The following is a 288,358-nucleotide window of genomic DNA, read 5'->3' on the forward strand; positions in this document are numbered from 1 at the left end:
AGTGATCTGAAAAGCAAATGATCCGTGTAATTCAGAGAGTACTCTCAAAGGTAGGCTCAAATTACAGCCTTATTTTATAATAAGGGAAGCAAGGAAATTGCTTGCTATCCCCCCATGACAGCTGCAGAGCTAAGATTTGAACCTGCAGCTGTTGGACACCTAAGCTTGCACTCTTTCTCAATATGATAGAGATTCTCTTGAAGTCTATCATTGAGAAACCAACAGGGGAAGAAAAAGAAGGAAAGATTCACCTTGGTTTCAATCTGAATTAAATCTGACTCTTAAAAAAGTATCTTCAAAACAAGATCTGAAAGATGTATATTAAGTTTAGCTTTCAAAGAAATATACTAACGAGCAAATGAAGCAGCTTATCTGTGAACACTGTGTCGTATGGGGTGGGCACATTGACAATCAAGGTTCCACAAGGCTGGTTGACTGATTCAAACTGTGGTTTTTGGAGGACCTGGAGGGGACAGACCCAGAACCAAATTATCTTGGTCCATCCTTACTCATCTTAATAGCCCCTCATTGCCAGCTCTGTCCTGGACTAATGGTGTAATCACCTGAAACCTCTTGGAATGTTTTAGCAGACCCATAACTTCCACCAACTGGAAAACTAACACAGCCATCAGCCAGCGTCTGCTCACCCTGTTTGTTGCAACCCAGCTACTTAGTATTTCGACCAATATACTTGAAAACTGCCTTGATTTATGACTTTCTTTTGTCCTATAACTATAAACACTTCATGGAAACTGTCATCATAAAGGAACATGAAAACAAACTGAATCACTCATATGCAGCTCCATAACAAACCACCTCTCATTCCCTTTGAGGTGAGAGCTATGGTTTACATCAACACTGCTAGTCACACAACAGTTACTTTTGTAGAAAGTATTTTCTGTTCCATTCTAAAAGTATTCAAGGAATGAACCTTACACTCAGAATGCCAATAAATGAAATGACATTTTAAAAATTTAGTTATTTGTCAGGTAGTTGAAAATGTCTACTGGATGGTAACCAAGTCCAAACATAACCTATCCCTGGAATGGCTTATTACTAGCCATTTGAACTTAGGCCTCCCCTGGACCTGGCCTTTTATGTTTAAGATGATAGCTTAGGATTAAAGTGATAAACTACGATGACATCAACAACCTTCAAGGTTCTTTCTGGTGCTAAGACACTATATGAAATCTGAGTGTTCTTTTTTCTATAATTCCATACATTGGGGTTGGCCAAGTCCCTTTTTTTTACTGCTAAGAAATTAATTATTTATTAAGTGCAAACAGCAACTGCTAAGGAGCAATTGAGAATAGATAAAACTGTTACAGTAAAGGCTCTTTTTGAGCATATGCTACCAGGCTTACTGCAAATAGCACTTATTCATTGTTCACATTAAAATGTCATGTGATAAAATATTAGAATGCACGAATTCTCTTGTAGAAACAACAGTTCACAAAATTACAATGAAGCCTTACTCTGACAGTAGAAAAGGGGGAAAAAAAGACATTTGCTTCACAGCTATATAGAGTAGGCACTGTTTCCAGGCTTTGATATTGCCTTTCTAACCCCAGCTATTCACTTAGCAAGTCAGGAGACGATCCCTCCCCACACACACACCAGCCCCTGAACTCTCTTAGACCCGGCAAAACTTGGCTTTCCAGAATTTCTAAGCTGCTTTGGACACACATACCCCGAGCTCCAGAAGACCCTGTTTCTTTGATTGTATTGACTGCACATCATTGTCATTGTCCTTGCCTTGTCCACTGTTCCTCAAGACTCTAACTGTCTCCAAACAGAAGACAATGCTACCGTTAGCAGCATATGGACTCATTGAACACTTGCAGGAGATGCTGATAATGAAATGACTGATGTTCTGCCTTCTGTTGAGTGCCCCAAACTCTGGATATCCATCAACACACACACACACACACACACACACACACACACACACACACACACACCTGTTGTTCTGTTGCTGTGCACAGCTAAAGTCTGTTTCAAATGTGCCCAAGGCAGAGGTGAAAGAAAAAAAGAGCAGCAATTTAAACTAAATGGTCACTTTACATACTTTCCCCACCGTCTTCACAAGGAATTCTAAATACTGTCACCTCTAGTTTACGGAAATTGGAGCTCAGAGACCTAAAGGAGCTTGCTAAAGAGCACACAGCTTCTGAAAAACAACGGTGGGAGCAAGGCACTGATGAGCCCCCAGGCTCTTCAATCTTTCCTGTTTTCAGAGCAATCTATTCCCCCAAGTGTCTCTGTGCCTATGAAGCTGGAGTTTTAGCCCTTCTTCACAGGTGGACTCCGTAAGGAGTGCCCAGTGTGACACCTGATAACTGTACCTTCCCATCCATTATTTTAGCTGGGGAGGCTGTACAGATACTATTGTTAAGTTGTTCTCATTAAGAGAGAAAGGAGGCAGGACAGAAGGGGGTGTGGCAAATCAAATCCTCTGGTCCAACCAACCAGATAAACAAAGACTCACAGGTGCCCTTATAATTAGGGCTCACGATGAGCTTGCCGTGCCTTTGTCTAAGGATTCTGGATTTGTGAAGGAGAATAACATTGTCCTTAAAATAGGAGTTGCTATTCGGAGGAAGAAAGTAAGTTTCTGTGCTCTTACTAATTGTTTTTATTGTACTGATTCTTCTAGAAAAACATAAGGAATAGTAAATTATAAAATTTAAACAGGTGCTACTTAGGGTTTGTATTGGGAAGGAATATAAATTAACATTACACTTTGGAAATTTTGACGTAATGCCAAAACTTAATCTAGGTGATACTAAAATTAATTAATCTAGGCGACACTAAAATGTTAATCTAGGTGACACTGTGCTGTTAATGTTTTAAATATGCATGTATATAGTCATATCTGTGGTTTAGTCAAAAAGACATTTTAATTTTATAAGAAATATTTTCTTATTGTAAATTTCTGTATTCTGTAATGATTTGCTCTTTAAGATGAAATTTTCAATGAGCGATTTTCCTTATATTTGATTCTTAAACTTTTTTCAGTCACTTTTGAGAAACAAATTATAAAATTGGAGATGTAGTTTTAATGTCTGTGTGGAATTTTTCAACTGTTTTTGAAAGACAATAAAAGATTAGAAAATATATTAGCTCATTTAAATGCAACAGATAAAATATAAAATTACTTCCTAATTAGCACTCTTTGTATTTCACATGCCTTGATTTAACTGCTGCTTAGTAACATGAGCACACGTAAATGCCATGATTTCTTTTAAGTGGAGACAGCTTCCTGTTATGACTTCTGACAGGCCATGATTTATGTAACCTGTTGATTTACATATCCACCTAAAAATGTACATGGAATTTTTCTTGTTAGAGAATAACAAGAAGTTTAAAATTCTAAGCCTGAAATCACCTTAAAACTCTAAGTATATACTAGGCATTTTCTCTTCCTACTTTCTGGGTATTAACTCATTAAATTCTCAGAACCCATTTTAATATAATTTTATAGAGAAAACTTAGGCACAAGAAAAGCTTATATAGCTTACTCCAAATCACAGACATATAAGAGCCAGAGTTTGAATTCAGACCAAGACTTTATGTCCCAGGCTTTCACAACCCACACCAAATGATCAAATCAGATTCCATGGGCAGGTGATTTGAGTAATAAAATGGTTATCCAAAGTACTTAATACAAGGCTTGTGTCCAGAGCATGGAATCTATGCAACAGATTCTTATATATACCTAGGAGCTTGAAAGTGCTTAGAATTGTCCCCCTGTGTCTAACCCTCACAATCACATAGATGTAATTTATCTTGATGTGAAAACTTGGGCAACTTATTTAACTTCCCTTCTTAAGACCCTTTTCTCGTCAGTTGCTGAAGGAATGAGATGGTACCGTGTGTCGCATTGTCACTAGCACAAAATGAATTCTTAACTAATGCTCGCAATTACTATTACTACTAATATTAGGCTTCAGAAAAGAAGCAACTTGTTCAAGATGACATACTCTAAATAGAACATAGCTCAGAGTTGAGCCCATGTGGGATCGATGCTCTAACCACAGTGTCCACCTGAAACCGTGTTCTTTACTGTATTAACCACACCAAGACTTTGCCTGTAGCTTGCCAAGAGGCTTTGTTCATTTTAGCCATTTTTATAGTAATCAGTGTTTCATCAAGACAAATTTGTTCCAATTCAAAATAAATACTTAAAATTTACAATTCTTTAAAGCTGAAATAGGTAAGTAAAAGGGAGGAATCCCCCCTCAGCACCTTCCAAAATGACCAGTTATTCTTTCAAATAAGGAAACCTTCTAAGCATACAGTTTTGTCATCTGTATTTCTTACTATAAGAAATGCTGCAAGCATCTTTCCATGTTGATAGTTACTCATTGACTGGTCACCCTTACTGTCTCTAGACTTCCGGTGTGTGGATGCTCAGTCTCCTTTGGTGACTATTCAGTCTTTCATTGCTTTCTTCCCAAAGCCTGTGACATTAAGCAATCCCAGGGCCAAATCATTGGATGCATTAATGTTTATTTCCTCAGATTTATAAGAATGAATACTGTGAGTCAAAAGGATATGTGCTAGCAGATTTCTGAGGTGGGATAGCCCCCATTTGCTTAAAGAACAACACTCTTGCATTAGAAAACAGCCCTTAAGATGAGCAGCGGTTGCTCAGTTTAGATGCAATCCTCCAAAACTTGCACTGAATGAGATAAGATAGAAACTACAGTTAATATTTGTTTTAAAGTGTTATTCAAACGAAACAAACTTAAAAATTTGTTTCATTGTTACTCCTTAGTCCTTTTACAACATAGTAACCACCTTTAGTTTAGTTTTGTGGTTTTTTTGTTTTGGTGGGGGGTCCTCTCTAAGGCTATACTCTTTGAAATAGAGAAGTGTGAGGATACTGAGAACTGTAAAGCAAAGCAATAGGTTAGGAGTCTTTTCCCAGAATCCTTGTGGCTCATGGCAGGTATCTCAGCTTCAAAGCCTTCATCTATAAAGGTCAGTTCTAACTCCACAGTAAGCTTACCTTAGTCCAGATAGTCTACCTCACACCTGCCACTTTCTGTAGTTTAATTTGTGTGTGACTAAGAATTGGGGTTTGGGCCTTCTGTTTGTTTGTTTCTTTCCTGTATTTTTCTTCATTTAATAGTGGGCATTCTCAACAGTCCAAGTGTGAGTGTCTCAATCCTGAGAGAACAGCTTTAAAAGAATCCGGGAGGGCCAAAGAAGCCCCGTCCCCCGTTTGACTTTCATCCTCGTACCTATCACAAGGCTAGTAATACTGGATTATTCAAACCTCTGGTATGGTATAGGAGACCACAGAATAACTGAAGGGTTGCTAACAAACATCTTTAACTGAAATCTGAGCGCACAAAAGTCTTAGGAACTGTATTTGTGTGTGGAGGGGGGTGCTACTGGGTTACTGATGTCAGTTGGTTCCTTTCCTCACTTTACTTGGGCAGACGGCGTCTTAACACAGCAAACAGCCTAACATAGCTTGAAGCATCCACTTAAGGTATCTACAGTCCTTGTCACAGAAATCCTTGTCACAGAGAGGGTTTTGTTTTGTTTTTCTAAGCATCTCAGTTAAGTCACATAAACACAGGGCCTGTCACAGCGTCTTGTCAAAGTTTGTCCAAATGGTGTTGATGTACTTAAACCGTGAAAAAGCTACCGCACTTACAATTCAAGCACAGCATAAGCCTCAGTATTGAAAAACTTGTTCATTTGACTTTCTAAGCATACAAACACTGCAAGGCCATCCCCTTAACCTTAAAGGGAACCAGCCGCTCTGGATGGGTCCTCCGCCTCCTCGTCCAGCGCCCCCTCGAGGCGGCGATAGGGATTGCGCAGCGGGCGGACGAGTGAGCGGCGCGGGACCCAGCGCGAAGTGACTGGGCCGAGGTCCTCGGGCCCGCCGCGCCCGCCTGGCCACCACCGCCGCCCTCCGGACCCCGTCTCCGCGAAGATGCGACTCCAGAACCAGGTAGCACAACCCGAGCGCCCGCAGCGCGCCCCCAACGCCCCGCCCACCCGCCGTCACCAGCCCCGGCTCCCGCCGGCCACGTGGTCGCCGCGGGCCTGGGGACCGCGCATCCCTGACCCCACGCCCGGGCTCGGTAGTCTCTTCCAACTCCGTTCCGAGGGCTCCGGGCCACGCCCCACTGTCCCCTTGACTTCCGCCAGAGAGGACCTCTGAAATTTGGGTGGGTGCGTCCCCTCACCTGGTACCCAGACAAATCACCCGGCAGCGACTAGCGCCACTCCCCGCCACCGGGTGGCTTTGCTAAGCTAGTGGCGCCAAAAAGTCCGGCCCCAAGGTGCAGGGCGCTCGAGCGCGGGTTCTCAGGGGGACCTCAGCCTTTGGGACTCTCGTTAATTGTCACACCGGGAGGCATGCACCAGATTACAGCCGCTACAGCCCCGGGACTTTTGTTTCTAGATCAGACGGAGTGGACACTTATGTTGCCCTAAGCAGTGCTCGCTTTAAGGGGGAAAAGAGGCTCACATGTGGGGTAGGGTAGCCGTGTGTTGTCAGGGTCTCTCTTTGGACTGGAGGTTGTCAGACATTTAAGATCTAGTAAACCCGAGTTCAGTAGTCGTGAACCTGCGAAAGTGGCACAGCTTCCCCTCCCCCGTCTTATGTTAAGGGACTTGGGAAGGCCACAGGAGAAAGGAGGGGGGACTTCTAGAAAGCAGCTCCAGGTTTGGGGGGAAATGAGTCATATTGATTCCCAAGCTGTTAGCCAATACTGTTCATGGGCAATAATTCTCATAAAATCTTCCCTCTGAGGGCTTAAATGCCCGCCTCCACAATGGTTTGTCGTGAGCGTGATGGATTCCTAAAAGCCCATCCGAGTTCCTTACCCTGGCTGCCTTGATTTTTGTAAAGCATTGCCCTCGCATTACCCTCCTGTGCTCGTCTGCCTGGCTTTTCATATTTTATAATACTTGCAAATTGACACTGAACAAGCTTTAACCTCAGTCATTTCAGAATAAGTTTGATGTTTTAGGTGAGATGTGAATGGAGCTCCTTTCATGAGGAAGTAGTCTGTGTGAAGTGTTTTGTAAATGTGAGTGGGTTGAATTTAAAACACTGAATAAAATTAATGTAACAAGGAATCAAAAGGTTCAATCCAGATGTTTCCCTTCCTGCTTCCGCAACAAAATGACAGTAGAGAGCTCACCGCACCTTACCTGGTAGCTCTCTGCCCGGGTGACCTGTGGCACTGCAGTTGAACTCCTACTGAGACATCAAAGCACTTAACCAAATCCCTTGGGGCTGATAAGGTTGTGACCCACCTGCTTCTATGAAGGATTTCCCCCATTTTCTAACTACTCAGGAAATAGACCAGGGATTTACATGCAGCCTTTCTTTCAGAGAACTCCTAAGTAATCCTCTTTAGTTACCTTTTGTATTAGCCTGGATTGCTGCTTGTTAAGGTGCTCTGATGTGGAATTCAGTCAAGGTAGGGTTATGAGTTAGATCACTCAGCCTCTAACTCCTCTGGTTAGTGTGTGTTCGGAGTTAACAGAGACCCCTCAGAAGCTTTTCATGTGTGTGTTTGCAGTCCTGGAGTTTGAAGCGCCGCCTCATTCCATGCTAGACAAGCACTTTACTAAGCACTCAGCTACGTTCAGCTCCACCCTTCTTTATAGTTTGATTGTTTGGTTTTGAGACAGGTGTCCTCACCCAGTGTGGCCTGCAGTCCCGTGTGGGTTTGTGATCCCCAGGTTATGAGCACTAGACTGCTCCCTAACATTTATAGAGGCTATACTTTTGAATAAGGGATTTTGACTCTGATATTCATGGTGCAGGTCTGATATCATCCATTGCTCAGTGGTTATAGGACTTTGCATAATTAACACCTTGATCCTCTTTTTTTTATTATTTTCCCTCAGTCTATTCATTAACTGGGGCATAAAGTTGGGTATAATACAGATCTTACAAAGGTGATCTGAGAATTAATTGGAATACCATACATTAAATCTTAGGTAGAAATAATAATAAAAGCACTAAAAAGTTCCTGTCAATTTTGATGGAAATTTCTACTCTATTCTGTAGCTGGGAGCTTTTCTGTATCCTGCCCAGTCCCTCATTGCTTATAAAATAATCATTTGTAGGCTTAATATTAATTATAATTGTTTGGCTGATGACTCAGGAATATTACTGGCTAGCTCTTACATTTAAATTAATCCAGTTCTGTTAGTTTATATTTTACCAGGAGGCTCGTGGTTTGTCACCTCCTGTAGCTGCTGTCATCTCTCTTGACTCTGCGATCTTTCTCCCCATATCTCTGCTTGGTTTTCCTAAAACCTAGTTTTATTCTACCCCGCCATTGGCCAAAGCAGCTTTGTTCATCAACCAATGAAAGCAACATACAGAAGGACATCCCACATTACTATTCTTTAAAAATGGTTAAATTATGATAGAAACTACCTAGAAGGGAAAATATTGAATAGCAGTGTGTTTTAGAAAAAGTCTACCTTATAGAATTAACATGAATATTGGTTTGTTGAAAAGCAAGCCTCTGTGTCTGGAAATGTTGCTCACTGTAGAATTATTTATTCACCCATGGTATTTCATAACTGAGGCAGCCACAATCATTGTGAATTGTGATTTAGGATTAGGAACCGAAGTTTTAAATAGTGTTTGTCATTTTATGAACGGACTAAGGTCTCTAGGTGACATAATGAATGCTTTACAATGGATGACTTTAAAAGGGGGGCCATTTATCTCCACATAGTTATGGTTGTGAGAAGTTCAAGATTGTGATATTAGCAGAGTTTTTAGGAAGTTTCTTTCCCAGGACTATGGATAATCATCTTCTGTGTCTTTCCATAAGTCTCTCTTCTAATCTCTACACTTTTAAAGAAACACATCTTATTTGATTAAGGCTCACAGATATGACTCACTTCATCTTTTGATTTCCTTAAAGGCTATTATTTCAAAATCCAGTCACATTCTAAGTGATCGGAGGTTCTGTTCATTCTACTTGTGAATTTTTAAGGAACACAGTTACCTATTACACATGATGTAAGAATTTACTAAAAAGCTAGATTGGCTCTTTTGAAATAGTTCAGCATGTAATATATAAGATAGGTCACATGTTGATCCTAGTTTTGAAGCAGTTCAATTTTATTTTAAATGTAGTTTGTTGCTACAGAGAGAGACCCTAAAATATTTATCATGTGTTAAAATGTGCATGTACACAAACACATATAAACATACACGTTTACATATGACACTAATTACAACTGAAGCAGAGCTGGGAACATTATCCAAACTGAGTTCAATTCCATGACTAAGTCCATTAACAACCGTGTCCTTCATTGATAGAGAAAGATGGCCATGCAGTGATGTCATAATCTTTCTGGCCATGTCATGACAACAGAAAGTTTGACTTTCTAATAAGAAACCATTTGCCTTTTGGTAGTTTCATATCAAGTTGTCATGTGAACTCCTAATTTGACTTTCCATTTATCTCTGCAACACTTGAATGCCCGGGGCCTTTCAAGGCCAGAAGAGGATGTCAACACCTCTGAAACCAGAGTTACAGAGTTATGGGCTGCCAGGTGAGTACAGGGACTCAAACCCTGGTCCTATGGAAAAGCAGGAAATGCTCTTAATTGCCGAGCCTTCTGTCTGGTCCCAATTACAAACTCTTATGGTCTATAGTGCTGATTTATGCTTAATCTCATGTTTCCTTTAGTAGAATGAAATACAAGAAAGAGGTGGGGAGAGCTATCTACCTGGCTGGCTTCTGGTTTGGTTAATATGATGCGCAGAGGCCACACCCCTGTCTATTCTACAGTTAGAGCTTTTCTCTTCAGATTTGCTCAAGGTCTTGGGCTTGAAGTTTCCCTTGTGGTCAGCCCCAATGTCTTTCATCGTCCTTTCTTGATTTTTTTTTCACTGAATATTGTTCAAAGTCACTTTTGGAATGTGCCTTTTGTTGAAATCCTATCACATAGCTTCTTAAAAATGACAACCTAGAGAAGTTGGGCAATTTGTCCAAGAATTGAAGTGTGGTAAATGACAGGGTATGGGCTTGAATCCTGTTTTGGTGACTCATAGGCATAATTGATTCTGAGTGTTCCACAGAGAAACCTGTCCCAAATAGATACTATTGAAAAAAATCCTTGCAACTCTGATCCAAAAATACATTTATTTTATAAATATCCTATATACAAGTATATTGGGTGAAATAATATTCATTTGTATTTTTTTAAGTATAGAAGCTTTTTGTAAAGAGTAGAGCTCTTTATAGGTGTCATTTGTCATCTTACCCCAAATGCAACATGACATCTCTCCAAAAGAGAAGCAGGGAAGTCAAGTCAGGACTCGTGACTGCAGCTTTTGGTTATTCACAGAAGTGAATTGTTAGATCCACTGAATAGTTAGTAATCTGTGAGTTTCCTTTTTCAAGACTCACTGCTGGGCTACCGCAAAATCCTCTTTACTCTGTACTACTTTCAAATCCTTTTCCTTCGGTTTGATCACCAGTAGTCAATACTATCTCTAAAACACAGTTCTGACCTCCTTATTTCCTTGGACCCCACTATCCACAGGATGATGTCCAAGCATATTTATTTGCCTTCCTTTATCCATCTTTACCCTTGTATTAACCTTATGGCATGGCATTTTCTGCCATTCAAATATTATATTTGTTCCAGTGTTAAATTGTTTACAGTTTGGAAAGCCTGCTTTTTATCTGCTTTTGCCTTTTTAAATTTCACCTATAATATCTTCATTCTTACTCCTAGCCCTGCCATCTGTTAAAGAGTACTTATCTGATGTGGGATTCCCCTCTGTATGCTGTGAATATGTTTTATTGTCATTGGTTAATAAAGAAGCTGCTTTCTGCCAATAGCTTAACAGAGGGCAGCTAGGTAGGAAATCTGAGCAGAGATGTAGAGAGAGAAGAGAGTAGACAGAGTCAAGGAGACACCATGTAGCCACCAGAGAAGAAGGACACGAGTCGCCAGCCGGCATCTTGCTGGTAAACCACGAGCCTTGTGGTGAAATATAAAATAATAGGAATAGGTTAAATTAAGATATAAGAGCTAGCTAGAAATATAGATAGGCTAATAGACCAAGCAGTGCTATAATAATACAGTTTCTGTGTGATTTTTTTGGGGTCTGGACGAAATGAACAAACAGTCTCCACCAACACCTATCTTCCATGGTTCTGTTGAAAAAAAAAATCACATAAAGTCTTTTGGTCCTTTTAGCCCTTAGGCAGAGTTGACAGAGATGGAGGAAGGCACTCAGGTCCTTGAGGACAGAAACTGGGTCTTATTAGTCATTGTATCCCCTAGAGTTCCAGGCCCCTCGTCCTGTACTAGGTCCTGAGCTCTACAGTTAGTGGATAATTACTAAATTATTTGTTGAGCAAAGATATCAGTTTGAGTCTAACAAAGCCTATACAAGAAGAGTTACAAGTTTTTTTTAAATGGTTTTAATTAAAAACAAGGAAGGTTGGCCAGAAAAGAGAGTTTAAAAGTATAATAATTCTGAGCACTCATAAGCTAGCAAGTCCTCTACATAAGGGAGTCTATGCCATGAAGACATGTGTTTGTTGCTGAAGACCAGAATAGGACTCTGTACCACTCCCGGCTTCCTGTCTACCCTGTAGTTTATTTGTGTTTGCTTGCTCTGCTGGCTGCTATTAGAAAGAATTTTTATTTCTTCCTAAAGTTGACCACCCTCTCCCCACGTATCTGATGCATCCTTTCAGGTTTCACACCATGCATGTTTAGACAAAGATCGGCCAGAAAGCAGCTGTTTTGAGGGGCTTAATAGGGGTATTTGTAGTTAGCACCCTGGAAGGAAGACCCTGGTCATAAATGTACTAACAAAATTCATACTCCATGTTTGTTTCTCCACAAGAGTTTCTCTATTTAGTGGATGGTCACTTTTGAGAGGAACATGAGTTCCCACAATAACACCCACAATAACACCCATCTTAGTTAGTTAGGGATTTTTATTGCTGTGATAAAATACCATGACTGTAACTACGCCGGTTCCATTCCACGCTCTACTCGATACACGCTATGGAAACTAGGCTGAAAAGTTAAAAACATACACACACAGATGTAGATAGACAGACAGACGGGGTCACAGGGACGTCCTTGAGACAAGAATGCCAAGAATGCCCGCTTTGTTGTGCTCAGGGGCAGCTTCTACAGGGCTCTGGCCACGCCCCAGCTCTCAGGATCTTTCAGCTGCAGACTCATCAGAACCCACTCCTCTGCCATCAGGGTCTTGTGCTCAGAGCAGCTGCAGGCTGCTCAGAGCAGAGGAAAACAAATTGTTTACAAGAAATTTAGGGTCTGGCAGTCTGCAGTCCCCAACACATGCCCAAAACCAAGTTGGAGAGGAAAAGGTTTATTTGGTGTTCATAACCTGGGTCACAGTCCATTGATGGAAGCCAAGGTTGGAACTCAAAGCAAAAACCTGGAGGCTGGAACTGAACTTAAAGCCAAAGAGGAATATGGCTTACTGTCTTGCTCTGCTTAACTCACCCAGTGTACTTTCTTATACACCCCAGGACCACATGCTTAGGGCTGGCACTACCACAGTGCACTTGGGCCTCACTAGTGAAGGAAATACCCTCCACAGACTTGCTTATAGGCCAGAGATATTTTCCCAGGTCAGATTCCCTCTTCCCAGGTATGTCTAAATAGGAGCCACGGTGCATCACCGTCTGCTTCCCTAGCTAATTCTGCGCAGTAGACGGCTTACTCTAATTCATAAGCCAAAGGACCAGCTTAACGAATTTGCCAACCAAAATGAGATAAGCAGCATGTAAACACTGCCACCGTAACCACAGAAAACCAGAGAGTCGGGCAAGATAGGGCGTGGAAGGAGAAAAGCCGAAATACTGAAATTTAAGAAATGCTTGTAAGTAGCAACTTTGTTACCTTTTGTTTGGGTATCACATTTTCATCTTTTCTCGTACAATTTCCCACACAGGAAGGGTGTTACAAAAGAAGCATAACAATGAAAGAATAGGAAAAGTTAAGAAGGAACTCTGAATTAATAATAATTCCAAGTCAATTCCTTTATTACTGTATTCTTGTTCCTGAATTCAATATCCTAGCTAATCTCATCACCATTCACCCAGCCCTAGGCAGAAGAATCTTGATGAATTATCACAGATTCAATCTTCTTCACTTCTGTTACTGGGTCCATAGATGTACCCAATTCCTGTAGTTATTGGTCCTTATGAAACTTACATTTTCTTAGGCATCATCTCTCTCTGATTCTCAGATAACATTTCTGAAGTGGAAATGTATTTTTCAGTCACCATTGGGAAGACAAACCAAAGTTAAACTTAGGAATAACTTGTGATCGGTTGTTATTGCCTTACGTGCATGAACACAAGGAAGCCAAGTATCGGTTTAGCTGCCGTGCTGAGTTTTTTGTGTTTGGGAGTCTAGCATGCAACTGGATTTTATCCTAAATATGGATCCCTGCTTGTTATTTAAAGCATCTTTAAAAAAATAGTCAAAAAGGGTATTAGAAAAATATTCTGTACCATTAATCACAGAGAAATACAAATCAAAACTATAGTGAGATATAATCTCATCTCCACTAGCAGGGCTGTAATAATTTTAAAAAACTAAACAAGTAAAAATAAGTATTGGTGAAGAAACCCTCATGTGATACTTGGAAAGTCTAATAGTGCAGTTGCTGTAGTAAGTTTTTCAGTCCCTCACAGCATAAATACAATATTATCAAATGATCTCCGTAATACTACTCCTAGGTAGATATTCAAAAGAATTCACAATTATTATTTGAGTTCAGGTGTAACATGTTCCTAGCAGCTCTACTTGCAAACGTCAAATTGGAAATAACCCCAATGACTATCAGTGGATGAATAGATAAACAAACTGATATTATTCAGTGACACAAAGGAATGGCGTTCTGACGTGTTCTATAGAAGGGACGAATCTTCAAGACGTGTGACAAAGGCTTGATGTAAAGGGTCCCAGATTGCATGTGACATTTATGCGGCACTTGGTACCTGGATCAGATAAATCCACACAGCCAGAAGGCAGATCAGCACTGGTCATAGGGAGAATACGTGGCTTGACTTCTGGAGTGAAGCGAGAGTTTTGGAACCAGATAAAGATGGTGTCTGTGCAATGATGTGAACATACTGACCGCCGCTGAATGGTTCACTTTAAAATGGTTAATTCTATGCAGTAGAAATTTCACCTCAGTTTTTAAAAGATTACACTGTGTCAGTTAAAAATAGAATACTCTTTCAAATCTCTTTATATAGATCCTGGAATTTTGGAGTTCTGAGGAGATTTGGTCTGCCCTTTTCATGTGTCATCAAAGAATGCCATTTGGGTACCTGGCCCCCTATATGTCAACAACTTGACTTACAGCAGACGCTGCACTGCTTTCTCCACACGCATAATTAAGGACAGGTGTGACCACATTTCCCCTCATCCGTTCAGGGTACGCCAGCATATCCCACTCAGGAATCTTGAGCCGTGTTGCCCTTTACATGAGGTGGTCGTGGGTGGAATCGGAACCAAGATCCAGAGCAGTGACTAAGGCCCCTAAAGCAGAAGCTGCCGCTGTGATGGTGTGGAGGCGGGCCTGGGCATTCTTCCACTGAGAAGGTACAAGATGGGGTCCTAAGGACTGCACTGCCACCTTTGGATTCACCTGCCAGAGTACTTCGCTGCTGTCTCCTGCTACAGCTCACACAGACTGCAGAACTTGGTGGCACAGTGGACTCTGGCTACTCCACTCTGAGTCCAGAGCCCAGCTTCCCCGTACCTTCTCTGTCACATGAAGAATGCTTGCACCACACTCCCTCAGAGCCTGCAAGTGTCTTAGGGTACCCAAACAGGATTAGTACACCTCAATGTACAATGTTTCCTGTTTCTCTTTTTGGAGAGAGGAAACATGAACACAAGTTTAATTATCAACAGAAAATAGCTCTATGCCTTAAAATACTCACCCAATACAGAAGACACCTCAGTCTCCCTTGGCATCTCTTGAGATCGTAATATCAGTCCTCAAATAAAAAGACCAACTTAAGCAGGACAGGTGATCTAGAGCAGAGTCCATATGATGCTCTGCCTAAATCTAGGTGACCGAAAGTGCTGGAGAAGATGTTTGAAATAATAGTTTATTTTTATTCATAAGGTTATGTACAACTTTACACTTCAAAATTGGAATTTTGGTTCAACTTGAATAGTAACTAATTTCTTTGCTAATTTTTGTTTATTTTGAGCATCCTCAGTGGGATCCAGACTCCTCTCTGGACAGGATACATTTATTGGGCAACTGCAGCAATGACTGAGCAGGGTTTCAGTGTGATATACTATATGCTGGCTATTTCTGCTCAATGTAGAGACACTTCTCATGAGAAATCTTAGTACCAGAACTCTCCACAGGGTTGGCCATGCTTTTATATGATCTGTACTGTTGTCTGAGACTACACTTCACAATTTCTATTTCTCTTCCCTTGCACTTTCTCAATCAAATAATAAATCTCTTTGGCTACTGATGGTCCCAGGGTCTGCTTCTGGGAAGATTCAGCTGCCAAAAGCAAAGACCATTAGTATCTCATTTTGTACATGTGGCAACCAAGACTGAGAACAGTAGTTAGAGACCTTTTGGCCAGATAAGAGTGCGTATTCTTTAGCATGTTCTTAACTATAATGGTACGTTGCCTGCCCATCCTAAAATTCTGTTTCATTCAATTATAGATCCCTTCTATTCCAGGAACTCTGCTTGGGTCTCAAAGATCCAAGTCTGGGGAAGCCAAGGAGTTACTGGAGATAGTTTCAATTTCTGCTCTAAGGCAACAGCGAGGAGGATGTCCTGAGAGCTTGGGGGGTAATTTGAGGAATTTCTTATTTCCTCCATTCCCGGCATGGACTACTGCCCCTCACAGCAATTCATCACACCCGTCTGGGTTGCCTGTTATATCCTCTGGCCTCTTGGAAAGTTAATTGAGTATGACTGCTCTATATTTTCATAGGAACCTCTGGACTTACCATACCGCACCTCCTTAGTGGATGTCTGGCCACCTATCCCTTGTTATCTGTGAGCCTGGTGCCTGTTTCATGCTTGTTAACTGAAGGAAGTGTTTTTGAATCTGTGAAGGGAAATGATTTAATTAGCCTGTTTATATACTAACTTAGAAGTCTGCGGCGCATGAACAGGAAAGAAATTTAGAGGTAACTGCATAGAAGGGAGGTGATGAAGGCAGATATAGTTTACCTTTTGCTTGAGAGCATCTGATGTTCTTTCTCACTGTCATTGGCAGACTTGGGTTCAGGGATGCTTTCCTGCCCCTTTAAAATCTTGGTTCAAACAGGGGCAAATGCTTTTTATCTTATTTTCAAAATGTGTATATGTGCATGTGTGTGTGTTGAACTGATATTTTTGTCCATACATATACACCTTCATACATACATCTGTTTGTTAAGTCTACTAACTTATTTATGGGGTGCCTTCCATGTACCAAGAAGAGTGATGAAAAAAAAAAAGTACAGTATGTTTGATATGGAGCTTTCATCTAGGCAGGGTTACTGGGTCTTAAACAAATACATCCCGAATGTCCTCAAGACCCCTCTAGTTCTTGCATCTTAGGTCTAGGCCTTTAAGTGGTTGTCCTTAACTCCAGTGTATATATTCTCCTATTTAGCAAAGGGCATGCTGTCAACTCTGCTCCTTTTCTAGATATCCCTGGGAATCCTCAAAGGCCTTTTTTTGCTCTTGAAATAAAACATCATTAGCATACGCTCAGTACTTCCATAAGCCATTTGTAAACGGTGAGTACAATTATTAGTATAGTATTCTTCTTTTGACTTACATCCTTGTCTTTCTTTTGCTTTCTTATAACATCCTGACTCTTGTCTGCTGTTGTTCTGTTGGCTTCTTTAAAGCACCTTTTCATGGTGCGACTGTCAGTGTTGGGACCACCTACATAATGTGACTGCTGGTTTATTAACGTCCTCTGCCCACTCTCTACAGATGGGTGTGTGGATAACAGCATCCATACTGACACACTTTGCTGAGCTCATCTCTCTGGCTAACTATCCTATTACCCAAAGCATTGATTCTTTTTCCTTCCTACTACGTGGGGTCTGTTGGCATCTTTTCTCCCTCATTATGTCAGATGTTTTCTTCTTCAAAGCCATTAGTTAGGTTTGGTCTTATGCATCGGCCTCCATGAGGATCCCATGGCATTGTGGCTTGGAGTCTTAGTGACAGAATTATTTTATTCTTTATCACATAACCTTTCTTTTCTCAGACTTCTCGGTGTGGGTGTCAATTAGAACCCTGGATTGTAGCTCGAATATAGGATCCCTTTCAACTTGGGCCACCAACCGTTTTCCTCCTTCATGGTGATATTCACCTTCCAGGATTCCTGATTTTCTTCTTTTCAACTTGAAATGACTTTTACACTAAAAGGTGAAGAAAAGGTAGAAATTAACCGATTAAGTGGGAATTAGCAGGTTTTAGTACACTACGGAAAGAGAAGAGGTCCAGTAAAAAGAACATCCTGTGGGGGTCGAGGAGGTCAGCAGGAGCATGGGCGTGCAAATGATGTGCCTAGGCACTGCAGACCCTGCACGCTGAACTTGCTACAAGGTGGAGTGTAGACTGAGGTGGCAAGAGGAACCCTTGGGAGGTTAGGTTTAGTTGGGTCAAGGAGATCTTACCTGAATATTGAAAATAGAAAGAAAATGAACCAAAAATGAAGCTGATTGAATTTGCACACATGCAGTCACACTGATTTCCCCTTGGCCTCCAAAGTGCTACACCACCAATCTCCAGTGTTTTCGTCGGCATTTTGCATAGCTTTCATTTCTTCGTTTTTTTCCATTGTTTTCTTGTGCTGACCCCATGGAACTGGTATGAGACTATCTGTTTTCTGAATTTTTTCTTTTGATTGGCATGACCCAGTGGTTAATTCAAAATTTTAGGATGTAATTTATCAACTCCTGTTGATTTTTAGATGTGTTAGAACTTTCACATGAATCTTTTTTGCCTATATATAAGAAATTGGCCTTGTCCAAATATGCTGGATTTAAATAGTTGCTGCATAGATGTCTTTAAGATATAATCACCATGACAACCTATAACAAAATCATATACCTATAACAACAGAAGACTGTTCCCATAGGAATTCTGCTACCCTGTGCATCCCTCATATTCTTTCCATTGGAAAGCCTTGCCAGGCAGATCCAAACCCATGTTTACTTTGCTTCTCCTTCAAATTCAGGATTATGACTGCTTATTCCATTCATTTGACAATTAGTAATAACCTCCTACATTTCATCTCTTATTTCAGAAAAGTGTTGATTAGTAATAGAGATATACTTAAAGGATTGTGTTGGTGGGTAGCTTCATCACTGTCAGCATCAAGTGTACTTATACAATAAACCTAGCTGATATATGTCAATCACTCAGTGTGGTATTGAGATACAGCCAAGGAATGCAGGAAGCACCAACCTGTTTCTAGTATAATGAGGCAAATGCTTGGCAATAAACATTTTCTTCTAAGAGTGCCTATAAAATCAAAAGAAAAAAAAGATAGTATAGGTAGAAAAGGTCATTTCATCATTATCAAGTATTATATACTATACATAAATGTATTATTGTTTTGTATGATTAGCAACATACTAGGTTTATTTATACTGATGTTACTGCAAACACAAGTTCTGTGTTTCACTGTATATAATATATATTATATATATGATACAGTGTCATTAAGCTATAGAGAATTTTCAGCTCTACTGCAGTCATAAAAGTCTGCCATCTTAACTGTGGCCCATCATTAATAAAAACATCACTGTGTGGTACAAGCCTATATGTTCTGTGCCTTTTTTGTGCATTCTAGTCCTGTATCCACAATAGCTTAAGTTAGTTCATGGCAGAGAATTTGAATTTAACTCCTTTGGAACTTCTAGAGCCAGTTCCAAACCTAGAGACAAAATGGGTGTTTGTTATGTTTCCTGAGTAGAATATTTGATTGGCAATGAAGCCAGAAGAAGGCATGGGGAACTTAAATTGGGTGAATGAAAATTGTTACTGCAATATTCCTGTACAGAATATAAATTGTTTATCTCAGGGTGTAGCCTCTAGGGTTATCAGATGTGACAATGAGCACAGAGAGACTCCTCACTCCCAGACTGGGGACACAGTCTCCCTGAGATTCACTCTCCTTTTATATTTTTCTTCTTTCAGAGACAGGTCATGTTGTAATAATCAGAAATTATTCTAAATACCAAATGACATAATGTATCAACAGATGAAGTCACAGTTGCTCTTACCATTTTTACAGAAATGGCCCTTTAAGATGTAACAATTGGAAATATAAGCAAGGTTAAAAGAAAGTATCTATCCTAGAGGAAACCAGAAATGATCCTTACTTGTTGGGTAAAGAAAATGTCGTGTTTCTTAAAGCAAAACGCCTGATTTCAATTTTGACCCTTTGTTTGTTAGTTAACACTGGAACAGGTTAGTCTAACCTCTGTGCACCTCAGAATGCAGATAAGATGAAGATAACATTTACTGCATCAATATTATTGTTAGAAGAGAACGTAGTCATTCCTGTAAAGGCCTTATTAGCACAATTCCAGACTCATGAGCACGGGCTCATGAACTAGAGGGGTGCTGTGTAACTAACCCCTCTAAAATGTGGTTTTGAACAGTGTATTTCTTATTCCTACGGGTATACACATCAGCTGAACTATTCACTCATTTACTTTAGGTTCTGGGGCATATAGACAACTCTGCTGATCTTGAATGGGTTGTCATATCTATGAGTGTGGCCTGCCTTCTTTCTTTCCTTCCTCTGTCCCTCCTCCTTTTCTCCCTCCTGCCCTCCCTTCCTCCCTGACTTCCTTCCTTTCAACTCCGTGATTTGTTTACCCCAAAGCTCCTGGGCTTCAAGAGACAGTGAAAATAAAAAAGAACAGACTCAGTGAGATTTCTACATAATCCATTTCTCAGAGGACACCACAAGGCTAGTCCCAAAGAAGGAATGAAGAAAAAGATGATGTCTTTTGGTAGAAATAAAAATGCAGTCACATTATAGAGGGACATGAACACAAGGCAGGGCAAAGATCACGGCCAGTTTTGTAGTTGATCCACCACAACACTCTTGCATTCCCTCAAGAAATAATAGAAACTGATATCCATATCATGATTTTCAGGTGACAAATTCATTTGACTTTTAACTACCAAGTCCTACAAGATATTGTGAGCTATTTTATAATATGGTAGATGCTATACTTAGAGATATGTCTCTAGGCTTACATTGATTGAAAGCACTTGAGTAATAAAGTTTCCTCACAAGTCTACTGTTCTTCTGATTATTCAAGGGTCTGTGCTATATACTTTTATGTTTTCCTGCTCTACAATATGCAGGAACATTGATACTGCAGTCTAAGCTCGCTGAAGCTTTGGTTTTCTATATCTAACAGTTTCTTGGCCTCATAGTTACTATATAGCTACTTTGACCTTGGTATGTTCAGATATTTAGCCAGATGTATAATTATTTATTTAAAATATAATTTTTAAAATTTATAGAAATTATAAAGTAAGCTGATAATAAGCATCCTGAAATACTTTAGAAATATGAAATACATGGAGTAGTCTGTGTCTGTGTCCTTCAGTGCCTAAAAATTTTAGAGACCCTGAAAATGCCTTGCTATTATTAAGATTCTCATGAAAATACTCTTGGAACAAAGGCTTTTCCCATTTGCCTTAATTGTGGACTGGTAAGTAGGGTCCGGAATATAAATTGGGCAGCCAGGGAACTTAGGAGATTTCAGAGTTTTTATTTAGGGTTTTAGTGATGCTACTAAATATAGCCTGTCCCATTTTCCCTTTTCCCTCAAACTGTCTCATTGATGTAACATGAAACCAAATAGAACAGTGCCGAACAGCTTGAAAGAGTGAATATCGTGTTGAAAAGGAATATCACAGTATCACCTGATAAAAATAGCTTGTACCCACAGCAAGCAGAGATGGATGCACTCTGGAAGAGTGTACCGTTTTTTGTTTGTTTCTTTAAGGTAGTATTCACTCAGCTTCTCATGAAGAAACGGGTAGTTTTTTGCAAAAGCCCTACCAAGTAAGAGATTGATGGCTGGGAAGAAAAGGAACCTATAAGCTTGGTGACCAAGTACCTAGTTCTTTTTTTAAAAAGCAACAATAATGTGGTTAAAATGGCACTACTTTTCTGTGCTACTGGTCAAATATGTGTTCATGAGGATCAAGATAGGGTGTTGATAAAGTCAAGATTAAGAAGACTGAAGAACTAGTAAGGACAAAATTTTATCATTTATTAAAGAGCTTTAACCAAGAGACCACATCATTTATTCATTCATCAGTCATTAATGAAGAAATGCTTTCCCTTAGGTCTCTGGAGAACATGAAGGTGAAATGGAGATAAGCTCTCAACCGTGTAGAGAAGACATACTTATTTGTATAAACATTACCACTTTTTTTTTTTTTATTTTTTATTTTTATTTTTCGAGACAGGGTTTCTCCGTAGCTTTTTTGGTTCCTGTCCAGGAACTAGCTCTTGTAGACCAGGCTGGCCTCGAACTCACAGAGATCCGCCTGCCTCTGCCTCCCGAGTGCTGGGATTAAAGGCGTGCGCCACCACCGCCCGGCTAAACATTACCACTTTTAAAGGGGAAATGAGATTAAAGGGTTATAAAGTGGTATGAAGTTCAGTGTTGGCATTCTAGAGATGAGGTTTCTAGTCCTGGAAGGAGCACAGATAGCAATCTATTTGGTCATTATATGAAACGGAGCAGTTTTCAGGCGTCATGCGGTGCTGTAGTGAAAGTACAGTAGTGTCGATGGGAACAGACTGGAGGAGATGATTATTTGATTATTTTAGGTGGGTAGGTAGGGATATGTGAAGATGGTGGGTGAGAAACAAAGGCCTTCCAGAAAGTAAAGACTAGACAGGACTACACATGTGAGAGCAAGCAGGGTGTTTGGTGAAGATCAGTAGCTGGGTTAGAGGTAGGGGAGGGGATAATAAGGCTCTGGATAGCTAGCAAAAGTCGAAATTCTTTCCTACTAAAGATGTGAAGAAGGAGAAAACTGGCACAACCTGAAATAACTGTCTAGAGGCTTCAGGGCACAAGTCTGAAAGTCTGGATATTTAATAGTATAGTGTAGAAGGACTTACGACATCATTTAACAGGCTGGTTACCTACCTGTGAAAAAGCTGTCATCCTTTTTGCTTGTCACACACTCTGGGATAAAGTCAGTGATAGTAAGTTCTGAGTTCCATTTCTGAATCTTACACATATCTGGTTGTGTGAAATCCCTGGATCTTCTTGCAGATATACAGCTGAGATGGCTATGGTTCGAATGGGAATCTGCAAATCGTTTCCAGCAAAGGATGACCTATTCTGTTTTGCCGTCCTTGTATGAAGTGGATTAGTAATGACAACCGTTCTTTCACTTGTAGGCGTCTTCTTTCTAGGATCCAGCTGGTTTTATTGGTGATAGACCTAATACCTAGTTTAAACAGGATATAGCAATCTAATTTCTCTTTCTTTCACTTAATCACAACCATTTATTTGTTTTAGAGTAAGTAATTTATCCATGATTTCACAGGTAGTAATCGCAGGCCCTTGTTTTGTATGCCCTACATTCTCTGACTTATATGAAACAGATTTTCCACTACATTGCCCTGTCTTATGTGAAACAGATTTCATTTCATGCAAGCTTTGTTTACATATCTCTGTGTCATATTTCAATTTCTTGAGCAGCAGCATCATTTTTCGTAGATAAGGGGACTGCAGCTGCTGAGATGATTGGGATACTTTACCAGCAATCTCCTGGTACCATAGCCCTTCTGGATCTCTCTAGCCACTGCCCCCTCAATGTTTCTATCTTTGATTACTTATAGCATTTATATACTGACCAGTGCTTCTCACAGTTCCCTCACTGCTTCTGGAATAGTCTGATGTGAGATGCCCCTCTGTGTGTGGTGAATATGTTTTATTACCATTGGCTAATAAAGAAGCTGTTTTGGTCTATGGCAGGGCAGAATATAGTTAGGTGGAAAAGCCAAACTAAATACAAGGAGAAAGAAGGCAGAGTCTTGGAGATGCCAGCAGCCACCAGAGAAGCAAGATATGAAATAACAAGACACAAACCTCACGGTGAAATATAGAATGATAGAAATGGGTTAATTTAAGTTGTAAGAGCTAATCTATCATAAGCCTGAGCTAATAGGCCAAAAAGTATGTAATTAATATTAAGCCTCTAAGTGGTTATTTTAAAAGCAGCTGTGGGACCAGGTGGGATGAGAAACCTCCAGTTACAATAGTCTTATCCCCCAAATGGGTTGTATATTATTCTAATCCAAAAGCTATATTAAAACAGAAGTTTTATTAGTCTTTTATCCAACACTAGGCGTGACTGAAAGGAAATTTACAGTGAGCTCCCTCAGAGCAGTGGCCAACAGTGTTATAAACTTAGCTTGCATTCCTAGATACCAGCTTCTAATCCAGAGTTGTTTCTCAATTTAGAATTCCTTAAATATATGCTCTTGAATCTCCTACACACTTGAATTTTTTCTTGACATCTCTGTTCACTAGTATTTCTCTGAATACCATCCGTGAGGTAAGGTCTGAAGCATATTTCTGCAATAATAGCTTCGTTTTAGGGTAGCGAATTATGGCAAGTACTTAAGTGAATTCACTGCATTGGATCAAACCTTTGAACACAGGCCGTCTAACTCCATAGCACAGCTTCCCCACCTAGCTACTAGACGGCTTTTGTAACTCTTCTCTAGGTTCACCAAACGTACAGGGGTCCCTCACAAGTTTTTGATATGTTTGTATGATGAGTTATGATGGTTTGTATGTATTGCCTCAGCATTTTAAATATTCCCATGTTCTTTCTGTTTGGGGGTAAGTTATTAATATCATCTATGAAACTCAACATTTTGTTTTTCCTCCTAGGCAGATTTGCTAAGTACAGAATTCTTGCTTAGAATGACTAGACTCTGCTGAAATCAATATATTTACCATCATTGTATTTGCCAGGCAATAGGAGTCCCTGTTTTCCCAAGCTTTCTTAGCATGCCTAATGGTGTTGGATGGAGAATATGTGAGTTCTAAATCATCATTACTGCAGTGGAGGAGACAGCAGTTCTTGAGCCGTGTCTCTGGGTTTCAGGAGAAGCATGAAATTACAAAGGCCGCAGAGGGCTAAACACTGCATTTACTTCCCTGAATTCTCCTTTGGCTCCTGCTCATTTACTGCTCTCTGAAAGTCAATTCTGGAATATGGTAAGAGGCCCATGGACTCATCTGTGGGACTCCCTTGCCCATCATTTTAATTTTCCTTTTAATTAGCCTGCACTTTCATTTGGTAGTAAGACTGTGGAGCATAAAAACCCCACTGTTAAATGGTGAGGTTTCAGAGGACAGAGAAAGTTACATAACCTTTTAGGCCCCAATGCCTTTCTCTATAAATACTGAAAACTCCATAGGACTGTTAGTGGACCAACTAAGGCTTAAATTTCTAACATGTCTTGCAGTATCCAGCATTGTCTGAGCCAGCTTGGCTTTCACACCTAAGCTGGGGTTACGGTGGACCCAAATTTGACTCCTAGTTTCTGTACTTGAATAAACTTTCAAGTGTCAACCTTCACTCATCACCTCCAGCTTCGCTGGCCCTCTTGCTCTGCTTCTTAGATCCCCAGCTGAGTGCTTGACATTGTCTATTCAATTTGCACCTCCAAGCCAGCCTGAAGGTCTTCTTCACTGGGTACACACAGGCTGTGGCTGGAGGATCCCTGCATATAACTCTTCCCCACTACCAGACATCTCCTCTCACTTCCTGATTCTTTGTATACCCCATCCTGCTGCAATTTCCTTACACTACTCCCTATTATCCACAGGTACTTTAGTTCCTATTGCTTATTCTTACTTGAAATTGAAGTCCATGAGGAAAAAGACCTCATCTCTCTAGTATCTTTGCATCTCCAGCCCTACAATTCTGCCTGTAAATGACACAATCCATTCTACAAAAGATGGATAGGATTCTTTTTTTTTTTTTTTTTTTTGGTTTTTTGAGACAGGGTTTTTCTGTGGTTTTGGAGCCTGTCCTGGAACTAGCTCTTGTAGACCAGGCTGGTCTCGAACTCACAGAGATCCGCCTGCCTCTGCCTCCCGAGTGCTGGGATTAAAGGCGTGCGCCACCACCGCCCGGCTTGGATAGGATTCTTAATATTAACTTTGCACCAACCGTTTCTTCCTGGGTTATACACCTCTTTTTTTTTTATTTTTTTATTTTTATTTTTTTTGTTTTTTTTTTTGTTTGTTTGTTTTTTCGAGACAGGGTTTCTCTGTGGTTTTGGAGCCTGTCCTGGAACTAGCTCTTGTAGACCAGGCTGGTCTCGAACTCACAGAGATCCGCCTGCCTCTGCCTCCCGAGTGCTGGGATTAAAGGCATGCGCCACCACTGCCCGGCTTGGATAGGATTCTTAATATTAACTTTGCACCAACCGTTTCTTCCTGGGTTATTTATACACCTCTTTTTTTAAAAAAAAAACTAATTTAGATGATTGAAGTTTATTCAAGTACAGAGACTAGGAGTCAAATTCGGGTCCACTGTGAGTATAGCTTCCTAGCAGACTAGGAATTGTTTGTGTAGGAATTGTTAGGTGCAAGCTTAGCACTGGCTGGAGATCTTGAGAAAAGTAGAAAAAATATAAAATAAAATGAGAGCTGAATCTTAGTACACCAAGAGATCACCAAGAGCTTTGTCTGGGCCTCATGGGGCCTATTTCCAAACAAGAGACACAAAGAGTACCAAATGACCTGTTATTAATGTGGCTGATCAAGTTCCTGCTGCGCACTTCAGTTTGTCTGTAGAGTGAGGTCTGTAAGTGGAGAAGGCTGATGAGGAAGGACTTTCCCACTTCCCACATAAGGGTTGTTGTAAAATTGTCGAGAGAATGTATGCAATAACAGTTTGTGTCAAGTGGCATTCACATGAATTGATATAAATGCATATAAAGTGTTTGGCACTCAGTAAGTAGTCAACAAATGGTACCTATTTTTACTATTTGTATTAACGCCATTAAACAACTTGGAAATCATTTGAAACACTCATAAAGATTTGGATGTCTTGGGAATGTTAATGATTCATTTTCCTCGTCTTCTCCCTTTTGCGTTTATAAGTATGAGAAGGCCCTTGAGTATCGTGATTAAGAATCTACACTCTGGAGAGAGAGAGAAATGAGTTGATGTCCTGAAGTGAATGAATAAATGAATAAGCAAAGGGAGTAAGGACAAAACCCAATCTTAGCCCAAGTAAGCTTCAGTTTCTTTTTTTTCTCCACCCAAAGCTGTGCCAGCACTTTGAAGGAAGCACTGTGCAAAAATGACGGTGGGGAGAGAACAGAGATTGTGACTAGGATAGGTAAATACATCACGTACCCTCTGTGTGAACGTGAGCCTCCTCATCTTTCTTCCCTAGCGGAGATGAGCGTACTTGGTCCATACGGTCCCCCTGGTTGTTCTGTCATGTTATGAAACAGAAAGATGCCCATCTTTCTTAAAGCCCCTCACCATTCTTACTAGTAATGATTTACATGTGGCTTAGAAAAGTCCAATCTTTACACATGTCACTCAAACCAGTTAACTAATACAGAGCGTAGTCAGGAGACAGGTCCTTGTCTCAGCAGTTATATGGATGCACCGTGAAGGTCCTTCACATCTGAGGCCTTTGTACATGTCGGCAATTATGTAAGTAATAATCTTGCTACAAAGATTGAATACTTGATAAATGCCAAGCCTTATGCTCACTCTTTCCACAATTCTAGTAGATGCAGGTACACTACTTATCCTTACTTTGTATGCTTGGGAACTGAGGTCTTGAGAGAGAACCACTTCGAAGTACCATAACTAGAGGGTTGAGGAACTGGGACAGTAGCTGAAGTCATTTAACGCTAGAGCCTATCTTGGGTCATCACTGTAAATTTTTCTATCTTCTCCTCCAGCTGTGAACTCTTTGGGGACAAAAAGATGGTTCTCATTCACCTTTGCTAGGCTCTGTACCTGCTCAGTCAGTACAGTAGTGACAATTTGAAATCTGAATGGTTGGTTGCTGTTCACACCTGTTTCTAGAGTTGTGAGGTAGAAACATACCTTTACGTGTGCGTTCTACTCAGCCTATGCCCAGGCACAGTCTCCCGTGAACCTCACAGCATCTCACAATGCCTAACAGTGGCCTTGTGCATATCTACAGAGAAAGGGACATTCTGCCAGACCTTCATAGTAGGTAGTCAAATTAGAATATAAATTCAAATCTTCAACTTGATTTTTGGCCATTTTTCTTCCTATGTATATTTAAACTTAAGTAATTATTATATAGATAGAAGCAATGATATTTGACTTATTCTCTTTTATTATTAAAAAAGACACCTTAAGTATGAGGCAAGAACTATTTTATTCTTTAGCACAGGCACAAATGCTCTATTGATCTTTTTAAGACAAAGTAACAGAAAACCTGTGCTTCCTTTTTGTAAAAAAATCATTATTGCTGGATGTTATGGTCTGTACCATGCTAAATAGAGAATCTACCTAAAATACTTTGCAGAACCATTTCAGCGCAAAGTCAATAATATACATAAAATATTTATGAAAAAATGAATTAAGGACAAAACAACTCCTTACCTTTTAGTAGCCACATATACACAAAACATACACATATAAAACATTAACATGGAATGTTAATGCATAGTCATCCACTAGTTTGAGATGTAGTGGTTTTTAATGTAAATGAGCCAACCACCAAGAACCTCATCTAGATATAAGGGAGCCATAAATAACTAGAGGGGCAAGGGGCAAAGATCCAAAGAGCTTAGAGAGGTGAAAGTCTAAGATGAGAACCTGTAAACACTACAAGCGCAGGACTTAGAGGTGAGATGTCTATCGATGTCTCCAGTAGGTATTCGGACCTCTTTTATGGACCATTTGAAAGAGACTGAGAGTTGGTGTTTTGGTTAGGCAGAGCTGTAGGAATGCTGGGTCCCCAGCTTGGTAGGTAATGCAGGATGAGTTAATTTCATGGCCAGCAGTCCAGTTATTTTGTGAGGTCTTACTGGTAAAGTTCAAGACCAAAGGTCTTTGAATTGTAGCTGATTGCGTGATACTCTACTAGTTTGTGGCTGACGCCCAGTCAGGTACCTCTATCATGTAGAACATGTTCTGTAACTATTTATATTTTTATTTTATGTGTATGGATGTTTTGTCTGCATGTATGTCTGTGTACTACATGCATGCCATGCCCATAGAGACTAGGTGAGGGTATTGGATACCCAGAAACTGGATGGTTTTGTGAGCTTCCATGTTGGTACTAGGAATCAAGCCCAGTTCCTCTGGAAGAACAGTCAGTGCTCCTAGCCCCTGAGTCGTCTCTCCTGCCCAACTACTTATATTTTCAGGCTCATCTAAGATGTAAGTTCTTTGAGAAACTAATCTCCAGCCAATTCATTATTTTAAACCTCCGTGTTGTGTACATTACAGAATAGGCACTCTTTAACTTCTTATCAAATGTACTAAATGATAGTTCAACATTCGCAGAAAGATCAGGCATACACCTCGTACAATAGCAGTGGCAATAACTGCTCCTGTTCATTGTGCACCTCACAGCCACAAATCATACTGCCCACCATTCTGATTCTAATCTTCTTTTTGATTATATGGCAGGCCTTGTGATGGCTCAGGGCTTCCAAGGGATGAAAAGGACCTAGTCTGTCACTTTGAGCAGCTTTCCCAAAACATAAAGGGCATTCTGGTGAGCTTGGTGCTACTTGAGTGGAGGGAACTCAAGTGCAGGGCCTTGAAAACCTTGGGGGAAAAGAGCATACTTAAACTAACTCTTAGGAATAAACTGGGAATTTTCTAGATGATGATGATGAGGATGTAAGAGAGCAGATCGGTGTAGGCACAAGAGGCGACAGAAGCAGAGATAAAGAGATACCTCGCTGTGTCATGGGTTTAAACTATGAGCACCTCACGTTCTGGTTCTGGGGATATAGCTATAAACAAGCTTATGGAACTTTTAATCTAGGGCATAGACGAACACATATAACAGTAAAGCCATAAACATCTGCCCATAGGTTATATTATTGCTATGAAGGAAAATAAAATGCAAAGAGAATGGGACATGATTTTAATTTGACCTTGTAAGGACAGACTTAATGGCATATCCAGGAAGAAAGGAAGGTGAAGTTGAAGTTTGTGCCAGACAGGAAGCACCAAGGAAGATTATGGTATGATGGCAGGATGGGAGGCTAACATGGAGACAGGTGAAAGTAGATCATACAGTCCCAATAGGTGTCATTTTAGGAAAATTCATTGGCTATTTCAGGCTGGCATAGGAAACATAACCCTCCAGCTTCAGCCTCCCAGTGCTGGGATTACAAATGTGACCACATGTAGACCTGTGAGCCTTTAGCCCTCTTCCAAATGAAGTAGACATCATAAGAAAGAGGGCCATGGAGAATGGGGACAGTTCAGAGAGTGGCTGGGTTGAAAGTTATTTAGAAGCTATAGGTCTGATTCATGTTAACTATTTATGGTGAATGAAAGTGAAAGCAGCTGGACAAGGGAAAGAATCCTTGACGTGGATGAGAGGTAATTAGTAACCTATACAACCTGTCTCTGCCCTTCATCTGTGAGATCAGAAAGGTGGGAACTGTCGAGGGTCTCCTGAGGAACACAGATATGTGGGGGAGAGGTAGGAAATTGGGAAGGAGGAAAGGAAGGAAGGAGAGAAGGAAAAAGGGGAGATATTTGCTGTAAGAAACAGGATGACAGGCTATAGAGGCTGACAAATCCCAGAGTCTGTAGTCATTAAGATAGAAACCCAGAAGGACTGGCAGTTTATTCCTTCTCTAATGTTAGCTGACTTGGCACCCAGAAGGGGCTGTTGTTTTAGTTCAAGCCTGAAGCAGAAAAGAACCAATGCCCTGGCATAAGATACTTAGGCAAGAAATGTTCACTCTCAGACTTTCAACTGATTTGTCGCAGCCCCAAATCCCCCTGATTTCTTGATTCAAATGCTATTTTTACCTAAAACATATCCCCAGATGTGCCCAAAGTGTTTAACCAGATATGTAGATATGTGGACACTCGGTGGTCCAGGCAGGTTGACATGGAAGTGAACCATCCTGCCTGTCATGTTGTGGCAGAGGACCTAGATGAGCTGTAAAATGCTGTACAAATTGGAGGGCACATCGCCATCGATTAGAAAAGGAAGGTTAGTCATTGAGGACAGCAGCTTACTCCATCCAGCACTTCTTCTTTCCCAGATGCTACTGTCATTTCACTTACCATATCCGACTTCACCCTCACGGTAATCTTATCCCTTCCTTCAGGCTGCCTCCATTTGAATCCTAGCCCCGTCCATAGCTTTCATCAACTTAGAGACAAATCACCGAGTCACTTTCTTCAGTTTCTATTGCCTCAGTTTCCTCTTCTATGAAATGGGGTTAAAATTATAAAGTTAGAACACTGCCTGACTATATACATAATGTCTTAGTTACTTTTATGTTGCTATGGTTAAGACACCTTGACCATGAGATTTCTGTCCGGTGCTCCCATGTGGGTCCAAATCAGGAGCAGAAGGAGACGGAGCACGAGCAAGGAACTCAGGACCACGAGGGGTGCACCCACACACTAAGACAATGGGGATATTCTATTGGGATCTCACCAAGGCCAGCTGGCCTAGGTCTGAAAAAGCATGGGATAAATCTGGACTAGCTGAACATAGCGGACAATGAGGAATACTGAGAATTCAAGAACAATTGCAGTGGGTTTTTGATCCTACTGCACGTACTGGCTTTGTGGGAGCCTAGGCAGTTTGGATGCTCACCTTACGAGACCTGGAAAGAGGTGGGCAGTCCTTGGGCTTCCCACAGGTCAGGGAACCCTGATTGCTCTTCTAGCAGATGAAGGAGGGGGACTTGATCGGGGGAGGGGGAGGGAAATGGGAAGCAGTTGCGGGGACGAGGCAGAAATCCTTAATAAATAAATAAATTTAAATAAAAAAAAAGACACCTTGACCAAGGAAACTTACAGAAGAAAGAGTTTATTTGGGACTTAGAGTTTTAGAGAGTTAGAATCCATGACCATCATTTCAGAGAGTATGGCAGATGAGATGGCAGACAGGCATGGTGCTGAGCAATAGCTGAAAGCTCACATCTTGAGACACAACCATAAGGCACAGAGAGTGCTGACTGTAATGGTATGGGCTTTTGAAACCTCAAAGCCTGTTCCCAAGTGACACATCCCTTCCAGCAAGAATCCTTAACAAGATTCCACACCGTAGAATTCTTCCCAAACAGTTCTGCCAACTAGAGACCAAATACTCAAACAATGCCCTATGTGGGGCATTCTTAATCAAATCACCACATTGCACTCCTTGGACCCCTCCCCCAGAGTACTTAGAACATTACCTGGCATCATTTACTGTGTGTGTGTGTGTGTGTGTGTGTGTGTGTGTGTGTGTGTGTGTGTACATATGTCTGTGGTAATGGTAGTGATGGTAGCTACGATGGTAATTTCATAAAAAGCATACACATGCTCTTGGGCAGCAGTTACAGGCACAAAACAGCCACAAATAAGAAAGAATGGAGTGAGGAGTGGAGAACCATGAAGCATTCTCTTAATGTCAAGGCATTATGAGCTAGAATTTATAAAGTACTGCTTGTTTCACAGACTCCTGTCTTTTCTTTGACCCCTGGGCTGCCATATGCAAGGCTGTATAATGAGTATTTTAGGAGTAGTTCTCTTAACAAGCATGCTCACCCAGCAGTCCCTATTACAGATGCCAGAATCCAAGCCCACTTACAAGGCAAACTCTCCAGGGAGAAACTGGGACTCAACAAAGAGGTTCGAGGTCTTACCTTAAAGCCAAGATGTTCCTTTGATTTCTATCAAACAGCCTCAAGATTTCCGAGAGAATGGATCAGCCAGTCCACTTCACAACCTATCAGCACTGACCCCTTGTGGATGGAATTGCTCACTCGTCTGTAGCAGAGATCAAGCAAATAAAGGGGATTAGGTCTGGTATTCCATGAAGTCTCCAGGAATATCTTTTTCAGGGACCTCCTAATGCAAATCACATATCCTAGTGATTTCATTATTCCCTTCCTCCTCCACCTTCATACCTATCATATGTGCTCCTGAACGCAGCCATTCCAGTTATGACTGTGTTTTTGTGTTGCTCACTCCATTGTGAGCTCAGACAAGTTAGGCCTTATTCCTCTTGCATTGCCTGCTACCCTAAAATACTGGCTTCCCCTGAGTGGCGTCTTCCAGAACTGAGATACAGTCAAATAATAAATTCTGGGAAATTAATTTACTTAAGGTGGTCAGTATCCCGCCTTTAAAGGTGAAATGAAGGGCAGGAAATGGAACACAGGGTCAAGTACTCACCTAGCTTGTTCAAGATCTGGGTCCAGTCATCAGCATCAAAAATACAAGTGAGATAATAATGTCACAGGTTGCATTTCTTGATATGCACATTCTTTGATGTGGATCACCAGGAGAAAGGACAGGAAGAAATGGGTTCAAATAGAGAGAATGAAGTGGAGGCAGAAGTGGGGCTGTTGTCCGTCTTCAGCAAATGCTCAGCCTACCCTGTGAGGAGGGCTGAGGCTGCCATACCCAGACATAATGGTCCTGACTCCAACACTTTGTATTGACCAGTTACTGGATGTGGGTACTTCACAGGGCCTCATGACCTTGAAAGAGACAACTCTCAGTCAAGGCAATTCCAAAGACGCGTAACTAGAAAGGGCTACATCCTTCAGCTCTCGGTGATGGTCTGGGGACACCAACAACTTCTGCTGAAATGACTGCAGAACGTTATGGGAAAGCATAAAATGCTATGCTAAACAAGGCTAAGGATCTAGAACATGTTTGTTGTCATTCATATTAACAGCAGCACCATGGCCTCAGTAAGAACGCCTTCAGCTGAATCCGATCTGTCTTCTTAGAGCAGCTCCTTCGTGAGAATCATGAAGTCAGTGTGTTCCCTTGTTTTCATTCTGCTCACTTCCCTGCAGACACCCTTTCCCCTCTCTCTTTTGTTATTAATCTCGCCTTAAAAGTGCTTATGCCATCCTATTTTAAAACCTCTAGGGTTGGTTTGATTTGATTTCCTTTCCACTGAAATGACTATTCTGAACTCTGACCTTAATCCGGGATGGTTAGAGCAGCTGAAAGCCCTTTCGTGCCTATCTATCTATCTTCACACTTTATATTCTGGAGACGCTTAGAGAAATTCTAAGTCTAAATGCAGTCTTTAAACATTGCTAACATTAACAGTTCCTATCCATGGGGTTAATTAAATGTAAATGAGTGCTGGCCCTAGCATTCCCAACATTGTAATGACCCTGGGGTCAGTTCTGTGGGCTTGTAGAGCACAGACATCAGAATACCTTAGCAAAAGCTGTCAATGGGGAAGATAAATGTTCTAGAGATCAAGAATATTGAGCAAGTCAGAGTCAATTCCAGTAACCAGCTGCTTATAGACAAGAGCTATGTGTGGGAGTTCAAAGGTGTAATACGTTGTTGATTTCACACTTTCATGAGAGAGAGAGAGAGAGAGAGAGAGAGAGGCTGTTTTTTTTTAATTCTGAAGTCATATGATTTATCTCAAATGTATGTATAGGCATACATATATCTAACTCAAATCTTTTTGTGTCACTTCTCTGCAGATCCAAAAGGCTTAGTGGAGCCCTTCTACATCCATAAATATGCCAGGAATTGTATGTTCCTGTCTATTTCTTTTTTAGTATTGGAGATCAAACCCAGGCTTATGAATACCAGACAAACACTCTACCAGTGAACCATGTCCCCAGCTGTTCCTGTCTTTGTGCATGTCATTTCTGTTCTCCAGAAAGCCTTCCTATTGCTGATGCTTCCTTCAAGTTTCAGTTCAAACAGCTCCAGACAGCCTTCCCTGGCTTACCCACAACATTTGCTTCTCTGAACTGCCTGCTTTTCTCCCAGACAGTGAACCACAGGGTGAAGGAAAATAAATTCATGGGCCTTATGGAGAGGTCAAGGTATAGAGAAAAAAAGGGAAAGTTATGAATAAAACCTTCATTGTTAAAACTTATGTGTTGCAGAGCCCGTGTGTGTGTGTGTGTGTGAGAGAGAGAGAGAGAGAGAGAGAGAGAGAGAGAGAGAGAGAGAGTTGGTCTCTGACCTTAAGAACCAAGAGTCATAGAGTCATGGTTTGATCCCAGGATTAGAAGCTCCTAAGGTTAGACTTTCTGACAAGAGGAAAATTTCCCCCTGACTGCCCTCTTGTGGAAGTGCTGAAAGAGCCCAAAGATTACAAATGTATAAACACAAACCTTCCCCAGCCCCAGAATGATGTTCTAGACTATCCTTTATCCTGGTTAATCAAGCTGACGTACAAAGCAAGGCATGCCCCAAAATGAATTTGTAGCTGATAAATCAGACAGCTTTTTAAGTATGTAGAATGCCCAGAGTGAAAGCTATGAACAGCAAGCACCCAAAGAAAGGCTGTGCATGGAAGAGGTTTGGTGGGGAAGTGCTGCAGGCACTCTAGCTTTCCCTAGCACATCTTCATAGTCTGAAGAACATACTATCAAGCAAGAGTACTTTCTCTAAGCAGAACTTACAGTTCTTGCCATGCCCCAGACCACCTGCTGAGCTGTGTTAAATTACTGATCTCTTTAGGAACCCACGAGACTGTGATTTAGAAATCATACCAGGGTGATTCGAATGGAGGTTCTTCATGCATCTTGTGATGGGATAGGTTTTGTAGACCCGTTTATATAGTTTTTCACAACCAGGGTGACTGTGGTGTTTCGACTGTGGATGGTCCCATTGATTCATACATTTGAGTATTTGGTCCATGGTTGGTAGAACTATTTAAGATTGAGGTGTGGCCTTGTTGGAGGGGCTGTGTCACTAGGAGTGGACTTTCAAAAGTCCATGCCAGACCCAGCCTTGCTCTCACTTAGCCTGTGAATCAGAAGGAAATTGCAGCTACTGCTCCAGCACCTGTCTGCCTGCCACCCAGGCTCCCTACTGTGATGGCCATGCATTAACCCCTCAAAACTGTAAGAAAGCCCCCAGTTAAGTATTTTCTCCTAAAAGTTGCCTTGGTGGTGACAACTTTTGAGTAACTATAATTAAGATAGTGGGTTTTTTTTTTTCTTAGAAATCATGATTTCAGATATTCTAATTCATCGTGCTTGTGAAAGTACTCTTTTGAGACCTCAATCCCTAGTTTGGCCTGGAAGACATGATCTTCATTTTCATCCATTATAACTGTTGGTTAGAACTATTTGAGCCATAATTCTGAGACAGGTTTTCCTTTCTTCATCCGTCCATCCTTTCCTTGTGTTGTACTTACCTACTTGTCTGCCTGTCTATCTACCATCTTCCACCTGTATTTATGAATTGGCTCTCATTATGTCCTGTGGACCCTGGAATTTGGGCTGTTCTTGTGCATGTTTGTGCACACACACACATGATTTTGTGCCTGTACAGGGGTGCATGCACTTTTGTGCAAATACATACCAGAGGCTGACAGTGTGTCTTCCTTCATTACTACTCACTCATTTATTTATTTATTTATTTATTTATTTATTTATTTATTTTTTATCTATCTATTTATTTATTTATTTTGGGGCACAAGATCTCTCAGTAAACTGGGAGCTTGCCAAATTGGATACACTAGCTGGCCAATAAGCCTCAGGGATTCCTCCTGTCTCTGCGTCGCCAATGCCAGAATTACAGGTGCACGCCATTATGCCTGCATGGTGAAGTTTTAAGTGCTGGAGATCTAACTTGTGTCTTCCTCTTGCATGGCAAGCACATTACAAGTTGAGCCATTTCCTTAACCTCTGGGCTCTTTTGAGAAGGAAAGAAGGAAGGCATTAGTCATGAAATAACCCTCCCAGGGCACAGTACTTACACCAGTCATTCCTAGAACAGATATCAGGCACCTGGAGCTCTATGGGCTTCTTACGTACATTTCTAGCAGTCTAACAAGGTACTACAAATCATAGGCAAGGAAACTGGAGCTTAAAGAGGTTATATGCCACTTAAGTTATCTCCAAGCCTGAAGCCGCAGTTTTTTGGCTTTGGCACTCCACACTACCTTTCACAAGGTGAGCATAGTTAACTATTGCAGGTAGGCTCTGGGTGCATCAGCCTTCTCTAAGTCCCTTCGTCAGTTTTGTTGTCAATAAACATGACAAACTCCATGTCTCAGAAAGCATATTAGCAAAATCAAGAACTTCTACATAGCACTAACACCTTCTTGGATTCTGGGAAATATGAAATCAGTACTGAATGAAATAGAAAGAAGAATGCATAGTGAGTTTTTTAGAGGTTTCTAAAAATAATTTTAGAACTGAGCTGGGCAGTCATGTATCTTTATTTTGGATTTTGTAGAGAACGTGCGGCATTGTTGGCATTCCTACAAAGTCAATAGCAACTTGGGTATTTCAAGAAGTAGTCAGTCTTTCCATTACAGTAAATGCACTTCCATTAGCATACAAGACATCTCTTGCTGTCATAATCTGGGTCAGATTTGTGAAGAATTCATTTTGCTGAGCCTCACAAGTAGCAAGAGTCAAAAAAAAAAAAAGCATTGTCCCTAGCCCCTTTCCCTCTGATTCAGTCCTGAAGTATGGGGAAAGACCATCTCAGAACAAAATAAGAGGGTTACCTTGCCATAACTGATACATACATGTCCAAATGCCATTTCAGTATCATCTTCTGGGTCTGGGGAGATGACTCCGCCATTAAGAGTACTTGTTCTTCTTGCAGAGGACACAGGTTCATTTCCCAGACGCACATGGTGGCTCATAACCATCCAGTAATTCATTTCAATACCATCTCTTTTGACGTCTGCAGGCACCAGACAGGCAAATGTTGCACAGACATACATGTGATCAAAACACTTAGACACATAAAAGAAAATAACTCTATTTTTTAAAAAAAAAATCTCCTCATAGATAAAATATTTTTTTACATATCAATTTAAAAGATAGCCTAAAGTAGATCATATTTAATGCATAGCATGGTCAAACCTTGACCCTCTGAGGCCAATACCCAGTAGGAAGCTGGTGGATCTAACTGTACTTAGGACCTGCAAGCCTCCTCCTGAGACAGGTGATGAAAGGAGATAAAGATTCTGACATCTTCTTTTATCAGTGTTCTTTAGATAGTTGTGAGAGGAAATGTTTCCATGTGTGTTTGTAAGTAGCTAGAAGTCTTCTTTGTGGTAACTATTCATACATTTGTCTTAGTCCATATGTGTTGATGTCCTTTGTATTATACCAACAGTAAGAAGCACTTCCCAGCTTGTTCCCCCTTTATGTTCTGCTGTTTGGGCCTGACGTGGTCCATTTTTATCAATATTTCTCCCTTTTAATGTGCATTTAAGCCTCTAAGCATCCAAAATTGAATAAATTATTACTTAGATTTTTTGCAAAATTATTTCATGGCTTGATAAGTAGGGCTTCTTTGGAAAGGGGCTTGCTAATTGCATAAAGGAACATCAAAGTCATGAATTGTAAATATGTATCCCTTTAGCATCTTATTCAAAATTGGCATGAAGATTTTTCCAATTTGGCTTTGAAAAATAAGTTTCAAAACAAAGTATACAGGTATTTCTTTTTTTCGTTCCCTGGAATCATTTAGCTTTTTTCCCCCTTTCCTTTTTTTTCCGCCCATGCACACTTTCCCTGCTCTCTCCTGGAAGAATACGCAAAGAACCCCTTTAGAATACTAATACAATAAGGATGCTTTCATAGGTTGAAAGATCTTGGGAATTCTTGGGAAATTGTTTGGTGACTCTGCAATGGAATTAATGTTTTAAAGTCAGGAGCATGCATTCTATATAAGATGTATTTTCTCTGACCCCCTGCTTCCTACCTTCCTGGGAGTGTTGCACCCCTACCTCAGGTAATTGGATTGTAGCTACTGTTCCTTTGCTATGTGCTTCTGAGAGAAGGGGGTTGTGTGTAATATTCGGACAAGAAAGGGCTGCTATAGTGTGAGTGTATTGTCTCAGATGCTCTGCCAATCCAAGGCCAGTCCTTCATTCTGGGCTTTCAAGTCACTCTTTGGCCTCTGCTGCTTTTTAGTAAAAGAGAGAGGCCCCTATTGTTGCCCTTTATTTCTCCAAGAGAGAATGCCCACACCAAGAAAGAAGATGGGCTTCGAGGGTCAGTCAGTTATCTTCTGGGATGAAAATTAAAGAAAATCCCAGAGTTTAAGGATATTTATTTTATCATGTGTCATTTTCTCTAGGAAGACCATTTGAGAGCAGGGTTTTTTTTTTTCCCCCTTAATTGTTGTACTGATTTGGATCTCCCAAATAGCCTACCAAAAGAGGAATTCGGTTTGTTTTAAATGAATATGTTTTCTCATTTAAAGCCACCTAGTATAATGGAGAAGCAGAGATACAGAAAGGGGGAGGACCTCGGCCAGGGTACCAACTAGTTAGTGATAAATCAAAGGCACTTTCCACTCATGCCTTCTACTCTGATGCTTACCACCCTCTCTTCCCACAGTCTCCAGCAACATATATTTTACAGCTTGAACTATAAACAACAGATCACACCCCTATTATAGCTTTTAAAATCTTGGCTAGAATAACCCATTGATTATACCTATATTTTTGTCTAGTATTCCACCTTATTGATATGACTTAAAATGTAGCCACATGAAATAGATACTGATATTCTAAATGAAAAGTTGATATGGATGGAATTATGCATTCAAAACTCACATGTTGAACTTCTAGCTTCAAATATAACTGTGTTTGTAATATAGAGCTTCAGAAGATGATTAAATTTAAATAGGCTCTTAAGGATAGGATTTATGGCCATATAATTAGAGCGGGCTCTTTCTATTGTGTGAGGATACAGGAAGTGGACAGATATCTGTAAGAAGCTCCTTCCTGGCATCTGGCCATGCTGAACTCTAGTCTCATACTCCCAACTTTCACAATTGTAAAAAAATAAATTTCTCTTGCTTAAACCACCCAGTCTATGGAATTTTATTATGGCAACCCAAGTTAACTAATATACAAGTTTTATTGTCTTGTTAAAGTTTTGTTCCTAGACAGGCACAATCGTGCACTCCAATAATCTCAATATAGGAAGTAGAGGCAGGAGGATTGTGAGTTTGAGCCATCCACCTATCTACAGCCTTGTCTCAAATCATCAACAACAACAAAAATGATTCTTGGACTCAATATACAGGCAAATTGCAAGCCCCATCTGCGTATTAGGAAAATAGTTGTGATCAGGCGTGATAATACTTGCCTGTAGTTGTAGTACTCGAGAGCTGAAGTCAGGAGGCTTCAGGAACAGCCTCACTTACATGTCCAGCTCCTGTCTCAAAATATCAAATGAAAAAAGAAGAAAATTTATTCCAGTTCTTCCCTTATTGCTTTATGCACTTATGAATACTTGAGAGCTCTTGCTTTAATTGTCAGAAATAGCCTGTTGTCTAGAACCCTGGCTCATCAACAGACCTAGTGGATGGAAGCTGATCTGACACCTGTTGAATCAGGAATAAAGTGTGCATCATGATGTCACTGTGGCCAGAGACTTTGCTCAACTGGGAACCCTTTCCTGAATCCCAGAAATAACTTAATTATACGTGCACACTCATGGCATGTGTGTGAAACATCTGAGTCATCCCTTAAGAGAGAGGTCTTCTAACTCTTGCTTTGTGTCTGAAAGCCAACTCTTCCCCAGCAAACCTCCGCAAAGCTCTGAGCCTCTCATCTCCCTCCCTGCAGTGTTGGTGTCCTTGCACTAATGGAGTCAGCTGATATCCAATTTGGAAACAAATATTTAACAATGCAACCTTGAACCAAATGTGCAGCCTCAAGTATCATAAAGTTTTTTTTTTTAAGAAAAAAACCAACTGCTGACCTGTGGATCTTAGTAGAGTGGTTATGCTGCTTCCACATTAACCACCAAATGCCCTTCACCTTCAAGGACAGAACCCGCACCTTCAAACACTCAGGATACTGGAAACCAGGGAAGAAGAAAGAGTACCCACCCACTCACCTAGCTGGCGCCCCTCGCATTCTCCCACAGACCCTGCTTTCTGCATGCTAGACAGCAGAATACTCCATTAAACCTGGGCAAGTGGCCACAGTGCTTTGGATTATTCTTTCTTTTTTTTTAATTTATTTATTTATTAAAGATTTCTGTCTCTTCCCCACCACCGCCTCCCATTTCCCTCCCTCTCCCCCAATCAAGTCCTCCTCCCTCGTCAGCCCAAAGAGCAATCAGGGTTCCCTGCCCTGTGGGAAGTCCAAGGAACCCCCACCTCCATCTAGGTCTAGTAAGGTGAGCATCCAAACTGCCCAGGCTCCCACAAAGCCAGTACGTGCAGTAGGATCAAAAACCCATTGCCATTGTTCTTGAGTTCTCAGTAGTCCTCATTGGATTATTCTTGTAACTATTTCTACTTATGTTTAGAAGTTGTTCTGTGAAGCAGGCAGAATGCAGTCATGGCTCCATTTCACAGTCAAGGATGCTGATTCTAAGCAAGTATTGGAATACCTGTGACAAAGGAATTGAGCATCCTCATAAAAATGAGGCACCTTGTAAATGAACGAACTCCTCAAATAATATCTGGCGTAGTGCTGAGTAAAAGGAACGAGACATGGTCTCCAGTCTTGTAGAATTCTCAATGTAGCAGAAGGTAACGGCGTGTAAACTATTTATGACAACGTGAAAAATTTTGTTAGGGTGGAAAAGAAATGGAAGAGGGTGTGGAAGGAGAGTACCTAAGTTAGAGTCTTAAAAACTAAAGTTTGTTGGAAGAGATAAAGTATTATTAACCTACAAAATTTTGATATGATTCCAAGATAGTTGTCATAGTTTCAGTAATTTTTATACATTTTTATTACTTTGAGAATTTCTTGCATACATACAGTGTATTTTGATCACAGTCTCCCTCCTATAATTCCTTCTAACTCCTCCCAGATTCATCGACTTCTGTGTCCAATTTGTGCTGCCCATGGATATAGTGTCATCCATTGGAGCATGGTAAAACTACCAGGGATTACACCCTTAAAGAAAACTGGCTCATCCTTCCCAAGAAGCCATCAACTGTGCCAAGAACCTTAGTTCAGGGTTAGTGACTTGGTCCTGAGCAGGTCTTTAGCACACAACAATGAGTTTGTAAGTGCGGTGGTCCTGTTATGTCTAGAAGACACTGTTTCTCTATGACCTCCCAACCTCTGGCTCTTACAGTCTTTCTCCCACATCTTCTTCTATGGTCCCTAATGGTGGGGAGAGAAGAGGGATATAACTGTCCTATCTACGGTTAAGCACTTCACAGTCACTTATTCTCTATACTTTAACTAGTTGTGAGCTACTTCATTGACTATTATCCACTGCACAAAGAAACTTTTCTGTTAAGGCCTGCAAGATGCACTGTGAATATAGAGATATGAATTTAAGAGGCAGTTTTGTTCACTCCTGGGACTTATGAGCTCCCTAAACATGAGTTCTTTCCAGATTTACAGTACCAAGCTTGTGTTCTTTCTGTAGAGTAGGCATTGAATTATATCAGGAAATGGATTGTTATCCTCCACAACATTCATGCCACTATTGCACCATGAGCATGTCTGGCCATGCTGGTTATTATTATACTTTACATGGTTTGCAACTGGGTAAGACTATTGAGGAGTGTTTCTGCCAGTAGCCTACCTAGCAACTTCTGGCATTATTAAAGTTAATCAATAAGGAGGAAGCTACCTGGTCAGTACCAACTTGATTTTTCTATGGTCTATGGTCAAAGTATGTGGTGGCTTCAGCAATAGGGCCTTACTATCAATATCTGGTTGACAATCAAGAACAATGCCAATAGTCTGTAATTTTTGGATATATTGGGGGCAATTCTTCAGGATACTTCTGACCAATGACTGGAGAAGAGTTCCTGTACCCCTGGCACTAGGCTTATTATTTGGCAACCTGTAGCTTCTTGGAGGAGCACTGTTCCCCAGTAAGGAAGTATAATGATAATTAGACTCTATATATGAAAAAAAAAGATTTAGAAAACATAAGCATCCTTAGTGTTACGTATTCCTTCCTACCTCCTCTTCTCTCCTCACTCAAACCTCTCTCCCAGTCTCCCTTTAATTCCCTGTTTCCCTCCATATCCCCTGATTTCTACTACCTTCCCTCCTTTAGGATCATCCCTCCCCGCATCAATCTTTTGGTTATACTTTTTAAACTTTGGTTTAATTTCAGCATTCTCTCAAGTGTTTACTTTTGAAAAAAAAATCTCTCATCTTTTCATTTGTTCGAAGGGCTAGAAAAGGGTGTTTTCTCCGAGTGTGCTACAGGAGAGACAAGAAGGGTGCCAGGTGCGAGGAGAATGCAGCTGATTGCTGAAACCACCTGCAGAAAACTAGCCTGGTGGGGAAATTCAATAGCCAAGGGATTTACACGTTTAAGGGTTCCGCAAACTCTGGCATTTGGAGTCTACCGTGTGAAGTACAACAATCCTTAGTTGATGTTTGCACGCTAGAGAGGCAGGTGGGGATTGTGAAAATGCTCACAGGCATGGAAGGATATGATGCCAATGAGTGCAGAATGGCAAAGGATACAAAGGCTCGGCCAGGGTCACATGCATCACTCTGGGTGTCTCGTCTCTTTCTGATAATAATGATGGCCTCTAAATGTCTCTGTTCACATTGTCATAAGGGTTAAGCGGCTCCTCATGAATAAAGAGACTAGTCTTTGAAAGCATGTGGTCTAAATGTCTCTGTTCACATTGTCGTAAGGGTTAGGCGGCTCCTCACGAATAAAGCATGTGGCTTTCCCCACCACTGCTCCCTTCCCGTTTCACCCTCCCTACTCTTCCACGTCAGTACACTTTCCTTTCCAGCAGTGAGAAGCGCATAAAGAGAGAAATTCTGAAATGCTTTATTCAGATTTGTGTTGCTTTGGTTTCTTCAGGACAGGGTGACACAGAGACTCCTGAAACCTTAAGTCCAGTGTTGCTGTGATTTAATTGAATTAACAATCGAGATTGGTCAAAATGGGCTAATAACATTAACAAATCTCAGAGGTGTAACGCAGCCAAGGTCATCTCTCAACGTGGGGCTGCAGGAGACCATTCTCCACACAGGGCCCAGCGTCTTTCCCAGCCGCTGAATTCCTTAGTGTCCTTCCTCATATAGTCCTGTATCTACTCAGGAGGCAGAAAGAAAGAAAAAGTGGCATATCATACAGAAGGTGAGGGGCCAGGTTTAAGAATGATGCATCTCACTTCCACCTCCACTCAGTCATTCAGCTCCACTATAGTCTAGCTGGGTTGCCAGGCAGAAAACCAAACAGGATTTGGTGGATGCAGTACCTACTCCATGGAAAGAGCTAACTCCAAATTATTGGAAAGGGTGATTGCACTCACTGTCAAAGAAAAAGGATGTGAGAATAGTGTGGTCCTTTGTTGGAAAGTCTTTTAGAGTCGGATGTTGGGGGAACACGGGACTCAGTAGAAGAATGCAATAGCTTTTTCAGTCTCGGAGATTCTCTGATTCAATGAAGTAGCAGAGTCTCAGAGCCGAATTTCCAGTGCCTTAAACTGAGTTCCTGGAGTAGAAATAGAATGTTGAATTTCATTTTTTAAATTGTTCTTCCAGCTTGACGTATTGGAGATTTTTAGCACGCACGCTCACACCTGGCTGCCCGCCACCTTCTGCCATTGCAGATATGCTTACAGGAAACCGTAAGTGGATCTGCTTTTGATGCTGGCAGCATCTTACTAAAATGCTTTTGCTGGCATCATGGAACAGGAGCAGAATTCAGCTGGGACCAATAATGAGGCTATTTAGAAAGTTCTTTCTTCCACCCCCTGACAAGGCAGATGTGATGGGGATTTTTCCACTCCCATTCTGTCGATGGTGGCCGAAATTAGTTCAAGGCCATCAAAAATGTTTAGACCTTGAGAGCTGAAACCCAAGTCCCATAAAGAAGACAAATCCTCTTTCTCCTATCTGGCAAGAGAAAAAGAAACTCATCCCAGAGACTCCCAACACAGTAGTGTGTCACCTATTGTTCTATAGCAGACCTAGAAAAATCGCAGCCCTGACTCGGTTTGGAATAGGAAAAAAAAATATTGGCTTCCATTAAAAACGTTTCTAGATAACACTTACAATGGGCTCTGCCTCCCTTTCTCCCTTGCAATCATGTTATAGTGAAACATTTTCTTTAAGATGCTCTCACTTCTGTCGTCGCCTTTTAAAGTTCCCGGCTATTGTTGCATGAGGTGGGTATTTCAGGCTTTGTCCCTGCTTAATAGATAAGGCTACTTGAGGTCCACAGAGACTAGTTGATACAAATGCAAGACTAGCACACAAACCTCTGTACTGATGCTATGCTGCTCCTAACATTGTGTCAGCTTTGGGGGGTGGGGGTGGGACTCTCTGGTTCATTTTAACACTTTATCTGTCTGTTGGTCCATTCATCTATATTTCTAACCCACAAACTTTGCACTAACTGCAGATACAGAGATGAGTCATAATTTGCCTTTCACAAGTTCATAGCCTTGTAGGGTTTATGAAAACAATTAAAAATGAGTACAAATAAGTATATGGGCAGGATATGATGACTAAGTGGGGAAACAACAGAATTTGATACACAACGGAGGCATGGGCTTTTCTTCCTTAGATGGTCAAGAAAGTTCCATACGATTTACCTGGTCCCTTATTCTTAGGCCTGTGATGACCCAGTACAATTCTCTGAATTTAGGAATTGTTTGGGTCTAACCCATACCATCTAGTTCTTAACTATGTATTCTCTTTTCTTGTTCTGCTCTTGATTCATGGCTAATTCTGGGCCCTGAGGTTTAGTTCTAAATATTCATGAGTCCTGAACCATGTTATATTCTTGCTACACTTCCAAACCCCAGGCTGGTAACAGGGTATTCTGAATACCAAGGGACTGCTTGGCAATTTAAAAATATTTGGAAATCAAGCCGTGAACTCAAGAGAATATTAAGAGGGTATGGCTTGATGAGATGGAAAGAATGTGGACTTCCATTTAATTAGGTAAGCCAGCACCACGTCAAGCATGGAAGACATCGATGTTAAAAAGAAACCTTGAACTTTTAGATGTTTAAAGATTATACTAAGGGATTCTTCTTCTCAAGCATCAGTGAAGGGAAGTGGTTGATGCAGAAAATTGTGCTAATAGGTCTTAGGAACACTAACTCAACACTCATTTAATAGGTGTTTACTGAATGTGTATTCTATTCTAGATACTCTAAGAACCCTAAGGATAAGCATGGCCTCTCCTTGGTCTATATTTCAAAGCAATGACCTTACCTATCCTGTATCTTTCATAGCTGGTTGCAAGAATAATACAGTAAACACTAAATGTTTAATGATTATAATTAGTCAAAAATAGATGTTTCTTACCCACAGTCTTACTTGGGTTTTGTATGAGTAAATTGATAACAATAACAGTGCTTGTGTTATAGAATTATTTGATATTGAATGAATGAATAATATAAAAGGCTAAGAATAGCACCTGTCAAAGCAAATGCTCACTAGGTAACAGAATGTGAAAGCACTTCACAAACGGAGTAGGGTTACCTATAGCTTTTCTACATAATGAACGTAAGTAAAGCCGTTGTTTAGAAGCATTGTCCAGGGAAATTTGTAATTGTTAATTTATTTAATCATTGCTTATTATCAATTAGATATGAGCCTCATCCTCCAAGAACTCAAGCTTTTTTAAATGTTTTTTCTTTTCTTTTTTTGTGTATTCATTTTTTAAATTTTTTTATTCATTTTACATGCCAGCCACAGTTCCCCTTCTCATCCCTCCTCCCACTCCCCCCACCCATTCCCCATCCACTCCTCCAAAAGGTGAGGCCTAACTCAAGCTTAATAGGAGAGACAAATATGCAAAATAAGACCACGCATTTACACGTGTTTGTGTCAGCAAACAACGTCCTATGAATTTGCGTGGCGGGAGCATACTTGCAGAGCGCTCATTGAAAATGTCAAGAAGACTTGGGTTCTGTGACCCTTGCTCCCCTGACTGTGTAACCTTGGACAAGCACACAGGATCACGGGGTTTATTTTATTCTCCATATCAATATCTATTCAGCCTATCTATCAATATACTGTCTATCTAAAACCATCTTAATCTTTGATAATTAATCTATCTCCCAATCATTCTTCACTTAAAGAAACACAGGATATAATAAACCATGGACATGCTCAGATTGATAATCCAAATTTCATGAGTGCCCAAAGAAAATTTGGAAGATAAATTATCTTGACCCTGTCCTGGATTGCTATCACCTGCTTATTCTTGCCTTCAGTTTTGGTGAACCCTCATCTACGAGCTATGGTGGCCTTTCTAAGATTCCGGTCTAACCATGCTCTTCCCTTGTTTTCAGTTCGCTTGTTGATCAGTACAGTGTTATTTAGAACGAGCCAGATTGGTTTCCCCACTTATCGCTGAGTTAATCAGGGTAAGCCAGGAACTGTGAGGATGCTGGTCAGCATTAAGTGACTTACTCTTTCCCTGACAGAATTTTATTTATTTATTTTTATATTGGGAATTTTCATAAAATGTTGTAAAATTAAAATGAAAATAAACTGGTCAGACAGTGGTGGCACACTCCTTTAATCCCAGACTTGCGAAGCAGAGGCATGTGGATCTCTGTGAGTTTCAGGCCAGCCTGGTCTACAGAATGAATTCTAGGACAGTCAGGAATACACCAAGAAACCCTGTCTCAAAAAAAACAAAACAAGCTGGACGGGGGTGGTGCATGCCTTTAATCCCAGCACTCAGGAGGCAGAGGCAAGCGGATCTCTGTGAGTTCGAGGCCAGCCTGGTCTACAAGAGCTAGTTCCAGGACAGGAACCAAAAAGCTACGGAGAAACCCTGTCTTGAAAAATCAAAAAAAAAAAAAGTAAAGAAAAAGAAAGAAAAGAAAAGAAATCTTCTAGATTTATAAAAGGGCTAATACTCCTGCACTGGAGCCATCCACTCCCCTTTTTGCCTAAATTATTTATACATATATATATGTAAAATACACGGTAGATATGTGTTCGAGTATTTACATATATACAACTATGTGATTGCTTCATACTGAATATTTATAAGACACCATTAACTGTCTTAAATACTTGCATCACCTAGAATTTTCCAAAGTTCTATTTAGCCTGTTTAGGTTGCATAGGTCATGAAAATATGGGTCAATAGTGAATTCTCTCACTACAATGTCAACAACTTTTTTTACTTTTCTGTGCCATTCAAAACTACTAGAATTGTCTGTGGCTAAACACCTCTCCGGCTATGGAAACACATATCTGTGTACAGATTCTCCATGTTATCTTTACTAAATAAAGTTGCATACCACGCCCATCTTTATCAATAAAACATTGTCTCTGTTACAATCCCATGACTTTAGCTCAATGGATTTGCCTCAGAGAGAAGGTCCTACTCTGGAATTTTTAGTTTCAGTCATGAGTGTTTCTAAGAAGGAAAAAGTTGTTTCCCTACATTTATCTAAATTACACTTCATAATATAGGAAATAGATTACTTTGGATGGGTGAAATCAAGTTATCTTTAGAATGCATCCATTTTCAAATATTTCTAAGAGAGGTCATATCTTAGCCTGTTGTGTGAATATATTCATGGTACTTTAGCAAATATTTACTGAGTACTACCTATGACAACCACTGTGCTCAACTAGGGGGAAGCAAAGACAAATAAGAATAGTCCTTGACCTTGAGCATCTTGGAGGTGGGTGGGAGAAACAGACCTGCAATAGCTGTCAGAATGCTCTAGCATGAAGTTGTGGCAACAGGAAGAATATGCTCAATCAAAGCTCAGATTATGGGAGAGTTCATTTTGCTTAGTGGAGTGGAGGAGTTGAAGGAGAAATAGGATTTTCCAGGAAAAGAAGACTTTCCAAATAGAAGAATCAACAAAAACAAAGTTATGGAGTAGAAGAGCCAAGTGTTGTGGGGGAAATGGTTTGTCACATCTAGAAGTGTGTTCGTGGAAAGAAGGGTCCCAGTAGAGCCCCAAGACTTAAAGGAGAGCCACATTGGACCACATTGGAAAGAGTCTTGAATGTCAGACTGGATCCGAGAAAGGGAGGCTCTTAAGCGGATTTTGAGACAGGAAAGTAAACAGAACCTAGGCAACCTGTATGAAATTGACAATATTTGACCAATAAAAATAATTTCATGTGTTTCAACCCGATTCAAAAATACTCAGTGGGCTAGATAAATGACTCAGCAGTTAAGATCACTTGCTGCTCTTTCAGAGGACCCAAGTTCAGTAACCAGCATCCATGCTAGGCAGCTCATAACCATCTGATGATTCAGCCACAAGGAACCTGACAGCCTCTTCAGGCCTCTGCAGACATCCAGACATCAGTGTGCATATGCACACACTTTAAACAAAAAAAAGAAAACTGTAAAAATTACTTAACATGTTTGAGTACTTATCAGTTTATCAGACCCTCTAATATAGACCTTACATGGATGATCTTTTGACATTCTCACTACAATTACTATTGTTCCAATTTTAAATAAGATGTCCCAGAAGTTGATAAAGTATCTATAGACTTGGTCAAGATCCTAGTCCTGACTTCTAGGAAAAGATGGTTTCAGTGATTTTATCCAAGCAACTCCAGCTCTACATTTTATTAAAATATTTCCAATAACCAGAATGTATATCAGAATATCATAATAGGAACCTTGCTTTTCATCTGAGGGAGATTTTAAGTCTCCATTGAAAGCTTTTTTTTTCTTTTGTGCAACATTATTACCCTGTAAAGTAAGTTAAAAATCTGAGTTAAAGGCTTGGAAGTTGGCTCAGTGGGTAAAAATGCTCACGGTGCAGGTGTGAAACCTAAGTTCAAATCCTCAGGACCCACATAAAGCTGGGTGTAGTAGCACATGCCTGAAATCCCAGAGTCTATGGCAAAATGGAAGGTGGAGACAAGAGAATCTCTAGGAGCTCATAGTTCACAGCAATAAAGACAACAAAGAAAGAACACTCTTTTATACAAGATGGAGAGCAAGGCCTAACATCTAAGCTTGTCCACTGTCCCCAGTGTGCATGCCACATGACTGAGCGTACATATACATGCATGCATGTGTGTGTGTGTGCGTGCACACACGGTAATACATACACAAAGATTTGGGGGTTAACTTTACCTAAATTTTTGTTTAGTTAAAACCTCCTTATTTACAGATACTATGTCTTAGTGCTAAGATTTCAAGTGTCATCTAGTTCTTTTTTTTTTAATCTGTTCAAGAAGATTATGATCCAGTGAGAAGTGATTTTCCTAAGTTCACAGAATCACTAATGGCAGAGACAGTCTGTTCTTGAGTTTTCCTGGCCCTTTCCTGTATTCTCCTTACTGTAAATTAAAATGGATCTTACTTTTATAAAGATTTGTTGAACAGCTACTATCATGAAGGACATTACTTTCGACATGTTTTTTCTACACTTGGAAATGCATAAAGTTTGTGTTGGGTCGACAGCTCAACCGGGCTGTCTACTGTTACTACATGAGAGATGTAGTAGAAGAATCCATCCTTTAGCTCCCCGTATCTTGGAACTGGCACACAGAGGTTGCATGGTCCGATTTGATAATACACTTTTGAAAATGAAGCGACCTGCTGAGGCTGTGTAATAAGCTGGCCTGTGTTTTATTTCTGTCTCAAAGTACCCATGTGCTAGCAGACAATAACAAATTTCAAACCAGAGTTTGTACTTTACTCAAATAATGAAACCTTAAGAGTTTCAAAAGCCTCGAACAGGTTAGAAGCTTTAATGCTATGCAGAACATATGTGACACACATTTAGAGTCACAGGATTATTTTTGAGGACTAGGAAGACTTTTTGAAAGCTTTCTCACTTCACTGGCAATGTACAAAAAAAATCAAAGGTGATGGGTATTTGATCACCCTATGCTCCATTTTATGTATAATGAATCAGGCAAAGTAAGTATCAAATAATGAAATCAGTCAGTCCTAATTTGGAGCTAAGTTGATATGTTTTTATGTTCTATCTTTATTGCACACAGAACCTTGGGTTCCATCTAACATTGTAAAATCCTAATGCAGGTTTTTAACATGGTGGGTTTAAGTATTTGTTCTTCTCAGGAATGGTGTAATGGTGGATAGCTAAATAGTGATATCTATATCAATGATATTTTTAAAGAATTATATATAACCATAATTTCTGTGGGAGCCCAAGGTTAATGGTAATTTTATTTTTTAAATCATGTACCTAAGAATAATTTCAAAGTAGGACCAGGGCTTTTCCAGAGATTGGATGTTTGTAAAAGGCCAGCATTATTTTGGTTACTTATAATGTCTCATGAGGGAAGACATGTAAAAATCTGTAGCAAACAATGCTGTAGTGTTATAATGCTAAAACTTCTGCTAAAAGACTTACATAAAAATACTCATCTTCATTAAAGATGTGATCGTTTTCAAGGAGGTATTTTGAACTCGAGGCTGCTGTTGCTAAGGGGTTGCTAAGGCAAATGAGCTACTCAGCACTAATGTGCAGCTTTACTCTTTTGCCTAGAAAGAGTAGAATCCCTCAGCTTCAGAGTCAGAGAGGGAGGAAGAAGAGTCAAGTGGAGGGGCACCTCTTCCAGACAGTTGTCTAGTGTCTCTCTTGTTTCTTGCTCTTCCTTCCCTCTCAAGGATAAAGGAAGCAATCTCTTTGAATGCATGGAAGCTGTGCAGGTAAACTAGGCCACTTAGCCGGGCAGGGTTCTGTGACAGTAGACTGGCTTTGGCTAAGGCATAAGAGAAGTGCATGCTATTGAAAGATAAACAGCCGTGGGTTGCTGATCTAATACATTTGCTGGTGACCAGCCTCAGCAAATGTTTCTTGGTTTGTTTGTTTGTTTCTAATAACCCAACAGTAAGAATGAGTCAATAAAGAGAATGGTGCATTAGTGCATAAAGTACCAAATAATTGTGCACTAAGCATTTTTGTTCAAAAGTTTGTCTAAAATATTTGGAATCAATAATTTATGTTCTTTTATTGAGTGCCCACTATATCCCAAGTACTGATTTTCTAGGTGCTGGGGTTATAAGGAAATAACATACAATTTATACCATGAAATCTCACAGTATAGTGTAAAAATAACAATGGACTGTAATTCATTGAATACAGTCTGTAATAGAATTGCTGAAATATTATAGAGGCTTGGGATTATGTTCACAGTTGAATTTTTATAAATACATTTATAAAATATTTTGAGTGGTAAATGCCTTTGGGTTTTAGTAAACATCCAAAGATCAGGTATTTTTTGATCTAATTCCAGTGATCAGAAAGCATACGTACAACACAACAGTGGGCAACTCTGACCCTCTTAAATCCATAGGTCAGCATCTATCATCACCTGGTGGCAGAATATTGAAATTGCAGGCCAAGTTTAGGCATGAGTACTTTTTGGTGGTGCCAGTTGTTGCTGCTATACAAGTTGGGAGATGTCAAAGACATCACTCAATGTGGGTTTTTAAGTACAAAATAATACTTAAGTTTATTTAAGCCTAACCTTTTAAATATAAAAAGTACTATGTCTATATTATAGTAAAATCATGTGGACTGATTTGGAAGCACATATTAAATATGAAACCTAAATTTGCTTCTTAATGGTCATATTATCCTAAAAAATCATTTAAATGTCCAGATCATTTTTTCTTTATTTGAAATCTCAAGAGTTGTAAGATTGACATTTATAGTCAAAGCACTTTATGCAATGTTTGACACATTGTAGATACGCCATCATTTTTAATTATTGTTCCTTTTACAACAGTACTTATTAAATAAAGGTCCTTGCATTCATCATCACACAATATTTCTCTGTTTATAATTTAGAAATAGGAGTTGTTAGAATGGACCCAGGATTCCTTGAAAGGGGTATTAGCTAGACTGATCTGGCTGCTAATACCATTTTCCAACTCTCTTCCACTACTTTTGTTCTGAAACAAAATATTCTAACTTTACTGGCCAACTTCTATCATTCTTAAAAACCTTAACCCAAATGTAGCTTCTCCAGTGTCTACTGTCTTTTCCTATTCTCCCTTATACTGGGAGGATTCACACATGCAAATGACAGTTCTTCACCAGCTGGACTTCAAGTTCCTTAAGGTGGGGAATGAAATTTGTAATCATTTTTGGATTTCACATTAAGAATTTAGCATGAAACTTTCCCCACGGGGCTAAGTAAATGTTTATTTACAGCAAGTATTTTTCATTAGAACTATAAGAGTCCATTCAAACCTTTGTTAATGATTATTGTGTTACTATTCTCCAATTGTTTGAAGATCTTTTTTTACCATCTAGTCTTCAACAAGGTTAACTTCTCTTAAAGCTATTACTAATTTATCCATTATTCACATTCTTTATATTAGTAATAAAAGACTGTCATGTAGGATGCTGTCTCCACCAAGCCTATGCTTGTTTTAACCCTGGCAACAAACTTTAAGTATTGTGCCCATTTTACAAAGGAGGAAGCTAAGACTTAGGAAATCAGGATACCTTTCTTATCCTCCAAGGATCATCTGTTCGGAGAACCCTACTCGGATTGAATGAAATAGGCTTGGGAATAGTACATATATGACTATATATCTTCATTTATTCTCTATACATGTGTGCTGTCCACAAACGACAACATAGAAGTTAATTCAACCAATGATCATTGAGGAAAAAGAGGTGGGCTTGGGAGCTCGGCCATTTGCCCTTTAGGAATTTTTGCCTTCCCAATTTACAGCCCTAGTAGAGATAGAATAAAATTATAGTAAAATGAGACATCTGGAGACCATCCCTAGCTAAAACCACATTACAAACAAATCTGTTGGCCTTTTCAGTTGAGACGAATTAATCATGGCTTCCAGCCTCCCTTTCCTTCGTCTTCTTACCTTGCTCATCTTTTTTATTCATTCAACAATTTTTTTACTAAGCATGTTGTTTATGTCGTACAGGAGGAAAGATTTTGCTTTTAAATACGAAGACATATTTCTGTGTGATACGATATTCTGTGATGTGCCTGTCGGGTACCTAATACATTGTTTCATGTATGATAAACTTCTAGTACAAAATTGCGTATTTCATTCTCATTTTATGAACTTGTTATCTGTTTCTCCTTCCCTCTCTGCTTTCATCCCCTTCCTCAGTCTTCTCTTTTTGCTAAACTGGAGACGTCCTTGCCTTTTATAGCATCTACTCCATTATTGGAAATTACAGAATTATAAATGAGCCTAGATATTTTATAACACATTGAATTATTTTCAGAACTGAATTAAGTGAATTAAACATTATATCCTTCAAGGGTCTAATAGCTACTCCAGATTTTATCGCTTAGTATACTTAATTTTTAACTTAATTTAGACAAGGATTTTGTTGTTTTGTTTTTTATTTTCTTTTTAGTAGAGCTCTTTTGAACTAATATAAGAAGGTCTCAAATCCCATAATGCAGGGGTCTCCCAGAATTCCCGTGTGTTTTCGCACTGGCCCTGCAGAGTTGCCATGTGCTGTGAGGAAGAATATACCAGAGAAAAGTCCACACTGTTGCCACACTTAAGTTATGTCCTTTTCAGAAAACTTTCTAAATTTATCAGTGTTCTTATCCATTACAGTTCTTTTCCAGAGAGGCTATTTCTTGAAGAGTGTAGTTCAAGGCAAACTTGAAAGGGCAAACATACATTGACTCTGGAAAGAAGCCTACATTCAGAAGCCACTCAAGCAGGAGTTTGGGGAAGTGGGAGAGGGCGTATGAATCTACTCTGGTCAGTTTACCTGGACAGGTGAATTCTCAGCAGCTCAGGTAGACCAGATATCCATTCTTCATGTGTCCCCCTACATAGTAGCACTTTCCCACAGATAGAGTAGACTTGCTACTTAGGAAGAAGAAAGGCATCAACCAGTCAGGTCATATATCTCTGAAAGAACATTCCACAGTGAATTTCTAATCCTTTTGCAGACTCTGTATCAGCCTGGCGCATCTTTCTTTCCTTGGCAATATGTGTCCACTTTCCAATAAAACTGATTTAATGTTTCTACAGGGAAAAAAAAAGAAGACAAAGACCAGCATCATGATTCAACAAAGGAAAATTAAGCTTTCGCTTTTATCAAAGCTTTTAAACATAGTATCTCATTGTCTGGGCAGACTGATTATATTGTTTGTAAAAAGAAAAAAAATCAACAGTTTCGATAATTGTTTTGAAAGGGGAAAAGATGAAAAGAAACTGATCCCCGGTAAAACGTCAGGTCGCAGTCACGGATGGTGCTATTTAAATGGTGTACCATAATCATATTAGGGCAGAGCACATGGAATTCCGGATTTCTGCATGACAGTGAAGAAGAACCAGCAATTATCCGTGTGTGTGTGTGTGTGTGTGTGTGTGTGTGTGTGTGTGTCCTACATTCTCTCTCCATTTTGCTAATTCAATTGAAAAGCAAGAAGAGGTAATCCGGACAGCCAGAACAGGAGGACAAGGTCCACAGCTGTGCTCGGGGGCTGGTGTGGAGAGACACAGACTGACTTGGAGTTTTGTGTGTTGCATGTGAATGCTCTGGACTGCCCTAATCGACTGAAAATGAGCCAGCCACAGTCATATGGAACAGGTCCGTTTACCACATCTCTTGGTCACATGGCAGATGGTAGACCGTCAATGGGTGGTATTGATTGGCTGGATTTGCCTTAGGGTAACAAGACTATGGGTCCTTAAAACTCCGCTTCATCTTATTTTCCTTTGTGCCGTGACATACAGTAGTGGTTTTCTCTTTTCCATGCCCCAAAGCCCTGACCCCAGCATTCCCTTTTCTTTTTTCAAATCTAAAGTCTTCCTTGGTAATCAAGTTAAAAAGGTTACCTTGAGATAAACACTCTTTAAATTATCACCAAGGCAAGAAAACTCAAGAATATTTTATTTACTAGACTGATTACATTTTAATGTTTGAAGAAAGTGACATTTTTTAATTAGTGTTTAAGACATATGGTGAGTGTACAAATTAGCTTATTTCATACGACCAGAATTTGATGAGAGCAACTCCTCCTTCTCACTCCCCAGTTAAAAATTGTCACTTGAAACTTAATATATGCAAGGAGGTTAAATGCTATTAAATGATGCAGACTTGACTTAAAGATAAAAGAGACAGTCAGTCACTATCTTGTGTAGCTAAATGCTGGCTGGACAGACTGGAAAAATACTAGAATTGGCATCTGTGTCTCCAGAGATGTGGAAGTTCAGAGCTTTAATATCGTCCAGCCAAGAAAAACAAAAATGCCAGGTATGTGTGCATGCATGCATGTGTGTGTGCGTGCGTGCGTGCGTGCGTGTGTGTGTGTGTGTGTGTGTGTGTTGGTTTCTGCATTAGATGCATGGGAGAGTAAAGTAGCATGCGCATCCTTTGTTACTAGTAAAAATGTAAAACCCTTCTTAAGACGTGGCCGTGTAATGATGCAGCTCTACATCTCTACACTACACCCCTCACTTGGAGATTTCAACTTGGGGCATTCTCTTTATTCTTGGCAGAAGATCAGGTTAATTGAATAGAGTGGTACCAAGGAGATGCCAAGTTAGGTACTCCTCCAAAATCATGTCCAGTAAAAATGTTCCTCTTTAAAGCAGATCTTAAGGAGAAAGAACTGCTCTGAGGAGAGACAAGTGTCTGGTTTGAGCCTGTGGTTGTTTATAACTGGTCATATGATCACATTAAAAAAAAAAGACATGGTAAAGTTTTGGTTTTGCCTTTTGTGTTTTTGGTGCCTTTACTTTTAAGCTTTTGGTCGTTTATATCAGTAGAGACTATGTCCAATAAACTCAGAAGGAAAGTTACATCTTTAGCTCTTGTCTCCAATTTGTGTGTTTATCTACATTCATCTGAGTCTAGTGCTCATCCTGTGGGAATATTTCTCTTGTTGTAAAAAGAAACCATTTTCATGGAGTTTTTTTAAGTTCTCCTTTTCTTGGGGTGGATTGTGTTTTCCTCCTTTATCACTGGCAGGATGAAACAAGTCTTGTTTGTGTCTCTTATTAGAAATGTGAGGCAGTGTTTTGTTCTGGTCGGTTTTGTTCCCTTGCTTTAAATCAGGAGGAAAATTTTTATTTACTTAGACATAATACAGTAGAAACAATCTTGCCTGTTAGGATATTGCTATTTCTCATGTCACATCCTATACCTAAAAGCAATTCCGAGGAGAAAGCATGCATGCGCGCGCGCGCGCGCACACACACACACACACACACACACCACACACACACACCGTCTTTTAAGACGGTTTGTTTCAATCTGTGCACTCTACCCACCTGGTGGTTATATAGTGAACTGTTACTTTAAAGAGTAGTTTAAACACCAGCCATGTTTGGGGCAGGCTGCTCTTGCAAAGAGAGCAGTGCATATTACAGGAGGCTACAGTGGGAGAGATAAGGGGGAAATTCAGCTCCCTGACTAGAGGTTTTCATGTGCGAACTCTGGGGAAATCATATATTGACTGTTCCGTGGCGCGCAAGAAAACTGAAGAACCCTTTGCAGACGGAGTGCTTTGCAAAGGATTCTATCTGTTTCTCTTAAAACAAAATCTGTGGCAAGATGTTTGAAATCAGCAGGACGCTTAATGCTGCTTTGTTAAATAATGAGGTAATATTTTGTCACTTTTTTCTGGGCAGCATCTGTTTTTATCCCCCCTCCTCTTTATTCCCCCCCCATGTTTATGAAGGGTTCTTTTCTCTTCTTTTTCCTTTCTTTTTTATCCTCCCCGCCCCCTTTCGTAGAAGTCTAGGAAATATAATTCATGCTTCTTTTTCTGTTCCTTGTTTCCTGTGCTTTTAGAGAATTTGGTTGTCTATCTTTTTTTTTTTTCTGTTTCCTAGCCCATTGTGCCACGTAAGGCTTCTCCACTGCGCGGAGTAGGTAGTTATTAACGCTGAATTGGCTTCTGGTACAGTCCATCTGGACGCTGTGTGGGAAAGCTGGCTGCCGGCGACTGATGCTGAGCTATCTGCAGCCTTTGGGATGTGTGCATGGTGGCGAGGGGCTGACTGATATGAGATTACTTCTTTTAAGGGAAATTGTTATTAATGAGTCAAGAAACTGCTCATTTATGGTAAGAGGGACACAGCGGCGCAGCCAGCCCCACAGCGCTGGGCTACCGTTTTAGGTTGCCTTAGCTGCTTGAGAGAGACAAGTTTCTTTCTATGGTGGTGGATTGTAGCAGAAAAGGAAAAAAAAAAATGATGCATGACTGGGAGACTCGCCTGCCTGGTTCTTAAGATAATATATTGAGAATCTGTTGCTTTACAAATGCCACACCGCTTGTGTAGCGGTCAGCCCCTCACACTGAGAGATGAATGCTACTATGGGAAATGCGATAATAAGGTTGACTTTTCCCAACAATAGGATTCTGCCTTTGTCTTTAGAGAAAAGGCCTCTGAGGACATTTGTGCATTTTGTTTGAGGATCCCTTTGAAAGACTTTAGAGCGGAGGTTTTTGCAGAAGTGATCAATATACAAAATGCATGGGTATTTTTTTTTTTTAGCCTAGCGAGACCAGGTAATTGTTTATGGTATCATGGACAGTTACTATTTTGGAAAGGTGGCCAGAATGGTTTGGAGTTACCTAATGTTAATTTATGGCTCAGTCAGTGTACCAAAGTTAGTATGGATGAGAAAAAAGGAGGTGCTAAAATTTTTACCTTTTATACCCTGTGTAGAAATATCGAGTGAATGTTTTGTTCCAAGAGAGCTGTTTTTATTTGTGTGGCTGTAGCATGGTGTCAACATAGTCTTCCCAATATTTTCGTGCTGGTGTGCTCACACTCAAGAGTTTTTTGGCTGCCGATGTAGGATGCGTAGACCTAGCCTATCTATGTACGTCAAGCTGTTTGGAGCAGTGAACCTGGGAATTCATCCTTCGAGTGCAGTGCAGCAAGTACGACAGCACCAGTGTGACTCATGGGGTTCATCACGCAGGTGCCGAGGGAGTCATTTTAAAGTTGACTTCATTCACTGTCCTTCTACCGGAAGGGCCCAGCAGAGGTCCACATTTCCACCCCTCTTTGTCGTGGACCTTCATTTCTAATAGCTGGACTTATTTATATTTAAACAAAAGGATTTATGTAATGTATCCGACATACTGTTTAATGGTGTTTCTGTTTTTCCATAGAGTATGTATACGTATGCTTGTTGAATGTGTTCACGAAGCAATGTTTTGAAGAGAATTGTTTCCACCTTTTAAAATGTAGGGTTTTTTTTTTCTAGTAGTTTTTCACAAACTGCTCTTGGACTCTGAAGCCCAGAACTACACATCGTTCCACTACCCCTAGTCCAGCTCACTGTCAGCTTCCGGCAAAGATTAAAACCTGCGTTAAATATTTGTTACCTCTGTACATTTGTTGAGAAACAAGTTAACTAAACTGTCACTTAGGGGTGTTAGCCTTCTTCATAGATGTGAGACATAAAGGTCTCAGGTAAGCCACTTTAAAACCCAGGCCGAAACTCCTGAAGCATGGTGATCCGGCGTTTAGGACCTGTGTCGCATAAGCAGGCAGACTGTATACATCACTACACACTTGCTAAATGTCTCTTTGTACATCTTTTTAGAGGCCAACGGGTGGGGGAGGTAGGGAAGAAAAAGACAAAGTCTTTTGTTAAGTAGAACAAGATGAGCAGTCTGTGCAGGTAATAAAATAAGGCCATTTTATTCCAGAGCCATGTTTTGCCCTCACCTCAGTAGAAAAAGCAAAAGGGAATATGTTTTCATCGATTTTTAAAAATACAGAGCATGCCCCTATCCAACTTGAAAAGTAAATTCATTTAAATAAATCATTCATCAATCTCTGTTTTGGAAAGCTCAGACAGAAGGCAGAAAGGTAGAGCCTGGCAGCTGCCTCCTCCCTCCAGCTTTTTTTTTTTTCTTATTAGGAAATAGTTTTCTGAGACAAACTTATGTGAACCTAATTCACTGAGAAGTTTAATCCCAAACTTGCATGCTTTTGAAATGTTGGTCATGTTAGCTGCATAAAGAAGCACTGCTTCCAGAAAGCCAGCAATTCTGGGAAATAATAAAGTTAAAATGTGGAAGTATTAGCACATTAAAGTGCTTTTGTTGTATCTTTAAGCCTAGAGGCAGATCATTAAATATGCATTTCGCTAGAAAGCAACTGTCAAGAAAGATAAGGTGGTTGAAAATATTCCCCACCGAATAAGCCCTCTATCAGAGGGACGGGCTCCTGTGTTCCCCGCCAGGACCGGGAAGGAAGGACACTCCCACTGTGAAGGTTTGCAGTCCTCCAATGACCTGCAGTTGTAACAGTACTTTTCGAGCTGGAAGGAGGTAAAAGGTAAAAAATACAAGTATGCCTGTTGTTGCTTCAACCGGGCTTTAATTACCAGACACAAGAAGCAGTTCAGAAATCTGGCTCTGTTGTTGTAGAGGTCACCAAATCATTAACATCGTCAATCTGGCAGTAGCTAATTTAAATAGCACCTGATGTTGCAACGCCTCCCTTCGGTTCCCCAGCCAATCAGAGTCTGGCTTCAGCTGACAGATGGTCCCATAAATGGATGTAAAAAGGGGAAGCTTCGAGCCAATTTCAGCAAGGCTCTGTTCAGTTGTTCTTATCTACATCCTAGAATCAGGGGTTTCAGCTCACTGCGCCTTTTCTTCCTTTTTTTTTTCCCTTTCTTTCCCACCCCACCCCCTCCCAATAATTGATTTACTTTACAATCATCCACGCTGTGTTTTGTGGACCTTTAATAGATAGATAGATATATAAACAATAGTAGTCATTTTTAGATATATTCTGAAACCTTTGCAAATTTTAAGAGAAGAGTCGAAGCGCTGCAAGACCCAATATTTGCCAATAAGAATGGTTATGGTAGGTATACTAGATGTATAATCTGTTGTTCGTGTTGCTAGAGGGAAGACAAGCGTCTATACCTTGGCCAGTCTTAGGCTTGCACGAGAGTTTAGTTCTTTGCTGCTGTCTGGTTCCTACATTTACTATATCTTTTGTGTAGCGTGCGGGTAGGTCCTTTTATTGCAAAGCAGTGGGGAGAGAGATTGTCATTTTTAACAGGTCGTTGTCAGTTTTCCCTTTCACGTGAAAGCAGAGGGTGGGGATGGGCTGAAATAATTGCTGGTTTGTTGAAAGAGATTCTATTACTTGAGACCATCATGAGGGGGTGGCAGGGGCTTTCTTTTTGTAAGAGAGAAGAGGTTTGTCTACATGCCTGGGTTTTCTGGGGCTTAGGGTGTATGCAGCAGGGTTAGGAACCTCTCCATTTCTGTGCTGGAAATGTAAAGCTGGAGAGGCAGCTCCTGGATGCTGAACGTTGAGATGGGCAGTTGTGTTTCAGGGGACTGCGCAGTCAAAACGGCAAAGAGGGTGATTTATTTGGGCTTCAGTAAACGCTGCATCTTGTATTTCAAAGAGTTTCCTGTCATGACCTCATAAAAAGAGGAGGCGGCTTGTATGTGTAGCGGTGCCTGGCGTGTTGAGTTGTTGCTTCCTTCTCTGGGCAGCAGCTCTGTAAGAAGGGAATGTCAGCTTTTACATAACGCTCCTTTCCGCTTTTGACACACTGTGTGAGGGTCCATCTTCTTCTGATCACAGATGGAGTGGAATGGCTTGAAGATGGTAAGTGAAAAGAGAAGGCAGCTTGGAGGCTCCAGCCGTGTGTGTGTGTGTGTGTGTGTGTGTGTGTGTGTGTGTGTGTGTAAGGATGGTGGACTGCATCGTAAATCACTGTTCTGATCGTGCCTCTGTGTGAGTGTGTGTGTGTGTGTGTATTAGTATTTCTTTTTCTGAAATCCACAATCTGCCTCCAAGTATAATGGCATTGCATGCATACAAGGCACGTACTGCCTTTTCCATCAAACACATTTTAGGCAAGCAAGGTTGGTGCCTTTTTTGACAATCACAATGTCACTGTCACCGTTGGCTGGCGTGTCCACCACCTCTGCGAGCCTTCAGCTGAATTACACGACTGCTAAAGTTAAAGGCACATTTCTTCTTCGGTCTCATGCTAGGAGTGATGGGGAAGGCTGGGAGTGAGGGGTGGAGGAGGTGAGATTCAGTACCAGCAGATTGCAATTGTGAAACAGGACTTTGAGATGTGGATGGGGAAGTGGAAACCTTTCTGCCGAAGTAGTAAATCTATTTTTAGCATCGTCTTTTTCTGGAAAAAGAAACAGGGAAACTCCTTGAGTGCTGTTCCTGTCTCCTGGCGTTGACCCTAAAGATATGACACAAAATGGCACGAATAGATGCCACGAGTGCCCACTCTGACTTTGAATTTTCACCAGCAATAGCTTTCAGGGGATTTGGGGCTGGGTAGTGGGGAAAGCTATAAATTCATTTTATTTTTAACTAGAAAAGCCTGAGGAGGACTTTTCACTCTGCATAGACGTTATAACAAAGCTGTGGTCTTTTTCCCATTCTTAGAGGATTGCCTTTGTCTGGCTGCTTGTTTTGATGGGTGTAAAACAAATAAGATTAGACCGAGCAGCCCAACTGAAAGCGATAGCTGGGAGGAAAACCCAATGAAAGGTTGCCGGGGAAACGAACAGAGGAGAAGCCGAGCAGGGAGCAGGTGGCTATCATGAGAACACACTGCAAACAGTGTAAAAAAGGAGGAGGGGGGACAGGACCTCGATTATCTTTGCTGTTCTTTGTGACCAGCCCAACTTTAATTATTCTTCATAAATAGGTGTTAATTACATTTCTAAGTCTGGTTTACAGTGATTTTTCGAAATCTATTTTTAAGCATCTGTTCCCTCTCTCCTCTTTTTCTTTTTGTTTGTTTGTTTAAAAAAAGAGAGAAGGGGGAAGGGAAAACAGGGTCTCTCTCTCTCTCTCTCTCTCTCTCCTCTTCCCCCTTTCCCTGCTGTGAAATTGTACGTGCAAAAAATTGCAAGGAATCTTGTAAGACCATTTGAAAAAAAATGTAAATTATATTGAATGAAGTTGACGAAAGCATAATAGTGAATTCCCACAGTTGATAGGTTCTGCAAATAATTTCTCTGATATTTCCAGCAAATATTCATAGAAAAGATATAAGTAGATTCGATTTATGCTACGCAATGATTTTTGTGTCCGATGATAATGGCATTTTTACTACATTAGATGCTGGTACTGTAGTTTCAAGGAGTTTATTGTAGAAATGTCTTTAGAACACGGCCACTAAAGAGCCCCTTGCCTCCCTCCGCTGCCCATTCCTCTCGCTTCAGAATCTACCCGTATCTTCCACTCTAATCAATGCATTTGGTCTTAAGTCTGGTCTTGGTATAAACTGAGTGAAAGGTGGTCTTTTTTTTAAGTGTCTCTGATGTCTGGTGAGACCCAGGCATTCTAGATGACAGGCATCTCTCCCTTGTCCCTCTCTCAGTGCTTTTCTAAGTAGTGTCTCTTCCCCAGTGATGGTGGGTACCAAAAAGGACTAAGAGCGATAGTACTTGAGTGAATAGAAGTAGCACTAAAAAAACCTGAAATAGTCATCAGTTGTGGTTTCTTCCTTGTGACAATAGAGATGCATAATCCAGTAGCTAATTTGAAGCCTCAAAATTAAAAAAAAAGAAATGTATTGCAAGGGTAGAAAATATAATTGCCTTTATTGAAAATCCTCTTAATTTATTGTCTCTCCTTTGCAAATCTCCACCATCAGCTCCCACCATAATTTTTCTGTGACAATGTTCCTTTTTGTTTTGTTTTCTGACTGGAGGGAGGTATTATTTTGGTTTTACTCTCAAGGTAAAATATATATATATATATATATTTTTGTTCCATGCTCGGACCTTGTTTTCCTACCTTGAGTGCATAAACATATATCATCTATTAAAATAGAATACTTTTTATTATCACTGATGAAGTTTTATTTTTATTTTCTGAGAATTTTCTGGCAGGTATTAGTTGGGTAAAATTGTTTCTATGAAAACTGTCACTTTGTCTTTGGTTATGAGAAAGAAGACACATAGCTCTAGCTCTGCCGCTGACCTTTCTTGCTTCTTTGTCTTAAAAATATTAATACCCACTACCTACATGTAGAGGTGTGCCGTGATGGAAACACAAGACTGCGTGTGAATTTACTAAGACGTGAGAATATAGATGGAAATATTGCTGCAACATGATGTACATGGACTACATCACAGTTTTACTGATCCGGTTTTCTCTGTATTTCATAGGCATGTATTGATTAAATCGGCTGATAGTTAATTTTTTGGAGGAGTCAAATGAGCAGAAGTAGGGGAGTAGCAAAAATTTACATGAGAAACATTGATACTTTGACTTTAATATTGTATGTGAAAAACTTAAGCGTTTATTTGGGTCTTAGTCCCATTCATTCCTAACCATTTTTTCAAGACATCTTCTTGCAAAGATTAAGATGGGCTTGCTTATGTCTGATGGTTTGCACAAAGCTTTAAAACTTTTTTTATTCTCCTATAGACCTTTCTTTTAATATGAGCAATTTGTTATGAAAGCAAGACCAGGTTGTTTTGAGGTACTACTAGCATAATTATTTGTAAGGAAAGAGAAATAAAATGATAATGTATATGTATTTTAGTTCCAAATTCAGCCTCGCTAAGAGTTTTTGAAACGACAGACTTCATATATTTTAAATTTGGAGTGTCTATTAGGAATAATAGGTTTGAAATTTCAAATCTAAAAGTCATTGCATGAATGGTACTCTCTATGTGTGTGCTGTGTGTGTGTGTGTGTGTTCATTGTCTCTAAAAGAATCTGTGGATGAACTGAGGTCTTTTTCTCAAGTTAGAGTTTCTATGAACAATGGAAGGGTTCCTCGGGACAAATCCTTTGCTTCTTCTTCTCTGTACTTATCTCCTTTTTGCGGCTGAATTCTCTTACTAGGCAGAACACTATCCCATCTATAAAGAGACATTCTGCTTCATTTGGTGCTTGGTACTTTAATACCTTATTTTAATTAAAAACAAAAATGGACGAAGAAGCAAATTATCTGTTATGTACCACAAGTAAGGAATGGCGGGCGGTCTTGATAAAGGTCATCACATACGGACAGAAATACTTTGGCCTTGACAAATTTCTTCATCGATTCTAGTAACCTGTAGCTACCAGTCACTTTGTTTACATACATGGACATTTAATATATACTTTTTTTTCGGTGAGATAGCCAGCAAATGCTAGGCATACACGTATGTGCAGCAGATGCTAGGCATACACGTATGTGCAGCAAATGCTGCAATGCAGTATTTTTCTCCGTGTCATTGGGAGTTTGGGGGGTACAAAGGGACATGAACAGTCCCAAGCTTCTATCTTATTGTCTTTCAGTTGATGCACTATTTGCAGAATTGGTCAGTTCTCCTTTGGAAAGAAGTAAAGTCAATGTTTCATCACTGACTATCCAATCCTTCATGCATTTGATGGATATGAGAAGTGTGGTATCAAAGTGTTTTTGTGAATTCTTGCATCTGTCTTAGCTTTTCTTTATTTGGTGTTAACCAAGTGTGTGTAAACATGTACCTGTACGTTTACGTGAATCTCTAAATGAAAAGAAAACTGAAGCAGTCTGCTTTTCCTAAGTACTTCACTTTCCTTAATTCCAAGAGTTCCCTTAATAGAAAAAAATGTGAATTTTAAAATACTTATCAATAAGACGTTGAGATTCTGCAAACTTCCATTAGAAGCTAGACACTTTCTTTACCAACCATTTGAGGAGCTGTAAATGTGCAAACCCTGAACTATCTCTGCTAGCCAGAGGGCCCTCTCAGTCAAGGGACCAAGGGATGGAGTTTGAATTGAAATGAGGTCCTTTGTTCTTTGGGGATATTTTAATATAATATTACCACTGGTAATATTAGTAATGAGGAGGAGGAGGAGGTAGACAGGCATCCTGTGCTTTGTCTTTTCAAGTTTTGTGAGTGTAGGGTGTTTTAGGTTCACCCTTGGGTTTTAAAGCCTCAGTAAGTCTATTTTAGGGCTAGAGGACTTTTGTAAATCAATGGCTTCCAAGGGTTAAAATGGGGAAATGGCCTGAGGGCAAGTGGGAAGCTGGAGGTTTCATATACAGTGATTGTCTGAAATTAGCTATCTAGCAATGAAAAGGAGAAAGTCTGAAGGAAAAGAATGGGGAGGGAGCATGGAGGTGGGGTGGGGGTACACATGGAACCACAGCACCTAGGACAGCAACATGTGATCTGTTCATTTCTGGTGTATTGGAGACCATGAGTGACAAATTTGAACTGTTGCAGTACAGGATGCCCTATAATTTCTCAGAACCTTGACTTTGCAGCTTTATTTCTTCCTTGTTTGCTTGTTCACACCTCTAATTATATCCAGTTTTTGGGTTCTAGTTGGAGGTCCAGAGATGAGACATTTTGTTGTTTACTTCACTAAGAATTAAGGCAGCTTGTCTACAATAGCTTTGAGCATCAGTGTTAGGAACCAATCTCTTCGAAAATTGTTACGAAAGACAGAAAATAAGAATGCAATCACCCAGTCAGCTAGATTTGGATGTCCACTGTGCCTGTCGGTAATAGTTGTGTTGGTTAAGCATTCATTAAGAAATCAAGTATGCTTTTGGTGCTTTTATCAGGCTGGTGGCTCTCTCACGCACCTCTCTCAGTTCTCTCCTTCCTGCCCCAACCCTGAAATTCTGCCTTCACCATGTTTGCTTTGGACTAGCTTTACCCAGATCCTTGTCATTAACACCAGAGATTACCCCCCAACCCCAGTAAAGACTGTCTCCTCAAGTCTCAAATACTGAAAGCAATCAAAGAATCCTTAAATAAATTCCAGTTAAGAAATTGGTAAAAACAAATTGAAGAAATGCTGTTTAGTGCAATTGTGCTTACATCGTTATTGTTGATGCTGTTGTTGAAAATCTTTGTTTTTAATCCCAGAAGTTAAATACAAAGCTAGGGGTTTTGTTAATGAAAAAAAATTAAATGACTTAGGTGTCCCCTGAAATGACTACTGATGGACTCTTGGTTTGAAAAATAACATTTGAGCTTAAAATTTCAAATATTCATTTTAAGATACTAAGAAAAGTAAACTTTTTTATAGGAAATATAGTTTTTCTTCAGGATAGAAGGAGATAGAGAATAAAGTTCAGCTGAGCTGACAAATCGGAAAACACCACGTGTTGGAGGTCTCTGCCCTGTGGGGCAGGGGATCCTATCTTGAGCCTGCAGGGTCTGAATCCTCCTTCTAGTTTCATCCAGCCCTCCTGTCACAAGTGTCCCTTGGATCTGTTTTGCCATAACAGAACTGATGGCCACTCCTTATTCTATGTAGAGGTGTTTGTTGAGGACTTATTACACACATTTCTTTGAAATTTAAGGTTGCCGCTTCTCTCAGTGATGATCAAAATGATTGGGGGTAGATTGCTATGACTGGGGATAAAGCTGAGGGGAGAGGTCGTGAGGCTCCCATTACCCAGAGACGCTGGTGCGAAGGGTAAGCAGTTTCATTAGAACGTTCAAGTTGAACGTCGGTGGTTTCCACTGTACAAATCTCTAAGTGACTCCAAGGGACAGAAATTAAAGATTTTCTAGAGACAGTTTTTGTCTGTAATGTTCCATGTATCCAGATGTTCGTGCTCAGGAAGAAGCAGTTTGGACAGTTGGAAGGAACTTGTCTTTCAGCCAGATGCCTGTGAGACTTGCCTGGAACCTGTTAATATTACAGAAATACGAATACCTTCCTGCTAACAGAAATTTCTTTTTTATTCTTTTTTTTTTGAAATCTTGTTTTTGCTAGCTTTATTTTTTTATTTAAACAACATTTTTCATTTATTTTACATACCAACCAGTCTCTCCTCCCTTCTCTCCTCCTGTTCCCTCACCTTTCCAATCTACCCCTTTTCCCATCCACTCCTCCTCAGAAAGGAACAGGCCTCCCATAAGTCTGCACAAGACATAGCACATCAAGTTGAGGCAGGACAAGTTCCTCTCCTTACGTCGAGATTTTTATTTATTTTTTTTTTTTTTGAGACAAGTCCTCGCTGTATGTTGTCCAAGCTGGTCTTAAAATACTTGATTCAAGTGATCCTCCCACCTCAGCCTCTAGAGTGCCTGGGACTATAGTTGTGTGTCACTATGCCTGGCACAAATGTCTCCTTTAATGCCATTTCCTCTATAACTGCATCTGGGCACACCGTGACCCTCTTGGCATAGCTTTGCACAAATTAGAACTTTGCTAATAGAGTAGAAGACCTGGCATTGTCTCTTAATACACATCTCAGCAGTGTAGAGTCTCTCTCTGTCTCTGTCTCTCTCTCTTTTTCTCTCTCTCTTACACACACACACACACAGCTGTGACCCCCTAGTATGCTATGGCTTTTGCCGATAATAACTTCTCAAGCATCTTGTGTTTTCCTAAGCTATGAATTTAAACCCTTTAAATTTAAAAAAAAAAAAAAAAAAAAAAAACTTTAAAAAGAGTCAAGCCGAGCTGTTTATTTTTATTTTTTTTTTTTATTTTGAGTGCCCCTCTTGGAAAATGCCACAGTAGTAAATAATGTCTCTAACAGTAAACTTCGGACCTGGGCTGTTTAAAAGTGGAAAGGCTGCGAACTTGCAGTCTTTGCTAACGAAGCTTTCATTAGGAAACTGCTCACTTCAAATGGAGTAAACTGACTCTATCCCTGCAAATTTGTGATTTGGACCGGGTTTGACTCATTCTTTCTCATGTTCCTGTTTGTAACGTAGCCAACTACACAGCTAAAATTTGGATATGGTACGCGTCTTCCACATTAATTATCTCTGTTGATGCACTGGGTACAGAAAGTCCAATTCCCCTAAGTCCAGATTCTTACTGTAATACCAAAACAAAAGTGATACTTATGAATAATATTGCGAGAGTTGTCCTCATAGTAACTGTTCCCCAAAGGAAGCTTTACATAAATGTACATTTATTATTCAGGATATTAAAAGGCAATCCTTAGCTTTTACTTTTTAATTTGGACTAAAATATGTAAATTGCTTTTATTTTGGAGTTGCTCTGTTTTAGGTGGCTTTGGGGGAGGATAACTTTCTAGTTTGATTGTATTTTAATTGCCTCTATAATGGAAGAGGTTCTACACTTGAAATCAACCTGGTTATTGTGATTAGGACCCTGAGGGCCAGTGTGCAGTTGAGGCTAAAAACATAAATATTGGCCTGTCCAAATAGAGGAAAAATAGTTTCATTCCTACAGATACCACAGTAAGCCTGCGTTTGTTGGTAAAGTCAGCTCAGAGGTCGTGGAGCCCTAAGTGCCTCTGAAGGAGGGGTCCCTTCATAGTGCAATGTGCTGGCAAACCTCTGGGAATATTTACTTTCCTTAATGTCTTCCTGTCCTCCTTCCTGTGTGTGTGTGTGTGTGTGTGTGTGTGTGTGTGTGTGTGTGTGTGTGTAAAGAGAGAGAGGGAGATTTGTGTGTATTTGCTTATGTGTTGACTACATGTGTGTCCACATCTGTGTGAAAGTTGGAAACTGACTCAGTTGTTATCAAGTATCTTCCATGATCAATTCCCACTATACTTACTATATACTTACTAAGGTAGAATCACTTGCTGAACTTGGAGCTTGTCGATTCTGGCTAGTTTAGCTACCTGGCTTGACCTCGGGAACCCATCTCTACCTTCTGAGTGCTGGGATTAAATATGGCTGCCACGCCTGCATGGTTTTCTTATATGGGTTCTTGGGATCCATCTCTGGTCCTCATGCTTGCTTCCCAAGTGCTTATCCATGACCCCATCGCTCCGGCCACTGTTTTACTCTGCAAAGAAACACGAAAGTTTTCGAGGAGCTAAAAAGATTGCTCAGTGGTTTACAGCACCTGCTGCTCTTGTAGAGGACCTGGGTTCAGTTCCCTACACCCATGTGGCCGCTCACAGACACCCTAACTCCAGTTCCAGAGGACCCAACCCTCCTGGCCTCTGAGGGCACTGTGCAGGCAGAACACACCACATGCATAAAAATAAAGGTTTTTTGTTTTGTTTTGTTTTGTTTTGTTGTTTTGCTTTGTTTTTAGTTTTAGAATCATAATTTTTCCAGCTGGGTGATTTTGGAGAATATAGTTCAACTTTTTGAGTTTAATCTTCTCATCTTTAAAATAGGAAGATAATGAATGTCTGATTCCCAGAGCTGCAGGGAGAATCAAATGAGTACCAACATTGAACAGAACCTGCCACAGATAGGGCCTGAACGTGACGGGGCTTAAAGGATGAGTTTCCATTCGTCTGTCCAATCTTGTCTCTTGGCAAAAGGCCTTCTAGAGGGAAAAGATGTCCATCAGCCCACGTGCAGTGTCCTGGGAACCTGCGCTTCATGACAACTGCGTTGCATGACACCTCAGAGCCACCATCTCTTCACAGCGCTCAGAGGAGTTAGCATATCCTAGGATTCTCACACAGACCCTCAGTCTTTCCAGGGAACTAGGTGGTTTTACTACATTGTGTATGGGCTCCAAATTTTGAAGGACATGTCCTTTGAAATTAGAATTGATATGGGATTTAGTCATCAAAAGAGAATAAAATCTGAGTGTGTGATTAATTTTAGTCATTGCTGCACTGTTTTAATTTCATGATAGAGCCTGGTAGAATCTGGAGGAGAGAACCAGAAATAAAATAAGAATGGGTTCAGCTTAATTAATGCTTCATTTCACTTTTACCCAGAAACAAAACTTCACTTGGGAGCTATTTTTCACTGTCTCCACATCTGCCTTTTTTCTCCATCCACCTTGTGTTCCCAAAAGGCTGGATTTTCCAGTTCTGTTTTTCAAAGGAGAAGCTGAAGCTAAATGAGTTCCTGCGATTTTTCTAACTTTGCCTTCAGTTTTCTCCTTCTGTTTAGAGAGACAGGATGATGGATGGTTTTGGCAGTACAAACAGCTCTAGAAGTGATCGGATCAGCTGAAGAGGTGTGTGAGATGGGAAAAGAGTTGTGGACCTGCTATTTGAAGAGATGAGAAGAGAAAGAGCGAGAAGCACAGGGTGAGAGGCACCATCACAAACCTTGGCATGATGGTCATTGACTGCACATCCCAAGGGTAGTTAAGAATGTCAGGATGGGTAGATGTTGGGCCAGATCTCATGTTTGTACCTTTATCCCGTGCTCTGAATGGGTAGCTTAAATAAGAACAATAAATAAATCCATACATTGTCCTAAATTGGCACCCATTGCTTTTGCCAGTGAGGACGAAAGAAAAAATACAAGTAGTTACTGAAGTAGCTCAAGGCTTAAACTAAAAACACAATCCTTAAAACACTTTTTTTTTTTTGGTTTTTTTGAGACAGGGTTTCTCTGTGGTTTTGAAGCCTGTCCTGGAACTAGCTCTTGTAGACCAGGCTGGTCTCGAACTCACAGAGATCTGCCTGCCTCTGCCTCCCAAGGGCTGGGATTAAAGGCGTGCGCCACCACCGCCCAGCCTTAAAACACTTTTTTAATGTCACAGATTTTCAGTTCCTCTTCAAGGTGGACAGGAAGTAGTTTTTTCAATTTGATCTTTAAAACAAGACAAGGACTTGGAGATCAGTCTGCCTACTCTCCCCAGTCTTGCAAGCCCTGTGCTTTTCTTTTTAAAGAGATACGACTCTGTAAAAGACAGTACAACTTTTCTCTTTCCATAGGAATCCAGTTCAAATTCTTGCCAAGAATTTCTTATGAGAGTAGCAGGTGTGTGTCTGTACACCTTGTGTGTGGTATGCAGGCACCCTGGGCAAATTTGGCCTTTTTACGGTGTGGTTGCATGGGCATAAATACAGATGTAAAAGGTGGAAGCTGGACTTGTAATTCAGTGATAGAGTCCTTGCCTTTCTTGTATGAAGCCATGGGTTCAATCTCCAGCACCTAAGAGTGCAGAGCTTGGTTTTAGAAAAGGGTGACATAGAAAGAAATTTCTCCGTATTTTAGCCCAGAAAAATGTCACCTGTTAATGAAGGACCAGAAAGGAAGATTGGATTGAGGACTTGAGTAAGCAAATGGGTTGAGTAGGGAGTAGGAAGATAGTTGTAGATCCACGCTAGATAGATATTTGTGATGTTTAAAAATGGAAAGTTTATCAATGTATATAAGAAATTAATTCTTGTATTTTATTTTATTTCTGGTTTAAGACTTCCTATAAGAAGAAGAATGTTTGAACTCAGAAGTGCAATTGTAAAAGTTTATGTCTGGTGATTGTTGTTGTTTTGTTTTATATTGAGACAGGGTAGGGTCTCCATGTAACTAACCCAGGCTGACCCAAGCCCATAATCCTCCTGTCTCAGGCTCTTCCAAGGCTGGGATTACAGGCATATACAACCAGACTCAGCAGAAGGAACTTTTAAACATGCCTCCTCTTAATGAATTTGGAGACACAGGCTTGTAGTTGGTTCAGTCTTACCGCTTGCCCAGAGACAAAGTTGCACCAGCATTCCAAGTACAGAGAAGGAAATTTGCATTCTAGAACTCCAGCTGATGCCTGTGTGGTTCTGTAGAGCATGCTTGTGTCCATTGGAGATCACCATGCATATTCACTTAGTGTTGTATTATTTTTGTCCTATGCTGTCAATTTTGTTCCTTTAAATGTAATAAAGGCAGATACTGTTAGCCCTTTTTATAGAAAATAAAGCTTGGACACTGTCTCAGTTTATAAATTAAACAACATCAAAATTCATCACTCCTAAGTGTCTGAGAACATATTTGTATCTCCAAAAATTACATTTCTTGGGGGAAACAAAGAAAGGTAACCTATTCTAGACTGAAATTTTAATTGAAGACTCAGTAAACATACATTGCATATTTACTACATGTAGATCCTCTTAGAATGTTTCATCACCTAATCTACACCCTAATACAGTGTGCAAACTGTGAGAGGCTGAGAGTAGACCATGTCTGCACAGAGGAGTTCCACTGAACACAAGAAGGAAGCATCGGTTCTTGGAGGGGGAAAGGAGATGGGACTTTTTGAACTGCATTCCAGGAAACACAGATAGACAGACATCTCAGAAGAGAGAGGTTCCCTGTGGACAGAATAGTATGCATAAAATCGTGGGGGCAGGAACTTCCCAGGTTTGCTTGAGTAAGAGATACTTAAGTGAATGCAACCAAAGATGGGTAAAGAAAAAGCTTGACAGGGAGAAGCTACCAGTTAGGAAGATGTGAGCATTGTAATGTGGTTTTAACTTTGTTTTGGTGACTTGAATTAGAATCTGCTGTGTCCTGATCATTTTTGTAGGGCCAAGATAGCTACCATATTTCAAAAGTCAAGACTTCCTAAAGATGCTTCCTGACCCTCAGTTTACAGGGCCCTGTAATCCTCAGATCCAGGAAACAACAGAACTAAGAATATTAAATCTATTTTATATTGTAAAGAAAGGAGCCATTTAAAGGAGCTTATGCTATTTGCACCAAGAGGTAATGGTCGTCTAGTGGCAGAAATGGCCAGAGAGAGAATGGCAGTGGGTGGGAAGCAAACTTATTCCTTGCTACATGAAAAAAAACATAGCACTTAAGCTCTTTCAAGCTCTGCACCAGGTGAATTCACTTTTCTGAGTTAGGTATCTGATGTTATCTTTCCAGCGTGGAGACCAAAAATCATGCCAAATGCTCTCTTATTTCAATCCTGGTATGTAGTAGGCACTCAATAAGTGTTCATAGAGTTGTCATGATGTGATTTTGGTGCCTCTTTTTTTTCTCAAAGAACCTAACTACAGTTTAGGAGACTTGTGAGTCTTAGATCTTTTGTTAACCTATAGGATTCTGTTTAGCCCAAATCACATAACTTTTCTGAGTTTAAATTTCTTTGTATATAATATATAATTAATGCAACTTTATGTCTTAATAAGATCCATTAAACTATAATTTTATACACTCTATAGATAGGAAACCGATATTGGCAGACTGGTAAGCTGTTGTTCCATGAAAATGTACTGAAATGCCTACTGTGTGTGAGCTCTACAAAGATAGCTAGCTCAGTGTGTCTCTGCCCTTAAGGTTTATCAGCAGCCATTGAACTTCTGATGTCATCGTAACAGGAGGTAGTATGGGTATAGTGTTTCATACCATGTGTTCTATTTTGGAAGTGCTGAGAACAAAGTACCTGACACGTAACAGACAATCAAAAAAGATTTGTTGGGTTAATTCTGGACTAGGAATCTGGGAAGAGAGAATTGGAGAGCCTTTAAGCCAAAGAATCACTGCAGATTTTGTGACTATACCTCCCTGCGTAGATGACCTTATCTGCAACTGGGACATATTCATCTGTCCCAAAGTCAGTATTTTTGAGTTCCTAAAAGTGACGATAAAAAATATTCAGTAAGAGCTTGAGAACTCAAACTGTAGGATTCAAGTTCTATCCAGTCGAAAGGAACGTTTCCCTCATAGTGTGGGGGAAATATCCTTTGTTGGAGACACTTAAAGAACAGCAAGCAACGAGTGGGCTTTCTTGGAGTTTAAAATAATAATAGTCATAATCATAGCTATGTCACTAGTTTTACTGTATCACTCACTAGCCTTATAGCGACAAATCCTATGACTTTGGGGCCCCGGTTTACGTATTTGCAAATCCGTTTGTATCTCTCAGGCTGTGGAGGTTAAATAAATCCATTTGTTGGAAACTTATGAAGAGTTACTATTGGGTGGTCTCTGAAGAACTAGTAGCAAAGGGTGCACTGTCCTCTGTCTGCAAGGAGCAGTGTGTCTGCAGTGGCACCAAAGAGGTGGTATTCAGACCCTGTTCACCTGCAGAGGCCACTGCTGAGAGAATGCAGCACCCTGTGGTGTCCCGTGGTATGTGTACTACCGTCATGTACACGACTCATTTGCATTTCAAGATTATTGAGGCAACAGTGTTGCAATATCCATCTCTTTTGTCCCCTTTGCTTTTGGGTCTTAGCCTTGTCTATTGGCACATTGCTTCTCATACCATAGTTACTGGATAAATCCAGCCCAATTCAGCAAATATTTACCAAGTCGTTCAGGGTACTGTGCTGGGGAAGGGAAAGTAACGTTTGCCGAGCAGAAATAAATTGAAAATGACTTTGGAGCACAAAAGGGGACCAGCCTAGTGAGGTGGTGATATGCCAGTGCCGAAAATGCCTCTGATCTCTTTGAGACAAGAATAGAGACCCAAAGAAAACTCCACTGTGAGCCTGAAACAAAATACTAATACCAGTACTACTACTAATAATAATAATAGATTCTTCCCTCTTTCTGAGTGCTGTTTTGTTTATTTATTGTGGAGAGACCATTTATTTATTTGCGATCAGCACACGATAAGGACAGTCTCTGTGATAGTTACTCTGTGCTGTGTGGCTCAGGAGCACATCCTTCTGCTTTCTCTCTCCCTCCCCCCCCCTCTCTTTCTCTCTCTCTCTCTGTCTTCTGCTTATACTCCACTGTGAAAGTGCACACCGCTGTTCCCTCACTATGCAGACAGATCTAGCATCCTTCTACTCTCTTACCTTGTTTCAACAGTTTCCATCTCACCTGGGAAGTCTTCCATCACTCACAGTGAGAGGAGGAACCTCTCTGCTAATGTTGTCAGTGACCTTCAGTCCTTGTTCTTCCACACCTCAGAGGCAATTACTGACTTACCTATTTGGACTCAGAGCCCCTTATCCTGATGCTTGGTTGTGACACTCTATTGCTCACCCAGCACAGTTCTGTAACTTTGGAGAGTGTCTGTTTACAAGAAACTACCCCGGGCTGCTGTGACTCACCTTTAATTCCTCTGTCATGCTTTTTTCTCCTGAACTCCTTCATTTCACCTGTTATCTGCACCACGCAGCTCACGGCGATAAATCACAATAATAGCGACCCTTTGTAGTGTGTGTCGGGATTTGAAAAAAAGAACTCTACTTGGGTTTCCTCTTCAATCTCATAGCAACTCTGGGAAGCGGGTATTTTTCCCCACTTCGAAGGGAGAGTACCGTGTAGCTCAAGTAAGTTGTATAAGGTCACAAAGCTAGGAAATGTCAGACTTAGAATTCAAAGCCTCCTCTGTGTCTAATTCAAAACCCACATGCTCTTTCCCATTTTGCATTACTCATTCTTTCGAAGGTAGGAAGTACTGCAGAAATTTAGACTCATGGTTATTAGTGGGGACTTTTGATCTAGAATGCATGACTTCAAACCCCGACTTTATCAGCTGAAGCCTTAGACAAGTGGCTTCCACATTCTTGACTGAATCATTTATCTGTAAAGGAGATTTGTTAAGAGGGTTTGGTATGCCAGTGTGTGTTAAGAACTTGAGACAGTGCTTGGCATACAAAGTGGCAATGGTCATTGTCATCATTATTATCATCCAGGTTAGTTTGTATCCCATTCTCAAATACTTGCTCAGGCCCTGCTATACACCAGACACTGTTCTTGGTGCTGAAGGTAATAGCAGTGACTGAGATGAGTCTCTGTCCTCATGGAACCTTTGTTTTAGTGGGAAAGGCAAACACAGAATGAGAAAATAGGTCTATAGTATCTGTTATTTTATAAAACGTAGCATTTTATATTTCACATAATGAAATGCTATTTTTATAATAGGAGATAATGGTGTACAGAATAGGTTATTGACACACAGTGAGGCTACTGTAGTTCAGCCAATGTCTTGATCCTACCTGGCAAGCTAGAGTTATCAATGCCCTGTTCTGAAAGATGGAGCTTTGTATGTCCAGTTCCTGGTTGGGGTGGGGAGAGGTAGCTGTATTAGGGGCAAGATGCCATCTCTAGACTATAAAAGGAAGTCAAAAAACTAGGTTAGGATGTCTGGGTCTTAGGGAAAGATGACACAGAGAACTCATAAATAGGCCAGGAGTCCCCACCAATGAGGAATAGGCTCTTTTTATTGTTCTGTATTTGGCAGTGAAGTGGAATATATGTCCCAAGAAAGTCACAGGGTTTTAGCCAGTCATCAAGCAAAGGACAGTCTCAGCCAGGGTATCTTGTCAAGGAAGCCTGTGATATCTCCACACAGTTCCTTGTGACAGGCTGAGCCTAGAGGGTGTGGCAGGCCCTGCCATTGCTTAGGAGTGGTCTGCTGGGAAAGAGCATATGTACCCTTTGGAGTCCCGGAAACAAGAATTTTATTCTTCACCTACTTAGTGAGCTGTGGTCTTGTCAAAGTCTCGAAGTTGTCTGAGCCTTAATTTCCTTATGTCTATAAAACAAGGCATGATACTTACACCAGAGGTTTGTTTAGATGACTAATGAAGTTAGCATTTGTCTTCAGAGTCTGGTGGATAGTGAGCAGTTAATAAAGGAGGGTTTTCAAAACTACTCTTTCTCGCGTGCATGTGCACTTTAGGTATTGGTCATTACTTCAGGACCCACAGGGAGAGAGTTAAACTGAAATATGAGCGTTACATCCCAGCCCACGGCTTTCAAAGAACAGAGTAGATAATCTCAAAACTAGGACTGTCTCATCTCAGAAAGGATTGTGGATGCCACAGGAAAAGAAGACTTGATTTGCTTCACATGAATGTGATAGAGGCTGAAGCCACCAGTCTCTACTACAAAGCCTTGTTGTCTCCCTCTTCCTGGGGTCAGGAACCCTTAGAAGCCTGAGGCTGTGTGAAGAAAAGTATCTGATAAAAGGACTTTGGACTCTGCAATGTTGTAAGGATTTGGAGTTCAGTTCTTTCTTGTAGTAAATTAAGTATCTCCTTTTTAATGGGAGGGGAGTCTAGGTAGAAGAGACTGATTTACTTTCATAGGTCAGAAGTACTCGTGGAGGACTCATTATTAGAACTATAGATAAATCTATTTGATGTTCCAGTGTGAACAACTAGAGATGTTTCATTTTAAAATATAGACATAAGCCTTGCTGACTTTTAAATCTCCGTGCCATTGTGTATGATATTCCACAAAATTGCATTAAGTCTTTGAGAGGGAGGATGGTACAGTTTATTCTCATCCCACAGCTCTGGGTTTTCCTTTAGCAACATGTAGACTTAAAATTACTCTAAGAACAAAGCTCCCCAACAAACAAAAGTAAGAAAAGAATAATTACCTCAGCATTTGCCAGGATACTTTTCACAGAAGAGCCCTAGATCAAGTCCTAAATATTTTCTCCCTCTTGTGGCTACTGGCATATTAGTATTGTGATTCTTCTGGAATTTATTTTACCCTGTTGGCCACCAGTTCACATTTATTTTGATCTTGATACCTGTATTCATCCAAAATAAACAGAGCAGGAAGAATGAAGAAAAGACTTGATAAAAAAGACTTTAAAATAAAGAAAAACTTGTTCCTCTGCATGCCCAGGAGGCTGATACTGGGGGAAAAGGTCTCCTCCTATATGAACCTAGCCCCCTGCTCCTGAATATACCCTGACCATTTGTCCATTCCATGGGTGATGGTTGGGTTCTGTATTATATGCAGAGGACAAGAAGTTGTTCAAAATTCACACTCTACTTACAAGGAGCACAAGTCAGTGGAGGGACAGGTGGTTTAAAAAAAGTAAGATGATGCCCTGAATACGTTGGACCTAGGGAGTGATGAGCACCAGGGTTCAGTGGGGACAGGAAATACCTAAGGCTGTGTGGGTCAGAGCAGGCTCCAGGAATTTTTGCAAAATGACATAGTCTGTTAGATTAACAATGGGTGGACACTTATGTAGAGGCGTGGGAGGAGCACATGGCAGAAGAGACTCAGATAGTGACACTTGTTTCATGGCATTTTGAAACTGTCTGTAGCCTTGTCTATTAACCTCTAGGGTGAACTCTAGGGGGCAGCCAGTGATCAAGTGGTGTGGAGCTCAGTTACCCAACAATAATGATTCACTTCATCTTCTCCATATTCATATGAGCTATATCATCATTATGTTATCAATATGCCCATATTGCTCTTGCAATGACTTGTCCAAGTACATACAGCAGTCAAGAATTTGACGCTGAGTAGTAAAACTCTAATGCCCACGTTAACTATTGTACTATATAATAAATAATTCATAAATATGTGGATAGGTTTTAACTGAACAGATGTAGATGATTGTACAATTATTTATTTATTCATTTGCATAAGATAAATGCATCTAGGCATGCTCCAGATATAATGGTTGTGCAGGGAAATGGTAAGAGCACCCATTGGCTTTTTCTTGGACTTGCATGACATTCAGCAGTCTCAAAGCAGGTATGTTGAATCACGACTGCCAGCCCAGCCTTTTAGGAAACTAAGCCAGAAGGATGAAGCGTTCCAGGCCAAACGAGGCTATCAATACCTTGACCAAAAACAGCAAAAGCAATACTCCCCGTGAGTGGAACTGTTCCCTGGGCTCTTTACTTCCAGAAGGTACTAAAGACCGCAGCCAGATTCAGACCCATAGTGAAAACGAATTCCCTAAACTGTGAGTTTGGGACTGAGACAGAGGAGATCATAGGTGGGAAGATTGCAGAGATGAAGAGACAAAGCTGTTACATGGCCTTGCCCAGAGAGTGAAAGGCCATGTACTTAAAAATGCAGTCTTTTGGGTCCATTAGAAAACAATTAAGTGGCACAGTAATGATAGGGGCAGTATGGATTTAAAAGGATGAAGCGCTCCTATTTTTAAATGGATTCTAAAAGGGACAGATAAGGGGAGATTTGCAGTGGAGCAGAGTGGTGGAGGACAGCAAGGACAGCAAGCAGCTTTGGCTGCGGGAAGCAGATGAGGACCCAACGAGCCATCCATCCCTCCAGGTATGCTGCCAATAGAGCCAAGACTCTGCACTAGGTCTTCACTAGTCTCTGAGGTTGCAAAGAAGTCAAACACATCAGCAGCCATCAAGGAGTTCGCTTACAGTGGAGCCGTGGAGGAAGAGAGGAGTGTGTAAATGGCGAGAACGAGGTGTGTAGAAGGGGTAATGGTGTGAGCTATGAAGAGAGCATGGAAGATGCTTTGTCAAGCATGGCGGCAGAGAGAGTAGATCTTCTTAGGCCAAGAGGAATGCTAGAACAGAACAGCACAGAGCAAACACAGTGAACTCCGGTTTCTCATAGTCAGCTCCCAAAGGCAGTAGAAGGCCGTCGCCTGGAATGTGTTTCCTGGCGCGTATGGGACATGTAGTGGATAAAGGAGGAAGATGAAGTCAGTGGTTGGGCATCAGACTCCAGCCCTGCACCATCTTAACAGGGACAAGTGGCTGTGCTTTTCACTTACTCTCAGTAAGGGAGGCTGTACCCAGCTCTAACAATCAGCATGAAGTTTCAGTGAAGTAATGAGCATCAATGTAATTTGATGCATTCTTTTTAAAAAAAAAAGGGATTCTTTGGGAGTCAAACCCTTTTCTTCTGGGGAACGAGCACTAGCTGTGTTCTCTGGTCTCCCCACCACTCTTCTCGGACTGCCCCCTGGGAGACCCACTTTGCACATGCTCAGTCAGTGGGACTGCTCCCTCGGGGTTCACAATGGAAAGAGCAGTGTGGAGGGTAGGACAGGAACTGTAGAGACCTTCTGTGGCCATGTTCTGAAACTATCCCTGAATAGCTGGGCCTGTCCTTAGGGAAACCAGAAACAGTAATGACTGGGCTTATTTGTATTTAAAATACCTAAAATTCACTGTAAAGGATTTCTTGAAAGGGCAAAGAATGCCAGAAATTATGTTGGTAAATATCAAAATGTACTTTCATTATTCATTTTGTTGAATCCCTTTAACCTCCCACCTTTGCTGTGTGTCTTCCTGCCTGGTGTTAGCTTAGTTAGAACTTAGTGTTTGTAAAACCATGTGCAGACGGGGGAAATAACGACCAGCTTAGGTTATAGACAGCAAGGTCTCAAATGTTCTTTTCTGTTTCCAGTATCAAATACCATAGACAAACCTTACCAGCCATCAGATTAGTGACCTTGGTCACCCGCAGCGTGTTTGGTAGGGGCTCGTTTTTGTATGCTAATTTGGACAAGGAGGATAAATGAGTATTGGGGGCTTTCGGTGTGCCAAGCTCTGGACCAGATATCTTCCAACTGTTATTTTTAATCTTCATGGAACAGATTGACTTGTTTGCATCTTTTGTATAAGTGAATTTAAATCATACTTCAGAGAGTTTTAAAGGGCTAAAGCAAGGTCAAAGCTGGCATTGGTTTCCGGAGGCAGGTCAGATCAGTTCCTGTGTTTTGTACATTATACCATGAAGACTTCTGATTAATATCCTTCCTTTAATACTTATTTATTTGGCAGTATTTCCCAACTAATAGACTACTGTTTTTCTAACACTATTGAGTTATATTTTATGTTGTTTGGAGTTTTCCAGAGGTATAGAAAAGGGAACCTTTTCTATTTCAGAGTTGGATTCAAGTCTCAGGGACAGCAAACACTGCAGTGAATTGCAATGACAATAACTGGGGTTTCATTTTTTGCGTCATGTGTAATGTAAGTGTACTTCTATATCTGTAAATGGAGAAAATGTCGGGACCCACTTAGCCTCTGTGTGAGACGGGAGTGAGGTCGTGAAGACACCGTCACCATCTCTCCACTCATTACACACTCGCTGCTGCTGTCATTGGTCGGAGCCCATGGGAATCGCTTCACTAAGCATTTTCCTGGACAATCCAGAAGAACTTCTGAATCAGTATTACAACAGGATCTTCGTTTATTGAGAATTATCCCAGTCCTGGGCAAGGACTTTGTGAGGGTTTGTATAGATCTCTCCACTACATCTTCTATGACTTTGTGTACTAACTATTCATTTGCTTATTTATTTACTTCCCTGGAAGTCAGAACTCTTTTTCTACCCCTTCAGGTGCCTGGCCTTAGTAGAATCATCTCTGATCTATGGAACAAGCCCATGGGTCTGACAGCTCTTAGCTTGGCTTCTGTTCCTTGAACTGTTTTTGTTTATTCTGCTTTTAAGAGCTAGCTTCAGTGTAGGAAAGGGATATTTAAACAGAGTGCTGGAACATAAACATCCAGTTGTGGCTTAAAACTTGCTTTCAAATGCACCTGTAAAACTCGACAGGAGATTCCACGTGTTTGGTTAGCCGTTGCTGTTGTTGCTGTTGCTGTTGTTGATTTGCTTTGGTTGTTGTTTTTATTCTGGGATAAAAAAAAAAGGCTATGTCTAGAGTTGGGACAGTTTATCAAGCAGATTGCAGCTCTGATTTCGAAGGACGAGGTACTATATTCAAAGAACTCAACTTTTCCCAGTACCTATTTCACAAATGCATAGCATGTCTAGTTTTTGCTAGAGGCATAGTAAATTAGTCCTAAAAAGATCTTATGAATGATAAAACTTTGAGATTTTGTGTTCCAAAAAGTCTTCCTATTTGTGAATTTTTAAAATTCCAACTAGTGCTGTTTCAAAAGCATGTTTTGAAAAGAGAAAAGGGCTGTAAAAAGAAAATATTAAGTTTAATCTCTACTATATAAAGTTCCTTTTTATGAGGTAAATCATAAAATGCATTGGTAGATATTTTTAAATAGAGAAACCAGGAGATTAGGCAAACAGGATAAAAATTCCGAAGGTAAATTCCGAAGAAATGTTCATGTTTTATTTATCTGTGTATTTCTTGGGTTTTGAGACAAGTTCTCACTGTGTAGCCTCAAGCCCATAGCAATCCTTCTTCCTCCCCCTCCTGGGTGCTGGGATTACAGGTGTGCGTAAAAGTTCTCAGTGAGGCATTGTGCTCTTTACACTCAAAGAACTGCAGGTTTAGCGTTCGTTTTCCTAATAATGTATTTTTAAGATCCCCAAAATGACTCTGTTTGGTATCTTCAAACGAAAGAAATCCCATCCCACCGAGGCCTGAGTATATTAGCAGCTCATGGGAATAAAGAATTTACCTCAAAGGAAACAGAAATATTTTGATACCTAATGATTTTTCCCTCCCCGCTTTGGTTCTTGTCTGTGAGGTTTTTTAAATAAACAATGTATTGAGGAGATCCCCATATGGAGGAGTGGGGCTTTGAAAGCCTGGTGCAGAATACAGCTTGACGGTGTCACACATTCACAAGACGTCCTTGAAGATGGATCACAGAACAGAGATCAGGGAAATTTTGGCAGCTGCAGTTGGGAAAATAAATGGCTGTTGTATGATTGGGCAGATCCTGAAAGCAGGCTCCTGCTCAAACCATGTAATTAAGAAAAGTGGGAGCTTTTGTCCAAGTGCAGAATGTTCATAATATCCGAGTTTGTCAGCCGGAGCTGCTAGAATGGATCAGTGCTTTCGGCTCCCGCACCCAGGGAGTGGTTTTCTTATAAATCATCTTCTCTCCTTGCTGTCCTCATGAAGGTTGCTGCCAGGCGATGAAGCAGATGTGAGGCTGTAACCTTGCTAATTCTTGTTGATTGAAGTAAAGCAGAGACTGGATGGACCAGAGATTGTGTCAAGAAATGCCATGGCCTCTGATGTAGGAAAAGGGTGTGGCCGACGAGCGCTCCTGCCTGATGGCTCTGGGGAGGAAGAAGAGCCACTCTTAGTTCTGTGGCTCCAAACTGGTTTGAAGGACTAGGATCATTTTTTTCTTTGTTAAAAAATTATGTTTCTTTCAGATACAAAAATGCTATATTCTTATAAAAGCAAGGCAAATGGGGGGGGGGATACAGATACAGATAAGTACAGCCATTGCCTGTAATCCTAGTGCTTTAGTGTTAGTGTTTTTATTTCCCTCCTGATCTACGAATATTTAAATAATTGAGATGATGTCTTTTTTCCTCTTCTTTTATTACACAACTCATACGTATTTTCTCATGTAACAAAAACCTACTATAAGCACAATCTTAACGACCGCAGAATGCTGTTTCTAAAACTATACTAGTTATTTAACAGTAGCCACCTCCCTTGTCAGCCTCTTGGTTTGTTATTTTGTTTTGTATACCTCATGGTGTACACTTTAGACCCTTCCCCTAAATAGAAATATAATTCAGAAAAAGGTTGTGGCAACTTCGCTTTCTCCAGTGACGGCAAGGAAGGCCGTTTCATGGCACTCAAGGCTTGACTGTGGCAACCCTAGAGCTTCTCTTTACGAGGTGAACGTGCTACACACAAATACTCCACAGCCACACTTCCTCCAGCCCAGGGCTGTAAGCCCACCTCTGCTGATTTGGTAGGTTCTGCTTTCAGTACTCCTGCTCAGCCTGCCCAGAGAATGTGAAAGGGGATGGTGTCTAACCCAGTTCTGTCAAGCCAAAAACTCTTAATGCTCTTCCCCAAGAAAAAGGGAGGGAGGGAGGGGAGGGGAAGAAAGGGAAAGGAGAGAGGAAAGTGAGCATGGTGCCAAGTACCACATGGTACCATGTGTATAGTCTGAGCACTGAGGAGGCTGAAGAGATCACTAATTTGAGACCAACCTGGGCTACATTATGAGATTCGGAGAGGGGACTAGCAAATAATGTTCCAATAAATTTCCTCTTTTCGCTAGCGAGCATGCAGGCAGCGCCTGTGTGGCTTCACTGTGGGTATGGTTGTCTGTGTCCATGCACCCATACGTGGAGATGCTGAGAACACTTTCCTTTCGCTGAGTGGCTCTAGCCCCAGCTGTAAGCAACCTCTGTCGTAGACTAGCACAGCTGGAAGAGCATGTGGTGTTGTACAGTTCCCCTTGAAAAAGAGAAGATTTTTTTCACTGAGATTTTCTAGAAACCCACTCTCTGTAGTGTCCTTCCTTCTACCTCCTCATCCTCACACCCACAGTCTATGTTAAGACAGTAGTATTCATTTTTAAAATAAAACCTATTTCTACATCGATTTCTGAAATCTAATTATAAGTATAAAATTGAAATTCAGAAATACGCTTGCTTTTTACAGCTAAAGCTCAGTAATTTTACCCACACTCTGAGCCACTAGCTAGGTGTTTTATAAATACACAATACTATGTTTACATGAATTTTGCCATTGGCTATTACTTATGAATTTAATCAGAAGATAAATCCGACTTAATCAGTCTGTGGGCAGTTTTTCATATGATTCATTAACTACTCTTTGTGTGAAAGATGAAAATAGCATATTTACTCTCCCAACTGCTACTCATCCCAACAGGTACCCATAGCTTATCATTATGCATTTGGATTGTTCCATCCACACTAAATATCAGGTTTGAAAGGCTTAGCGAGCGGGAATGCAAAGGGAAAGAAGGGAATTTGTTTCCAGGGAAATGTGTGTGTGTGTGTGTGTGTGTGTATGCATTGCAGGTGATTGGTGTCCAGCTCAGTTCTGCCAAGCCAAAAAACTCTAATGTTCTTCCCCAAGAAGACGGGAGGGGAAGAAGAGGAAGGAAGGAGGCAAGTGAGCGTGGTACTACATGTTTACAATCTACTCACTGAGGAGGGTGAAGAGATCGCTAATTTGATATATATAAATATATATATATATATGATCTAATGTTTTTTACAGGAAGCTTGAGCTTGTCCACCAAATTATATTTATATTAAAATGAAAATAAGGAAAGCATTCTTCCTAGTTCTCTAGGATGAGATTGCCTTTATTTCCCAGCCATTTGGAAAGGACTGGCTTGTGGTGGGGCAGATCAAAGAAGTTGCTTCATCTTTCTGGTGAACTTGACAATCACGCTGCCCCTCATCTCTGAAGAGCTCGCTATCAAAGTCTTAAAATCAAACACCCACAAGTTTACTGGCATCACCAAGATGGACACACCAAGAAATCATTTTCGGCCCAGAGTGAAACTCTAGAGAAATCTGTAGGATGCAAAGGAAACCTGAGCTTATTTAGGAGAGAAAAAACCATGTGGTGTATCTGGGGAAGAAGATTAAATCTTGGATTTCTGTGAATTTAAAAATAATGCCTAAGAGAAATTAAAGTTTAATGACTGTTCCCTATCCATGCCGGCCTTCTCCTTTAAGGATGAACGCTTCTGTTCTCCCCAGCAATGGCTGAGTTTTGGCTTTGGTTTTCTTAAAGCCCTGCTTACCTGTGCTGAGAGCACATCTGCCTTGTGTGCTGCTCATCTCCAGCCTAGAAGATGCCCTTTCAAAGGAGGTGTGCCTTGAGCCTCCCTCCCCATCACACACAGCACTTTGCTTAGGACAAGGCATTTCCACCAGGACCATGGCCGGCGACTATGTATCAGAACACCATAGAACTAGGTGAGTGTAGTCCATCCCGTGCTTTGGGTCTCGAGAGGAGTCGGCAGGGAATTTTTGGGAAGGATTACTTAAAGAGATGAGTACAGCTGTTTATTACTAATTACTTTCCTACCTCCGATCTTTCCTGCTTGAACCCCGGATAGGCAGAGATCAGATTAGTTTTTGTTTGTTTGTTTCCCCAACTCCTAGAACGAGCCTTGGCCTGTGGTACTGTTCAGGAAACATGTGCTGAACAGAATACACGTGTTGCAAGGATATGCTGAGAATTTATTGCCCCCTAACTTCCTAGAGTAAATAGGTCTTCCGGGCTATTTGTGCATCTGCTCAAAGGTATTATTAAGCTGTCAGAGTTTTTTCCCTGGTTGGAATTAAATGGTTTCCTAGAGTTTTCTAGTTGCCTTCCAGCAGACTCTACACACACTTGGTGTGAATACTGTGAGGGACCAGAGTGCAGTCTTCGGCCAGGACCCCTTGGACCAGCATGGTCTTTGTGTCCACTAGAATCTAATTAGAGAGCACTGTTATTGGGGTCTCAGGGTTGCTTTTTTGCCTCACCTGGAGGGATCAGGGCATCCATCTCAGCCCTTCCTCTCAAAGCCATTAATAGCATCTGCTCCCTTCACACTGAATCATCACGGAGAAGGTGTCGCATTTAAAAAGAAAAATAAAACAGGATTAACCTGAAGGGACTGGAGAAAATTAAACCCATTGAAAAGAGCACAGGTGAAGCAAGAAATTGGGAATGTTGGTGGGCATTTTTAGAATCTTTAAAGAGGAGTAATAAGAGAAGTAAAGGTTTATTCCTAAAATGATGTCTGTCTTCAGGACCACAGCCTCTCGTGTGAAACTGTCTAACTTCGGGGATTTACTCCTCAGGCATTTGAAAGGCAGGTAGGATGCAATAGAGGAGACTATCCCAGGAGAGTCAAACACTCTGTATGTCAGAGTTTCAGACGGGTTAAGAAGGAAATGCCTACAAAAAGAATTAGGACTTTTATTTTTGTTCTCATGAATAATTTAAATCTATTTCTTTAATGGTTTGATTCAGTGACCGCCCTTGGTAAACATTATTCTTCATGCTCTTGGGAACACTTGCTCTATTACATAAGGGTTAAGCTTGTATATATAATTTTTCAAAAAGTCCTTATTCCATGGTGAAAGGGTACCTTTAAATATTAGTGGTAATATTTAACCGAATCCATGCATCTGCGTTGCTTGTGTACACCTGAGACATGGCTGCAGTCAGAACATTTCTTCAGCATCTCCGTAGTCTCTGGGACTGCTGACATTTAAGGAGGCGTGAAAGGAACTTTATATTCTTGTGACCTTCTTCGGTTCTTTCCTCCTGATTCTTTTGCATACATTGAGCGGTGAGACCACACCTCCACCCGCAAAGCAGAAGCCAGGGCCTGAAAGCACACACTGAAGGCTAGACACGGGCCAGCCCTGGGCCAGGGAAAGATGAATGATGGCAGTATATTCTATGTCAGGACAGATTCCTGTAATGTAGATTTGTGGCCTTTTATTTGCCTCATGAAGTAAATGGTGAAAGTGTAAACTGGGTTAAAATACAGAAATACCACAACAATTTATGGTCAGGCTGCCATTTTTATGGACAGTATTGGAGCAAGGACACAGTCTGTGATAGCTGGCAGGATTGATGGGGGAGGGAATTGTGCATTACCTCTGACGTGGCTTGGGACTTTACACAGTGACTGTTCCTAACAGGAATAGGAAGATGAGTTTTGTAACTGCAGCCTGACGTTCCTCCAAAGTGAACAGTCTGAAGTCTTAGGGAGGACTGGCAATGTGGAAAGAACTCACAAGCTCATAGACCAGATGTACATTCAGTTCTTAAGTACACTTTTAGAATTTTAGAATGGCCTTGCTTAATATACTTCAGGGTCTTCCATAGATAAGAATATGCTTTCTCTTTGATGTTTGAGCCCTTCAGCCACAAACATTTGTTTGGCCAATAAGTGAATTAGTTCTAAAAGCAAGAAAATATATGAAAAGCATGACTTGGTAGAGAAGAAGGCATTCTGCCCTGGGATTGCATTGCTACTCTAAGCTTTTCTGGTCTATGATGTGGGATTCCCCTCTGTATGCTGTGAATATGTTTTATTATCATTGGTTAATAAAGAAGCTCATTTGGCCTATGGCAGGACGGAATATAGCAAGTGGGTCTTCCAAGCAGAAATAGAGGAGGAGAGAAGGCAGAGTCGGAGAGACACCATGTTGCTGCCCAAGGAAAAACAGGTAACAAACCACGAGCCTCGTAGTAAAATCTAAAAGAATAGAAATGGGTTAATTTAAGATGTAAAGGTTAGTTAATAAGACGCCTGAGCTAATAGGCCAAAGAGTATGTCATTAATATTAAGCCTCAGGATGGTTATTTCATAAGTGGCTGCAGGAGCTAGTGAGCGGGACCCAGTGGGTGGAGAGAAACTGGTCCAGAGGACCAGCGGAATGGAGAATATTTGTAGCTACAGGTCTGACTGCCAAGCCCGTTTCCTGGGTCTTGGTTTTTGTCCTTCTTCCTGTCCATCTAATAATACTGATGTCTTTCATTAATAATACTTGTACAGGGATTGCCTGTATGACAGTTCATTGAGAGCAGGTACCATTTTCATGCCAGTAAAATCAAAGGATGTCAGGGGTCACCAGGCTCTACTCTCTCCCTTATTAAATGTGGCTGGAGCAAGGGTGTAGAGGGAAACCTGGTGAGGACCTGGATACTCTTAATCCCAGTTTTCTTAACTAACTGTTCTCACCCTTGGTATGAGGAGTAGGGCAGTAAATGGAGGAAGTAGGACCAGTTTCTCAGCTGATCAGGAAGTTAAGAGAAAAGCCTTGGGCTGGCAAGATGGATCAATGAGTAAAGGCATCTTGTTACCAACCCCTCCCCCCCCCACACACACGCATACAGTATTAAATGTAATAAAAAAAAATTTGAGAGAGAGAAAAGCGTGTTTTTGCTACACCGAGGGACCGGTTAATTGTCAGAAGGTTAAATAGGAAGACTTCATTTGGAAGTTTTCAGTCTAGCAGCAATAAATTGGCATTCTAGGGAGGAAAGGCTATGACATCCAACAGGTGTCTGCTACATCCATGCCAGCCAAAGGTTTAATCCTCTGCCTGAATGAATTTGAGGTAGAGATTAAAAAGTAGAATTGCAGATTCTAAGAATAGTGGTTTCCACGGCCTAGACAATGGGGAATGTGGAGTGACTGTGTAATGGACACAGTTTCAGATTTTCAGAGAAAAAAGAGCTCTGAAGGTGGACTGTGGTGGTCCAATGTGAATCTACCTGATACAAATGAATTATACACTCAAAATAACTGAGTGATAGATTTCTTGCTATACCCATTTTACTGCAAGGGAATTTTTTTTAATCTGCATTTGAAATAATATCCAAAGGTATGCCTGGTATATAATAGATGCTTCCTAAGTGACAGTTTGTTCTGTCCTCTTTATGTGTATAAAATGGAGATGATATTTAACACAGGTGGCTGTGTTTTGCAGGGATCCAGGGAGCTATTGGATACATGAGGATGTTCATTTATTCATCCAAGTCTTTTATTAACAACCTACTTACTATGAAGCCTTTTTCTGTATGTAGGATGTAGATACTACAATAAGCAAGGATTATGATCTCTGTTCTGTGGACTGTAGAGTCCAGGTCCCTGGTCCTTGTGAGCAGTAGATTGCCAGACCCAGAAAAACCTGGAGTCAGGTCTGCCTCTGGTTCTCTGTTCATGTGCACTGCTAGAATATGCCCCCCTCAGCACCACAGGAAAGAGAAGCAAGTCTTCCTTTAAATGGCTATTCCTGTGTTGTCAAAAGAGTAAATGAGGGACTGGAAATATGGCTCAGAAGTTAAGAGCACTGGCTGCTCTTCCAGAGGACCTAAGCTCAATTCCCAGCACCCACATGGTAACTTACAACCATCGTCAATGAGATCTGGTTCTCTCTTCTAGTGTGTAGCATACATGCAGGCAAAACACTAGATAGATAGATAGATAGATAGATAGATAGATAGATAGATAGATAGATAGATAGGACAGACAGATAGGTCTTTTTTTTTTAAGAGTAAACAATTGTGCTGTCCTGATGATCCAATCCCATCTCTCACTTTAAGTAGTAACCTTGAGCCAGTCATTTCCCTCATCTCGTTCAGTCTCCTCATCATTGAAATTATGGCACTGGGCTTGTGGTCACTGATGTTCTCTGACCATGGCTCCTTCTCTGTATGTATATATTTCCAGGCCCTACCTCAGAGCCTAGCACATCAGGCCTCCGTCGCTGTCCATCCAACATATCCAGATCTAACCATAACAGAAATAAACCTTTTTATGTGCGAATGATCTGTTATGTTGGGGAAGTAGAGCTATAGGTGGATTAAATATTCTGCGAGGCAGCAATGGGGGCAGCACGAAGGGCAGAGAAGATATCCGCCTTGCCCACCAGCACCAAGCATGGGAGTGCCTCCAGAAAGGCTTGTGCAGTCTCTGTTTCTCACCTTCTCTGCAGAGATAAACAACCTGGCGATGAGCTGGTAGCTGCGTGTCTGCAACCTTCCCTCTTGCTTGTGATATATATATATATATATATATATATATATATATATATATATATTTGCAGAAGAGTGACGGGAGGGGCGAGGAAGGTGTCGAGTGGAAGTAATTAGTCATTCAAACCGTCGACATTTTCAATAGCAGGATTTGAGTGCCTACGTTATTGTACGCCACTCTAATAGTTTATCCCTGAAATTTTCTGCCTGTATAATGTTTCTTAAAATATATCAAGGGAACATAAAAGATTTAATGCCGTGCTTTGTGCAACCATTAGAGTTGGAAGTCAACTGAACCTCCTCGAAGCTCTATCCTGGATGCTGACAGCAAATTCTGTTCTTAATTGCCATTCAGAAGAGGGAAGGAGGGCAAGCTAGGGGTTTGGAGTCCGGTCAGCTGCGAAGTTGGCTGTGAGGCCCACCCGCACAGAATGTTTCACTGAAGTACGTGTGTGTGTGTCGAGTAAATGATATATTTATTTGCAATGAAAAGCGGGTACTGCGAGAATGTCATCGATGTTTTCCTGAGGAAGCAGGTGTTCTGATTTTGCCTCGCCAGCTTCTGTGCTTGTTTGAGGATGGGCTCCCCACCAAATGTGTTTTTGTTACCTCTGGTCCATTTCCCAAAGTAGAGAACACAGGTGTCCTCCCTTTAGTAACCTTAACATGCTGCAGCTTCATATCCACGTTTTCAACATCTTTATCCCTTAGTGACTTCTCTTATTTTCAGGTAATGTTTTCAAAATCTTCATTCAGAAGCCAGATTTATTGCTGACATTTTAAATCCTGGTTGTTGTTTTTTTTTAATCCTGTGATGCATTCTGGAATGAACATTAACACCAGTAAGGGGTCTCTGACATGATCTACACAACACAATTCCAAAGTTTTCTCAGCTTTTAGACTACAATCTTACTGAAAACGCTCTGTGTGTGTGTGTGTGTGTGTGTGTGTGTGCATTTTCACCAGTTCTTCAGGATACACAAGAATAACTGTTTAGCATGTGTTTGCAGAGAAAAGAGAGAGCCACCTCTACCAAGAATAACTTGACCTAATTTATAGCTGCCGTCTGTGGAAGTAGCTCAATGGTGAACGCCGCATTTCATGGCACTTTTTCAAATGTTAGGGTTCAGTTGGGGTTGTCTAATATGTGATAGGGCTCCACTCTGGGAAATGGTGTAAATTAGGAAGCCCACATAGGATGTAAGGCGATCTAGACGCTGAAGGTGGAGCTGAGTTACTCCGTGTAGACTTGGCACTGCCTGGGGCTCTCTGGAACAGTTTTACCTGTAAGAGGCTGGCGTGGACCAGTGCTTTCACCACATGTCCGTCTGTGAGATGAGCAAATGAAAGATGAGCCTGCTAGATGTCTCTGAGCATGCTTCAGTGTTGCATACATTCTATATATTCCACCATCAGCACCAGAAAAGCTGCCGTGACCCAGGCTGTCTTCTTGATGTCTTTGCTGGAGCTCTAAGGAGGATAATGTGAGAAAGGTCATTAGCAAGAGAGGGGTGCCGCAGATTGTGTAGCAGATTTGGGGAGAGTAGTTGAAATGTGGGGTATGGTTAAAACAAAATTCAGAAGCTGGGTAGCTTTGAGGTTCTGTCAAAGAGTCCTCCTAAATTGCATAAATTCAAATGTTCAGGTTCATTACCTAGTTGGCAGTGTTGGCTGTGTGGGTTATCTGGGACAGCTGACATGAGAAGGAGTGGGACAACACAGAAAATGGAGGCTCTGCACAGGCCCACACAGTCCAAGGGTTGCACCAGGGGAGACCTGCCTCCCAGCCCGGGGTTCTGCTAATGCCCTTGTAACTTCATTTCCGAAGCACACTCCCCAGCAACCTTTACTCTTCTCCTGGGCCTAGGCTCAAGGGTAAAGCAGCTGACAAAGCTTTCCAGGTATACTTTTTACCAGTCTTGAGGACAGACTCAGCTAAAATTCTTCTCAGAAGCCTGTCACTTCCTCTTTGTGGCCTGTATCAGCTTTCTGGTACCCTACAGTTGACCTGAGGCCAAGAAGAAAGTTCTGGTGGTGTGAGAAGTAGAGACACCTAAGTTACTTATATGACGTAGGTAAAGAACCTTAGACAGTCTGCATTTTCCCTGAGCTGCTTTTCTTTGGCTCCTCTCAAGACTCCACGGTTTTCTTCTGGTTTCGTTTCCCATATGTAACCATCAAAAGAGGAAGTAAAGTGACAGTCACCTGTGCTGGAGATGGAGAGAAAAAATAGTTAGGATGCCTCTAGGCACTTTGTGTTCCAGACACCCCGTAGATAAGAACTCTCATTCTAAAGGTGGCGGTGCCTGTTGGCCGTCGTTCTAGCTCAGCAGAAAAGGCTGTGGGGCTCAAAGCATTGGGGTGACCCACCTGAGATCACTGGCTGGTGCGTAACCCACCCAAGGTCACATGGCTAGTGCTTGTTTGAACTGAATTTTAAGGCAACTTGACTCAAAATTACATTCCTATGTGGATAAGGTGACTCACCAGGTAAAAGCACTTCCTCCCAAGCTTGAAAGCCTGAATTTAATCCCAGGAAACCACACAGTAGAAGGAGAGAACCAACTCCTGCAAGTTATCCTCTGATCCCACATGTATGTCATGGTAAGCTCACACATGCATGCATAAACACACACACACACTAGATAGATAGATAGGTAGATAGATAGATAGATAGATAGATAGATAGATAGATAGATAGATAGATAGATAGATGATAGATAGATATAGTTATTAAAAAATGCTAGCCAGGCATCACATGACTTATGCCTTTAATCTCTGCATTTGGGATGCTGAGGCCAAAAAATCCTGAACTGAAGGTTAGTCTGAGATATATATATATATGTGTGTGTGTAGATACAAAAAAAATTGTAACAAAAATGCTCATAGCAACACTGTCTCAAAAGAACATTAAAAAGAAAGAAAAAAATATTTTTTACTACACCACTCTGCTTTAGCTGATAAAATGAATAAAAACAGAACTTTATAAAAAGTCACCAAATATTGAGAAGAATGTGGAACAGCCAAAATGTTCATTCTCTGCAGGCAAGAATGTTAAGTTTGGGTAAGCACTTTGAAAACCCAATGGCAGTATCCATTAAGGCGTATCATACATATCCCTTACGACCCCAAAATTGGAATCCTAGAAAAGTGTGTAGATATACCAAAAGACATGACAGCAATACTTATGCTAGATCCAAAGTAGAAGCAGCAGAAAAATAAGACATGTTAGTTACATACAATGGAATTACTGTGGCGGTGAAGAAGAATGCCTATGGCTATGTGTAACACAGAAAACACTTGTGATAAACCACAAAAGAGTACATGTGGTGTTATTTTGTATATGAAGTTTGAAAAGGAATATATTGAATCTATGGACTGGAAGTTATGATAGTAGTTATTCTTATTTAAACAATGAGGGGCAGGGCAAGAGGATTTCTGCCATCCTAGTCATCTTCCATCTTACGACCTAGAGGAAATTGTCCAGGTCTGTTCACTTAATAAACACTCTTGAGTTGTAGCCTTAAAATTTATACATTTATGACATTTTTGTTATATTCAATGAAAATTTTTGCCAAAGAAAAATATCCTCTGGGCACGCAAACAGTAATATCACTGAAGGAACTGGTTCTCAGGGGTTGGCTATACTGGTTTTCCTAAGTACTGAGATATAGAACATATTAGGATATGAACCCTTGCCCTCTTGTGAGAAGTCCAGTCAGGTGGGACAAGCAGCATGACACTGGTAAGTTTCAGGGACTTGTTTTTACCAATATTCAGCTGCTGTATAAATGTCTTCTCCCTTCCTATCATGTCTCAAGGCAAGTTACTTTGTGTCCCCTTTGTCAGACATCACAGAGCTGAAATTTTCATCCCCAGTAGTTGATGACAATTTCAAATGTGATAGATGCAATATCATGATGGACAGTTAGGTTTAGTTAGGTTTCTATTGTTGTGATAAAACCATAAGCAAAGGCAGGAAGAAAGGGTTTATTTGGCTTATACACCCTGGGTCACAGTCCAGTGAGAGAAGCCAAGACAGGAACTACAAGGGGGATATGGGTGGTCTCTAGATGGGGCCAGAAAACAAGGGTGCAGACCCAGAGTCTGCCCCACTTTTCTAACTTACTCCCTGGAACGTTAGCTACCTTCTGATGATTTTCCAGTTCTATCAGTCTGTGCAGGGCATCTTCAAGTCCCACCTTTCTGTGCTTGATCTCACTGTTGCATCTTCTCCTGTGCCCTTTCTCTGAATCCCCTTTTCCAGGAAGCAGGGATAATTAAATGCCTGTAGCCTACTGAAAGTTCCTAAGGATAAGGAATCAATGATTTTATTATTATTATTTTTCTTGCATGCTTCCTGGGACAGTTCAAATATGTTTAATTAGATATTTAAATAAGTATTTATATTAAGAGAAAGTCCTCTTGGAGTAATATGTAAGAGCTAAAGACTATGCCAGATCCAAAGGTGAAGGCCTAGAAAAAAAAAGTTCTTTGTGTTTTTGTTTGTTTTATTAGAGTGTGGGGGGGGGGCAGTAACAGAATGGCTGGATTTTTTTTTAATTAGATGATTTTGCATCTTCCCAGAATGCACTCATGAATCGGAAGTTTGATCAGTGTTTAAAGCATCAGTGCAAATCTAAGACCTTCACATATGGAACAGCCCCACTTAATTTAATGTCATTTTATTTTATGAGATAGTTAATAAACAGGTACTGTATTTGATCTTATGAATTTAGTCCTCTATATTTAGCTTTTTCAGCTTTAATGGAACTATAATTTTAATCATGATTATTACTTTACGTTTTAATTATAATTTGGTATGGCTTAAGTATACATTTCTGAGAGTGATTGTGTAATGAAAACAGGAATTAGCTTTTCATTAACAAAATAATGGGAGAGTTCCCACTGCATTCTAGTCTGTGTTCAAAATCTAGGGGCTGGCCTAAAAATAGCAAGAGGAGCTTAACATCCTGGTTAAAAACATGCTTCTAAATCAGCTGTGTTCACAACCCAGTCTCTTTGCTCCATCTTGCCTCATCTTGTTCCCTTTCTTTTCAGCAAATAAAATAAAATCTAAAACAGACTTTGTGTCTTCTGAGATTTCAAAATGTTTTTTTTTATTTAGATAATTAGCACCATGGAGCCTCAGGTGTCAAATGGACCGACATCCAATACAAGCAATGGACCCTCCAGCAACAACAGAAACTGTCCTTCTCCCATGCAGACAGGCGCAGCCACAGATGACAGCAAAACCAACCTCATTGTCAACTATTTACCCCAGAATATGACCCAAGAGGAATTCAGGAGTCTCTTTGGGAGCATTGGTGAAATAGAATCCTGCAAACTCGTGCGAGACAAAATTACAGGTATGCTCTTCAACATTAAGGCTGGGGATTTACAACACAGTGTGTGTGTGTGTGTGTGTGTGTGTGTGTGTGTGTGTGTGTGTGTTACAGTGCATCTGAATGCCTACATCACATGTCCCATGCAATGATTGCATGTATACATGCCACAAACTCATGCCATGTACACACATGTGCACCACAAAAGCCCCCTTGCAGACTATCTGAACTAGGAAACAGATGAAGATTTTCAAGTGTGTTTCCCCTTTATATGGACTGGTCCTTTGATTGTATACTCATTTATTTTTGATCAGCTGCCACTACTCTTCTTTTTCTTTTTTTTAAGACAGAGTCTCATGTGTCCCAGGCTGGCACAGAACTGGCTGGAGAGCTGAGGATGCCTCTGCTTTCTGACTGCAGGGATTACAGGCATGTACTGCCATGCCTCGTTTTATGGGTGCTAGAAATAAGGGCTTCAAGCATACTGGACAAGTGCTCTGCCAACTGAGCTATGTCCCTAGCTCCTCCTTTGTTTGCATTTTAGTCCTGAGCTCTGCCTTCTGTCTTTCCTACCCTCTACTCTACGCTGCTTTCATTCCTTTCTTCTGTCCTCAAACATTTGGTTTGTATGTGCCCAGTTTTCTTCCATATGTCATGACACATGTTTTAGAAGGGGGCCAAGTAGAAGGATGACAGAATTGCTCTTTGTCTCTGAGAAGAACAAATCCCAAAGATAGCAGGCGATGCTAGAATGTAAATACTCCCCAGATGAAGGACGATGCCTAGTGAAGAAATGTATGGGAGATAGTTTATCTCATACGTTGGTTCGTTTTGAAGATGGTCTTTATTTAATTGCTTTCTTCTTGACCTTGTGCTTAAACACAGAGCAATACCCCTACCCCCTAAACAACCTCAGTAATCAGGATTTTAATGTTTGTCAGACAATTATACTATGCCTGTTTGGGGAGAAAATTCCCTATCATCTTATTGGAAGTGAGAATATCTTCCTTAAAAAAATTAATGAGTTGCATAACGAGGGTGACCAGTGAAGCTGCTAGCGGAGTCCTCCACTCGTGAAGTCATCACATTAACCTGGAGGACTTCAGCTTAACTGACAAGCAACTGGCTTGCACAAATGAAAACGAAGCCCTGTGATTTGATCAGGATGCGATATCGGCCCTGTTTTAAGTCAGATGCTACAGCATATACATGCTCATGCAAACGAATCCATCCTTTTCTTCTTCTAATCCACCTGGAAATGTGCCCCCTTTATAAATTAAGTACAAAGCTAAAAATAAGTGCTGTTTATTACAGTGCAAGTCACACAGTCTCCCAACACAATTTATTTAACTGTAAAATTGGAAAATGATACTTATCTTAAGAGTGTATTGTAAGGACGAGATGAGAGACTGGCTGCGTCACACCTAGTAAGAGGACTGTTGGATAGGAGGCTCCAGTTAGTGGAGGGAGCTATTTGTGAGGAGGAAGCCTTAACGGAGCATGGTCCAGATAGAAATCTTATATCCAGTCCTCCTAATGGGGTCAGGCTTTACAGATCTTAGGCGAGTGTATTCGATCTTCTAACCTTTAAATGCCGATATTTTCATAAAGCCAATGTTTAGATTCCTTGAATAATCTTTACATAATGGGATGATAATTCAAACCAAATTAAAACCAGTTAACCATATGATTCTTCCTCCCACTCCTATATAGAAGATGTATTTTTGGTTTTGCCTTACATTCTAAATAGGGATTCTGCCGGCTATCTACCCTAGTGAATGGGTATTATTAATCACCTTTTCGGGAGGGTTCCCTCAGAGCCGCAGTGAGATTTTTTTAAAGTACTGATTCATGGTGTTGTTCCTTGTTTTCTGAAGACACGTGTTTAAACAAGCAGATTCCTTTACTGAAAGAATGCTAATTTGGTAGTTCACCGAGTGGATTTGAATAGGAGTGACAGCTTCGAAGACAGCCTTTAATTTGGTATACAAAACCAAAATTGTCAACTCTGGTTTGTTTAGCACCCTCTCCAGCACAAGCAGAGACATACAGGAGCATCTGAGCTTAAAGATGAAGCTTATGGGTTGAAGGCAGAAATACAATTCGGGCATAAATTATAATTATGTAATTTTTTATTTCAGGCAAAAATTTTATTTGTAGAGAACTTGTGGGAATGAGGCTGGGAAATATAGAGAGAGCAGAGATATTTGCCCTCATTTGGTAGCAGTGTTTAATAAAAGTAGAACTTATGGTTGTAAAGAGTGCTTATTAAATTCTTCATTTACACTACCTAATTAATTCTAGCATTTTAAATTAACAGTGAAACCGGTCCCTGCTGTACCATTCCATAGATGCAGCGTATTTCCTCCATCCACCCGTTGTTCAGGTTTAATTGGCTACGCTAAAAGTCAGAGAAGGAGGGAGAGATGGGGCTGTGGGAGGTAGGAAGGGAAGGCTGAGAATCGCTCTGAGCCGAAGAACTTCAGAGGCTTGCGTTGGGCTTCAGTCCTAGCCCAGGTCAGCAGGAGTGAAGTGTCACACCAGACAAGTGTAAAGGCTGCAGCCAGTCCAGAAGTCAGGGTGAATGACATCATAGGTATTTTTGTTGCCCTGATTTCTAACATCCCGGTCCCCCCTTTTCCTCCAACACCTCCTACAGATCTGAGTGCAGCCTGATCCTGTGAAGTTTACAAGAAGTTCTAAATATCCAGTGGGAGGATTAGGGGGGTGGGAGGCAACAGAAAGATAAGAATTGAAGATTAAGATTTCCCAGCCCCAAGCTACTCCCTAGGAAAGATGGCTGGGGTCTGAGAAGTTCAGCTCCCTTGAGAGAGAATGACTCCGTTGATGGCGTTAACTAGCTGAAGGACTTCTGCCTGTGGGTCACTATTGACTTCTCCATGTACGGAAGCACAGAAGAAATTTGGTCATAGACTTGAGTGACTGGGGGTACCACTGAGCACTGGCTAAGCACTGGGCAAACCTGTGGTCATCACCACAGACCACATCTTCCATTTGCTTAGGTAAGGAAACTAAAGGCAGACTAAGTGACTTCTCCAGGCAGCACAGGAATTCCCTAGAGCTTGACTTTATTCTGGAGCCCGTGCAGAGTGAAGACCATAACCCAAAACAACACTGTGTTCTTCCAGGGAGAGGCTGCTGGATGCCCTCTGGAAAGCCTACTTAGTGCACCCTGACCCTAAACAAGACGCCGTGTACAAAGGGAAGCATAGATAGCAGTGTTCGCCATCCACGCGGGATATAATTCAACCTGCATCTCTCTTCAAAGTTCAGGCCCATTGTCTGAGAGTCCCAGAGTTCAGAGTTCCTTGCAGTGTTTCTGGGCTTCTTTCTAACTTACTAAGTAATGTCCTCTGAGAAATATTGGATTTTTCATTTTGCATTAGGAAAAGACACTTTATCTGGGTACCCAGGAGATAAAATATACAACCTGACATGTTTTTGGGTATCGCCATAGACACATGATGTCATAGAAAGCCAAATCTTGGCTTTTTCCCCTCCATCTACCTGCTGCTAGGGAGAAAGGGAAATCTCACATGACCCTCAGGGTTCAATTGAAGAACAAGCCTGGGTAGAAATTATGTATTTCTCATGGACTTCTGAGAATTCATATAGATTCCTAGCTTTTTTGTTTGTTTGTTTTTTTCATTGCCTTTGACTTTTGTTCTACTTTACTTGATCTAAATTTCTGTATGATTGGCATTTTTAGGGGAAGAAACATACAGCTTGGCTAGGACAGAATTAGGTGGTCTAATGCCAGCCCAGCTGGGATGCCAAGTTTATCATTGGAAAGGTCTATATTGTTACTGCCCCACCCCAAAAGGAATGATGAAGAGGGGGAAAAAACAACAAAGTCCTTAGAGGAAGCTGGGGCAATAGCTCTGTGGTTGTATGCCTGCTTAGCCTATGTAAAGCCCTCGTCCAAGCTGCAACAACAACAAAACCTAGGAAGGGAGAAACTCATATGAGGCAATAGACACCTTTGAGCTGCCTCATCCCAAAGAGAAAAGAAAAGAAACCACCATTTCTACTTGATAGCCCTCTCCATGTATCTGCCCGGGAATAGCTTTTAAGAACAGTGTTCTGTCCATTTCAGACAAGTCGGAGCTCTACAGGAGTAGAATAGGGCAGTCCAAACTGAACACGGCTGACTACAAACTGGATCTGTCTAGACTGGTGTATGGACAGACCCTAAACACTCAGCGCTTAAGTAAAGCAGATGTGCTAGCTGGGGCTTTGCAGAGGTTAAAAAGATGGAGTTCAGCTCTGGTCAAAGGAAAGAAAAGCAAAGAATCAGAGCTGACATTCAGGCGAGAACAAAAGCAGCTTCTCCTCCTCGGTGCTTTGGCTGAAGGAAGTATAGCTTGAGTGGAGGTGGCTCTTCAGAAACCGTGGTCTACTAGGAAGCAGCATTGCCAGATGGACTTAAGTATGTCAAAATACTTCTCAACGCCAAATTTAACCCATCACTTCATGGTTTTTTTTTTTCCTTTATAATACATCTTTGAGTTAATGTCATCATTCAGGGGCAAAAGCAGAACAAGTAGGTAAAAGCTCACAGAACCCTTTGAAACACTCGGGGCACTGAGATGAATTCTCTGCTGGCAGCATCTTCGCATCCGAATTTGCATCTCTAATTTAAAAAGGGAACCTACTCTGTTTTGATACAGTGACATGAGAGGTCTGGGGGTCTGTGAAGGCTTAGGCAGCCTGCGTGCCCCTCAGCAGGTGAGACGAGGATGGAAATCAGCAGTAGCGAGCCTTTCTATATCAGAGTTTCCAGGGCAGAGCCCGGCTACAGTATGGGCTAGCAGATAGAAGGGAGAGGCGAGTCAGGCTCCAGACTTGTTGTCTTTCACCTCTGCTTCCAGGGAACTGAATTTGTAGAAACACCACCTCCAAGATGACCACATAAACAAGATAAGGTTCAGAAAAAAATAAAAACTATATTCTGAAAAAGTTTCCAATGTACTCCTATAAAAGGAAACCAGCATTTAGATGAGTTTATTAGACTAGTCTTCTATAGACTCTAGCAAAGACAAAGAATAGCCGTTGAGTTTTTGTGTGCCGTATGCACCCGAGTGCTCTTTCTGAGAGTGGTGGTGTAGCAGCTCATGGACGAGTACACAGGCATCTCCTGGAGAATGTCGGGGCTGCCACCGTCTAATAATCACCTTCAAGGCCTCTCTCAAGCTGCACCCAGGAGTCAGAGCCTAGTGTGATCCTCAGCCTCTTTTGCAGATGAAATCTGAAGTTGGGGGTAAATGAAAAACTTGTGTAAATTGAGTCACCCTTCGAGTGCAGGAGCAAAGACTCGGATCCAACCCTGTTTCACTCAACAAGCCAGTGCCCACCTAAACTCAAACCTCTTGAGATTATAATACAATCACATCATGTCCCCATGTCCTCCCTCCAGCTCCTGCCATCTGCCCCCACCATTCAAATTCACGGCCACTTATTCAATGAAGCTGTTTCATAGTTTAACTTCTGATTTTCTCCCTTCTTGAAATGCCTTTGGTTGTGCTGGCCTTTTATTTTCTAAGCACGGCATTATGATGGAAGCTGCCTTTGTGTAATTAAGCCCAGGCACAATTAGGTATATCCAAGAAAATCCCAAGATATTGCTGATCTTCGTGCAGTTTTCTTACAGGCACAGGAGAAGGGTGGTTGTCACTGAGGGCAAGAGTATAGGAAATAGCACTTGGCAGCATGTTTTGCTCAGATTTGGAAAGATGCAGGGTGCCAGGTCTCCTGCACTCAGAAGAAAATCGGGCTGATTTGCATCGGCTGTTGCATGTGTCCCCTCCCTGCGGTCACCTTACACATGTGCCACCAAGAAGAATAAAAGAGGTTGACGTGTTGACTTGGAAAAGGGGTTGACTACTACTGAAGGAAGTTAATGGGAAATTTTTAGGTGTGGAGAAAATCTGGAAGTCTACAGGGATGGCAAACTAGAAGAGGAGCCTGCCTTGTGAAGAACAGACTATCAGAACATGAGGTGTGGACAGCAAGCCATGTAACCGTTGTGCCTCTTACCCATCCACCAAGGGCAACCAGAGACCTTCCATTGTTTCTAATTAGAATTTGGCGGTTGAGTGGAGCCGCGAGGCTGGGTCTGTGCCAGCACATCGGGCATCTCTCAACAGTTATTGCTGTTGTTCTTGTCCTTGTTTTCCCCCCACAAAATGGCAGTTGTAAGGATTACAGACCAGCTAAGGTTTCTTTTGCCTCCTGGTTATCTTCCCCTTCATCCTCCCTCCAAATCTGACAGTTCTGCCCTGATTCCAAACTTAGATAGGAAAATGTCCTCTCATCCCCGGAAAATGTCTCAATGGCTTTTACCTAGGATGTGAATCAGGCCTGGGTATTTTAAGGAGTTTCTATTTCCGTGCTTTAGCTGACTGTTTGGTTCATAAGACCAGCTCCCTGTTCACCCAGCATCTTCTCTTTCTCCTAACACATATACACAAATACATACAAACGCAAACACACTCACACACAAGCACTCACATGCACATCACATGCACATCACACACACGCACACACACACACACACACGCACACACACACACACACACACACACACACACACACGCACGCACATCTCCGTACAATGGCCTGGATGATTGCAACTAAGAACTAAGCAGGAAGATAATGTCAAACTGAAATTTCCGCACATTATCTAAAAATGTAATTCATCAGATTCAGGGCAGGAAGAAAGTGCCTTCCGAAATGTGTAAGGGAAATTCCTTTTCCTATCTTTTGAGAGGTATGAGATTTCTTCCTCAGCCTGCCCCACCCCCATTCTGTGCCACCCCCATTCTACAGCTCCCTTAGTCTCATAACTGATGAACTCTGTGCCTGTCTTTATGCCTCATGAGAACTGAAAATCTTTCGAGTTGCCGTTTTGGTTTCTTCTACAGTACTGAAATTGAGCTTTGATGGGGAAGATATTTCTAGATTGGAGAAAAGATAAAATTTAGATAGAGGCCATCTATCTGAATAAGGCTTTTTACACTTGTAAAACATTTTCAATCAGCCAACAGTATTTACTTAGTGTTTACTCTCTCAGACCACGTAAATGTCATTCTCTCCCCTGTCTTAAAGCCTTTCTAAATTATGAGAAAGTCCAAAAATAGAAAACGTGTTACTCCGGGGACAATGAGCGGGGCAGGACAGGTCCTCCATCAGCCCCCAGATGTAGAAGAAGCAGGTCTTCTGAAGCATGGCCACCTTTTCTGCTCTCTAGGGTGGTTTGGTTTGGTTTTACCAAAGTCCAGTCTTACTTTTCCCACCCCTGACCATTAAAATTATTTAAAAGGAGCTAATTAGATGGATGAGTGTATAAAATGTTTACTGCATAACATGAGGATCTGTGTTTGGAGCCCAGCACCCATGTGTGCCGAGAGTGGGGAGACATACCTGCGCTCACAGGGCTGCGACAGCAGAGTCAGGAATACCCCACAGTTTGCTGGCCACCCACTCTAGCCAAATCAGTGAGCTCCAGGTTCAGTGACAGACCTTGTCTCAAGATTAAAGGGGAAGGCAATTGAGGAAGACAGCTGGTGTTGGCCTCTGGGCTCCATGTGCATGCACGTGCATATGCGCAGACACACACAGAAACATCAGCATGTACATACACTACATACACGCATACCAAAGTCTTTGGAAAGACAACACAAGAGAACTGATTCCTAATGATGTAAGGAGAGAACTTGACAGCAGGCCTGCTATGTGGCCGCTACAGTGTCTGACAGAGAGTGTCCGTAGATTCAGTGAAAAAAGGCAAGATCTCCTGAGTAAATTGGGAGCATGGGAACCATGGGGGAGGGTTGAAGGGAGGAGGGGAGAGGCAGGGAGGGGAGCAGAGAAAAATGTAGAGCTCAATAAAAATCAATTAAAAAAAAAGAAACTGTTATAACAATGACATCTTCAAGCTTAATAAAAATAGAAGTATATTTAATTTTCAAAAAAAAAAAGAGAAACTTTCTATTTCCCATGACCAATGGCTATTACTACATTTTGCAGAAAGGAATCCAAGCCTAGAATTATCTGGTGAGAGTCATTGGTTTGTTCTGTCTGTCTGTCTATAAAACCTATAATCTTTCTATTCTTTTATCATTCTGTTTCTGCTGAGTGAGGGTGCAGACAACATCAGTTATGAATATCGAAAGGAGTAAAGAGAAGCAATGGACCAAGGTGCTCAGAGCGAATGTCAAAGAAGAATGGCCCTTAAACATGGCAGAAAATAGATTGTAGAAAATCAATATATAATGAGGAGGCCATTGATCCATGCTCCGGAAGTATTGCTAAGGAGTAAATGTTTATGTCTCCTCACTCACCAGATTCATATAGCGAAATCCTGGTCCGCAAAGCAACTGGAAATAGGACCTTTGCCCAAGTAATTAAGGGTAAATGAGGTCATGTGGATAGGATCCAATAATATTAGTATCCTAATGAGAAGGGAGAAAGAAACCAGAGCTCTCTGTGTATCTACACATTAAATAAGGCAGTCCTCTGCATGCCAGAAGGTGGGTCCTAGTCAGAATCCTATCATGCTGCTACCCTGATCTTGGGCTTCCAGCCTCTGGACCTATAATAAAATTAATTTATGTGTTTTTCAAAATCTATCTGAATCAGAATCGTTTGTTATAAGCACAGTAATATGAACATTATCCGGAAATACTGAATGGAGCAGTTAGGGCTACTTTACAAGGTATGTTTTCCCATGGCCTCTTTGTTAGTGAAGAAGCTTTAACTCAGGAAGAGGAAGTAATTCATTCAAGGTTGGAGCTAATAAATGAAGCTGAAATTTCAACCCAAGTCTCTTAACACCTTCTCCTTGCTAATAAATAACCCTACCCAACATAGGATGATGTCTGTTACCCTCCTGAGGTCAGGTACATATTTGCTCACTGACTTTTTCCGCATCCATTTCTTACTAATTTATAAGTCTGATTTTCTAATCAGCTCCTGTCTCATACTTGAAAGTCTGGTGAGATGCTGGGCCCAATCACTCAAAGTGCATGTTCAAGTTAGGAGAACAACTGTGGCTCCTCAGGAATTTCTCATCACATTCATCTAGAATCAGATTAAGTAACTCTCATTTGCAGTATAAGCCAGAAACACCAACTTAGTGATCCCAGGTATTTTCTCGTGTTGTTTTTAGAGGCTTTTTTATTTCGTGCCTCCTTTAGCCTGTTGAAGCATCCAGCATGTGCAATTATCTAAACTGATGAGGCCAGAGAAATCCAAAGAAGACTTCAATCAACCAATTGCGTGGCTTATTTTCCTGCTATTTCCTCCTCCTCTTTCTCTTCTCTCACTGTCTCTGTCTCTATCTCTCTGTCTCTCTCTCGGTGTCTCTCTCTAAATTTCCTGTCCTCCTTTCTCTGACTTCTTATTTACACATATGCCACTTTGATCTGAAAAGACTTGAGCTGGCTTTTAAGATAAAGAGTTACTATTAAAATGGATTATAGGCAGAGGGAAATGGATACGGAAGGGTAAAAAGAACACCAGAGGAAAATTAGTAAATGAAATGTGGTGTGTCTGAGAACCGACAGACAAGCTAGTCAGAGTTCTCTTTTATAGGAAGGAAAAACATGTGATAACCTTTGTCCCTGTTTTCAAGTGTCAGCCAGGAGCCCAGCTCTATCCTGCATTTCCTGCCAGCTCCTCCATAGCCCTTTCTCTGGATTTCCAGGGTCTGTGGTGACAGCTGCCAGCTATAATGCAAGACGGGCTATGAATCCTGAAGTCACACACATGGAGGTTTCCTTTACTCCTCTCTTTCCCAGACCCAATTTGGATTGATTCTTTTTTTTTTTCTTTTTTAATGACAAAGTCTGGCAGTACCATGGAGAAGCTGCCTGAATGGAGTCCCTGTTTGTACAGCATCAGATCTCAACAGTGTGCCAGGAAAACGGCTCCAAAGCAAGCCTTCCTTGCCTGCTGCCCTTCAGTGAAGTGCTAACTTGAATCTCTGCAGTCTTGTCCCTCCCTGCAGTTCTCAAGGTTGAGCACACAGGACTTCATTTAGGATAGCTTCCATCCTTTTGGTGAGGGTTTCCATGGTTCTGACCAGAACTCCAGTCTGGGCAACACACAGGAAATGCTAATGTCAAAACAAAAACTATCTTACCTGCCTTTGCCCCTTCCAGCCTCCCTCCCTGTCAGTGCAGCCTTGCCAATGAGGCAGCCACCACGAGCACAAAGAGGAAGAGCCCTACCGGAGAACGCCACACTCCCCGAACATATTCACATGTGCCAAATACTTCCTGCTCAGGATGTCAAACCTTCCCAAACTGAAATCAAATTCAGTGAAATCCTGCCTTCCCTGCCACACACACATACACCTATTTAACACATGAGCAGGGACATTGCACGGGTTGCTTTATCACCCCTCAGACGACCACTTCCTCAATACCCAGTAAAGAAGAAAACTCCCTCCCCTACTTTATTTTGGTAGTACTTGTGTGTTCAGATTCGGTGATGCATATGAAGGCATTTTACAGAGATAATAAATGACAGGTTTGGTGGCTTGAGAAGACTGTGAGTGGAAGCCTTAACTTCCATATCTGAAAGCAGCAGGATAAATCTTAAGATTAATTTAAAAATTAGACCACTTTAAAGCCTGGAGAAACAGCTTAATGAGTTAAGTACTTGCAAAGACCTTAGTTAAACCCACAGAACCCATGGTTTAAAAAAAAAAAAAAAAAGGAAGGCTTGGTAGCATGTTCTTACAAGCCTACCACTGAGGAGGCAGAGACAATCAGATTCCTGGGGCTCACTAGCCCCGCAGCCCAGCCTCCTGGCCAAGGTTTCAAGCCAGTGAAAGACTCTGTCTCAAAATAAAAAAAAAAGATAGTTCATGAAAATGATGAAAATGATGCCCTCATTGTCCTCGTACCTCCACATGCGTGCACACATATGTACAATGCACACATAAATATCTACACACATGTGCTTATGTAAACACACATTATATATTTATTTTCTACTTTTTAAATAATTAAGCCAGTGTGATAAAAGGCTCTCCCAGGTTCTTCTCTAGGATGGGCTGCAGGACTTTCTGAGTATCCAGACATTCTGTGCCTTAGGTGCTTTCATCAAGGGAGTTAAAGAGTACTTCCCACCTCACTGAGTGTTATGAGATTGGATGTTGGCGAGCCGCTGAAGTGATACCAGTTCAGGATATTACTGTGGTCACTCAGAAGATAGGATGCTGTAAGCAGGGGATTTATGCGGAAAGGCATCCACGCCCTGTGATAAGCCAGCTTTGCTTTCTAGTCTGCCTTCCAGATGTTTTGTTCAGTTATCTACGCACATCTCAGCGAAAGCTGATTAACTCTCTCAGACATCAGTGTCTAACTGTTATTAATGCTCGAGCTGATCAAATTACATTGCCACAGATCCTACTTGTGCTGTTAATATTAGATTTTGGATTCCGGTCTGTAATGAATGATTTTTCCTCCATGCATTGGAAAAATTGGTTAGCTGAGTTCATAAGAAAGTTTAATTAGCAAGCTGTTTGTGAAAATAGCGGCAGTGAGTCATCATTCAAAATGAACTAACATGTCTCAGCGTTGAATTTATTCTTCCCTTCCTTGAGCAGCCACACAGGATCCTTTTGTTTGTCAAGCTGGCACATGCTGCCCACTTGAACTACACCATGTAATAAACTAATAACAAAACCAGGAGATTCTTGAAGCCAGGAGGAAGGGGGTGTAGGGTGTCTGTGTTTGTACGTGTGTGTCTGGGTCTTCTAGAGGAGTATCGCGGACTTCCTGGAATCTAGCAGTGTGCTAGGCAGAAGCCTAGTGATGAAGAGCTAGGCTTCCCGCAATACACCCAGTGTTTCTACTCACTAGCTGTGCAACAGGTATCCTCACCCTCTGCTCCTCTGTTTCCCCATTTCTAAAATAGGAACATTTGGTTTTGTATTAGCAAGGATAAAATACACAGAAAATCACCTGGCATGTAGTAATATCATTCTTATACCAATTCTATGAGGTATTATTTTTATCCCTATTTTACATGTAAGAAAATGTGTTCAAAAAGGTTAGGTAACTTATTCAACTCATGTGTTTTCTAAGTAGCATGGCAAAGTTAAACCATGTACGCTTGACTCCAAAGCCTCTACTTTATCTTCTACACTAGTCACCTCCAGGGTCAGATGTCAATCAATATAGGTTTCCACCCACCATCTCTCCCCATCTGTGTGTGGGTGAAGGAGGGAAGTGTTTGTGTGTGTGAGTGTGTGTGTGTGTGTGTGTGTGTGTGTGTGTGTGTAGCTCGTTACATTAGAACAAAACCATACCAACATGAAAATGTATCTTTGGATGTCTGATCCCCTCCCCTTTGCACATCTATGCTGTATCTAGCTGGTCTTGGAAGCAAGGCTGTATGATGTCCTCTGAGAAACAGGCTCACAGATAGTAGCAGGGGAAAAGAAACCTTGGAAGTACATATCCCTCTTATCTCAGAAGCAGTATCGCAGCGATGAGAACCACCTCACAGTAATTACATCCTGAGACTCTGATCAGTCCTGTTTTGGAGAATAATGTTCACTTAGGAATCCCATCAAACAGTCTTTCCCAAAACTGTTTAATCTGCAGTGTGTTTCTTAAAAAGGGGGTTCTGTTACAAAAAAAAAAAAGAGTTTGGGAAACTTCAGTAAACCAGTCAGAAGGCATCTTTTAACCCCCTTCTCTGCATGTGTGCTAACATGCATTGTGGGATTTAAGGGAAGGGTGGTAGAATGTGTGGGGCTGCCCTGGGGTGATAGGTGGGTAAACAAGAGGTCTTGGTGTGCTGGTGGAGTCTCACCTGCTCCTAGGAGGAACAGAAAGTGCTGTCAGACGGATCCTTCTCAACAGGACCAGCGCAGTCCCTTCACACACCACGCATTCTGGAAAGTTGTTGAGCACTGCTGAGCATGCTCTGGGTCTGGGTCAACCATGCTTATCAGAATGTCATTCCATTTTCCATTGCCTAAAGACATGAACCATTAGGAGATGTTCACATCTTGCCGTTCTTGCCTATTCCTAGACGCTTCTTCATTTTCATGTCTGCCGGGTGTTTGACTCGGTGTCATGGGGCTGCTCATCTTTTGCTTGGACTGGACATTCTCTGACATTCGTTTCACAAAGTCAAAGGTGACTTTCCTCTCATCCCTACCCAACAGACCTATTTCTGTGTAAGTGCTTCTGTCCTTGTGTGTCTCTTGCCTCAGTCACTTACCCTTGCAAGCTAAACATTGTGGTGGTGGCTGTTTTGTAAGACAAATATACTTTTGTTTCTTTTAAAAATTTGAGGAATCTCTGTCTTTTAAAATGCTTCTTGAAGTCAAACTAAACTATCAGACCACGAATGTGGGCATCATGTCTGGTTCTGTCCTGACAATGAACTCTTCCATGGTAAGAATAGGAGAGCTTGTCTTCATGTTCATAAGACTGGTCATTACTGGTCATTCTAAGTCCAGAGAAGCTCACCCCTTCCTACATAAAGGACACACTGACTGAGGCTTCCAAGGTCCTGCCCCAGCTAATATTTGATGTCCTGGCTTATCTCTGTAGAGACATTTATCTCATCTCCTTCGGTGAGAACAAAACATTCTGTTTTGTCTGTTCCAAAAGGTTTGTATTCACCTAATATTTATGAAGCCTTACTTTGTGCCAAGCCCTCTCACATAACCTATCTCATTTAATCTAAATTTCAACATGGCATCGGTAGCTTCTGCATGCCCTTTCTAGGGATGTTGTGTGGTGGGGGAGTTTTGAAAAGTGTTGTCTTAGTATTGAATTCAGCAGTTCTTTTCACCCACAGACACTTCGCCCACAAAGTTTCATTTTGCCCAAAGACTAATTACAGAGCACACAATTAGTATTAATCTGATAGACTTTTCTGCCTCTTCTTCTTTTGTTGCTAAATCATTGTCTTTAACATCTACAGCACTTCTGGAATCACCTGTTGGTTTGTATCCACTCTGGGTGGAAAGGCTTGTCTATTCGACATCCAGACCTTTGTTTCATGTGAGAATAAACCAGCCAAGAAGTAAGAATTCTGGATCATTTTTATGGCTAGCTGGGAGTTTGCCAAAAATCCTCCTCTTTTTGTTTCGAGCCTATTAAAATATTTTTAAATGTATGACTATTCTTTCCTGTCTTGTAAGAATATTCTGAGCATAATTTAATTTAACGTGGCTTTGATTAAGAATCTTTCATTGCCCCAGGGTCATCAGTCTGAACACTCCTTCTTTTTAGTACAATAAATGCTGAAGGTAAGATAGTTGTCACTGAGGCTTCTATTGTCCTCAGTACATTACCCAGAATATTTTTCCCTTTCAGCTCTTTTTTAACCAAGCACTTGATACTAGCTTTTTATCTTACGAATTTCTATTCTTTCTTGCACAACAGAAGAAAAATAGGACTCAGATTGGTTCAGTTTTTCATTTGTTGAAGTTTATTATTGAAATTTATATTTGAAGAGCTGTCACTTGGAGCAAGTTATTTTATAGGACAAACCAAAGGGAATGAAAAAAGATCTCTTTTGAGAAATGAATCGCTTGGCTTTTCTTATTGTACAATGTGCATTTCTGTCTGGGGAGCTGCTCGAAATGGGTATCTGGGTTCTGTGGGTCCCCGTAGGCATTACAGGAACAGTAGGAGCATCACATTTCACATCTGCATAAGACAATCTCTGCAAGCCAGGAGCGCTAGCAAAAGCCACTGGCGGGGGAGTTTGCATTAAATGGACTCATTTGAGGATCTGGGGCTGGGTATTGGTGCCCTTGATTTTAAATGGTAGTGATAATGCTTGCATTATAGGGCTATTTTAAGGAATAGGTGAGGTTAAAAAGAACAGTTGGTATAGTGAATGGCACTGAAATGATGAATTTTTGGCACTATTCGTTCACTTATTGAATTCATTTATATAATCTATTAAACAGAAATTTACTACTGGTCTACAATACATCAGGCATTGGTCTTACGAACATTAACTGGCCTGTGTCCTCACCCTTAAGGAGCTTTCCAATCTGTTAAGGAGTATATTCAATTCAACAGACATATTAAATGCTTACTGTGGGTAAACATTTACTTATTGTCCTGATGCCACATAATTATAGAGATGACACCTACTTATGAATCCAGAATGTAGCCTCTGGAAATAACCACAAACTGGCTTAAGGTAATGTTGAGTACTTTGGGAATTCAGAGTAAGGATGGTTGGGTCTTACATTTTCAACTGTGTTTGCAGAAAACAGACACACCCAAGAGTTCCTAAATGACTCTTGACTCTCTGAAAAGGTCTAGGGAGACCTCATATCCACCTCTGAGTGTGAATTCAACTTAGAAACAGTAGTGACAGTACAAGGGGATAACAACCGGCGAGCCTGGTGATGCGATGGCTACAAACTTAGTGGGAGGTTTTTCCCCTTGAGGAATAGGTGCTTGTACTGCCCCTCCTCCCAGTGTCCTTCTCCGCCTGTAACCTGGATGCTTCTCACCAATCTTCTCAAATCAGTCTCATCTCAAGTATAACATCCTCCACAAAATGCTCTCTCCCTCTCGATATTATGTTTTGTTTTGGTTTGGGTTTTTTTTTTTTTTTTTGAGGCAGGGTTTCTCTGTGTAGCTTTGGTGCCTATCCTGGAACTAGTTCTTATAGACCAGGCTGGCCTCAAACTCACAGAGATTTGCCTACCTCTACCTCCTGAGTGCTGGGATTAAAGGCGTGCACCACTACCACCCAGCTGCTCAATATTATAGCACCAAACCATACTCAGCTGTCATTGTTAATTCGCTGGCCTGATGCTCCTGCTAAAGCACAAGCCCTGGCTTCTTCTTTGGTCCTCTTTTCCTGCATCTGTAGATTTTAAGATTACTGGGTATGAAAGTGTTTACCGAAAATGGTGATCTACAATCTAGTTTGATCCTGTTTGATACACTCAACAAATTTGGAAGATTGGAACTAATAGAAAGAATGAAAACTTGGAGATAGCACTCTAAAGCCAGGTTTCTCAGGCACATGGTGGTAAGGGCAGATGGTTAGTGTACAAATCAGCAGGTGCTCAAGACCTCAGAGCCAGCAGAGAGTTCCCTGGCTCTAGAGTCAGAAGGACTCAGCGGCTATTCTCTAGACACATAGCCTGACTTGGGAATACCTGCTTCAGAGAATTGCAAAGATTTGAGTAATAAAGTGAGTTAAGCAGTTGGCCCCATAGTAGATGTTCAGTACATATCCCCTGTTTTCTCCCTTAGAAATCAGGGCAAACTAAAACTGTTGTGGGCATTTGGGACTAAGATAAATATAACTTAGAACCTTTGGTCCTTCTAATAGAAGGGATCTTGAGGGCCAGTCTTGCTGACTCTTCTAGCTACGCTTGGTAAGGGGTAGAGAGGTCCCTTGTGCACAGTTCTGGTTATTAACACCTTACAAGACACCCTACATCCTTATAAAATCATTCTGTAGAATTTCTTTATCATCAGGCTAAAGCAACAGCCTCCCTAACTTGCCTCTTCTGCCTGATCTTTGTTCTCTGGGGCCACAGCAAGTGCACCCATGGCTTTCCATGACTGCCTTTCAAGTATGAGATACGGGGGGTGTCCCTGGAGTCTCCTCTGCAGTGACCTAGATCCACAGGTCTTTGGAGGGTGTCCTACGGGGAACTGGTTCCTGACCTCTCGCCAACTTGCTCCAGCCATGGGAGAGGCTCTGCTAATCTTTCTCCTTGGTGTACAGAAACTGAAAGTGGTTAAGAGAAGTAAATACTCATGACAATCGAAAACACTCAGTCAGATATTCACTGCACAAATGCTTCCTAGTTAACCAGCAAGGACTCTTTGAGGTCCCAGAGTCAGAGACAGAGATGAATGAGACAGCAGCTTGGTCTCAAGTTACTCCCAGTTTAATGGGGAACAGAGATACTCACTAAGTGGTAGTTTAGAGGTCTCAGAAGATAGCTCAAATACCAAAGTGCTGACCTTACAAGCACAAGGCACTGAATTTGATCACCAGAAGCATGGTTTAAAACACACACACACACACACACACACACACACACACGCACGCAACCAGGAATGGTAGCATACACTTGTAACCTCAGTGCTGGGGAGGCAGAGACAGATGAAACCCTGAGGCTTACTAACGAGCCAGCCTGGCCTACTAAGAGTTTCAGGCCAGTAAAAGAGACTCCGCCTAAAACACGGATAAATAAGTAATGGATGACACCTGAGGAGCGAATGAAGGATTTCCCAAACGCATGAGACGTGAGACATACACAGGAAAGGTGGTTTTTGCTTTTGTTGTTTTGTTTTGCTTTTGTCTTTTGTTTTGTTTTGTTTTAGGGGTTTTTGTTTGTTTGTTTTTTGAGAGGTGGTTTTGAAAGAGAGTGTCAGTCAGAGGGGAAGGCCATTGTGCTTTTACAGTGGCTCTGTGAGCAGCAGGAACTTCAGTGCTGGCTCCTGTTTTCAGCCATTTGACAAGTGTGATATGGACTGCCGTCACTCCTATTGTGTCTCCAACACAGCCTATTCCTACTGCATGAGTTTCCCTCTGCTTAGAATGTCCTTCTCTCAGATAGACCCGGGTGATGGTCTACCTCTTTTCTCTCATCTCTGTCTTTATGTCTCCTGAGCAGTGAGGCCTTCCCTGACCACCACAATAAATATTTGCAGCCATGTCCCAGCCCCGCTGTTCCTTGTCTCTGACTTACTTCCTCCCTAGGACTTGCTGTCGGCTAACAAACTTTGTATTCTGTCTACATGTCTTGGCTGTCTTCCCTGCTCGGGGTCAGAATACAAATTCAATAATGACAGAAACAGGCTTGTTGTTTTCTTCCATGTTTCCAGGGAACTTAACTGTACCTGACACAAAGCAGGTGCCCACTAAATGCCTTTGGGATAAGTTTGGGTTTGGAATTCAGTCCTCGAGTTGGGATGTCATTCCTTTCGGGGGTAAACCCTCTCAAATGCTATCCTTTATGCAAAGCTCTTCTGGGTGCCTCTTCCTTCAAAAATTCCTCCCTTCTCTGCTCAGTCAGAATTGGTATCCAGTGTACAGCTTTATTTATTCCAGGATATCATTGGTTCTTAGACTTGCATTTCTTCCATGTAAGGAGCATCCTAAAGCCGGGAACAGCTCAGGGTCCACCTATGGTGTCCAGCTCTTGGCAGAGTGTCCGGTCCATGTGAATTTGTGTGCGTATTTGCTCCAGTGTAAAAGAGAAGCCTCAGGATCACTCTTCACTTTGGGGGAAGTTAGGGCCTCCTGGAGGAGATATTGTCACCTAGACACCGGTGAAAAGTAACACCTGTCAGGGTGTGCAAGACAAAAGACACGATACCTACTAAGCGTCTGCTAGAGGCCAGACGCTTTACATGGATTGTCACATATAAAGCTCTTGCTAGCTCCTTGAAGAAAGGAATATTAGTGCTATCTTCAAAATCAGAATACCAAGACATCGTCAAAATAAGAATATAAAGTTTGAGGACAAAAAGAAATAGCATATATTAATAAAACTTGAGAATGCTCTCATGGGAGCTTGCCTTCCTTGTCCCCATTTATAAGATGTGTGGTTTTGCCAGAGACCAAGGCAGGGGAAGGTTAATTACACATAGTATTAACAGTATTCAAAACTGAGACCCACATCTAATGCAACTTGCCATTGAGTCTGATTCTTCAATGAGCACTTGAACCCCTCAAGGAGCACGTGGAGAAGCAGGTGCTGATTCTGGAGCTTTGGGGTGGCACCTGAGGCTTTGCATTTCTCACAGACCCTAGATGATGCCAGTGAGGCTGCTTTGGGGACTGTGCTTGAAGTAGCAACATTGCTCGGTCTAAAGCAACTCTGTCAACTGCCAAAAGGAAAGAAATCCTCTGGCTTGCTGGCAAGGCCCCCGGGTTTTTAACAGAGAAGCTGAGCTTCAGGCTGAGCAACACTGTTAAATCCCTGAGGACGCAAGGAGGGAGACAGCCACAGTTTCAGGACTCCATGGTGCCCCTATCAGCACAAGAGCCGTAGTGAGAGCCAACGTACCCCCTCAAGACTTACCAGATACCAGACCCTTCTAGGCACTTGAGCTGAGGTCAGCTGTGGAGAGAAGGCATGATCTGGAGTGTCACCAGAGGGGTCATACAGGACTAGCCCTGACTACCAGCCCCTTGACTTTGGACAGGTTTTTTTATCCACTTCTTAAACCTTGTTTTTCCTTATGTGTACCATGGGCCCGATGATGCCCATTTCACATGGGATTAAATGAGGTAACGTGAGTAAGCCATTTAGCACAGTGCCTGGCACCAAGTGTCACTGAATAAATTATAACAGCTATTAGTCCCCATGTTCATATAATCCCTGCAGTGATCCTTTGATTACGGGGATTAGAGGATTATCTCTCTTTTTCCAGACAAGGGAACAGGCTGAGGAAGCTTAAATGACTTAGCCAAGGTTATCCAGCAAGTGTGGTTATGAGCCACACGCAGGTTTATACACACGGTGGCGGGCACACACTCTCTGCCTCTCTTTGGGGTATGTTCAGACAGACTCTGGGAACGACATCTCAGAAGTGGCAGTGGGGGCATCCTGACTTAGAGTTGAGTGCTGCTAACCTGGTGTGTGAATTATTGCCAAGCAGGTGATCTTAAGGTGACCGGGGGGGGACTTTATCATGTGCTATGAACACCAGGATTTCAGCTTGAGCTAGGGGTTCTGATGATCACAAAAATTCCTTACTCAACTCGGAAGTTTCCAGCAACAGCAACTGCCCATCTGGCCACCCCCTCGGGGGCTCTGCACATGAGAGGAGTCAGTGTGAGGTTTCTGGAGAAGGCTGCTTCTCACAGGGAAAAAGCGAAGTGTGCAAGCTGGCAGTATGGAAATGCTGAGGCTCCTTCAGGCGGCTTTTCTACTGCTGTTGTTGGCCATGAGTTCAGAAGGATTCTAGGGCCCTGAAGAGCAGGGAAAGTTCAGAGAAAACAAGGCATTTTGATGAGCTGTGATTGGACAGCTTCTAGCACTTGAATGCAATAAAAATGCTTAATACAAACTACATAAAACAATTTGCTTTTTCTGAAATAAGTCAAAAAAAAGCCTCAGTTGTTCATAACATCTTATTTTATGGCAACAGCAAACAGGATTGAGAGCCAAAAGATTGGCAACTTATAGTCCAAGAGCCAAGTTCGGCCACTATCTGTTTTTTCTCGATAAAGTTCTATTGGATCACAGCCACTCTTTGTTCCAACAGTGTCTTTGACTGACGCACAATGGCATGATTGTTGTGACAAGGACTGTGACCTACCAAGCCTAAATCGCTCCCTATCTTACCCTACACATTAAAACGAACAAGCAAATGCCTACGCAAATCTAGATTGCAATTCAGTTTTGTGATGTTCAGAAAAATTATAATTTTCTCTGACCTTCCATTCCCTCATTTCTGTAAAATGATGCTTTTCTCTCTTCACATAGAGTGGGTGTGAAAATCCAATGTAATCGAGAGTGGTTGGGAGAGCATTTGTACCCTCAGAATCACTGTGGATTTGGGACACCTTCTGTCCTTCACTTGATCTGTGTTTGAGAAGAATGCACTCCACCCAGTGAGCTCATAGGTTCCCAGTGCCCGACTTGGATATATCAGTATCTCCTTCCTCATGAACGCAAACTTAATCCCCCAGTTACTTCCTCTTGCCTCTTCCTCCAAATATGCAAATGTGTAGGGTTGGTACAAGTGCACATGGTGATTCTTGTACTGCTTAAACACCTGCCAAGGACCTAATATGTTCAGGGATATAATCTTTCATGCGCTAATTCTTGTGAAAAGGACTGTTTGGTTCCTAGAGGGATAGGTTTGATATAAAATTATATACCCAAATAGAAGTGTTTCCTATCATAGTAGGACATAAAACAAAAGAAAATTTTCTCTTTCCTTGTGTGCAAATGCCCATGCTTTATCAAAACAAAAATATTCAGGTTCAGAATCAAGTGAACAGCTTTTTCAAAACAAGAACCTGTTTAAGCCAAAATACATGGAAGTGCCTTAAGCTCTGGCTATTATGCATACAGTTTTCTCTTGAAACTACATTTTGCATTCTAAGTTTCTATCCCAAACTATCTAGAATGCTTCCTCTCCATGCATGGTAAGTGGAGATGCTTCCCCCACCAGCTGGACAGGACTGCTTGAAGCTGATCAGATGTGGGCATCAAGGAGCTAGATCCTGTAGCCTACAGTTTTAGAGACAGTCTTCCTTTCCCACTACCTTGTTTCTTAAATAAAGATAATTTAGTAAATATAAACTGGATGGCTGTTCAACTTGTGATCAAAGTAAACATAAATTTAGAACAAAAATCAGGTTTGATATTCTGTTCTTAGAATATTGTTGCTCTATCATTATGCCCAAATCTTGTTACCATTGATAATGAGAAAAGATGTCACTATTTGAAAAAGGAGACAAAAAAGAAAATGACTGTTATCTATGGATTGCAGATACATGCACATACTCCAGGCCCCAGGCTGTGTCCCCTGAGCCCTGGCAGGGTGGCAGCTCTCACAATCTCCATGCAGAAAGCACTGGCATTCTTTATCAATGTATTCCATCTTTATTTGTCCATGTGCACTTACAATACAGAACTGCTGAACCAAAACCCACCACTAATGTATGGCCACCAAAGTTCTTGCTCATTTTACTCTCCCCAACTATTAAAATAGATTCTTTTAAAAAAAATGTAGCTTGGGTTTTTTTATAATTTCTGCTCTGGGACTTAATCTTCTCCAGAGCATTTATAAAAGAGAATGCTTAGATCCATGAAGCATTTATATTAGACATAGCTGGACTCCTGTGATGCTGGGAGGCATATGTGAAGAAAGCCTGTTCATGAACTAGGCTAACCGCAGGCAGCTTCATTGTGCAGCCGAGTTACCTCCTATCTTCCAATTCACAGGCAAGTTCCTCCATCTCTGGCCTCTTCTTCAATGCAGTGTTTCAGAGTTTGCAGTTGATTTTGTATCAAGGAGAATCTTCCTTTATGAAGTTACATTGTTCTGGGTTTTGGTTTTCCCTGGAGAATTTTTGTTCTTGATGCTGAATGAAGTCTCTAAACCCGGGACAGGAGATGATAGCACAATAGTGGTAATTATAGTCAGGAGCCAGGGAGACTGTCGATTGGGAAATGGTACCGGCTGCTGGGTTGATGTCACACATCTTGCTGGACTGGTTTCCTTTCACTCACTTGACCTTCAGAACCTCCTGGGACCTGGGCCTGAGTTTTCCTTCCTCCAGAAGCAAGATCTAAAACAGATAAATCTAGAGTGCAAAAATTGTACTTACTATTACCTGCCTTGTTACCCATTAATATGTGAGAGATTTTACAAAGAAACATAATATAATGGGAACAGATATATTTCATCACCTTGAAGAATACAGAAATTTTTAGAGTGAGTCAGGTCTACTATTAGCAGTTAACCAGTGAATGTTTCATTTCTATTTTTTCATATTCTGTTTTAATCATATATAAATTATATTAGGCCGGAAAATGACCTATTCAACCTCTTTCCTAGAACTCCTATAGCAAGTTTGTCATAGACATAATTGCTTTAAAGATGTCCTTTAGAAGCAGTTCAACTTAGTGCTTAACTGGTTTTTTAAAAATTATTATGGGAATATTATATATGCAAGACAAATATGACTGAGATATTTGCATGATGAAAATAGATTTAATTAGGTGGATTTCGTTAGGCTTGATGAGGTGGAGACAAATTTAGGATAAATTATATTTTAAACCAATGAAATTAGTTCTCTCATATTTATGTATTTGTAAAATAGAGTTTCTGGGAATATGTGGCAGGGTCTTGTAATACCCATAACAAACTCTCTCCTTCTCCTTCTCCCTCTCTTTCTCAACACATACACACACACAACACACATACACCACACACACAACATATACATACACATATACCACACACACAACACACATATACACCCCACACACACACACATACACCACACACACACCAAACTTACAGGATAAAATGAAAAGAGAAGGGTCACAGTAAGTGTGCCCATGCCTCATGCTCTCTCCTCCCTCTTAGGAAGTCACTAACTCCAGTTGATGACAAGCCTGCCTGCCTGCCTGCAAAGTTTGTCTCTGTCTTTCCTGCTCTTCAGAAACAAAGGAATGACCTAATGGAAGACGTTGCCTTTAGGATTCCCACTTGAGGAGCAAATGTCACTGAGTTTTCTCTCTGTTCTCTTTGCTTCTATCCTGTAATGATAGAATAGATACCCATTTTCTGATCCAGAACTCGACTTGTTTTCCCAGGTTCCCTCCTACAACCAACACAAACACAGACATTTACCAGCAAACAGAAGCTGTTGGAAACATTTTTTTGGCTGCTGAAATGGGCTCCCGTCACCGGGATGTGGCAGGCTTTTTGCTGTATTATCTCTCAGTCCTGGCCCCAGTAGGCTAAAGAGAGCTTTATGTAATCGGTCTTCCCTGACGTATGATGTCCTGTCATTTTCCTCCCCTTCGGCTCTGCTGCCGCCCACAAATCAATAACATTGCCTGAGAAGTTCGAGCTGGTTCTGCAGCCACCACAAGCTCTGTGTTTCTTAAAGGGTATGTCAGAGAATGTAAAGTTTCCTAATGATATTTCTGGCTGATGACACATGGAAGAGCTGATGGACTATTTATAATCAGTGGCACGATCGCAAGTACATTATTTTTATTTCACTTAGGGGGGAGCCCTGTCACTTGCTACCTCTTTGTAGACAACTTGATATCATCTCTACCTAAAGTAGCTGCATCTTCCTCGCGGAGTGCATTAGTGCTTTACCCTGCGCCTTGGTTCTTTCTGGTAGAAACCCTTGCCCTTCTTTTTTTCATTGTTCTTTGGCTCTGGGGATGATGAGGGCAAAGAACGGTTTGTAGCAACTGCTCTAAATTCTGGCCGTGCCTGCATGCTTCACTAAAAATGTCTCCAGTTCTCACGGCTCAGGTCCTTCTGCACCCCTGAGTGTGGGTGTGGCAGGCATGACAAAAGACACAGCTACTGAGTCCACCACGTGTCCCAATTTTACAGGACTAAGCAGAGTACAGCCATCCTTTGTTGAGCACCTACTATGGTCTAGGCATTGTCCTTAGAAGGCATTTTATGTACATGACCTCACTAAACTCTCTCAAAATATGCCCAAGGTAAGTGCTGTTATCTCCAGAGAAGAGATCTGGAGGAAATGGAGGGTAAATGACCTATCTCCAAAGTGACCCCATTGATAAGGAAAAGTCCCAAGACTCTGAGCAAATGTCTCTTAACAAACTGTGCATGCCGTCTTTCTATTCCCTGGTACGGTCTTTTCCTGATTACGTTGCCACTTGTATATATCAGGTGGAGTATTCAAGGGTATTTACTGTTTTTAGATTGGATGATGAGAGCTCCTATGAGTTCAGAGCCCACACCCATAAAGAAAATCTGTGGAATTGGAAACCTCTCATCTTAGGGTGAGTCCCAATGACAAGGACTCACAGGCCAAAGGAGGGTTTTACAGGACAGTGGGGGAAGTTTTGCTTCTGCAAAAATATTGAGCTCTCTCTCCCTCCCTCCCTCCCTCCCTCCCTACCCCTCCCTTTCTCTCTCCCTCTCTCTCTTTCTGTCTGTCTGTCTCCCTATCTCTCTTTTTTTAATATTTCCACAGGACAGAGTTTAGGGTATGGATTTGTTAACTATATTGATCCAAAGGACGCAGAGAAAGCCATCAACACTTTAAATGGACTCAGACTCCAGACCAAAACCATAAAGGTAAGAGGCGATGCACCATCTTCTGATTGAGAAGGTCCTGGTGAAATTTTAGTCTGTGGGTCTAGTAAGTCCAGGCTATGTGGGAGACAGAAGTGGTGTTCTTTATTTACTCAAAGAACATTTACTGTCCACTCTGCTTAGTAAGCGACATGAGCCGTTACAAAATAGAGGGTGAGTTGCGGAGGGGAGGGACCAGGAGCTATGACATCTCTAATCCAGAAGGCAGACTGAGGTCTGGCCTTCATGACTCCACAAAAAAGACCTGCCAGCCTGACTCCACACAGATGGTCACAAGCAAGCAGAAGAAACTGAGGCAGGCAAACTGTCCCAGGTATGAATAGTGTGGCCTAAGTTGGGATGGCGCTGATGAGGATGGGAAGTAGGCAGGACCACGTCAGGAGATCTTATGTGCTGCCTGAGCAGCTGGGCTTTTCGGTATGGATAATTAGGAACCTTCCCTTGGAGACTGGGATGCAGAAAGTCACCTGTAAATAAGCACAGTACCATCAGAAGGGCAGCTACGATTAGACTGATGAAAATGTAGTTAAGAAACAACAAAAATTAGGTGAGCAGATAATAGCTCAAAAATCATTGCTTTAAATAAAAAAAAGGAATCAGTAAGTAGAGGCTACTTCTCCGAGTAGAAGGTTTCTGGGGCTGGACTGCAGCGCTCTCACCTCAGACTTCTTGTATGGATCCTTTGACAGGACGCTGCCTGCCTTGGGCATCCAGTGATGGTCTCTTGGATGGCACTGCGTCCTCCTCGGTCTCCCTTCCCCTTTTTCCCCCCACTTCCAGGCAGCATCCTGTTTAGGGGCAGCTGCCAGCCGATTAATGAGTCCCATCCTTCATAGCCTATTAAACGGCAGGGAGGTGTCTCCTGGGCGCTCTTATCCTCACGGCAGCAAGCCTGACACAAAGTAGGACAAAAGAGAAGCCTCTCCCAGAATGGAATTCTATAGATGGCACAGCTCTCCGCATCCAAAAACACAAACACAGAACCTTCTCTGACATCTGGGCTAACCAAAGAGACTAGCAGTATAAGATAGTCTTGGCTGGAAAGAAATAAAAACAACAGAACCTTTCTCTTCGGGGACACTTTAGGTGATTACTTTTCTTTTTAAGCAGATTTAGTTTTGCAATTGTGTTTAGATTATTTCTTAAAAGTTATTGTTTTCTCTGATTTCCTACAGTCTGTAGTACACAAAGACCCCGAAATAAGCCTGATTTAAGGCTACCTCTGACATGGCTTAGCATCAGTTCCTAAGAATTCTCTAGGGGGGAAATAAAAGTTGTTTAATTACGGCATAGTCCTTGGAGAGCCAGGAAGATTAATTTCTTTCAAAGAAAAAACACACATATTTTCATACTCTAAGTCAAGAAAAGTGTTCCTGTCACTTGATTCTGATGAGGCCTTGTTGCATTGAGAGCTTTTTGTGGGCCTGACTGATTGTGTGTGTGTGTGTGTGTGTGTGTGTGTGTGTTATCCAATTCAATATTAGAATGTCAAATGTTTATTTTTCCCTTGGCGGACATACTGACCTTGAACTGAGAAAGGTACTTTTCTTTCCTCTGTGGTTTCCTTAAAACCCAAACCCTTTTCCGTTTGGGATCAAATCACCAACCATCAGCCTGCCTTTTATTTTTTCAAAGTCTTTCATAAGATCCCTGCAGTTTCCCCCAAAGACTGATTGGGCCCAGCGTTTCTAGTCTTCAGAATGGTTCCATGGTCCATCATACCGTCAGATGCTTTATCTAAATGGATCTTGGAGACAAGGAACATTGATTATTTTCTTTCTGTGACGAGCTGGTGTACTTCTTTCCCTTATCTCTATCCCCTTCTCTGTCCTCCCACCCAGCCCAGGCTCCCCCTGCATCAAATGCTGCTAACACATTTGCACCCAGCGGAAATGTGGACTTCTGAGACACTGTAGGATTCAAAATGCATGATGCCACTGCTAAATCAATAATTTCCATTCTCTGCTATGGATGAAAATTTAATGTGCAAACCTAGGGATTTCAGCCCTTTCATTAAAGCAGTTTATTTGCCATACTAAAAATTAAGTTTGAGTGATAGGTTCCTTTATTAACTTTTCTTCCCTTTCCTAAAGGGACACAGTGTTTAAGGTAAAAATCATATTAAAGGGAGGGGGAAAAAAGCAAACCCTTTTCATGTGCTGTTAATAGTCTCATCATTTATTAATTTCTTAAAATTGCTTTTTATGCCTTTCAGGCCACTGTTTACTTCCACTACTTCAGTTTGCTTTGATAAGTGACGTGAGATTTATCTCTTTACTCCTGACTCCCATGAAGGAATAGACAACTTGTCTATCTGGAGAAAAACAAACAACAACAAAAACCACAAACCACACATATCTATGGAAGCATGCATTATAGAGATCTTGGGACCATCTAGTACAAGTTGACAAACTTGGTCAAGTGTGTGCTTGGACAAGGATGTCACATATCTGATAGCACAGAAAACACATCAGTTTAAGTGTGATAGACAAACACATTAGTGGCAGAAAATGAAGAACGAACCCCTACGTTAATGATTAACTGCCAGATTCAAGGATAGTTTCAGAGATAGGGGTTAGTGGAGGGCAAAGAGGGCAGCTATTCCCCGATGATGGTCATGATGGTCATGATGATGATGATGATGGTGATGATGATTTTGATGATGATGATGATGGTAGTGGTGGTGGTGGTGGTGGTGGTGGTGGTGATGATGATGATGGTGGTGGTGGTGGTGATGATGATGATGATGATGATGATGGTGATGATGATGATGGTGATGATGGTGATGATGATGATGGATGATGGTGATTCTGAAGGTGTTTAATTCAGATCTTCAGTTGTTCAATAGGAACTGAAAGCTAGATTTCTTTTATGTCAGATCTCTGAATTTTTAGAGGCCATAAACAAAAACAAAGTAAGAATTATGAAGGGAAACCAAACATAATATAATAGCTGACCTTTGTAAGTCAGTTTTAACCTCTGTGCCTGAGATTTAAATATGGCACCATTGCTTTTGCCAGATTTCAGTGAACATCCGGTTACCTGCTACTAGTGGGAGGTATCCACAAAAGATGCTTTCCTATCAACAAAATCCATTGTCCTTTTATTAAGGAGGCTGTAAGAGGACCATCTGAACACTGAGGGCATGTGAACAGCAAGGCCAGACCTCTGGCAGAGAAAGGGCATGGTGTGTGAATTACACCTTCAATGAGTAGCTACAAATGGGGACTCCAGAGGAATTGTTCTTTAGATTAGATTTCTTTCAAGGGAGAAGATTCTACCTGGAGACCAGGCTTCAAGAGGTGAAGTCCCCGCCTAGAGCCTCACAGCTGTCAGTTTAGCATGGGTAAACATGCGCTAGAGGGGAAACGACAATAAACAACAGTAATGCTAGCCTACTTGGAGTGTTGATGTCGTGCCCGATAGGAACGCTTGTTACCGGTTAATCTTTGAACTATCCCGGAGTCAAGTGCTTTACACACTTCATTGCTGTTTCTAAAAATAGTCCGGTAGGAAGGTGCTATTATCTCCTTTATGCTAATGAGGAAACTGAGGCCCAAAGAAGTTCAGGAGACAGACCTAGGCTCACACAGTGGGTAAATGACAGCCGGAGTATTTTTAAAAATTTTTAAAAATAATTCTCTGTCAGTGGGTCCTTAGTGTTGGAATGTCAAACTGCCTGTTTGCCCAGCAGCATGTGAGCCTTGGGAGGGTGTGTGGGTGGGTATTTTGGCTCTGGCCACACAAGGGTTAATTCCCTGGCATGGTAAGAAGATACAAAAGGCAAATAAATCTTCATACATGGACTTATGGTCCAGAACATTTGTCATTAATTTGAAGACACACTGCACTTTTAACTTCTCAAGACCTTGCTTTCCGGGCTCTACGGCCTTCCATTTAACTGAGCTATGATGGCAGTGATCTGGAAGTTCTCCAATCCAGGTGTTTCATGGGGCCATGGAGTAACGTGGACCATGGGCTAGCCACAGGGGAGCTGATTTGCCTCACTTAGTGCTTGGGGTGCTAATTGTTAGTTTTTCTAGCATCTCTGAGAACACTGAGAGAACAGGCTTTGGGTTCTTGGAAATGATTTCCTAATACCCCTTGACAACTGATGCCTATCTTAGCCGACTCAGAAAAGAGCAGTTTCCCAATTTCCACAGTCGCCCCAGCCTCTCAGGAAGAAATGCTCAGTTGAGTCCGCTCACCTGTGCTTCAGGTCCTTGTCGCGTTAATTAAGAACAAACAGAGTTGGGACTGGGTGTCATGGCAATTCCACCATCAGGAGGCAGAGAGATTATTATGAGTTCAAGGTCAGCCTGGGCTTCATAGCCACGTGGAAGGAGCACAAAGAGAAGAGAGAAAATGGGAAAGGGGAAGAAAGGAAGAAGCCTCAAAACAGAAGTAATCCAAGCAGGTTTGTTTGGACTGATCGTTGAGTCACCTGAGAAGCATTGGTAAAACATAGTCTAACTGGGATTTGAAGGCTTGGCGTCACTTCTACTAAACCTTTCAGTGATGAAGCTCCCCTTAAGGCTTTAATCTAAGAGTGAGAAGCAGCCTTAGAGAGGTGTTCACCGCTTGCTCTGTCCCTGAAGGTTCACTCCTGGCAAGGCAGTGGTGATGGGCACTTAGCCGTGCAAGCTGCAGTGAGGCAATTGAGGGATCGAGGCTACAGGGGTTCCCGTTGGCCGTTGGAGGGGCTGTGTGAGGTATGAGTGGGAGTCAATCTGGTAAAATAAGTTCCAGGATGGTCCTCTGTTGTGTGCCTTGTGGAGTGTTTAGCCTCAAACCAGCATTTTGCAGGGGGCTCTGGTAGGTTTTATCAGTCTTAGATTTTGGTTGGGTTTTTTTTTTTGGTGGGGGGGGCATGTTTTTACTGCCTAATATGGAATGTGTGTGTATGCATGTGGTATATGTGTGTATCTGTATTTGGGGTTTTTCTTCATGGAATTATATGATTATAAGTGACTCTATGACTTTTTCTAATAATTACATGAAGCCTTTTTCAAATGATAAAAGTACAACTTGATATAACAAAACATTTCCCGAGCACAGCTCTTGTGCAAACTAGGGTGTGAGCAATCTCAGCACCAGGTCGTAGATTAAGAGGGTTGCCTCTGCCACTCCGAGTGAACCCCTATGGGCTGGCACTGTCAGATAGAGGTGGGAAACAAGAAAGGCACCTTATCACTAGGCAGCAGCCCAGGTCTTCAGAGAACCTGACGAGGAAAAAGGCTGCTGGATAGAGCTCTTCAGAGGGACCTTTCCTTCTCCTCTCGGGAGGAAGTGGGCTGGTTATTCTGCCTCTCCTGTAAGGATGCTGCCGAACGAACGATCTCAACATTTTCTCTTTGTTCCCCTAATTGCACTAGCAGTGCCTCTGGGGGATCTCCACACTCGAGCTTAGCAGGATCCCTTTCACTCTGCCCGCTTCTCTCCCTTGCCAGGGGTCATGAGCAACGGTGTTTCCTCCCTCCCCACTTCCTCCGCTATCCACCTGCCTCACTAAAGGCTTCCATTCCGCTGAGGCATCTTTTCTTTGCACTCGGCATAAGCAATTATTTCTCCTATCACGGCTCTTAATGCTTCCCGGAGAGTTAGCAGATCATTTTTTGCTGACGGATATCACCCCACCCAGAAATAATAGCCTGCCTGCTTCTATCTTGTTAATAATAAAAATGCATCGCTACCCCATCGTGGCTGCATCTCGGAGGGGGCAGGAACTCTTTGCTGTCAAGGTCAGCAAGGACACTGGGGCCACTGAATCCCCAAGGAAAGGGCCAGAGATAGGCCAATGAAACTGGAGATGCCCAGTTGCACCGGTTGTACTAGCTGCCACCCCCTCTCTAGTGGGGGAATGCATTTGCTGCTCTGATTGCAGGTGCCCTGTCAACTTTCTTTGAGTGAATTATTTCAAATGCATACAGATATAGAGGGTTGTAAATAGAAACAGCTCTGCCTTCTCAGCCCACTGAACTTGATATGATCCCAGCATTTTGAAGGTCATTCTCAGTGTTCTGAGTCTGGATTACAAAAGAAAACAGAACAGGTACAAGTTGGGGGCACACTCAAGTTTTCAGAAGTGCCTGGGTGAAATTCAAGGACATTCGCAAGAGTTAAAGAAGCCAATGGTGTGATGTGAGTGCCTCAAAAAAAAATCACACAAACCAGAGTGCACTTGTTCAAGCACACACACATGGGGGGGGGGGAGGTTGGGATTATTTCTCCACATTAGCGGAAACACTGGACCTCTCCTGCCCAAGTCCACCTGATATCTTGTGTCCCATTTTCATCTCGCTGTGTTAGAGTCCTGGCATTCAAATGCTCTTCAGAGGTGAATGGCAAAGATGAGAAGAGGATTGTGCGTCCATATATCTCCTCTGTAATGGTTGCCGTCCATCCTCCTGGAAAGAAAATTCTGCAGTGAGGCTAAGGCATTGCTTCAACCTTGCATCTAAAATAGCTGGGAAGAAAACCTATATAGCTATCAGTACAGGATAGGCCTTGAATAGGAAAGAGGCCCTTCATCATCAGAGCCATTCAAATGGAACCTGTCCAGATAATGTTCCAGCATGAATTCTGACTAGATGAGCCCGTATGCCCTCCTAGCTCTGAGATGCCACAAGTTTGCATTGTTTCCGGGCCTGAAACTGCTCAGTTCAATGTCGTCGCCACTAGCTCCATGGATTATTTGAGTTAATTAAATAAAACTTTAGCTCCTTTGTCACATCCAGACTGTTTGAAGTGTGTGGTAGCTATGTGTAGCTAGTAGTGACCATCAAACATGATGGGTATCAAATGTTTTACTGATCCCAGAAAGTTCTGTGAGGTGATGGTGGCCTAGGACATCTGTGACCCTGAGGACAGAAGAGTCAGCTCTGCATAGTAATCATGAGGCTCAGGACAAGTGGACTTGTCTGCTAAAGACCATAGAGCACCCAGCCCTCCTTCCCTTTCCCTTTTTGTCCATTCAAAAGAACTCTGAGTTAAGCTCTGTTGTAAAACTGTATGCGATGACCTTCGGGAGCTCACTTTCCTTCTTGAAACGTACGTCCTCTTTGGAGGTGGTTCTTCCCAGATCTAATAGTCTAATAAAATATTATGGCATGGCTGCTCCAATTTGGTACCCTCCCAAGAAGAGTAACAGTTTGTGCCAAGAACATGGCTTTTATTTCACTGTCCCGAATGGTGTGGCCTAGTGGAAAGATCCCAGAACTTTGAGTCATAGCCGAGTTTGTCTTAGTTCAAATGACCTTGGCAAAGTACTTGATCTCATTGCACCAGAGTCTGTCATCTGGAAAATGGCAATACTGATTTTTCATGTGTAGGCGATCATGGCTTTCAGCACTCCCAGGGATAAAGATAAGAAGGGTCATCCCTAAGGTGAATGACAAGTGCGGGGGGTTGGGGAGTAGACCCTTCCTCTATCCTCCTGTTTTGGGGTGCATTAAAAGAGAGTGAATCTGACTCTCACTGAGGCACAGACAACAGAGTCAGGAGCCCTGGATGACAGGGAGTAGTGTAGAGTTTCCAGACAGCTGTCACACTCCTACCCGTCTTCCATGAAGCGGGAGACAGGGGTTGCAATTTGGTGGGGAGGAATGTGGTTCCTGTCTGGCATCTGCTCTTCCCCTAACCATGGCGAGATCCATCTCCGCATCTCCCCTCTCAGAGGCTGCAGTTAGAGAGAGCTTTGTATTGAGTATGCACCTTCGACAGTCTGGTAGATTTTTCTCGGTTGTATGGCCTAGCCTTTTACAGACCAGCCTGGTAGATTTTTAAAAAGGAGTTCCAAGATGCATGAATCTATGATCACAACTCTCCTAAGAAGACATCTGCCCTACTGTGTGTCAGATACGCTTACGGTACCTTTAGGTCCTGACTCCATGGTCCGTCCTTTCCATTTGAGTCAACCCCGGGAAAGTGTATGAAATCCACTCACTAACGTGAATTCTACAGTTAGTTTCAGTTGAGCCTCTGCCCTGGCAAAGCTTTGAAACTAGATGTGGAAGTGAGTGTGCTGAGTTGGTCACCGTGTGCACCCTGGTGGGGCAGGTCAGGCTTTAGGTATGGTATGATAGCTGTGGCCACTGAGATAGACACTTCCGGTAGCATTCAAGGAAAGAATAGTCATGTATGCCTGGGCTTCATGGAGAACATGGCTAGGCCTAGGAGGGTAATCAGGAATTCATTTTGTTATGAGGACAAATACACAGCAAGAACAAAGGCATGGAGATAGAAACTTTCCATACACATGCAGAAACCTGCCACTGTGTCTTTGTCTGAAGTGAAGCATAGCATGCATGCAGAGGTCAGCAGGAGATGGGAGGTCAGGCCAGATGCCAGGGCCAGATGCTCTGAATGCCTTGGGAAAGGGTTCAGACTTCCATCACAAGGTGTTTAAGACACCTTCGAGAGTTCTGAACAGGGAAAAGTGCGATGAGATCCAACTGCATCCGAGAGGCCACCATGAGGCTCTATCCCCAATATTCTTTAAGAATACATTACGGGGTGGCAGGTGCAGAGAGGAACATAAATGCTGGAGCCGCAAAGGTAGACACCTGTCCTGTTTATGAGGATGGCTGCACCCACAGGCACAGAGGTAAACCGATCCTCACAATCAAAGCTGTTGTTTCCAGGAGTCAGCTGGCCGCTCTCTGCTCTCCCTGCTCCCACAGGCGGGATTACAGGTCCCTAGAAGGGCTTGTTCACAGAAGCCCTGGTACCGCCCTGGTACCGCTAGAGTCTCTCTCTACTGCCATTCTCCTGGTTTCTTTAGAGTGAATGTTCCCTGGGGACCTGCCTGCTCTGAGGAGTTTGTATTCACTCGGAGAATAGGGTGTTAAACAGACTGGGGGAAATCTGCAGCTTGATCTTCAAATAATGAAGCCTCTGCTAGACTGGCAGCCCTGCATGTCAGGAACTGCTGTACACATTTCTGCTCCCCGGTGTCTAGAATAAAGCCCGTTTACATAGCAATCGTGGCAAAGTCACAGTTTATTGAGCACTTACTTTGGGGCCAGTCTTTGTGCCTAGGAATCTTACATGCAAATGACTCTCTTCGAGGGCTTCTAAGCTATGTTACTCAAGGGATGCCACTCAGCGAGGCACACAGTCACACATCTGGAAAGTGAACAGGATTCATATCTCTGAAGCTCCCCACCCCCAAAGATGTTCTTAACCTCTCTATATTTTTCCATTCTATATTGGGATCTCCATTTCAGTTAAAGTAACATAAATATAAGCTTTGCAGTAACTTGTTTCAAAATGTGGTTGCCTAACAGGCGTTTTTTTGTTTGTTTGTTTTTTGTTTTTTTGTTTTGTTTTTTTTTTTTTTTGACAAGCACCTGTCAAAGATGAAGGCTAATAAGAACAGGAAGGACATCCCTGCGGTCTAGAAAGAAGGCTTTGCAGCAGCCAGTGATGGCCAAGGGTAGTGTAGGATCTTCATATAATTGTGACCTTCACGTTCTCAGCCCTTCTTGAGTACCTCTCGAATTTTCGAGGCCACTTCTAGTACCACGGCTCTCGTTTATTATTATTACATTCTTTTTGTGTCGGGTAGGGGGACTGCAAACTCATAAGAAGAGAGATCTGGAGCATGTGGGAATGCTAAAAATCTCTGTCAGTATTGTCTGTGAAGTCACCTGCCTTCGGGCCACCTTTACCCAAAGAGGAGTGGCTTCTTCACTCACAGGCTTCGTCTAGAAACAAGAACTGTGCTGGCCTAGAAATGCCAGTCTTCTCGTAAGACATTGTGGATGAATAAAATGAGCAAGATCTGATGGTTCAAGGCAAGAGGAATTCTCCAGGGCACTGCCGATAGCATGGGAAGCCCTGAACTCTAGACCACCAGCTCAAGAGGGTCAACATGTCACCAATACAGTCCCTCTGCAAGGGCTGAAGGTGACCATTTGGGGTGCATGTTTTAGTTGAGCAAAGGGCCTGACATTTGCAGTCCTTTTGCTGGAGTTTACCAAATGTTTGAGGAAAGCTAAAAGGTTTGGGTCTGAAGATGAGCATTTAGATGCCAGACTGAGCAAATCATTTTCCTGTCACATTTGCCTGGTCCTCTCCTCAGAGGTATTACACAGAGTCTAAAAGAACAATAAGCCGTGGCTCCAAATAGAGGAGAAAAGCTGAACAGGGCTTAGGCTGGGAGTAGAGCGACCCAAATACTGCTTGCCTTTAAATCTGCTGCTGCCTTGTGGCTGGGCCAGTCTCTGGGGAGCAGTGGCTGTAATTCTCCCAGCTCAGCTGAGATTCTGTCTCAGGATCACCTTTGGGAGAAATGGCTTTGATTGATTGTTCCACTGACTTTCTAGTGCCAACTCTGTTTGCCCAGCCAAGTCTGCCCTAAACGTGCTCTTTTCTGGACCCCAGCTTTAGCAGCCCCAAACTGGTAGAAATCAAGGTCTTTGCTATGTGCTGTACAGCCATTGGGTAGGAGAAAATATACACTACTGGGTGTCTTCCTAAGCCTTTGACTGCCCTCAAAGCAGAAGGTTATTACAAGTCACCATTTCCTCATCTGTCTTACGTATCTCACTACAGCTCTGTCTTCTCCTTGGTCCTTCTAACCCTCCACTCACCCTTCCCTGTGTTTGAGTCACACTAAGCTATAACCTTGACGTGACACCCATCTTGCGACTTTGCGACAATGGGTCACTGTGTTTGCCCCTCCGTTCTCCCATTCACCCCGTATTCATTTAGTAAATCCTACGAGGCACATGTCGTCTCTGTTGAAGGTGAACAGATGCCTAGTTTGTGCTGTGTTCCCATCACACAGAGCACATCCTCCAGAAGTCTTTGCTAAGCCAGGAGATGCCTCGCTCTAAAGCAAATTTCTCTTGGTTCTTCCAACCTCAGGCACTACAGAGTAAGAAGCCTATCTTAGTTCTTCTCTTAGTGAGGGCACACAGCTATGACTCTGGGTACATGGCTCCATGATCATTTTAGTGGACAAACCAAGCTATAGTTAACTCTGAAGAACCCCAAACACCAGCATCGTGCATCATGAGCTGTGGGTATTCATTCATTTCTTTTTCAGTATGTTTTGTACCTTCTTCAGGTTTGGGGCTCTGTGTTGAAAGGTGGAGCCCCAGACACATATGCACGCACCTCAAGAAAACCATGAGACTAGATGGTGAGTTGAGATCAGAATGAGTGGACCACTAAAGGGATCTCAAGGTGAGGCAATGCCAGACAGAGAAGGCTGCCAAAAGAAGCTGGCATTTGAGCTCGGCCTTAGATCTGGTCTCTTTCCCCCTGAGTAAAAGCATGCAGCGAGGAAGCTGAACTTTAAAGGAACTCAAATTTATCCAGATAACATCAGTAATTGGCAAAGTGAGACAAGGTAAACCTTATTACTGGGGACAGATTTCCTCCTTCCTACCATTGCTTCCTCCTGAATGAAAAATAGTTCCACTGTCTTGTAACTTGTTCTTGTCCCATAGAGGACTGGGGTAGGAGCTCCGTATAACAGACTGTTACATGGAGTTCTAGATCCTTCAGCTCCTTGGCCCCCAGTGCACACAGATATCTACCATGTAAAAGCCATTCTTTCTCTTCCTTGTTTTGGGAAGATGTGGAGCATACAGAGGCCTCCTTGGCCACCCATGGATTTCTAGAAGATGGAGATCTGAAGGCAGCTGCCTGACTCCATCAGCGAGAGGAGGCTAGCAAGGCAGATTAGTCATTCACGTCATTTTATGTTGAGTCAACATCTATTTTTAGGTATAGAACTCGTAACGGGACCTAGTGTCCCTGTCACAGAAAGGTGGAATGTGCCGTGAGTAAGGGGTCGGCTCATCCTTCATCTTCTCTCTGTACTCATTTTCTTTGCCTGAAGAGTTCATAAATAAAGCCCACTCTGCTGTTCGAGGTTTAGCTCTTAATGTCAAAGGTCTGGCTTAGGATGACATCTGTTGTGGAGCCATGCTTCTGTGTACACACACAATCACACACACACACACACACACACACACACATCACACGCATGCACATGCTCACACTCTCGCTGTAATGGATTTAGCAGGTCTCCTGAATCTGTTATATAGATTAACTGAAACTGCCAGCTCAAAGTGTGAAGGCATATAGGTCCCTTCCTGTCCACCGTTGTCAGATGTACTCTGAAATGAGTGTTTTCATCATCTATTCTGAGCCCTATCCGCCCCAGAAATAGCTTTAGCAGGAAAGTGCTTTTGTTAGACTAGCTGTAAATTATATTTCAAATGTCTGATGTTGTTTTCTTAAAAAAATAAATAAATAAGTAAATGAAAGTCTAAAATTAATGACTGCTGGGGTTTGCTTTGCTTATGTGTACTGCTAAAGATTTGGCTTTTTGCAGATGGAATTTCAGATCTGTTTACACTTCTGTGTTAGCTTTTTGGGGAGGAAAAAAAGCAGTTGAGAGATCTGGGAGAACAAATTTACAAAGTCAAACTTATTATAACCACTGGTGAGGCTCTTTTCCCGCCCACTGCCCTTCCCCTCCCTCTCATCCACTGTGCCCCTGTTTTTTTGTCTGTTGTAGTTTTATCTGCCCTGCTTCAAAGTTCGAGGCAACTGCTCCTTCCAGAGGTGACAAGGTCACAGTCCTTGCAGAGGTGACAAGGTCACATATCAGCTTTAACAAGCAGATGTTCACTCAAGCCCCATTGCACCAGCACTTTGTCATTTTGTCATTCAGCGAGACCTCGTGGGGACAGATTGGAGCAGCACAATAAAAAAAAAAAAAAAAATCCTTACAGAGAACCGGATCACTTTTATGCTTTGGATAAGGGAATGGGGGCAGGGAGGAGGGAATGGAAAGAAATGTGCAGAGCAGAATTTCATGGGCTTTTTTTTTCTTTTTGGTTTATTCAAAGATTATTATGTGTTGGATACAGTAAATCATCTATACTCCCACATCCAGGAGGTAAATCTTCAGAACTTCACGCGTGGGTAGTACTGCATCTAACAGCTGCCATACAGTAGCTGTTTGTTCCACACTTACAGACCCTTATCTGTGCATTTGTTTTAAGTTCTGTTGACAAGTCTCCTCTGGTTCATCTCCTGTTGTTCTCCTGTTACTATTCCTATGTGAGAGCCGTGGGTCCTAAGGACAGATAAGGGACTGTCATCTCAGTTGCTTCTTCAGTCTCCACTCTAGGGATGAACGCCCGTGATGCATTTTGCACCTCCCGCCTTCTCCTAGGTGTCGTATGCCCGTCCGAGCTCGGCCTCAATCAGGGATGCTAACCTGTACGTTAGTGGCCTTCCCAAGACTATGACCCAGAAGGAACTGGAGCAGCTTTTCTCGCAATACGGTCGCATCATCACCTCGCGCATCCTGGTTGATCAAGTCACAGGTTACGTGTTTCTTTGTAATTGCTTCCCCTAGGTATCTTTGCCATGTTACCCACAGAAGCAGGTTCATGGATGTTGAAGGTGAGGAGGTGGACCCTGAACAGGCAGTTTCATGGCCCTTGCACATGGACTACCTAAATTTAAAATGGGCCGTCCTGAGACGCCAGAGTCTCCACCATGGAAATACAGCTGAACTACTTGGTAGAGTCATAAAAGAAGATTTGGGTTTCAAGTTAAGAATGGGGTTCTCTGGCCTTCAAAGCCCTTCAGCTTTCAGCCAGTGTGTAAAGCTGTACATACAGCTCTAGACCCAGATCACAGTGATGTAGAGTTAGAAGAAGCTGCTTTAGTCTACACATTGCTAGTCATCCAAAGTAGGAGGTCCAATTTTAAACCGGCAGTGCATGTGTATGATCCCAGTTTATGGTGCTAGGGTTCTTTGTCCATAAGAAAGAAACCCAGCCAGCATCTCCCAGCCTTCAAGAAGGAGATGTAAGGTAGCTTGGGCTGTACTATCAGTGACAGTGTCTTTGGCGTTTTCCTGATTTGATCCCAATTTGAAATGTCTCCCCTGAGAGTAGAGTAAACACGCATGTTTACTGTTTGATTCATACGGCCATTTCCCAGGGGTGTTGACTCCATCTCAGACACTGTGCAGGGAGACACTCCGGACCAAGGATAAAGAACCTGCCCTCACATGAGTCCAATGTAACAGATACTTGCTAGGGACTCTCCAATCCCCTGAGAGCTCAGAAGGTATACTGTGCCTCGTGGTGATTGTTGGAAAGGCTACATGGTAGGGGCAATTTTGGAACAGAGCTTTGGAGAGTGATTCAGTTTCCGTTGGGGAAGGGGAACGGAAGGGATAGATAAAACATTCTAGATGCAGAGGACAGTATATTCCAAGGTTTGGTGTTAAGAAAGAATACAGCCTGTTCAATCCAGGTTAGGGTGGCCAGTGTTAGGTTTAGTAGGAGATATGAGACCAGATTGCCAAAGGCAATAATTGGTACCTGAAAAGTCTGGATTTTATGTGCCTGTAGCAAAGATGCAGGGAAGAGTAATTTGTAGGCTTTATTTGATTCTGTTTAAAACAACAAAGACTAAGTGGCCAGCATAAAGTACATCAGTCAAAGGGATCCAAGGAAGCACAGAGTATGTTCCTAAAGGGTGCAGTGTGTGGTAAGAGGTTGCTTTTCCAGTAAACGACAGTTCCGGGTATGAGGTAGGGCAGGCACTTTGCAGAACTAAACAGTGTTGGGTGGTCAGTTAAAGTAACTAAAGGTAGGTGGGGACTGGGCAGGACAATACAGAGGCCTAGAGGGAAACGCTCCGTATGTCCTGGGGGTTAGCAACATAGGCGCAGAGCTATGCTGGTAGAAGTGCACACAGACACCTTTTGGTGAGTGACAGAGATTCAAGGAGCTGGCCTCACAGATGAATCGAGTCACCACAAAACATCTACAGGGCACCTCCCAGGGATACCTACCAACCGTTTGTGCGCTCTTTACAGATGCTCTTTCTCCTTCCCCAGGAGTCTCCAGAGGGGTGGGATTCATTCGCTTTGATAAGAGGATCGAGGCAGAAGAAGCCATCAAAGGGCTGAATGGCCAGAAGCCCAGCGGTGCTACAGAACCGATTACTGTGAAGTTCGCCAACAACCCCAGCCAGAAGTCCAGCCAGGCCCTGCTCTCCCAGCTCTACCAGTCCCCTAACAGGCGCTACCCTGGCCCTCTCCACCACCAGGCTCAAAGGTTCAGGTAGGCATGCCTGCTACTCACTACAGCATCACCAGTATGGAATGGCGCATGGCCAGAAAACATGAAGGACAGAACAAGGCAAACAGCCTCTGCCCCACCCAAGCCATCACTATGGGACACTCCCCAGAGCATCATTTGCCACTCCTACAAAATACAAGAGGACCATTCACTCCTCCCAGCCCTCTCCCAGCTTGTCACTCTGACTATTGGTTAAACTTGGAATTCATTAGTAGAGGTCTCTGTATTTAGCCAGACAGAAGGATCAGTTTCAATGGAGCTATTCCCTGAGATGTGACCATGTGCAGCCGCTCAGAGTTAAGGCAGGGTAGACTTGCCAGGAGTGTTTGTCCTCGCCTCTTTTCCTAGGTGACTGCCCAAATCCAGGGGAGGAGAGACCCTCTTTAGTATTAATTTAACTCCCTTAAGTTCCATACTCTGGGAAGATAAAAAGGAGGATTCATCTATACCTTACCATTGTTATCTCTGAGTACCCAACCCCCAGAAAGTCCCTGGTACAATGGACAGTTCCCTGGGGGACATTCCTGAGAGGTGGATTTTTCCCAGGAAAGCAGCTAGACTTTAACCAGCCTGTGTTGTGCAGGGAGAAGCATGATCTTGACCTCCCCTTAGTAAACCCTAAGCGAATACCATATTCTACCCATGTACCAACTTCCCTTTAATGAAAAGGTTTTCTTCCTTGTCAAACCTCACACAAGAAAATAGGGAGTCCTCTCTGTGATAGTAACCGTGCACCCGGCCACAGTGGGGGAAGAAATTGGTCTCTTCATGTGTCCTCCTATGGCCCACGACTCTGAAATGGTTAATGATTTCACAAAGGGTCCGAGCCGTCTAATTTCTGTTTTGTGTGAAAGCACATGTAGTATTTATGTAAAAAGCCTTTCCAGCAGGCTTCTAATGGTCGAAACTATGGTTACTGCTGCCTCATGGTGTGAATAGCTTGTTCCCAAGTAAGGCAGTGTGTATGAGGAAGATTACAATATAATGACATTTTCCTAGGAGGCACGGCTTTGGGGCCGTACGTAGTAAGCCATTTTTTGTTTCCAATCTTAGCTCGCAAAAACGCCCTGCCTTCCAGATTGTGGGTGTGGCCAGCTATAGCGAAAGCAGCTGGACTAACAGAAAAGATCGGTCATTTGTGTAGTCCGTGGTCATGTGTGGTCAACCAGGGACAGAGAGACCTTTGCTTACAAGTTTAGTTGTAATAAAAAGTAAACAATTTAAGAACACCCCCGCCCCTTTTTAACCCTTTCACCGACAGCATAAAAGTAAATCCACACAAGTGTTCTGAGAGATTGCGGGGAGGGGACTGAATTAATTCAGACCTTGAAAGAAAATGGAATTCATTCAATACTTGCTTTAGAGCCTAGAACTGACCTGGACATGAATTAGTTACAGTCGGAAAACAGGAAAGAGAGAACTACCAGAAGCTAGTCTCCTGAGCAGTGGGGAAGTTGTCGAGCTTTTCTTCTTTGAAAATGGAGCATTCTTATTAATAGTTCCATTGAGTGATCTTGCCATCTGTGAGGCATTAACCCAGAGACCCTCCTTCTCTTTGCAGGCTGGACAATTTGCTTAATATGGCCTATGGCGTAAAGAGGTAATTAAAACTCCACAGATTGCCAGATGTCCGTATTGGCACAGACTGGGGCTAGAATTTTTTTTTTAATTCACTAACTTTACTTTTTTTTTTAATTCTTCCTTTTTCTTCCACCAGCATGTCAAATTCTTAATTTTAATTTTGGACCTCGGTTAATTTTGTTTCTTTTAGGGCACACAAAATGTATTTGTGTGTTTTACCCTTTCTTTCTTTCTTTCTTTCTTTCTTTTTGCAGGTGGGCTTTCCCTATGGTTCAGGTGCCACAGCTACCAAGCCCTGAGTCATCTGATCTAGTCCTGAATGGCTTCCCTTGAAGAGAAAGCCCTGACTTTTCTGGCTGATTTTACAAACTTGCTGAGCACCTGTTTTGCATTTCTGATGCCAGGATTCAGTTTAAGAGGGCAGATCCCAGAAAATCAAAATTAGAACATTTGCTAATCACGGCTGAAAATCTAGTGATTTTTCAGGGGGAAAAATAACTTTATGCACTACAAGCCCTGGCCAAATAGTGGCTTTTGGGCCCCCACCCCCACCTCGGGGTGCGTTGTAAGACGCATCCTGAGATGAGTGTATTGAGTGTATCTGTGTGCACCTCAACCAGGGATTTCTGTTTCTACAGGTTTTAGCCATTATTATAAGTCTTCGCTCAGTTATATGTTTGTGGGGGGGGAGGGGGGGATTTGAGGTTTCCTTCATTTAAAGCCTTTTTATGGGGCAGGGGACTCAAACAGGGTCAAGGGTTTGAGATTTTCTGAATGTAATCACAAGGTTTCCCAGACCCAACCTAAAATCAGAGTCTTATAAGTTAGGTGTGTTATGTCAGTGTATCCATGAGGTCCCTCAATGTGACCTGCTAGACTCCACTGCACTGCTGGAGACATAGCATCTTCATCTTCTTTCTCAATAGAGATGCAAGCCCTCATAGCCCTTCATTAGCTGAGGGAAAGAGAGGTCGGCTTTAATAGCCCACAGCACACTCTCTACTTGATGCAGGTTATGCATGGTAAGTACCTTGACTCCGGAAACGAGCGCATAGCCGAGGGAGTTAGTGGACTGCAGACTTCGCTAGCAGGGTACCAGCCTCTTGAATCCCAGTCCCAGCACCAGTGAGGCTGACTGTAACTTAGTTCCACGTGTCTTTCACACTGCTTGCCTAGTCCTGGGCATTCTGCATCTTTTGTAGCTCTAGCCCATCCTTGCTGTTCTCTAACTTTACTGAGTTAGTATCAAATGCTATGAGCAAAGGTGATGTCTATAATTCACTTGAGTCTAGGAAAGACTGAGCTGTGGTCCATGCATTGCCGCATCAGCCAGTGCCCCACCCAGCCCAGTGTAACCCAATCCAGGCATAGCCAGCACTATTTGATAACAAGATTTTCCTTTTTACCTAGTCCAGATTTGGGTGTAGCCTCCATCCTATCTTGAGTGGCAATCCTACATAAAACCCTTTTCCTAGCTCTGACCTTGGCCTTTTAATATGTACTTAGTTGCTTTCTGTGTACAAACTGAAAGGGATCAGAGGTTCACAGCTGAAGGGGAAATTGTTTCTAAGTCAGTGCTTAGAAATAGTACAAGTAATAATTAAGCCATTTTACCCCTTTAGGGATCTGTACCATGAATGTTTTTGCTTTTGTTTTATTGTTATTTTTTAAGCAAAAGAGAACCTTGCTTTGATGAATAATAGCAAAAATTACATCTACTGAGTTGTTATGCTTAGCATATCTTTAACAGCTATATGATTATCTAAATTCTAGTTAAATATGAAACTTTAATAAGACGTCTAAACCTCCAATAGTGTCTGCTTACTTTTTAGGACAGTCATAGCTTCCACTTTGTTCCATACTCCTGTCTATTTTGGACTTCCTCTTCTCCAATTTTCTTCCCTCACCCCTCAAAAACAAAAAATCAACCAAAAGAAAAGCAATCCGGTCATCAATGAATAGGTCAAAACTTCCTATATAAGTTCAGTATGAAATAAAACATTGCCAGTACTGTTCTGCCATAGACTCTGGTATCTTAACTGTTTCTTCCATCACAAATGCCACGTGGGTTTATTTTATCAGTGAATAAAATCTAAAGAGTTATTTTTTTTCCTCTTCAAGATTACACAAAAATTGAATTTTCTAAGCTAATACAACAATTATTGCACCAAGGCTTTTCTACTGTATAGCAATTCAAAATTTATCACTACGCAAACCACTTAAGGACTTTTCCAGTGATGCTCAGCGATGGATTCGAGATGATAGGGTATCAAGGAGTAGCACATCTGTTCTTACTGCTCCGGTTCTGTGGGAGAACCCTTATGAATAGATGCTAAACGGAACACGAGCCACTCATCCGGTTAATGACAAGATACATCCTCATGTGTCTACAACCTCGGTGACACCGAGAGGGCTTTGACAGGCGGGAGCAGAGGCACTGTGATGATGGAGGCACTGTGATGATGATGCAGTTGAGCGCTGCTAGAATCATCCAGTAGTCTGCCTACAAAATAAGAGTAAAACTTTCCAAGCCTTGACATCCACCAGATTGTCACTCCCGCAACCAATAAACATGTGGGTTTTTTTTTTTCCCTATGGGCCGCTGTGCCTTTGAGAGCCCATATGCACTCCACTGAATGAATAAACCCACAGTAGAATGGATGAAACAGCATGTCTTCCCTGAGAACCCATGGTCTATGGTGGGGTAGGTTCAGGGTGGGACAATGTCTGAACATTTACTGTGTTAGAACTGTTTAAAGCCTTGATCTGGGGGTCTCTCGTGACTTCTAGGAGATGACTTGACCATTCTCTTAGCGTGTACATGCCTTAGCTGTCCAGCCACCCCATCAGAAGAAATATCGCAGATGTTAGTTTTGCATTTTGGTTTTGAATCCTGAAGACTCTCCTGCAAACACTCACTCAGCCCTTTGCCCCGTGTCTGTGTCTGTGCATCTGTGTGTCATCCATGGTCAGACTGATGTCTGGACCAGTCCCCCCTTCTGCTTGTCCCCCCAGGTTCTCCCCGATCACTATTGACGGGATGACAAGCCTTGTGGGAATGAACATCCCTGGTCACACAGGAACAGGCTGGTGCATCTTCGTCTATAACCTGTCCCCTGATTCTGATGAGAGCGTCCTCTGGCAGCTCTTTGGCCCCTTTGGCGCAGTGAACAACGTCAAGGTCATCCGTGACTTCAACACCAACAAGTGCAAGGGATTCGGCTTTGTCACCATGACCAACTATGATGAGGCAGCCATGGCCATCGCCAGCCTCAATGGTTATCGCCTGGGAGACAGAGTGTTGCAAGTTTCCTTTAAAACCAACAAGGCCCACAAGTCCTGAATTTCTTGTCCTTACTTATTAAAATATATATATAAATATATACGAACAAAACATGCGCGCACACACATACACAAAAGAGAGACAAACTTTCCAAGGCTTATATTCAACCATGGACTTTATAAGCCCGTGTTGCCTAAGTATTAAAACATTGGATTATCCTGAGGTGTACCAGGAAAGGATTTTATAATGCTTAGAAAAAAAGAAAAAAAAACAAAAAAAAATACCTTTGATGCATTGAATGTTCTTTCATAGCTGTCGTTGTTGAATATAATACACATAGCTAGCGATGTGCAGGGATTTTTACCCAGCCAGCTAACTTTACCACCTTCCTTGAAGGTGGGTCTTTTTAAGATGACCATTCGCTCATTTGAAGAAGAAAAACAAAAAACACAAAAAAATAATAAACAATTTTTACAAAGTAATGGGATTCAAAGGAAGAAAAAAAAGATTTTTCTTTTTTGTCAAAATGTTGATCCAATCAGATTGGTTAAAAACCCCCACACAAATTAAAGAGGAATAATAAAAATTGCAAAAATGAAAAAACTTTTGCAAATTTTTTTATTTTTCCTTTTTTCTTTTATATCATGTGAACTAAAACAGTCTTCTGTTAGGGGATGGGGAAAGGGGTACCTGATGACATTAACAATTTAATACCATTAACGTTGTTGCCAAAGAGGTGGTCTCTTTGCTGAAAATGGGTTTCAAGAAAAATCTATTTTTATAAAATATAAAGAATTTTTACAAGAGAATCTGGATTTGAGAAAAAATATTTTGACTGGCTAATTTAGGGGAAATTGACAACTTTGTCGCGTTCATACTGCACTGGTAACTTTTTAGAGATCAAGATGTGTGTTTTAAACTGGATTCGTAGACTGTTTTTTGAAGGATGGGCTATAAACAGATGATCTTCATATCTTTTCATAGCATGTAATAATAAAAAATATTAATTGCTAGGGGAAGGAGTGTTCATTCTACCCAGGGTACCACAGTTCCCCACAGTCAAAACCCAAAAGCAAGGAGATGAGTTGAAAGACAGTTTTTCTTTAAGTCATCAGTATGGGACGTCAGCAGAACAAAAATTAAAAAGATTCATTTTCCTTTTAATCTAAAACTTCCTTAGTTTGAGCAGTAGGTGCTACAAAATGATTTACATATCTTAGTATCATAGTTAAATGTAAACGTGTTTAGGAGAGGAAACAAAAGATACATTTGCTTTACATTCATTAAGCAATTTTCAAATTCACTTTGTAGCCCATGCTGATAAAATTGGGCTGTGTGGGTACATTTGAAACACTGTTTATGTTGCTTGAAACACTTATTTATTTAATTGCAGATGTGATGATGCCTATGGCCAAGATCAAATATAGCTAGACTGGCTAGACTACTTATTTGTTTACTTAAACTTTGGGAAGAAGCATATTATTGTGTCATTCTGTTGTGTGTGTATGTGTATATATAATATAAATATATATATATATATAAAGTTATTTTTTCTTTGGTTAATTTATTATAAGTTGTAACACTTGGCTAGTTTTGTTTGTATATGTCTTAAAATGTTTTCTTATGATATTTAAGTGACAGTTAAAGAGGTATCAAGGTAACTTGTGTAGAACTATTGTTTGATATATTGTCATGTTTGTTGTGAATATTTTTTCTTACTGCACAGTAGAAAAATTAAAAAAAAACTGGGTCTTTATTTTAATGTAATTCAGATTGGGGAAACCTAAACAGAGCTAAGGGAACAAAACGGCTGTGGGAGTGAGCTCCCACGTCCAGTGCACTGATCAGTTTAGTACGTTTGTGCTTTGTACGGTTATATATTTAAAACAAAAATGAAACAAAAAAAATCCAAGAGTTGATGCTCTTCCCTGGGTAATAGAAACAGTTACTCGCTATGCATAATCTAGTTGATAGTAAAATTTGCTATTGCTTTTCTTGTCTTGTTACATAAAATCTTTTCAATACAAGTTTAGTCTTAATGGTAATAAAACGTTATGGTTATTTATAACTTGTGCTTATTTTGTGCATTTTTTCCCATGCTGAACCCACTAAGCGCATGTAGACAGGACTGTTGTTTGCACACTGAAGCGGCAAACTTTGTAGTAGTCGTCGTAGTGGTAGACAGATAACAAAAACCAAGGCTGCATCATAGAATACTCCTTTAAATTTTTTTTCGATTTTTTTTCCTCTTTTCGGTTTTTGGAGAAAATAAATAAATAACACCAGATTTCAGTTCAGAGAACACTCGTTCAACATTCAGGGAAATCTTTTTACGTCACCTGCTATGAATGAATGCAGTTTGCTGGCAAAGTTCTGATGCATTTGCTAAGCATTCATGGGAAAGGCACGCCAAAAATCTCTTCTCTATGATGTGTTCAATCTGGGGGAAAAAAAAGGAAAAAAAATCTTAGGACCAGGCAGTTGTATACTTTAGTTACAAATGGATGACTTCATGTTAATCTTGCTAGTTTAGATGATTTCTGAGGGAAAGTATTGTAAATGTTTTTTTTCATAATCTTGTTGTGTTTGAATTATTTGTACTTTATCTGTCCAGACAATAAATGAAAGTGTGTAGAATGAATCTGAGCTTCCCAAATTTTTAAATGTGTTTATTCAAACGTTTTTCTATAGTATATGCAGAGTTCCCTGATATTCGCTCATTAAATAAAAAAAAAAAAAAGAAAACTGTAAAGTTCTGTTTTGCAACTCAGCCCAGTCTCTCAAAGCTTACTGAGTCTTTAGAAGTCCATGCATTAGCTCCATGCCATTTAAAGTGTGGTCCCCAAGAAGCATTACCCTTGTCACCTGAGAGCCTGACAGAAATGCGGAATCTCGGGCTGAAGACACACTTACACGGAGCCGGATACCAGGATGAATCCGTGTAAGTCTAAGGCACACTGTACTAGTTGGTGAGCCAGATTTGGCATTTTATGTGGCATTACGACACATTGCAATCTGTTATTTATAAGAATACCCTTGGCTTGATCAGAGGACAAAGGTCACCATTTGCAAAGCATCCATTATCCATCAGGCACACCCTGTAGGGACTGCTGCATTCTCTCACTTGATCCACCCAGCACTCAGTGTAGAGTAGATGGCATCATCCTCTCTCATGGGTGGTGCAGGCAAGGCTCCTTGAAACTGAGTAACCTGGAAAAGTCAGCAAGTCTCCAGGAGGTCTGAATTGTGTCAGGTCTGCTTCTCTCTCCCTGTCCATCAGGTTGAGTGCTGGATTAAGGAAGCAGACCGTTTGTTCTCAAAGCTGACAACCAAACAAAGAAGATCATCTTTTTATTATTGAACTTACTCTTGTTTAGAAGTAGGAATGACTTGACTTTCTCTTTGATAAGGAACCCCACACAAAGACGCGCTTGCACGGTGTAAAAAGAACATGATTTAGCCACAGCCTATGAGGACAAAAAGTGCCTACCTTATCATGAAGTCACATTAGCAGGCCTCGAATAAAAATTTCTGGATGGAATCATCATCTGGTCAGTGTGTGATATTGAGCCAAGGGGTTAAGTAATATTTTGATTCAACTTTAGAGAGTGAGCTTTGTACCTGTTTCCAAATGTGGTCGTTCCTTGATGATCTACGGTCTATCTTTCATCTCTGTTCACTCACTAATTGAAAATTCATAATACCCGATAAAACATCATCGTCCATAAACTGGCACTTCAAGGAAAAAAAAATGCCCCCACCGATCCAGATGAATGGATAGTCCAATTCTCTTCCATTTCTCATTAACCCCTTTTTATTATTATATTAAATTACCACATCAGTTGGGATAATTAAATTCAGGGCATAGAATGGGATTTAATTAACCAAGCTAAATATTAAACCTCTAAGTCAGTCTGCACCTCAAGAGTTGAACTCGAAAGGTCCCTTTGGTTTTCTCTAAATACAAACCCTGTGTTTCATTTGTAAAGGAAAATGAACATTCAAACAAGTAGCTTCCCCCAGAAATAACACAGCTTCACAAACATGTTTGTAGGGTCTAAAAGCTTTGCAATTAGCCCTGTGATAGTTGCTCACTCACTGGGAGTCATGCGGGTGCTGAAATATGGAAAGTTGTTATAATGTGTCTCATTCACGTCGTTCATTCCTGCCCCCAATAATACATCTATGCAGAAAGTTTCACAAATAGATGTAGATCTTTAAAGAGGTTCTGAACACGTCCTTAGAAGGACATTCCGCACGCACACTCTTCCCAACATAGGCACATGTGTCTGCTTAATGTGGAATGAGAAAAATCTCGCTTATTGCAGCTGTCCATCCACTACCTTAAATCTCCAGGCAAATATAGTTTCCTAGGGTGTTCGTGGGGAACTCGAGCAAATCACAAGAATTCAGAGAGATTATTAAATTTCTTTGAGGTCCAGGGTACATTCTATTTTGCTAGGATGAAAAATTGCATGTCACAGAAGGCTGACAGCATTTACTTAGTGTTATTTCTATTGAGGAAATAAGGAGAGAGTAGTGTGTGTGTGTGTTCTGTGTCTATAGTCATACCATATGAGCACTGCTCGAATCAAAATATTACTTAACCCCTTGGCTCAAGATCACACACTGACCAGATGATGATTCCATCCAGAAATTTTTATTCGAGTCCTGCTTAAATTTTTTTTTCAAAATCAATTGTTGTTCATTTATAAATGTAATATTCAACTGCCCCCAAAAAACAACATTCAAAGTCTTGTGGGGCTGATACTCCTTATATTTCCTAATTTGGCTCAGAGTCGCCTTTGTAGTAGATGCTTCGAGAAGCCTCCACTCCTCTGAGCTGCTCTGTAGGCACTGCACACTCATTTCTCCATGGGTGCACACACTCGAGCAGGTAGAGGCAACTCATTTGTTTCTCAGTGCATGCATACGTGAAACCAGGTAGAGGCAATGTACATTCAGTTCTTAATGGATGCACATACGAGCCAGTAGAGACAATATGCGTGTCATTTCTTAATGGACACACATGGGAGCAGGTAGAGGCAATGTACATTTGTTTTTTAGTGGACAAACACGTGCAGCAGGAAGAAGCAAGCTTGTGCACAACTAAGTAAGAACCTTCATTTTTTTTTTTGCTTTCAAATGTGAATTCAAAAACCATGCCTAGCAGACAGAAGAACTGTGTTTTCTAAATGGAAGTCATTAATTTGAGGCCATCCTGCCTGAATTTCTCCCCCAGCCTTAAAGAGACCTCAAGAACACTCTGTATAATAAATACCCTCCACCCTCCAGTGCCTTTGTTCTACCTGATGAGAGGAATAATAAAAGGAAATTACACTTTATTTCCATGAGCTAAAAGCAAGTTTAATATTGTCCAAAAATGACTCGTACCATTTCTTTATCTTATTAGCTTTTTGGCATATTAGGTAATAAGATAATTTCTCATGGTGCAGTATTTATGTAAGAATCGTATTTCTCTGTGTGTGGATCCCTTACTGAAGTGTCTGTTAACGGGAGAGGATGATGCATAATCGGCACTTAAGATTAAAATAGATCTGAGAGCATGAAAGTGTTCCTTCAGTTAAAGGAACAGTGCTGCTCCAGACTCATCTTTTTTGTTTCTGCCACGGGATGAAAACTGGCTTAAAATCACCCGACCCCCGAAGGAATTACCAGAGGACTTTTTCTGCAAGTTCAGCTTGATCTACTGGGGGCTCTAATGCAAGGTGGGTTCACATGACTCACCAGTATCCCTTATAATTAGTTCAGACTCTCTCCAGAAAAGTCCTCCAGGTGTAAGCAGTTGTCCCACAGCAAACATTTGGGGACAGGACAGGTCTGTTGAAAGCCTCTGCTGTTCTAACAACTAACATGTGTGTTCTAGTGAAGGGCATCATCGTCTCTTTTACATTGAACAAGAACACTTGGAGAGACTAGGTATCTTGTGCAAGTGGTAACAAAGCAAGAACTCAAACCTGGGTCTTTCTATGTGAAGGAAAGATTCACTTTAGCTCATAGTTTTAGAGATTTCAATCACAGTCCTTGGAATAAAACTTCATGGTGGTAGGAGCATGTGGAGGGGGAGGATGTTCATTTCACAGAAAGCACAGTAAAGCCGGGAAGGGTCAGGGCAAGATGCATCCTTCAAAGACATATCCTAGTACCTGCTTCCTCCAACTAGGCCCCACCTTCCACACCTCAAATTTTGTATCTATCAATAGATGAATCTATTGACTAGATCATAAAATAATCTTCACCGGAAATGTCCTCGTGGACATTTACCCATAGACATTATTAATCCCTTAGGTGATTTCTTAACTCATTCAAGTTGATAGTCAGTTTACCGCTGTATCGGGAAATGGCTCAGTGGTTAAAGTGTTTGCCACACAAGCATAAGGATTCAGATTCCCAGATCCCATGCAAATATCAGGTGGGTTTGGAAGACTGCCTGCAATTCCAGCAATAGACAGGGGATTCCCAAAGCAAGATGGCTGTTCAGACTACCTGTATTGGAGAGCTCTGATTTTGACTGAAAATCCCTGATTCAAATAATGAAGTGGAGTCAAGTGGTGGTGGCACACACGTTTAATCCCAGCACTCAGGAGGCAGAGGCAGGCAGATCTCTGTGAGTTTGAGGCCAGCCTGGTCTACAAGAGCTAGTTCAAGGACAGGCTCCAAAGTTGCATAGAAACCCTGTCTTGAAAAAAAAAATGAGGTGGAAGAGCAATCAAAAAAAAAAATATCAGGGCTGGAGAGATGGCTCAGTGGTTAAGAGCATTGCCTGCTCTTCCAAAGATCCTGAGTTCAATTCCCGGCAACCACATGTGGGCTCACAACCCTCTGTAATGAGGTCTGGTGCCCTCTTCTGGCCTGCAGGCATACACACAGGCAGAATATTGTATACATAATAAATAAATAAATAAATAAATAAATAAATAAATAAATAAAAAATATATCAATCTCAGGCTTTTACATGTGTGCATTATACCTATACATGAATACACTCAGACATGAAAACATGTATACATATGTGCATTCACACCACACAGAAACACATTAAAAATTACGTTCAAGCATAATGAAGTAGTTTGGAAGTTATCAGAACCAGGGTAAATGAGGCCAAGAAGAACTTTACACTAAGCCAACAACTAATGTTCTTTTTCTTTTTTTTTTTTAAATAATTTTCTTTAACTTCAAACCCATTTAATCAATATAATCTTTTTTCACATTTGGTAATGTTTTCTCTCAGGAGCTTCCTCTTCCACTTTGTAATCTAGTTTCAATATCACCTACCCTATAACCCTTGTAACTTTATGTTTATACATATTTGAACCTCAAATGTGAACAATCCAAGTTCTTAGTCACAAGGTCTATACTCATCTAGAGATGTATCTACACAAGGTGTGTGTGGTGGTTTGAAAGAGAATGGTCCCTAAGGCTCTTATATTTGAATACATGGTCCCCATTTGCTGAAACTGTTTGAGAAGGATTGTGGCCTTGTTGGAAGAGGTATGTCATGGAAGCGCGTTTTGAGGTTTCAAAAGCCCATATCATTTATCTCTCTCTACCTCCTACTTGTTATTAAGGGTGTAAACTCTCAGCTACTGTGTCAGCTTTGTCTAAATCATGTTGTTTCTGTGAGGTTGGCAATTTAGGGAGGACACAAATTGTCTTGGATTTTGATGTTTTGTTTTTGTTCTGGGATTTGCCCATCTGGAATTAGACCATTGGTTAAGACTTGTTACTGTTATTATTGTTGCTGGTGCTGCTGTTCTTTTGATTTGGGTATTCATTTCTCTCTTTTTTTTTCCAGTGGGCATGGTGGAATTATCAGAAGAGACAAGGTGGTAGTCCAGCTGTAGTGATACTCTTGTCTGTTACACTGGTGTTCCAGGAACCAGACTCTATCTCCAGTCTGCATCGACAAGCTATATCCTGCAGTCAATCTACTCTAACAACAGGCAACTACAAACTACACTTGTTAAGTATGAGCTGATTTAGGAAGAAAGGGGACCCTGATAATACTGTGTATACTAATGTGTTAGTATGAGTGGAAAGGAAAAGACAAAATGGTAAATAGTCACAGCGACAGTAGTGAAAAGCGTTAAGTTGTTAGATGGGAAGGAGAGAAAACGAATGTTCAGAGAAGCAGGTATAATTGAGGTGGAAAAATTGGATGGATAGGTGAAGGGTTTGGTTAACAGTAGATTAAAGAGAATGGGCAAATTATATAGGCATAGGCCTACAGCAGGTCAGCCCCTGAGCATTGGGAGAGTAACAGAAGGAGGCAAGGGTACAGGGGAGGATGAGATATGGAACAAAGCAGCAAAAGGAAAGAAGAGTATGAGAACAAAAGACACAGTAAAAGATGGGAACAGAAGGGAAATAGTGCTGGCCTGCGATGACAATCCACTACTACATAAATAAGAAATCACTCTAGGGAAGAAGGAAAGCTCCATGGAGACGCACAATAATGGAATCTCTGGCAGATAAGCAGCAGCTGGAGTAGGGAAGGAGAGCTGGGTGGATTCTCCAGCCTCAATATTGTCTCAATCTCCCTGGTCCTCAGTCCTCATTGGGGTTGGGCTCCGTGTTGATTTTTACCTGTCTCTTTCTTCTCTTTTCTCTGAACTGGGTGAGTAACGGAAGCAAATTCTACCCAGCTGCAGTTGTGTTCCCGCCAGGTTGAGAGCAGCTGGTGACTGTGTGGCGCCCACAGAACTGTTTAGCGATTTTGTTAAGCTCCCGCAGCTCTGCCTTCCCCAATTGGGCTGCTAAAGGTAATCCTGGCAGTCACTACTGGCAACGCCTTCTATGGAATCCCTACTCGTGAAGCTTTTGTAGAGATCAGTGACAGCTGGCTGGCCTGGGGTATGAGGCAGCTACAGCAGTGGCATGGGCCATGCTGGTGGTACTCTCAGCAGCAAGTCTGGTCTAAGCATAGGGAAAGTTCATGGATCCAGCGGTAGAGGAGCTTTGCTGGAGTGTTGATCAAGAAGATTCAAAGACTGGAGAAGTAGTTGATAGGGTGATAACATATCCCTGTACCCTTTGTTTCCCAAACTGTAACAAGCCACTCATTCCAGTGTGGTTTCTAGTCCATTGTCTTATCCAGAAAGTCCCAAAAGGCAGGTTTCACTGCTCACTATACTCAGTCTTGTGACAGGATTTCACTGAACCACTCTGTCCTTAAAATGCCTTCTGCCATTGCCCTCCAGGACTGCTTTCTACCTTTCCGGCCGTCTCTGTTTCTTTCTCTCTATGTGGTGGAGGTGGAGGTTGCAGGTCTCTTATCTAAGTGTGCCACTCTCCAGGGTCACATATCTAATGTCACAGAAAATGTTTGGACTATTCCCAGCTGCTCCCCTGAGCTCTGGAGACACATGTGCTGCTGCTTAGGTGACATCTCCACTTTCCTGCTGAAAGGGTATCTCACTTTTAACTGCCAAAGAGAATAAAGAAATCCATTTTTGGACCTCCAAACATGTTCTCATCTTCATCTCAGCTAAAGGTAACCCCATTCTTCCAGTTACTCAAGCCAAAACCCTTGGAGTGACACTTTAAAGTCTCAGCTAAAGATCCATTATGGAGAGATCTGTGTCTATTCCTCTCACTGCTCAGACTTCAGTGCCTGAAAAAGTATCTTCTCTTAGTGAATGTTTTCTGAATAAAGGAAAGTTTTAATTAAATTAACTGAATGGCTAGGGTATTAAGGAATTCAACAAGTAAAGTAATTATAAATTTTGATAAGGGATACGAAGTAAGGTGTTCTTGGAGAAAATAACAGATGAGCTCCCAGTAAGATAGGGTAAAAATGGTTTCCCTGAAAAAAAAAAAATGACTTTGAAATCAGACCTGAAGGATCAAAAGGAGCCATCATGACAAGTGACAGGAAGAGACCATTGACATGAAGACCCAGAGTGACCAAGTGATGTGGGATTTCCCCTCTGTATACTGTGAATACCATTGGTTAATAAAGAAACTGGCTGGCCTGATAGGGTAGAACTTGCGCTAGGCAGGGAAAACTAAACTGAATGCTGGGAAGAAGAAGGCAGAATCAGGGAGAAACCATATAGCCCCACCGGAGACAGGCTGGTACTTTAGCCAGTAAGCCACAGCCACGTGGTGATACACAAATTCATAGAAATTGATTAAAGTAATGTAAGAGTTAGCCAATAAGAAGCTAGAGCTAATGGGCCAAGCAGTGATTTAATTAACACAGTTTCTGTGTCGTTACTTCGGTTCTGGGCAGCCAGGACAAACAAGCAGCCCCCTTCAACAACAAAGAGTTTAACAGCTTCTAGGAGCCAATAGATGGGCAGAAGAACAAAAGAAGAGATAGGGAAAGAAGTGGTGGACATTGGTGAGTGAACAAAGGCCATATTGCTGTGGATTCTCATTAAGGGTCACTGACTCCATTTGTCATATCTACTTTCTGAACAGGAATGTGCAGTGATGACAAGACCTGAGGATCTGTATCCCTCTTCTTCCTGGTTCAAAGCTAGGCAACTGTCCTTGCTAATTTCAATGTCAGCTTGACAGAGCTAGGGTCACTTTGGGAGAGGGACTCACAATTGAGAAGTTCTTTAAGATTTGCCTGTGTGCAAGTCTGTGGTGCATCTTCTTGATTAATCATCACTCTGGGTGATGCCACCCCTGGGCTGGTGGTCCTGGATGCTATATTGAAACATGCTGAGCAGACCACGAGGAGCAAGCCAAAAAGCAGCACTCCTCCAGTTAAGTGAGTAGAATGAGGAGAAGCTCTGGGCTAGCCAGAGCCAGATGAGTTCCGCAACAGACTACAGTAAATCCTCACAGAAACAATGGAGAAGAAAAGTTCTTCCATTTACAAGTTCAGAAAGCAGCTAGAATGTCAATTAGACCTGCCTAGAGTTAGGTGTGTGGGAGATGTGTGCCAAGGTGACAATGGTGACCAATGAAGAAATCACAAAGGTAAAGAATATTAATAAGTTAGGGGTATGGGGTGCAATTAGTGGGAAGGATCAGGAAATCCTGAGAAGAACTTAGCCATATGAGCATTCTGGCAACAGGAAACAGAATTCCTAGACTTGGGCTGACAATCAGAGGGGGTGTCTGGAAGGAGTTACCCAAGAACAAGGCAGGGCCCAATACCAGGAGGAAACTAGTGTATCAAGGGGGTTGCCAGCAGGCTGGAGCAAATGAGACACCATGCTGAAGCCTGATTCCCAGAGCTAGGCATTCACTTCAAGCCTCCCCTCTTAACAAGGGAAGCCTAGTGCTCATCTAAATACTGTGGACCCCAGCAGCCAAGCCAGAGTGGCAACCACACAGCGGTTCTTGGTAAGACTCTCTCCTTTCTGAGCTCTAAGCTTCAGGAGGGCAAGACACTCAAGAAAAACTTGGCAAATAGATCAATGATTGGAAAGATGGACAGATAAAGAAACTATCTCAGGTAAAGATTAGTCTTAGAAATTGGGCATAAATCCATAGAAGATTTTTTTAAAAAGAACCAAATGATCTATAACTACTGACTGAAACTGTGGCCAGCATTGACAATAAGAAATGACTGTGTGCACACATACACACACCTAGAGGGCAGAGGTGGGCATCAACTACTCTCCACCCCATTTTCAGAGTCTCTCTCACCGAACCTGGAGCTTGCCATTTGAGCCAGCAAGACCCCAAGATCTGCCTGTCTCCTCTCACTTAGCACTGAAGTTATAAATACACAACGCTGCCCCTGACTTTTCCATGGTTGCTAAGGAATCTGAACCCAGGTCACCTTACTCGTACAGCAGACACTTTATTCACTGAGCAATCTACCCACCCCAAAAGTGTGTCTTTTAAATCACTTGAGTAAGAAATATATAATATAGTGGAGGCTGGATAGCCCAGAGAACTGGGATATAAAAAAGTCAATAAAATGATTCCTAAGGATATTCTGCTATACTCATAGATCCATGCATAGCCCAATTGTCATCAGAGAGGCTTTCTCTGCTAGCTGATGGGAGCAGATGCAGACCCACAACCAAACATTAGGCGGAGAGAGAAAGCCCATATTGGATATCTCCATTGGGTCCCTCTCCTGAGAACCCAGGAAATTACACAGAAAAGGAGGAGGTGAAGAAGCCAGAGGTGTCACGAACACTAGGAGAACACAGCCTACAGAATCAACTAAGCAGGGCTCATAAGTGTCCACAGAGTATGAAGCGACATCCATGGAGTCTGTATGGGTCTGTGCTAGGTCCTCTGCATATGTTACAGTGTGTAGCTTAGTGTTTTTGTGGCACTCCTAACCTTGGGGAGGGCCCTTTGACTCTTTGCCTGCCCTTAGGACCCTTTTCCTCCTACTTAGTCCTGATAGGACAGGGTTTCCTAGATTCATTGTAACTTGCTACACTCTGTTCAGTCCTACCTTCTAGCTTCAGGGCAGGGTCTTAAAACCACCCCAGGATACTCAGTGGGTGTTCAAAAATGTTTAATTAAATTAAAAGAAATGGTAAATGAAGCAGCAGCTAGAAGAGGTTGAGTAACTGGATATATGAATGAATAAAATCCACAGCCTCCCTTTTGTCTTTCCTATTGCAATGTGCTCTGGCCTTCCATTGCACAAGCAAAAGGCCACTTCCCATAGGCTGCCATCTTTTCTTGAAGACAAAGTATTAGGTGTGTAAAACCATTCTCTCTGAAGGGCTCTGGCCAACCTCATCCTCCTACCTTTTTACCCATTTCCTTATTTAGTGTTTTTCAGCAGCAAGAGCTCACGTAGCTTGAGCTAGCATGGAACTTCTTATATAGCCAAGGCTGACCCTGAACTCCTTGATCCTCCAGCTTCCAGTTCCTGAGTGCTGGGACCCCTGATGTGTACCACCACACCTGGCTCTGCTCCCATCACCTCAAATAAAATTGCTATTCTGATAGACAAACCTGTAGCTCCTGCTGGGTCACCAGGTGTCCACCGGATCTCTTCCACTGGATGACACCTGGTATAGTTCAGATTCAGCAGAGCCGAAAGAGAACTCAGTTTCTTCCTTCCAAAATCTTCACTTCTCTTGGCATTGCCATTGCAGCAACTGAAACCTTTGACCATCACCATATGGGTGTCACCCTTGACTCTTTGTTTCCTTTACCACACACATCCAACCAACCAGTGAGACTCTCTCTTTAGCCAGGGGTGTTGGTGTGCACCTGTGCTCCCAAGAGTTCGAGATCTCCTGGGAAACTGAGTAAAATTCTCTCTAAAAAAGAATAAAATCTCTGGATTCTAAAGCTAGTCTGTAAAATAGCTATTCTTCTTATATTCTATCTGTGAGAGAGAATCCTACATGATGATTTTGAGTTGTATAAAAGGTAAAGAAGTCAACCAGAAGCTTCTGGGTGCCAATGGAGCAGGAAAATCCAATAGTCAGCAGCACTTGGATCTTGTTGGAAGCTTCCTCAGAAGCTCTCTCTAGGGCAGTGGCTGGTGAAAGCTCCCCCACAGTTGGAAGCTTCCTCGCCACTGCCATCAGCATGAGCTCTGCTCACAAACCCAAGCGTGAGGGTGGAAGGAGTCTACAAATACCAAGAAGGAGGCAAAGGTAGACATGAGTAGCCAAGAAACCATTAAATCAAGGTGATGAGAGAAAACAGCTGGTGGTACAATGGCTCTTAAATTGTGCAAGAGGAAAGGTTGCAGCCCCTCAGCTTCGCGTGGCTAGGGTGTCATGCAAACAGCCTGGGTGTGGACCTAAGAGTGACTATTGTGGCTCCAGAGTGACATTATCTCCCGTGTCTAGCCATCAGTCAGCAAACTACCTCACGAATCAATCCTAATCTGGTGACTTCTCCCTCCTCTACCACTGCGGACCATTGTCATAGATCTAGATAGATTATAGATATAATAGATGCAGATGAAGATTTAGATATACGATATCATGAGGTACAGAAAGAATTTTTGCTTGCTGTACTGGAAACGATAGTGTTCACTGATATGTTTCCTTCATTAGCTGGACAAAAAGAGGCTAATAAACAGCACAGACCCAATGAGTGGATAGGTTGATAGATAAGTAACTAAATGAATCAGAGACACTGCATATGATATGAGTTTGTCCATAGCTTGTAATCTACATCAGCCATTATTAGATCAGTCATGTTTTAGTAACAGCTCCAAAGAATCTGTGGCATGAGATGATGAACATTTACTTCTTGTTAGGTATCTATCCACTGTGAGTCACCTGAAAGGCCCTACTCGTTTTCGCTGATGACCCCAGGAGTATGGTGACAATACTCCAACCCTGACTTTCATCACAACGGAGGAAAGAAAATGTTGAGCCATGCACTGGCTCTCACAGCCTCTTTCTGTGTGTTATTTACAGTCAGAGAGCTAACTAAAGGAAATCACACAGTCATACCCACACAGAGAGAGAAACAGGAGAGTCCTGGAAAGCAGAAGGCAAGTGGAAACCTGCAGACAACGTAACAATTACCACAGAGGAGTCGGGTGTGCATGGGGAGAGATGGGTGTAACGCACAATTAGTGTTGGTGGCAGTAGATTGGTCTGAGGAGTCCTGTGGAAACCGGTAAAGGCTTCCAGGGCCTCTCAATCGGTTGTTTATCTTCTCTCCCTCTTTTTTCCTGTCTAACCCTTTCCGACATTTGGCCTACATCCCCAAGGTTTTCCTTCAGGTCAATGTCGCTTCCTTGTAGTAATAGGAGCAGCGGGGCTGCGTCCCCAGCACCCCGGCCGCCTGGCTAGCTTATGCCCGGAAATTATTACACGGAAACTGTATTCTTTTAAACACTGCTTGGCCCATTATATCTAGCCTCTTCTCGGCTAACTCTCGTACCTGGACTAGCCCATTTCTAATAATCTGTGTAGCCCACGAGGTGGCTTACCAGGGAGATTCTAGCCTACGTCCATCCTGGGTCGGAGCTTCATCGCGTGTGCCCGGGAGAGGGGAGCATGGCATCTGCTCCAGAGAGCAGAGCTGTCGAGTCTGAGCTCACTTCCTCTTCCTCCCAGCATTCTGTTCTGTTTACTCCACCCACCTATGTTTTAACCTATGAGAGCCAAGCGTTTCTTTATTATAATTAACCAATGACCTTCCTCCATCACTTCCTGAACTCTGTCTCTATTGAGACAGACAGCTAAGGTCCCACTTCACCTCAACACCAAGCTTTGCTCTCGTCACAGAACCTTGAGAGCACTGAACACAGCTTCCATGACAGTAAATGCTCTAGGGACCAGCTAAATGGGTCAGCTGTTGAGAGCACTTGATGCTCTTGTAGAGGACCTGGACTGAGTTCCCAGCACCCACATGGCAGCTCATAACCTTCCTTAGCTCCAGTTACTGCTGGCCTCCATGGGCACCAGGCATAGAGACACACTGTGTACCTATATAGATGCAGCCAAAACACTCATACAAATAAAAATAGTATTAACATTTTACAAAATAAAATGAATATAAAGGCGTGGACTGCTGATATTTGGTGATTTGCCTGCCTTTATAACGCATCAGTGATTCCACCTCCCTTCGTCTCCCCATGCCCGTCTTAGCCAGTTTCCATTTTCCATTTACTCCTCCATCATTTTTAAGAACTCCAACACCCATCCCTCACAGGTACACTGACTCTCCTCTAAGACAGGAATACAGGCGGTGTGGAAAGGGCATAGGTGTGGGGTCAGCTCAATGCTCAAATCCTGGCTGTACATTCACTGGCCACAAGACAGCAGCTTTCCTTGTCTTATAAAACAGAAACAAAATATCAAACTCAATAAACTGCAGTGTGAGTTCACTGAGAAGGCACAAGTCTCAGCTCGTAGATAACGCATCTGCTCTTGAGGTGGACTCATGGCCACGCCGTGATCTCCCCTCCTAACAGAAACGCTGGGATAAGGACCTGGATTGTGAACCCTGATTCCTCGGGCTCTGCACTGAGGGCAATATTTGGATCCTAGTATATGCTTAGTGAATATTTGCTAATGAATATGAAGTAAGTCTACATACATGCCTGTCTATAGACCTTGACATGGGCAGATATCACAGGCACACCACCAAAGCTGGGCCCTTGCCTCTGAGCCTGGCATCTAGCTGTCATGGTTTTTATACATAGCAAGAGTTGAACACATCATTAAGATAGCTCAAGTGACTTCCTTCCCAGCTGGTCTTCAGGTTGCACTAAAATGACAAAGCTCTGACATGTGTATCACATAATTCCTAAAACATCCTTTTTGAGTTATTATGATTAAATGTTTATCCAATTTAGCTTGAGTTTGGGTTTAATGACAAGGGATGTGGGTCTGAGTTGAGCAGAATTTAGGTAAAGGAAAACAGGTAACAATATATTTTACTTGCTGAATGAATTTTTCCAGACATAGAACTGCCATTAATTATTGGGCTTGCAGGAAAAGCAAGACAGACACACACATACACACACACACACACACACACAGAGAGAGAGAGAGAGAGAGAGAGAGAGAGAGAGAGAGAGAGAGAGAGAGCGCTCTATGGAAAGAAAAGGTATACAGCAAGCTTCACTTCTGCTCAAAAGTCTCAGGGTTGCCGCCCCAGGGCCTTAAGACACAGGCCAAGAAGCCTGGCCTGACATTCAAGGCCACCTCTCCAATCCCTGCAGCGTGTTACCCACCTCCTATCAGTTGCCACCCCACCACTACTGTACTGAACTCACTAATAGATCTTGAGGCTCTTCTTGCTTCTCTTTTGGCTGGGATCCACTTTTATTTCTTCCATTCAGTGGTCTAGATATGGTTTGTCTAGCCCTTCAACCAACAACAACAACAAAAAAAGAGGCTTACTATGTACCCTTGTAGATGAGAAAGATAAAGCAATTAACAAAACAAAATTAAACCCTGACCTAAGTAGGAAACAGACAACAAAAATAACCACATAAATGGGTCTTTTAGATTATGATAATTGCCTGCTTTATTTGTTCTTTTTATTTAGGACTGGCAGGTGAAGTTGGCAAAACAAAACTTGTCCTTGAGTCAGGATATGGTTTTGGTTTTGGTTTGGTTTTTGTGCATATATACAGTGGGAGGGCAGAGGCCTGCAGGTGTCACCATGTGCATATGGTGAGGTCAGAGGGCAAGCTTGGGTTTCAGTCCACCTTCCACCACTGAGAATGCCAGGTTAGCTAGCCTGCAAACTTCTACAGATTCTCTTGTCTCCATCTCCCATCTCAGCCCAAGGGCGCCAGCATTACAGACAATCACTACTGTGCCTGCTGGTCCATCTCTCCAGCCCCAGAATATATGAATTTTACAAACATCTTCCTTTGACCTTCTGCGTCAAGGAAGCATCCTGCCTCTTTACCATTGCATGGAGCTACATTTATCTGACATTTTTGGAACATATCCTCCAACTCTGAGGGCAGAGGTGAGGTTTGAGTCTCAAGCAGGTACCAGAGATGAACCAGGGGATGAATGAGAAGAGGATGGTGCCAACTCAGGCTGTCCAGCTACTATCTCTAGTTGGAAACATTTCTTGGTACTTCGGGTACTTCTGCTTCTGCGGGAACCCATCCTTGCATCCAGAGAAGTATAGTGAGGATAAAATCCCTTTGAGTTGAGATCCACGATGATATTACAACATCCTAGAGAGACATGTGGCTATTTCCTAACCAAATTCTGACAGTAATTGTTGCGAAAGTCATTTCCCAGTGAGGACCTTCTATTGGTGGGAACCATGCCAGGCCCTCTTCGCAGAATATCTTTTTATACAGTAAAAATTTCTGCTTGATAATCCTCACAGCCCCAGTAACTCTGTGAAGTACATGGAAATTACTAGCTGCTATCAATATTACTATGTCTAAAACTACCGTTTTCCCCGGCATTAGAACAATCTGAACATTGTTAGGCAAAGACATCTAAGCAATTTTAAAATTATTTGAGTCATGACAGAGAGACTCACAACTGAAATATTTACCTTTCAGTTTCAGGTGGGGACGTTACAGGAGACGGAAGATGTGACAGGTTCCCAGTCGAGCGAGCGTCAGGGAAAGGTTCCACTGACAAGTCACGTGCAGAGACAGGAATCACTGATTAAGAAAAGAATTAATTTTATCTACCAAGCAGCTCTGCTGGGAAAATTCTTCGTACTTAGAGGTTGGTGGGACTGGGAGGCTTTTCAAATCTCCCTGCTTAGTCCCTGTACTGACTGGTTTTGTGTGTCACCATGACACAAGCTGGAGTCACTAGAGAGGAAGGAGCCTCAGTTGAGGAAATGCCTCCATGAGATCCAGCTGGAAGGCATTTTCTCAATTAGTGATCAATGGAGGAGGGCCCAGTCTATGGTGGGTGGGGCCATCCCTAGGCTGGTGGTCCTGGGTTCTGTAAGAAAGCAGGCTGAGGAAGTCATAGGGAGCAAGCCATTAAGCAGCACCCCTTCATGACTTCTGCATCAGCTCCTGCCTCCAGAATCCTCCCTTGAGTTCCTGTACTGACTTCCTTCACTGATGAACAGCAATGCTAAAGTATAAGCCAAATAAACCTGTTGTGGGAACTCCTTCAGCCTTTTAGATACCAGTCCATTTGGGGCATGGTCTCATGTACTATTATAAGTGCAGGTGAAAAGCGTGTGCGGCCCTTTTTTTCTGCTAATTTGGTTCCCAGTTCCCAGCACACAGAGAGAACTGCAGATCACTACCAAATAAATAAACCTTTGTTATACTTCATTCTGAGCTATTGTGGAACTCTTTGACATACCTACATAAACCTTTTCCTCCCCAGCTTGCTTTCTGGTCATGGTGTTTCATTGCAGCAATAGAAACCCTAACTAAGGCAGTCTCTTTGTTTGTGTACAGGGAAACAAAAGCTCGGGGATAAGTTATGTTTGCTAGTTGTTCAGCCTGGCTCCTCACATTCCCACCTCTCATCCACTCCCTACACTAGATATGTTGTTGAATGAATAAATGTGCAGAAATGAAGGGGTATTTGGGTCTTGGCTCATTCGTTTATCCAACAAACACTTATTCCAGGTCCACTACCTTCCAGGCATTCTTCCAATCTCTGAAGATACAACACTAGAAAACACAGATGAAAAACACTGCCCTCATGGAATAACATTCTAGAGAGAGGAATGAGAAGTGGTACACAGACGGCTGGATTGCTACGATGTTTGAGAGAAGAATAAAGCAGGAAAGAGGCCCATGATGAAGAAACATGTACAACTTTGAGTGGGGTGATCATAGAAGTTTTCAAAAGAAAGCAATCAAGCAGGGGAAAGTGCCTTGTTGCTATCTGGTAGATAAACATAGGGCAGAAGGACTAGCAAGCCTTCATAGGTCAAAGAACATTCAGGAAAACTGTGGGACTGGGGCCATGTGAGTATGAGGTGCTACACATCAGCCCAGAGAAGTCACAGGGGCAAGGAAGAGTGGGTTATATTATGAAACTCCTCTGCCACCAATGTGTTGTGAGGGGTCCTTTCTGTCTCTTTGCTGCTCCCTTGCCATCTGGCTCCTGACGCATGAGCAATGAGATGCATTGACTGGAGATTGGAGAGAGAAAATGTATATCCTCTACTCTCCCTTCTTGTGTCGAATGGTAGCTCTTGCAGGGACCACTCCCCTGGTGCTCCAATTTCCACCAAGCAGGCCCGAGCTCTGCTGGGGCAAGTGCTAGCTGTGGCCTCTGGCAGTTTAGCCTTCTCCTTTCATCCCACATCCCTTTGGGTTTGCCTGTATTTGATAACCATGGGTTTGCCTCACCTTCCTTTGGTTGCACTTTCGTCTCTTCAACTCCATAACTAGTTTCCTAACTGACCTGTACTAAATTACCTGGTAAATGAATTACTTTCCTTACCAATGGGACCAAATACCTGAGAGAAACAACTTCAGACAGGGCCAGCGGTTCCCTCACGGATGCAGAATTCCATCTGCCATGTCAAGGAAGACATGAGAGAGTGGTTCAGATCACGACTGCAGGAATATGTGTCAGTCTGTTCATGTCATAGCAAACCAGGAAGCAGAGCATAAGACAGGAAGTGGACAAAGTTGGCCAATTCCATGAACCTACCCCCTATGACCTCCCAAAGCCTCCAACCTTCTGAAAACAGCCGCTGGGGACCAAGTGTTGAGGATGCAGCCTGAGGGGGGCAGGGGACATTTCAGATTCACAGCTGGACTTGGATGATAGAGGTTTCATGGGCCCCTGCAATTTTGCTTTAAGTAAAATAGCCATTTGGGGCAGATATTCATGAAAAGCATTGAAAGAGTAGACAAATGGAAAAGCATCTCTGGCTCCATAAATGTTTCTGAAATCAAAGACACCTGCCAAAGTCTCACATAATTTGCATGGGACGGACCCCCTGGCCTACCCTTACTTGTTCTCCACTCTCCCTGAAAATGGCATTGAGAACCTCAGAATTTTCAAAGACAAAGAAAGGTATTTGTACAGTCTTTTAAAAAGGTGTGTGTGTGTGTGTGTGTGTGTGTGTGTGTGTGTGTGTGTCTGTGTGTCTGTGTGTCTGTGTATATGCATGCATGTGGGCGTGCTATATGTATATGGTCACTCATGTACCATAATGCGCGTGTGGAAGTCAAAGGACAAACTGGCCGGAGTGGCTTCTCTTTTACCATATGGATTCCAGGGATTGAAGTCAGATCTTCAGGGGGACCAGCCCTGAAGTCAGCCCTGTTTGCACATTCTTCAGCAGTTCTGCCCAATATGCCAACACTATGAAGGCCATTGGAGGTCAAGAATGTCACAAAGCATGCCTAGTTGTCATTGAGAAGGCATCTACAATAATGCAGAGGAAGGCTCTTCCCTGAGTTCCTGGAAGAATTTCAGTGTCCGCAGAGACAGGGAAAACACTAACCCTGTGCAGCCCCTGCAATATCCCAGGCACCCTGCCAGACAATACCACATGTAATGGCTCATTTAATCCTACAAGGACATGACAGGTAGATATTAGCATCTTTAAAAACAGAACCTTTGAGTTTTAGAGGTTGGGAAATTAATCTAAGGTCGGACATCCTCATATTCCACAGGCAAGTAAAACAGGGATCTAAATTAGCGCATCAGGATGGTGGAGCCACTAAGGAACACTTCAGTCAACGTCACTGGATCAGAAGGCCAGTTCTTAGGACAAAACTTCACCTTACCTGAGTCTCAGTCACCCTATCCATAAAATGGGAATAACAACATCAATGATATACATTTCAAAGACTTGTCTCAAGGATTTAAAATGAGCTTAAGTGTGGTTAATAAGGACCTTGTGTTAAAGCTCTACGCAAAAGACTTAATTGGAGTCCTTTACAGGTAAAGGAAGATAAAAGAAGGACCCATCAGACAGAGGGGAAATACATTTTCTAAGTATGGCTGGGCCTGCTTAGAGAATGTCATGTCTGGAGTACAGGCTGATATGTGGAGTGAGCCTGAAGGAAGCTGAATAAAGAATAATTAGGCTTCAGAGCCAGACAGGATACATATACTACTCTGTACTACAATTTTCCCAGCTCATCCAGTTTTCTCTCTTGCAGCACAGGACTGACTACTGTGATCAAGTATGTCTTGCTTTGGGAAGGAAGACCATTAGCCTTGATCAAAGCAAGACATATGGGGAGGTTGGGGAGGTAGGCCAGTTGGCAGAGGGCTTGTCTACAGCAAAAAATCCTGGGTTCTATCTGCAGTACCGCGTGAACCAGGTGTTGGGGCACATGTTTATACTTCCAACCCTTGGGAAGTGTCACAGGGGCTCAGAAGCTCAAGACCATCCTCGTGTACACAGCAAACTCAAGGCCAGCCTGGAGTATGTCAGATCCTACAATACCAGCTGGTCCTGTGACCTGGAACAACACTTTTACGCTCTCTGAATCTACTCCCTTCGTCTATAAGATGGGGTCACAGTCTTGCCAGTAGCTATTGTTAGTACCTCATAGAGTTTGGCACTTGCTAGGAGCTCATCCCATATTAGTTGAATGGCCTTCTCATGAGGTTCTTGGAGTGCACCAAGTCAGACAATACATATCCAGCGGTTAGGAAGAAAGGCCTCAAAATTCTGCACCATCTCCATGGTCACTGACTGTTGTGGGAATTCAATCAGATAGCCAGTTTTATTGGGGACACTCCAAACCATGGCCCTAACAGCTCCTACACAGTCCAAGAGAGCATGTGACCCACCCCCTTACCCCTAACCACACCCTGAGGGCTAAGCCACCCCTATTGGACCGAATTCCTGCAACAACTGACCTTCTGAGCACTTCTCACTCCTTCTAAAGGCCGCAGACACACCTCCCTCTCGCATCACACCAGGTTCCTTCAGCAAAGAGAGTCCGTCCAGGAGGAAGATCTGTCAATTGCCAGGGCTAAGGCCAGACATCGAAAATTTCCCAATGCACACTGTTGCCATCAACCCTTGCTGAAATGTGTTGGCTTCCAAACAAGCTTATTTGACTCTGATTCACTTCTAGAGAAAAGAAAGGCTATGTTATTGATATGAAGAAATACTGGGAAACAAAGTTGTTCAAACAACCACTCTCCCCAGGCCTGAGCACTTGCAACTTATGGAAGAGTTTAGATGGCCACTTTCCTCGGAGAGACCACTGAACAATCATCTATTCACTTTGTTAACATTGGGGAATGCTCACCTTTATGGATGCTCTGTGAGCCTAAGAGCACCAACACAACTGTGGTAGCTGGATGTCATTGGCCTCACCTATGCTCACGGGGGGGGGGGGCATTATTAAGAGTTGTGGCCTTGCTGGAGTACATGTGGCTTTGTTGGATGAAGTGTGTCACTGTGGAGATGGACTTTAAGGTCTCATTTATGCGCAAGCCATGCCCAGGGTTCAGACTACTTCCTGCTGCCTACAAGTCAAAATGCAAGAATGCTCAGCTCCTTCTCCAGCCCTGTCTGCCGGCATGCTGCCTTGCTTCCTGCCATGGCAATGATGGGTTAAACCTTTGAGCTGTAGCAGAACCACCCTAACTGTTTTCTTTTATAAGAGTTGTCATGGTGCCTCTTCGTGGCAATAGAAACCCTAAAACAAGGATATAGATCAGAATTTATACTACAGAATCTCCAACTCAAAGGTCAGGAAAGGAACAGAAACTTGGACCCTGACAGTTAAGTGTGATGGGTCCTGGGATAGAGTAGTTCCTGGGGCCCAGTTACAACTCTCCTGCCCTTTGCAGCACATACTCACGCTGTCTGTATCAGCCAAGCAATGAGCTGTAGGCTTTCATCAGCAACAAAGTATTTCTTGCATTCATGCCTATAATGGGGCATGCAGAAATAAAGCCTGGAAACCAAAAAGAAATGATCCTTTTAGAAAAAAAAAACTCAAATAAGATTGGGAGATAGCTACTTAATCCAGATAGAAATAAGTAAATGCACTAAAGGCGCAATCAAGAGGCATTGTGTGGCCTTTGGGCAAAAGAAACGGCAGAAATAAATAAGGAATATAGCAAAGTTGAGCATAACCGGTATGTAAGGTAAAGGCAGGAGTGTAGTTGAGTCTCGGGGTAGGAACAAGGTAACTATGGATATAAAAAGCCAGACTGAAGAGTTAAGCTTTTTCCTGTCAGTGGCAGGGAGTCTTTCAAAATGTTTTAAGCAAGCCAGTGAACATGGTTAACCAAAACAATTGTCTGCAGTCCTTACACTCAGTTCTTAGAGAGCCAAGCTTCTATGCCTTATCAGAGAAATCTGACATTTGACCCAATGGCATGAAAGCACATTCCAGTCTATCCCTTGACCAGTCCCTCCCCACTGCTAGCACACACGGGGACAGAGAGTTCTTTAGACCTTTCTCTCCTGATGGTCTCTGACATCACACAGTTCCTCACCCACCCTCCAGGCCCAATGCCTTTGAGCAGTCTCTTGCCAAGGACAAATGTGGTAGCGAGAAAATGGCCCCCCGCTAGAGAAATCGAATGCTTGTGTTTCTTCAGCAAGGAAAGCTGTTGGGGTTTTTATTATCATTATTATTATTTTCCTCTGAGCTGAACAAGTGACAGGACATAATAATATCATTTATTCTAACTTGCTCTTGCAAATCAGAACTTTTTAATATTTTCCTTTCAAATGAAAATGCCATTTATCATTATCAAATGAAGTGCTAATGAAAACAACACGTGGAAGGAGCACGTTCACACCGCCGAGCATGATGGAGCACCTTGTCAGCAGTCCATAGTCTCGCCGTTAATTTGATTTCTGCCAAAAAATCACTTAAGTGAGACTTAGAGAATTTTTTTTTCAGTGCTCCAGGCCTTTCTACTAAGGCCTGTTTATTTCCCCTCTCCTGAGAAGGCACTGAAATCCCAAGCTGGTTTTAATCTGACTTTTAATGGCACTCCCATCGATTCCAGGAGGAAAGCGTGCATGCCAGAGCACATGAGGGGCTAGGCTTGCCTGTCTGTGTGTTATTGCTCATTTCTTTCACCTAGTCCTTGGTTGGCTGGTGGTCTTTGGCTGCACTCTAGTGTGTGTGTGTGTGTGTGTGTGTGTGTGTGTGTGTGTGTGTGTGTGTTTGTGTATTTTCATCTGGAGTGGTGCCTATAGGTGCTTGTGTCTATAAGCCGTAAGAATAGTAAATAAAGTCTATTTGTTCATTCACCAATGGAGGCCCAGGATCTTGTCTATTGCCTGACACACAGTAGGCATTCCACAAATACATTTTTACATCTGTGCATGTTAGGTCTCTACATGTTAGTATGTGAGCTATCTGTGTCTCTAGGACCTGCCCTATATGCCTGACAAAGCACAGCCAGGAGATGAGGGGAACTCCCACGCTTTCTCTTTTCCCTCCTTTACAAAGGCTCTTCCTTGCCCCTAGTCACTATTGTTCATTCTCATATCTCTTGTGCCAGGTTAACTCTGAATAGTTCCCCTGTGATCTGTCTCAGCATTCTCTACTCCAGGCAGCTTTTCCAGAATGCAGAAGGGGTCCCAGAACCCTTCCACCCCAGTCAACTCCCAACCTTGTGCTTTCTTTAGCAATGTCCCTGCCTCACTATGTGGTCCTTGTCAATTTACTTGATTTCCTAAAGACAAGGGACTGAGTCTTCTTCACATGCCAAATCTCAAGGTTGGCGTGGTGTTTTGTTTATAGTAAGGGTCTCTTGAGGGTTAATTATTTAGGTGAATGAATGAATGAACTCAAAAGTGTTTCATAGAGGGCAGATGGTGCAAGGGCCCTGAGGAATGAGAGAACGTGTTCTTCATTAGATAAAACAAATGAAATGAACACTGGAGCAGTTTGGTTTGGTTGGAAGTCTGGTATGTGTGTGACTAGAAAGGAAAATGAGAGCTGAGACAGGAAGTCTGAAGCAGGAGTAGGCCTCCGTTGAGCCATCTTGAAGGCAGCAGGAGTTCTCTAAAGGGAGACCGGGCATGATCAAGTATGGAGGTTAGATGATGCCTTTGGCTCTCAAAGTCGTGATAGGTTGGAGAGGACCAGAGTGAATGACTGTGAGCCAGGTAGGCTGACTGTGTAAGTCCAAGAAAGTGGCTCTGCGTGCCCAATCCAGGCGGCAAGTAACCGGGAGAGTTGTGTAACGCTCAGCAGAGTGGCCTGGGAACTAGGATTGACCTATGAACTATTACCAGTTCATGGCAAGGCAGGCATAAGAAAGGAGAGGGAAGAAGAAAATGTAGACAGCTTTGCTAAAACACTTAACTGGATTCCACAAAAAAATATTGGTCCATGCTCTATTGGAAATGAAAAAATATAATACCCTTCACCATAGATAGGTCCCTACAGGTATGTTCAACCTGAGGCCCACAGGCCTCATGCTCTCCAGCATAGCTATGAATGTGCCCAACACCAAATCATGAACTTTCTTAAAATATTATGAGTGTTTTTATGTTGAGGGTGGGATTGATGGTATGGTTATCAAGCACAAATTTTGTAGATGACAATGTAGGGTCTCAATGTCAAACGATAGCAACGCCTAAGCCAGGTGGTGGTGGCACGTGCCTTTAATCCCAGCACTAGGTAGGCAGAAGCAGGCGGATCTCTGTATGTTTGGTGACAGCCTAGTCTAAAGAGTGAGTTCAAGAACAGCCAGAGCTGTTACACAGAGAAATCCTCTTGAAAAAAAAGAGAAAAGAAAGATAGACATACTTGACAGAGAATGCTAATGAATAGGCCATGGTTGGAGGTAAGAGAAAGAGAAGAAACAGGAACTCCCAAAGTTCAGCAGACATAATGGTCCTGAAAAAGGCCAAAGCTTCTGTGGGACGCCAGGAAAGTTGAGGGTAAAGAGTTGAGTCAAAGGGAATGGGATCTGAGGCTCAATAAGCATTCCCAGCAGAGATATGTTACCTTGTACTTCATCTTCTTCCCCCTTGTCCCTGGCCCTGCTGCAGGGACAGGATAATATGAGCATCTTGGAAAGCTGAGACTCCTCTGGACCCCTCTGTGGCTCTCATCCCCCCACATTCAAACATACACAAAACACTATGACCTATAGAGGCAATGGTTGGGGGTGAGGGGTGGGGTTGGCTCTTGAGACTCTGAATTCAGATTCTGACCCTGCCACTTGCTGTGTAGATAACCTCAGAAGTGTTGCTCCAGTGCTTTGAGTCTGTTACTTGGGCTGCTGCGAGGACTAAATGAATCCCATCCCAGCCTCTGTGGTTGGTGTTCTGTAAACGGCAGGAACTCTCTGTGCCATCTGCACAACTATTACCTTCACACTGGTTGTTTCTGCTTCGTCAATATCTCATGAATGGACTTGTCCCTTTCTCCATTCTTGGTACCACTCTCCCAGTCCAGGCCACACCATCTCTCCCCAGACCCAACAAGCCCCTCCTTTCTGTCCTTCTTATCTTATGTAATGTCCTCACTTGTCTAATGTAGCCACAGAATGTTCAGAAGGAACCATGGATATAACATGCCACTTCCTGTAGATGGAGGCTGCTCATTCATTTCTCAGCCACCCAGGCCAGAAATAATCAAACAGAAACTATATTAATTACAACATTGCTTGGCCAATAGCTTAGGCTTCTTATTAACTACTCTAACATCTTAAATTAACCCATTTCTATTAATCTGTGTACCGTCACAAGACTGTGGCTTACCAGGGAAAGTTCTGGCTGATGGCTCGTCATCTTTCTCCTTTGACAGCTACCTTGCATCTCCCTGACTCTGCCTTCCTTCCCCCTTTATCTCTGCTTGGAATTCCCACCTTGCTCTATTCTGCATTACCTTAGGACCAATGAAGATTCTTTATCAACCAACAGCAATAAAACATAATCACACAGAGGGGAATCCCACATCAACCTCCCAGTTTAAAACTGTCAGTGGCCATTCAATATCACCAGGATGAGATCTAGATTCAGAGACATAGTTCACTATGTCCTGTGTGATTCAATCTTGCCCACTTGACCACACCCTCGGCATTTGCCAACATTGCTTTTGCTCTCATATGAGAGCCACATGAGCCTTTTCCCCTTCCCCATGTGGCTTTTGTATATTCTAATCCCTCTGTCTGAATCACCATCCCCAACTCTTTTATCAAACCAGGTTCTCTGCTTCCTACAAGTCTCAACTCAGAAGTTTCTTCTGAAATGCCTTCCCATTCTGATCTCCAGACTGAATGAGGAGCAACTTTTCTGGGTTCCTACAATTCCCATGGCTCCTTGACATAGTAATGACCCAACTGTGATGCCATTGTGGTTCCATATCTGCTTTCTCAGACTGAGAGTGCCTCTAGATGAGCTCCTGGGCCTGAACTTGGTGTAGGTACTTAATAGACTAAGATGAAACAGGATTGCGTTGGAACCAGCTCAGAACTACATTTTTAAGAGCTAGAAAGCAGAATGAAAATGCTAGATCTAATTTCTTCAGAAGTGGTTCATGCGTGGGCAAAAGGAGCATGAGATGTTCTTTTCTTACACCATCCTCTTCCTGCTGCAGCCCCCTCCTCACCACATGAGTCTCGTGAGTCGACTCCAGACTGGATGGGCTTGGCAGCGGCTCTCTGGCTGTGTGCCTACCACTCGTGGGTGCCCAGGATGCGTGCAGAAAGGAGCTGAGGTCCCCACCACTAACGCAGTCTTACCCTTTCCTCTTGTCACAGGGCACTGGGGACATCAAGAGGTGGAGAGCAGGAGGTAGGCTACCTGGATCTGCATTATCTCTAGGCCTCTGTCTCCTCCTCTAAGAAAAGGAATGGATAATCCTGACTTTAGTGGTTGCCAAGGAGATCACAGATGTGGGCACATAGTGAACATGTTCCACTTCTGCTTAAATCTTGTTAATGTTCTTGGAATTGCCAGGAAACTGAGCTGAAGAGCGAGGAAAAAGTAGAACATAGATGTAGGTGGGACAGTGTCCTACAAATGTGTAATATCTTTCTAAGATCTGGGTCATTTTCAGTGTTTCCTTGGGTGGAGCCCCAAGGCACTCATCTGTGATGGTTGTGGAGTGGGACGAACAGTTCAAGGAATGCAGGACTATTTTTATAAGCAGAGCATGTGAACTAAAACAAACCAGTGCCATACAGCTAGAATCCCATGAATAGGGCTGGTCAAGCACTTTCTAGGAACAATCTCAACTGAGCCCTGTAAGCAGAGACTACAGGTAAGGTTCTGGCATCTGTCTCCTTCAGCAGCTACATGGCGTCTCTGTGACTCTGACTACTCTCTCTATATATCACTGTTTGGATTTCTCACCTGGCTCTGTTCTGTTAAGCCATTGACAGAAACAGCTTTATTCATTAACCAATAAAAACAACACATATACAGAGGTACATCCCACATCAAAGTACTACAACACTCCTGTGAAATTGTTATTCAGATGAGAAAATTCAGTTAGAGGGAATTAGATACTTTGCCTAAAGAACATTAAAGCAAAGCCAAGACTGAAAGCTCAAATTATCAGAATCTCAGATCTCTGCTCTTTCCACACTATGCCAATGGTGGTTGGTTCATCCTCCGTGGACCACCATGGCTGAGGACCTGAGATGTACACAGACTACTATGCCAGTTGAGTTCTAGTTTGGGTCTATAGTCAGAAAATATACGTGACCCATAGGAGGTCAGGAAGAAAACCAAAGCCATTTTTGACTACTGACATCTGCAGGAGCATGGATTCTAAGACCCCTGACATCAAATCTAAGAATGTCTGTAGGGGTTCAGCCTCCACTCAACCCCTTCACTTTTCCAGACACAATTGCTCTTTCTACTCTTTAAGTGAGAAGCGAATGGCTAATCATACAATTAAGGTATCAGTCAAGCAAGTTGAGGTCAATGCTGAGGCGTCTGGAGGACACTGGTGAGACATCAGGCAAACTGAAACAAGTATGTACTGGACCAAAACCAAGGAAGAGAACACAAGGGTCAAAGGACTCCCAGTAGGCATCTGATGTGTTAGGCTCCACTTTGAGACTAATTTCAGAGCCTGATTGCTACTGAAGCTGGGTCCAAAACCATCATGCCAGCTGCAAGATGACTCAGGGAGCTGGTAGCGCAAGAGAACCTTGGAGCTGGCAGCTGAGTGGTTTAGAAGATGTAAGACCAACAGCACACCTTCTCTCTGTCTCCGTGATACCTCAGGACTCACATGCTTCATGCCAATTGCTCTCTTGAGAATTTGATTAAGAATAAACTTTGGTAATTGGATAGACATAGGCCCACATCTCACCTCGTTTCATTGGTCTTCTCTTTATTTATGAAGTGGGGGCTACTGACCCACTATGAGCAAGGGGATTGGATGTAATACATGAAAGTCCCTAACTCAGCTCCTAACCTGCTGCGGGTGTCTAATAGCCAAGATTTCCACTTTCTCCGCCTTCTGACTCATTTAGCTAGTTAACATTTACAGTATGTGTGTCTCTCAAACTATTCTAAGGCCTAAGAAAATAAAAAAGAAAGCCTTGCTCATGGTGTCTAGTTCATTTTAAACTTACAATATACTTTTAATAATAAGTAAACCCTTATAGGCATTAAAAATAGGAAAATGGAAAATGAGACATTAGTCTTTTCCATACAACCTGAATTATGCAGTACTAAAAAAGACTAAAACTTTGAAATCTGCTCAGTTTGTTTTAGTTTAATCCATTCTTTCCCTGCTTCTTCTTCCTTCCCTCCCTTCCTTTCCTTTACAATTTTTTGAGGCCTGAAAGCACAAAATCATGACCTCCTCATCTCAGAAGCTCTTGGGGCAGACACAGTGTGTACTGATGATGACACCCTCTAACACGCCCAGAACACTGATAAACACACATAACACAGGCAACACCATGGAAGAACCAGTGTTGTAGGGACTGTTTTTTCACAGCAATAAAAAAGTAACTAAGACACTAGGATCACTTCCAAGTTCACAATGCAGCCAAAGCTATTCTTAAACTCCTGAACCTCCTGCTTCCATCTCCCAGGTACTGGAATCTCAAGAGAGAGAAAGCACACCTGGCTCAAAGAACCTTTCTGAGCATGGCTTACTGATAATCATGAAATTTTAAAAACAATGCATGAAAGAACCCAAGCACCCCATGTTTCCACACCAACACAAACATCCCTAAGGTTAGAACCACCCAAAGTCCAAGCTGGCCAAAAGACCTTCCAGACGTCAGGGAGCCTCTCTTAGCTCATAGTGACCCTGATCTTGCAGACTTGAAATGCTACAGCATGAGAAGAAACCATGCCTGACTTTCCTTCTCCCTTTTCAAACTGAACAAGCTTCTGAACTTGTCAAACATAAATGCAAAATTATGAAAAACAATTGCAAGTGAAAACTCGTTATTAAAATGTATGGGGATTAATTATTGATCCAATGATATGCTGAATAAAAAGAAAGAGACATGCTTGGATAAACGGAAATCTTTTAAAGTCATTAATATACATATGTTTATTTTTCCTCATCGACACTGGGAGCTACAGAAGGGTTGTATTGTCTAACAAATTAGAGGGGGTGGCAATGCCATGTTTAGCCCGATGTGTGATGTCTCTCCACTCAGACTTATTAATTTCGGCCTAATTAAAATGAGCTTGCCCCCACCTGCAGGCTGCAGGATTTTGAGATGCAAATATAAATGCTATTGGGAGCTCTTTGGTTTAGGGGGAGAAGGCTGCTGGAAGAGGCTACATGCTAGCCTGAGGCTGTTTCAGGATACATAGGAAATTGCTGAACCCAAACCAGGCTTTAGAAACAGTCAGTTCAGTTCTCCAGCACTAACAAGATCATCACATCACTGAGTCCTACTTTTCCCTTCCACAAACTGAGTCTTCCAGTGCCAGGAGAGTTAGTCCGCTGATAACAGGTTGAGACTATAGATTTAAGATCAGCTTGTGTGATCCTGGTCTGTGTGACCTCTCTGAGCCTCTTTTTCAAGAGTCACATGGAAAAGCATATAAGTCATATAAACCTCATGCAATTATTTGGGGAGTTCAAACAGATAATGCATAAAAAAGTACTTTGAGCTTGGCACATGGTAAAGCTTCAGAAACTGCCCACCATTGTTAGTCTTTCATATAGTTAAGCTAAATCATACAAGGTACGTGAAACAACGAACACAGCATCTTCTCAGATGCTGTTGAAAAGGCGAGAGAGCGTTGTTACATCCTTTCTCACAGCAGCATTTGGCACGGCCATTGAGTTCTAACTACTCTTCTGATTTCTGCAGGAACCTTGGCTTGGCATCTCAGCATCAGAGTGTGTTTGGAAGATGTATAAGCAGCTCTGTTCCTGGCCATCCAGTAATGCCATGAAGCCAAAGCTGCCAAGCCTTCACAGAGGGAGTACCCTTCATAAGCATGTTGGTACCTTGAGTGGTGTTTCTCCTTCAAATGCCTTCTCTCCCACCTGCGAGTGAGTGCCCGCAGGACAGAGCCTGCATCACACACAAGACCCTTGGCTAAAATCTGGGTAAGGCCCTGGCCTAGCCATCTCGTAACTCATTTAATCTCCATGGTGCTTCATGGGGTAAGAAGCAGCAAAGCACAGCTGATTTGAAATTTTTTTAAAAAGCAGATGAGGAATAGAGGCTAGGAGAGTTCCATTCTCTTGTCCAATGTTGTATTCGTAACGCATCGGCCTCCTCCAGAACTCTTGCAGTTCCTAAGCTTCAACCACCACCACTCAGAGGGGATGGGAAAGGGAAGGGTGAGAACGTGCATCAGTTGTTCTTTCTACTTTGAGTAAGGCAGGGACCTCATTAGAAAGCTGCTCCGAGCGCTCAACTTAAAGATTGCAATAGCCATACCAGGACTAGAGGAGGAGGTGGCAGAATCCATAGCCACTTGGGCAGGGCACCTTTTGCATCTTACTGAATGAGTGCTAAGAGAGAAAGAAGGATGAATAGCAAAGTATACTTTTGTCAGAAATGTGAACATTGAGTCTTCACCTCCACCATCAACACCACTACCACCATCATCACCTTCCATATTATAACTAAAACTGACTCTGAGAATTTACCCCATGTCAAAGAGAAACTTTACTTCCCCCCATTTTATACAGGAAAACATGGAGGCTTCTACACAATACCCTGTTAGTGACCATTTACATTGGAAATTACTTGGCTTTTATAAATAAATACTTTACTAACGGTTGGAGAGCTGGCTGAGAGGATTGGAGAGCCACCCGCAGAGCCCGAGGTCATCAGTTCGAGTCCCAGGTAAGGTAAGTCTGTACTGTGTGTCTGTGCTCTGTGCTGTGTGTGAGCTGTGTGAATGATGTCTGATTGCATAATTAATCGGAAAAAAAAAAGTTTAGGGGTTGGGGATTTAGCTCAGTGGTAGAGCGCTTGCCTAGCAAGCGCAAGGCCCTGGGTTCGGTCCTCAGCTTCAGAAAAAAAAAAAAAAAGACAAAATAACAAAAAAGACCAATAAATAAATAAATACTTTACTGTACCCTTTGAACCATGAAATATGTTCCCTGGATTATCGCTCTTTCCCTTGACATTAATAGATTGGGGCAACCTGTATCCCTTACTTTTTGCCTCTGGAATTATAGCTTACATCTGGGATCCTAAAAGTTAGTATGAAATTATTCCCCAGGTACAGCTCTAAGAAGGTTAGCAAGTCCCACCCCAAACCAATCAAATCCGATCGGTATCCAAATGTCCTCAAGCGGGCAAGTAAATCAATATCCCTCTCATGGGTACTCACAAATTTCTGATGTATACTTGAAACTTACATTCCTCTGCTCTGAACTCCCTACTTGTCCACCCTACCTGCTCAAGGCCTGGTTCTGGCAGCCCCCCTCCCCCGCATCAAGAACTCAGCTCCCTGCAGTGCCTGCCCCTGGAGAGCCATCAGAATTGGGTAAATGCAGCTGTTCTTTTGAAGGAATAAGTTGAGGGCACTTAGCAAATCAACTTTGTAATGAATCTTTTCAGGTCTGGATAGAAGCTGCTCCGTTACTATGGAACTTGGCTTGATTTAGAAATTAATGTGGTAATTTACAGCCACTCTGCCAGTCAGGAAGATTAAAAGAGGGAGAGAGTGTGTGAGGGGAGAAAGACCTCAGCAATGACAGTCTTAAGAGGCACCAGTCCAGGGTGTGTCTAGAGAGCTAAGCCACAGGGACTGGACCTGTGTAAGACACAGATGAGGAAAGACACTTGCCAAAGCAGATACGAAAGCCAAAGCTCCAGGCCTTCATTAGGGATCTCTGCAGAGATCTCTCTCTGTCTCTGTCTCTCTCTCTCTCTCTCTCTCTCTCACACACACACACACACACACACTGATTTCCACTTCCAGATCTCTCTGATTGTGTATATTCATTTCCCAGTATCATGCTTTTAGTCATGTCTGTAAATCATCTGTACCATTTTTTGTTTTACATTTTTTTAATTTATTCATTTTGTATCTTGGAAGACTGATATATTACTATCATACATGGAATTTATACAAGAAAAAGAAAATATGTGCAATTTAACTACAATGAAAACTGGATGCAGGGGCTCCTGCCTGTAATCTTGTCACTCTGGAGGCTGAGGCAGGAGAATCATCAGTTTGAGGCCAGCATGGGCTATATAGTGTGCCTCTGGTTTTGTTTTTGTTTAATTACACTGTAAACAAAACAAAGGGCTGAGTGTTACCTCATTGGTAAAGTGCCTACCTAGGATATTTCAGGATCTGGGTTCAATTCCCACCCCATGTCCAATAAAGCAAAAGCAAGAGACAGAAGCATTTGATTCGAGAGCAATTCATTTGCCAGTGGCTCAATATCTGAGCTTGCTACCATTTGAGAAAAAAAAAGCAAGAGCCAGAAGGAAGTCAAGACATACTAGTCAGTGCAAATCCATGGCGCCTCTTGATATAATCAGATAAAGTTAGAAGAAATCCAGCGGGATCTGCTTTCCCACTCTGTGAGTCACTTCTGTTTAATGCTATGGCCTTTGCATTTTATTTATTTAAAAAACATTTACATTGCATGTGCAATGCTTCAGAAGCTGTTCTGAAAACTTGAAGAAACCATCTCGTTTCATTCGTTTAACTTCTTGCTGTCTATTGTTATTCTTGCTTTAGGGAGAGGAGGCTCAAGCACGGAAATATTTTGCTTTAGTAATTTGTCACAGGGCACCTCAGACCATCTTACCTAAAACCATGTGCTGGTCATTCTGTCCTTAAGTGGGTCAGAGTGATCCAAAACTGTGGGCGCTTGGCCAGGGCCAGCATCTATACAGAGCCCTGAGTAGCTGCAGGTTGGTTTCCCTGGCCTGAGTAGGGTCAGCGGTGGTCCTTTATGATTGACCCCTTCAAGCCTCTTATATAGGGACTCTTGTGCTGTTCATCTGATCTCAACTGAATCTGTGAGAGGTGGGCAGGAGGCATGTGGATAATGGTGCCCAAGAAGAGGACTCCAAGAGAGAAGGAAATGGTTTTCTCAGCTCTTGGTTTTCTTTTCTTTTTTTCTTTTTCTTTTTTCATAAAGAAATGCAGAGCCATCCCCTGGAGCTGCTGCTTTTGTCTATTAACTATTCCAGACAGAAGTCAGTCGGGTTCCTATCATTGGGCTCAGGTGGCTAGGGCGGGTGGGGGAGCCGGTTCCCTGGTGTGCAGTGTATGTCTATGAGGCCAGGGGGCTTCTGGAACCAGCTGCCTCTGCAAATGCAGGCAGGTGCCCATAAAGGGCTCACTCCAGCAGTTTTCCCCTCAACAGCCTGCGCCTGGCTGTCCTGTGGGCATGGTGAGCAGCAACCCTAATCACAGCCTGAAGGGGAGCACTGCCTGGTCATCATGGTAATTAAGGATTAGTGGACGCAGGGTTTGGAAATTGGAAGGCAAAGTCTCTTTCCTAGTGAATGAATCTTGCCCCATCTAAGACACAGTTGAGAACCTTCCAGAGGGAATTTCAAGACAAAAATGAGGTAACACGCTTGGACTTTTCAAAATTAGCCAGCATTTTTTCCCAGGCAGAGGTAGAAGCAGAATCTCCCACCTAACTAAAAGGGGAAGGGAGAGGTGAGGCTCAGAGGACAGGTCCAGACACACAGCAGAAAGAACAGTCTTCCTGCAGCTCTGAGTGGGAAGGGAAGTTAAGTTTGAGAGCCCACTCTGTAGTTAGCTTGGGTGAGCATTTTCTTCCAAAATGTCATTCACTTGCTGAGTATTCCACACACACAGCCTCGTATAATCTCCTAAGAGATCCTGAGGTTGTGCCTTTAGTATCCCTAGTTTACCAATAAGGTTAAGGTTAGGCACCCAGGGGAAGGCAGAGCAGGGTTAGATCTCTCAAGCCTTTGGTAGATTTTCCTAGACCATAACAATTGGTCCCAAGAAGCTAGCAGGCCCCTCAGTCTTTGATCCACACCTCTCAGAAGCAATTTGAACCCCCTCTTAGGAAAAAAAATCTATGTTCAGACTCCAGGACCAGCACTGTTGGGCTCTTGTCAACCAAGGCCTCACTAGGACTCCCCTTTCTCCAGCCCTTCACAGGTGACTGGAGATGCACACACAGCCCCCAACCTGGGGTATATGAAGGCATCTGCCTCGGCAGAGCATCAACTCAGACCTAAAACAGACAAGGCCTGAGTTGCTCCGTTCAAGACTCAGCATCTAGAAGTAGTGCCGGAGGCACATCCTCTTTAGAGGCCAGAGCTTGACTATTTGCTCAGCAGTTCTGTGAGTCCCTTGGCTGCCAGAGGCTGAGAATGCTGCCCTCCCACCCCTGAGAGTCACCACCGCCCTCCCACCCCTGAGAGACATCACTCACCTATCTTTAAGTGGAAGCTGAAGTCTCAGATGGTACCCAGCTTCCTCTCTTATCCCCTGGACACTGGAGGTGGCCCACCTCTTCTGCCCATCTTTCTCCCGCTTTTGCCCTTCAGACAGAGTCCTACGCAGGAGGACATGAGGCCATGCTCTTCTGCAGTCCTGTGCCCCAAGACACACAGAGCTCCTCTCTCCCCTCAGGCTTTGTTTCTGGGGATCAGCCCTGCTCATAATGAGGGCCAATGGCACGGCTTCCTGCAGGGAAGTTATCTTTCCTGAACCTCAGTTTCTTCACTGATAAATAAAGCTTCAGACCCTCCTAGGTGATGGAGGAAGGTCATTGGCTAATAAAGGCACTGCCCTGGCCCATTTTATTGGTTAGAGGATAGGTGGGAGGAAAAAACAGAACAGGATACTGGGAGGAAGAGGAAGTGAGGTCAAGGACTACACAGCTCTGCTCTCTCGGGAGCAGACGCCTCAGAGAGAGACACCATGCCCCGCTCCCGGCATGAAGCTCCGACCCAGGATGGACTAGGCTAGAATCTTCCCGGTAAGACCGGTTCTCACAGATTATTAGAGATGGGTTGATCGGGATGTGAGGATTAGCCTGTAAGTGCTAGAGCTAAAGGGCCAAGCAGTGCTTAAAAGAATACAGTGTCTGTGTAATTATTTTGGGGCATAAGCTAGCCATGTGGGCGGCCGCACCAATCTACTTCAAGAGGAAGATGGGCATCGAAGAGGATCCTTATGGAGTTTGATAGCCATTTGTGCAAGAAACTGTTCTTGCCTGGACTATTGCATAAACTGTTAACAGAGAACCCGCAGAGAGAGGACTACTGAACTTGCCTAAATGTGAGATGATCTTTCTGGGTTCCTGATTCATGAGAGAGTCTGCGAGACATTCTTCAGGACAAGCAGATAGTGACTGCCTTTGGAATTTCCTGCTTGATGAATATGTCTGCTGGATACTATGGGCCTGAAGGCTGAAGATGGATGCCCCAACGGTACAAAAGAACTTTGGGTGACTGTCCAGACAGCGAGATGTCTTTGTCATTTCTAGAGTTTGAAGTTTCTTAGTTCTTGTTTACTTAGGTAATATATCTTTCTGGAGTCTTTGATGGAGTTAAGAATAGTTAGTTATAGTTATAGTTTTCCTTAGTTATGATAAAGATTATTGTAACTTTTACTTGATAACTGTTTTGTTATATGTAATTTTGCTATGTTAAAGCCTTTTTTTTTGTTTAAACCGAAAAAGGGGAAATGATGGAGGAAGGTCATTGGCTAATAAAGGCACTGCCCTGGCCCATTTTATTGGTTAGAGGATAGGTGGGAGGAAAAAACAGAACAGGATACTGGGAGGAAGAGGAAGTGAGGTCAAGGACTACACAGCTCTGCTCTCTCGGGAGCAGACGCCTCAGAGAGAGACACCATGCCCCGCTCCCGGCATGAAGCTCCGACCCAGGATGGACTAGGCTAGAATCTTCCCGGTAAGACCGGTTCTCACAGATTATTAGAGATGGGTTGATCGGGATGTGAGGATTAGCCTGTAAGTGCTAGAGCTAAAGGGCCAAGCAGTGCTTAAAAGAATACAGTGTCTGTGTAATTATTTTGGGGCATAAGCTAGCCATGTGGGCGGCCGGGTGTGGGGGACGCAGCCCTGCCGCCCCATATTACTACACCTAGGTGTGCACCTGCTCTTCCTGCCGTCTAGAACAGACCTAGTTACTGCCTACATATTTCTAGGCTCTGTTCACATTATCAGACCTTGAGAAGACCCCTTTCCTTTCACGTCCTCACTCCTGAACCATGCCCACCTTTTCTACCCCAATAATAGTCACTGTTATAATTTTAGCAAGAATTAAACTTTATGGAGCACCTACCATACACCAGCTCCACAACAATCAATTTATTGTGCTCTACCCAAAATTCTGTAAGGCCCATGCTGTCATGGTCTTTATTTTATTGAGAAGAGACTGGGAACTGAAGAGAAAATGATTCACCCAAGATTAGCCTATCAAATGGGTGGCAGAGCTGGCATGTGACCTCCCCCACCGTCCCTGAGGATGCTGGCTAGACGTGTTGAGGCCTCGCCCATGACCAGCTGCCTTGCCTGGCTCAAAGGTCTTTCTCAGGATTGGATCGTATCCCGTGAGGAATAGCAAAGTTACTCATCACCTTCCATCATTTCCCCCGGGAGCACTTACACCGTACTTTCTGGGAAGACTCTGCCATCGTTTACTCTGTCTGTTGCCACTGTCCCAGTGACCCGCCAGTTCACTTCTGGAGTAGAACAGGTAGAGCGCCAGAGCCCTTGTCAGAAGGTGGCACCAGATCGGACACAGTGGGGTTTGGGATAAGCAGCTCCATTCTGAACTTTCCTCACCTGGAAAAAGGGGGGTTCTGATGCCACCTCTGGGTCTTGGGGAGCAGTGACTAAAATAATGGGTGTCAAGTAAGATATAATTCATTTGGTCGCCAGTGGCAGTGATGGAGACATCCACACCAGGCCTGTTGTTTCCAAACAGGATGAAAACCCCATGTTTGTCTGGAGTTTTTTGCTGAAGGTGACGTTGGAACTGGGGTCTTTCCCAGATCAGCTTGTCCTGAAGGAGTCTGCACGTGCTCCTGCGATCACCATGTTGCTGTCACATCAGAACGGCAGAACCCTCGCTGCCCTGGCCACAGCCGTTCTCTCTTCTCTTTCCCCACCCAGGGCAGTGGGGTCCCCTCATAGTCCCTGCTGTCTCCAGCCCTCCCTCTCTCCTCTAGACTAGAACTTGGGAACAGACAGACCTCCAGGTGCTTCGGTGAGGTGTGGCACCATGACAGTTAGCTATTCTGTGGCGTCTTGGTATGGTGAAGAGGGGTGTGAATAGTGAGAGGTCTTACACACATCCCTGGGGACCTCAGGAGACTACCAGGCTCATCCTTACTGAAGATGAAGAACCTCTCAAATACCTTTAAGCTTCTTCACCCCCTGCTGACCGCACAGGTGCATTCTCACCCTAGCGCCTCTACCTGAGCAGTTTCTTCGCCCTGGGATTGGTGTCTCCATCTCTGGCTTCCTCACCTGTCCCAAAAATACCTTTTAAATCAAAGCACTGGTAGCCGACCCCTAGTCAGCAGTCTCTGGGCCATGCGTACCAGGAGAGTCTCGCTGTGTCAGACCTGTTCATTCCACCACACAGGGCGCTCTCAAGGGTGTTGTATTTTAGTGTGTCTCCTAGCCCCCTGGGTCAGCACCCTGCTCACAGTAGATGCTCAATTCAAATTAGATGGCTTGAACCAAATGTGATTTGAAATCACCTTCCAAGTGGCAGTTCTAGGACTTGAGCGCAGAACTGGGAGCCCCAGATCTAGCACATCTCAATCCCCCGAAGCTGTCAGAAATAACATCGAGGGACCTGCTCTCGGAATGGCTGCGTTCAGACCAGCGGCTTTCATCTGCCTTCCACTGAGGTGGAGGAATCCATGGGGGAGCCGGGCTGCCTCAGAGGCAGCTTCGGGGTACCTCGAGGCCTCTCTTTGCATTGCTCTTCAAACTCGTTTCTTTCCTTTGCCCCGTTCAGCCTCTGGGTTGCCGGGTTGGGGATGCGGTGCTCTCTCTCACATCTATCTCTCTCCCCCATTTCTGCTAATTTCCCTAGTCCTTTATCAATACAGTAGGAAACTGGCTTTCTGAATGAGATGGGAGGAGACAAAGAAAACCACCCACCACCATGCTTGTAGAGTGCCCAGTTCATATTCCTGCTGCGACTGTATCTAAATTTGCAAATCCTCACCCTGAGCCCCTCCATCATGTGTCATCTTTTATGCATGGCCACCTCTGCAGTGCCGCTCGGCCAGTTGCTACGCAACCAACGTCGGCGCCGCGGGGGCTTGACATTAGTGAAAGCAAATTGACCAGAGGAGCCCTCATCCCGCATGCAAAGCAGCCTGGCTGTATCTTCAAAGAGAGGCTGTCGGTGCTGAAGCAGGGTCACCTTCATTCTGTAGGGCCAGATCCTTGGACCACAGCCTCATCAGCCCAAGCGGCACCCAAGTTATTTTGCTCCAGAAAAGGTCAAAATCCGGAAAGGGATAGAGTAGCCTGGCTAGTGAGAAGAGAGTAAATGCACCTTCGGCTTTGAAATTCAGGGCGTGCATTTATTTGCCTTTTGCAGAGCGACTACTGTGCGCTAAGCACTTACTGTGTGCTAAGCCTGGCACACAGCCTGAGAACAAGATCTCAGCCCAGTTCTCTGTTGATCAACTGCGAGCTGTGCCTGCCAATCACTCAGGACAGTCTCAGTCACCGAAGAAAGCTGTCCTTGGATGTCTTGGAGGCGTATAAACATCTGGGTTTATAACCTAGGAGAAGGGAGGCCAGGAGGAGCAGCAGCCTAGGGATGTGCAAAGGAGAGCTCTGCCTTGAACATTTAGGATTAACTCCAAGCCTTCTGCTAGGCTGAGCAGAGGAATTCTGAGGTGTCCATTCTGCTTTCCCTTTCTACACAAAGAGGAACTTGGCCTCACAGTTGCCCCCTTGAGCAAACACCCATTTGCACCAGAAGGCGGCAAGTTGTGCTTCAAAAGCAAAAGGGGTTGGAACCGAATGGCCTCAGGTCCTGGTCTCACCAGTGCCGATTGTGGGACGGCAGCAATTTACTTCTGCCTCTTGGAATTCTAGTCTTTCCATCTGTAAAATGGGCATGGATGCTGTCTGCCTCATGGAACTGAATGGCTGACATAGAGAATCAGTAGAGACTCCCTGGGGGCCCACAGCCCCCTCCATTCAGGGAAGAAGGTAAGCTGACTGCGGAGCTTCAGCTCTTCCTCAGCTCCTGCAAAACTAATCCCCCTTCCGTGTGTCGCCTGCTGCAGCCCCCTTCCCTTTCAAACTTCCTCCACCCACTCATTGTTTTATCCCAGCCCCAACCCCAGCAAGCATTTGCGGAGAACCTACAGACCACTCCAGCCAGCAAAAGCAGGGAGGTTAACTGTCAGCCTTCACCTCTCCCCGCATTCCTCCAAGTCCAACCCCTTAGTCTTGTCCCCTGCTCTGTAGCAGAACGCCTGCTGTGGCCTCTCCTCATTCTCTGCCCCCATTCCTCGGGGAAGATCCTGATAGGACACCCTGCTTTCCTCCCTCTTGTGGGCCCACTAAACCCCCAAGAACCCATCTCCATTCCTAAGTCTCATTCCCCAATATCTAGAGATACATTTTACCTGGAATCCTCAGTGGCTGCACCTATCAGGATCTCAAGAAAAAATTCCTACCAGGCAACACAGAGTTAACACACTCTCCTAAGAACCAGAAACAAAGGAACAAAACATCCACCCAACAAAGACAAAAACAGATATCAGCCCCTAGAATTACAATATTCCCAAACCCAGATGCCTAAAGACCAGCATAAAAGCAAAATCAATAACACCGAGAAGAATATGTCTCCATTAGAGCCCAACTATCCTACCACAGTAAGTCCTGAGAATTGCAACATAGCTGCAGCACACGGAAAGGACTTTAAAGGAGCCTTTATAAATATGGTAGAGGTCCTTAGAAGGGAAGTGCATAAATAAATGTAAAGAAATCTATGAAAACACAAACAGTGGAAGGACATGAATAAAACAGTTCAAGACCTGAAAGTGGAAATAGAATCTGTAAAGAAAACCCAAACTCAGGGAAATCTGGAAATGAAAAATTTAAAAACTCAAACAGGAACCTCAGAGGCAAGCCTCACCAACAGAATACAAGAAATGGAAAAGAGAATCCCGACATTGAAGATGCGATAGAAGAGATGGATATGTCCATCAAAGAAAATGTTAAATAAAAAAATTCTTACTTAAAACATCCAGAAAGAGGCCATCCTACAGGGGCTATACTGCCCAAACCGCCTCTCTATTTCTATCCCATTCAGCTTACATCCAGATCCCCACACCCCCTGTCTCCCTCCCTCTTTCCCTCCTTTGGGGCATAGCGCCTCCCTGCCCAGCCTGCTGAGGACAAAGGGGTGGCCGGTAGCTCCTTTGTTCCCATAGCCTGCCCGCAGCGAGCGGGGTGGGCCCTTTGTTAGCGAGCTAACCAGGCAGCACGGAGTTTCGATCTGGGCACCGAGTGAAACATCATTGTGCCTGCCCGCAGCGAGCGGGGTGGGCCCTTTGTTCGCGAGCTAACCAGGCAGCGCGAGCTAACCAGGCAGCGCGGAGTTTCGATCCGGGCACTGAGTGAAACATCATTGTGGTGAGTGAGTGCTGCGGCAGCTGGGATCATACCTCAGCCCGCCCACACTTCCAGGCCATCCTACAGGGGCTATACTGCCCAAACCGCCTCTCTATTTCTATCCCATTCAGCTTACATCCAGATCCCCACACCCCCTGTCTCCCTCCCTCTCTCCCTCCTTTGGGGCATAGCGCCTCCCTGCCCAGCCTGCTAGGACGCTGGGACCGAACCAGGAGGACAAAGGGTTGGCCGGTAGCTCCTTTGTTCCCATAGCCTGCCCGCAGCGAGCGGGGTGGGCCCTTTGTTCACGAGCTAACCAGGCAGTGCAGAGTTTCGATCTGGGCACCAAGTGAAACATCATTGTGGTGAGTGAGTGCTGTGGCAGCTGGGAACATACCTCAGCCCGCCCGCACTTCCAGGCCATCCTACAGGGGCTATACTGCCCAAACCGCCTCTCTATTTCTATCCCATTCAGCTTACATCCAGATCCCCACACCCCCTGTCTCCCTCCCTCTCTCCCTCCTTTGGGGCATAGCGCCTCCCTGCCCAGCCTGCTAGGACGCTGGGACCGAACCGGGAGGACAAAGGGGTGGCTGGTAGCTCCTTTGTTCCCATAGCCTGCCCGCAGCGAGCGGGGTGGGCCCTTTGTTCGCGAGCTAACCAAGCAGTGCGGAGTTTCGATCTGGGCACCAAGTGAAACATCATTGTGGAGAAACATCTCTGGGAAGTGACATCACTGGGAAGGTACATCAGTGGGCAAGAAGACCTGATCCTGTAAAAGAAGGTCCAAAAGGGAGTATTGGGAGGAAGAGATGGGCAGACGCCAATGCAGGAATTCTCCCAACAATCTGAAAAACAACACGAAACCACCAGAAGCCAGTGACCCCACAACAGGAGGACATGAACACCTTAATCAAGAAGAAGTAGAAAAAACTGACTTCATGAAAGTGATTGACACCCTTAAACAGCATATAAAAAACGCCCTTATGGAAATGGATGAGAAGTATAATAGAAAGTTCGAGGAATTGAGTAAATCAGTGAATGATACCCTAGGAAACCAAGGAAAAACAATCAAGCAGATAAAGGAAACAGTTCATGACTTGAAAACTGAAATGGAGGCAAAGAAGAAAACACAAACAGAGGGCCGGCTGGACATGGAAAATCTAGGTAAACGAATAGAGACTACAGAATCAAGTATAACCAGCAGAATACAAGAGATAGAAGAAAGAATCTCAGATTCTGAGGATAACATAGAGAAAATAAACACTCTGATCAAAGAAAACAGCAAGTCCAACAAACTCTCATCACAAAACATTCAGGAAATATGGGACACAATAAAAAGACCAAACCTAAGAATAATTGGAGTAGAAGAAGGAGAAGAAGTGCAGCTCAACGGTACAGAAAATATACTTAATAAAATTATAGAAGAAAACTTTCCCAAACTGAAGACAGATGTACCTATGAAGGTTCAAGAAGCATACAGAACACCAAATAGGCTGGATCAAAAGAAAACATCCCCTCGCCATATAATAATCAAAACACAAAATATACAGAATAAAGAAAGAATATTAAGAGCCACAAAGGAAAAAGGCCAAGTTACTTATAAAGGTAAACCTATCAGACTTACACCTGACTTCTCTATGGAAACCATGAAAGCCAGAAGGTCCTGGATAGATGTTCTCCAAAAACTAAGAGACCACAGATGCAAGCCCAGACTACTATATCCAGCCAAACTTTCATTCACTATAAATGGAGAAAACAAAATTTTCCAGGATAAAAACAAATTTAAACAATACGTAGCCACAAATCCAGCCTTACACAAAATTATAGAAGGAAAATCACTAGCCAAGGAGTCCAACAATGCCCACAATAACTCAGACATCTAGAGACTCTTCACCAGCGCAAATCAAAGAAGGAAAACACACAAACCCTACTACTAAAAAAGTGACCGGAGTTAACAACCACTGGTCGTTAATATCACTTAATATCAATGGGCTCAACTCACCTATAAAAAGGCACAGGCTAAGAGATTGGATAAGAAAACAGGATCCAACATTCTGCTGTCTACAAGAAACACACCTCAACCACAAAGACAGGCACCTACTCAGAGTAAAGGGCTGGGAAAAGGCTTATCAAGCAAATGGACCTAAGAAACAAGCAGGTGTGGCCATACTAATTTCTAACAAAGTTGACTTCAAACTTAAATCAATCAGAAGAGATGGAGAGGGACATTTTATACTCATAACAGGAACAATTCATCAGGAAGAAGTCTCAATCCTGAATATCTATGCCCCTAATATAAAAGCACCCACGTACGTAAAAGAAACATTACTAAAACTCAAGGCAGACATCAAACCGCACACACTAATAGTAGGAGACTTCAACACTCCTCTCTCACCAATGGACAGGTCAATCAGACAGAAACCTAACAGAGAAATTAGAGAATTAATGGAGGTAATGAAGCAAATGGACTTAACAGACATCTATAGATTATTCCACCCAAAGAGGAAAGAATATACCTTCTTCTCTGCAGCTCATGGAACCTTCTCGAAAATTGACCATATACTTGGTAACAAAGCTAACTTACACAGTTACAAAAAAATATTAGTAACCACCTGTGTCTTATCAGATCACCATGGATTAAAGTTAGAATTCGACAACAATGCTACCCCCAGAAAGCCTACAAACTCATGGAAACTGAACAGTCAACTACTGAACCATACCTGGATTAAGGAAGAAATAAAGAAAGAAATTAAAGTCTTCCTTGAATTCAATGAAAATAAAGAAACAACATACTCGAACTTATGGGACACTATGAAAGCAGTCCTGAGAGGAAAGTTCATAGCACTAAGTGCCCACCTAAAGAAAACAGAGAAAGCACATACTGGAGACTTAACAGCCCACTTGAAAGCTCTAGAAAAAAAAAGAAGCAGACTCACCTAGGAGGAGTAGAAGACTGGAAATAATCAAATTGAGGGCTGAAATCAACAAAATAGAAACACAGAAAACAATCCAAAGAATCAATGAAACAAAAAGCTGGTTCCTGGAGAAAATCAACAAGATTGATAAACCCCTATCCAAACTAATCAAACGACAGAGAGAGAATTTGCAAATTAATAAGATCAGAAATGAAAAGGGGGACATAACCACAGACACAGAGGAAATTCAGAGAGTCATTAGATCTTACTACAAAAGCCTGTATGCCACAAAACTGGAAAATGTAAAAGAAATGGACGCTTCTTTAGATAAATACCATCTACCAAAACTAAACCAGGACCAGGTGAACAATCTAAACAGACCTGTAAGTCGCGAAGAATTAGAAGCTGTTATCAAAAACCTCCCTACCAAAAAAAGCCCAGGACCAGATGGTTTCAATGCAGAATTCTACCAGAACTTCCAAGAAGACCTAATACCTATACTCCTTAATGTATTCCACAATATAGAAACAGAAGGGTCATTACCAAATTCCTTTTATGAAGCCACAATTACTCTGATACCAAAACCACTCAAAGACTCAACCAGGAAAGAGAACTACAGGCCAATCTCACTCATGAATATCGACACAAAAATCCTCAACAAAATACTGGCAAATCGAATCCAAGAACACATCCGAAAAATAATCCATTATGATCAAGTAGGCTTCATTCCTCAGATGCAGGGCTGGTTCAACATACGAAAATCTATCAATGTAATCCAGCATATAAATAAACTGAAAGAAAAAACCATATGATCATTTCATTAGATGCTGAAAAAGCATTTGACAAAATTCAACATCCATTTATGTTAAAAGTCTTGGAGAGATTAGGGATACAAGGGTCATTCCTAAATATAATAAAAGCTATATACAGCAAGCCGACAGCTAACATCAAATTAAACGGAGAGAAACTCAAAGCCATCCCACTTAACTCAGGAACACGGCAAGGCTGTCCGCTCTCGCCATACCTCTTCAATATAGTGCTTGAAATTCTAGCAATAGCAATAAGACAACATAATGGGATCAAGGGGATTCGAATGGGAAAGGAAGAAGTTAAACTTTCGTTATTTGCAGATGATATGATAGTGTACATAAGCGACCCCCAAAATTCCACCAAAGAACTTATACAGCTGATAAACAGCTTTAGTAATGTGGCAGGATACAAGATCAACTCCAAAAAATCAGTCGCCCTCTTATACACAAAGGATATGGAAGCAGAGAGGGAAATCAGAGAAGCTTCACCATTCACGATAGCCACAAACAGCATAAAATATCTTGGGGTAAATCTAACCAAGGAAGTGAAAGATTTATTTGACAAGAACTTTAAGGCATTGAAGAAAGAAATTGAAGAGGATACCAAAAAATGGATGGACCTCCCTTGCTCTTGGATTGGGAGGATCAACATAGTAAAAATGGCAATTCTACCTAAGGCAATTTATAGATTCAATGCAATCCCCATCAAGATCCCATCAAAATTCTTCACAGATCTGGAGAAGACAATAATCAACTTTATATGGAAAAACAAAAAACCCAGGATAGCCAAAACAATCCTATACAATAAAGGATCTTCTGGAGGCATTACCATCCCTGACTTCAAACTCTATTACAGAGCTACAGTAATGAAAACAGTGTGGTACTGGCATAAAAACAGAGAAGTCGACCAATGGAATCGTATAGAAGACCCGGATTTTATCCCACAAACCTATGAACACCTCATTTTCGATAAAGGAGCTAAAAGTATACAATGGAAGAAAGAAAGCATCTTCAACAAATGGTGCTGGCACAACTGGATGTCAACCTGTAGAAGAATGAAAATAGACCCATATCTCTCACCGTGCACAAAACTCAAGTCCAAATGGATAAAAGACCTCAATATCAGCCCGAACACACTGAAAAGGATAGAAGAGAAAGTGGGAAATACCCTACAACAGATGGGCACAGGAGATCGCTTCCTATGTATAACCCCAGAAGCACAGACATTAAGGGCAACATTGAATAAATGGGACCTACTTAAACTGAGAAGCTTCTGTAAAGCAAAGGACATGGTCACTAAGACACAAAGGCAACCTACTGACTGGGAGAAGATTTTCACCAACCCCGCAACAGACAAAGGTCTGATCTCCAAAATATATAGAGAACTCAAGAAACTAGACTTTAAAATGCTAATTAACCCAATTAAAAAATGGGGCACTGAACTGAACAGAGAATTCTCAACAGAAGAAGTTCAAATGGCCAAAAGACACTTAAGGTCGTGTTCAACTTCCTTAGCAATCAGGGAAATGCAAATCAAAACAACTTTGAGATATCATCTTACACCTGTCAGAATGGCTAAAGTCAAAAACACCAAGGATAACCTTTGCTGGAGAGGCTGTGGAGGAAGGGGTACCCTCATCCATTGCTGGTGGGAATGCAATCTTGTGCAACCACTGTGGAAGTCAGTGTTTCGGTTTCTCAGGAAATTCGGGATCAACTTACCCCTGGACCCAGCAATACCACTCTTGGGAATATACCCAAGAGATGCTTTATCAAATGACAAAAGCATTTGTTCAACTATGTTCATAGCAGTATTATTTGTAATAGCCAGAACCTGGAAACAACCTAGATGCCCTTCAATGGAAGAATGGATGAAGAAAGTATGGAATATATACACGCTAGTGTACTACGCTGCAGTAAAAACAATGACTTCTCGAATTTTGCATGCAAATGGATGGAAATAGAAAACACTATCCTGAGTGAGGTGTTCCAGACCCAAAAAGATGAATATGGGATGTACTCACTCATAATTGGTTTCTAGCCATAAAGAAGGACCACGGAGTCTACAAGAGGTGAACCTAAAGAAGCTAAGTAAGAAGGTGAACCCAAGGAAAAACATATAGTTGTCCTCTTGGCTAAGGGAAGTAGACCAAATTTCCGGGGAGAAAATGGGATCTTGGGGATGGGGTGGGATGGGGGTAAAGGGAGATGGGGAGAGAAAAGGTAGAAGGGAAGGAGGGGGGACCTGGGAAACAGGAGAATTGGGATAAAGGAAAGGTGGATAGGGGAGCACGGTACCACAATTCTTGGTTAAGGGAGCCAGTTTAGGGTGAGCAAGAGACTTGACCCTAGAGGGGCTCCCTAGTGCCCAAGATGAGGTTCCCAGGTGGTTCCTTGGGCAGCTGAGGATTGGGAACCTGAAATGACCCTATCCTAGAGCAATACTGACGAATATCTTGCATATCATCATAGAATCTTCATCTGGTGATGGATAGAGATGGAGACAGAGACCCACACAGGAGCACTGGACTGAGCTCCCAAGGTCCCAAGGAGGAGCGGAAGGAGGGAGAACATGAGCAAAGAATTCGGGACCACGAGGCATGCATCCACCCACTGAGACAGTGGAGCTGATCTACGGGGAGCTCACCAAGGCCAGCTGGACTGTGACCGAAAAAGCATGGGATAAAACTGGACTCTCTGAGCATGGCGAACAATGAGGGCTGATGAGACACCAAGGACAATGGCAGGGGGTTTTGATCCTACTTAATGTGCTGGCTTTGTGGGAGCCTGGCCAGTTTGGATGTTCACCTTCCTAGATATGGACGGAGGGGGGAGGACCTGGGACTTGCCACAGGGCAGGGAACCCGGACTGCTCTGTGGACTGGAGAGGGAGGGGGGGGAGAGGAGTGGGGGGAGGGGGAGAGGGGTGGGAGGAGGGGGAGAGGGGTGGGAGGAGGGGGAGAAGGGTGGGAGGAGGGGAGGGGAGGTGGGGGGCTGGGAGGAGGTGGAAACTTGTTTTTTTGTTTATGTTTTTTTTTCTTCTTTTCGCAATAAAAAAAATTTAAAAAAAAACATCCAGAAAATCTACGACACTGTGAAAAGACCAAACCTAAGAATAATAGGAATAGAAGGAAAAGAAACCCAGCTCAAAGGCACAGAAAATATTTTAAACAAAATTACAGAAGAAAATTTCTCTAGCCTAAGGATATGCCTATTATGGTACAAGAAGCTTACAGAACACCGGATGGACCGGAAAAGAAAGTTCCCTCAGCACAAGATAAGCAAAACACCAAACATACAGAACAAAGAAAGAATATTATAAGTTTCAAGGGGAAAAGAACAAATAACATATAACACATTAAGACACCTGACTTCTCAATGGAAACTAAAACCCAGAAGGGCCAGGACAGATGTTCTACAGACTCTAAGTGATCACCAGTGCCAACCCAGACTGACATGTCCAGAAAGAAGACTCAATTGCAATAGATGGGGAAAATAAGACATTCCATGATAAAATCCAGATTTAAGCAATATTTATTTACAAATCCAGCCCTACAGAAGGTATAGAAGAAAAACTCCGATATAAAAAGGTTAACTATACCCAAGAAAACTCAAGGAATAAATAATTTCAGACCAGCAAATAAAAAATAACATGCACACTCACACATACACACATGCACAGTCACAACACACACACACACACCACCACCACCACCACAACTACAACCACAACAACACAATAGAAAAACAGGAATTAACAACACTGCTCATTGATATCTCTCAACATCAAGATCTCAAATCCCTAATAAAAGGACACAAACTAACAGAATAGATTTGAAAACAGGACCCTTCCTTCTGCTACATCCAAGAAACACACCTCAACATCAAAGATACACATCATCACAAAGTAAAAGGATGGAAAAGATATTCTAAGCAACTGTACCTAAAAAGCAAGCTGGTGTAGCCATTTTAATATCTAACAAAATAGACTTCAAAGAAAAACAGATCAGAAGAGACAGGTAAGGACACTACATACTCAAAGAAAAAAATTACCAAGATGACATTCTAATTCCTAACATCTGTGCACCCAAGTCTGTAAAGAAACACTACTGTAGATTAAATCCCACATGGACCCTCACACACTGATAGTGGAAGACTTCAATATCCCACTCTCACCAATAGACAAATTATCTAGACAAAAACTAAACGGAGAAATGCTGGAGCTAACTGATGTTTCAAATCAAGTGGACCTAACAGATATCTGCAGAACATTTTGCCCAAACACAAAAGCCTTCTTCTCAGCTCATCATGGAACTTTCTCCAAAACTGACCACAAAGAAAGTCTCTACAGCTACAAGAAAATTGAGATAACACCCTGCATCCTATCTGACCACCATGGATTAAAATGGAATAGCAACGACAAAAATCTTACAAACTGACAAAAACTGAACAACTCACTACCAGATAAAAAATAAATCAAGACAGAAATTAAGGAAGAAATTAAAGACTTTCTAGAATTGAATGAAAATGAGTACACAGCATACTCAAACTTATGAGACACAATGAAGGTAATTCTATGAAGCAATTTCAAACCACTAAACGCCTACATTAAAAACTTGAAAAAATTTCTTACTAGTAACTTAACAGCATACTGGAAAGCTCTAAAATGAAAAAAAAATCATACCCAAAAGGAGTAGAATGCAAGAAATATTAAACTCAGGGATGAAATTAATAAAATAGAAGCAAAAAATAGTAAAAAAAAAAAAAGAATGTAACAAAGGCTTGGTTCTTTGAGAGAATCAATAACATTGACAAAACCTTATCCAAATTAACTAAAAGACAGAAAGAAAATATCCAAATTAACAAAATCAGAAACAAAAAGGCAGACATAACAACAGACACTGACGAAATCCAAAGAATAGCAAGGAAATACTTTAAAGACCGGTACAACACCTAACTGGAAAAGAAATCTAAAGAAATAGGTAATTTTCTCAATATGTACCACTTACCAAAGTTAAATCAAGATCAGAGAAATATTTTAAACATACCTATAACTCTTAATGAAATAGAAGCAGTAATTAAAAGTCTTTCAACTAAAATAAAATAAAATAAAATAAAGTCCAGGTCTCACTTTCAAAAAAGAGTTAATGTCAATAGTCCTCAAATTATTCCATGAAATAGAAACAGAAGGAGCACTGCCCAATACATTTTATAATACCACAATTAACCTGATTCCCAATCCACATAAAAACCCTAAAAAAGAAAGGTAATTGCAAGGTAATTTCTCTTTTGGACATAAATTCAAATTTTCTCAATAAAATACTTGCAAATCAAATCTAAGAACACACTAAAAAGGTATCCACCATGATCAGGTAGGCTTCACCTAATAGATGCAGGGATGGTTCAACATACATAAATCCATAAATGTAATTCACCAAGGACATCAACATGGCCCTCTGCCTTAGCATGAGCCACAGACACCATCATCGCCCCTGGGGGCAGCACAGGCCAAGGACATCAACATGGCCTCTAGGACAACATGGACACCAATATGTATGCTAGCAGCAGCCTAGGCTACTCACATCAACATGGCCCCCAGCGGCAACATAGACCACCGACATTCACATGACCTTCACTGGTAACTTGGGCCACAGACATCGACATGGTCCCCAGCTTCAGTAGGACTAGAACGCGGACACGGTCCTCAACAGCAGCATGGACCCTGGACATCAACATGACCTCAGGCAGCTGCAATTCTTAGTAGTAAAAGAGCTGCCAGAGGTATTACTGTCCCTAACCTCAAGTTGTACCACAGAGCTATAGTGACTTTAAAAAAAAAAAAACATGATATTGGCACAAAATAGAGGAGTTGACTGATAAAGTCAAATTAAAGACCCAGACAGAAATTTACACACCTATGGACATATGTCTATCTGTTTATTTTTTATAATGAAGCCAGAAATATATACTGGATATATATATACACGTATATATACGTATATATGTGTGTATATATATACGTATATGTATGTATGTGTGTGTGTGTGTGTGTGTGTGTGTATATATATATATATATATATATATATATATATATATATATATATTAAGATAGCATCTTTAACAAAGGGTTCTGGTCAAACTGAATGGTTGCTTGTGGAAGAATCCAAATTGATCCATACTTCTAACCCTGCACAAAACTTAACTCCATATGGATCAAAGACCTCAACATCAAACCAGATACACTAAACCTGATAGAAGCAAAATCAAGGAATAGTCTTCAACTAATTGCCAAAGGAAAAGACTTTCTGAAGAGAACAGGGTTAGCACAGGCACTAAGATCAACAATTAATAAATGGAACCTCATGAGACTAAAAAGCTCCTGACGGGCAAAAATACCATCATTTGGATAAAGAGACAGCCTACAGAATGGGAAAATTATTTTTACAAACTACATATGTGATACGGGGCTAATATTCAAAATATATAAAGAATTCCAACAACTATATTAAGAAAACAAATAATCCAAATTTAAAATGGAAATGCAAATCTAAATTAAAAATTTCAAAAGAGGAAATTCAAATGGCTAAGGAACAAAGAAATACCCAACATCCTTAGACACCATGGAAATGCGAACCAAAACTACTTTGAGATTCTATCTTACACCTGTCAGAATGGCAAAGATCAATAAAACAAGTGACAGCTGACATTGCTGCGAACGTGGAGTAGGATTTATCCATCGCTGGTGGGAGTACAAACTGGTACAGCCACTATCAGTGTGGCAGTTCCCCAGGAAGATGGGAATCCATCAACCTCCCCAGTTAGTTCCTTGGGCAGCTAAGGATAGGGAACCTGAAATGACCCTATCCTATAGCAATACTGACAAATATTTTGCATATCATCATAGAACCTTCAGCTGGTGATGGATGGAGATAGAGACAGAGATCCACACTGGAGCACTGGACTGAGCTCCCAAGGTCCCAATGAGGAGCAGATGGAGGGAGAACATGAGCAAAGAAGTCGGAACCACGAGGCGTGCACCCACCCACTGAGACAGTGGAGCTGATCTATTGGGAGCTCACCAAGGCCAGCTGGACTGTGACTGAAAAAGCATGGGATAAAACTGGACTCTCTGAGCATGGCGAACAATGAGGGCTGATGAGAGGCCAAGGACAATGGCACGGGGTTTTGAACCTACGTAATGTGCTGGGTTTGTGGGAGCCTAGCCAGTTTGGATGTTCACCTTCCTAGAAATGGACGGAGAGGAGAGGACCTAGGACTTACCACAGGGCAGGGAACCCTGACTGCTCTTTGGACTGGAGAGGGATGGGGAGAGGAGTGGGGGGAGGGGGAGAAGGGTGGGAGGAGGGGGAGAAGGGTGGGAGGAGGGGGAGGGAAATGGGAGGCTAGGAGGAGGTGGAAACTTGTTTTTTTTTCTCCTTTTCTCAATAAAAAAAATGGGAAAAAAAAAAAGATCCAACTATACCACTCTTGGGAATATACCCAAAAGACGCTTCATCCTGTTACACAGATACTTGCTAAGACACATTTGTTGCTGCTCTATTCATAACAGCCAGAAGTTGGAAATAACCTAGATGTTCCTCAACAGAAGAATGGATAAAGAAAATATGATATATTTACACAATAGAGTATTACTAAGCCATTTTTAAAATGAAAATTGCAGGCAGATGTATGGAACTAGAAGAAAATCATCCTGAATGTTGTATCCCAGACCTAGAAAGACAAACTGGTATGTATTGTCTTATACGTGGATGTTAGCTGTGAAGTCCATGGTAACCAAGCTACAATCCATAGACCCACAGAGGGTAGGTAAAGAGCAAGAAACTAGGGGGACAGGTAGATCTTGTTAGGAAACGGAAATAGAACAGATGATTGTAGATGAATGGGGTGACTGGGATTTAGGATCAGGTGGGGATGGGTGAGAAGGAGACAAGGGAGGGGATATGAGGAGAGACAGGTAAGTAACTAAGACACTAATTGTTAACACTTGATGCTGATTGACCAAAATCCCACAAGGCGTTAGGCACTTGCTCATTTCTTACACAGAAGCCCTTTTATTTATCAAACCTAGAGAGGCATCACTGGGAACAGAAGATGCTAGTGTTCTGGGAAAGATTCCTGATTCTGAATCTCCTCTCTATAAAGTATAAGATAAGGCTACCTGCCTGACATCCAGGTCTGTCTTGAAGATGGGAAACAATAGATGTCTGAGTGTTAAGATATGAAGTCTTGTTAGACATCAGCAGTTCCTTAAAAGAGCACTTTCCCAAACCCGAGGTCCACAACTTGTTTCTCACAAATGTGTTTCTTTAATTAGTCTATGTTAAGAAATGTGTTGTCATTGTTTAAAAGAAGATGAGCTGGTTGAATTGCCTTCATGATGTATTGAAAAGCATTTCTTCATTATTTGGACTAATTTCCAAACAAATTAAAAACTATTGTAGCAGTCAGGCTCTGACTGTTCCATCTATTAGATTCAGAAGATGGTAAGTTCCTTAAGAAACAGATATAAACAATTCTTGTAACACAATCTGATTTTATAATTAAATTAATTTTCTGCCTGGGAAGGCAAAGTTCTCCTTTCCATGTTCTTTGTCCTCAAGTTCCCAACTCTTCTCCCACTTCTGCATAGGGAAAGTCAACCACCATTCCCAGAATTCTGTGGTGTGTAAACAGTCTCAAATCTTTTCTCAAATGTTCCTTGATCAAAGATATGATCAGGATAGAGAAAGCTGAATTCAGCTATGATCAAATCAGTCACCCCCAACCCCTAGCCAGAACAACCATGGTAAACTCCTCATAAGGGCAAATCACCTAGCAGACAAGCTCTGCTCAGTAGTCCATAGAGGATACACCCTGTGCCAGATCATTATGCCCTGGGAATACTTACTGTCCAATGAAGAGATGAAGGCAGAAAAAAAAAGATGAAACAAGGAGAATTTAAAATATGTGCACAGGGGTATTTAAATAGTGAGATGGTTTTCTGAACTGAGGCCCTTGTGAACTGGTAGGCATATAGGATGAATCCTGGACTAGTCTACAGCTGGAGTTAGGACTTAATCTGTGGCAAGGTTCATGACTTTATCATGGTTGGGATGAGAACTCAGCCTGGGAACAAATTCAGAGCTCAGATTGTGATCAAAATCGAAGTTCAGATTTGATTGACTGCTTCTCAGATTCTCGCAAAGAGTGTGGCTCAGGTGAGACCTGAAGCCCAGAGCTAGCCTCCAGCCAAGACAGAGCTAAACTTTGGTCAGGATCCCGGCTCAGTTTATTACTGTATCATCAGAATCCAGAAATGACTTAGACTTAGTCTCTGCTCAAAGATCCCATAGTCAGGAAAAGAGCAGACTGAAATTGCCTAACAATCACTGAGAGTTGTAATAGAGGGAACAGAACACAGGAGAGTCTGGTCTTAGCACGTGGAGTTAGGGAACACTTTCCAGAGATGATCGTGCTATGACTGTGTTCAAAAGAACATGAGCAACTTCATTTCTATGTCCTTTTTTGGTATCATCATTTTGAGCATATAATCTCAAACCCTTTTGTGGTTCTCTAATTACCACAACACCATGATGGGCACAACATTTGTTTTGAGGAACACCCTTCCTGTTCCTCAGGACACCAAGGTCCTGGAAAACGGACAGATTATTTCAACCTCCATATTTACATTATTTCCTATTTATGGTTGTACTGCTGGTTTTGTGTATCAACTTGACACAACCTAGAGACATCAGGGAGGAAGGAGCTTCAGTTGAGGAAATGCCTCCATGAGATCCAGCTGTAAGGCATTTTCTAATTTAGTGATCAATGGGGGAGGTCCCAGCCAATAGCGAGTCATACCATCTCAGGGCTAGTAGTCCTGGATTCTATAAGAAAGCAGACTGACCAAGCCATGGGAAGCAAACCAGTAAGCAACACCCTTCCATGGCCTCTGCATCAACTCCTACCCCCCAGGATACTGCCCTGTTGGTGTCCCTGTCCTAACTCCCTTCAGTAATGAACAGCAATGTATATGTTTAAACTGAATAAACTCTTTCCTTCCTAACTTGCTCGTGGTCATGGTGTTTTGTGGAAGCAATGGAAACCCTAACTAAGGCAAATTGATTCCAGGGACTGGGGTATTGCTGTGGTAGACTGGACCATATTTTCGTTTGGAGTAATATGGACTCTGAGCATTTGGGTTAGGAAGACAGTGGAATGCTTTAAGCTCTGCTTAATGGGTCATACTAGTAGAAGCACAGAAGTCAGTGGTACTAAGAGTGATTTGAACAGTGCGGGGCTAGCTCAAGAGGTTTCAGAGGAGAAGAATTTTAGTATGTTGCCTAGAAATCATTCTTGTGCTATTTTGGTGGAAAATGTGGTTGCTTTTTGCCCTTGTCTGAAAAGTTTGCCTGAGGCTAAAGTAAAGAGCTTCAGATTAGTTACCTTGGCAAAGGAAATCTCAAAACAGCTTAATATAGACTCTGCTGTGTGATTATTAGTGTTAACTCATGATATGAAGCTGTACAATGAAAAGGAGTGAGCTGAGCAAGGAAAAATATTCGGGGAGAAAAAAAGCACCAGAAAGTGGATTGGAGCTAAATTCTTTGTTCAAGAAGATAAACAAATTAAGAAATGGAATAAAGGAAGTGATGACCTCAGGGCAAGATCCCACCCAGTTAAGTTTCTACCTTGTGAAAAGGAACTAAAGAAAAACTTAGAGCCGGGTGTGATCGTGCACTCAGAAGGTAGTGTGAGTTTGAGGCCACCCTGGTTTACAGAGCAAGTTCCAGAACAACCAAGCTTAAACAGTGAAAGAAATCATCAAAAACAGAAGGCTTATGAAGATGTAATTGAAAGATCTCTGAGTTCAAGGCCAGCCTTGTCTACAGATCTTGTTTCAGGACAGCCAAGCTTGGGTAGTGAAGGAAACCACCAAAAACACAAAGTTGTGAAGATATAATTGAATGAGAGGGGCTGTGTTCCAGTCCCAGTAAGCAACAGAACTTGAAAGATTCAACCACATGGTTCTGGAGTTAAGGATAGAAGAAAGGAGCTATGGAATCTGCCTCTGTGACTAAGAAAAGCTGCTGAGGTCAGACATGCATCAGGGGTGTCCCTGAATGGAGGCCTAGAGAGGCCATTTCATGAAGCTGTGAGATTGAAGTCTGGATTACCTTGTAGACCCCAAAATGTTGGAGATGCCAGAGCTGTGGGATACCTGCCAAGGAAAGTTGGTATCAGAGTGGAACCAGCCCAAAAGAAGGAAGTATATTGCAGTCAACAAGGCTGAAAGGAGGTGGAGATCTGAAGAGTGTTTTGATATTAGACATGAAGATGCAGAGGTTGCAGTTTGCCCAGCTGGTTGTCAGTTCTGGTTTCGTCCAGTATTTCCTCACTATGCTCCCTTCCCTACATTTGGGAATGGTAATGTATATATCCTGCTCCATTATATGTTGGAAGTATGTGATCTGCTTTTTGATTTTAATTTTATAGGTGAGTACAGACTGAACTTTGGACTTTTAAACCATGCTGAGACTGTGATAGATTATGGGGGCTTTATAGTTGGACTAAATGCATTTCACATTTTGATATTGTTACAAGCTTTGGGGGGCCAGGGAGTGGAATGTGGTGGTTTGAAAGAAAATGTCCCCCAAAGGGAATGGCACTATTAAGAGGTGAGACCTTGTTGGAGTAGGTGTGGTCTTGTTGGAGGAAATGTGTCACTGTGGAGGTGGGCTTTGAGGTCTCACATATGCTTAAGTCATACACACTGAGAAAGTTCACTTCATGTCACCTTTGAATCAAGAGGTAGAATTCCCCAGCACCATGCCTGCCTGCATGCCACTATACCCCAGCCACCGTGTTCCCCCACCATGATAATGGACTAAATCTCTGAAACTGTCAACCAGCCCCAAATAAATGTTTCCTTTATAAGAGTTGCTGTGGTCATGGTGTCTCTTCACAGCAATGGAAACCCTTAGACAACCATCCAGTAATTATTTGGCCAACATTAACTACCAGACATACCAGCTCTTGATCAGGTACTGTGTTACCCTGCAGGGGTTCTTTGGATTACTCATATCTATCTTATGATACAAATCCATGAGCCCTCCCTTCCATGTTAACCAACAAAGAAGCAGCAAAGCAAAGCAAATCAGAAAGTGAGGACAGGAAAATCAAAGCACTCTGTGACCTCAGGCAAAGAACTTTCACTTTTTCAGATTAAATGGGACAGACTGGTGCCTTTTCTATATTATGGAGAATTTTAAAGAAATGGGCGGATTATAACAAAGCTCTCATGGATGAAAAAGGAATCATAAGTTCAGCCAATCTTCCTGATATCAATCTAGTCTCACATCGATCCTAAAAGGTAGAATCAAAACCTGTTGACAGCCTGAGAACTTGAGGAAAGGAGGTGCTTCTTAGCCTCTGCTTTGGGGGCTTGGAAACAGTTTGGATTTCATATCTGTATCACTGTATGTGTCTAAAGTTGGCTTCTGCAGAACAAACCTTGAGACAGAAACACATATGTAAGGAAGTTTTAAAGGAAATTTTCCAGAAAACCAATGAAAAAGTAGAAAAGATGGAATAGGAAGTGAAAAGACACTGAACAGGGTGCAACCTCAGCCAAAACCTCTCAGAAGGTGAGCTTAAACCTGGCCCTAAAGGGGAACTCTGGGATAGATGTCATTCCTACTTGGTGACATCGAGGCTAGGAATGGGGATTTGCCTTCTATCACTGGCCTTCGGTGGAAAATAGCTAGACCTACAGTAGTGAGCTAGTTCTAGTACCCATTACTCCAAGGGCAGGCCACAGAAGGAAAGTCATGGTGCCTGTAAACCCACATGAACACCTAGAAAAGGCCTGTATGGAACCCCACACTGTCCACTACAAGCCTGCTGTGTGGTTCTCCGAGTCACTGAGCACTGACCATCCCTGCATATTTTCTTTCAAGATCTCCACTTTACCCTTAAAAGATGGCCCACTGCCTGCTTAAAATTCTTTCTGCCTTTTGGCTGCCATAAAGACAAAGTCCAAGACCCTTGTGAGGGTTAAGGAGCCTCTCATTATCCACCCACAGCTGAGTACTCCCAAGCCTTATCATTTACAAGGTCCACCACTTGACCAACCTAACAAAACTGATGGAATTACAATGGGATTATAGATAGTCCTCAAATTGCTCATAGCCAAAGGGTAAGAGGAGAATACAATAAAACATTCAGAAGTTTGGGAATAGAAAGTATCTAGCCCAGTCTGGATTCAAAGCAGAAACTGGACCGAAAATAATCAGAGCAGGTTTGTAACATGGTGTGGACGTCAGGGACACAAAGGAGTGGGTCTGAAAGAGTGGTCACAAAATAAGCATCTACTCAATGAGCAGACAAAGAATGACTCTCAGGAATAGCGTGCTCTAAGCTCTGGGGCTCCTATCTCCTGCTTGTTTATCACTGAGAGACCTGTGACAAGCCATTTAATTGTTTCGGCCCTCCATTTTCTTATTCGGAAAACAGGGCTAATGAGACTATTTAATGCAAGACAGTGATGCAAATCCCTGTTCAAATTTAGGTTCATTAGTCATTTATTTTTAAAGTAATTTTGAGACCCTGCTTTATTATAAAAATGTGTGTTGTAATTGACCTACAAATGGGACTTGGAGAGGAGGCAAGCTTGGGGATTGTTACTTGTAACAGTGTGGCAAAATGCTACTGCTCAGGTCCAAGAGCCTAGAGAAGGAAGGTTCCTGTGTTGTCGTCTAATGAAGGATGTTTCCCAAGAAGCTAACATCTGTATTCCTGGGTTTTAAAAGGGTCTTGGCAGTTGTTAAAGGGGGTTCAGGTGGACAGAGAACACATGAAAACACAGAAGCATCAACACACAGTGTGTTTGGCCCACTAAGGTTGGTCACAGAGGTATAGCATGTCGGAAGCGATGGCTTTACACAAAAGCTAGAAGAGAACTCCACTGAAACCATATTTTAGAGGGAGAGAGAGAGTTGTTTTATTTTTCTGCAAACAGTGAGAGCCCCCTTTGGCGTTGAGATGAGAGGGTTCATTGAGCAAACCCTAGAGGAAGAGCTATGGGTATACTACCTTAAAAACTGGGGAAGCTTCTGAACGTTCCCAGCCATTACTCCCATGGCACAGCCACTGTCACCAAGCTGCATGAAGCCTCAGCAATCTGCCCCTTGGATAGCTACCCACTATGGAAATGCCGGCTTCTGTATCATGACAATCAGTATCCACCAGTTCCTGGAGAGCTTTGTTTGGTTCCTTTAATTGTGTTCCTGTTGGCAAGCTATATGATGAAACACCTTCTAATTAGTTCTGAATATCCCCTTGAACATCTTTACTAGCCTTCTATTTCTGTGTGCAGTACTTCACCCAAAGCTCAAGGGCTTCACACAACCATTTATTTAGCTCGGGATTCTGTAGGTTGGTAATCTGAGCTGTTGTTCTCAGGTGGGTGGCCCTCCTGCTGGTCTTGGCTGGGATCATTCATTCATCTGTGTATTATCTGTGGGTCAGTTAGGAAGCTCAGCTTTTGTGTGTAAGTTAACTCTCAACTAGAGGCAACAGAGATCAGCTGAGTCATGCATGTTTTACCATCCAAAAGGCTAGCCTGGGCTATCGTCTCTGTGTAACCAGAACAACAAGGAAGAAAGCTTTCAACGTCTCTTGATTTAGACTTAGAAATATCACAAATGAAGTCAGAATGGGTGAATGACCTACCTGCAAGTGAAACTGTATCTCTCCCTAGATTTTGTCCCCCCAGACCCTTCCCCAGGCCAATATCATCCCAGCTGATCCCTGGCCCTGCTGCTGCTGGGCCCTGCCCCTAGCTCCAGTGTACATCCACCACTGAGGTGCAGACTACACCAGCCACAACCGGTGAGTGACCCTCCTGTCCTGTGGCCTTCCCACAGCCATCTCAACAACAGTACCACTGCTGGGCCCTGACCACAACCCCAGAAGAATCCCACTGCTCTGGTGTAGCGCTCCCTAGTTGTCAAGCATATGAGTAACCTGCATGCCAGTTGCTGCCATTTTTAGAGTCTGCTCCAAGAGCCACCCCTGCACCCAATCCCACCCACCTCATGATCCTTGCTATAATTAGCCCTTTTCCAGAACCGCACCACACTCCATAGGCCCAGACACTGTCCACACCAGTCAGAAGAACAGCCCGACCCAAACGGCCAGGCTGATCCTACGTGTCCCAGAAGAAAACTCGGGCTTTACATGAGACGAAACCAGATCAAGAAACCTAAGCCCCCCCACCCCAAAACCCAGCACAGATACTCTACTTTACCTGAAGACTCACCAGTCACCAGAACTCTTGAACACAGTAATCATTCCAAATCCAGATGCTTAAATGCCAGAGTAAGAACACAATCAATGACAGAAAGGGTAATATGCCTCCACCAGAACCCAGCTGTCCTATGACAGCAAGACCTGAACGTTTCCAATTAAGGTGAATAACAAAAAAACAACCTTAAAAATAACTTTATAAGCCGGGCGATGGTGGTGCACGCCTTTAATCCCAGCACTCGGGAGGCAGAGGTAGGCGGATCTCTGTGAGTTCGAGACCAGCCTGGTCTAGAGAGCTAGTTCCAGGACAGGCTCCAAAGCCACAGAGAAACCCTGTCTCAAAAAAACAAAAAAACAAAAAAAAATAACTTTATGAAGATGATATAGGTCCTTAAAGAGGAAATGAAAAAATCCCTTAAAGGAAGTGAGGAAAAGACAAAAAATTGGGGGAAATCAATAAACCTCTAAAAAAATGGAAAGAAACCAAGAAAAAAAACAGTTGAGAGAAACAAATAAAATTGTTCAACACCTGAAAATGGAAATAGAAGCAATAAAGAAAACATAAACTAAGGGAATTCTGGAAATGGAAAATCTGGGTGAGTGACTAGGAACTACAGATGCAAGCATCACCAACAGAGTAGAAGAGATGGAGCAGAGAATCTCAGGCACTGAAGATACTATAGAGAAAAGAGATTCATTGGTCAAAGAAAATGTTAAATCTAAAAAAATCCTAACATAAAACATTCAGGAAAAATGGGGTGCTGTGAAAAGACCAAACCTAAAAATTATGGAAATAGAAGAAGAAGAATCCCAGCTAAAGGTCCAGAAAATATATTCAACAAAATCATAGAAGAAAATTTTCCTTACCTAAAAGAGGACATACCTAAAATGGTACAAGATGCATACAGGATACCAAATAACTGGACCAGAAAAAAAAGTCCCCTTGCCACATAATAATCAAAACACTAAACATACAGAATAAAGAAAGAATATTTAAAAGCTGCAAAGGAAAAAGACCAAGTAGCATAAAAAGGCAGACCTATCAGAATTACACCCAACTTCTCAATGTAGTCTCTAAAAGCCAGAAGAGCCTGGACAGATGCCTTTCAGTCTCTAAGATACCATGGATGCCAGGTAGACTACTATACCAGCAAAACTTTCAATTATTATATATGAAAAACAAGATATTTCATGACAAAGTCAAATCTAATGAATATCTATCCATAAACCCAGTCCTACAGAAGGTACTAGAAGAAAAACTCCAACCCAAGGAAGTTAGCTCCACCCTTGAAAACACAGGCAATAGATAATTCCACATCATAAAAGCACAAATAAGGGAAACATACACCACCACCACCACCACCATTACTACCACCACCATTACCACTACCACAAAAAAAAACAGGAATTAACAACTGCTCATTAATATCCCCCAATATAGATGGATTCAACTCACCAATAAAAAGACAGGCTATCAGAATGGATATAAAAAACAAGATCCATTCTTCTGCTGCATATAAGAAACACACCTTAACATCAAAGACAGATATTACCTCAGAGTAAAGGGTTAGAAAAAATTTTCCAATCAAACAAATCTAAGAAGCAAGCTAGTATAGCTATCTTAATAATCTAACAAAATAGACTTCAAACCAAAATTAATCAAAAGAGATGGAGGAAGGCATTTCATATTCACCAAGGGACAAATCCACCAAAATGATGTCTCAGTTTTGAGCATCTATACCCCAAATATAAGGGCACCCACATTTCTAAAAGAAACATTATTGAAGTTTAAATTACCTGTAGAACCCCACATATTAATAGTGGGAGATTCCAATACCCGACTCTCACCAATAGACAAGTCATTCAAACAGAAACTAAACAGAAAAATAAGGAAACTAACAGATGTTATGATGCAAATGAACCTAACAGATACCTACAGAATATTTCACCTGAACACCAAAAACTGTACCTTCTTCTCAACACCTCATGGACAACCTTCTTCAAAACTGACCACATACTTGATTAAAAAGCAAGTCTTAACAAATACAAAAAAATTTAAATAAGCCCCTTGTATCTTATTAGATCACCATGGGTTAAAGCTGGAATTAAATAGCACCATGAACTAAGAAAGCCTACAAACTCATGGAAACTGAACAACTCTCAACTCAATTACCACTGGGTCAAAAAAGAAAGAAATTAAAGACTTCTGAGAATTCAATTAAAATTAATGTACAACCTACACAAAGTTATGCAACACAATGAAAGCAGTTCTAAGAGAAAGTTTATAGCACCAAGTGCCTGCATAAAGAATCTGGAGAAATCTCATATTAGCAACTTAACAGCATACCTGAAATCTCTAGAACAAAAAGAAGCAAACATACCTAAGAGGAGTAGGAAACAGGAGATAATCAAACTGGGTAATGAAATCAATAAAATAGAAACAGAGAACAATACAAAGAATCAATGAAACAAAGTTTGTTCTTTGAGAAAATCAACAAAATAGACAAACCTTTATCCAAACAAACTAAAAGGCAGAGAGAGAATATCCAAATTAACAAAATCATAAATGAAAAGTGGGACATAACAAAGGACACTGAGAAAATCCAGACAACCATTAGGTCCTACTCCAAAAACCTGTATTCAATAAAATTGGAAAATCTAAAAGAAATGAACAAATTTCTTGATAATTACCACATATAAAATTAAACCAAGAGCAGATAAGCAATTTAAATAGATCTATAACCCCTAAGGAAATTGAAGCAGTCATTAAAAGTCTCCTAACCAAAATAAATCCATGGCAAGATGGCTTCAGTGCAGAATTCTACCAGACTTTCAAAGAAGAGCTAATACCAATACTTTTCAAATTATTCCACAAAATATGCAGCAGAAGGAACATTGCCAAATTCTTCTCATGAAGCCACAGTTACACTGATACCCCAGCCACTCAACAAAGAAGGGGAATTACAGACCAATTTCCCTCATGAATATTGATACAAAAATACTCAATAAAGAAATTGGGTTGGAAAGATGGTTCAGTCATTAAAGGCTAGATTCACAACCAAAATACTGGCATATTGAATCCATGAACACATCAAAAATATCATCCACCATGATCAAGTAGGCTTCATCCTAGAGATGAAGGTATGGTTCAACATACAAGTCTGCCAATATAATCCACCATATAAATAAACTGAAAGAAAAATAAGAACACATGATAATCTCAGTAGATGCTGGAAAAGCCTTTGACAAAATCCAACACACCATCATAATAATAGTCTTGGAGAGATCAAGGATGTAAGGGATACAAGGAACATATCTAATGCAATAAAGGCAATATACAAGTTGGCAGTCAACATCAAATTAAATGGAGAGAAACTCAAAGCAATTCCTCCAAAATCAGAAACAAGACAAGACTATTCATCTCTCCATACTTATACAGTATGGTACTTGCTAGAGTTCTAGCTAAAGCAATAAGACAACAAAAGGGGATACAAGTTGGAAAAGACTAAGTTAAAGTATTGCTATCTGCAGATGACAAGAGAGTATATATAACTGACCCCAAAAATTCTATCAGGGAATTCCTACAGCTGATAAACATCTTTAGTGAAGTGACTGGATATAGACTAATTCAAAAAATCAATAGCCCTCTTATATACAAATGATAAAAGGGATAAAAAAGAAAGCAGGAAAACAACACTTTTCACAATAGCTACAAATAACATAAAATATCTTGGGGTAGCACTAACCAAGCAAGTGAAGGACTTGTATGATAAAAACTTCAAGTCTTTGAAGAAAGAAATTGGAGAAGATAGTAGGAGATAAAAAAGATCTCCCATGCTCTTCAATAGGTAAGATGAGCATAGTAAAAATGGCCATCGTACCAAAAGCAATCTACAAATTCAATGCAATCCCTGCCAAAGTTATAACACAATTCTTTATAGACCTTGAAAGAACACTACTCAACTTTATATGAGAAGAAAATAGGATAACTAAAACAATCCTGTACAATAAAAGAACTACCAATGGTATCGCCATCCCTGATCTCAAGCTCTGTTACAGAGCTATGGTAATAAAAATAGCATGACATTGGCATAAAAACAGACAGGTGGATCAATGGAATAGAATCAAAGGCACAGACAGAATTCCACACAACTATGGACACATGATTTTTGACAAAGAAGCCAAAATCATACAATGGAAAAAAGAAGGCATCTTCTACACATGGTGCTGTCATAACTGTATCTCAGCATGTAGAAAAATGCAAGTAGATACATATCTATCACCCTGCACAAAACTCAAAGTGAATCAAAGACCTCAACATAAATCTAATTCCACTGAACCTGATATAAGAGAAAGTAGGAAAATACTCTCAAATGCATTGGCACAGGAAACTACTTCCTGAATATAACACCAGTAGCACAGACACTAAGACTGGAAATAAATGGGACCTCATGAAACTGAAAAGCTTCTATAAGGCAATAGTACAAAATGGTAACCTATAGAATTGAAAAAGATCTTCACCAACCCCACACCCAACAGAGGGCTAATCTCCAAAATATGTAAAGAACTCAAGAAATTAGATCATCAAAAATAATAATAATAATCTGACTTCTTAAAATTGGTTGCAGATCTAAACAAAGAATTCTCAACAAAAGAATTTCAAATGGCAGAGAAGCACTTAAAGAAATGTTCAATATCCTTAACCATCAGGGAAATGCAAGTCAAAATAACTCTGAAATTCCATCTTACACTTGTCAAAATGACTAAGATCAAAAATGCAAATGATGGTTTATGCTGGAAAGGATGTGGAGCAAGGGAAATACTTCTCCATTGCTGGTGGGAGTACAAACTTGTACAGCCACTTTGGAAAACAATATGGCAGTTTCCCAAATAATCAGTAATGATATACCTAAGGACCCAACTATACGACTCCTGGGCATATACCCAAAGGATGTTCCACCCGATCACAAGGACACTTGCTCAACTATGTATAGAAGAGATCTTCTGGGTGAACTAGGGTGGGTGGAGATGGGAACTTGACAGATTAGGTTCAGAGGGTGGTGGAGGAGGAGAATACTGAAAGAAATTACTGGAAGGAGAGGGCATTTTAGAGTCAGGTATAAACTTAATGCAAGGGAATTTCTCGCAAATATACAAGGATGACCCCAGCTTAGAATCCTATGTGGGTGGATTTTTTAATCCTGCCTGCTAGCTCCCTAATAACCACATAGAGACATTTTATTAATTATAAAAGCTCAGCTAATAGCTTAGGCTTGTTACTAACTAGCTCTTACAATTTAAATTAACCCATACTTATCAATCTACTTTTGTCTTATGGCTTTATTTCCTTTATTCTGTACTGCCCATGCTGCTTCCTTTCTGTCTGTGGGGTTGGTGAAGATCTTTTTCTGTTCTATAGACTACCATTTTGTCCTGTTGCCTTATAGAAGCTTTTCAGTTTCATGAGATTCCATTTATTGTCAGTCTTAGTGTTTGTGCTACTGGTGTTATATTCAGGAAGTGGTCTCCTGTGCCAATGCATTCAAGGGTATTTCCCACTTTTCTTCTATCAGGTTCAGTGGAATTGAACTTATGTTGCGGTCTTTGATTCACTTTGTTTTGAGTTTTGTGCAAGGTGATAGATATGTATCAATTTACATTCTTCTATATGCTGATGTACAGCTTTCCTGGCTGGAAACTGCCCCCTCTTCTTTCCAGTGCTGTGTGTGCCTGATAATCCTGCCTAGTTATTCAGCTTTTTATTAAATCAATCAGAATGGCACATCTTCACAGTGTACAAAAGCATTATTTCACAACATTTCTCCCTTTTGACTAAATAAAAAGGAAAGGATTGAACTTTAACACAGTAACCTTATATATAATAAGAATAATTATCAGATAAGAATTATATTTACAATGTTTAGTCCATTTGTATTTGGAAATTTTGGAGAAATACTTTATTATTTATCTTATTTGGATGAGTTCAAAGTTCTATACCTAATTTGGCTTCTATTATAATGGAGGAAAACTATAACTATGACTATTTAGTTTTAATTTCATTAAAGGCCCCAGAAGGATATATTATTACTTTAGTAAACAGGAAGTGTAGAACAAACAACTTCCAAAACTAAAAGAAATGGCAGAAACAGCCTGCCTCCTAGACAATCACCCAAGATTCCTCTGAAACATTGAAATATACATCTTCAGCCTATAGGCCTAGAATATCTGACAAACTTTTCTGTGAAGCAGGAATTTTTTGAGGACTTTCCTACCCTGTTTTGACAAAGTTTGGCAATCACATTTTTGTGTGTATTGTTGATCCAGTTTAAACATACTATCCGCAGTTGAGGCAATGGCAGTTTCTTACACAAATGACCATAAAGAAAGCAAACTCTATATGGAGGTTCTTTGATGCCTATCTTCCCTTTTTGAGGTCAATTGGTGCTATCAGGAGATGATGTTTCTCATTGTCATGAAAAGCATTATGTTATTAAAATATTTCAAATGACATATACTGTAGGTCTTTGAAGTCTTTGAAGATCACCTATCTAAAATATATCTCTGTATGACCTTGAAAGCATACCTAACATGTTATAAGTTTGATAGTTATAGATGACTATTGGCCTATATTTATTATCTTAAATAGCTTTCAAAGACTAAAACTTCACATAAGCTTTTTAAATGAGTTGCATAGGTACAATACCTTAAACAAGAATAAGAACATATACAGTATAACAAAAATAACCTTAAATTTGTATCAATATACAAAAATCTATCCTAAAGTAAAATATTTGATATTAGTGGTTATTTAAAAGTAGACTCAACAATCCACCCTTTTATTTTAGCATTTCTATACTATATCCACCGTTTTTCCTTCAGAAAGAGATCCTCAAATCTAACTCCTTTGTTTAGCTTTTTTTTTGCCACCATGACCAATAACAACTTGTAACCAACCCCCTAAATGATGACAAACATCTAAAACCCATCAAATGACTAAAAGCCATCTGCCCCACTTCTTGGTAATATGAACAACATGACAACATGTTCTCTAGATTACTTCCTGTTGTCTAAGGGCACTGAAATGTTTAAGATACCCTGGGGAAATTATATATTATAATGGTCGAGTCCTGGGAGAGCTAGCTGTATTATTTATTATCCAGCCTTTGTGCAATAGGAAAGTACAAGGCTTAGCTGAAGTCCTGTCCAGAGACCATCTCAACCAGAAGCTTTGGAGCTGTTCTGGATGCAGAACTCTGAAGAAACTGCAACAGAGGCTCTCTGAGATGCTGGATCACCTGGGCCACCCATTTTCATTGTTGTCTGGTCCCCTTGCTCTGAAAACATATAAACTTTCAAAGGTAGCATACATATCTGCATTGATAGAAGTATAGAATTGTGGTATATCCTCTAGTTAAAATGATTTTTTTATTCTATGTTTGAGCAAGTAAAAGGCATCTGACAACTTTATAAGTTCATTTGAACTATATATTCAAACTGTAATATAAATATAAATTTCTATCCAAGTCATATGAAAAGATGGCATGTAATAATAAGTCATGAGGACTCTGTAGCCAACAAGATTTATCATGTCCTATCTCATCTCAGAGCTGTTTCCATGGCAAAGGAACTGCTTATATATTATCTGTCCTGTATTATTTTTTTTTTGCTCCCTCCCCCAAGTCTGTAGCCAAGATACTCAGGTCTCTCTCTGTCAAATCTTATCTCTACTAATCTGTAAGGAATCCATAGTTTTTCATTTCCTGTGGAAACACAAGCATAACCTCTCCCCCAACATGACATATTGTCCAACTTCCATTTTGAAGCTAAGATGTTGTTAATATATATATAGATCTGTTTATTTAGCAATTTCCATAATCCAATGTCTCTCACCAGCTATTGTTGGGTTTTTTGGATATTATCATTTTAAAATTTAAAGTTAGCAAGACATCATACAAAATCCAGACTCCCTGTATATTTCCCAACCTTACATGGCTTTTTAAAATTACTTTACTCTCCCTTTAAAGAATTTATTATTATTATTATTTTTTTGGTTTTTCGAGACAGGGTTTCTCTGTGGCTTTGGAGCCTGACCTGGAACTAGCTCTTGTAGACCAGGCTGGTCTCGAACTCACAGAGATCCGCCTGCCTCTGCCTCCCAAGTGCTGGGATTAAAGGCGTGCGCCACCACCGCCCGGCTAAAGAATTTATTATTTTTAAACTATTTTTTCTATAACTGTATCCATTTTTTCTTAAGCTTATGCACGTTGCTAAACACACTGTAACCTGTTTAGAGATTTATTCCATCTGAACCTGCTTTATTGCATAACTGTAACCTTTTTTGTCTGCATGAACAAAACCTTAAACCCACCACGTGCCTTAGTTCATGGTGCACCAGTGGCTCAAGTAGGCAGGTAGCTGCTGGGAGACATGTCTCTGTACCATGGCTGGTATGAAAGACACAAAACTAGGAAGCAGCATTTGGATCCATTTTTGTGTGTTTAGAACCTGTTTTAAAGCTTTCTCAAGTTGTGTATGGATATACATGGCTGAATACTGGGATCATTTGTTGTCCGACTTTTTCTTCCCCATCAGCCAGTTCCCAAATAACCACATGGAGAATTTTTATTAATCATGAAAACTCAGTCAATAGCTTAGGCTTGTTTCTAACTAGCTCTTAGACTTAACCCATTTCTATTAATTTACTTTCTGCCTCGTGGCTTTGTTACCTTTACTCTGTACTGCCCTTTCTGTTTTCCTGCCTCCTTCATGCCTGGTTGATGACTCTCCACATTTCTGTCCTTCTTTCTAGTATCCTCTTTGCCCTCAAAATCCTGCCTACCTATTGGCCATTCAGCTTTTTATTAAACCAATCAGAATTACACATCTTCACAGTATACGAAAAGATTATTCCACAACACTCCTAGCAAACAGTGGATATGCAGCCTGAGCTGGTCATCTCCTGTAATCAGAATGGTGACTACCCCAACTATTATCAGAGAGCTTTCATCCAGTAACTGATGGAAACAGATGCAGACTCACAGTCAAACATTAGGCTGAGCTCAGGGAATCCTGCTGAAGAGAGGGAAAAGGGATTATAAGAGCCAGAAGGGTCAAGGACATCATAAAAATCCCACAGAAATGGCTAGTCTGGCTCATAGGAACTCACAAAGTCTGAACCAACAATCAAGGAGCATGCATGGGACAGATCTAGGCCCTCTACACATAGATGACAGTTATGTCGCTTGGTCTACTTGTGGGACTCCTAACAATGGGAACAAGGGCTGTCCCTAACACTTTGGCTGACTCTTGGAAGTGTATTCCTCATACTGAATTGTCTTGCTGATCTTAAACAAAGGGAAGTGTTTAGCCTTACTGCAACTTGATATGCCGTGCTTTGTTGGTGCACATGGGAGGCCTGCCCCTTTCTGAACAGAAATATAGGAGGAGTGGATTGAGTGGGGAGATGGAAGGGAGGTGAGAGGACGGGATGGGAGAAGAGGAGGGAGGGAAAACTGAGGTCAGGATGTAAAATTAATTAATTAATTAACTAATTAAAAAGAAATAGCACAAATATCGTATGGGCTATGGATGTTGCTCAGTGTCAGAGAGCTTGCCCAGAATATAAAAGGTCTTATGTTTGTTCAGTCCTCAGCATCACACACACACACACACACACACACACACACACACACACACACACACACACAATCATTGGCCAAAGCAAGTTAACAAAACTATTCTGAATTGCACTCTTCTTCTAACCCTTTGGTTGAAAAGTTTACAAAGTATTGCAGCCATTTTTCCAATCTACTCTAAGGCTCATCGACTTTCCTCTCATTGAGCCTAGCATAAGCAAGGAAGAAAGATAATGAAGAATGCTCTCAGGAAAAGTGTTTCTGGTTAATTGAATTATTTCTTATAACTATAACAAACACCAGGAGCACTGTGGCCTGGAAGCTTGTGCTTACTGTGTGTTATTACTTATAGAGCATCTCCTCCTCCATGGTAGATGTGAGTGAAATAAAAATGGGGAAAAATTAAACACACTGCTTTTTCTCACGAAGCCTATAGTCTGCATAGAAAACATCTTACCTGGCAACATCAGTGGTTTCCCTCTTCAGGGGGACAACATTGTAAAGACATTAGAGGCCCGGCTCCATCAGCCTACACTGGACATAGACTCTCAAATTCATGCAATTTCCTCTTACCATGTTTTCTGTGTTCCCCTCTGTCCTGTGAAGGTGCTTTGCCACACAGCATAATGGGCAAGTATCATTTTAAGTAGCATTTGGCTGGCTTTAGTCCCAGTGTGCAGACAGACAGACAAATATAGCTAGCTATAGATGTAATTTTTATCTTTCTTCTTTTTCCCAATTTCATGTTGCATTAGGAATATTGCCCTGTGCTTTAAGTAACTCTACCCTGATATGTATGGATAAGTGAATCTTATACTGTACTAAGTGAAATCTGATTGGATACTCTCTCCAGATGCTGGGCTAGGTCAGTGCTGAGTATAAGAGCAAGCACTCACCTCTTCTCCATGACCATTAGCTTAATGTTTTCTTGAGTCCGAATATCAAGATATAAGGCCTGGTGGCCTGCGATGGGAAATGAAGCCTTCCTGACCTAAGGAAATATAGAATATATCCAGTCACTCGTCTCAGCTCCTAGGTGTTTTTGTTTCTTAAGAAAACTCAACTAAAGTAAAATATGTTGAAGCCTTATGTTTGACTTGATCCCCTATGTAAGAAAAGCTCTGAAACATTCATGGAGCACAGGTAGAAGGGGAGACTGTGCAATGGTGGAATCCAGTTGACCTTAAATCATTCAATCATAGAAACTTCTAGAAGCAAGCTGGTCTGTTGATCCTACCAATATTTTCATAGCCAACATGAAATGCTGGAAGAAAGAAGTCCACGGCTATTAGCCCTAGTTGAGAGCCAGATAATTGCTGGAAGAAGAGCTTTCTAGCTGAGCCAAGAACGGATCTGCATAGCAACCACATAGATCTAAATCCTGGTCACCAGGAACTACACTCTCATCAAAGTGGAGACAATAAACAACATGCTTATGAAAAACAATAAAGGAGAGATGAACAATGTGTGGGAGAAGGTGATTTTTAATTAAATAGCCACTGAGAATCTGTGATGGTTTTTCGTGGTTGTCACTTGACTGCATATGAAACTAAAACCCAAATATGGAGGCCACACTTATGAGGGAGTTTTATTTAATTTCAAGTAAGAAGATACACTTCTTTTTTTCTCTTTTTTTTCCGTTTATTTATTTATTAAAGATTTCTGTCTCTTCTTACCCCTGGATCATGCAGTACCACTCTTGGGAATATACCCAAGAGAGGCCTTATCATACAACAAAAGTATATGCTCTACTATGTTCATAGCAGCATTGTTTGTAATAGCCAGAACCTGGAAACAACCTAGATGCCCTTCAATGGAAGAATGGATGAAGAAAGTATGGAATATATACATATTAGAGTACTGCTCAGCAGTAAAGAAGATACACTTCTAATCCAGATCTTTGAAGTAGGAAGACTCGCCCTTAATACAGGCCTTTTGTGCTTGGTAAAGACACACTTTCATTCTGGATCTTGAGGTAGGAAGATACACCTTTAATCTGGACCACACCTTCTGATGGAAGTCTATTAAAAAACATGAAAGATGAAAGCTTTCGTTCTTTGCCTGCTTGCCCTCACCTTGCTATCAAGTCCGTCCCCTCACTGACATTGGAGCCTATTTCTTCAGGATTTCAGGATGTGCTAATGACCAGCTGAGACATTCAGCCTCATGAACTGAGCAATTACTGGATTCTCGGACTTTCTCTTCACAGGCAACCATTGTTGGGTCAACTAGACTGCAGTCTGTAAGTCATTGTAAGAAATCCCCTTTCTCTAAATAGAGAGAAATTCATTCTGTAAATTCTGCTACTCTAGGGAACCCTGACTAATACAGGGCCTTATGGAGAAACCGACATTTGAGGAAACACTTGGAGGAGGTAATAAGAGGAAGAGTATTAGGGACCAGTACAAAATCAATGGGACACGAGATAGTAGAGCACCTGGAGGCAGTCACACCAAGAGGGAGAGAGCCCAGAGGAGAGTGTATAATCCTACGGAGGAGGCCAGGAAGAAGGTCCAGCTGGTGGTGGCTGAGAAGGACTCCAAGAGGAGAAGGAATCACCAGATCATTGTAGCACAGAAAAAAATTAGGTAGAAATATCACAGAGGTACAAAACATCATATATGAACCCAAACCCCAGACCCAAAGGGCCTCAGCAACCGCCCTCAAAAACAGCTATAATAAATAAAAATAAAACTAACATCTACAGTGGTGAGTATCATTAAGTGAGTCTTTGCTCTTTGTGAGTTTGCTAAGTTCTTCATGCTGATTATTTTAACTCTCACAACAGCCTTGGAAATTGCCGTTCCTAACCCCAAGCATTCGCCCAAGGCTATCCAGCTTCTAAGCCAGCTCTGGTCGCAGAAGCCACACATTTGGTCTTTGCAGCTCACTATGGATCCAGCGCTGCATCCTTCTCTAGCAGGCTCCTCTATTAGTTCTGAAGTCCATTTAGCCCAGCCCCCTGAGTCCCAGGTGACAGGCCAAGCCAAGTTCTCACAGGAGTTAGTGGGGATCATCTATATCCCAAGGCTGTGGCCATTCAGCTACTATGCAGTACATTTTCTTTCCCTCACAAATTAAGCTTCTTGGTTTCAGTCACTCCAGGTTCTTCTCAATCACTTTTGCTTTTGTTTTTCTTTATTGCTTGCCTAAAAGAATGTTTTATTTTTCTATCAGTTCTCCCATTCATGAAAATTTAATACCAGAAATATGCTATGTATCTGCTTACATACTACATAACATGTGCATATGCATACATAAAATGTATATCTATATATATGTTATATGTATATCTATGTTTTATACAACTAAGTATAATGTTCACTCACAAACTAATCTTCACCCATTAGAAGCAATATTGTCACCTTTTAGAATGTATGATATTTAGGCACAGTGGCACATGCCTTTAATGCCAATGCTGGTAGGCAGAGGAAGGTGGATCTCTGTGAATTTAAGGCCAGCCTGGTCTATAGAGTGAGTTCCAGGACAGCCAGGGCTGTTACATAGAGATAACCTGCCTCAGAGAGCTGGGGAGTGGAGATTGTATGGTATAATCCTACAGATTATATTCTGCCAAAGATAACTATTAATGTGGTCCAACACAAAACTGTATGCTTGGGAAGTGTGTGTGTGTGTGTGTGTGTGTGTGTGTGTGTGTGTGTGTGATATTAAACTGCATGGTTCTCAGGTATGATCAGGTCAAGTTACTATGTCAAAAGTTTGAATTCACTCTAACTCATTTTATAATTGAAAACACTGACACCAGAGAGAGAGATGAGAATGTCTCAAGATGACCTAGCTAAGACCAATGGAATCCAGAGCAGACTGCAGGACTCCTAGCCTCTCTGCCACACACTACCTGATGGACTCATAGTATCCTCCCTTCAGCCTTCCCCTTGTCTATCATTCTTTGCCTTCCTCTTCATATTGCAGACTCCATCCAAACTCAGACTCCCCCAATTTCCTAAGGATGAGATTACCTGCAAGTAGTCAGGTACCTCCTAGTATCCCAGCAAGGAGACCCAGGGGTCTTCTGGGGTTTCTATCACCGAGGGTTGAAGGTAGGGACAACAATGCTCACCTCAGGTCTTGATGATGAGACTACAAGAGATCACCCTGGCAGCTGCCTCCGAAGTTCAGCCCCATCATCTTTCCCAAATGCAAGACAAGCATAAAACTACTGCAGCAATGGGGAAAAAATCAACTTGGAAATAATTAAACAGCAAGGCAGCCACCCATAATGATATTCTGCAGCACACTTTGGGGACAGTTTGCTGCAAAAGCGCCCGAGCACTACGGTTGTTTAATTAACATTGAAACGGCAGTTCCACAAGAACTAAAAACCCTGTTAATTTATGTGTCTCTTAATGATGCTCATTTAAATACTGTCAACTTTCCCTTGTTTTAATATTCATGATTTTGAGTCATTAAAGCACCATGATTGGCTCGAGGTATGGGAAAGAGACTTCCTTATGCACGCAGAGCCATTGTTTGAAGACAATCATTTCTGATCTCACCTTTCCATGCTTCCCTCCCAAACCAGCTACTTATAGAATCTGTGAACCAGTCCAGTGTTTTCAGGACTGGCAACAGTGCAGGGCATTACGTGCAGATTTACCATTTACTGTCCATTCACCTTCAGAACCGATCTGGACCCGTTCTCATTGTCAGCATCACGGAGCTGAGGAGCTCAGCTGACAAATGCGGGCACGAGATGTGCACCAAGAGACCAGGCGCAAAATCCCAGAGTGTTGGAGAGTGTGTTAATCATGTCTCTGAGCCATGATTACCCTGAAATATATTTCTGGGACAGAGGGACACTGACGACTGATAGGGACGTGGTACTGATGAAGCACAAGGTCCAAGGCTCAGCATCACTCACAGAAAACGTCCAAGAAATTAATATAAGGTCCTATAGGAGTAGCCATTCATGTGGTGCAAACGACAGTGTCCTCAAATCAAACAGACCATGAGAAGTATTCTCTGTAGTGTAGGCAGGTGGGTGTGTCCAGTCTGTGGTCCATGGATCACATGCAGTCACAGATAGCTATGCAGGGCCTCATGGTTCTCAGGCCTTTGGAATGAAATTAGAATGGGCCCCTGATGTTCCTGGGATTCCAGATTGCAAAGGCAAGCCTATAACTGCCTAAGCCAGTGTGTGTGTGTGTGTGTGTGTGTGTGTGTGTGTGTGTGTGTGTGTGTTGTGTGTGTGTGTGTGTGTGTGCGCGCACGCGTGTGTGTAGCAGATAAACAGACAGACAGATTTCCTGTTTTGTGCTGCTTCTTCAGAGAACTCTGATTAATATAGATGAAAATGCAGTCTGGGTAGGAATGGTAATTACAGAATGTAGTCTTAAACCCACTGCACACAGAAAACTCTCAGAAGTTGCCACCCAGACCAAGTCACCCAGACCTGCCTAAGTCAGATCTTTCCCCCTCTTCCCTACACTCAATCAAAGCATCACACACCAGGGAGCCCAATGCCAGTCATTGTCCCACCTCTCCACCTACCTGTCTCTCTTGCCCCAATCCCACTGCACCCTCTCCCAGGCCTCAGAACACTCCAGTATTTCCAAGACTCCTTGCTTTGGTTGCTATTACCCTGTGCAATCCATCCTCTACGTAGTCAAAGAAACTGAGATAATACCATGAACTCTTCTTCAGAAGAATCCTGACTTCCTCACCTGACCTAGAAGGCCATCCGGGCTATGAGCACTGACAATTCCAGCTCCCACCAGCCTCATCTCTCCACCTGCCCAGTGCCAGCCAGCTCCCTCTCTTTCTAGACCTTTCACCTGCTGTTTCCTCCACCTGAAAAAATACTTTCTCCTCCTCATATCCCCCTCTCCCTGTAACTTATACAAGGCTCAGGGCCACCTCCCTGAGGAAACCTTCCCTGATGGCCCTCAGATGGATCCAGGCCCCTCTAACTCTCTAGGTCTCGCTCCAGGATCCTGGACATTTGTCAGACAAAAGGAACATTACAGGGTGGGGGAGAGTCCCTGAATGGCCTGTTCTTGCTCATCTTATTTTCCCCATAGGTTTAACACTAAGAAGATGCGCCCCAGCCCCCACATGGCTGTGTGGGCTTTGCCAAGGCAGGTGAAGCTGCCAAGCAACAGCAGCTCTCTCCTGACCTTCCGCCTCTGCACGTTCCCCTGACTCACTGATGGAAAACATCCACCCCTTCTGGGCCTCTTCCTTATTTCATCACTTTAATAAATTAAGAACAGATTGAAAAGCAGGAAACATTGTCTCCTGGGCCCAGCACCCACATTCCAACTCAATTACAAGATTTGTTTTTCGGGTCTGGCCAGACGCACAGGCAGCTGGGATGTGGCAGAAAAGGCAAGAGAGAGTTTAGGCAGAGAAGCCAGTTCAGAAACAGACCAGTGGCCTCAGACCAATCCATGGACCTCTCAAAACCTCCTCGCCCCCATCTCACCTCTCCTCAGTGAGAAAATATATGGTAACAGTGGCCTGTCTTTCCCTTCCCAGGACTGTGAGAATCTATCAAAAGAGAAGAGGCACAAATTGGCTTTGTAAATTGCCAAGTCCTAGGCTGTGTGAGAAACAGTATCTGAGTTGTCTTGATTGGAGCTGGGGTGGCAACAGGCCCCTTCCTCCCTCCTAAAGCACTGGAACATTCCACCAAAACTCCTGTACTGCTTCAAGACAGGTCTTCACTCTCTTGCTGTTTGAGACAACTAAAATTATGAAAGGCTCTACTGAATCTTAGTCTTACATTCAACTTCTGCCACCACAACCTCCACTACCACCACCACCAACATCACCTCCACCACCACCATCACCACCGCCAACATCACCTCCACCACCACCACCACCTCTGTTCATCACTACAGTGTTTACTGTTCTAGAAAAAAATGGGGGTGTCTTATATCTTAGGGAATGCCAAGAGACATAGCTTTGTTCCTGGCTATACTGTTTGATTTTTTTGCCAGTTACATCACTTCCGTGGCTGGCTATTTCCATCTCTCAGTGTATAAAATGAGGGTGTGAGGGGACGAGTTAATAATCCTTTTCTTGATAACTTCATTGGGTGGTGATGTGGATGAAATTAGACTTTTTACAAGCTGTGAAGTTCTATGCAAACATAAACTATTGTGAAAAAGGACATTAACAGTTCAATTATTATAACAGTGACAAAATAGCAATAAAGATATTCCAGCCACATGACAATGCCTCCCCTTATTTGAGGAAGAGTACTGCCTGACCTCCTTGGAGCCTTCTAAGCTCCTCGCCACTTATGATATGTGAAGTCTTCCCTTCTCAAACCCAATTATCTCATGCTTCAGGTTTAGCAATCCTTATTTCCTGCTCTTAGCTGGAAAGAAGAATAAGGTCACTGTGTTCTTTGGGAAAACTTTCACCAACTTAAGTCACAGGACAGACTTCTCCCTTCTTGGCATGCTCTGTGAAGAGGTATATTGGTGCAAAGTGATAAACACATTTGGGAAAGGCAAGTTAGAGTTGCAGGTAGAACTTTCAACTGAGGTGCACAATAGACTAGGTGGGAATGAAGTCCAGAGGTTCAACAGCATGCTCTGTGCTGAAAATAGAGGCTTGGGAGCCCTGAGATCAAAGGTAGCAGTGGACCAGCTTCAGTCTCATTAAAATCCTCTCTATTTCCTTGCACGCTGTCCTCTTTCATCTTCCCTGCCTCTGCTTCTGCTGTACACTCAGCTGGGAACCCCTCCCCCCATCTATGCTAAACACTTCTCTAGAAAAGCCCTGAAAATTGTTCAATATTTCACGAGCCCCTCAACAGTGCCACAAAGCAGCTTCCAGGCTCCAAGCCCTACACAATTGTCCACTCAGTCTAAGCTCTCTGCCCCTTAAGTCCTCACAGCACCGCTATGGAATGAGTCACTGTCTTTGCTTTACAGATGAGAAACAAGTCAACCTGTGTAAAGTCACACTGCTAGTTAGCTGTAGTACTAACTTTCCAAATCAGGTCTTCAGAAAACAATTCCCAAAGTGTCACTGTTGCAAGATTCTGACAACCACTCCAATAACGAAACATGTAAGATGGGTGGACAGGCTTGCAGTTCTGAGAGTCGGGCTCAGGAAGCAATCTTACCTGGGTTTAGAGGTTTAGTCATCTGGTCTGGGATTAGATTGGCCAGGGAAATCAGCCAGTCAGCAGCCAGGGCCCTCCTTTGCTTCAGAAGGGGGTAACTCTGTTGGAACTGTCCGTGGTGCTGATACAACTTCCTTCTGCCAGTCCTGAAAACACGTGTCCACCCCACAGGCCCTGGGTAGCACATATGAAAACAGACACCACCATTTCCCTAGAATTCCCCTTATTTCCAGCTTCCAACTTGGAATTCCTATGCTAAATATCCTCTCTTGGGTATCTGGATAAGTTTCTCATCATTCTTCGAGGGTTGACTTCTACTTGTTTCCTAATATGGCTTTGTCAACTTTCTGAGTTCTTAGATAACCACTATATGTTGGGCTCTGTAGCAATGGCTTTCATAAGTGGCACTGTGGAGTGTGCACCAGTGTATTTTATAAGTATTTGTTATATTTATTACTTGTTGTCTCCTACATCACTAGAATTTGTTGGGCCCACATGGCAGGGATTGTTACCATCCACTGATCTATCCTCAGCAGCTAGGGTCTGTATATGATAGGAAGGTAATAAGTGTTTTTGAATGCTTAGATAAATTACCAAACTATATATAAACAACCATATGGAATAAATCACATTGTGATTGCATTACACTTTAGGGTACTGGACAAGAGTGATTTCTCGTTAATATTTTTTGCGCCTTCCATAACCTAACTCACTGTAAGTTCTTTGGAAGCTGGAAATGTCAGAGTCAAGGTGGACTGAGCTCATAAGAGGATATAGGCATTCGAGAAAGTGATGTATTCACCTATATTATTCAATCTCATAAGAACCATTGATCCCTCCAGGTTTTTTTTAAGGAGAACTTGCTGGTCACAAATCTTCTTAAATTATTTCTTATAGTGAGGTCAGAAGAAATAGTATGAACACCACTCCTTTCCATGAGGAACTGTGCAACTCAGCATCAGAGCCTCATCTGAAGCCACAGTCAGGGCTCAGCATTAGAATGTGTTCTGGGAACAGGATTCAGGCTTGCATCATGATTCAGTGAGTGATTTCAGCTAAGCTAAAATTTTAAATTAAATAATAAACTCAAAGTGCCTGTGCTAGCGTCAGATCCCAATTGATGAGATGCTTAATGAACATAGCCCTATTCCCCTCAGATTAATCAGATTCTAGGCAGTGTTAGAGCTTTCTTTCCCTGCTCACCCCTTTCCTTGCTGAGTCCTCTTCTCCAAAGATCCTTTCTGGAGTGCAAGGATAGGAAGGGTCTTTATGGGGACTTGGGGATCTGTCCTAAAGATGATGAGGAGCAACAGATGAAGGACTTAAATCCTTGATTGCTGTCCTCTGCTCTGCTTATCAAATCCTGTTGTGATCTGCCCTAAGAAATTCCACACCAACTGTTGAAGATGTGAGCAAACTCTAAGCATCCCCATCACCTGTCTCCTACAGAAATTCCACTTGTATCAAGATGATAACAAGAATAGGCATTGCCTTCCCACCTAAAACAACCTTTCCTCAAAATATGGCTTTAAAGACAGTGGTCCTGGGGCATCAAAAGGACAGCAAGTTCTAAGAAACAGTGGACATGCACAGTGGACCCTGAAATTGCCCCAACACGAGCCTTAAGGGAGCAAGTCTCCAGGACAGGAGGAAGAATCTGGACTGGGAATTCTCTAAATGCAAAAACCACAACTGCAATTTCAACAGATTTCACAAAACAAAGGACTGGGGAGAAAAACTGTTGCAGTGAACATTCTGGTCACTTGTGGAGGTTTTCTCTCCAACACTGAGTGCATAAGGGCAGGGAAAGACCCATAAATGCCCAGAGCTCATACAGGATCAGTATCTGAGCATTTCCCTAGCATCACAGGTCCCAGTTTCAATCTGGGAAATAAAACTACTGTTGGTCCAAGTGGTGATAAACTGAAATATACCCATATCAAAAATTATATTAAATGTACATGGCTTCCTGTCCCCTTGAGCCTGATAAAATGAACATTTGTGCCTCATATCTGGATTTGATCCCCAAAGCCATCCTCTGAGGTAGATGGGCTGTTGGTTATTATCTCCTGTTATGAACTAGGAATCTAAGACCTCCTAAGCATCCTACTCTAGTCAACAAGAGATGAAGTGAATCTATGATCCCCTCCATCCTATGTCAAAGCTTCTTCAACCAAGACCAGAAACAACTGATTCCTGCCCTCAAAAACCCATTTATTCCTCTCTCTTTCTCTCTCTCTCTCTCTCTCTCTCTCTCTCTCTCTCTCTCTCTCTCTCTGAAATACAATTTGTCATGAATTAATGATGAGCCTGCCTGGCCAATTACCAGAGCTAAGTGCTTTCCCGCTGGGAGCGGCTCCCACAAAGCACTAAGTGATGTTGGACTAGTGAAGGTGGCCCCGCCCAGCCAGGCCTAGAGCCCTCCTGGGTCCAGGCTTAGAGGAAGCAGCTTCCAATTAGCTCCTGCCAGACAGACTGGCTTCTCGGCACAGCAAATTGGGTTACAGAGTGCTCTTCCAGCTGGCCTTTCTGTCTGGTCCTGCCTGCCCCGGCAAAGAGGATGCTAATCAACTGTAAGGCCAATTCTGCAGGTTTCAAGCATCCATGGAGAGAGATGTGCACAGACAGGCTTGTCCCAACAATATGGCATCCTATACGTCCTATGCCAGAGAGGCAATGGCCTTGGAGTGCTGGAATCCAAGCTCCCAAGCTAAATAGAAAGCAGTGCACAAAGGAAAGAGTCCAGTGACTTACACTTCCACTCTCTCCACTCCCAGCAAATAAACAAAGAAAGACAGTGCTGCCCCTGGGCCATCTGGCTGGGTTTTTCTGATTGTTTACTTCTCAAGGATAGCCCCAAATGTCATTTGACTCTGGAAACAATCACCAAGGCAAGGTGAGCCTGAGACCTCGTTATGATCCATCCTTTACCCCGTATCCTTCTTTCTGGGCAAGCCCAGGATCTAATCCGGAGCTGGTACCTTCCACAACCTTTAATGAGGAGACCCTAGCCTGCTCTGCCCCTCCCCCTAGTGGGCACTGCTGTACTACATTGCAAAAACGTCCCTTGAAGGGACTGAAGCTTACAGAAAATTTCAGAACTACTGTGTCCTCTGGTAAGTGGGCTAAGGAAGCTTGTAGCCACTGTTTTAGAGGTGAAGAAACAAATGAGGACGGGTGAGGAGAACATTCAGGGTTTGTCTGAAGCAAAGCTGGCCCTGAACCACCTTCCTCTCACCAACAACCATGTCAGGAAGAGAGTTCTTAACCTCTGCTTCATGGACAGTGTGTTTCGTTTACTTTGTAAGAATAAGGGTTAAATATGTCTTCTCCTGTGCTGTGACCCTCACCTCAGACTCCATCCGTACTAGGCCTATGGAACTCTGGGAATAAATTTCAGCACAATAACACATAGTTGTAAGTGTGTCTCATGGTGCAGGTATTAAAGACAGCAAAGAGATTCGTCTGAGCTCCTGTCTCAGTCAGTTAGGAAGATGAATAATGACAAAACACTGTGGAGGCCCATTAGCAGAAGAGCCAGAGAGGTCAGGTGGCATCTGAGGCAGGCCTCTGGACCAGAAGAAACATGACTCCAAAACGCACCGAAGAACCAGTGGGAAATCCTCAGAGAAAGGGGTGTGAGCAGGCAGAGAATGTCAGGCAGAAGGAGTTATAAAGAAAAACAACCGAGGCATGACACGAAGCTGTGAGACAGCCGGGCCATCCCACCCAGGCTCCCTGTAGGCTGTGTGTCTAGGTCAGGCCTTTGTGGGGGCTAGCGTCCTTCGAGGTGGTGGCTGCAATCCAACAGTCAGCCAGGTTCGTGGCCAAATGTTCTTATAGCAGTGGGGGAGGTAAGCAGAGATGGAGCCTTTAGGGAATGAGCAGCTGTCTCGATGCTGAAAAGTGTCTGCCAGGAGAATTTAGCTGAGAAGACTTCCCACTCCCAAGAGGTCAAAGGGCCCTGTTGTCCCTTCCCAATGGAGGCCGTAAGATCACACTGTCGTACATAATTCATTCAACAAACACTCACCGAGCTGCCTGCGCCAGGCTCTGAGCTAAGTTTTAAGGGAACAAAAATGGAAAAATGCAATCTGTGCCTTGCCTTGAGGGATGCATGGACCTCAGCAGGCGAGGAACAGGCTGGCTAGGGAAACATAGCAGGGCTGTAGCGGGTGAGCATGGAGGCCAGGAAACTGAAAAGGAGTAGAAATGTGAGCTAGGTTTTGGAGGAGAGGTCAGGATTGGCTGTGTAAAAAGAGCATCCTGGGAAGCAGGAGGAGCACAGCACCTGAGGAACAGGAACTGGCTGTGTGTTTGGATGCGCAGTGGGCAGTCTGGCCACAAGAAACCTACATTGCTGGACTGGGAGGCAGGATTGTTGTCTTGAGGTTAGCTCAGCTTTACAGAGACAGCACTGGCCAAGAAAATGACACTAGGGGCTAATGCAGAAGGATTCTACAGAGATACTAAAGACATGGGACTAGAAGGGCCAGGGGAACAACTGAATATTGGAGGGGTCACTCTTTTGTATTTTGCTTTTTAACAGTGGCTGTGTTCTCCTCGATGAACGCCTTCTGCTGAGCAGATCTGAGGTAAGCTAAGGAACAAGAGAGCCAGTTATACAGACCCCACCCCACCTAATAAAAACAGTCAACACCAGTAAGAATCTACTCCAGGAACCCCTCATTAGGGCTCGGTGAGCAAGCAAATGAGTGAAGCAGATGAGGGAATGAACGCTCTGTGGACCCACCCAGCAGCGTCGGACTGCATCCCACCCAAGAAGTTTGGCGCCATGCTTCCTAAAGACACCAAGGGCGAAAGGTGTGTATTGGGGGCTGACTTGAGGCTTGACAACCAGTTGGCCCTCACTGGAGGGTCTGGCCTTCGTTCTTTCAGAAAGTGTCATTATGAAAGGACAATGTGTCTAGCCTTGACTCTGAGATCCCTGGGCTCAGGATTAGAGATTTGCACCCAGCTACCTCACTCTGACCGCACAAACCCCAGTAGGTCAGAAGACAAGTTGTGAGAAGTGGAATAAACATCAAGGGGTCACTGACATCACTTAGTCACCTTCTATGAACAGGAGCTGTGCGAGCTCCATTATATTCGGCAATATAGCCATCCTGATAAAGAAGGCTATTCTGTATGTCATGATTAAGAAACCAAGTCTCACAGAGATAATGTAACTCTTAGGTCATTCCACAATATCCCGGATCAAGCCCATTCATTTATAGTTGAAACAATACATTTGATCTACAACTTCACCAACCTAACACAGCAACTGTGGTTTTTGTACATTTCCTAAAGTTTGGAACTTCCTGAGACTGTGTTATTCACACAACTTGACCTTACTTTTTCTGATTTAACATTGCATCTCTACCATTTTTCCAGGCTACTATGTCTCCTGTGGGGACATTTTTCATAGTTGTATGCTGTCAAGTGTCAGCACCAGGCTTACTTAATTTGCTTAAATTGCTTCTGATCATTTGAAAGGATAGTCAGTCCTTTATTTATAATTGTGTTCTTTTGCAGATACAGAGCAGGCCCCCAGATATGGAGCTATGAGGGCACATGGTATAGACATTTCTAAACTTTTTGACCTACTGCCAAGAAACATCCAAACTAGGGGGCCTTTTCCTTCTTACTCCTTCACTCCCCAAGACTGCTTCTATCTATCTATCTATCTATCTATCTATCTATCTATCTATCTATCTATCTCCTCTAACCATCCCCTTGACCTCAGCATAGCATAGCATACCTCTATCATCTATGCCCCAGATCCCATCTCTCTTTCGTGAGGTGGAATGAACAGTGTGCTACACAGCTGATTTAGTGAGCTAGGATGGTGATTCAGACCCCGACAGGAGGCAACTCACGGAGCTTACTCAGACTACCCTTGACATCACGCCGCCTGGCTTTCAAGCCCAGATTTGCTCTGTGTCCTTGGAACCGTTTCTGAACTCCACTCTTCCTCAGTTTCCTTGTATGAAAAGCAGGGTGACAAAAGTAGCTGCAACTCTTCTTTGGGTTTGTGGGTAAAGCACCAAGGAGTTACTTTCTGCAGAATTGTGCAGCAAAGTTGGGTTGCTCCGACATGATGTCTGATGCAGAAGACAGCACTATCAGAAACAGGCTCTGCCCTCCTTCCCACAGGGCTGCTGTGGTGGGAAGGGCACTAGCCAGGTGCACCACAGGTTTTGTGAAAACAGCTGAGGTTTTGTGGAAACAGCTGACATAGTTCTAATGGCCATTAGTCCCTCCCAGCAAGTTTTGTAAGGAGAAGATCTTTCTGGCACCTCACCCTCTGCCCTCTGGCTCATGTGCCCTGATCTTATTCCTCTTCCATCAGGCTGTCTAACTGACTGGAAAATGCAAGCGTCTCCCTAAATGCACGCCACTGCCCCCACCCCCAGCCCTCTTTGCCCTTCCCGGAAACCTGTCCCAGCGCCAGCCCGATGAGCAGCACTTAATTCTTTATTGAAAACCATTAACCAGAGTTCAGTTCTCTGAGCCCTAGTTTCAAATTACCCACAGGAAATGCCAGGCCCGGAGAGTGGCTTTCAAGGGCAGAGCCATCTCCTTTAGCAGACCGGTCCCAGGACCCTGATGGCAGAGACTCTCCATTGTGAGAGGCAATAACAACTGCTATTAATGGGTGGCAATCCCTTCGGTTCCTTCCATGATGTTTTCCTCTCCCCTTGGCCAAAGCCCAGTACAGAAATCCATCAGACATTATCGCCCCTTGATGGATGGGAAATCTCATGGCCTCCAGGTCACACAAGCAGGTGAGGATTGAAATGGACAACAGACCCCAGCCAGTGAGCCCACCGCCCTCTAACTCCTTACAGACCCCTCCACAGTGGACCCTGACTCCTGTAGGCGGTACAGCAGAAAAACAAGAGCTAGAGCACCAAGGAGTCACTTATTCTGCATACCCTTGACACCAGGCTTGAAAGCCAGATTTGCCCCCGTCAGGAGAAGGATGCTCTCGGTCATGGCTGGGAGGACAGTGACGAAAAGCCCTAGACTAAGACCTCAGCCACCCTGGTTCTGTCCTGGATCTGCCTCTAGCTGCCTAACATAGTTGGGTATTAATTATCATACTTGGGGCCAGAGAACAGCAAAATAGACATCCTCAGACATCTCACTCAAGACCTCTAGGCAACCAGAAAGTGGCCTCATTCACTCATCTTTAGCTACTTAAGGTCACCTAAATACCTAAATACCTGGTACCGAGTGAAGCGCTCGGCGAACATTTCTCATTGAGTCCTCCAAACAGCTTTTGAGGCACTCACTGCTCTTTGTTTTATGAATGACAGAGAGCAGGGGCTGCCATTATTTGGGTTGTTTTCTGGCATAGGTCCCAGTTGGTCTTGAACTCACTGTAGGTAAGACTGACCTTGAACTCCTGACCCTCCTGCTTCTACCTCTCCCCTCCAGATATTACAAGCATGCACAACCATACTTCTTGGCTTGGTGCTCTTATTATCACTGCTTATCCGTGAAGAGAGTGAGGCTCAGGGAGTTTACACCAATGCCAAGATTTAAACCCAGATCATCCTGCTGCTGTGATACTCGCTGCTCTTTGTATTATTGGTACCTAGATATAGATACACAGTGACCTAAGGTGAAGGCAGAGAGAATAAAGGGCCTATGTATGGGATCTCTGGAGTTCTCCTAGTGACAGTAGCATCTGGGTGAGGGTTTGCTAAATAAAAAAAGGCAGACATACAGGAACAGTAACACCTGACAGGACAGGGAAGCATCGAAGGGCACATAAATAACACAGGACAGGAGTTATTGATGCTTGGAAATGAAGTACATGGGGCATGGGAGACCCTGCATTCCAGGAGTATGCAGCCGGCAGAGATCTGAACTAGTATCAAATAACATAGTGTTGGAGGAGAACTAGATCATTTTTATTCTGTAATGAAGAGTTTCCTCTCCATTTATCTCTCTTCCTGAAGTCCTGAAAGGTAACCAAAAAAAGGAGGCTCTATGCAGAGGAGAAGAAGAGAGGTAGAGGTGGAGACAGAGGAGAGGGGAGGAGGAGGCAGAAGAGAAAGGGAGAGACAGAGGCAGAAGAGAGGGGGCAAGATGGAGTCAGAAGAGGGGAAGAGGTGGAGGCATTGAAGGAGAAGGCAGAGGAGAGAGGGAAAGGTAGAGAAGAGGAGGGCGAAAGGAGGAGGCCTTGAAGAGGGAGAAGGGGTGAAGGCAAAGGAGGTAGGGAGAGGGGAGGCAGAGGTCAGAGTTCTGTCTCTCAGAGCTGCGTGAGTTGTTACCTCTCTGACCCTCCTTGTCTGCAAAGGGCTCACTGACACCCACTTCCCAGCTCTCCGAGCTGTGTTACCCTACAGCCTCATGGAAATACCAGGTTGCATTTATTCTAATGCACTTCCCTTTCTACACACAGATGCTAAGGCGCAGACAGCTATTGATGACATACTCAGCACATACCCTGAAATTTTATCTCACATCTGCGGGGTTTTTCTGCCCTTCTCACTTTTACTCTCCCACCCTACATTAGCCCTCTAGAACCCAATACAATAAGCCTGCTCCTCTGTCCAAAGTGTTCCTTTAATGTGTGAAAACAATAGCTCTGTCCCCAAATCTCTCTGTTTTTAGCCAATAGGATTTCCCAACCTTCAGGAAGGCTCAGCTGCTCTTGAAGAAGAAACACAAAACAACAAACGTTAGAAGGCATTCCCTGATGACCCAAAATGCTTCCAACACTGCACCAGCATTGGGACACCAATACTATCAGCCCAACCGAAACATCAGTCACAGCCTGGCATCCTTTTCCAGTCCATAAAATTCCAGGACTAAGATGGACACCTGAGAGACCTGTCTTCACGCAAGCCTGGCCCCCTCCATGCCCCAGATGGCCCTGGTTTGCACTGGATCCATTTTCTGTTCACCTTACTGAATACAGTGTGCCACCATTTCCAAAAATGCTGACCTCTGCTCCAAGCCATCTTGTCGGCAGTTCCCCAGACAGAGCTTGACTGTTTATTTATTTTGTGTTAGCAGAGAGAAGAAAATCACACCAGCCTAAGATGAATACTAATGAAATGCCTTCGTTAGCTTTCTTTGTGGTAAGAATGAAAAATCAGATCTCCACAGAATCGGAAGCTATACATTTCTTTCTCCCAACCTTTTTTTTCTTCTTCTTCTTTTGCCCTTTCCTCTGAAAGGAAGATTAGAGATAGCCAAGCAGGAGAGTAAAGTCATTTCATAAAAATAAAGAAAAATAAAAATTTGCATTTTTAAGGGCGCCTTTGTTGCAGAGGGACATGGTGGTGCAATTTCTCCAAACCCACTTTTCTCAGCCTGTGAAGCAAATGTGCCTATTTGTCCTCTGCTGCAACAATGCCAGCTGCATTCAATCAACTGAGAAGCTGCAAGCCATAAACCTTCTCCCCCAGCTAAGGGAGGGGGTGGATGTGGGGGGAGGTAGCCAGCAAGAAAGGAGACATGCCATAAAAATTCATCAGAATAATGTAGGGATGAGACGCGCTCCGATCGCCGGCAAGCAATCAACCAATCACTCATCCTGTGGCATTTACAGCGCGTCTCATTCCCCTGTTCCTTAAGGACAATTGATTTTTCCTGATTCCATTAGCATAACGGCGTGGAAAATGTCTGCAGTGCAATATTTCTGGAAAGTTCCAACAAGTAGGCTGGGTACTGGAGTGTGACCATCTCCATAAAGCTTCCTCAGGCTCTGCAGCAGACACTGCCACAGCCACCTCAAAAAGGAGGAGGAAAAAAGCCCAGAGAGAATGGCACAGTCTCCAAAAGTTGGAGGCCAAGGGGCACCTTGGGGTGACAAGTAGGTCACACCTATCTTCTTATCCTCAGACACAGGGATGTAGAGAAGGAAACCCGGGAGTAGTAAGAAATAAGTAAAACCCACCCATCCCAGCAGGGACCAGCCACTGATAGATTCCATGTCAGCCTTCCCAGTCTCCTGGATTGAAGAGCTAAGAAAATAATGCTTAGTGTAATTATCCCCTCCTATGTGAACAAGAGGCTAAAGAGATGGGTGCCCAGAAACCATCACTCAGCCCCTCCGTCAGCTGGGTCTCAAAACTGTATTCTCCACAAGAACAACGCACACATGATGGAAGTGCAGGTGGGGGGAGCATTTGCAGCTCAGCAGACTTGGCTTAATTAACCTCTCTGATTCTCGATTTCTTTTTATGAAAACTGAAGACATGATCACTTCCCATGTTGTTAGGAAGAGGAAACGAGACACCATGAAAAACACTAGAATGGTGCTGAAACCTATTGACTGTCAACCAATCAAATTCTCCTCCTCCTTCCTTTCTGTAGTTCCTTTCCCTCTCATCCACCAGTCATGCCATTCCTTCAGAATGCCCCCTTCAGCTGGACAGGATAGGGAATTCTGCCTGTGCAGAAAGGAAACACAGACCCAGAATTCTTCCAACTACTCCTGCAAACAAGACTAAAGCAGGCTACGTCTTTCAGACATGCTCGGGAAGGACCCTGCTGCACTTTCTCCTGAGTCATCCCATCTCCTCTTCCCACCCCCTTCTCACTCCCACGTGTCTTCAGAGGAGCCCTTCTGAAATGCTCACACGACCTTGACACATCCCCGCTTGAAACTTTCCGCGGCACCTCACTGCCGTATGCTCTTTCTGAACCCATCTCAGGTTTGGCCTCAGGAAACCTTCCTCAGTCTCACTCCTTTTTAAGGGTCCTTTGCCCCTATGCCCTTATGCCCCGATGTGCACACCTCGTATTCTGTACTCATGTCTTTTCCAAGACAGTGGGGGGTGGGTCCTGAATAAGTTTTCCATTACGTTTTCCCTGGGATCCTCTGTTAGCACCTGATATTTAGTGTATGTCCGGTTGGTTGATATTTATGAAAACTAACTTGTAAGAGTAGTGCTGATGTCATCACCTAAGGCTCCAGCACTGGTGCTGACCATGGTCCTGAATCTGAAAACACTGCAGAGAGAGAAAGAAGTCTTGAACATGCTGGAGGCAATCCTCACTCACTCAGGCCATCTCATTGTAAAAAAGGAAGCCTTTGGAGGCTGGAGTATGGCAGGGAATCTGTAAGCTTTAGTGTCCAGTCTGGTTCTGTTGATTCAAGGTACAGTATCTCTCCAGCTCTCCATTTGTCTCCTGACTGTCCTATGTTACAAGATTGTTCTGAGGATTACAAAGGTTCAAGGACCCCTTTATAGCCTTTCTTAAAGTACCTATTATAAAAGGCCTTAGAGGTTCCTCCCAGCATTTTTAGCACCACCTCTACATCGTTACCTCTACCTTGCTCCTCAGCCCACTCCCAACTGGCTTCTGCACTCATCATTCTGATAAAATAACTTCCCATGATGATCTCATGCTGCTTAACCCATTTTTCAACCCTCATTATGTCTACTCTCCCGGGGCCATGTTTCTTATTCTCAAACACTTATCACACAAATGTAATTACACATTTCTTTATGTGCCTGTTTTATTAATACCTGCCATCCAACTCCATGAGGCTAGGAACTGTGTCTGATCTTGCTCATCATGCAATTCCAGGTCCTAGCACAGTGCCCACAGGAAGGAGTCTCTGCTATCAGCAGGAAGGAAGGTAGACGTCATGCCTAGGGCAAGTCTGGCCATGCCCAACACTTTCTGAATCACTTTAAGACAGCCTACAGCTTCTGTGGGTGTCTCAGCAAGAGAACTCTTGTCTTGTGGGGATGGAAACACGATGAAAGTCTCCGCCCTCTTGGGAAACAGGGAGAATGTGGTGTTTGGTATGGTGTGCTACTGTGCCCAAACACATGAGCAAAGAATCATCAAAAGAAAGTACTAACTATGGGATGAGACCTAGGGGATTGTTGATCACAGATACCTTGCTAGAGAGCAAAATCTAAGGTCAGGGAAGAAATGTAACCTAAGATCTTACAGTAAGTTAATGCTAGGCATGGTCTAGAGCAGTGGTTCTCAACCTTCCTAATGCTGCGGGCCTGTAACACAGTTCTTCATACTGTGGTGACCCCAACCATAAAATTATTTTTGTCACTACTTCCAACTATAATCTTGCTACCATTATGAATCATAATATAAATATCTGATTGCAGGGTATCTGATATGCCACCCTGTGAAAGGGTCTTTCAACCATCAAAGGTGTCATGACCCTCAGGTGGAGAACCACTGGTCTAGAGAGAGCAGGAATCAGGAAGTGTGGGAGCTCAGATGCTCTGAACTGCAGAACCTCTGAATTACCTTGTCACTGTCTGTCTCCATGTCTACCTTTCCCTGGGGAACAAGGCTGGTATGTGTTACCTAGCATATGATGCTGACTAGAATGACTAGATGCTGGAGGATGAAGAAATACCGGGAGAGTGGATGTCAAAGGATGAGATGGATAATTGGAAACTATCTCAGCACCCCACCTAGCTCCAAAGCCCAGGAATGAGGAGTCGCTTTCAGACCTGGACATCTCCAAGATCCAACATTGGACTCCATAGTTAAATCCCTAAGGAAGATGCCCTACTGAAATCTTGTTAAACCCCCAGCTATTCACCAAGAAGGCCAAATCTATTTCCAGAATGAGAGCCTTCATAATTTATTCAGTCTCCTAGATGCCACAAAGTGTGGGGCATTATCTGCACTTGAAAACCAGAGTAACTGAAGTCCCTTCATTCCAAAGTGACATAATAGTTGGGACTCTTTGAAGAAGCAGAAGCAGAATGAGCAAACAGTTGAGGGCTCACTGACTCTGGACTAATAGCAGGGGAACCTGCATAGGACCAAATTAGGCCCTCTGAATGTGGGAGACAGTTGTGGGGCATGGGCTCTCCGAGGGGTCACTGACAATGGGACCAGGATTTATCCCTAGTGCTTGGACTGGCATCTAGGGGCACATTCTCTTTGGAAAGATACCTCGCTCAAACTAGATACAGGGGAGAGGGCCTGATCAGACTGTGCTGACTCCCCATGGGAAGCTTTATCCTTTCTGAGGAGTGAATGGAGGGTGTGGCGGGGGAAAGGGTGAGGCAGAAGGAGGGGGGGTGGAAATGGGGATAACTATATAAAATTAGAGATTTTATTAAAATTTTCTTGATAAAAAAAGGACAACAGGGAAGAAAGTTTTATAGAGAAAATTTCTGTCATTCAGGTCTTGAATGATGCATTTTTTAGCTTGCATTAGTGTGTGTCTATGTGTGGGTGTATGCACATAAGCTCAGGTGTTACAGAGGCCAGAAGAGGGTGTCATATCTCCTGAAGATGAGATACACGTATGCATGAACCACTCAGTGTGGATGCTCGGACCCAAACGTCAACTCTCTACCAGAGCAGCAAGTGTTCCTAATTGCTGAGCCATTTCTCCAGCCACAGCATCGCCACTTTTTTTAAATTTTTAAGTACATTTATTTACGTGTGTGTGGTGTCTACACATGAGTACATATATACGCCCCAGTGTGCACATGAAGGTCAAAAGACAATTTATGGAAATCAGTTCTTGTATTCTACCATGTGGATCCCAGAGATTAGACTTAGGTCATCAGACTTGGTGGTCAGCACCTCTACCTGCGGAGCCATCTCACCAGCCTGCAGGGGATTTTATGGTGAAGAAAGGCAGAGCATTCCTGAAGGAGGAAGAGGAGACCATGGAGCCTGTTACTAGTATAGAAAGTAAGCTCATTTTACAGGATCCTAGGCGAGGTGAGGCTCTGTCCATGAGTGGAGCTAAAGGAAAGAGAAATTTGAATGCCTCTGTCAGCCACCTGTCCAAGAACCCAGAGACTTGGTGGAGGATCTAAGATGGGACCCTCAGGCGCTTTTCTCTCACTTCCTTGTTTCATCTTCCACATAAATAACAACACAGCCACGGTAGGGACAAGAGTCTGACGTGTTATAAAAGCCTACGAGAATGAACTAGAACTAGTGTGGCTATGGAGGAAGGACCAAGACTCCAGATGACAAATGAATACTGAGTTATAGGGCATCAGCCTGCCAGGTATCTCATCTGTATGTCTATCTTGGTAGTCTCGAGTAACAAGAATATTCCTATAGTGAGGCTTGCTACAGTGGCATTCTGAGGATCTTTGGAGAAATAAAGAGAAACTTGCAGAAATCTTTGGAGAAATAAAGAGAACTTGAGACCAATGCTTCAGTAAAAGTCTCAAGCTAGAAGGAGTTAGGCCTGTCTCCGTCCAGGATGGTGGTCTGAGACAGGAGCTCTATCTAAGGGATAGAGTTGAATACAAAGATCTTGCTGGAGAGACTAAAGAAGCCCAGGGTTCTCAAGTCTTGGAGAAGAAGTCAACATGGGAATTCAAAAGGAAAGGGGGATGTGGTGGTGTGGATTCCAAGCCAAAGCTCTCAACTTTTCCTTTCTTAGTTCCTGCTTTTCCCTTGTGCGGGATGAAGCCCAAAGTGTGACTGAGGGCAGGAATGGGACCTGAATGTGGAGGGGTCTGGGCAGCTGCAAGTTTGGCAGAACCTGGTGTTTGTTCCTCCTCTTATCGTTCAAGGAAGAATGATATCTAGTGTTTCTGCATCCTTCAAAATCCTGTTTGGACATCACTGCCTCTGAGATGCTTTCCAGGGCCTGACTCCTAGATTTCACTGATCTCTCCCATTGACTCTGTTGTGACATCTTGCCTACCACATAGCCACTGTCACTTTTTCTCCTTGTCCAGAGTGAGAGATTCTCCAGGGCACCAGCCTCTATGGTTGAAGCATGCTTGAGTCCTCAGAGACTTATATAGAGTCCTGCTTAGTATGGGGGGGGGGAGGTGTTCATCTACTGAACTAATTAATTAGTCCATTTAATTAAAGAGTGTGGGTATCATCCAAAAGATCTGTAGAAGAAGAGTAAGAGAAAGGTGTGTATGTATATATATATGTGTGTGTGTCTAACCAAAAACTATAAGTGTGAATGTATTCATAATGCATGCATATACAGTGTGTTGTATATACATGTGTGCCTGCATATATGGTATGTCTTATGTATGACCACATGTACCCACATGCACATATGGTGAATGTGTGTAAGGAACACTTCACAGAGAGATGAGAGGGAAGAAAGTTTTGATTAGGGAAAAGGAGCAGTCAGACTGGCCTCTCTCTTGTCCTTGGGAAGAAACAGAGGATATTTCTTGGTCAGAGCTGAACCTCCTACCTGTACTGGTTCCAAAGAGTGTGCAGGCACCTTTCCAACCCAGGCACTACATAGGAACTCATCAGCAATAGCCTACATTTTCTGATTAAGTTCATCAAAACATTCTCAAGCTGGTAAATATTGGAAAGGGGTGAAAAATATTTGCATAGACATCTGAGCCTTTGATGAGACTTAAGTCTGGGTAGTTTTCAGGGCAGAACCTTCATCATGGTCACCAGAGGGAGCTTATCCAAATTGTGGGGCAGTAGGCCCCAGCCCTAGCCTCCTATTATCCTATGCTTGGGTGGACATAGTTTGCTCAGATCTCTGTGATTGACATATACTCTTCTCCTGGCCAGAAATCCTCTCTCAGCTCCTCATTCCCAGCCCCTCTGCCCAGTCAGTCCACAGATGAGATCCGATACACATTAGGATCTGAACAAATGATCTAGATTTCCTCTTCTTCAGAATCAGATTCTGAAACACAGCTTCGAGTGCAGGTAGTGATTGAAAAATGAACCTAGTTGACTCTAGAAGATAAGGGGAGAAATGGAGAGGAGAAGGCAACAATAAACTAGCATTTTTAGTCAAATTACCACCATCAATAACTAAAACCTAATGTTGAAAGCCAATATGGAAGCCCTCCTGCAGCTTTCCCACTCAAGGGAAGAGGAACCTGGGGCGTCTCTCCACTAGCCCCTAGCAACCCCCTGAGAGTCAATCTGGGAAGGGGTGGAGAGGACGGAATAGTGTTAACATCTTGATCCTTCTAATATACTTCTTGAGCTGTGGTTTATTAAAGGCAGTTGAGTGTGGATGAGCCCTGGCAGTGTCCACTTTAGACACCTGGACCCTTTGCTGAATGAATGGCTGACAAAGAAATAGCCAAGTAGTGATGATAATAATTACTAGTATTTTGTTTCCTGTAATACTCAGTTTTCATAGACATAAGTACAGAGAACTAAATGGCTTGCTCATGGTCACATCAGCAACCACTGACAGCACCAAGATAGAACCATCTGCCTTGGAGTGGAGATACAGCATGCCCTGCACAACCTGGAGGTGTTCTGCCTTTCTTCTGAGCCTTAATTTCCTGACCTGTGAAATGGAGCCATCTCATATGACACACACATACAAAGAGCAAGCTGAGTGGGGACAGATCTTGGTCTCCATCTGGACAAGAGACTCTCTGACCTTGCCTAACCCAACTCTGGTACTTCACTCAATACCCCACCAGTGCCTCATTTGTTTGTTCCCCAAAACAAGCACATCTCCAGGGTCCTCCCAATAACAAATATTGTCTTCCTTTCTTCTGTCTCTACCACTAAGCTGAAGATCCAGACACCCTAGGTACAGAAAGCTGCAAGCCAGGATAGCCTAGGCAGGGAATCAGGTCAAATCCCAGATCTACAAGGGGCCTTCTTGGTCTCCTAGTACGCAGATTGGCATTCAGAACCCCTATCCCAAAGGACTGTAGTAAATTTCAGGAAAGCCTCAGCCACACAGTGGGAGCTCAAGGGCAGGTGACTTCACATTCTTTCTTAATGAAGAATAACACTGATGTATTTTCACTAGAATTGTGTTGAGGCTCTTTTGTTTTGTTTTGTTTTGTTTTTTGTTTTTTTATCTTAACGTTCACTTTAATTCTAAGCCCCGGAGGCCTTTAGCAGGGCTGACAACGTTGTCTGGAGGATGGTAAATATTTGTCTATTTCAGGGGCAGCATTTCTCTTCCAAGGCACTCGTGCCAGTCCCTGTGCTGACAAGCAACTTGTTTATTTATTACCCTAATAACTAATAGATTGTCAGGCCCAGAGGCTCCGTGCGCGCACGCAGCTGGAGCCAGCTCTGGGGGTCTGGGTAGCTGGAGGAAGGTTGGCAACTAAAGACCTGGTGCTTTCCGCATGCTGCTGTGAGGTTTTGCATCTCTTCTCTGCAAATCCTCCCTTTATTGAGCCCACACCCTTGCCTTGGGCTGCCCATGGGCATACAGCGATTGTCGTCTAAACTAACCAGTCCGGGCGTGCAGCCTTGAGACAATGATAATAAAATAATAGGGATAAGAATAACAATATTGATGACGGTCCTGACGGTCAGTCTTCAGTGTTGGCTCGACTGGATTTATAAAATCACCGAGGAAGACACACCTATGGGCATGTCTGCGAGGACAGTTCCAAGGAGAGTTTCTTCACAGCTTGAAGCTGCAGTCCGTCACAGCGGCGGGAAGGCACAGCGGTGGGAGTGTGAGGCAGGTAACTAGGTTGCTGCTGCCGCTGGCAGCAGAGGCAAATGGAATGTTCATGCCTTCTTCACTTCCCCTCTGTATTCAGTCTGAGAACCTCGCCCTTATGGTGGTACTGCCTGCCTTCCAGGTGGGTCTTCCATCCTCGGGGGGTGGGGGGGGGATAGATACTAAATACTATGTAGCTGTCCTGTAGCGGCGGCAATTCAGGCATTTGTATAGCTGTCACAAGGCTTCCTAGAGACCCCTCCCACATGCCAGACACTCCTGCTCAGGGTCTTCATGCTTCCCATGTCATATTCCTAGAAAGCCTTCCCTAGACACCCACCTCACTGGCCTCCTTCAAATCTTCGTCCAAGTGCCATCTTTCCAATAAGGCCTCCATCATTCACACCCCAACTGCACCTGACCCTCCCTCCCTCTTTGCTCAACCAGCCTCCCTACAATCTATCACCACCTCACACACTACATATGGAACGTTTCTCCCTGGCCCCTGCACCTCCATGGGGCAAGACTCTTTCTGGAAGCCTTGATCTCTGCTCTATGACCAACATACAGAGCAGTGACTGGCCCGCAGGAAGTACTCAGCTCGTTGAGTGAGTAGATTACACACCTCAATTTAATACCATCTCTGCAGCGCTATCCCAAACCCGCTGAGTCCTGCCGACATGAGGAGCAGTGTTAAAGGGTCGCAGCATTAGGAGGGTTGAGAACCCCTGCTCTAAAGAATGTCTTGCCTGTCTCCTCTCTCTGCCACCACCTTAGTTGAGGGCATCACCATAGGAAGGCGATTACAGCTTCCCTGTGTCCCTTGCTACCACCCTCCATGGTTTCTCTAAAATACCAATGAAATATCTGTGCAATGCCTCTGTTTTGTTTTGTGTGGGCTGTGTGTGTGTGTGTGTGTGTGTGTGTGCACGCACACACGCCCGCGCGTGCATGTGTGTGTGTTATTCCTCTTTGCTGCTGATTTAAAGTCAAGGTCACAGCCCTAACCTTTCCAACCTCATCACTGCACCTAGCTCTTGATGTTCTCAGATGCACGGTGCTGCTCCACACTTGCCTGCCTGTGCTGGCTGTGCCCTCTACCTGAAATGGTCCCTCCACACATCATCTCTATCCATCAGAAGCATGAACCCCTCTGTGCAGTCTCCTCAGAGAGAAGAGGAGGGTTTTGTGAGAACATCTGACACAGGAAAGGACAATGAGTGCTTAGAGAACAATGAACCTTGCAGCCTCAGGAACATTTGGTCATAGATGAGCCACTGTAGGAGCTGAAGCCAGTGTTTGACGAGATAGCGTATAGTTGCTCACGTCTGCCATGTTTGTTGTGGACCTAACAGATTTATGTAGTGCCTGGGCCCTCAGGAGCTTGTCAGGAAGTGTGTTGTCCCTGAGATTGTGAGAACAACCAACCACATGGCACACAGATGTCTGGTGTCCATATGTTCTGGACATCAGAAGGTCCCGCCTTCTTTACTAATCCTAGAAGTCAATGCCCCAACTGTAATATTTGGAGCCAGTGTGAGGCAGTGTATTGATGTGGTTACATCAACGGGGACCTTAGAGCTAAGTTTTATCAATTACCTCTGACTTTGAACAAGTTATATAAATGATCCAAACCTTTTTTCCCTCTATAAAATAGGTATATTCAATGTAACTACCTTGTAGGATCATCATGAGGCTGGATAGAGTCACCTGTATGCTAAGAACTATAAAGCGTGTTAAACACGATCTGGGTGTTGGTTCTTGGTGTTTTTATTCACACTGCAAGCCACGAGACAGAGCAATAACTCCGCATCACCTTCCAGGAGGGAGTGGTCTGAGACAGTGACGCTGGGTCCAGGTGGACCCTATCTGTACAGCCTTTCAGGATTCAGCTCCACTGTCCAAGGTGGCGTCTTCCTCCGAGCCTCTTTATTTGCACCAAAGTACCCGTCTCTGTCACCTTGAACTGTCACAGGCCTGTCTCTCCATTTAGGTTGTGAGCCCCAGAGGGACAAGGGCCACCAGTGATACCAGACTTGCAGCATATGTTCCGTCTCTGAGCACAGCTGCCAAGCCTTCCCCATCTACAGCCTATGGCCTGAAATCTAAAGCCTCGCCACCTGCCCCTGAGCTGGACCCTTGGAACAGATTGCAATTGAACTCATTCTCAGATTTGGTCATTGTGGTGGGGGGAGGTTTTAGTTTCTGTAAACTTGGTGTAAAGAACTGGGAGGGACATGGGGGTATTTGTCAGGTTTATGAGGAGAAGCAGGGACCATGTCCTTTGGTGGGGGGACTTAGGAAATTACCAACAGCCTTGACCAAACCACTAACCCTGAGGTGGCTCCAGTGTACTCATCTCTAGCCCCTCCTCAGTTGGCCCACAGGAAGCTAGTGATCTAGGGGATAGAGTAAGACAGGTTATTTGCCAAAAGGTGTGTATGTTTCAAGATTTTTGACAACCAACAGAGTTCAAGTTGTTAGACCTGGAAAGGTGAGGGAGGGAAGCCCAAGTCTTCTCTTCCACGCTTTCCCGGCTCAGTGAGGAGCTGAGGGTCAAGGCAGAGAGCAGACAGGGCAGTAGTCATCTACTGAGGCAAGTTCTAGAAAAGACCTCCACGTAGAATATTCTGGAAGTCTAGGAAAGGAGAAGTCCCAGCTTGGGTGAGTCTGGGATCATGACAGTACTTTGCTTAGGGCTTGGAGTTTCAACCAACCGCATGCAAGAACAAAAGCCTGGTGCATCACGTTAGTGAGGTAACAGGAGACATGAGACATGGAGAAGGGGTAGGCAGGGCTCAGGCCAGGAAGACTGAGAATCACATGCCCAGTCCAGGAATCTCCAATTTTCTTCCATTAGCAGGGGGGAGGGATTTTTCAATGTACAAGTGCTGTGACTAGAGCTGGCAAGGACACAGGAAAGATGCTTAGAGAGGACTGGATGTGAAGCAGGGAGGGGAAGCAATGGCTGACGCAGGACCTCAGTTAGTGGGGAAAAGGGATGGCCAGTGCATGGAGTGACACAGACTAGGAAAACTGGCCATACGAGTGGCCAGTGTCTCCTGGAAGAATGTGAGCACATCACACCAGGTCTGGCTTACGGGAACAGTTTGTTTCTGGATTGAGGGAGCGGCAGAGGCATCTGAGAGCCAAGAAGACCTTGACAAATGTAGAGTTTGATCTTCATACAGTCAACCAGGCCTGGGAACAGCAAATAGAGGAAGATTGCTGGCTCAGCACTCACAACATAGCCCCACCCCAACCCCAGCTCTGATTTCTCCATTGTAACCCCAGACCTTGAAAGGGGCAAGGAAAATAGCTCCAGCTCCAGAGGAAGGGTCAGTTACATTTACAGTACAACAAGGGGCTCTGGAGGACCCAGAACTATCATTCAACCCATCAGAGAAGAGCTGCAAAGCATGGAGTCAGAAATCCATAGGAAGACCCAAAGCCTGGGCGTTCTGCATTCATACTGGCTGTGTGACCCTGGGACTGTAAGGTCTGCCCTTCAACCTGTTTCCTCACCTTTCGAAGAAAGAAGATCCTTGTACTTCATCTGAGGGTGGCACCTCTGCTCCCTGCCTGTCGTCAGCTCTGTGGTAATCAATCAGCTAACAGAGCCCACAGCTGCCACAGTAACAAGAACATTGTGTAGCTACTATGTGCCAGACTCAGACACACACACACACACACACACACACACACACACACACACACACACCTGTAAGACAGGTGGTCACTATCACCATTTTAAGAAAATGAGACCTGGAGAAAGTCGGCCTGTTAAAGGCCATACAGTGTGTAAAGTATTAGTTGTAAACTCAGTTGCAAGCTTGTTTCCCAAGTGGTCCCAGTAGGTGTTTGGGTCTGTAAATGTGGCGGAGACTCACAGGACCTCCGTGGTTCCTTGTCACACTCAGCCAACTAGAGGGCCTCAGTGCTCACCTTCTCTGAAGATATGCAAACCACCTCAAAAGGACATGCTAACCATCTGCCCTCTAATCACCTAAAAACGTCTCATTTCCCAGTGGGAAATGAAAGAGTGACTCAGCGCTGTCTCTTCACTGTCCTTGGAGTTGGACGTCTGGGACATCTGAATGTTACTCAGATCCGTTGTTCTGGTGGCTCCAGTCGCTAGGGGATGACCTTGCACAGGCTGTCTGAGCCTTGGCCTGAGGACAGTGGCAGCCATGTGTGGAGGCTTTGTTGCTCTTCCATGTGGAGTGTTCAGCTCCGAGGTCATCCTAGTGCTAGTCAGGTCTCTGCTGCCAGGTTGAGGGACTCTGCTGACAGCCCCACAGCTGGGTGACCTTGCCACATGGGTTCACCTCTCTTTGTCTCAGGTTTTCTCTGTAAATACAGTCCTTCTAGGATCTACGGGGAGATTACATCAGTTAAAACCTTAGGACAAGTGTGGGCCTCTGTCAACACTCAGTACCTGCTTCTTCTTACAGATGACTTCACTATGAAAATCCTGGAAAAACACACCACCTGCTGCAAGTTACTTAATCCATAAGCCTCACTTACTTTGTCTTTGAACCTCAGGTTTTTTGTCTGTAAAATGGGGATTCATAGTGTACTTACATAAGACTTGAAATCAATTTAACTACAAAGCCAAACTCTTGAAGACCCTGGCCTCTCTGGGCAGGACACTCATTCCCAAACCCATGTCTTCCCGCCTGTGCCATCTCTGGAGCCTCAGCCAACCAGAGATGATGGATGAATCTGGAACCATGGCAGGGGCAGTGTTGTGAGTCTTACTATAAGATATGGGGAGTCGCCTTTAATCCCAGCACTTGGGAGGCAGAGGCAGGCGGATCTCTGTGAGTTCGAGACCAGCCTGGTTTACAGAGCTAGTTCCAGGACAGGCTCCAAAGCCACAGAGAAACCCTGTCTCGAAAAAACAAAAAAACAAAAAAAACAAACAAACAAAAAAAAAAAAGATATGGGGAGTCTTTCCGGTTTACCCCAGCTTTCCACGCCAAGTTCTGTGCCTCGGGCAGCTGTTCCTGTAGTGTTCCAGCATGAAAAACACTGAGGAGGGGGATGGCTGAGAAAGGAGAGGGAACTGTCACCCACTCCCCTCACCCCTCGCTGACTCCCGGGAGGCAGCTAGAGATTGGACCCCAGTTTTCCTTCCAAGGTCACCTTCACAACAATTCCACTAGGGCTCTGGCTGGCAGCACCCGCCAACACCAGGCCGTGATGGATTACTGCTTGCTCTGGCTACTGTTCACTGCACAATCCAATCTAGGAGACACACATATTTCTCAATTCAGGGACTTCTTTTATTTTATGAAAAATCAGCCAGCTGCTCAGGCGTGAGTAGCTGAGCTTGGCAGGCGCTATGGATTTTCTGAGCCTGCTCCGGCCCTCTTGCCTCTCTGAATCTCTCTTCCTCTACCTAGCCTCATTACCTACACACAGTCTCACAGAGTGTGGAAGAAAGCTAGGCTTGGGAGTCAATTAGCTCTCGTTTAGCCTCTTGTACTGTTTGGATGGGGAAGGTGACCCAAAGGCCATGTGTTAGAAGCTGCATCCCATCTTTGCTCTGGGAAGAGAGTGAACACTTCAACAGCAGGCACCTAGTGGAGGATTTCAGGCCACGCACTGAGGTGGACCCTTGAGAACTGTGGTAATGTGCCCTCCCCCATCCCAATCACGGGAGTCTCCTGCTCCCATATACTGCCCCCTTCCCTGAGCCTCAGTTCTTCCTGAGTAAAGTATGACAGTACTGTACACACTCCTGGGTTATTCAAAGTCACACATGGGTGGCAGCTATGTTCCTGGCACAAGCACAGGACTCCATCCACATCCCGTCTTTCTCCTCCATTCCTGGCCAGTTTCTCCTCATTCTTGCTTTCCCTGCTCACCTTCCTTTCCCTTTTTTTCTCTTCCCTGATTCGCTATAGGTCATGTCACTCTAAATTATACAGACCACCCTGATGTGGGATATTTGTACACTGTGTGAAGATGTGTTGCTTTTATTGGTGTAATAAAAAGCTGACTGGACAATAGCTAGGCAGGAGATATAGGCGGAATTTCAGGGAGAGAAAGGAAGAGGAGAAGAATCTAGGTGCATAGGGAAAGCCAGATGACATGGGGAGGAAACAGGATGTTCAAGATGGAAGATAGGTAATGCCACATGGCAGGATGTAGATTAATAGAAATGAGTCAATTTATGTTATAAGAGCTGGTTAGAAATGGGCCTGAGCTATAGGTCAAGCTTTCATAATTAATAAGGAATCTCCATGTGATTATTTGGGAGCTGGCAGGACAGAGAAAGACTCATTACACTGCCCCAGACTGCTCTGGTCTAGAAGTCAGTTATGGCATCAGGCCTCCTGGATGAGCACTTTCAACCCTGTATCTGAACAAGTGCATCCTGTCTTGTCATCAGGGCAAAACCCTTATGATTCAAGCCACAAGGATTTTAAGACTGCACCCCTAGCTCCTACCACCATCACCCTATTAGGTCCTAGGGAGCCATGATTCCTGGCTCTTTATACTTTGCCCTCATGTTCTAATTGCTACCTCTACCAACACTAAGAAAAAAGAAAGCATTCCTTATAGGAAATGGCCAGGGGGTTATCTCCAAGAAGCCAAGTAAAGCCAACTAGCAGTCTAATATCACCCACAAGCCAAAGTTCTCAAGTACTTTCTAGAGTTCTTGAGTTACTTGATAACGAACTTTGAACTAGGAAGAAAACCAGGGAGATGCAGTAGACATAAAGCCAGAACCAAAACAGTTCTGTAAGAGTCGGCAAAGACTGCACACAACCTAGGAGATCTCCCTAGGTTCCCTTTAAGTTCAGAAAGAACATAGTCCCTGAGTGGAAGGCAACCATACCTTGAGTGTTGACCCCAGAAACCAGAACACAGCATAGAGGCTCAGGGTGCCTGAATCACCTGTTACCATGTCAACAACAAGACACACAACAAGACAACAAGATCTTCTCTAATACTCCTGATTCCATTGTTTTCCCCACTTAGACACTCAGTCATTCTCTGAGCCAACTCAGGTGCCTGACAAATCCATTCTGTTTCTCTATTCCCACTGTCTCTATTTCCCGTTCATTCTGTGGCCCCACTGTTCCCTGATCCCAATCCACTTTTCATGGCAAGGAAGAGAATGATCTTTAGAAAATGCCATGCTGGCCAGGCCTTCCCTTTGAAATCCTCCAGGACTGCCACTCTTCACAGGTCAATCCAACTTCTTATACAGCAAACTCCTTGTGAAAAGAGCCAGGATGTGTGCCTGGCTTTGTGCACGCGATAGACTACTGCACACACGCAACTGCCATAGTGAAAACAGCTGGACATGGTGAGTGAGCAGGTGGGCGTGGCTGTGTGTCAGTAAAATCCAACTGACATTTACAGTCAGTGACGTGACTTCAACCACCCATAATGCCCTGGGTGACAGAGAGTTTGCCACCACTCCCCGTGCCCTGCTCTGTGCTGCGTAGACAAACGATTCTGCCAATCCCCATCAAAGCACCCATTACACTCCCTTTGGCCCCACCTTTGCCTCACCAGCTCTTATGCCTCTTAGGAGACTCAGCCCTTGCTCCAGTGGGAAACTTGGTGATGTCCATCAAACCTTGAAATACACGTTCTGTTTGATCCACAGGAGTTCCACTTCTAGTCAGAACTCTGACCCTAGAGAGAAAGATAGTATTGAGGAATTTGAAGCATGAGGTTTGCAAATTCAAAGCCAGTTTGGGCTACATAGTGTGAGCCCAGTGTGGATGACTTAACAAGACATTGAATCCAAAGAAATAATAATAACAAAACTGAAGTAGATATAGCTGTTCTAACTGGAAATAGTTTCCAAGATTACTGTGTGTATGATGTACAAGTTCATGCTCATACAGGTGCATGCACCATGGCCATGCATGTGCATACATGTGCATGTCTTCCTCCATCACTCTTCTAATGTTTTTGAGACAGAGTCTCTCATTGAACTTGAAGCTCATCAATCCAGCTAAATTGTCTGACTGCTAAACTCTGGGATCTGCCTGTCTCCTCCTCTGTCACCACCCGCTGCCCCTGGCACAGGGATTAAAAACATGCACCATCACATATGACTTCTTACATGCATGCTGGGAATCTGAACTCAGGTTATTACGCATGCATGGCAGGCACTGAGCAACTGAACCATCTCCCCATGCCTGTTTCCAAGATGTTTAAGAAGACATAAATATTCACAAAAGCCTGGATTTGGTTCCTAGCACAAAGTGGGGAAGGGGAAGGGAATAGAAAGAAGGGAAGCTGGGAGTAGGAGAGCATAGAAAGAAGGCAAATATAGAGAGAGAAAGGGAGGGAGAAAGAAACAGAGGAAGAGAGGGAGAGAGGGGAGGGAAGGAGGGAGGGAGGGAGAGAGGGAGGGAGGGAGGGACGGAGGGAGGAAGTCAGACTATCAGGCTGGGTCCTTGAAGGCAAGAAGACTGCCTTAGTCACAGCAGTTTGATTCGTGCCATCAAAGAAAAATGTGAAAAATACAGAAAGAAGGTATTTACCTGACTTGAAGCCAGATCTTGCCAAACAAAATCAAAAGGCATCTAAGCAAAGGATCTAAACAGTGGCTGCAAAAGTGTAGACAGAGGATCTGCACACTTGAGAGGTGTTCAGAGTAACATATGCAGGTAGGTATTAGATTTTAAAACAGCCCCCGGAACCTCCTCTGAGTGCCTAAGCAAGCTATGCTCTGCCGAACAAGTCAAGCTTATTCCGGGCCAGGCATCCAGAGGGAAAGTCAAGCTGTTCCAGCATTCCGGCACTCCTGGCCAGGGAAAGCACATAGAAGGCAAACTGGCATTGGCTCCCTGACCCAGGGGCAAAGGATGATTCTTAACAGGGGCAGCAGGAGAAAACTTCACAAAGAAGCTGATGCAGGGTGTGGTGCACAAACAGCGGCAGAAGTTCCAGGAAAGACAGAGCAGAGCGAGGCCAGAGAGGGCAACAGTGTGAGCAAAGGAAGAAAAATAAGGGAGCTTAGGACACATTAGGAAGCTGAAGCGTGGAGCAACATGCTAGGAAGGCCATAGATGAAGTGGGCAAGGTTGACTGGCTAGCTAGGGAGGGCTTTGAGCATGAGGCCACGGATGCTGGCCTGTTTCCACACCATTGGTAGAATCTGAGTTTCCAGCTGACATTCTAGGAAGCCGAGGGTCATTATCCAGGACATTAAGTGGCTAATGGGCCCATCTCAGTGCCCCGTGCAGCCTGGAGCACAAACGTTTTCCAAATGCTGTTTTTATCTCTTGGCAACTGTGAGGCCAAGCCCTCCCAACAGCAAGCCCTAAGACACGGTGCTCCACTCTCCTGTCTGCTGCCCATGGCCGGAAGCCCTGAGAGCTACTCTCCCTCCTCCTCACCCACCCACCCCAGCCCAAACCCAACCAAGTGCAATCATTTCCAGGAAACAAAGCCAAGCCCACGCCCGCTCTCTCTGACCTCATTTCTCTCCCCCCTAATTGATGAGAGTGCAATAATAATAGTAGGTTTCAGGAGCGCTGGTCCCCTGGTGGGTCCAAGGCTCAGGAGAGCGTCTCAATTATTGATCCTGCACCAATTGTCAGAGCCAATGGGACTCCTGGGTGCCCAGAGGGGTAGTCTGGTTCAGGTTGAGAATGATGTCAGGGCTGAAAGGGAGGCTGAATAAGACCCCAACAGCTCTAAGGCCATATCTGGAGCCAGAGGACAACAACATCTGCCTGCCATGGCTGTGGAAGGACACCTGTCACACTTGGCTATGATGAGGAACAAGCCATTTCAAGGGTCCCAGGGACACCCTCCCTTCAGACTTACTTCTCACGCTCCTTCCCAAATGGGACATAACCAACGGGAAAGGGACAAAAGAGGGTCTTCGGGACCATCGGAGCCGGATCCCAGCCTAGGACCTCCCAACTCTTTACCCACAGCGCACATTCAGCTCTTTCTAAGGAGGCAGGGTGAGGGGCAGGTGAAGAAATGAAAACAATTCTCCCTCTTCAGCCTGCCTCAGCAGTACCCGGCCGCTCTAGATAACAACACAAATGTGTCTCCTCCCAGATGTCTGTGTCTGCTTCTGTCCCCTGCCTCCGCTCTCTGGGGCTACTCCCTGGAGGGCATAGAAAGGCTGTTTTCAATGTTCATGTGTGCCTGTGGGCAGCTGCTGTATCCTCATGAACATTCCAAGGGTGAGGCTCTTTGCTTACAGGGAAAGGGAGATGGGTCTGTGAACCTCAAGGCTGGCCTGTCACTAACAGGTATGGTGATCTCAGAGAAGTTGCCTAAGCCCTGCGATCCTCTGGCTCTAAACCTGTAACCTGGAAGAGATGGTGACCCTGGTCTCCCTGGGCATGTTGAAGAGGACCAGCAAGCTCTGGTGCCTCAGCCTCCCAAAATGAAGTCCACTTTCCCCAAGGGAACCCCTAGTCCCCACCATTCTGTGTGCTCACTAAAGGACCTCATCTTAAAACGCACACATGGATAGCTGACTGTCTCACTGCCCCAGGCTGCTGACGGGCACACAAGGCTGGCTTCACGGGCTGCTGACGGGCACACAAGGCTGGCTTCACAGGCTGCTGACGGGCACACAAGGCTGGCTTCACAGGCTGCTGACGGGCACACAAGGCTGGCTTCACGGGCTGCTGATGGGCACACAAGGTTGGCTTCACAGGCTGCTGATGGGCACACAAGGCTGGCTTCACAGGCAGTCTAATGCTTTCTAGCCAAAGTGAAGTCTGTGCTCCACAGAGAAACAACAGCACCTCTTAAAATAAAAGCTCCCCAGAAGAGAGCCGTACATGACTGTGAGACACCTTCTAGAGGTCACTAGTCTGCAAGAAGGGACTGAAGGAAATGGAGCCAGGGTGGTCACCCTACAGTAGTCCAGGCCTTATAACCATCAGACATTCTCATGACTCCCACCTCTTCTGTAAAGGTGATCGGTTGTCCTCTAGTCTTCATGGCCCTCCTTCATGGGGCTATGCAAAGAACTGTAGTAGCCCCTATAAAAATGTTGGGCTGTCAATAAGCATGGCTCTGTCTTCATGTTGGCTAAGACAGTATGAATACCATAAAGGTTGCATCCTTTAACTGTCTACTTCAGTGAGTTTTACAAGTGCATGTATTCATAGCATAACAACCACCACAACCATGGGACAGAACATTCCCACGGCTCTAAAGGCTTTCCTCTCATCACTTCCACAGAACCCCGCCCGAGGGTCACGGGCCTGACATCTGGCCTCATGTCTTCGCCCTCTGGAACTTCACATACACAGGCTGACACATTCCGGAGTCCTTGGTGCCTTGCTTCTTCCCTTGGCAAGCCACATTTGGGACTCAGTCATGCTCTTGAATTTACCAGTCGCTCGCTCCTTTCCACTGTAGGCGCATTCCTCGGTCTGTATCCTTTTATCGTTGAGCATTCGGGGTGTTTCTATACTTTTACTATTTATATCCCATACTGCTGTAAAACAAATCGATACAAGTTCTACATTTGTCATTTATGATGGACTCACAGAAAATCAGAGCTGAGCAGGCCCGCAATGATCACCAGGTCTAGCATATTCATCTTGAAGATTATAGCGTTGAGCTCAGAGGAGAAAGGACATGGTTACTCTTTGACCCTTGGAGTATGATCACCAGGATACAGAATCCAGACCCCGCAGTTAGTGGGCCAAATCTGCCCCTATCAAGGTCCCTGGCTGCTTATAGTCACTTGCAAATTTGAGAATCCCTGGTTTAGCAGTCAATGAGTGAATCACAGACGAAGCCACCTGACCCCCCCAAAGGCTGGAGCTGCTCTTTCTACATCACAGTGATTGGCAGTGGGGCTTGTGGGCAATTAGGACTCGCAACTTCAGGTTCAGGAAAGCCTCTCTAATCTGTGAGGGGCCTGGCTGGCTTAGCTAAAGACAAAATTGCAGCTGCCTCGGTGTCCTCTTGAAAACATAGAAACTCTCAGTGTCTGGGTCAGCTTGGGTCCCAGAGGCCCTAGGATCCTTAATTGAAAATCATAATTATTTATTTAGATGACAGTGCTGTTAGCATGCAGAATTAATGACAGCCATGTGGTCTAGGCTGAGGGGGAGCAGAAGAGGAGGGGTGAAGATTTCTCAATGGGGCTTTCAGAGTCCAGAAGCTCTTAATAGACTGATCACCCATAGATAGCCCTCTGCTGTGCTGCCTGCGGAACACAAGCATGCTCTCCATAAAGTGAAACAATGGCTATGAATTGTTTCCATCTTAAAAACTGTAAAATGTTGTTTCGTTTCTCTCATAATGGATAATAACAACAACATGATGCATTCATAGGTAAAAACAATATTGCCTCTCCAGGACATTCTTTAATCTGTGATTGGCTATTCTAGCTCAGAAATACATAATAAACAGGTCCACTTCCAGATGGACCACCCAACTCATCACCTAACAGAAACAGTATCACTGAGATAGAGTTATCTTCCAGCATTTACTGAATTCCACGATGTCCTGTTAACTGAGAACACAGAGCAGGGAGGCAGGGAGAGTCTCTGTTCTCTAGAAGTCTTAGTCCAGTGAGAGAATAGAATAAAGTTTAAGAAACAAGATCACTCAAGATGGCCTGTCCTTGATCAGGGAGTATCCAGGAACAGAATTCCTGGAGCTGAACTGAGCAAGGCCTTTAATAAGAGAATGGGGAGAGGGAAGAGATGGAGAGAGGCTTGAGCAGAACCGTGAGGGAGGGGCAGGTGCATTCTGCAAAGGGTTCCTATGCGGTTAGAGTGGGAGAGGATACAGACACAAGAAATAAGCCCAGAGACAGCGCTGGGAGCTATCAGCAAAGCTAAGTTAACAAAGCAGAAATTTCCTTCAAGAGCAGGAGGTCACCTGAAGGATTTCAGTGGGACCCGATTTGGTCAGACTTGTATCTCAACCTGTAGGAAGTGATAGACTCATAATGCATTATTGATGGGAAGAAGTGGTCTGCACATGTGTGCAGAACATGCAGCCCAGTCTCCCGCTCCCCACCTTGTGTTAAAAGCATAGGTTCCGGTTACATCTGGACGGGTGAGTGTGGGCGATCCAGGGGTGGATTGTCCCGGAAGAGAGCACAGGCCCCCCTCCCCCAGCTCCTTCTACAGGGCTGTCTTTCTTACACCCGACCCCCACCCCACCCCACCCCCACAAGCCTGTGTTTTCTGCTAGGTCCTTTTCTCAGGAACAGTTTTCTGGTCTTACACTAAGGCGACCCACCCAGAGCAGTGAGTGCCTGCCTACCCGGCAGGCCTCAAGAACCCCCGAAAGGGAGTCCGGGCACCTTCAGTTTGTGCTCCAGGGGTCCCTGTGCACTCCTGGATCTAGTCCCGCCTGCCCTGTTTTTTCCTTTTGTCCCCAGATCATCGGGCTACCAGGCAGCCCTGTTTAGGTACTGAGGAGTTCCATCTGGACGGGTGAATGTATGCTTTCCAGGGACTGACTATCCCGGAAGAGAGCACAGGTCCCCCTCCCCCAGCTCCTTCTGCAGGGCTGTCTTTCTTAAACCCGACCCCCCCACAAGCCTGCGTTATCTGCTAGGTCCTTTGCTCAGGAACAGTTTTCTGCTTCTATACTAAGGCTACCAACCCAGAGCTACCGGGCAGGCCTCAAGGACCACCCCCCCCCCAAAGGGAGCATGCGCACCTTCAGCTTGTGCGGCAGGGTGTCCTGTGTTCTACTCGTCCCCGCCCAGCCCCCCAAGTTCCCCCTTTTGTTCTCGGGTCATTGGACTACCAGGAGTCCATGTTTTGGTGCTGAGGAGTTCCATCTAGATGGGAACAATTCCTGCTTCTACACTGAAGAGATACACTCAGAGAGTCATTCACAGCAAAGACTGGACCAAGACACCAGGCCTCTCCTGGCTCCATTTGAAGGAAGAGATGGGAAGGCACCAAGGAAAGAATTGTTCCAACAACCAGAAAGGCAACATGACATCACCAGAATCCAGGAATCCCGAAATAAGAAGAATTGTACACCCTACTCTAGAAGAATTAGAAGAAATCGACTCAAAAGTGAATTATATGAAAATAATAGACCTTAAACAGGAGGTGAAAAACTGCCATAAACAATTAGAGATCACAAACAAAAAGGTAGAGGAAATGAATAGAGCGCTCAAAGATACCCAAGAAAACCAAGAGAAACAAGAAAAAGCAATCAAACAGGTAAGGGAAGTGGTTCAAGACATGAAGAATGAAATGGAAGTAATGAAGAAAACACAAACCAAGGGAAGGATGGAGATGGAAAATCTGGGTAAACGAACAGGAAATACAGAGACAAGTACTACCAACAGATTACAAGAGATAGAAGAAAGAATTTTCAGACACTGAAGATACCATAGAGAAAATAAACACACTGATCAAGGAAAACAGCAAAGCCAACAAATCCTCATCACAAAACATTCAGGAAATCTGGGACACAATAAAAAGACCAAACCTAAGAATAATTGGGATAGAAGAAGGAGAAGAAGTACAGCTCAACGGTCCAGAAAATGTATTTAATAAAATTATAGAAGAAAACTTTCCCAACCTAAAGAAGGATATTCCTTTGAAGGTTCAAGAAGCATACAGAACACCGAATAGACTGGACCAAAAAAAAAATCTCCTTGCCATATAATAATCAAAACACAAAACATACAGAATAAAGAAAGAATATTAAGAGCTGCAAAGGAAAAAGGCCAAGTCACTTATAAAGGTAAACCTATCAGACTTACACCTGATTCCTCTATGGAAACAATGAAAGCCAGAAGGTCCTGGATAGATGTACTGCAGAAACTAAGAGACCATGGATGCAAGCCCAGACTACTATACCCAGCCAAGCTTTCATTCACTATAAATGGAGAAAACGAAATTTTCCAGGATAAAAACAAATTTAAACAATACGTAGCCACAAATCCAGCCTTACAGAAAGTAATAGAAGGAAAATCACAAACCAAGGAGTCCAACAATAACCACAATAACTCAAACATATAGAGACCCTTCACCAGCACAACTCAAAGAAAGGAAACACACAAACTCTACTACTAAAAAAGTGACCGGAATTAACAACTACTGGCCATTAATATCACTTAATGTCAATGGGATCAACTCACCTATAAAAAGGCACAGGCTAAGAGATTGGATAAGAAAACAGGATCCAACATTCTGCTGTTTACAAGAAACACACCTTAACCACGAAGACAGGCACCTACTTAGAGTAAAGGGATGGGACAAGGTTTATCAAGCAAATGGACCTAAGAAACAAGCAGGTGCGGCCATACTAATTTCTAAAAAAGTTGACTTCAAACTCAAATCAATCAGAAGAGATGGAGAGAGACATTTTATACTCATAACAGGAACAATTCATCAGGATGAAGTCTCAATCCTGAATATCTATGCCCCTAATATAAAAGCACCCACGTACATAAAAGAAACATTACTAAAACTCAAGGCTGCCATCAAACCGCACACACTAATAGTAGGAGACTTCAACACTCCTCTCTCACCAATGGACAGGTCAATCAGACAGAAACCTAACAGAGAAATAAGAGAATTAATGGAGGTAATGAATCAAATGGACTTAACAGACATCTATAGAACATTCTACCCAAATAGGAAAAAATATACGTTCTTCTCTGCACCTCATGGAACCTTCTCGAAAATTGACCACATACTGGGTAACAAAGCAAACTTCCACAGTTACAAAAAAATATTCGTAACCTCCTGTGTCTTATCAGATCACCATGGATTAAAGTTAGAATTCAACAACAATGCTACCCCCAGAAAGCCTACAAACTCATGGAAACTGAACAGTCAACTACTGAACCACACCTAGATCAAGGAAGAAATAAAGAAAGAAATTAAAGTCTTCCTCGAATTCAATGAAAATAAAGAAACAATCTACTCAAACTTATGGGACACTATGAAAGCAGTCCTGAGAGGAAAGTTCATAGCACTAAGTGCCCACTTAAAGAAAACAGAAAAAGCATACATTGGAGACTTGACAGCCCACCTGAAATCTCTAGAAAAAAAAGAAGCAGACTCACCTAGGAGGAGTAGAAGACTGGAAATAATCAAACTGAGGGCTGAAATCAACAAAATAGAAACACAGAAAACAATCCAAAGAATCAATGAAACAAAAAGCTGGTTCCTGGAGAAAATTAACAAGATTGATAAACCCCTATCCAAACTAATCAAACGGCAGAGAGAGAATATGCAAATTAATAGGATCAGAAATGAAAAGGGGGACATAACCACAGACACAGAGGAAATTCAGAGAATCGTTAGATCTTACTACAAAAGCCTATATGCCACAAAACTGGAAAATGTAAAAGAAATGGATACTTTTTTAGATAAATACCATATACCAAAGTTAAACCAGGACCAGGTGAACGACCTAAATAGACCTGTTAGTCGCGAAGAATTAGAAGCTGTTATCAAAAACCTCCCTACCAAAAAAAGCCCAGGACCAGATGGTTTCAATGCGGAATTCTACCAGAACTTCCAAGAAGATCTAATACCTATACTCCTTAATGTATTTCACAATATAGAAACAGAAGAGTCATTGCCAAATTCCTTTTATGAAGCTACCGTCACTCTGATACCAAAACCGCACAAAGACTCAACCAAGAAAGAATTACAGGCCAATCTCACTCATGAATATCGACGCAAAAATTCTCAACAAAATACTGGCAAACCATATCCAAGAACACATTAGGAAAATTATCCATTATGATCAAGTAGGCTTCATCCCAGAGATGCAGGGCTGGTTCAACATACAAAAATCTATCAATGTAATCCATCATATAAAAAAAACTGAAAGAAAAAAAAAACATCTGATCATTTCATTAGATGCTGAAAAAGCATTTGACAAAATCCAACATCCCTTTATGATAAAAGTATTGGAGAGATTAGGGATACAAGGGTCATACCTAAATATAATAAAAGCAATATACAGCAAGCCGACAGCTAACATTAAATTAAATGGAGAGAAACTCAAAGCCATCCCACTGAACTCAGGAAGACGACAAGACTGTCCACTCTCGCCATACCTCTTCAATATAGTGCTTGAAGTTCTAGCAATAGCAATAAGACAACATAATGGGATCAAGGGGATTCGAATTGGAAAGGAAGAAGTGAAACTTTCGTTATTTGCAGATGATATGATAGTCTTCATAAGCGACCCCCAAAACTCCACCAAAGAACTTTTATAGCTGATAAACAGCTTTAGTAATGTGGCAAGATACAAGATCAACTCCAAAAAATCAGTCACCCTCTTATACACAAAGGATATGGAAGCAGAGAGGGAAATCAGAGAAGCTTCACCTTTCATGATAGCCACAAACAGCAAAAAATATCTTGGGGTAACTCTAACCAAGGAAGTAAAAGATCTATTTGACAAGAATTTTAAGGCATTGAAGAAAGAAATTGAAGAGGATACCAGAAAATGGAAGGACCTCCCCTGATCTTGGATTGGGAGGATCAACATAGTAAAAATGGCAATTCTACCAAAGGCAGTTTATAGATTCAATGCAATCCCCATCAAGGTCCCATCAAAATTCTTCACAGATCTTGAGAGGACAATAATCAACTTTATATGGAAAAACAAAAAACCCAGGATAGCCAAAACAATACTATACAATAAAGGATCTTCTGGAGGCATTACCATCCCTGACTTCAAACTCTATTACAGAGCTACAGTAATGAAAACTGTGTGATACTGGCATAAAAACAGAGAAGTCGACCAATGGAATCGTATAGAAGACCCGGATTTTAACCCACAAGCCTATGAACACCTCATTTTTGATAAAGGAGCTAAAAGTATACAATGGAAGAAAGAAAGCATCTTTAACAAATGGTGCTGGCACAACTGGATATCAACCTGTAGAAGAATGAAAATAGACCCATATCTATCACCATGCACAAAACTCAAGTCCAAATGGATTAAAGACCTCAATATCAGTCTGAACACACTGAACCTGATAGAAGAGAAAGTGGGAAGTACTCTACAACAGATGGGCACAGGAGATTGCTTCTGAGGTATAACCCCAGCAGCACAGACATTAAGGGCAACATTGAATAAATGGGACCTACTAAAACTGAGAAGCTTCTGTAAAGCAAAGGACACTGTCACTAAGACAAAAAGGCAACCTACTGACTGGGAGAAGATCTTTACCAACCCCGCAACAGACAAAGGTCTGATCTCCAAAATATATAGAGAACTCAAGAAACTAGACTTTAAAATGCTAATTAACCCAATTAAAAAATGGGGCACTGAACTGAACAGAGAATTCTCAACAGAAGAAGTTCAAATGGCTAAAAGACACTTAAGGTCATGCTCAACCTCCTTAGCAATCAGGGAAATACAAATCAAAACAACTTTGAGATATCATCTTACACCTGTCAGAATGGCTAAAATCAAAAACACCAATGATAGCCTTTGTTGGAGAGGCTGTGGAGGAAGGGGTACACTTATCCATTGCTGGTGGGAATGCAATCTTGTGCAACCACTTTGGAAATCAGTGTTTTGGTTTCTCAGGAAATTCGGGATCAACCTACCCCTGGACCCAGCCATACCACTCTTGGGAATATACCCAAGAGATGCCCGATCATATGACAAAAGCATTTGTTCAACTATGTTCATAGCAGTATTATTTGTAATAGCCAGATCCTGGAAACAGCCTAGATGTCCTTCAATGGAAGAATGGATGAAGAAAGTGTGGAATATATACACACTAGAGTACTACGCTGCGGTAAAAAACAATGACTTCTCGAATTTTGCATGCAAATGGATGGAAATAGAAAACACCATCCTGAGTGAGGTAACCCAGACCCAAAAAGATGAACACGGGATGTACTCACTCATAATTGGTTTCTAGCCATAAATAAGGGTCACGGAGTCTACAATTGGTGAACCTAAAGAAGCTAAATAAGAAGATGAACCCAAGGAAAAACATACAGTTATCCTCTTGCCTATGGGAAGTAGACAAAATTGCCGTGGAGAAAAGTGGGATCTTGGGGTGGGGTGGGTTGGGGGTAAGGGGAGATGGGGAGAGAAAAGTGAGAAGGGGAGGATGGGGGGAACTTGGGAAAACAAGATGATTGGGATAAAGGAAGGCTGGATAGGGGAGCACGGAAGCACAATTCTTAGTTAAGGGAGCCACCTTAGGGCTGGCAAGAGACTTGAACCTAGAGTGGCTCCCAGGAGCCCAAGGCGATGTCCCCAGTTAGTTCCTTGGGCAGATGAGGATAGGGAACCTGAAACGACCCTATCCTATAGCAATACTGACGAATATCTTGCATATCACCATAGAACCTTCATCTGGTGATGGATGGAGATAGAGACAGAGACCCACACTGGAGCACTGGACTGAGCTCCCAAGGTCCCAATGAGGAGCAGAAGGAGGGAGAACATGAGCAAGGAAGTCAGGACCACGAGGGGTGCACCCACCCACTGAGACAGTGGGGCTGATCTATTGGGAGCTCACCAAGGCCAGCTGGACTATGACTGAAAAAGCATGGGATAAAACCAGACTCTGTGAACATGGCGAACAATGAGGGCTGATGAGAAGCCAAGGACAATGGCACGGGGTTTTGATCCTACTTCATGTTCTGGCTTTGTGGGATCCTAGCCAGGTTGGATGTTCACCTTCCTAGACATGGACGGAGGGGTAGGACCTTGGACTTTCCACAGGGCAGGGAACCCTGACTGCTCTTTGGACTGGAGAGGGAGGGGGAGAAGAGTGGGGGGAGGGGGAGACGGTTGGGAGGAGGGGGAGGGGAATGGGAGGAGGGGGAAACTTTTTTTTTCCTTTTCTCAATAATTAAAAAAAAAAGCATAGGTTCCTGGACCCCTTTCTGGGAACAGCTAATGGAAATCTCTACTGTGAGGCATAGCAATCTGCTTTAGTCTTAGAATGCTGGCTTTCATGTTTTCCAGTTTGGTTGGGTGGGGTTTTGATTTGTTTGCTGTTATTTGAGAATATTGATTTTAACCTCTTCATTTTCCACAAGGGAAAATTGAGGCTTAAAATGATGAATGAGTTTCTAAAAGGTCTCACATCCAGTAGAGGCAGAGTCCAAACTGTCCTATTCAAAGGTCCTTCACTCCCTCACCTGATAGAGGGTGAGGTTTATTCTAAAGAACCTCCCACAGACATATCTAGCAGGACTATCCTACCTGTAGCCTTCTCTATAGAAAACATTCTGGAACTTTCTGCTCACGTTTCTCAGCTCTGCAACCTCCCTTCCTATACAAACATCAGCACTCACCAGGCAAGGCCATTTGGAACCAGCCTCCTACATATTCTTATATTGCCACACATAGAACATCAGGACCTCCCAGCATGGTCTGGATTAGGGTGTCAAAAGAGCAGATGAGGGCTAAAGAAAAAGGGAATCATCTTAATGCCGTCTCATGTCATAGAACACTGAGCTGTCACACAGGGACCAATTTCACAAGACAGTATAGCTGCCCTTGTGCAGTCTCCCTTAGCCTGTGCTGCCCCTTGTATCTCAGTCCCATTGCTATGTTCTGGGTAATGGGGCTTGGAATCATTGCTTCAGGTGCTGGTGGACCTGCTTTAAAGAAAGTGAAGACCCACATACAGAATTAGGAGGCTGAAAATAACAAAGACTCCTTAGCACAGTAGGGTGACTATAGTTAACAATCATCTAGCATGATTTGAATAACTAGGAGAGAGAATCTTTAATGTTTTCACTACAAAGAAATGATGAATGTTTGATGTGGAGGTGTGTTAATTAACCTGACTTAATTATCCCATGTTGTATACGTATATACAGTATAGATAATTACAATGTGTCAATTTAAAGTAAGACAGAAACATACAACCTTTACATGACACATACTCTGTACGAAGCCCTGCTCAAAATGCCTTACATTTTTTTAACCCATGTAGCAAATATTTGAGGTATTTATATTTATAATAATATTTACTATTTTTGATTCATAAATGAATAAATTAAGACCCAGAGAGGTTAAGTGGCTGGCTTGTCTTCAGGCTAGCAGGTGGTAGAGTTGAGATGCAGACACAAGCAGTCTGGCTTCGGAACCCGTACTCCTAACCACAGTGTTAAGCCTTCTGTGTACCAACGCCAGTACTGAGAGCTAAACAGAAAGATGAACCAGAGCCAGCACTGGGGAATTTCACATCTATCAAGAGATACAGTCACTAACACAGACAATAGCCACACAGTGTGATCTCGGGTGGGACAGAGAAGATTGTGCACAGCCTAGCACAGGTATCAGGGAACATCCTGTAAGAAGGTGACTTGCTTGCACTTCTCTTTAAGGAAAGCCATCTGCCAGTGACTGCTCCTGGGGAAGAAACCATGAACATTTACAACTGGACAACTCTAATCCTGTCTATCCCTTCCCTCTCTTAATCTGACCTATGAACAGCACACCCTGACCCACCGAAAGAAAACTCAGCCAATCCTCACTTCTTGGATTCTGTGCATTCAGATTCTGTGTTTTCTATAAGTTCTAGGCCATCAGTCTCCAAACTTCTATGGCTGCCACATAGGGACATTCTTTACATTATTCTTTTTAAAAAGACAATCTGATCATGCCCCGAACCTAAGTATCCCTCCTTCCCTCTCTTCTTTGAAGTCTTTGTGAGGAAGAAGACACACAAGGAAACTGGCTTCCCACTCCAAGAAGATTTTGGCAAAGGAGGGACATGAGCAGAGAAGTGGACAGTAACCCCAAATTATTCCATGATTTATGGGGAAGATGCTCCTCAGATGAAATCATGGTTGAACTGAGACAAACTGGATAGATGGAGCACAAAAGCTGCCAGCTGTCTGTCCACACCTCTTTAAACAAAGGAAGGGGTGCATTAGATTTGTTATGGATGTTTGAGGGCATCCCATGCAGTGAGGTCACCATCCCATCTCTAGGAGAAACTCGGGTAAATATTGAGTGGGGCAGAAGGCCAGTGATATCCCTCAAGAAAAGGCAAAGACAAAGAGAATCTGACTTCAATCAATCTTCTAAACTAGCCTTTAGGGAGGAAGATAGAGTTCTGAGCACTAAGAAACTGTGGGTTATCTGGAAAGAAAGGTGACCCAGCTGTTGAGATTCACCTTCTGGACTCTTCCTTTCTTGGAGTCTGTTTCCTCAACTTTGATATGAGGAAATATCATCTATGGGTAGACTCACCACTGGATCACAGAGCTTTCAGATGAGATCATTGTTGTGACTATTCTGCAAACTGATTCAAGGTACTGATGTAAGTCTATGATAATAATGTCAATCCTGACTGCTACTCAATGATCCCTATCCAAGATTACAGCATCTACCATGTTATTGGTACAGTTATTTCTTTATTTCATACAGTTTCTGTGTAGGGCATAGAAGTATCATTCAATTCCAAGAAAGGAAAGCAAGGAGAAAGGCTTGGTGACATAGGCTGGTAATTCCAGTTTCTCAGGAGGCTAAGGCAGGACAAGTTTAAGACCTGCCTGAGCTACAGAATAAGTTTAAGGGCAGCCTGGGAAATTTAACTAGATCCTGACCCAAAGCTGAAAGTAAAAGGACAGTTGGGTATATAGCTCAGTAGTAGAACACTTCTCTAGTATGTAAGAACCTCTAAGTTCAACCCTTAGTATGAGAGAGAGAGAGAGAGGAGAGAGAGAGAGAGAGAGAGAGAGAGAAAGAGAGAGAGAGAGAGAGAAAGGAGATGCTCAGGAAAGTAGCTCTAACAAAATCCAGGGCTTCACTTTCTACATCAAACTCTACATAGGAGGAATAATGACACTTAACATATACTGCCTCATTTTAGACTACAAACCATTTTTCTCATCAGTCTTTCTTCTGATTATCTCCAAAATACTTCCCCATTGTGTAAGAAGGCAACTGACAATGCTAAAAGCAGGAACAACAAGCCTAATGCCACTCAGCTATAGAAGGCAAAATGGAAATAGAGCCTGTAATGGCTGTATTTTTGCCAACTTTTGTCAACAAGCACAAACTACAGTCCTAAGAAAAGAGAACCTAAGTTGAGGAATTGACTCCATCAAATTAGCCTGTGGACAAGCCTTTAAGGGCATTTTCTTGAATAATAATTGATATTGAAAAACTCAGCCCACTGTGGGTGAGCAAGTGGTTCTGGTGGGTATAAGAAAGCAGGCTGAGCAAGGCATGGGGAGCAAGTCAGCAAGCAGCACTCCTCCATGGTGCCTGCCTCTGCTCCTGCTTGAGTTCCTGCCCTGACTTCCCTCAGTGTTGGACTATAATTGGGAAGTGTCGGCCAAATAACTTTCTTCCCTAAGCTGGTTTTGGTCAAGGTGTTTTTATCAAAGCAACACAAATCACACTAGAACAGAACTCAACCCAAGATCCATATTTCATTTTTTGTTTTCCTCCAGTGTTCTAGAGACTAAACACCCTGGGTAAAAGAATCCAAGTGGGTGAAATGGCTCAGTGGATAAAATCACTTCCCACCAAGCCTGATGACCTGGGGTTGATCCTCAGGACTCACAGGTTAGAAGAAGCAAATATACTCTTGCAAGTTGCCTTTGGATCTCCACATAAGGTGTGACATGATAATGTCCATCCATATACAAATAAGTAAATTAATGTAAAAGAAATTCTTTTTTTTTCCAGACAGGTTCTCATTGTGTAGCCCTGAATGGCTGGGAGCTTGCACTGTAGACCAGACTGAGCTTGAACTTAAAGAGATTTATCTCCCTCTGACTTCTGGGTGCTGGGATTAAAAGGCATGTGCTGTCCCAGCCAGCCAAGGAATGTTTCAACTTAATGCATGTTGCTCTGTGAATGGTACCTTCTCCTTGGCAAGTGCTCTGGGCCCTACATAGGCTCCATCAATATCACCGTGACACTCTACTGAACCTGCTCACTTTCATTCCATCTTCTAGAAGTCCAGAAACCCTTTGAGGAAAGGAACTCTGTCTTGCTTGCCCTGTGACCCAGTGTCTACATACCAAATCCTGACAACCACAGGTTTATAGAATTGAACTAGTGAATTTGTGAGGGTGGTGGAACTACAGGGTTAATTTCTCAGTGGCTTCAGTTAGTTGAAGGAAGTAGAAAAGTTCACAGTGCCTAGATTCAAAGATGCTGTCCTCAAATAGTGCATCCTCTAAGCACCGTGAGGACCTGGCCTGTTGCAGGCCTTTATTGAGGCCGGAAGGCAACTGCGATTTCAGAACCATGGATAGATCCATGGTGAGGGCCCTCTGGCCTGGAGCCTAAACAGGCCTTTCCACCACCAACAACCAGCTGTTCCTGCTTTCTCGGGCAGCTTAAGGCTAAGCAAACCTTTTCAACCAGGGTTTATCAGAGTTTCTAAATTACATACTGGGAAGAAATTTAATTGGTTTAATTAAGAAAGTTTATTTCATGGTAATTCAGTTTTGTTATGCTGCGAGACTTAATGTGTCCTCTGGTGGGAGCATCTGTTATAAATATTCATGGCCTCTCTCAGATACCCTCTCTTGGCCCTAATCTCCCTTCCCTACCCCATAGAGTTGGGAAATGTGTCTGAAGAATGTTGAGGAGGGAAAAGCTTCACTGAGCAAGGACACGAGGCCGTGACAACGTGTCCTGAACACACTGTAGAGAGAGAGGAGGAGGCTGGAACTGCAAGACTTTGGAGATAAGTGTGTCGCTCCTGCAGATAGGGAAACTGAGGCCTGGGGGAGGAGAGGGTGGGTCACGTACTTAAGAGACGGCAAAGCTAATACGGGGGAACAAGCCTCCTGAATTTGAGTCCATTGCTTTTGCCTCACAAATTGCGAATTCAGACCGTTTCCAGGGTAACTTTAGAAGTCATCCAGCCGTCTTCCTTACGTGTGTGGAGGAAGCTAAAGTTGAAGACAAGAGACTGACTCAACCAAGTCACTTACAGAACCGTCTGCCTAACTCATTCCTCAGGATTCTCCAAGCCCCGAGAATCATGCTACTTCGGTCAGATAAGTTTCTGTGAAAAGAGTGTTTACACACTGAATGCTCACCAAACTGAGGTGCTGAACTTCACGTTGCCTTCCCTTGGAGGAATTTATAGTCCAGCTGGGCAGAGGTGGCCAAATGAAAAGAGGAACTCCGTCTTCACCGTGGAAACTACTCGTCTCTCTAGTGCTCTTGTTCTTGCATCTGGGCCTTTAGACGCTGACGCCCCCCCCCCCAATGCAGCTGCCTAGCAACCCCCTTCTCCTTCAAGACCCAGAGTCTTTAGAAGCTCTCTCCTGGCAGGCACAACATGACTGGGTCCCTCTTGCCTCCATGCCCCCTTGGGCATCCTATCTCATAGCAGTCGGCACACTCAACAGTTACTTTTTTTTTAACTGGTCTGTCTCCCACCGGAGTAAGCTCCTTGGAATTGCCTGTGCCAAGAGCATTGTCTGGCAAAGACGAGAGGCTTGGCAAATAGTAAGTTAAATGGATGAGTGTAAAGCTGATTTAATATGGAGCTCCGGCTCACTGGGTTATAAACTTGGAATAGTTTTATTTTTCCAATAACTGCTACCAACTGTGCTCCGTTGAACCCGCCTTTTCCTGCTGGGTAGCAGGCTGCCTAAGCAAACCTAGTCTGAGGCTGTAACTTCCCAGTCACTGTTGGTTATTAGAGCGTTCTCATCTGGGTTCTTGGGGACTCAGGGAGATTTACTTGCAATTTTTATTCTTATTCAAAGCTCTTTCTATGGCACCTGTTATTCCCTGATCCCTGTTCCCCACCATTCCCCATCTAGTTCAAAGCAGGCAAAGTTTCCTCATTCCTCCCCTTTCCTCTCCTTTCCCCTCCTCCTCTCTTTTCCCCTCCTCCCATTCTCCCTCCTCTCCCTTTCCTTTCCTTCCTCTCCTTCCTTCCCTCTCCTCTCCTTTCCTTCCCTCTCCTCTCCTCTCCTCTTTCTCCTTCTTTGCTGCTCTGGAATTGGCATAGTGAGATCCCTAAAGTGACAGCCTCTGTGGCCAGATGATCCCCTCCTAACTATGCCCGAGCTGATGCTCTGGTTTGATGCCTATGCTCTTCTTACAACTGCAGGGAGACCCCCGCCGCCCATAAGTTCTGCCAATAAGAAATCTCCCTAGCAGCAGCCTGTGTCCCAAACTTCACTGAGATTCGTCTCCTGGATGGCATGCCTGGCACAGTCTCACAAACCTAATCCCCCAGTGCCCATCACAGCACATCCAGTCTGACTAGGGTTTAGAGGGCTGCCCCACCCCATCTCTCCCCATGCTCAGCCCCTGGTACACCAAAACCAAGCCAAGCAGCAGATGAAGGAAAACCTACTTGTCTTTCTGACTTTGTATATCTTCACCTTATCTTCCCCAAGAGAGTAGATTGAAGGGAACAGATTTCCCCCATCTATCCTCTGTTCTAGGAGGAAGAGGTCAGAGTGGAACTGGTTTTTAAAACCAGGAGTCCCTCAGTCTCTCCTTAGGAAGGTGGCCACCCTGAGGCCTGGTCATCTTATTTAAAAGGTAAAGACTGTATATTCTTTTCCTAAGATGTAACCCTAGAAAGTTAAAAGAAAGGAAAAGGGCATCAGAGATGGCTCAGCAGGAAAAGGGCTTGTAGCCAAGTCCAGGGACCCGAGTTCAATCCCCCGGACTCGCATGGTGAAAAGCGAGGCGCAGCTCCAGGAAGCTGTCCTCCGACTTCCACGTGTGCACTATGGCACACTTGGCTGTATAGGCACGCATGCAGAGGGAGGAGAACAGATAAACAAATGCAAATTTTTATTAAGAAGAAAGCATTTTCTCACACTTATACTCTTCTTCCTGCTAGGTCTTAGAATTGGGGTTCGTTGCTGGGTGGTAGTGGCACACTCCTTTAATCCCAGCACTTGGGAGGCAGAGGTAGGCAGATCTCTGTGAGTTCAAGGCCAGCCTGGTCTACAAGTTCCAGGACAAGTTTCCAAAGCTACATAGAAACTCTGTCTTGAAAAACCAAAAAGGAAAAAAAAATGGGGCCAGTATTAGCATAGCTCAGAAAAGGGCCATTCGTGGAAGCCTTTTTTCAAGAAACAATCTGAAGAGGCACACAGGAGACTAGAAATAATTCAAATTTATGAAGATTTTAAAGAGTAGTCTTGGCACAAGGAAGAAGAAAAGGGATGTTATGAAGTTGGGAAACAGACATCACAGTGCTCAGCACACAGTAATCACTCAGTAAGCAAGATGAGTTGAAGGGGTCTGCCTGCAGCTGTACGTTCTCTTTGGGATATGTGTGTGTGTGTGTGTGTGTGTGTGTGTGTGTGTTATGTGTTGTGTGAATACCGTGTGTGAATTGTGTGCTGTGTTTGTGTGTTGTGTGTGACCCAGACATTCTGAAATCAAATCACCTCCCTCCTGTTACTTCTGCATGACATCCTTTAGGCTTTGTTTCCTCACCTGAAAAAACAACGAGATAATAAAACAATTCAGAGAATTCCTGGAGAGGCTCAATAGTGGCCCATCAAAGCTGATAAAACATCAAGAATCTATCAAAGAGGGCTATCTCTGTGCTTGACACACTGCTGGACTCCATTTCCCAGCTGCTACCAGGCACCATGACCCTGAGTTCTCACCAATGGAGAACAGACAGAAACAAAGCATGTCATGCCCACACTTGGCCCCCAGATCACTCCTGCAGCTGTCCAGCCTTCATGCATCCCAGCCAGTGAGGCTGAAAATGAAAGGCTCAAGCAAAGTAAAGAAAAGGGCTGTTCTCAAGAGCCACCTGGCCAGAAGGGTGAGGAGCGGCCAGTCACTGGGCTGGAGGCCACATGCTCTGGTAGCCAGCCTTGATACCTCAGCTTCTGGACAGACAGAACGTGCTTGGTGAATGTGGGCCATGTTACTAGCCATATCTTATATCACACAGTAGCTCATGTGGACTTTTTATTCTTTCGCATCACTGATCCTCACAGTGTCTTATGAATGAAGTGTGGAGAGCAGAGATTACTACTTCATTCTGTGAATGAAGTACCTGAGATTAAAGTAGGCTAGTGGATGGAGCTAACTACAAACTTAACACTAAAAGGAATTCACCCAACCAAGACCAAAAGCATTCTACCTGACTTGAGCCCATTCTTCCTGCCAGAATCCAAACTTTTGTCCTGATAAGGCACAAAATGGATGGCCAATGGGATTTGCTAAGGTCATTGGAAGGATCTTAAGGAGATACTCATTCCCGACAAGGCTTATAAATGGTCAGGTAGACCCAATGAGGTGTCATCATTGCTGTTTAGAAGCCCATGGACCACCATGAAAGGAATGGGTAAGTGTAGATTAATTCTCTCTCACCATCTTACCGTGTGATGTTGGGAAAGTCACTATGCCTCTCTGGACCTTAGTTATGAGTAAAAACCCACAGAGCAACATCAGGGTCATGGGTTAGCCTTTCCCCAGAGGCCCAGAACTCTCACAATTACAGGGTACATGGAGAGCACCCTTCTTTAGTGCACTTCAGGATCCCCCCCCCCAACAAGCAGGCAGCTGAGAAGTAGGCCAGCAACATCCCACTGAAACCCACACAGCTCCTCATGCTCCAAACCCCAGTCAAAAGGCATCTGTCACCAAAACAAGTGGCCTGCCATTCCAGCAGGGAGCAGGAGCCGGGAACAAATGGTGTTTTGTTTAAACAATTGTTTCCAATAGCAATTCCCTTTCCTGGATGGCTTTTTCCCCATTATGCTTTTCCACTAATTAGGTTGAGACACATAAATATTTTCAATGTACAGATAACAAATGCCTCCATCTGAGGTAATCAGCTGCCCTCCAATTGCCAACCCAGTGAATCACCGCTGCCAGGAATGCAGGGACCTGAGAGCCAGGGATGAAAATGTGGGGGTTTTCATCAGGACGCACAAATCAGAGGGTGTGCGAGGGTGCACAGTGCGGCGAGGGTGCACAGCCAGGCCAGACAAGGGTGCACAGCCAGGCAAGGAAAGGGTGCACACCAGGCAAGGGTGCACAGCCAGGCGAGGGTGCACAGACAGGCGAGGGTGCACAGACAGGCGAGGGTGCACAGACAGACGAGGGTGCACAGCCAGGCGAGGGTGCACAGTCCAGCGAGGGTGCACAGTCCGGCGAGGGTGCACAGCCAGGCGAGGGTGCACAGCCAGGCAAGGGTGCACAGCCAGGCAAGGGTGCACAGTCCGGCCGAGGGTGCTCAGCCAGGCGAGGGTGCACAGGCAGGCGAGGGTGCACAGTCAGGAGAGGGTGCACAGTCCAGCGAGGGTGCACAGTCCGGCGAGGGTGCACAGCCAGGCGAGGGTGCACAGCCAGGCAAGGGTGCACAGTCCGGCCGAGGGTGCTCAGCCAGGCGAGGGTGCACAGCCAGGCAAGGGTGCACAGTCCGGCGAGGGTGCACGGCCAGGCGAGGGTGCACAGTCCAGCGAGGGTGCACAGTCCGGCGAGGGTGCACAGGCAGGCGAGGGTGCACAGCCAGGCGAGGGTGCACAGCTAGGCGAGGGTGCACAGTCCGGCCGAGGGTGCACAGCCAGGTGAGGGTGCACAGCCAGGCAAGGTTGCAGGCCACCTCAGTCTGAGCACATCAGGCTCGGAACTGTCATACGAATCATGTCACTATTAGCACTATGGTTATTATTTTAGAAGCAGACATGGCCAGGCTTGAATCATGACTATTTACTAGTTCTGTCTCCCCTCCGTGTGTTCTTTTTTTCTTTTCTTTTCTTGTTTTTTTTTTTTTTTTTTTTTTTTTTTTTTTTTTTTTTTTTTTTTTTTTTTTTAGATACGCTCTTGCTATGCAGCCCAAGTTAATGTCAAATTCTCACAGTCCTCTGGCCTCAGCCTACTCAGTGCTGAGACTAAGACTGGACACCACCAATCCAAACTTCTGGGCCCTTCTTTTAAGGCTCTTTTTTTTTTTCAGCCACAAAGTGGGTAAATAATTTGAACCATCTCAGAATGACCAAATGGAAAAAGTACTAAGATGTTCTTAGTAGAGCTAGCAATTGATTGTTCTTTACTAATTTTAAGATAAGTTGAGGGAATGGGCATAAGACAGCTTAGTGAGAGAAGGCACTTGCTGCCAGGCCTGACGACCTGAGTTTGATCCCTGGATCCACATCAGTAGGAGAGACTGATTCCCACAAATTTTCCTCTATCCTCCATGTATGGCATGTGCACACACACACACACACACACACACACACAAATAACTAAGTTCTTAAAGGACTGGGAGGGTAGCACCTCAATGGTGGCTTCAGCTATCAGATGTGATGTCTTAGACTCTCCTCTCAGCACCACAAAACAAGAGGGTGGTATAAAGGGACGGACACACCTTCAATCCTGAGACTGGGGAGGTAAAGGCAAGAGTATCTCAGAGTTGAGACAAACCTGGGCTGCAGAGCAAGAACCTGCCTCTAAACAAATGACTAATCAGCCAAATAAGTGCATAAACTATAATGCATAATAAGTACATAAGCAGAAAATGACCCACAGGAAGGGATAACTGAGAGTTCTAAGGAGAGCTCTGGAGCTGGCTGTCGGGGTTTGCTTGCATGCTACACTTCAATAGATATACGTGGCCTTGGACTATTTAATCTCCTGGAGCCTTGTCTTCTTCACCTTCTAGGCAATGATCATGGTGGTGGTGATGGTGGCAATGGTGGCAGTGGTGGTGGTTGTGGTGGTGATGGTGGTGGCGGTGGCCGTGATGGTGGTGGTGATGGTGGTGGTGGTGATAATGGTGGTGGTGGTGGCAGTGGCATTGGTGCAGGTGATGATGGTGGTGGTGGTGGTAGTGATAAATACAGATATCTTAATATGCCAATAGTGGCACAAAGCAAATACTATAAAATGCCAGCCGTTATAATTTGGAGTTTTGTCTCACTCCTGATCAGCTTCCCCATCAACCTCCCATTGTGGCCTGGAAGTTGGGCGGTTACTAAACATCTTAGCCCTTTCACAGAAGAGGTGGGGAGACACAAGAGAGGCACGAAGTGAGAAGAGGCAGAGCTAAGACTCGAGCCCAGGATTCCAGCTCCAAGTCCTGGGTGGTGCCTGCCTGGCTTCTAGCAACAGCTTCCCAAAGCCACCAGCAGAGTGAGGAGCTACAGGCCCGCACCTTCCTAGCCCTGTCCCATCTTGGACCTACGCCAGGCACCCTAGTGGCTGAAAGTGGACCCAGGAGACACACAAGCCAAAGAGATGCGTAAGAACAGATCGCGCTGCATGACGGGCTCTGAATGTGGGCTCCCGGAATGGGCACGGGAAGGACGGGGCAATAACTTTTACAGGATTGATTTCACCTGTAGGGCCATTAACTTAATGCCTCCCACTTGGTTAGGAGGCAAGGCAAGCCTGACTGCCGCTTCTTGCAGGCTCGCTGCCTCTGCCTCACAGAAGAGACTCAAGAGAGAAGAGGGAGGCGCAGACGAGGCCAGGCTGGGTCTGGATTAGGATGAGACAAGAAAGGCGCCGAGAGCTCAGAGTGGAAGGAGGCGCCCACACACGCCAGGCTCTTCACTTGCCTTTCCCTAGTCCTGACCCTGAGGAGAGAGAAAAGGCCCTGGCGCAGAGATTGGTGGCTGCTGAGAGAAATCTCTGGCTCGGGCACCTCACATTGAAGGTGCGAAGGCTAATGGAGAGGGGCTGAGCTCACAGTAAAGGCTTCCGGTCTTACTTGTAAACGTGTAGACATGGACTCTTGTCCCTCCCACCACCGAGAGAGTCTTGAATTCACCGCTCCACTCTCTCACCACCCTTAACTGACCCACCCAGATTGTTCACACTTCGCTTCTCCCCGTACATCCTGGATGCTCCATTCTCCTTACTCCCTGCTTGGGACACTGAAGTCCTCTACACCTCAGCACTGCCTGCCCTAGGCTTCTGCTTCTGTTCTCCTCGTCACTCTCCTCCCTGCACCCTCTCTAGTTCTGCAGGACACAAAGTCTCTTGTCCCTGACATGTTCTGTATATTGGTCCCAGCAAGAAGCTTGTTATGGGCTTAATAATGTCCACCAAGGTACATACACCTAAGCCAATGAGACTGTATTGGAGAAAGGTGCTTTATGGATATGCTACTAAAATTCTATGATGTAATTTAACCTCTAATAGAATCGTTGTCCTTTTAAGAAGTGGAAGAGACACTGGGAGTGTGAACCCGTGGAGAAAGGCCTTGTGAAGACACAGCAAGAGGGTAGCCATCTCCGATGACATACCATAGACCTCAGATGTCACAGGCGACTGCTCTTGCTCTTGGTTAAGCTCCAGAGCTGGAGGGTAAAACCCTATTACTGAAGATGCCACGTGCTTGATCATGGAGAAACCAAGCTGATAGTCACCTGGAAATGCTGGCATCCTTACTGGCTAGCTTTCACTGTGATATAAGGTATTGTGCACCCTACCAGAAAAACAAGAAACCATCAATCCTCACCATGTATAAACCCTACAAACTGCAATAATGACCAGTCCCGCAATACATGCCTACTGGTATATAATAGTAACACTGATGTCATGGAAGTAACCAACTACTTTCTGATTGAATTTAAGGCCCATTCTACACAAATGAAACCCATACATTGCACCACGATCAAAGCCAACAGCCTGTGACTAGACAGCCGTCGCTCTAGAGGAGGAGACTGTTATTGTTCTGCTAAATGGATGCAGTGTTAAAATCATTATTAATTGCTTGTTGCTATGCCCATAGATCAGTGCACCTCTCATCAGAGAAACTTCTTCTTGCAATAGATAACCATTAACACTGAGACTCACAACTCATCAATGTGCAGAGAACAAAAGATTTTGGAGAACTCAGCCCTAAATGGGACATCTATGTCCCACATCTCCCCTCAAGGCTCAGGGGAGGTGTGGGAGGATTGTAAGAGCCAGATGGTCCCTGCCAGAGGCAGGGTTCTCCAGACACAGCAGGACAGTGGTATACATCAACTCACAGTGGTTGTGACAGCATACACAAGACCTACATACGCTCAGGACAAAATCCCACCAAGTCCCTCCCCTAGCAGAAAATCTATTGGCAATTGATAACTTCCAGGAGAGGAAGTGCCAGCTTTCCCTAAGGGTATGACCCTGGTAGATGGAGCCAGGATGGTTCTAATCACCAAAAACATATAATTAGACATGGTGGGCTTTTAAAATAAAGACAAATCTGGGTGGGAAGGGAGCTGGATCTGGGAGGAATTGGGAGAAAGGTGAATATGATCAGAAAAGCATTGTATGAAATTCTCAAAGAATTGTTTATTTCAAAATTGTTTCTAAATAGTAAGGTGACTGTCTAGGAGCCATGAAGGGTGGCCTCACCAGAACCTCAGCAGCAATCCTGACTGCACCTTAATCTTGAGTAGAAGCTTCCAGAACTGTGAGAAAGTCAATTTCTACAGTTGAAGCTAAGTTGGTGTTCTGTTACAGTGGTGCAAATCCACTAAAACAGAGGGCCGGTGTGGCATCTACTGCCTCTGATGATTTTGGCGGGCACTGCCTTTCTTTAAGACTATTCTTCACGCTGAGAAGAGGAATCCTCCTTGCTGAGAGGGGCCCTGAATGGAGTTCACAGAGATGATGTCTGCACTGAGTAGGTGCTGACAAGGGGAAGATTCCAGCAGAGCGGGGCATCCAGCAAAGCCCAGAGGCTTGAAACAGGCAGACCTGCTCTGCTAGGGTTGCTATAGAAAAGTAACGTACGTTGAGACCAAAGGCTGGAGTCAAGTCATAGGCTAGGAGCCTCTCTAAATCACACAAACAGGTTGTGTCCTTTCTAAGCAGGGCCGAGGGCAGCCATCGAGAGAAGTAACAAGTGTTGCATTCTGCGTGGAACCTAGATTGGAAAGGCAAGGAGACAGACAGGTGACAAGGAGACAGGTGACAAGGAGACAGGTGACAAGGAGACAGGTGGCAAGGAGACAGGTGACAAGGAGACAGGTGACAAGGAGACAGACAGGTGACAAGGAGATAGGTGACAAGGAGACAGGTGACAAGGAGACAGGTGACAAGGAGACAGGTGACAAGGAGACAGGTGGCAAGGAGACAGGTGGCAAGGAGACAGGTGTCAAGGAGACAGGTGACAAGGAGACAGACAGGTGACAAGGAGACAGGTGACAAGGAGACAGGTGACAAGGAGACAGGTGGCAAGGAGACAGGTGGCAAGGAGACAGGTGTCAAGGAGACAGGTGACAAGGAGACAGACAGGTGACAAGGAGACAGGTGACAAGGAGACAGGTGACAAGGAGACAGGTGACAAGGAGACAGGTGACAAGGACCTTCAGCTTGGACAGGTATAGGAGAAGAGGCAGCACAATGAATACGAGGAGGAAGAAGGAGCTCAGTGTGCTTGCTTGGAAGAGTTTAGGGAGCGTAAGGGATGTCACCCCCATTCTCAGCAGGAACAGCTGTTCTGTGGGGCTAGCCTGGGGCAGAGCAGAGCAGACCGTGTGGACACACATGCAGGAAGGGCACTGCTCTCCAGTTAGCACCAACGAAGTGCTAGAGATGTAACAGCTGCTCAGTAATGGCGACCCAATAAAACAGTCAGGTCATCATCTTTCCTACACCTCTGGCCTCAAACGGGGAAACTGCATTGTGAAGCTGGCAGTCCCGGGATGATCTCTTTGACCTCCCAACCACCTGTACCCCCACAGGCCCAGGCCCAGAGTGCAGATCCTCCTGTTTGGGGATCGGGTACTGTGGGGGTGATGCCCTCCTAATCACTGCAGTGAACATCTGGATAAAGAGGACCTGCCTCAGTGGGGGACAGAGACATGGACTCGGAGAAGTGGAGTGGCTGAGTCTACACTTCTGTCCCCTGACTTTGTCTCCTTGAACAGTGAGCTCTCCACCTTCAGCAGAGGGCAAGGAGAAATTCCTGGACATTCTCTGCTGTTATTTGGCTGGAGAAGGTCTCCATAAAAAGACATCTTGTCATCTTCTCCTTTTTCTTCCTGTTTCAATGCCTTGGGCCATAGCTTTTGACTTAATCTGCTGGAAAATGTAACCTGACTGTGTCGCTCATCATTCTGATCAGAGGCACAGCTCCCAGCCATGAATTATTCCCACTTCTCCTCGAGAACATTCATTCATCACGTCGCGTCCAGGGCCTAGCTACTGTTCCCTGAAACAGATCACAAAAAATAAAATTAGAGATTCACGGCGTCAGAATTTCCCCAGGCCTGGACCCTCACTGTCAGATAGGGAAACTGAGGCTCCAAAGCAGAAGAGGTCAGCCCAGAGTCGTGCAGCCACAGGGTGAAAGAATTGGGACTTGAATCTGTCTCCCAACGCTGCCGTCTCTTCTCTTCTCAAAGTTCTTCTAGATGAAACCAGAAAGCACCGCGGGTCACAACTCTACATCAGTTCCCTGTTACCTTTAGAAAAGAATTCTTTTGGTGTGAGTTTCTAGGTTCTAACTGCCCCCAGACCCTCCCTCCAATCACCTCCCTCCAATCACCTCCCTCCAATCACCTGTTGCTGAAGGAGAAAGGACCCTGGCTAGCTCATTAGCGAAAGACCAGAGAGACAGCTCAGCAGTTAAGAGCATCTTCTGCTCTTGCAGAGGACCCAGGCTTGATTCCCAGCCCCCACATCAGGCAGCACAAGATGCCTGTAACTCATTCCTGGGGATCTGATGCCCTCTTCTGGCCTCTCGGGACCCAGCAAGCGCATGGTGCACACATTGACAAACAGGCACGTATACACTTACGTTTATAAATGCTTAAAATTTTTGAAGAGTCAGTGAAGGAAGAAAGGGTGACAGTCAGAAAAGGACAAAGAAAAATGGATCAAAGGACAAAGTGTGAACATCAACTCTTGTCATGCTAGACAAGATACATTCTTTTCCTCATTTGATCATCTTGTCAACACTATGAGGTAGGATTTCTCAAATATTCATTTTAAAGGCTAACAAATCGAGGCTCCAGGAGGTTAAACTAACTTGCCTGAAGTAAGTTGCTAGTGAGCGAAGTGTTACAGTTTATCCGCCCCACATCAGGGACTCCGCTACACTGGCTCTCTCTAGCTCACAGGTTACCTGCCTTAGGCAGCTCCAGCCCTGTGGTCCTCCGCACCCCGTGGGGAAAGTGAAACAAGAGATGTAACCAGAAGCTGCTAAGGGAACAGCAAGCCCCTAGAGCCCCTAGGCCAACTGAGCCCAGCCACAGAAGAGTGACCAGAGCAGCAGAGGAGGATTTCCACACATAATGACCATTTCCAACCGCACTCCTCAGACATCCATACTACTTTTGACAACCGCTTTCCTAGATCTCCCTAGGCTTCTAGGAAAGCCCTCCACCAAAGGCAGGGCCTCTAACAGATTCCTTCCACCATGCGCTCGGCTCCCAGAACTTTGGAGGTCTTGATGCCACCCCACAGAGGCTGACACCTTCCTTTTCCTCTGAGAAAAAAAGAAGAGATTGGGTAAGGGTGCCTGGTCCCTCCCATAAGCCTGCAAGCAGGGTCAAGATGCTGGCCACTGCAATCTGAAGTAGGCAAGTGTCTGCTCCCCATGAAGCCTATGCAGAGACTGGAACGCAAAGATTCAGAGCGTGAACCTAGCTGAGTCTACATCCCCTGTGTTGTAAAAGGAGATGACTGTCCTCAGCTAATGCACCCACAACCCTGAGGTAAGGGCCTTTGTTAACCCCATGGAAGTTCTACCCTAGGAGTACTCAGGAAGCTGGGACTATTATTACATAACAGAAAAAGCACAGTCCTTGGCCTCAAAGAGCATTTGGTTTCCAAGGGAGGCGTGTCCTCCAGCAATGACATCGGCGGCCATTCACTAAACTCCTCTTCTCCAGTATGTGAATCAGTGTTGTTCTCAGCACCCATAGTCCCACAGTTCTTAGTGTCCCTGTTTGAAAAGTAAATGCAAACCCCTCAAAGGAAGGAACAGTTGCTTCAGGCCACCAGCAAGGACTCCAGTGCCTCCTCTCTACTCACTCTGCACACTCGTCATGACTCTACCGTGGATATCCAGACCGGTCTGTCACTCATCACTGGCTCTTTGGAAAGTCTGAAAGTAGGCACTGGGAGAAAGCAAGCCCAGAAGACAGTCCCACTAGCCCACAGCAGAATCTCCAGGTACAAGCCGATAGCCATGTCAGAGCATCAGACAGCCACATGGGCCTTCAGAAGGCAATGGGAAGGGCCAGGCCTTCTCCTGGAAGAATCTCTAGGCAAGTCCCAGAAAGAGGCTGAGGCTGTAACCCAGGAGACAGAGAATTGGGTTCTCCTGGTGAACATGAAGATATCAAGGAGGGGGCGCCTGTCTACAAGTATCCACAGGAACAATCCATACCTCAACCCTATGAGAGATTTAGGGAAAACTCTGAAGCTCCACCCTCCTGGAGTCTCCACTCTCTTATAGAAGAAGGTTCTAGACCCGAGGGGCAGGAGTTGCATCAATCCTGATTTTCAAATGAGGGAATGGCTCAGCAAGGAGGGAGACGCAGTTTGCTCCAAGTCACATGGGTTTTGTAGCTGAGCCTCCCCAGCTCCTGCTCCTCCGAGTGATGTCACTTGGGCCACCTTGTCCAGTCTCTCTCCCTTTTAGAGAAGGAAAGAAGGAAGTGGTGAGTCTCTCATGGGCTGTCTCCCGGACTGGCAACAGTAGACAAACTCCCAAAGCTCCCTGGAGAGATGGCTCCGTGGTTAAGAGCATATGCTGTTCGTGCAGAGGGCACACGTTCAGTTCCCAGCATCCATGTCAGGAGCTCACAATTGCCTGTTATTTCGTCTCCAGGGGTGTGCGACCACTCTGTCCTCCAAGGGTACACACACACACACACACACACACACACACACACACATTATTTAAAAACTAAATATTTTTTGAGAAACTTCTGAAGCTTTTTAAAGTGTTCACTCCCAGCTTCTGGCCCTAGGTTCTAATGGAGTAGACAGTACCCCATAACCTGTACTTTTAAATAAATACTAAGACTGATCCCAGTTTGTTTTGCTGAGTAAAATCAAGAGGATCCCATGACTTAATTCTTGACCCTGAGGCCCAGAGAGCATTATCTGGAAGTCATCCTGTGGTATAAGTTGATTGTAACATTCTACCTTCCAGATAAGGGCTTCTTCTGATTCCTAACAGAGTTACAATTTATTTATTCAGCCATAAGAGAAAATTGAATTATGAGTTTTTCAAGGAAATGGAAGGAACTGAAAAACAATATATTCATCAAAGTAACACAGACTTATAAAGGCAAATGCCATGGATTCTCTCTCATATGTGGATCCTTGCTTCTAATTGTTAAATATGTCATCTAGGTGGGAGTAAGTGCGAATAAGGGCCCTAGAATGGAGTCTGGGAGAAGGCTTGAAAGCTCAAGACTGTGTGGAAAGTTATAGAGAGCACAGGAAATGTTAGACAAGAAGGGAGAAGACATTTTATCATGGACAAGTAGTCAAGTAGTTAAGGTCATGGACTACAACAGCAGAAGGATCGGTACTGGGTGGGGGGTGAATGGGTGCAGCAGGGAGAGAAGGGAGAGGAAAAACCAAAACAAAGTTCAAATGAAAATGCGGGAGAGAAACCCATTACTCTGAAACATAATCTTAAAGCAGTAAATCAATAAAATTAAGATGCACCCAGTTTACTAATTCTGAGAGACCAGACTGGTCATCCAGTGTCCCTTGACGCTAAGGCAATATGTCCCAGTTTGCTTTTTCTGTTGCTGTGAGGAATACCATGGCGAAAACCAGCTTGGGGAGGGAAGGGTTTGTCCCATCCTTCAGGTTACAGGCAGGGGAAGCCAAGGCAGGAGCTTGAAGCAGAAAGCACCTCCACTTACTGTCTTCCTTCCCCTGATTTGCCACGCTTGCTTCCTTTTAGAATCCAGGACCCCGTGCTCAGGAGCCAACCTGCCCACAGGGGCTTGGCCTCCTACATAAAATATCAACTAAGAAAACACGCCATAGACTTGGCCATGGAGCGATCTGATCAAGACAATTCTTCAGCTGATTTTCCCTCTCCCGGGTGGCTGTAAGTTTTTTTGTTTGTTTGTTTGTTTTGTTTTGTTTTTTTTTTTTTGCAAGTTGACAGCTGAAGCTAACCATGACACAAATCGATTAAGGTCAAGAACTTCCTGGCTTTATCATTTCTCTAATGGACACTCTGCAGTGGCTCTCACTATCCTCAGAGTCAAGGTCAAGCTTATTGGCTCAGAACTTGTCACTCTGTGTGGGGACACCTCTTAGATTCGGAACTTGGGCGTAGACGGCTATCAGTCACCACATCCCCCTTGTATTTCCCTTCTGAGAGCGCATCTAGACTGTTCCCTGGATGCCCTTGCAGGTGCCCGTGTGTGTCATTTCTACCCAGCCCATAAAAGCTTCATGAGTGTCTGCAGGTTCTCGTTACTCCTCTGCCAGCTCAATATCACTGCTCAGATGACCTTGGGAACCACAGGATGCTTGTAGAGTTTCTGCTACCCCAGGTTACTAACAGTGAGGTGCAGGGCACCCTTCCTCCCAGTTGCCATTTATTGAACTTTACGTGAACAGGAAACTGACGTTCATTATGTTAAGACCTTGACCTTTCAGAGTTTTAACTGTTACAGCAGCTGATGGTAGGAAGAATTCGAGACCTTAGTTAACCAGACTCCTCCAGAGAACCCAAAGGAGCTTTGCTGTGTCTCTGTTCCTTCTGTTGCACCCTCCAGTCCAGCCCCACTCATCCTACAGTTCTGGATCCAGTCTCCCTCCTCATGGAAAGCGTGGTGCTCCCCACAGTCCACACGAAGTGGATCCCCCTCTCTGTTCCATGATAAATGACATTTAATGAGTACTGATGAGGTACCAAACTCTATCCTAGGATTTCCTAACCATTCTCTCTTCTGACCTGGCAACCTGAAGTGGGCATTTCTATTCTTCCCATTCTAGAGATGGAGCACAAGCATTAAGCAACCTACCCGAAGCCGTGGAGCTAGCAAGTGGCAAAGCTGGTGTTCCAGCTCAGGGGGACTGGGCCCAGGGGTCCCACGCTTCTCTGTAACATGCTCCCTCCACATTACCCCCCCCCCATCCGTTATCATTCTCACCGCCTGCAAGACATTCTCCTGCGGTGGGATTTTAAAGTGCAGATTAAATATAAGTGAGTCTTTAATTAAAGAGCACAAGTTATCCCAAGCAGAGCACAGCGAGTTACAGCATGACAGAGGAAATGAGCCTGGGGCGGATGTCCTGAGATCTGCAGGATGCTCCTTGGAAGGACTGGTGCTTTCTTTCTCTCCCAGCGTATAATCAAGGTGATTCAAAGGTGATGGAAGGGCAAGTCCATGACAGCGCAGGGTAGACGGGGCAAGGCTGTTCCTCTCGAGTAAACTCATGGGGATGTGGAAAGTTAGATTCACTCTGGGATGTTTAGGTTTTACAGCCACATATTCACAGCTGTAAAGGCCCCTTTATAACGGTATTCCTAAAGGAAAGATAACTGTGATCACTCTGTAATGGCGAGTCTGAACTTCTCTAGCCTCTAACCTCTTCTCCCACTGATGCCACCATCTCTACAACAACACTGTTTACAAGATGAGATATCATAGGAGTTCAGCCTCCAGATCCTAATAGAACACTTGCCAGGTCTTCCAGGATGTTTCCCCCAGTTGGGCTCCAGATCTGATTTGTTGCTGGGACCTCAGAGACCAGCGGGAAGCCTGGCACAGAGCAAGCTTCCGTTGGCTGTCAACTAGCTGGTGCCTTGATGTACCACATATCTACCCTCCTCAAATCTACCCTGTATTTCTCTTCTCTGCTCCATCTCTTGGCAAATGTCCCCCTCACCATCAGAGTGGTCTGACCACTCTGACCTGTCTCCTGCAAGTGGTTTGGCTCTCTGTAAACCAGCCTGGCCTGGATAGTCCTATGACGTCACACCACCCTCCATCCCGAGCTGCTGCTGTGTCCACCACAGACCTTAGCAGCCCAAAGAGACCTGGGTTCAAACTCCAGTTCCACTGCTCCCTAGGTACCAGTATTGGGAAGTCATACAGCATCTCTAAGCCCCGATTCCTTCTCTGTAAAATGGGAATAAAATCCAGTTCAAAGAGTTTCTCAAAGGATGAAGTGAGATACTATCCCAAGGCTGGCATAGCACTTGACAGATGCATGCCCAACAGGTGAGAGCTGTTGTCTGACTCTTTCTTCTTATGAAGTCCTGAGAAAGAAGTTAACAGTGGTCCTGATGTTGTTATACACAGGAGAAACTGAGGCTCAGAAAGCACAGTGACAGTCCCTGGACAGAGTGAGGAAAAGCCATACTGGCTTGGGTTTTGGTTTCTTTTCTGTTTTTTTCTGCTCTGAGGACTTGGGAGGGTTTGGGGTTTGCAGTGATGTGGATAGACTCTCAGGTCTTGTACGAGAGGAGCAAGCGCTCGACCTTGATCTACTAAGCTGTACAACCTCAGCCAGTGACACTGGCTTTTGGCAAAAGAGTGACCCTAAACCCAGTCATGAAAAATGAGCTAGACCATGAAGAGGGCTCCTTTAGTCCAGTCCATGTCCAAAGAAAAGCTCAGTATCTTAACAATACAGTCCCTCTGCGTGGAACTAGAGAAGGCCGAGAGCAAGCATTGCGCAGCATGGCTCCCCTGTGGAAGAAAGCAGTCCCCAGGGACCAAGTTCACACCCCCACGGGCTGGCCTGGATCATCTTTGACATCTCGAGAAAGCTCCAAGCCTTGGAACATCTCTCTCTTAAAGAACAGCAGAAGAAATCCCCAGGCATCACCGGGGGCTCTGATGAGCGAGCTCCTCCACATCCGCTGTGGAAACAGCAGTTTCTCCAGCCCTGAACCCTCTCGTGTTATCGTCTACAGTTCCCAGCCAGGCCAGCCACTGCCGGTCAGGGTGGGCAGTGAGAACTGACTTCAGGGATCCACTGCATTTCTGAGCCTGGAGGTACAGCTCGGGTTCCCAGGATGGCGTTCAGAGGCAGACCCCTCATCTCCATGGACCAGGCTCAACTGCACCTCTCCTGAATTCACCCAGAGCCCCAAGCCCATTAAGTCCCACTGCCTCCAAAAAACCCTACCCACATGTCTGCCTGCCCAACTTACCTCTTCTATCATCTAGGATCTCACAGCTTGGCCCCTCGTGTGTGTGACTGGGCCTACCAGAGAACACTTTGTATTGCTCTCTCTCCATATAAAGTCCTGAATCTCAAGGAAATCCTGTAGAAATCCCTTTGATCTGAATGTGTTTGAGCTTCATATATAAATTATCAGAGACACTGACAACCATCAGCTGTTTAGCGTCTAGTCTGTGCCAGGGCCTGGTGATGGATTTTAGGGAATGTGAAAATGGAAGCCCTGCTCCCAGGAGCATCTAGACAGTGAGAAAAACAAATATATTCACACATCACTGGAACCCAAGGCCATCAGAGGAAGAGACACAAGAGGGACAAACCTTACGTAGTTGGGGGTGGGGTGATGGAGCCAAGAATGGGCAGACTTCTTGGAAAAGTAAATGCTTGAGTAAAGTTAGTGGAGGCGATTGGGTTCTAACTGATAGACGTGACATAGAGAGGCACCAAAGTGGGAGGATATCATATGCCAAACCCAGGAGAGGAACATTTCAGGGTCTGTTTGGGAACATCAAGCACCTCCGTTTGCCTGGAATGCACCGCAAGAGTCAGGACACTGAGGGAACTATAGCCAACTGAACGTCATCTAGAAGAGTCAGGACACAGAGGGAACTATAGCCACCTGAATATCCTCTAGAAGGAGTTAGCATAACAGGGTCAATATGCCCTCATAGACTGATTAACCTGTAGTGTGAGAAGAGACTGAAGCACAAATAAGTGTTGGAGGAACCCATCCCACATGCACCACACAGGAAAACAGTGATAGCAAGTGCTGGGTGGATACAGACCAATGGGAATCCTCGAACTCTGGTAGTGGCAATTCTCTCCATCACTTTGGGAAACACGACACAGCCTCACACCTAGACCAGCGTTCTCCAGTGCAGGAATTCTCAAGCTGTGGTCCAGGAACCTAAGGTCAAGACCGTGTTCACGAAGTATTTGAAGGCATTATTATTTTGTGTTTGCACTCTCATCCTACATGTGTGCAGCGGTGTGTCTCAGACATGACATATGATTTTGAGACAGACTGAACATGGAAGTGGGATTCATCTTTATTTTATTAAGTCAGACATGAAGGGAGATGCGTGGATTATAAACATACTGCCCTTCTCCCTGAGTTTTCTTTCTTAGAACACACAGAGTTTTTCTTTCAAAATATGTGGTTTCTGTTAACTTGTAGCAAGTTAAATGTTGGGTAATTTAATAAATTATGTAAAGACGTTTATATTTTCCTCAGCTTCAATTACTAATAGCAGAACTATCTGTAGATAAAATACACAAAAACAAAAGCTCTTTGGGATCCTAATACTGAAATGTTTGATAATCACAGAGTCATACAAATCCCTGTATATGTGCACTGGGAATATGAACAGGAGGCCTATAAGAGCTATCTTAGCAAGATATTCATAACCACAAAAACTGGAGACACCTCGAATGTCCATAAGCAGAAGAATGGAGAAGATAATAAATGCTGACTTAATCGTATGTGGTAATATTACAGAGCAATGAAAATAAACTAACGACAGATGAAAAAAACTAATAAATCTTAGGGAAAAAAACCCAAGTAAAAGCTAATCGGGACACAGAAGACACCATGTGCTGTGTACTTATCACGGTCGTAAAGTTCAGAAGCAAACTGACTGCGTTGAGATTCCATCTCACCCTAGTCAGAATGACAGTCATTAGGAAGACAATAAACGGTGGTGAGGACGTGGACAAAAGGGACCCTCACACACGCTGGGAAGTCTAGCTGCTATGGAAATCAGCTACTCAAAACACCAAAAATAGAGCCACCATATGACCCAGCTGCACCAGCCTGGGTTTATTCCAAAACCTCTGAGCCTCTGTAGAGCAACTTTCGCTGTAGTGTTTACTGAAGCTGTATTAACAATAGCTAAGTTATGGAACCAATCCAGATGTCCAACAACAGAGAAATGCATTTAAAATGGAGTGTATGTATACAGTGAGACTTTTCATCTGTAAGGAAGAATGAAGATATTCTTTTGCAGGAAAATGGATGTAGCTATACATGATATTAAGTGAAATTAGCCAGTCTTAGAAAAAACAAATATCCTATTTTCTCTCATTTGTGGTGCCTAGATTTTATATAGATGCATAAAATTAAGTATAGTGTGTGTGAGAGTGTGTGTCTGTGTGTGAGAGAGAGAAGTGGAAAGAGAGAGAGAGAGAGATGAAAGTAGTAAAAATGCCTAGGGAAACAGGCTAAGAGGAGGGGTGTGGTGGGGAATACACCAAACATATATGCTTGAATGAAAATGTCCTTATGTAACATAGAACCATGTGTAATGAATACATACAATAAAAATGAAATAACTAGGGCCTAGGAGGTGGTTCAGCCGTTGAGTGCACTGGCTCCTCTTACAGATGACCCAGGCTTGGTTCCCAGCACCCACACAACCATTATCCTAATAAAAGTCTTTACACATTACATGGATTTTTTATACAAGTATCTCTAACTCCAGTTCCAAAGGATCCATTGCCCTCTTCTAGCCTCCATGAGCACTGCACATACGTGGTACATAGGCATACATGCAGGCAAAATACCATACACATAAAGTAAAATAAAGTAAGATATCTTTAAAAATAAATACGTATTTAACTATCTATTAAAGGATGATACCAATAGACAAAAACATGGGTTGGGAAGATTCATGAGACCTCAATCCTACACACACACACACACACACACACACACACACACAAATACAAGTGGTTAAGGAACACTGAGAGTGGAAGAATAGTCTTCACCAGGGAAGAGCACATCAACTGGTTGTCATAATCCAAATGACCAGCCCTGAAAACACACACACAAGTAACATTCCACAAACTGAGCAGGTTGTATTGTGTATTTAGGAATTATACATATGTGAAAACAACTTAATGGAGGCCATGAATCTGACAGAGAAGAAAGGGTGTGCACGGAAGGGTTTGGAGGGAGAAAGGGAAGAGAGAAATGGTGTAATTTTAAACTCAAAACATTATTTTTTTTTAATTTAAAACAATCCATGTAACTATGGTAAGGCTTTGATTAGGATAATGGCAAATTCGCAATCCACCCTTCTAAAGGCTAAGGGCCCTTTAAAAGCGCGGATGCACACAGAACTGTGGTTGATGATGCAGCCAGGTGATAGCCGGCTATCGGTGTGCTTCTAATTACACATGGTATATGCACACTTTAAAAAAAAACGTTCTGTCCCCTAGCTTCAAGCCAGGTCGGAGCCTTTAAATGCCAGTTTCCACTAAAGATGGCTGCGTGGAGAGACTGATTACACATGCAGGAGATGCACAAGATGAAGCATCTTGTCCTACAAAGCAGGGGAACTAACAGGAGCTACTCGAGTCATAACCGAAAGGACAACAAACCGAGGTGAAGAGACTCCCACCAGCCCTAGCCAGAAAAGTGTGAGCATCAGTGAAGATAAAACTGAAGGGGATTGAAACACACTGTTTTTATTTCAGCCAGTGAGATTAAAAACACATCTTCTTGGCTAACGCTAGGGAAACGGTCGTTATTTTAAACATTTTCAATGGAAAGAATTCCACATGCCTGTTGTCTTTCCTGAAGGCAATAGCCACACTTTGGGGATGCCAGGTCATTTGGGAGAGGATGCTACACATCAGGAAAGTCCAAGCAGCCAGCAAGCAAAGAAAACACGGTAGACTAGGAACACCATTACTGTGCAAATGTTGAACAAATCAGGAATCTGGTCACTGGCTATCCGTGACTGAAAACAGCAGCACTGGCGAGCAGTGTGCTTCCTGAAGAGTCCCGTGCCACCTGCCACGGCCTCTGAAATATTTTGCTCAAAATCTCAAATCTCAATTCTGATGAAGCCTCTTGGTTTAACTACTGATGCACAGAACTTACAGGAGATAGGCGGGTGTGTCGGCCCAATGCCACAGGACTCAGTAAAATCCAGCTATGAGAAGTGATATAAACAACCTGGGTCCTTCGGCAAATGTGGTTAGAGAAAATTAGAAAAAGAAAAAGAGAAAAAATGAGCAGATTAAAGGAGATTATCTGGCTGACAGCAAAACAGCCCGTGCACTGGAAGGAGCTCACCCAACAACCTGCGTTCAATCTCTGGAACCCTTGTAAAGATGGAAGGCTAGAACCAGCTCCCAAAGTTGAGTTGTCCTCTGCACCCCCCCCCTTGCACCACAGCATGCATGTGCATTCTCTCCCCTCCCCTGACACACATATGCAGAAGGACATTTTTAAAGTTAACATGTTTAATAGAGATTATCGGTCAATTGCAACCTATGGAATTTATTTAGATGCAGAGTCAAATTGTAAAAGGAAAAATAATTTCAGTTAGCCTGGGATATCTAAACACTCACATATTTGAACAGGGTGAAATGTCACTTTCACCCCGTTAAGCCACGTCACAAGCATTACTCATGGGGAGCGAGGCGAGTGTGTTTACCCTGGAGAGAAGCGCTGGACAAAGGACTGTATCCACTCCAGCCTCTCTGGGACCTCTGTCACAGACATCTGACCTTCGCCAAGATAATGGGCTCCAGCACTTACTGGATGTTGAGAGTCTTAAATGGGAGAACATTGTCTGGAACTTTCACACTGGTCTCATCTTCTCCCTCTTCCCCTTGGAGTGACAACAAGGGAAAAAAGATATCAACCCATGAGGACAAGGGGGTGGGAAAAAGAAAAGCCACAAACAGAAAAGAGAGTTTAGCAACTTTCAATAAGATTATAGGGGGAAGAAGAGGTCTTGGCTCCAACTTTATAGAGAGGTAAAACGTGCCACTGATCTAAAGAAATCTGCGTTCAGATTGGTCTGTAAGTCCCTTTAAACACAAACTGTGCTGTAAAGAAGCTGCCCCCAGAAGACGCAGCTGGTATTACACGCATTGGGAATGGAAGGAAGATGTCACAGGCCCATACTTATGGAAAGGGAAACGTCATCTGTGGGTTTTAGGGCAAAGTAAAATGTTTGAGATGTGTGGTTCTGTGTTGGCTGCTTTTCTGCTGTGGTCAGAAGATGCCATGACCAACAGCAACTTTTGGAAGAGAGAGTTTATTTTGACTTGCGGTTCCAGAGAAATAAGAGTCTATGAGGGTGGGGAAGCAGGGCAGCAGGCAGCGGAGAACTCACACCTTCAAACTGCAAGCAGGAAGCAGAGCGAAGTGGGAGTGTTGAGGCTTTGAACTCTCAAAGCCAAGCTCTGTAACAGACTTCTTCCAGCAAGGCCACACTCCTTAAGCTTCCCCAAACAACGCTGGTAACTGGGAGCCAAGGGTCCAAATACCCAGGTCTAAGGGAGACATTTCTCACTCAAACCACCACAATTCCCTTTACAAAATAATTTTTCATTCAAAACCGTGTTTGGATTAGCCAACCCCTTATTGATTTCTACCTACAGAATGGACACCAAAGAAAAGAAAGACCTGGCATGAAATCCTGAGGCCAGGCGGGGCTGAGGACAGCAGGGTTGGCTGTCTCAACACAGTCCTGCTCTACCCTCTTTCTCCTTTGGGAACAATGGCAGGAAACAATGTAACAGACCTGTTGTTATCAGCACTAAGAACCTCACAAAGATACACAGTCACAGTTCACACTAGTTTAAAATGTAGGAGTTTTAACTTTAGAATGGTAATGGTACCAAGTGTGTAATAAAACCACACTTTGCCAGGCTGAGAAGATATGACTTAGCAGCGAAGAAGAATATATATCGCTCTTGTGAAGACCGGAGTTTGGTTCCCAGCACCTACCTCGGGCTGCTTGTAACTCCAGCTCCAGAGGATCTGAGTGGATGCCCTCTTCCAGCCTCCGTGGGCACTTGCGCTCCCACACTGCACACCTGTGTATGTGCCGCACACACAGTCTTTAAAATACAAAATAAAACCTAAAAAATGTGCCCGCACCTGAAATTGTGTGCCATATTGTTAAGAAATGATGTTGTAGAACCTAGATAAATAATATGCATTTTCTTTCAATATTTTCATTTTACAGTGGGCTATGGAATGTAGTTCTGACATAGATCAAGGAGCATATGCACAAATGAAGCAATGTCTGGAGTGATACTGTTTCCCGTGTGTGGTGTGTGTGTGTGTGTGTGTGTGTGTGTGTGTGTGTATGTGTGTGTGAAGGTGTTTTACCTGTATCAATGTGTGTGCACCATGTACATGTCTGGTGCCCACAGAGACCAGAAGATGCATTGGATCTCCTGTAGATGTTGTTACAGGTGGTTGTAAACTGCTGTGTAGGTCGTGGGAATTGAACCCGGGTCCTCTGGAGGAGCAGTCAGTGTTCTTAATTGATGAGCCATCTATCTAACCCCTAGTGTTCTTTTTTTAAGATTTTATTTTATTTTATTTGGCGTGTATTAATTTTGTGTGTAAGTGCACCAAATGTGTGCAGTCCATAGAGCATGGGGGAGCATCTGACCCCCTAGAACTAGAGCTACAGGCAGCGGTGGGCATCTCAAGGTAGGTGCTGGGAAGCAAACTCTGTCCCCTGTCAGAACAGCAAGTGATCCTAAATGCCATCTCTCCAGCCCCTGGAGTGGTTTTCTTAATGGGTTCAGATCACAGTTAGGAAACTGAGGCACAGGGACACATGACTTGGTTGCAATCAGAAAGATAACAAGCTAGGACAGATCTGCAATTCATCCCCACTTAGATACACTCCAAACTCTGCCTGATAACCACACCCATCCTCCCCCTGCTGGAGAAATGGAACAATCCCAGAAAGATGAATTTCCCATGTTCTCAGAGGTGGGGCTGAGGCAAATGTGAGGCCAGTCTGGGCAACAGAGCAAGACTCCATCTGGGGAGGGAGGATATCTGGATAAAGAGTTCTTCCTCTGAACCAGAACGTCATCCCCTGCCTGGTCTACCCAAGAGGAACTAACCTACCTGGCTTCACACACCATCCAAGGCCAGTCCTTACTGCTTCTCTATCCTTAACTATGGACAAAAGCCAAGAACAAGGGTTGGAGAGATGGCTCAAATGGCTCAGTTGTTGAGAATGCAAACTGCTCTCGCAGAGGACCCTAGTTCTGTTCTATACATCCACAGTGGGTGGCTCACACCTGCCTGTAACTCCAGGGGATGCAAGGCCTCTGACTTCCATGGATATGCGTACACACACACACACTTACAAGGACCGCTACAGATCATAGACATCCCCAGCATGGGACGGGGCACAAAGCCAGGGAGACTCCACTAAACCAAATACACACAAATAGGAAACTGGAGGAGACAGAGAAGTCAGGCAACAGACAGAGGAAAATCAGAAGAGACTGTCTGTGCTGTGTGGGATAGAGAAGAACAAATGAACAGTTCTTTGGAATTTGGAATGTGATCTCCAGAAATGACTAAGACATAAACCCAAGAGATAATTTGGAGTAGACACTGAAAGCTGAGGCGAAAGGAAACTGAAGGCAAAGAAGCTGGGAGATCAATCCTAGAGGCCCAGACTCGGGAGCTTCAGAGAGCAGGTGGAAAGATTATGAAAGAAAAAATAAGGTCTCGCAAGACTGAAGGAGACACATATCCATACTGGAAAAGGGCCACTCAGGGCCAGACACATAATGACAGAAGCCACCAAACTACATGTGTTGTCCAATTCCAAACATAAATGATGTCCTCGGATCCCAAGAGAAGTTACATGCGAAAAGGAACGTGAATCTGAAGGCATGCAGTCTGTCTGCCTCAGCCCTAGGTGTGCAAGCACTGCCAGGGCAGAGCATCCTGTCCTGAAGGAGAGTGCTTCCAAACTGGATCTGTGCTGAGCCGACTTATCCATCAAGCATCCAGGCAGAACACAAATAAATCCACAGACTAGAATTCCCCGCTCCTGCCCCACTTAGGAAGCACGGAGTGTGAGGGGAGAGGGGGAAACAGAGACAGGACCAAAAAGCAAAGACAAGAAGAAAGTTCTGGAGAAGCCCACCGCGAGCTACTGCCGGGAGCGGGCTCGCCCCCCCCCCCCCATAAAGGGGGAGCTTTAAACCCTGACAGAGCTGCTGAGGGTCAGCTCTGATAGAGCTCTGGGGGAAACAAAACGCTACAATTTCTTGCTGATCACTGAGTTACCTAAAAATAGTGAACCAGATACCCTGGGCAGGCTGAGGCTGGAGGGCAGCTAATTCTTTACTTATTCCAACAGGAAGACAATAGATACTGGCTAATGTGGGTAAATTAGGAAATAGCAGTTTAAGCATGTTATCTTGAAGTATGTAGGAAAAACCCAGAAAACACGGGTGGAAAATGGCTAAAATGGTTGCCACCAGAGTGTGGAGCTGGGCAGACGGATTGGGAGAGGAAGGGGATGACAAACACTCAATGAAAATCTTCCTGTTTGGGCTTTGCATTTCCTGAAGCATTTTCACAGGCAGTACTATCTCACGGGCATCTTCAAGAATTCCCCGTCGCAGGATAAAGAAATAAAATACCAGAAGGGACAGTGACTTCTCAAGGTCACAGGAGAAGCTGCGACCACTAGCGCTAGCTAGCTCGAGGCCCCGCCCCCACTCCGTTCCCACACCGATCCATACAATCGGAGAGTGGCTAAAGGCCAGCCAGGGTGTTGGACAGTGTGCCCTGCCCCTCGACTCCTCACACCGTGTCGCCGACCTCGGCCCGCAGCGTGAGTGTGGGCGCGGCTGGAGTTCTGTGGGCCACTGCCCCGCACCGCCCGCTGCCTGCACACACTGTCCTTGGGAGGACACGCAGGGGAGCCGCGCGCGGTGCAGCAGCGCCCCCTGCCGGGCGCTGGGCTCTGCGCTCCCAATCCTAAAGGCTCGCGGAAGGGACCCTGCCCTGCCAAGTACCATCCAAACCCCACAGCCTCGCACGAGGGCTGGGGCCACCCCGGCCCACATACGGGCCCAGGCAGTGACAAAGGAGGTACCTTCCCCACAGTTGCAGAACGTATCAGCCGGCCGGACTCCTTTCGTGGACCGCTCCTGGGGCTAGAGAGGATGACAAACAACCAAAGATCACACAGCATGCGTGACACACCAAGACTGGATCCACATCTCCCAGAACCCTAGATCTCATGATTTCTGGCACCCCTCGAAATGGCCTTTGGATTCGGGCCTTATATATCAGGGACAATGGAAGAGAGATGGAAGGTCTTGGCCTCATGGCCATGAACCCCTGGGTAACCTCAGCATTGGTCCAGCCTATGGGCATGTGATCTCCAAGGCTCTTTCACGTGCCCGGTGTGGGTTGTGTTCCTCATGGCAACAGCTTGTCAGATTGCAAAATAAGTCACTACACTGGGAACCCGCCCGTCGGCCAGAGACACCTGTGGATCTAGCCATCAGGTTAGAGAACGTGCTGTTTTTACCTGGAGAAAATCTCAGATAGCAGCAAGACAAAAGAGGCCTAACACGTTTCAGCTGCCTTTTTCAAAGGAAGAGAGACCCCTGCAGAGATTCCTAGAGAAAGCCAGGTCTTCACATAGGTTTTGGCAAACTCTTCAGTGTTGAGAGTAACGGCAAGGCCGGACAGTGGAGGCCAGCACCTTTAATACCAGCCCTCTAGAGGCAGAGGCAGGCACATCTCTGAGTTCAAGGACAGCCTGATCTACAAAGTGAGTTCCAGGACAGCCAGGGCCACAGAGAGAAATCCTCTCTTGGGGGGTGAAAAAGGAGAGACAGAGACAGAGAGAGAGAGAGAGAGAGAGAGAGAGAGAGAAGGAGAATGTGGGATTTCTCTCCGTATGCTATGAATATGTTTTATTGCCATTGCTTTTTTTAATTATTTATTTATTTATTTATTTGTTATGGATACAATATTCTGTCAGTGTGTATGTCTGCAGACCAAAAGAGGGCACCAGACCCCATTACAGATGAGTTGTGAGCCACCATGTGGTTGCCGGAAATTGAACTCAGGACCTTTGGAAGAGCAGGCAATGCTCTTAACCACTGAGCCATCTCTCCAGCCCTTGCCATTGCTTAATAAAGAAGCTGCTTTGAGCCAATGGCTTAACAGAACATAGCCAGGCTGGAAGAGATATATACAGAGAGAGTAGGCAAAGTTAAGGAGAAGCCATGTAGACAGACGTGCCAGAACCTTACCGGTAGGCCACAGCCATATGGTGATACACAGATTAATAGAAATGGATTAACCAAAGATACAAGAGCTAGCTAG

At 43.2% G+C, this 288,358-nt stretch overlaps 1 protein-coding gene across 8 annotated transcripts; it reads left to right on the forward strand.

Moving 5' to 3' along the window:
• Positions 1 to 5,855: 5,855 nt before the first annotated feature.
• Positions 5,856 to 142,499, forward strand: Elavl4 (ELAV like RNA binding protein 4). Of its 8 annotated transcripts, none has more exons than XM_041651761.1 (7): positions 5,856 to 5,974; positions 94,735 to 94,975; positions 119,663 to 119,766; positions 132,986 to 133,139; positions 134,672 to 134,897; positions 136,477 to 136,515; positions 139,470 to 142,499. In XM_041651761.1, exons 1-7 carry the CDS (start codon positions 5,957 to 5,959, stop codon positions 139,837 to 139,839), a joined length of 1,152 nt encoding a protein of 383 aa, XP_041507695.1. In that variant the 5' UTR covers positions 5,856 to 5,956; the 3' UTR covers positions 139,840 to 142,499. The 8 variants fall into 8 exon arrangements, with proteins under 8 accessions (XP_041507695.1, XP_041507693.1, XP_041507698.1 ...); XM_041651759.1 differs by lacking the exon at positions 5,856 to 5,974 and adding an exon at positions 56,524 to 56,727; XM_041651764.1 differs by lacking the exon at positions 5,856 to 5,974 and adding an exon at positions 56,524 to 56,727 and having other exon boundaries at positions 139,512 to 142,499.
• Positions 142,500 to 288,358: the final 145,859 nt, after the last annotated feature.

The sequence above is a fragment of the Microtus oregoni genome, unplaced genomic scaffold, assembly GCF_018167655.1.
Source record: "Microtus oregoni isolate MIOR12 unplaced genomic scaffold, Mior012 000005F_ref0000423, whole genome shotgun sequence".
NCBI classification, from domain to species: Eukaryota; Metazoa; Chordata; class Mammalia; order Rodentia; family Cricetidae; genus Microtus; species Microtus oregoni.

Coding starts and splice junctions, on each gene's coding strand:
- Elavl4 (XM_041651759.1), top strand. CDS start 56,680: ATGTTTGAAATCAGCAGGACGCTTAATGCTGCTTTGTTAAATAATGAG. Junction 133,140..134,671: donor CCTGGTTGATCAAGTCACAG/GTTACGTGTTTC, acceptor CTCCTTCCCCAG/GAGTCTCCAGAGGGGTGGGA. Junction 136,516..139,469: donor ATGGCCTATGGCGTAAAGAG/GTAATTAAAACT, acceptor ATCCATGGTCAG/ACTGATGTCTGGACCAGTCC.